Raw genomic sequence first — 288,358 nt, 5'->3', positions numbered from 1 at the left:
GAAGCGGATACGTTACGGGAACGGGACCGGGAACGGGTACCGGAACTGCGCCGATCGCCAGTCCCGAGGGAGTGAGCGACGTTAGTACAAATTCGGTGCCCGTATCTTTCGAAATCTTTGTCTCGAGATTTCGCTTAATTCTATCGACCCCTTCATCTGATTCCCCGTTTCGTTTTATCAGGTGTCGCAAAAATCTGGAATGTGGGACGATACCGGAAACTCGTCTTCCGGTCCGGCGGAAGGGCCTTCGAGGAGCGTTTCGCACGCCGCAAGTTTAGACGCCATTTCACGTCGAATGGTCAAACCGGAGGCGGGAAGAATACCTTGTCGGAGTTTAACTTGTAGCGTTTGTAAGTAAACGTTATACATTCAATTATCACAAATATAATTAATTACTTTGCAAATTCACGCTGTTATAGTATACCTATATACGATACTTTGCAAAAATTACAACCTTTCGGTAATCCCCAATCCCACTTAATAACAAAAGTCTTCTCTTTATACGGGGTGCAAATTTATTTTATTTTTTATTTTCATTCGATTTATTTTAGAAAATTTCCGAATGAAAATGGAAAAAATGTCGCTCATTATTATATATGATGAGATAATTTAGCTGCTGCTGCTGTCGTTGTTATTATTGATATTCAGATTATTGATCATCGTTGTTGTCGTTGTTGTCGTTGTCGTTGACTTTTATAAATTGTTATTAATTTTCGAATAATTTCACATTGTGACGTTTATTGCGAATGATGATGGTTGTGTTTTTGTTGTGGTGATGAAAAAGATATTTCAAAGTGAAAAACGAAGGAAAATATTTTAGTAGCGGGTCGATGGAGTGAGCACGTGGGGCTCGAGCGACGACCAGCAACTCTCGATAACTTAATTGAAGGTAAAATAAACCAGCTGCAGGAAAAGAACGAGCTTCGACTCGAACTCTATCCTACATAAAATATAACGCAGACTGATATTATAACGACACCGCGAGCTTGCAACCCTATGGCTATTATAACGAACAAAACTCACGATATTATACATCATAAAACATCGTATTATCGTTATTTTATTATGATTCATTCTTTGATTTGTCTTCAATTTTCTAATATTTTTCTCTTCTTCAATTATTGTTGCGTTGGTGATTATTATCATTTTTATCATTAGTATTATAATTATTACTGTTGCTGTTATCATGTATAACCTCCCCTGTCCCCCATTATTACCTTATTTGGATATAGGTATTAGGGTGGGTTGAAAAACATTTTTTACTTCATATTTTGAAGTAGCCCACTCGTTTTTTGAATAAATAATTAATCAAGTGGGGTACTTCCAACAATAAAATGGTTTTTTTGGTCAAGAATCATAGAAAACATCTAAAAATTGTTGATTGTGATTGTTTTTTACTCGTTCACCGTTCAAACTTTTTTTCCTATTATTTTTGTAATTCAAGTATAAAATCATAAAATGACATGCTCTTATTTTTACTTGAAATTGAAGTTGAGTCGGGGAGCCTGAGCTTTGCTGGAGTCAGGTAGCCAGCAGGGTAGCGCTTTGTTGTGAGACGTCACCTTCGGGGCTGAGCAGAGGTGACGCCCCATAACAAACCGCGTGCCCGTGGCTATCTGACTCCAGCAAAACTCGGGCTCCCTCGTAGACCGAGAACTTCGAATATTTCGACCCATGCATGGATTGCGATAAATCAAAGTGGGTCTACGACTAAAACCAAGCGATATGTCTTCATTTTTCTGATCCCAACAGCGAATAATCGATGATTACTCGATCGATTGCATGAGTAGATGATTTTGGCTTTCAAATTTGGATTCCTGAGCTGATTATACGTGAGATTACCCTTGAAAAGCTAATAAAAAATCGATTTTTGAGCAGACAAAAAATCGATTTTTGGGCCAACAGTAAAGTAGTTTAAGAATTGATTGCAATATACTTTTCTGACGTATTTTGACCTCAGGAATCCGAATCTGAAAGCTAAATTGACCTATCTATAAAATTGACCAAGTTATCGCCAATTTTCAGCTTTTTGGGGTCAAAAATAAAAAATTGATTTTTTAGTCTATCTTAATGTAATTAGAGCTCAGGAATCCGAATCTGGAAGAGAAATTGATCTGTCTTGAAAAATGACCGAGTTATCGTCGAATTATCCCATTTTTTGGCATAAATTTGAGGATATCTCGAAGGGAAAAAATCGTAGCTCAATTTGGACAACGGATTCGTGTTCCCGAGGTCAAAATACATAAGAAAAGTGCCATACGATCAATTTTAAAAAATAAAAATTTTTGGTCAAAATTTGAAAAAATCGTAAGGGGTACCCCTTGGAAAAATCTCAAATTTTGGCCAAAAATTTTTATTTTTTAAAAATGATCGTATGGCACTTTTCTTATGTATTTTGACCTCAGGAACACGAATGCGTTGTCCAAATTGAGCTACGATTTTTTCCCTTTGAGATATCTCCATTTTTATGGTAAAAAATGCGAAAAAATGAGGATAACTCGGTCATTTTTCAAGATAGATCAATTTTTCTTCCAGATTCGGATTTCTGAGCTCAAATTACAGTAAGATAGACTATAAAATCAATTTCTAATTTTTGACCCCAAAAAGCTGAAAATTGGTGATAACTTGGTCAATTTTAGAGATAGATCAATTTCTCTTTCAGATTCGGATTTCTGAGGTCAAAATACGTAAGAAAAGCATATTCAACCCAATTAAAAAAATGATTTATTTTTTGTTCAGAAATCGAATTTTTTTTTGTTCTTCAAGAGCAATCGATCGAGTAATCATCAATTATTCGCTGTTGGGAGCAGAAAAATTAAGAAATATCGCTTGGTTTTAGTCGTAGGCCCACTTTGATTCATCGCATGGGTCGAAATATTCGAATTTCTCGGTCTACGAGGGAGCCCGAGTTTTGCTGGAGTCAGATAGCCACGGGCACGCGGTTTGTTATGGGGCGTCACCTCTGCTCAGCCCCGAAGGTGACGTCTCACAACAAAGCGCTACCCTGCTGGCTACCTGACTCCAGCAAATCTTGGGCTCCTCGACTCAACTTCAATTCGAAGTCAAAAAAAGAGTTTTAAAATCATTTTATGATTTTATACTTGAATTACAAAAATAATGGGAAAAAAAGTTTGAACGGTGAACGAGAAAAAAACAATCATAATCGACGATTTTTAGATATTTTCTATGATTTTTTACCAAAAGAAAAATTTTTTCCAACCCACCCTAATAGGTATGGTATATATAAATATTTACATATATATGTATATGTATTTTGGTATGTATGTATGTATGTATTATTAACTACATTTATATATGCATATACATCCGGAGTCGATCAAGAGAAATAATCAAATTCCTTTACTCTTTTTTCTTCACCTTTTTTCTTTCGAAATTTTTACTCGTTCTTTTAATCATTTGCTTATACGGCTTGATAATTATAACTATAATTATGAATTGAATTTTGAAAGCTTCGAAATGACCTTAGCATTGAAATATAATACACATTGAGAGAAAACTCCACCGAAATTTTGACAGAGACAATTTTTCTCTTCTTTTTTCTATTACTCTTATTTCTATTTCTGTCGCAGTTTTGGTATACAAATTAATTAAAATTCGTTCGATCGTTTGAATTTATCGGCACCTATTTTTTTCAATAATCAAACAATTCTTTACTTTTTTCTTTGATCGTCAAAGTTTCAGTATGGGGTTCTCTCTGCGAATGTATTTACTGATATTTTCACATCTATATCACCATCAGTATAATTATTTATCCATCTACTCGTTTGATTATTTCTTTAATTTATTTATACATTTTGTGTGTGAGTATCCTGACATTTTATTGTTTATTATATACCGTGAGCGTATACTTTTCCAATTCAACATCTACGTATTGTGATTTTGTTGTGTTCGTGAATCTCATTTCTTTCTACTTACGCTTTATTTGAAACCAGAAAAAGCGCTAAAAAAAAGCACCGTAGTTTATGAGATTGATCGCACCACTACGTCATGTCATATTATAGTATAATTATTACGATATAATTAATAATCATTTCAAATTGAGATTAAAATAAAAAAGAAAGAAAAAAAAAAAAATCAGAGGAGAAGTGAAACACGATGAGAATTTTGGAGGGAAATTCTCAGCGAAGAAGATCGAAGGAACGTATATCAGGTCATTGTACAAATCATTGGAAAAAGCAAAAAAGAAAAAAGAAAACCATCATTTGAATCAATGTTCTTATTATCTATTCGTGGTGTTTCTTTGAGCTTTTTTTTGCCTTTGATTTTTCTTTTCTCTTTGTCTTCTTTTAGTTGTTGATTATGTACAGTGGCTGAACCTAGACGACGTCAATATTCGTATATATCAAATAATCATCAATATCGATCTACACATTCGCCCTTTCCACCATTTTACAGATTTTTCTCTACTATTATATTCACAGGATTTTAGAGCTTCTATAGTGCCGATTTATTGACCAGCAGTTGTGTTGTTTAACGATTCACACTTATTATTATAAATATTAATGATATATGTACAATTACTATACATCGCTTTTTAGAATATTCATCTATTAATATCAATATCATAAATATACATAAATGATTATTAAAATTCCGGCTCAGTTTGACGATTCATTCAACTAATGAGATTGAAAGAAAAATCAAAAAATATTTATACAGCTGCATTTGGAACGTTGTTAATTTCTATTTCTTTTTTTAATCTCGATTCTCGAATTTCTCTTCGTTCTTTATGTTTTTTAATGCTTCAAATTGGGTCAGAATATTACTATATAGTATAGAACCACCTTGTAATTATTATCCAACCGATAAGCCGTATTCTCTTTCCTTCTTCTCCTTCTATTCAAATTTTTTACTAAAGAAAAAAACGAAATACAATTAACTATGTGAAACTAATACATTATTGGAAAGAGAAATCGACTTGTAGTTCGAATATACATCATACATATTATAATAGCAGCAAAGGCACTGAACGGCGTTGCCCCATAAAAAAGAAACCTGAATAAAAAAAAAAATTTAATTCAATTAAATTGAATAATAATTATTAATAATAGTGTGCCGTTAAGATTGAATTTTTCTGCCGCAACCACGCGATGAGTTTTATTTTCATTTTGCTTAATTCCTTCGTTTCTTGAATAAATTAAATCAATGATTTGTCTTTATCTAGTTTTTAATATTTTCCAGCAGCAAAACATTCAAAGATATTCCCCGGCGTCGCTTCCGAAAGCGATTTACAAAAATGGCGAACATCGAGGGACCGAAAATCACCATCCCTCAGTCAAATGGGACCTGAATCGATCAAGCACAAGGTAATCGAATGATTCGAATAAAATTTGTCAGTCCCTCAATGACCATAAAACGATTGGAATTTGCCTAGTTTTCCTCGTTTACTATGAATCTATTCGTTTTTCAGTTTTCACTGCAAGACAACGGATCCGCTAAGTTTTTCCAGGGGGCTATGCACACGCCGAATATGGGGGAGAAGGTCGCACAGGTGAGTCGACAAAAAAACGAAATTATACCAAAAATGATATGAGAAATAACGAGAGGTGTGTGGAATTAATGAAAATAATTGTCGGACGTTCGTGTAAAATTACACACAATCTATATTAATGAGGTAAAGGGGGCAAAGGTCGAAAGGGTATAGGGTTACGACCTCCCCGTCAACCTGTCAGAATTCATAAGCTTATACTTATCACCATCGAATGTAACGTGACAGCTTGACTGCAGCTGAAACGCGTTCGTCTGGCTTCCGGTGCGGAATATTTAAACATGTAACATATAACGTGCGAATCATCACTCGCTTCACGTTTCGAAGCAAAAAAAAAAATTTTTCATCTTTTTTTTAACGTGGCAACCGAAAAGTCAAACATTTTTTTGCTTCGAATTTGTGTCGTTTTTTTCTGCTTTCTCCTTTTTCTTTTTGTTTTTTCATTTTACCAGTTTTGATGGAAAACGAAAAAGAAAAATGGAACGTGGATTTAAAGTAGGGCTGCCAAGTCTAACGGTGGTTGGTATTGTGCCAAACGAGATTTTTTTGTACACGTATATGTCCGCTGATTATCAACCGAAATCGTGTTTTCAGTTATATCTATCTACGTGGGCGAATATCCTCTCCTTCCGATTCTCAAACACTAGCCAAGATTTTCTTTGAATAGAAAAAAAATAGAGAGAAAGGAAAAAAAGGAAAGGAAATTCATCACTGAGAGTCGTGTTCGGATATAGGTGAGGACCACCCCACCCTATTGGATGGCCGTGGTAGTTTTTCTACCAGATCTCGCGATATCATTGTTGGCGAAAATAGTACAGCGTGCAGGTTACTTTCTACCCATATCGAATGAGGACAAACAACCGAAACTGGAATGGATATAAAAATTTCATTTTTTCGCGCTGGGTGGTGAGCGAGATTGTGTTTTCTCTTCTTCTCCAGTTTCCGGAAGTTTCTTCCTCTTGGAAACGGAAAAACAATAGGGTGTACGTCGGAAAACGATTTAAAGACAGAAAAACAAAGGGACCAAAAATAGAATGAAACCCTCCCACTGCTACCGCGAACACCGAAGAAATTCAAATTGCTTTTTGGAACAATAAAATAGGGGGATTCGTGTAACATCAATGTAAAATCTGTAACTCGTTTACTTTTAATCAAGGGGACGGTTGGCGGGGTATATATTAATTCATTCGTTTCTACCCCTCGCCCACTCGCCATTAGTTGTTAAATTTTCGAGTTTTATTGAGAATCGGGGAACCTCATAACCCGGGCATCAGCCGGTGTTGACGCTTCCTTTCTTCCTTGCTTTATTAATTTGCTTTTTTCCCCTTTTTAACTTTAACTCTTCTCCTAAACAATGAAGGCCGACGTCGCGGCAAAGACTAAGGAGACGCGCAAGACCCGCAGCTATTTACTGGGTACATAGAAAACGAAGGAGAGAGAGAAGAGGAGGTAAAGGGGGATGAAGTAATATAGGAATTATCCGGGGGTTGAGGGGGGTGGCGTACGAGGGGTTGAAAACAGCACGCTTTCTGCTTTGTGGATGGCGCTGGCATCGTCAGTGTCGCAGTGTTCGCGAACGCGGAGGTTCACTTGCTGCCCCATCCTCATCGTCCTCCCCGCGACGCTCGGCGTCGCCGTCACTTTTGACGCGCGTTCGTTCGTTCACCGTCCACCCGATCAAAAAATATCTACGTCGTTCTACAAACGTGTCACAGTTTCTTTTTTTCCCCCCATTATAATCGCGTTCATCCCCATCGTCGTGGTCCGGATTGAAAAAAGAAGAAAGAAAAATCGAAAAGACAAGAAGACAAAAAGGAGGAGAAAAATTCACACGTCCGTCCATCGTTAACAATACTAAGCGATAAATAAAATAATATAAATAAAAGATAGATAATTAAATGAAAAGATCCACCGGAGGTACAAAGAAAGGAAGACCTTACTCTGCACGGCGCTGCCGATGACCTCGTCCAACTGACTCGAATTATTTGAAACAATTTTTAAAAGAGAACCGCGAAAGAGAGGAAAAACTGGCAACAAAGAATTTAGGATTGAATAAAAAAAAATATATAAAGAGTAACGAAATAAATACCATTTCTTTGAATTCATTTTTGGAAAAGTAAAAGGAACAAAATTCTCGCACGTATTTAAACGTGAATATTGATACCGATCGTCGATCTCCAGAAGAGAAAAAAGCTCAATCGAAGAAAAAAATCGTATCTCCCGCGGTGTTTCTATCGAACTATACATACTATATCGTGCGTGGCGTGTTTCCGTTAAACTTGACGTACGAAATTTCGAAAGTTTTTCCATCGACCTCAACAAAAAGCCAATAAAAAAGGAATGAGGAACAGATGAAATAGGGAGATTTTAACCGACGATAGAAAAGAAAAGAGGGATAAATCGTAAACAAAAACCAGGACAAAATTGATTAACTTTCGACAAAAATTTGCAATACCTTCGTTTGAACCTCCACGTTCGTATAACCGCAAAATGAAACCGAAGAGAGAAACGTATGAATGAATGTTAAACTAAAGAAACAAAGAACCGAATTACATTTGCCGTATAATGACATAGTCAGTCGATATTGTCGTGCAATATTACCGCACACTGCGCCAAAAAACGAATAAGAAACGACTAGAGAGAACGGAAATAAAAGAAAGGAAAAAAATATCGAAGCAGGCGAATATCTGCCATAGTATCGTGTGCATGGATAAAATTATATAAACGATCTACGATGCAGGCGATGAGATAGCGTTGAATAATTTCTATGACTGTAGTATCGAAAAAAAAAAGAAAAGGAAAAAAGGAGAAGAAAAACGCACGGTTTCAAAAAAGAATTGAAAAAAAAAAAAATTATAATAATATAATGGCATGACTTATATACCTGCTGTATACCTGTAATTTGCAGAGAGAGAGAGAGAGAGAGAGAGTGAAGTTTAAAAAGTAACACGAGCTAGCTTTGCAAATAACATGTTCTTGCAAACACGAGCAATCGATATATGTACCTAGAGAGTCGCGTATGTTGTACCTATGTACACACCCTCTTATATTAACCTCATAATATTCAACTGTAAACCAAAAAGCCAAAGGAAAAAAAATAAAAGGAAAAACCAAAAAAAAGAAGGCAAACCAAAAGCAATGAAACGAAACGAAATGAAAAAAGTTGAAACGAAATGAAACGAAATAAAAATTAAACGGAATAAAAGAAAAAGAGAGAGAAAAAAAACTAATTCAACTTCAACGTCGACGTAGCGTTATATCGAGTCACGTTATATACGTCGTACATACATACGATGACATACATAAACGCGTTTATATTAATACGCTGCAGAGCTACGTTGTGAAATTGCTTTTTTTTTTTCATAATATCTATATTATTACGAGAAACGCTTGGAATGAAATTAACAAAAGGAGAAGCAAATTATTTTTTTAAAACAATTAAACGATTGATGAGAAATTGGTGATTGAACATAATCATAGTAATCGAGTAATAATTAACACCGAAATAACAATTATGACAATTGTAAATTACAGTATCAATTATCGCTGACTAAAATTCACTATACATATCGATATATACATATGTGTGCTAATAGAGGGTCGAAAATAAAATCCTAATATTAAAAAACTAAAAGAGATAAGCAAATAGAAGAAAAGTGACTAATCATCCAGCCATCTGGTTTTATATGCGCTAAATGTACGATGCGAGGGATGAGAAGGTGACCGATGTTCAGGGTGGAATTGAGGGGTGGACGAGTCGAGGTGGTAAAAACGGTTGGCGAAATATACCGGATTATCAGCAGCACCAAATCGTTCAGGGTGTTCAAGGATCGGAGAGCGGAGGAGGAGGAAGTGGTGTTTCTTCTGCCGGAGGTGGAGGCGGAGGCGGAGGATCGGGATCGGGATCGGGATCGGGTGGATCGGTCGGTGTCGAAGTGCAATTCGAGGGAGGACAACGATCAACGCCTACTCAAGTGGAGCAATATCATCATTGGGGCGAGTTCAGGGAGTTCAGGGAATTCATCGGCGATTCGAGAGACCCGAGGGACGTGGCGCCCCGCAACGTCGGGGGGGCCGCGGACCCCAGGGCCCGTGACTCGCCCTGCAGCCCTCAGGACATCAGACTCCTCCATGAACTCGTCGAAGACCTCACCAAGGAACAGGACGAAAAATCCAAACCGAGGTCGGAACAGGTGAGATAAAATAACCAAAAAAAACCGGTTGCACGTGTATCAGATACGCGAAAATTATTTCCTCGGGGTGTGGCAATTAGGAATTCGAATACCGTGACGAGGAGTGAGTTCATAATTGTCCTTGACGATCTTGGACTTTCGCAATTTTCTCACCGTTCTTTCATCTTTCCGTCTACTTTATGATTTTCTTTTTCGAAATCCGGGGGTGAGGTACGAGGGAATTGTACAGGGTGTAGCGTCCACATCCCAAGGGATGCTACAGAGAGGATTCCGACGTCGAAGTGGAGGTTGTAAGAAATAGGGTGAGGATGAGGAGAGCGAAAGAGAGAAAAACAGGAATTCGAAAAAATGAAGAGGGAAAAAAAGAGGAAAGAGAAAATGGAAGTCGGTTGGCAAAAGCGAGTGTAGTGGCGTGTCGCACACACGACAAGGCGGAGTATAAGTTGGTGCGAAGAGAGAGAAAATCGGCATATGGCGTCCCGGCGCCAGCGCAGGAAAAACAATCAATACCTGGGATGTCGCTACGTACAGGTGCTGGCAGGGAGGGTTTTGGTTTTGGTTTGGGTTTTGTGTCGAAGCGACAGGCGCGAGAGAAGCCAGAGGAAACCGAGCGGGAGGAGGTCGAGGAGAAGAGCAAGAGGGACGTACACAGTAGGGACAAGAAGACGTGGACGAGCAAAAGCAAGCAAGCAAATCCCTCTCCTCTTTCTCTCTCTCTTTCTATTTTTCTTCTTTACTTTATCTCCATTTCTTCATCGCTCTCTATTTTACATCCCTCGATTTTCCATCTTGCACACATTTTCTATCCCTGCATCACTCGACTCGCGGCGATTACTCCGCGAGTACCGAAAATGACATTAAAATAATCACACGCCATATACACCTGCTGTACTATTTCTATTTCTATATTGCATAATGTATGTTTATGTAAATATATGAATAGTAACGGAAGAACAAAAAAAAAAAAAAAGACACGACGAATTTCTATAAAAGTTTCTTCATCGATTGTCCAGCTTTTTATAATTCATCTGTATAATCTCAAGATAATCTCGGCACAACATCTCCTTCAACTCCGACCAAAAAACTACCTGGATGCGTCGCGGAAATTTCGATGCACGGTTTAAATACTCGTGGAGGATGACGATACCACCTATCCCGGATCACGGATTATTGCGACATTCACCCCGCACAAGAGAAGAAATTATTGAACATTGAAAAAAAGAACTACAATAATCGCGACGTAGATATAACATTTATCTGCGTCATCGTCGTCTGGTGTTTAACCCCTTCCATGTAACTAACCAGGAAATAGAGATTTTCAATATTGGATACGACATGGGTATGGAGTAAAAAGTGTTTAAATTTACCGCAGAAAGAGACAAAGAAGAAAAAAGAAACCCAAAAATGGAACGAAATTTGAAATAACCAAAGTGACGTCAAGAGTCGAGTTCTTGTTTTTCTTCCATTCTCTGTTTCGTTTTTTTTTTGATTTTGGAATTAACGGAGATATCTTGGGGAGAGAGAGAATATTCGTCGCATTTTTTTGATAATCGACAAATTTTTCAATTCAATGAATATACATTATTAAAGAGAGGGATTGATTGAACCGCTGTTACCGAATTTGCACTTGTGAAAAAATTTGAAAAAAATAAACTAAATAAGGAAATAATTATTGCAATGATAATGTAATCATCGAACGAAAAAAATTTCAGCTTCAGATTATAAAAAACGAGAAACGAAAAAATAAAAAAAACAATCAACAGCAGTGCTTTAGTGTGATAAAATATTGAAAAATTAATTAGGGGTTGAAAAGTAAAATTTCTATCTAATCTACGTACGTATAAATATTTCAATTATAAAGTGAGTGAAAAATTTTCATAATTAATATTATCCCTGTCGTCATCATCGTGTCTCGGTCGAGTGAATTAAATCTCTAGGGCACACTTGTTGCGAACTTTCAAGCTGGGTGATACTAGAAATAGATATTTTCTATCGAGAAGAAATAGGAACGTTCTACGAAACCAAAAACGAAAAAATAAACTCAAATCAATGAAATTTTTTTTTCTCCCATCGATTTGCGCGGGGTTGACGTTATGAACTAATAGATAAAAAAAAAGTACAAACCAAAAACCAAATAAATGAATTAATTAAAAATACGGTGAGAGGAGATTCGTTTTTCCCCGTTAGAAAAACACCTCTATCGAGATTTCTATAACGCATAGTATTAATGGAGAGTGCCAAATACAAAAGAACGGATTTTTCATTCTAGTTTTGGTTTTTCCTCTTCTTTTTCTTTCCCTTTTTTTAATCCAAGTGTTACATATTGTCGTAGATGTGATAGATGTGATCGAATATAAATTAATGTAACTTTATCATACAATAAGTGAGAATTTTATTTGTCCCAATTAAAGAGACAAAGAAAAAAAAGCACAAGGAATCATTTTTCTCTTCTCAAATTATTTTCAGAGTGATATATAACCGACGGATATATACACACGTGTGTACATATATATTTATATATATATGAGAATATAATAATTTCTAAAAACGGTCGGTGTTACTTTATAAGTATTGATTCGTCGTCGACCTTATAACGTTTGTAATATAACTTGACTGCGGGGTAGTAAGAAGATAGCCGGGAGTTTCGGTGTTCGTACTAAATGTAAAATTTCATTACTTTCACGCATTGTTGGAAAGGAGATTAGATGTGATTAGAGGGGATAACGATAATAATAACAACAGTGATAATATAATTTAAAACAAAAATAAAATAGAAAAGTAAAAATTAGAGAAGAAAAAGAAACGCAGAGAGAAGAAAGAAACTTTCCACCGATTGACGCACAAGAATTATTGTCACTGATATTATACATCCTACACGTTAATTATTATATAATTATTCACTATCGTTGTCATCAAACGTCGGTAAGATAGAAAAACGATACGAGCTTATTGAAAAAAATACAATCAATTTAATTTCAAAGAATTTCAAAATTAATTAAAACGAATTAAAGTGAAAAAGTGACTCGATAAATCACAAGAAAATTAACAATCTGTTTTATAATTGAATTATTGATTCAAACAAAATCAAAAAAAAAACTATAAGAATAAAATTTGAAACGAATACATTTTTTTGAAATAAAATTTGAATAAGGTTGCCGGAGAGACTGATACTTCGAAAGTTAATCATATTACCTATATTATAATAATACCTGTATAATCGACTGAATATTATATTATACCGCGTGTTCCATCCATTAGCTTACACCCTGAATGAATAAAAAAAAATAGATAAATAAATAACTTGATTATAATTGCGATCGATTAAATAAATTTGATTATTTCCGAAGTTCTCGTTTTCTTTCTCTTTGACTTTTCGTTGTTCCGAAAAGTTATAAATGATATTATTATATCACATTGACGTTCAATGAATATATAACTGCACATTTCGTACAACCGTACGCTGTATTACGTATATAATTCGTACCTGATATTTATACAGTATAAATATAAATATAAATTATCTTGTTATAATTAAATTTACAATTAAAAATAACAAAATTTAACAAATTTACACGTAATTTTTTCGGTTCTTTTTCTTGCTTCTTTTACCCTCTACCGCGTCTTTTCTATACACGCAAACATATATGTAATACGTCATAACGTTATGTAATTGTCGTTGACATAAATATAGAAAAAAAAAAATATATACTAATATATAGGCGGATTATCGATTATCGATTAATAATTAATATAAAACGTTGTCTAGTGTTCGATCATCGCTGCTCATATAACCTGTTAATAAATTAAACGTGATAAATTCTTCGTTTCAACTAAAAAAAAAATTAAATCTCAAATAAACCATCCACTCTGTGCACGTATATATATGTGAATGGTCAATCTGCACTTATATCTGTGATGAACGTTAAAACCTTTGAAAAAAAAAATTAAAGTAATCGATTAAAATAAATTGAATAAATTTAAATAAAAGTAAACGAAAAACGTGAAAAATAAGAAATTATTGCCGCTGCTGTCCAAAGCTCTGTACATTAATTAAGGTTGAAGGAAAGAAAAAAAACCCATTAAATAAACCCTAATCATATGAAATAAATAATTGAAACAAATATGAAACTGGACGGGAAATTTTTTTAACAATATTTCGATTCCTGAAAACCGACCAAAGTTGAGTAAAATCACAAAAAAGAAAGTAGAAGAAGAAGAAGAAGAAGAAGTTGGAGAGGAAGTGTGAAACGCGGCAGCCAATTAAAGCTCATTAAAATTAATGAATTACCTTGATTAAATTTTCTGTCTGACTCTAACAGCAACTCGCTAGATCTCCGTTAATAACTGTTGTAAAACGAGGCGAGAGTAATAATAAATAGGTATATAAATCATTATACATATGTACATCAATACAATTAAAGTTATTTTAATAAAATAAGATTTTAATAAAATAAAATAATTTAAGACAAGATAAGAAATAAGCCGAAATAATTCGCACCGTTCGATTATTTATTCTTATTTTCTTGAATATTTGATAGTAATTCTAAACGATTAAGGTATATGACGTGACGATTAAAATCCTGAGATAAGATTAAAAGAGTAAAAGAAAGGTAGAAAGAGAGAAAGTGAAGAAATAAAAATCTCACAAGAGAAACGAACGGGAGTTAATAAAATAAATTAATAATAGAAAGTAATTAAAAAACTGCTAATATTCAACATCACAACAATATATTTCCCCTCGAATATCGAGGTGGAAATATAACGACAAACGACAAAATTCAGTTCCTAAGGAAACAACAACGTTCCTCGAGATCCAGATCGAGGTCCAGATCAAGGTCTGGATCAAGATCTACGGAGACGTCGTCCGAAGAAGAACTTTGCGAGGATAATAAATCGCCCTACCCGACCTATTTTCATAACATATCGTCAACGTCCGGAAGACTTCCACCGCCCGTCGTTATACGTCGTAAACAGCTGATCGTTAGTTCATTTCCGCGGAGTAACAGTTCGTCGAATAATTTCACCACCCTGAAAACGACGACATCCGCGCCGGGGTTCAAATTCTCCGCTAATAATAATTCGGAAAAACGCGACGAAGATCCGACGAAAGCAACCCCGGCGGCCATTTTAGAATTCGCCAACGCTCCTCCGAACCAACAAATAAATTCATCTTCCTCGTTTCTGAGGAATAACAACAACAGTTCAAAGAATTTGAACAATCATTTGAAGGACTTAATACAGCCAACGAACATGCAGGGGTGTTTAAAGTCGCCTAGGGCAATGTCGGAGCACCTTCTCGGCCAGCTTCAAGTACCGATAGCACCTGCCGCGCCATCAGCCCCGATGGTACTCGGCGGTTTGAGGTCGAAGGGTGGAGGTTCTCTGAGAGAAGGTGACAGAGGGGAAAGAATCGCCGATATTATACCGAGACAAAGATGGAGCAGCGTAAGGGTCAGGGGCGGAAGTACCAAGAGTTTGCTACTAGAGAACGGACCGCCGATTCAGACTGTCCCCGTAAAAGGAGCGATAAGAAAAGAGGTATTATTTTTAAAGATGGGCGAAAAAAAAATCAAACACCGATACACCCCTATAATCCGACGGTCTACTTTGTAGCTCTATTGCAGGGACGTTAGGATTCAAAGGACCCGAAAAAAAATAACGATAATAATTCAGAAACGAATTTTTCATACGCAGGAATCGAATAACCTGAAACAGATTTTTTTATCGCGGGTTGTTAGTTTCAAATTTCAAAGGAACATCTGCTCCGTTAAAATAATAAACATTTATAATGGCAGAGTAAAAAAGAAAGAAAGCCATCTGTTACAAATCCCTCAAAGATTTTCGCAATAAAAAAGGAAACGGGTGGGGGAAAAGAGTGAAAAAGAAATTTCAACGTTATCTGATTACAAGATGGGCGAATAACGAAGGAACGGGGGTTGTTAGGCAAGGGATGTGAAAATCGATATCTATGAAATATATAATACGTACATAACAACCTATCGATTTTACTCTATGTATACACATTATATACACATAAATCATAGTCAAAAACGTTGGTATATAGTTATAATTAAATTCGACTCGCGTCTGGATCAACGAGCAATCCAACGTCGTTGAACTATTTTGAATTTTTATGTTCCAAATTAACGATCTTTCGTCTCCGTATAGTTTTCACGTACTTAGAAAATTCTGTATGCACGCGTATCTACGTATAGACGTATATCTCATGTTTTCCAAACAGAACGAAAACGAAAAACGAGGGGAGGAAATTTTCGGGGGCTTGCGAGAAGAGGAGGGGCGAGGGAAAGGAAGACGATCGTCTTCGACTTCGAATGCTTCAGGCGAACAGACACCGGGATTTGTGAGCGTCTCGGTGAAGCGTGCGGGTTAAAAATTCTCCAAATTTTTTTCCAACGTACTTTGTTTAGTTGATACGGGAGTTTCAAAGCGAAAAGAGCGTACGTCTGTTTAACGCGGGTGGTTGCGGTGCAGTTGGGTTATAAAAAACAGGAAAGAAATTTCCGAAAGAAAAAAGAAAGAAGGAAAAAAGAGCACGGATTTCTGAAGAGGGTTCAAGTTCCGAAATACATATTCTTGAAATAGAGCCCCTAAAATTCCTTAACCGTATAATTTTATACACGTTCGAAAGCTCTCGACTTGCGCCGCAGTTATAAAGCGTCGGCACAAGTGCGTGCGTCCCGCGTTTGCCCGCCTTTATAAAAATAACATTTATGAATAAAATAATTATTATTAAAACGAGGAAAAAAAATGAAAAGAAAAAGAAACGAGAAGTAGAGAGAAGGAAAAAATGTGGGGTGGAGAAATTATTGAAAGAGCAAAAACACAAAATAAGTAAATGAATTCTGACTCGATCGTTGTGAAAATGTGGAGGAAATCAATTGTCGTACGTTCTTATTTCGGCGATAGGAGAAAAAAGACCGCTATAAATTCAGCGCTCACTACGGTAATAATTATTTATATCGTTTTTATTTTTTTTTATATCTTTCCATTTTTCGTTTTCATCGAAATTTTCGTCGGCAATTTATCACGAGTTTAGCGCGATGATCGACATGTTTATATTATAGGTGCCTAAATACTATGCAATATAGGTGCAATTCCTATACGTATCTTATACATTATATACATAGGCGTGCCGTTATCGATATGAAATCTATTTTTTTTTTCTTTCACGTTTTTCTAAGGGGTGCAGCAATATCGACACATCGAGTCTTTTTTTATTTTATTTTTGATCCCAAGTTATTTTCGAAGTTGAAAGAAAAAGAGATAAAAACGTTTGAAAGGTCCACATATCTTATTTTCAAATATGTGAAGTTGAATTTCTTTTTCTTCCACTATAGGCATATACGTATGATATTTTATTTATGTAATGTGCTTGAAGTTTCTCCTCCGTATAGCCTAGATACTTGAACTATATATCTGTATTTGTAGATATTACACATACGTATAAGTGTGTGTCCGTATGCCAACCACCTTCGTTTCGCATATTTTATACTTGCAAAAAAGGAATTGTTCGAAGGCAGAGGCAGAAGGAAATGTATCATAGGTTGTACGTGGTTTGAAATGTTAGTGCCAACAAGAGACGTTGTACATATGCATAAGGGGTTCGACTACAGATATACAGCTGCGTATATACTACACATACACCTCGTACATACGTACGTACATAGAAAATTTTCTCGCAACCTCTGACCGCTTATATACGAACATACATGTACCCACGTATATACGTTACACATCTATACGAATGGACGGATATTTTCAACCCCCTGGTAGGAATAATCGAACGGTAAAAGCTTTCTGACTATGAAATGAAGTCCAACCCCAACCTGCAACTATTTCATCACGTGAGGTAGTTTCAAACGGTCTGTCTCTAGGGCAGGTTCAGATTCCGAATTTCTTATTAGACACAAGCAAACGCGTTTCAAAGTTTTTTTTTCCTTCGCCTGTGCGTGTAAAATAATATTTGAACAAACGTTTATGAATAAATGAATAAACGAGATTAGAAAATGTAAAGAGAAAATAAAATGAAAAATAAAAACCGTGCAGATTGATATAGATATATGTTTTTGTTTTTTAATTTTTTTCACCCCTTCGCGGTATATACGTATGTCGTATAATGTATAATGTTCATGGACTGAATTAGGTTTAAATATTCGATAAACTATGAAATAATTTAGTGACCTTATATACACTATACTTGTACATATAGGTATATGGAGTTTAATATTTCATTCATCCTTGTTACACGCCGTACATACCTACATAGGTAATGGCGAATGGCAGACTAGAACGTTTTCAACCGACGTTGATGTTGTAAAAATAAAGAAAAAAAAATATGGTGAGAAAGTGGATCGATATGATAAATGTTAATTGAATAAAACGACGAAGAGAAGAAAAAAAATTCATAATTCTTCAATCGTTCCACAAAATGTGGAAACTATTTGTTTTTTTTTTTTTCGTTTTTTTTTTTAAATGAGGCTAATCGAACGACGTATGTGTGTGAAAAAAAACTAATTCGAAATTCATGTATATTCTTTGGATCTTTTTTGTTTTTTGTCTATCGCAGGTATTATCATTGGGTGCGGACGTTCTTCCAGAGTACAAGTTGCAGTCGCCCAGAATCCATAAATACACGATACTCCATTACTCCCCGTTCAAAGCAGTCTGGGATTGGTTAATTCTACTTCTAGTAATGTACACGGCTATATTCACACCGTACGTTGCAGCCTTTCTTTTATCGGAGCCGGATTACAACAGCAGAAAAAACAAGAGATACGGCGAGGATTTATTCGTCGTTATCGATCCGATAGGTATTTACGAAAAATATATAACTATATACGTATATACATGTAGTGAATACATATAATTCTATTCGAATGTGAATAATGAAAATTAAACTTGAAATTAGAAGCAAAAACAAAAAAAAAAAAAACAAACAAACAAAATTAATAAGCATTTATTATGTACTGAAATCTAACCCAATCTTCTTCTATCTCTCTCTCTTTTTTCTTTCTCTCTCAATTAATTTACAGTGGACGTCACCTTCATCGTTGACATCCTGATTAACTTTCGTACAACATTCGTTAACAGTAACGATGAGGTGGTTTCTCATCCCGGTAAAATCGCTGTCCATTATTTGAAGGGGTGGTTTCTGATCGACCTGGTAGCCGCCATACCATTTGACCTATTATTCTTCGGAACCGATACTGACGAGGTACGATATTTTCTGTTTTTTTTTTATTTTTTATTTTTTACCGCAACGGGTTAAATATATTTTTGAAACAAAGTTGAGAGAAAAAAATAAAATGAAAATAATTTCTCTGCTATACACTATATACGCGTAAAGCGCGCTGGTCATTGAAACCGGGTCAAAATCAATCTAAAAGATCAAAACTAAAATGAGATAATCATTTCCAACTTCGAGTAGTCGTAGATTAGTTATAGTGGATCGGTAAATTCATTCATTATTAATAAATACCTGTCTCTTGCATATTAGTATCATAGTATTGGTTTCCTGCATTTGTCGAAAAAAAAAAAAGAAAAACACGAAATCAATAAGAAAAAAATTATAACAAAATCATTTTTTGTTTCATACCAATAGATTTGTATGTAATCCTCAATTATATTTGTAATACCTCAACGAAGATTTTGCCCCGGTAAAATACCGCGTCGATATATATTATATACCTACTATACATAATATTATATCGATGTTATATCTGGTAATATAATAAAATATGTAAGTTTCCTTCTTTTCTTTTCTTTTCTTTTTCTGTTCTTTACTTTACTCGTTTTTATCTAACTTTTCTTTTTCTTCTTCTTTCTTTACTCTTTCATCTCTTCCCGAATAACAAATTATATAATTGTCACATATATACGTATACCTCGATCAATCCGGAAATTTTTGCCTATATAAAATTATACATATATTATTGTATACGATATACCCGTACATAAATAGATTATAAAAAATTGGCGCTTTGTTTTTTCTTTTCGTTTAATTCAACTCGAGTTATTTTATTTAATAATTTATTTCTTTCCTTTTATTTGATTTTTTCTTTACGTGTATTTGTTTCTTTTTTTTTTGCTATTTTCGGTGTCGTTAGTACGCATTATTATTAATTGGTGTTAATAATTATCACGTTCCATTATTTTTTATTCGAATATACATATACTATATAAATATTATATTTATATGTATATACCATCATATATTGTATATCAATTTACCTGAACATATCGATGTAATGTCAAATATTATGAACGTTAGATCAATTTGTTTCGATTATTCAAAAATTTCTCTTACATTTATTTGTCATTACTGATTTTTGATATCATTTTATTTCATTTTATTATTTTTCTAATTTCTTCTCGTCAGTCCGTAACATTTTCCCAATTGGTGAAATGTTTTTTTTTTAATTTTCTTTTCTAATAGCCCTCAATTGAAGTTCTTATATCATCATCATTATCATCATTATTGTTATTAGAATTTCGTTATTATGGTTATCATTATTTACTTTTATTATCATTATAAGTATATAAAAAATATGCCAAATTATATATACCATACGTTTTTCCGTTATTTCGTATTTGTGAATATACATATAGTATATAAAAAAATGGTTTCTTTCATTGAAGTTATTTATTATACTGCAAAGTATAACAACAACAACAATAATAAGAATACTAATAATTGAGTAGCATGCGGATTTTCGAAATTTTCATTACAAACGTGATATATAATAATTGTGAACCGGGTATTTGAAAGAGAACAAAAATCAGTAATAAATTGGAGAAAATGAAATTTGAAAGGATCTATATAATGTATGTATGTGACAGAGGGTGGAAAGTGAAGGATGAAAGTGGGAGAGAAAGAGAAAGAAAAAGATCAAAATTTTCTATGTGAAATTTGATATGAAATTTTTTTTCTAAAAGTATCTTTTGATTAAGAAAGGAAAATGAAATAGAAAAAAAAAAGGAAAACGTACACTGGTGTATGAATAATATTAAATAGACGGAGATATCAAAAAAAGAAAGTAAGACAAGTTTAAGAAAAGAAAAGAAAAAAAAGAAAGAAACACGAATAACACGAAAAATTTATAAAAAAATGGCCCAAATTTAACATTAGTGGTTTTCCGTAGCTCGGCTTGGACAAGGATGAGGTTAGTCAGCAGATATCACAACGCAGATATTCCAAAAATAATGTTTAGCGATTAACTTTTTCCTATGCTTACATTATTCAATTATTTTTGCACAATTTTTATATATTACATATATATATATACATATACGTATAAATATATATTTAATATGAGTTAAACATATGGCAAAACATAAAAGAAAAAAATTATTTTTCCTCTTTTTTTATCTTCTATAATATTACATCCGCATATATACCTGTACATATATACATTATACTTACAAATATCCATATACCATATATACATGTACTTGATAAATACTATATACACAAACAATATATGTTTATATATATACATACTTATATTCACACATACATATTCACATCAAAAAGAACGAATGAAAAAAGCACGAATTTGGTTGTTAAAAAGCCATGAGAGAGAAAAGTATGAAACTTCAACAAAAAATTCTTGATTCATGTATTTTTTAGATATTTATGAATTTACTAATTTGTTTTTTCAAATTTTTTGTTCCTCTTTCTAATTAAATATTTCCGGTAATTTGCTTTCTTCTGTTTGCCGTTTGCTTTATTCTAACGTTTGATTTTCGTTGGCTTGCCAAAACTGAATCTAAAAAACACGACTGACGGAGCCGCACTCACTAAATTCGAAAAGCCAAGAAACCAAAAAATCAAAACCCATACACGCACATAGAAAAACGACAAGTACATAGACGCGCGAGGTTCGAATTGTATACGTAAGCTTATTCTACATTTTTCTAAATTGCATTTATCGATCGAAATATATTGAATTTTTTTTTTTTTCATTCCTCGTTATGTTTTTTGATTTATTCATTCATCTATTATTAAGTGAATATTATTATATTCCTTTACCAGATTTATTTGATGTGTATACATAATATATCTATACACACATAAATTGACCTCTCTTTTTCGGTTTTTGATTATGTTCGTATCATCATTATTTTCATCATTCTCGCTTATCAAATTATTATTCAACATTTCTATGTATTTCACGCTTTCGTTACAACCTACTACTATAATCCCATTTATATAGTTTCTAATTTCCGTTTATGTACTATCTTATGCTTACCTTTATCTATAATGATTAATCACATAAATTAATTATTAAAAAGTTTTTTTTTTTTTTAATGTATAATAATCGCTTACGCTGCCATATATTAACTTTTTGTATACACGTTGCTTATTTATTACGATTACGATTATTATTTTTATTGTTATAATTATTTTTGTTATCACACCCGCAGCTGAATACCTATTACCTAAACGCAAAATATATTTTGTGATGAATTGATTGATTTTTGTTTATTCATTCGTTTTTATATTTTTGGTTTTTCTTGATTCTTGAATCTTACATTCGTGTGTGTTTGAAATTCATTTGCCAGACATTCACTGATCGCTGCAGTAATATAAATATACATATAATGAAATTAATATCGATTACTATTATTATACGATCAATTAATTATTCGTTTATTTAATTATTTATTTAAATATTGAATTGATATTAATATTATGTACTGAATTCACGATATTGCATGCTTGTATATTATACATTAATCGTAGGTACATACGATAACTCGTGTCGTATGTACATTCAGTAGATATAATATAGATATATTATATAATACTATTTATAAAGTCATTAGAAATCATCCATTCGTTCATTCGTCATTTATTCGTTCGATCATTCACCGTGTAGTTAGATGTAGATAGATTGGCACTCAGTTTTCATTCCTTTTGTCATTTATGTATCAACAATCGATCGATCAAACGATCCCACGTAATTGTCCAATTCCAAAACTCATTGCAAACGAGACAAATTTTTTTTTTCTCTTTTTTTCTATGAGATCCGAGATAAAAATTTCAGCCATATCAATTCACAAATAACAGTTGCAAAATTTATGAGAAATATTTTGTTGAAAAAAAAAAAGATAAAAGTTTATCAAATTGCATTATCATATACATACATTATAGTACTCATTAATCACGCGAACGTATCACATATTGCATAGAAGAAAAAAAAGGAAAAGAAAAGATTGAGCTACACGCATCCACGCATAAAATCATTCTATCGACATAAGATATGTTTGATGAAACATAAAAGAAAAGAAATGAAAGAAGCAAAAGAAAAGAAAAAAAAAAACATTACCCAAAATGGGAAAAATTACGATTTCATTGCAGACGACTACTCTGATTGGTTTGTTAAAAGCTGCCAGATTGCTTCGATTAGTAAGGGTCGCAAGGAAGATCGATCGCTACAGCGAATATGGTGCCGCTGTACTTTTTCTACTTATGGGATCATTCGTACTAATTGCTCATTGGCTCGCTTGTATTTGGTGAGTGAAAAGAAAAAAAAAAAAATTCATTGTTACTCGAACGATATAAAAGACCGATTTTCACGTTCCCAAATATCCATCCCCCTTTCGCCCCTTGTAATTCGAAAAAAAAAACAAAAAAAAAAAAAAAAATTCAACACTTCGGACGAAAAGAGAGAAAAAAATGATACAAAAAAATTCGTGAGCAGAATTAATTGGAAAAACGTTTCAGACAATCCCCCTATATACGTCATACGAATTGAAACAGATTTCATCATGCGATGAGAGATTTTCATCCGGATGAATACGTTCGTGATTTTCGTTCAACATACACGTTTCCCGGAGAATTTCAAACGTTACATCCAGAGCTGCCGTGATAATTAGCGACGAAAGGGTTCAAACATGCCCTTCCCCCGACCCCCCGCGACCGCCACTACCCGGACTCCTTTCTACTACCTTTTTCTAGAACAGAGATTAAACCAAAGTGGAAGGTACACGACCACTGTCAATCCTCCGTTGGATCAATACCATCTGCCTCACGTCTCATCCCGTTTAAAAACCCCCGTCCTTCATCCGCTTATCTGTGTATATAGGCAAAGACTTCAACAGCTGCGATTATTCTTTCATTCACATCTCTAATTCATACCCTCAAAAGGACCTTATACAGAAACTTGGTACTCTAACTTACAATCAGACAGAAATCCCAACGGAACTTTGCTTCTAACATAATTAATATCCTACGTCGTCTGCCTAGTTAATTTTCTAGTTTCTCCATTTCCTTTGAATCAAAGGTACGCGATCGGAAATGGGGAAAGATCTTCATTGGAAAGCAAGGTCGGATGGCTGGATATTTTGGCCAATGACACCCATCAATTTTATACCGTTAACGACACCGGGGGACCGACCATCAAGGTGCGCTTTCAAATGGTGTTACATTTTTTCATTCTCTTCTATTTCGCTTCTAATCTATTTCGTTTCTATTTCAGAGTCGCTACGTTACGGCGTTGTATTTTACATTCAGCAGTCTAACGTCCGTCGGTTTTGGAAATGTCGCGCCCAATACAGACGCGGAAAAGATATTCACGATAATCGTGATGTTCATAGGATGTGAGTTACCCGATGGATCCGTCGTCGTTATATTTTTTTTTCCGATTAAACTTTGCCATCAATTCGAAAAATATTTCAGCCCTGATGTACGCGAGTATTTTTGGAAACGTTTCGGCGATCATACAGAGATTGTACAGCGGTACTGCGCGTTATCATACCCAAATGCTCAGGGTAAGGGAATTCATAAAGTTTCACCAGATACCGAACCCTCTGAGACAACGTTTGGAGGAATATTTTCAACACGCTTGGACGTACACGAACGGTATCGACATGAACAGTGTATTGAAAGGTTTTCCCGAGTGTCTTCAAGCCGATATTTGCCTACATCTGAACAGAAATCTACTCAGCAATTGTACAGCCTTCGAGGCGGCGAGCCCCGGATGTCTGAGGTGAACGAATCGCGCTACCGATTTCATTATTTCGCCACGTTTTCACCGTGCCTAATAATTCCGCTGTTTTTTTTCCTCAGGGCGCTTTCTCTAAAGTTCAAGACCACCCACGCACCGCCCGGCGACACCCTGGTGCACAGGGGTGACGTACTCACTTCTTTATATTTCATATCACGAGGTAGCATAGAGATATTGAAGGACGATATAGTGATGGCTATCCTAGGTAAAGACGACATATTCGGAGAGAATCCGTGCATTTATTCTACCGTTGGCAAATCGTCGTGCAACGTTCGCGCCCTGACTTATTGCGATCTCCACAAAATTCACCGGGACGACCTGCTGGAGGTGCTCGCTCTCTACCCGGAATTTTCCAACCACTTCAGCACCAACCTCGAGATCACCTTCAACATGCGAGACGTGAGTCTGATGTCCGAGTCTGTCCGCGACGCGACGTTACCTATCGATTAATTTTTTTTTCATCTACTTTTCCAACCGACCAGGAGGAACAAGCCGGCGTCGATCCTATGTCCGCGCGATTTCCGGTCAGCACGCCTACGGACGTTGACGTAGATGCGAGACGGTTCGCTTTCCGACCTCCGCGTTATCGACGCGGTTTGGGAGGCGGGGGAGGACCGCCCGGATCGAATTTGGTGCCTACCGGGCGTCAGGATTCTCTCCAAGACGACCAGGAGGACTAGTGAGTACAAAAAAAGGCTTGCGTTCGAAAAAATCTACCCTTATTTTCATCGTGTGATCGGTTCGTGCGATTTGTTTTAACAGCGACAGGGGCAGCGGTCACGGTATCTTGGAATTCAGCACAGACAAGGCCGGTCAGGACGTTACGCCTCTTAACTTGGAATTTGAGGAACCAAAGCAACGAAGCTCAACTCTAAATTCAATTACTGGTCAGTGACGGACGATCTCGTTTCGATAATAGATTCCTAACGAATGGATGTTGTGTTAGTTGAGTAGAATGTATAGTGTGAACTTTATCCCGTTAATGCAAAGTGCTAATGAGATGGTAGATTTATATCATATACTCGATAGAAGCAGATCTATATACGCTTATCGTAGTAGTTTCGAGTTTGCTTTAATTACCCTAATTATTCTAATTGCTGTTTTACGCTGCACGATTTTTCGCACCAAATGAACGAACAGTCGCGTCACCAGACCCCCGCCCCTATGCCCCCATTTTTCTAGCGTAACAATCACATTATCTCTGGTATATGGCGTGTTTGATAATAACGAAATGTGTAGTCACATTATTATAAAATATCCTGAAAAGAATGCGCAGTCGATTGTTCTAGAGGGTACGTATATTACAATTATACGAGACACGAACAACTCCATCGTCCATCAAATATACTATACATTAATTCATCGATTGTTCACGTCGATTGATACGTCAAGATTCTATCGATATCGCTTAATATTTTCGTACCACCCTACCCCAGCCCACAGTTCTGTCGCGACATAAAATTGTCACAATTGTAATCGATCCCTAATTGTGTTTCTTCCATGCCCGTAACTGTACGCAATGTTATTGTTGTTGTCGCTGTTATTAGTAAACACACCGAAATGCACATGCACACATTCCGTCAATGGGATCACGATAGCAAGGAAAATTGAAAAAAAACAAAAATATATCTTTCAATCTATTTCGGGAAAAATTCTCAAAAACTTTTTCAGACTTCTTATCATTTTTCTGGACAATATGTATAATCGAAGTTAAGGGAGCTTTGGAATTTTTGTAATTTGAATATTACATTTATTTGCACAAAATGAGAAATTTTCGATTATTTTCACACCGTGATATTACGAGGTAATGCTGCTTTGAAAAAAAAAAATTAAAAGTAAAGAACAATTGCTATTGCCTTTTACTGTTTGGGTTTGTTTCCCGGTTTGTTAACACCTTGAAACCTGGTTGTTCAGGCATGCTAACCCATCTCAAGCGCAGCATTCCGGACCTCCGTCAGCACAAGATTCACCTTCAGCCTTTGACCAGCCACGACTACCTCGCCAAACAAGGTAACAGATCGATTGATTGACCGATTGTTTGATTGATTGATTGATTGCTCGATTGACCGAAAGATCACGCGGTATCAGAGAAATATTCCCCATACTTTGTAAATATTCCCTACTCCCTCTATACATATACACGTTCCTATTTAGAAAGGGAGAAGGGCTGTGAAATTCGGAAACACGTTATTCGCGAACTAGTTACTTTACTGGAAAATTTATCTGTCCTTCAGTTACGACCCCCCTGACTAGACCGGCGCGGCGAAGTTCGGCTGCAGGCGAAAGCTGCCTGAGTCACGCCGCTGCACATCCGGCATCGACAACTTCGAGCCATTACACAACACCCTCGCCTCCGCAACATCCGCATTCTCACGGTATTCTTTATACGCCCGACATACGCGGACGAGAATCGAAGAGCTTTCGATAACGCGTCCCCTTTAATTTTTCAGGTGAATTCCAGAGCGGCCCGGGCCGACCACTGGATGAAATAAACGCAAGGATAGATCAACTGACTCGCCAAGTCACATCGCTCGAGCACTCGATGGCTGGAGACGTTCGATTGATCCTCACGTTACTTCAACAGACGCTTAATTCCTCTAGGGAAAGTTCTAGCATCGAAATGATACCGGGTACCACGTCAGCCGCGCCCGGTAAACCCTCGGTAAGGGCGCCGGCCCTCGTTCAAAGGTCAGCTAGCGAACCTCAACCGCCGACCATGCCGCCTTCGACTAGCTACGGAAACGGACATGGGAAAATTCAACCCAGCACGTCGCACAGTTTGTTTAGGTACGCATCGAAGAAAGTTCGTGATGACTTTTGAAGGAGATTGATTTATATTGTTTCGAGGAAAGAATTGTTACTCTCGTTGTTTGTTCTTACAGGAGTTTTACATGTTTCTGTTTTGTTCAATGTACCGCAGCTTCCTATCGAAATCTCTGGATCAGTTGCACCTGATCTCGGCGTCTTTTGTTTTGGAAAAGTTGGATAAGTTTAGGAGGTGACGTAGAGGGTTATAATCATCGTTATTTAAACACACAATAAAACCCAAAATCATGCGTAGCTGCTTGTTATAATTCGTCGATAACGTTCTGTGCAGACATCATAGGTATAAACGTAAAAGTACAAGATCGGGTGGACCGAAGTTTTGAAAATTTATGACCCGCCGCACTTCTCCTGACGGACGTTTTTGACCCGCGGTTTTAAATAGCGCGCGACGACTTGGAGAAATTTTACGTGACGCAAAAGTTGGAGGGGCTTGAAAACGCGGTTCGGGATCGCGGGAACCTTCTTTTCGCATCTATTCTCTACCGAAAACTGCAACGACGCCCGTGTCAGGCGCCGTGACGCCCGTCTCGTCATCGCGTTCGAGGAGCTCGGCAGTCCTAATTTCTGAAAAAAAATCCTTCAGAAAAATCTCTACCAATTTTTGAGCCTGAACTTCGGCTTGTAATTCCCGAATAACTACCTGACGAACGTGGTTATTTTTTCGCTCGCTTTTCCTCGAGGATTTTTTATTTTCGGTTAAGCTTTTCTTTCGCGATCCCGACTGACTACTGTGGGTTTCTCTGAGATTACTTTTCTGAGATTCCCGTCCTTCCATGATTATTTATTTATTTCTTCTCTGCGGTGACTATCGGAATTTTAGATATTCAAAAAATCAAGATTTTTCACCAATTTGCTTCTCGGCAATCGGAAGAGCTAACCAGAAATTTAATTATCTGACATAAGTCTGCAACAACAATTTGAATGTGGCCCCGGTTCCGGTATCAAACTTTCGATATGCGATAGTAACAGCTAGGCGCTTGTTATTTTATAGTTCCCTTTCGAATGAGTGAAAAAAAAAAATCAAATCAAATCATGGAAAACATGATAAATATCGCCCACGCATTTTCCCGCCAATAAAGCACATATTCACACGTGTATTATCGCTAAAAAGCAATAACCTGTGGTACGCGATAAGTTGACAGACTCCAGAAGTTTTCCGCTAATTTTTTTTCATTCGACATTTCCGATCCCGCAGGCCACCGACGCGAGAACCAACATTTACTTCTTCGGGCACCTCACGCTTAACGGTGACCTCTGACAGTTCCGCGTTAGCATCCGCCTTGCAAACGGCTCTCAACGGGCGACCTGGACCCACCAGATCTCAGAGTCAACCCGTTGATCTTGCCGTTCCAAACACAGCCGTCCAACAAACGCATCATCAACCCTCCGCCTGGCACAGCCAACCAGCAGCGTTTAGGAGGGGTGAATTCCGCGCGGGGTAAGTTTCGTAGCAGCGATGAGCGGAGGAAAATTGATAGCGGGGTGCAATCAGATCCGTGGGTCGATTTCCCAGATTCGCGTGCTGACCGTGTGCTCCCGAAATTTTCAGCTCTTTCAACAAGAGGTCTGCGGAGGCTGAATCGGAGGATCCCTGGAGTTGTGCGATTTCCGTTAGCGATAGATCCGCTCATCAGGTTGGAGTGCCGCGTCCTCGGAGTAGTGAGAGTCGTAAGGATCATCAAAGTTCCGTCTTGCATCCCAGTGATCAGAGCGGTGCCTCGGCCTTGCAGGCTTCGCAGCAACAAAGATCGGTGGCTGAGGTTGTCCACGCAACAATTCCAAGGCCTGAATCGTCTCGACAAACTAGCGATGACATGTCTTGGGAATTCGCAATTAACGAAGCGCCTATAGCGAGGCTCGAATCCCTCGACGAGCTTGATCAGGATCACGGAAGTTAAGGGTTTATGCACCGGATCGTCGAGTTTAATAAATTTAAAAATAGCTGAAAACGTGCTCGCGAATAAATACTCGTATCAATTAATTACGCCCGAGTTTTAGATATGCGGAAATAGTGTTGATAAAACAATTATTAATATAGACTATGGCTTGAACGCCGTGAAGCCGCGCGCATCGTTTTGTGCATCAAATTTTGACTATACTTTGATTTGTTGATAATATTATTTCATTCATTTTTTAATTATCAAGTATATTAATGTCTGCAAGGTCTAGCTGCTTATATCGATGATATATAGGCTGCGGAGGCAATTATAGATTTACTTATTATTTTTAATTAACTTTTCTTTCTGTCCTTTTAACTTTTGATTCGTTATTTCGTCGCTGAAGATAAGTAATTATAAAATTTAATAACGACTCTTATATACGGGATTATAAAAAGTTTGAACCAATTATATATAATATATACGTAATAATATACATAGTATATTTATATATAAGAGCGATCAAACTGCCCTGCAGTAAAAACGTTCTGTGAAAATACGGGGTTCGCCATTTTAAAATGGCCATTTTTCTATAATACTATACATACATACATATAATAATAAAAATAATAACGATAATAATAATAATAATATTAATATTAATATGCCACTTTAACGCAATAAAAATCATATCGCAATTATCCGCCGTATCTTTCAATTATCAGATTTTAATTATTAATTTTACGTCGTTGCTGTATTTGAATTTATTCAATTCAATCATTTCTACCCAACTTGCTTTCTTTTTTTCCTATTCTCGTTGTTTTACGTTATAGTAATGTTCTGAAAAAATAGGCGTCATTGAAATTTCTAAATCTTCTAATGAAATTCACGTCTGCAATTGAGCTGCTGGCTAGCGTATTTATAAGCTATTACTAGCCGTGTATTTATGAAAATCAATCCAATGCTATCGCTAAGACAAACAATAAAAAATTTAAAAAAAAAACGAAAAAAAGCAAATTCTAGCTACGCGATTTTGCGATATGTTTATTACATTAATTATAACCATACGACCAAATCTCACCAAAGTACATAACGTAACGTAACGTAATATTATAGGCATACCTAAACATACAAGATGATATAAAAGAACAGTGAACAAATAACACAAACCCAAATTAAAAAATGAAAAAACAAAAAGAGAAACGGAACAAATTGGAAGGAAAAAAATTAAAAAAAAAAAAATATTCTACTGTCGGGTACGTAGGTATAATAATTGCTATTATTACACAATTTTTCAGTTTGGATAGCTAAAATCTAATTACACGCAGCTGCAGTTATTCAAAATTTTTCGAAGCCGGAAAAAAAAATGATTATTGACGATAATGATAATGATAATGATACTAATAATAAGAACAACAACAATAGTGGAAATGGAAATTGATATAACAATATAAAAATCTAAACCGCATATGAGTGAATACAAAAGTGAAAATCAGATAAAAATTATATAACAAAATGAGTAAAGAAATAAATATTTGAGAATAAATATTGAAAACACATATACCTCTCTCTACATGCAGTATATGACAATTATGATTATGTTCGTTATCATTATCAATATTATTCGAAATACAACAAAGTATGCCTAGGTATACCTATTAGATAATAATTATTACTAGAGATGAATTCTTCAGGAACATTTGAAAAAAAAAAAGACGAAAAGAAAAAAGAAAAAACAGCAACAAAAATGATAAATAAAACGGATTAGAAAAAATTGTTACGCAATGAGTTACGTCATTTTATATAAAAAAAAATTTGCTAAATACACCTCCATTGCGAATAATTAGGTATTTGCAAGGCAAAAAAAGAAAAAAAAATACAAAACCGAAAGGAAAAATTCACGAACTTACATATTATATTATATTATAAATAAATATATATCTATATATATAATATAATATATAAATATCATGCAATAATAATTTATATCCTAATATACCTAATAGAATAACATATACATATATATATAAATATATATATATATATATATATATATATATACCTACACAATTTTGCAAGTTATATGAAACGTATTACTATTACCTAATAATATAACGCGCGATCGGAACACTTGAAAGATTGAAAAATCTTATTATTATATCCTGTGTATAATATTCCTTTGCTATGGTTTTTCACACCTGTATTAATTATAATCAATTAATTATTGAATTCGATTTCTACCTCCAATGATAATTATCAGCTGTAAACTAGATAACACGTAATATACGCGAGTAATTTATCTCCTACCTAATAGGTGATTAATAGAGTAATATACATGCGGCATGTCAAGAAGAGAGTATAATTAATATACTATTATGTACAAAAAAAACCCGAAGAAAATGACAAATTTTGACAAAATTACATCTAACGACACGTCACACACTTGAATGATTATTGTTTTTATTATTACCTATTATTAATATTGTTATTATTATTATTGTGATTGTAATTATTATCAATATTATTACTGTTAATATTATTATATACGTTCATTAATTTTTGCTCAGTATTTTAGCGTACCTATAGTGTTAAATATTGATTAATTATAATTATAGTATAACGACTTATTATAAATAAATATCATTATTATACGAGCGGCGAATCACATGATGATTTAATAATTTATATAAATATATTATTATTATTACTATTAAATAGATATAGTTTATTCATATGGGGTCGGATAATGTGGGGAGGGTCAATTGACTATAATAAATTGTTGCTTCTTTTTACGTAAAGAAAAATTACGTAAAAAAAAAATATTTGCACGTATGTCATATTAATCTGACGTTGACTATGTAATTATACCCGATACTTTTTCCCCCTTTCGTTCAAATTATATGGAATAATCGGTTCCATCATTTTTTTTATCATTGTTTTATCGAAGAACATACTTAAAGTTGTTTTCTACGATTTGGGTTCAGAAAGGTTGATTCTAATCAAGGCTTCAAATAAAGCACATGCGAGTAAATCGTTAATATTTAAATTGTTTTGATCGAAGAAAGTCTCTTTGATGATGGTATGTGACCGAATCGAAGGAGACCTTATCGTCCTGAATTTCTACGTACAGTGTAATGAAGATATGAGTGAGGTGAACTGACTTTTTCTCTGACATGAAAAAATGGAAGAGTTAAATAAATCGCTTTTAACAGAATTCAGAGAAAATCTATCGATGAATGGCAACGATACTATTGATGATCTTAGATACGTCAGTTCCATTTATAATCTCAATCAAGAAGATACGATATGGCTGGTCACCTCGTCCTTTATAATATTCACTATGCAAACGGGTAAGAAGATCCGACATTAACGAATGATCATAGTTCTCCATACTCAAACTATAAAACTCTGATATTCTAGGTTTCGGTATGCTGGAGTCTGGCTGTGTCTCATTGAAAAACGAGGTAAATATAATGATGAAAAATGTCGTGGACATTGTCCTGGGGGGATTAACGTACTGGTTGTTCGGTTTTGGAATGAGTTTTGGCAGAGAAGAACCCGGTAATCCTTTCGTCGGGGTTGGTGGATACCTCATAGACCCTAGCATCGACGATGAACTAATGGGATCAACTTGTGCAGCTTTCTTGTTTCAACTCAGTTTTGCAACCACTGCCACAACCATAGTCAGCGGTGCCATGGCTGAACGGTAATCTCATGAAATTACTAAGTTGGAAATGAACTAAACAGAAGTATATTCCAGATGCAATTTCAAAGCCTACTGTCTATTCTCGCTTCTGAATACCGTTGTCTATTGCATTCCTGCCGGTTGGGTATGGGGTGATCATGGATTTTTAAAACGCATGGGGGTTGTCGACATAGCTGGATCGGGACCTGTTCATTTGATCGGAGGAGTATCTGGTGAGTTTGGAATATCATCTTCAGATCAAATGCAAAGAATCCTAATCACCAACTTTCAACGCTACTCAGCATTAGCCGGAGCTATGATGCTAGGCCCAAGATTAGGTCGATATGACAGAGGCACGGACCCTTTACCTCTTGGATGTCCCGTTAACGCGGTCATGGGAATGTTTGTTTTGTGGTGAGGAGAGGTATTCTAATTTTTATGAGGGAAGTAATAATCATCACCAATTTTTCAGGTGGGGTTGGCTTGCGTTCAATAGTGGAAGCACCTATGGTGTGAGCGGAGAGCGTTGGAAATATGCTGCAAGGGCTGCAGTTTCAACAATGATGGGAAGCATGGGTGGTGGATTAGTGGGCCTGATTTTCAGCCTAATTAACCCTAAGGGAATCGATATTCTGAGCCAGATTAACGGGATTCTTGGCGCTTTGGTTGCTGTTACAGGTGAAAAAATAAACTGATAGAATACCAAAGAAAAAATCAGATATTTGAATTGCTTTATAGCAATTTTTCGTGTAGGGGGCTGTTTTCTCTATCAAGCATGGGAAGCGCTAGTAGTTGGAGCGGTTGGGGGATTGATAGCGTGTTTAACAATGCCTGCATTGGATAGACTTGGGATAGATGATCCAGTAGGAGCATCTTCTGTCCATGGTATGAGAAGAACAAATGATTTTTACTCGATTTCCATACAAAATCATTCGAATTTTTTATCAGGAGCTGCTGGGGTTTGGGGGGTTTTGGCTGTTGGTCTTTTTGCCGGGAATCCACTACCACTGAATACAACCAACGGAAGAACGGGATTGTTCAAAGGTAATTTGGCTTTTGCATATCTAACTGACAATGAGATCGAAACCTTTTAGAGGACAATCGTTATTTCTGGTTTACTTAGGTGGAGGCTGGTACTTATTTGGCGTTCAATGTCTATCTGGATTGTGCCTAGGTAGTTGGAGTTTTTTAACTTCCATAATTCTGTTGTGGGTAAGGATTATTAAAAATCACTCATTAATCCTAAATTGGAGTGCTTGCTAATCACAATACCTTCTAGATTGTCAATAAATTAATCCCAATAAGAATGGATATGTTCGAAGAGCTGCTTGGAGCAGATTTGGTCGAACACCGAATCAGACACGTACAGGTAAGAGTCTAACAAAGAACGATTCATTTTTCTATCCTGCATGCTATCGATCTTTCCGGCAGATCGGTGTGAGCAGAGCAATGTCTACTCTCCGTCCTTTTCCAAAGTACAATCAACTTGAAGATGTAACGCGGGTGGGAATCAATCCAGGTATTTCAAAGTTAATATTCCTCATTCCGGAATTATGCTATTACCGAATCTACTTTTGACAGGGCATGAAGATTACTTGGATACATACAAGCGTGAAAAAAAAGCAAAAAAGCTCATGAAGATGATGGGCAGAAATTATAATCAGTCGAAACAGGGAAAATCATCAGGGTTGATAAACAGACGTATTTTTGCTATAAACGACGGTTTAGCAAATCCTCCATTAAAGAGCAAAGACCAAAAACTAGGATGGATAAATTGAAGAGGGAAATTCCTAGGCACCTCGATTTCAAATATAAATTTATTAGAAATGTATAAATAGAAATACAAACACGTCTTACAAGTAATGCAATCCACACGTTCCAGACAAATATCGGTAATAAATAACTCAATCAATTATAAGTAAAATGGAAACGCACGCGATATAATTATTGACGAATCAATATTGACTTGTTCAAAAAAATGAATACCTAAATAAATCACCTTCCTTTCGATTCAAGGTCTTCTGATGAATATTAACTATTTAAAATTGGTGAATACCTACGACGTGCAAAGTCCAACTAGAAACTACTTGGGCTATTTTTTTCAGGATTAGCTCCCTAAACCCCTAGGAATACTGCATGGACAAAAAACTATTGTCAGAGAGATATTAACGTTAGAGATCCAAAGAATGAAGAATTGAGTAGCTGCAAAAGCTGCACTTCAAACACCTACTGCCTTCTATTAATTCAGAACAGAAACGAGCAGCCGGACCCGAAAACTATTCACCTCAAACCTAACTGGCACTATTTGTTTTCCTTTTTTCTATTGTAAACTACTAATAGCCCATTGCGCAACTTCGGTAGGAAGACCTGGATAATTTTTAACAGCCTCAGCAACTTGATGAGGTGTTAATAAAAATTTATAGAGCTGATACTCTTTCTCTACTCGTGTATTCGGCCCTCCGACTGGCGCGAGGAGTTCCAAATTCTGTGAATATAAATTTTGAAAGAGACAAAAATAACAGTTTCTAGATCTCAGAAACATTTATTATTATTACTCACTTTCACGTGTTCAAAAGCCTTCATTATCACAGGCCGTTGAACAGTTTGGACGGATGAATTCTGGTTGGCAAATTTAACGTATCGATTTAAAACCATTTCGAAATTTAATGGTTCTCCGTCGTATATTTCCGTCTGGTGTTTCATGGCAATTATCTGTGGGCAATTGGATAATCTCGAAGTCGTATCAAGCTCATATTTATGGATAAAAATCGATGTAACCTTACCAAGCATAACTCAAGGACGGATAATCCCTGGAGCATTAGTACCTTATCATCTTGTGAGAAGAATTTATTTGCTTCAACAAAGTCATTTACTTCTAATTTCTGGTGTTTCTCTGATAGTGAAGATACAACGACAGCCAAGAAATTCCTGAAATTTCTTTCACTTACGTCAATGTGGTACATTCTTTTGAGTAAATTAACCATTGTCGCATTTTCTGTCAAACTCTTTATGTACTCGTTCCACATAGCTCCAAATTGGGGATTTATTTTACAGTCATCGTACTGCTGATCTGTCTCATTGACGTTTTCGTCATCTGGTAAACTTAATAGATGTTGAAAGAGCTTTAAGCGATCGTCAAATGCAGAAGTCGGTTGTTCTGAGCCGGAAGTATCACCGGGAAAAAGAAATATCTGCCTATGTGAGAATCTTGACTTGACCCTCTTTTCTAGCAGCTCAATAACATCTAGCCTACAGGTGAGCCCCAAGACGCATATTGGAGCCTATAGAAAAGCATCAAATTAAATTCAAGATTGATCATAAATTCAGAAAAGAATTTTGCTCCAATATCTTACCTGCGCAGACTGCGCAACGTCAAATAGATTGTATAGCAATGTTTGATTGTGATGTGCACAAAATAAATCAAACTCATCAAGAATAAATATCACAGGCTTGGACCATTTCTTATCCCCAGATTTCAGGCATTCTAACAAGAAACTTAGGTTTTCTGCAAATGTCCCAAAAACTTTATCACCAACTGCATTTTCTAACTGCATTTGACGTGTAGCATCTTTCAGTGCCATACGATCATCTGTGTGAACTAATCCATGAAGATTAACTACCAAAGCATCATCTTTAAATGATTTTAACGAAGCTAACTCCTTCAACACACTGTTGACCAGCTGTAAATAAGTACTTAAAGTTTAGAGCAGCTCTGGAGAAAGGAAATTCCATACAGATATAAATTAGACAGATCTTTTTGATCTCACCGTGGTCTTTCCACAGCCCCTCGGGCCGATAAGTAAAGCTGAATTACTTTCTCCAGTTTCGACAGTTCTCTTCAACAGATCTAAGATGTGTAGTCTTTCTTTGACGTGGTGTCTGAACTTCGTTTCAGGACACATAATCTTTCGTTTGAGGTATTTCCTCGTGAGCAAAATCATATTATCGTGAAAATCTATAGCCATATTCTTTTTTTTACTCATGTTGAAGATTTGTTGAATTATATCTGAAATGTTTCAGTACAATTATCAAAAGATGAAAGAATTTCTCACTGCAGCATTTTGAGCATAACCTTTTCGTTCATTCTTAAGCATCTATTCTTGTCAAAATATGTTTTTTTAATTAGCTGTAATTTACTTACCAGCGTAATATACACACTAATGTTGTTTCTGACAGTATTATTTGTCAGACACTGATTGAATTTTCTACAACCGTTTAATACACTGCACTAGAATTGTTTACAAACGAACAGCCGATTCCTTGGTTAAAAATTGACAACGAAAACCAAAATGTCAATCAAGGATCACGTGATGTACACAAATAAAAATATGGCCAACGCCGAAAATCCGGAGAAGCCGAATTGTACGTTTATATTTAAGAAAAGAAAGATCCGTAACAACGCGGCTAGAAAACGCAAGGAAAATGAAGAAGACAACCGTGAGTTAATTTGGTGATAATCAGTTAGTTTTGTCTTGGTGACAATATCTCTATGCGCGATATTTACCGAATGCTGTGTTTTGGAGGCTAGGTGCGTGTCTCTGCCTTCCAATAATTCACAACTAAATAATCCTTTTTTCAGACAGCAGTGAGGACGAGACTATGGTATTCAAAAAGGAAAAAAAAAGCGATTTGCAAAACCCCATGAGGCAAACTGTATGTAATTTTTGCTGACTTTATCCGTAGTACATCTTTCTCTGTTATATTGTTTTACACTCGACTTTTCTATTACAGACAAGCTCCAAAAAGCAGCGATTAGTAGTAGGGGACGACAATAATGATTCCGAAGAAGACAGTGTTACTGTTTCTTACAAGAGTAAAAGAGAGGTAATGCCTGCAGGGCCTAGCGATCAGGGAGCTACTGCAATTCTTGAAACCGAAACAGAAGTTGACCGAGATGCCCAGGCCCTCTTTGAAAAAGCCCAAAGAATTAATGAGGTGACAAAATAAGATGTATTTTCTCATAAAAACTGGAACCAGAGGTGGCCTTAAACCGTTATTTAATTCATAGTCATTTGTAGGAACTTGAAGGTAAAGAAGATGACAAAGTATATCGAGGGATGAATAACTATGCACAGTACTACAAGAAAAAGGATACCGCTGCTGGAAACGCATCCAGTGGTATGGTTCGGAAGGGACCTATCAGAGCTCCAGCTAATCTCCGAGCAACTGTGAGATGGGATTATCAGCCAGATATTTGTAAAGACTACAAAGAAACTGGATTTTGTGGCTTTGGAGGTGAGCTTGTGAGACTGAATTGTTATTCTTGGTAGAAATATACGAGATTCTAAGTAAGCATACATCTTTTTGCAGACAGCTGTAAGTTTCTACATGACCGATCCGATTATAAGCTCGGATGGCAGTTGGAGCGGGAATCAGCTAGTGGAGAATACGACAACAGCGGAGATGAAGATGACAAGAAATATGAGATAGATAGCGACGGAGATGACCTACCATTCAAATGTTTTATTTGTAGAGACAGATTCGTCGATCCTGTTGTCACAAAGTGAGTCATTTTCTCTAATTGAAACCATACGAATACTATTACGAATAACAGAGCTTTTTGAAATGTGCTTTACAGATGTAAACATTACTTTTGTGAAAAATGCGCTCTTGAGCAATACAAGAAGAGTACAAGATGCTTCATCTGTAACGTTCAAACAAACGGTATGTTTAACCCAGCGAAAGAAATAATAGCTAGAGCAAAAATGGAAGACCTTGAGGCAGCGGAGAAGATAGCAGAAGATAGCGAGTCCGACTAACGCAGTGTAATATTTTAATTCTGGGTAATTAATTAATTATACATCTTGAACAAATAAAAGGATCTTTTGTCAAAATGAGAACGCGATTTATTACGACGCGCGTAGTCGATTCCAATAATTTTAGTTCTTATAAAAATTACCGATGGTGTTAGAATTGAACAATTGTAACAGAAACAATTGTTCTTTTCTTTCAAAATATTCCAACAGCTACAATTATTGTAATTACGCGGCAATGCGCCTGTCTATCAAATTATCTACATACGCTAATTAACTAAACACATTTGCCCTCTGTTAGCACGGAGAGCAGCTCACTGTCAGTACCAGACTAGACAGAGAGAGACTTTGAACTAATTGTATTTCATACCCACACACGTCTGACACGCGTGCAATTATCGCGCACAAGCCTACCCTGTTAACTATGAGCCCGTTGTCCAACTTCAGCTATTGAACAGTGTTACACCTACATTGTTTAACAGATGGTGTTATGGTCCGATATTCAACTACATGGTGACTCCCCACATTTATTAACGTATTAACGATACAAATGTTGCATATGGTGGGAGACTGCATTACTGCATGGTGAAAGTTTCGCTGGAACTCCTGTACTTAGTCATTTATACCACGTGCAATAGGAAGCATATCTTTCTGATATTTAATCCGACGAATTTGTAGTAAGAAATAATCAACGATTATCAATCACATCGCCCAGCTGATTTCTTTTGCGTAAAATTATTTCGTACAGTGATTAATTGAACCGTATCGCATGTAAAAATTTTCGCGAAGGGAACCATAAAAAAAATTGCGCATTTATTGGAGCAGCTCATAGTATGCGTCGTATACTCGTGTACACGTGCAGTTAAACGTAAATTGCAGTGCAGTTTCAAGTGTAATTGAGTAATTCGACCTTTTGATGTTAAAGCCCCCGTTTCTGGTGAGATAAAAAATTCGCCGGCGATTGTTAATGTAACAAAGGATTGTTCAACTGGAGATTCAAACGGCGTAAACGACAGATTCAAATCAAATTCTTCATTTTAAATTCTTTTCAAAATGAAATAATAAAATCATTAATAGATTCATTCGAAGAATTTTTACTGTGAAAGAATATATCCGATAACGGACGACCGTCATAGGCATTCTTATCATTGATAATTTGTTCATCACTATCAGAGATGTGAGTGGAGTCTAAGTTTGTAAATTTAGATTTATCTCATGCTGATTGTAAACTGATATTAATGTGATATATGACTCATTCTGATACTGTTTTTACCAGCCAGAAGAAGCAGGCTTGTAAATACTTATGTATCTACACAAAGAAAAGACGGTGGCATTTACAAGAACGAAAATACAGAAAGTTATTGTATACTTATATAAGTTTACCGCCGTTGAGAAATAAGATTTAAAAAATCATTCTTTCGTAATATATATTTTATTAAAATAATTCCTTATCTCTCGTAGCTCTCTGGCTAGTCGGCCACCGCTACTATTGGCAATTACCACGGTATCCCTCATCGTCAATTTAACAAATACGATGTGACAGAATCAGCTTCATTTTGAGCTCAAGTACCGAGCACCCTCCACTGCAATGACCGGCGGATATTTTATACGTGAGTTTGCGGCGATATTTATACCATTTAATTATCAATAGAACGTAATCAGAGTCAATTCCGTATCCACACTATAAAATTTTCAAATGATTTCTCCCCGATGACCTGATATTCTTTTTATGGAATTCTCGGCCTCGTTAAAGTCTCGTTTAATTTCTCGTAAGTTCAGGACCAGTAGCTCGGAAACGGGCAATGGAAAACTCTGCTGATAATAAAACTCTGTTCGGTATTTGTGGTAGCTGATAACTTAAATTATCGATTTCGGTAGCGCGCGCTTCCTGCTGCTACTGCCGCTGCTGCTGTTGCTGTTGCAAAAGAGGAGCATTCCTTGTTCAAACTTTACAAGAGATGGAACGAATGTTTTCTCGGTGTTAGTACAGTGGGTTTAATCGATAATATACGCGATGTTGTACCTATGGTTCAACGAAAATGCCACGCAAATACACTATAATATTTTTAAATTACTTTACTTACGGCATTGAGGAAATAAACTTATCAAAAATTTAAACATATTTAATATCGCATAAGCCTCCTTCAAACGAAAAAAAAATCCAACGAACTTAGATAAATTATATAACTAAATAATAATTATTAATCGTATATCAAGAAGAAAAAAAAATCTTTTTCTTTCAACAGCTTGCGATCTGTACAGTGTTACAAGTGTTGACGGGATACGAAATATCGAATGTGTTTAAAGTTCAAACGCTTTCTGTGCGGAATTATTTATCAAAATCCCTATAAAACCACCGATAATTTTTTTTCCTCAGCTGAAGGTATATTCTAATGTGGTTTACCTGGACTTCGAAGATAAAATAAACTTGTCGATATAATAACAATGATAATAATAATAATAAATTCGTCTAATTCTTTCGTCTGGTGATCAAATACATGGTACAGCTGGTATACCAGCTAGAAGAATTTTTTCAGACTTCGTACTTATACATTATTAGTAAATTTTTTTTTTCACGCGCGTTCTATTATTAAACTCCATCGAATTAGGCAAACAAAGATATCGACTTTTACGGCCAGATATTTTGTTAGTATTTTAGTCTCCTTTATAACGTTTACGTAAAAATTCACTGAATTCTCATCGCGAGGGGCATTGAAATATTACAATACAGTGATGATATTATAGTGGAAATTATGTAGCCGAAATCAATATCAAAATGGTACACCTTAATCTGAATATAATTATGAAATAATCAGTGCTCTATATTTTTGTTAAATATTCTCATTTTGTAAGTGTGTGCATTTGGTCTTTTTCGCCCTTTTTTATTTAATTTTTTTCTTGCATCGGCTATATATTGTCATTTTCTCTAGATACTGAGCTTTTATGCGCAAAGATTTTAACCAGGTAAGAATAAATAATTTTTTCTTTCTTTTTTTGTCTCGCAAAGAAATTGAGATGATATTCGAAGTTGCGATAATTATTAATTCTTATTAGGTATATCAATATTCTATGCCACCGGTTTTTTTTTTCTTTCTTTCTATCAATCCACTCGTCTTTCAACTTGTATTAGAATGTAAAATCACGTTGCATAGGTGAGATCTGACCTTATTATTATTATGGTTGTTGTTGTTATTGTTATTATTATCATTATCATTAGCATCATTATTAATTTGCAGTCGAGTTTTATTTGACTTATGTAGAGTAGAATTGGGCATTTTTTTTCTTTGAATGGAAGTGCATAAAATAATGTAGATAAAATTCTTACAAGTATAAGAAATTGAATGATTGTCCATCTCGGGATTTGAATATTATGCAAATACCAAATTATACTGTAAATTCAACCTCGTCAATTTAATCAATTGTGCGCGGGTACTCTGTTCTTTTTAAAATACGGACTAATAAATTAGAGATTATTTTTTGTTGTTGGGTCACGTCGCGTTAGCGTTGGTAAACTTGAACTTTATAAGAATTGAATGTATTATGAGTTCAAAAGTGAATTACTTATTCAGTTCGTATGACTAATTTATTATTTAATAGTAAATGATGGTTGCAGATGATTTGTGGCAGTAATGCCCTCGTCCGAGGAGGAGAGTTTATTGTGGTTAGCGGGAGGCGGTGGAGGTTCGGGATCCGCCGTGGGGTCAATCCAGGGATCAGTGGGTTCCGTGGGATCTGTACAGTCGAATATAATTCCGAGTGGTCAACGTTCGGTTACATTTAGAACAGGATTATATACCGAAGAAATGTCTTCCCAAGGAACCGGGGCAGCCGCTGCAGGCGTGACACCCGCATCAGCTGATCCTGCAGAACATGATTTAATTGATTCTACAGCCGACGCTACACTTCTCGCACAATTTCACGAAGATGCCATCCAACAGGTAGGAGGAACAATGAGATATTGAATAATAAAAATTCACACCTACGCCTGGAAATTGATTACTTCAAATTATTGACGCGTCGCAGGCGACTCGGCTCCGCGAATCGAGTGGATTTCGCGGGTTCGATTTTAGCCGATGATTTAAAATAGCAAATAGGATAGTTTCGCGGGTTTTTTTAGACGCTTTATACGCTAGGGCAATGCTAATGGTATTCGGTCGTTACTTTCTCTGTGGAAATCGTTGTAACGGTTTACCGGGATTGTGGAGTATGAATATTATTTTTTATAACGAGTTTTCTAACCGAGCCATATCCAACAGCTGCACTTGGGTGTGGGTTCCGACGATGCATTCGTGCGTTTTACCGCAGTGCATACCGAAGGCCCGTTCCGTTGCAGGGGGCCTTTGTCTCCGAATATTTTTCTCTTGAATTATCTATTTATAAATTTAACCCTTCTCATTTTATTAGTCATGGAAGAACCCTTGGATAATTCACTTACTACATTAAAATGCGAGTCTCGTGAAATTCCAAACTATTTGAAAGACTTGCCAGTAAATATATTCGTTCACTATTATTAAATTAATTGATAGGTTATGTTGAAAGGGGTGTGTGTCAACCCCTGAATAAACTTCAGCATTCTAATATCATTGTTAATGCACTCAATTTGTCTCGTTTTTATTTTGCAGGCTGGCGTTGGGTCTTTTCAAGCTCTCGCAGCGTTTTGTGCTGGGCTAAGTCTTGCTGCGGATACTGTGGAATTCTTTGTTGTACCTTACATTTTGCCCAGTGCTGAGGTCGAGTTATGCATAGAAGACAATGAGAAAGGATGGCTAGGTAATAGATTGCGATAACCTTATATTCTCACTCAGCATAAGCCTGGTTCTAGTCAGAATTATGATTTCCAGGTAATATAACACTGGTTGGTCTTGCTCTCGGGGGGTTGTGTTGGGGTGGTCTTGGAGACAGATTGGGAAGACGAAGAGCTCTTTTGTCTGCTATGGCGGTACATGCTTTGTTTAGCGGTGTTGCGACTTTTATGCCGACCTATGGCACCTTTATGACTGCCAGATTCTGCTCTGCAATTGGGTGAGTCATGTACACAAATCCTAAGGAATGTCAGATGTGACAATAATAATCCATTGTATAGCTTCTCGATTCTTAAATCTTCATGATTTTAATACAGCGTCGGTGGATCACTACCCCTGGCTTTCGCTTATCTAGCGGAATGTTGTCCAAGATCTAGTAGAGGCCGTTGGACAGGAGCTTTGGTCGGAGCTGGAGCTTTGGGCGGCGTTTATGCGGCACTTTTGGCTTGGGCTGTCGTACCGTCAACTGGGGAAATGGTAGTTCTTGAGAATAAGGAACACTTCAGCGCCTGGCATCGTTTTCTGCTACTTTGTAGCCTCCCAGCTCTCAGTGCTACTGTTGGTCTTGTATTTCTACCAGAGAGTCCTCGATACCTCGTTGAGGCTGGCAGAGACGTCGAAGCAATGATGGTGTATCAAGTGAGTTTCCAGTAAATTATTGTTTTGTATAATTTCCTTTGTCGAATCAGATATAATTTGAGCTGATGTATGTCAATTTCAATTGCGGCAGAGAATATATAAAAAAAACAGCTCTCGCAAGGGTGGTACGGGTGCACAGTATCAATTATCAGAATTGGAACTTCCCAGCAAACGACCCCGGGGCTTGGCGCCACCGTCGCCAGCAACGCATGCCAGTGTTTTGGCTGATATAATGTACTCGATTGAAATGGTGTGTAACATAATATTGTATAGATTTAAATTAGGAGTTGCTACTACAACATTGCTGATTTGGTTTATTAATTTCTAGTTTTTTTTTCCAGTTCTGGAATTCTTTTCTGCAGCTTTTTTCACCTCCGCACTTGCGCATCACAATTGTACTTCTGATAATTTGGGTCGCTGCTGCATTTGGGTATGCTGTTTATTTTGAAGATATTTCAAGAATCCGTTCAATCATTGGAATCTGTTTATTTATGATTAATTAATTTTTTTACAGTCTCTATGGTCTGATGGCCTGGTGTCCAGAGTATTTGAAACTCCTGAAGGCAACGGAATATAATAATCAAGTAGTACGTTTCTCTGACGAGATATACGATGGTCAAGTATTCAATGGATCACTGGAAAATCACCAGTACAAAGATTCTAAATTTATCAACTGCAAGTGAGTTTGTATTCCTATTCGCATTTATTGTGGGGTTAACGAGTAGCTGCTGCATATTATTTCACACATTAACTTTTAATTTCAGATTTACCAAGATGATTTTTAGCCACGTCGACTTTGACAACTGTACATTTCAAGCTGTGGAATTCAGTAGCATAAAATCAAGCAAGACCCATTTCACGGACAGTGTAATCGTTGACTCAAAGTTAGTATGATTTGATTCGAACGTTCTAATGTTATTGTAATCATGAACTTCTGTCGAAATTAGATTTGTGGACACAGATCTGTCGGCGCAGGTCTTCATCAGGTGTAAACTTGAAAATAATACAGAGCTCAGTCTCAGTGGACCTTGTCCAACTCTTGATCTGGACTATAATATCTACATTGAAGAGGCACTTCACGGTCACCTCGTTGCGCAGTTAGCATTTGTTCCGGCAGCTGCCATGGCTGGTCTTGCCCTCACCGTGGTGCAAAGACCAAAAATGATTGGTTAGTTTTTTTACATTTTCGGATGGACTCGATTATTTCAACGACTATTGTTCTACAATTTCTGAGGCGCGATTTCATTCCCCTGTTACAGGAATATCCTTATTTCTATCATCTATGGCTGCGCTGGGTTTGATATTAGTGCGCGAAAATAGTACGGCAGTCTTGGGTTTCGAAGGAGGTTTTATAGGTGTGTTCGCCGTTGCCTGGACTTCACTAACTTTAGCTACAGTCGAGAGCTTCCCAACGCATTTACGGTGAGTTGAATTTTGAGAAATTTAAAAACGATACGTTACGACCAATTGCAACTAGACGAAACACTTGAATCGTTTATGTTCACAGCTGCACTGGTTTTGGGTTTATGACAGCTGGCATTCGATTATCCGGCTTGATAGGAACAGCAACTTATCAGACTCTAATCGGACCATCTGTAACTGCGCCAGCATTGCTCACGGCTACGGCATTGTTTATCGGTAGTGTCGCAACTTTCAAGCTTCCGCACACCCATACTGTATTTTTATAGACTTCTCCCGGTAAAAAATTAGCTGGGATCGGTACCTGAAGCGATCATCTTTTGGACCTTGAAACAGGTACATAAAGTAAAAGACTTGTTCATTCTCCAGGATCTCATCAAACAACTAAAAGTCTCGTCAATTTGCTTACTCTTTGTAATGAAACAAAATAACAAACAGGGACAAATTCATAACTGCAAACTCCATAGTTGTCCATTTTTTAGATTCTTAAAATAAGACGCTTATGTCGATTCAATAGGAAAAATAATTAAGGATGTTCGACAATCGCTAATTACCCTTCACTTGAATTTCAGAAAAAAAGAACAAACTTGTGAACACAAAACTACAAGCTCGCGCTTTCGAAGTTGTTATAAAAGAAAAAAAAAAATAATCAATTATCTCTTTGTTTGACCAATGAATTCCTCAGAAATGAAATCGATTCCTCCGTAGGTTGTCGACAAGTTATAACAGACGATGCAAAAGTTCTCGGATTTTGTCATGTTAGCCAAACTAATTATTAATGCACGGTTGAGGTGACCGATTCAATTTTCATTCTAGGAATTAAAGATAGTAATCCTCTCACTCCGGTTAGTGAAATATTTCATATGAAAACATATCCCGATTCTAATGCAATATGATAGGACCGATTGTTACTACTTAGATGTCAGAATCACTGCGCAGTGTGTCAAATCATATCAAACCGTAGACACAATACTAAATAAAAAACAGATAAAAAAAAACTTTGTGCATGAAATAAAATTCTGTTGTAGGCTGTTGCGCACTTGCACTAGCTAATTGTATCATCATGTAACGTTTATATAACACAATGAATCTTAGTTATTTGTAGATATTATTTTATTTGACATATCATATTTACGAGAGCAATGACTTTAGCTCCTCAGCTTATCAATTAATAATAACTAGCATAAGTATCTCTATGAATTTAATGTGTGGATATGTCCGTACATGTTTTAAAAGTTTAGGCTAGTTACAATGAATCGTTGACTCTAATTTCTGCAAGGCTGGTCAGTGGAAAAAGAAAGGTGGTGCGGGGCAATATTAATACTTTTAATTTTAATTATATATTATTATAATTAGGACGGAAAAGATCGAGTTTTATAATTAATGAACTTTTGTAGTAAAAAGAAAAAAAGACAAAAAAAATAAGAGGAAGGGATAGTCAACTAATAAAACAACAATATCTTGTGGATAATCGCGTGAAAAAATTTAACTTGTTGAAGATGATTTCGTTATGAAAGTCGTGCAGTGTAGCACCTAGAGACTGTTTTAGTACGTAGAAGTTTAATTAAATTAACATTATTGAGTTGCTACACATGGCTGATTCAAAGTACGTAATAACTATGTTATGTAGAAATGTTAAGTAAATTGGTACGGTCACTTGCGACACATATCACTCGTGAATTATAATGATAATAACGCTGTTTGAAACGCCTGCTAGTACTTTATTCAATTGTCTCAAGAACGCAATTAGGTAATGCCATAGCTACGGGCCAAGTTCATTGCCAAGTTTTTAGTAATTCAGTAATAAGCCACATAGCGTTAATAGCGGAACACTTTATACAATCTATAGTCATCAGAGAGAAATTTAGATAACAGTTTATACTGTGCTAATGGGAAACACCGAACTTGAAATTTTTATATTATATTGCAGGAGCTATCAGCTTTACTTACAATTAGTTCCTAATACTTTCTGCCGTACATCATGTGATGTGACGGTGGTGATGAGATATCAAGTTTCACATCCGAATGATCAGATTTTGAAAAAGTAATGAAGATACGTGTGAACGAAACAAAAAAAAAAAAAATAACAATTTCCTCTTAACGTTGGAATGATATCAGGATTATCTCGATACGTTATATTTTATAATTCCGGCGTTACCGTCGTAACAAAAAGTCAATATAATGAAGTTTTTAATGCAGATTCAAGAGGCTGTCTACAAAGTAAACTAGATTTTTTTTACTCAGAGTTGTACGTAATACCGTTTAGGAAATAGTGGAGGAATGTTGTTGGCTTGTCTGTAAATCGTACTCTTTAGACTGTAATACTTTGTGACATGTTCGGTAGAAAGCGATACGCTGATCCCCTTCACGTAATATGTTGCGATGATAATGTTAATATCAAAGACAAAACGAAAAAAAAAAGAATTATCTTCAAATTCTCTTAGGCAATATTATAATGTATTCTATTTATATTTGATCTCAACTTCAGTATAGTAAACCTGTAACTGAACATGTAAGGAAATTTTAGATTTAAGAGAATAATAAAAATATTTAATGAACTCGTATTTCTGGCAGAATTTTCAAATTATTCAGTGAACGCTTAGGCAGCACCATTTGCGCCCAACTGATTAATGCTGGACATTCGTTCAAAGAAGTGACTAAATTCCAGAAAGGATGCTCGCTACTTTAAAAACGCGGAAATTCGTATTCTAGATTTGAATAAATGAAAGGAGGAACCTCGGGAGTAACTATTGGAGAGTTATTCTGGCGCAGCGGCGTATTGGCATTATTCATAACGAACTACATGAGAAATACTTTCAGATAGCCACATGGCGAACCGAATCATCCCAACTTTGATGTTCAAGTTCTCTATCAGAATTATCAGAAGTGGTATCTATTAGCTCCTAAGCTCGATCCTATTCTACGACAGCGTTTGTCACACCCTAAATCATCGAAGCTATTCTGAGATCTAGAACGCATTACGATATGTGACGCACCACATAGTTATAATTAAGATGTCGAGTTTCTGTCGAATTCTTTAGATTTTAAAAAACACTAAAGTGTCAATTTTAAACCTACTTGCAGTTATTGTATTCCAGAGCATTAGTTTATCATCGGCTCTATAACAAGTCTGCCATTTGTGTTATCTCGTAATTGTTGTCAGAGAAAATCAATGAGCAAGTAATCCAATGCACCGTGATGTTGCATATCTGAAACATTTTGGCATGATTATACAACAGAAACACTGCTCAGCGTTACTCCCTTGGCCCGCTCGAGGATGTTTCAAGGAAACACCTCGCTAACTCCGCTGGCCTGAAACATAAAGCAGATCAGATTAGTACAGAGAAAATTGAAAAGGAAAAATTTGTCTTATCCGAGGACTTCACCGACAAAGACCCCGCTCACTTGGAGACCTGCAACACACAGCAATTCAGATTAGTCTAAGATATCCATGTGAGCCTACCATTTTCTAATCGAAGATCTCCGGTAGGCTAAATCCTCTCACTAGAAGACCTGAAACATTCAGCAATGTGATGTGAGTAAGTGATAATACAGAATGTAAAGTTTGAGTCTGAGCTCTAAGCACACACAAACCAGCTGCGAGACTCTCAACTACTCAAACACGTGCATAAAACAATAAGAAAGATTCATGTAACAATGTAATGATAGAGACAAGGTAAAAGAAAAGAAATGAGTAAAAGCATAGAGAATTGGTGGCATGACGGTCGGCGATCCTCTTCCAGATGATGGCTTCAGGCGCAGCATCCCTCCTCGACTCGGTGCTCCACGTCAGCACCGAGACAAGAGAGAGCATGTTGCCCAGTCCCACAATCGCTTGGCTCTACATTTTTTGTTTTGAATCTAACATTTACAATAAGTTATTCAAGCATAAGTGACTCGACTATTCTAAGCAAGAATCTGAGAATCAATTAACTGACAATGAGCAAGTTTTATAGATCCTAAGACTGGATATAGAAAAGCTATTGGAAAATGTGTGATTTTGGGAACAATGAGTGGTGTAAATAAAAATAATTCATGCCAAATAGTTGCCATTGTGAGACGCTGTGGAACGAATGAGCGCACGCGCTTACAAACTACCTGCCTATCCGAGCACGAGTCCTGCCTACCATTACGCCTATTTACCCCCCAATAAAACGGACGGATCTAATCGAACCCCAAAGTTGAGCCTGACGTTCCCAACTCCCCAGTCTCAACTCGGGGTTTTTATAAATTAAAAGCACACAAATCGCTTGACTCACACACAACACCCGGTCTACCCTTTCCTACCTATTCACCCATATTTAATTTCGATACACATTCTCACCAACACACTTATTCGATCAATCATACAACGTGGTCAGGACTTACTCTGATGAGTTTTACTGTAGGGAAGGAACGGGTTAGTACATCCTATCCAAAGTTTGCAAGCTTTGAGTTGATTGTAAAAACATGAATGTAGTATCTGAATATCTTATAATCTTTTGCAAAATTAGGCTGTATGTCTCAAGATGACATGTCGACTACGTTAACTCTTGTTTTAGTCAAATGAAAGCAATTACTCAAATATGTTGAATGAAGAACAAGCAAATTAATGAATCCAATTAAGAACTTGAATAGGCAATCTAAGTTATGCAACAGGTTACACAAAAATAAACATTGGTACCGCCATGCCACGCGATAGAAAAGATTGAGGAAAGTTAGACAGCAAATTTAAAGCATGCGACTTGCCAACTCTGCCGAAGTTGAATTTCTTCTTCTGGATTCACTGCATACTGGAGACCCATCCTCTGCATGCCTGCTGCCTCACTGTTCATGTAAATGTCCTCACTGTTTGAGTCTTTGCACATTACACTGCACCACTCGTGTCTTTGTAAATTATAACGCACCACTCGAGTCTGCTCACATTTCACCGCACCGCACAGAATCTGCAAATTTTCAGAAATATCATTAGATAAGTCAACGTACTGTCTCAACCGTTCTTAAATTGGTTCTCGGTCAAACATATATCACAGCTACTGGCAGATGCAATGCAGTCAATTATGAAAAAATAACTGACGCCACTCACCACTTTGAGAAACACACTGGAGCGTAGGATCCACTTCTCCAGGATTGTACCGCAAAAATTCATCCACAGCAGCCCACCTATTTGCAGCTTGACCACTGTTAGCTGGAAAATAAATAAATTTATTAGTACAGTACATGAAATTGCGGTCGAACTCGATCTGCGCTTAACACACCTCGACATCGTAGATTTGACTCAACAATTTCTTATTACTCGGTAATAATAGCACAAAATTTTAACAATACAATGCAAGGAAACAGACGCCTTGCTAACCGAGTTCTTCTCGTTACCGGACTTGCAAACAAATGCGGATCGCGCGTTCTTCCTACGTCTCTACTCCCCTAACAACCGACCTAGCAACCGATCAACAAGTACGAAAAATTTATTTTATCCCGAATTTTATGCTTTTTCATGTCTCGATATTCCCATGAAACGAGCAAAAATACATTTCAACAATCGAAAGAGCTATCACTTTCGAAGAAAATACGAATCTGCTGTACTATATTATGACCTACGACGCAAATTCTTTTTCTGACCCATTGGGGGTCCGCACGGCGTGGCCGACCCGATACCCCTTTAGAAAAATTCGCTTTTCTACTCACTCAGTGGTCGTTAACTGCTCCCTGCTTCTTCTAATGTAACGATAACAGTTTTCGAAGCATTTTGGTGTAATAATTCCGCGTCCAACACAAAATATTTCAACAATAAAACTGGATTATACAGGAGCTATGTCGTTGCTAACTGGCGTCCTTCGCGTCTCTAGACTTTCAAACAAATACGGGTCGCGCGTTCTTGGAACTCGCCTCCCCCAACAACCGACCTAGCAACCGATCAACAACTACGAAAAATTTATTTTATCCCGAATTTTATGCTTCTGGAATACTCGATATTACCATGAAACGAGCAAGAATAGGTGCCAACAATGAAAAAAGCTATTATTTCCGAAGAAAAAACGAATCTGCTGTACTATATTATGACCTACGACGCAAATTCTTTATCTGACCCATTCGGGGTCCGCACGGCGTGGCCGACCCGATACCCCTTTAGAAAAATTCGCTTTTCTACTCACTCAGTGGTCGTTAACTGCTCCCTGCTTCTTCTCATGTAACGATAACAGTTTTCGAAGCACTTTGATGCAATAATTCGGCGTCCAACACAAAATATTTCAACAATAAAACTGAATTATACAGGAGCTATGTCGTTGCTAACTGGCGTCCTTCGCGTCTCTAGACTTTCGAAGAAATGCGGATCGCGCGCGTTCTTGGAACTCGCCTCCCCTAACAACCGACCCAGCAACCGATCAACAACTACGAAAAATTTATTTTATCCCGAATTTTATGCTTCTGGAATACTCGATATTACCATGAAACGAGCAAGAATAGGTGCCAACAATGAAAAAAGCTATTATTTCCGAAGAAAAAACGAATCTGCTGTACTATATTATGACCTGCGACGCAAATTCTTTATCTGACCCATTCGGGGTCCGCACGGCGTGGCCGACCCGATACCCCTTTAGAAAAATTCGCTTTTTTACTCACTCAGTGGTCGTTAACTGCTCCCTGCTTCTTCTCATGTAACGATAACAGTTTTCGAAGCACTTTGATGCAATAATTCGGCGTCCAACACAAAATATTCCAACAATAAAACTGAATCATGCAGGAGCTATGTCGTTGCTAACTGGCGTCCTTCGCGTCTCTAGACTTTCGAAGAGATGCGGATCGCGCGTCTCTCCTCCCCTAACAACCGACCTAGCAACCGATCAACAACTACGAAAAATTAATTTTATCCCGAATTTTATGCTTTTTCATGTCTCGATATTCCCATGAAACGAGCAAAAATACATTTCAACAATCGAAAGAGCTATCACTTTCGAAGAAAATACGAATCTGCTGTACTATATTATGACCTACGACGCAAATTCTTTTTCTGACCCATGGGGGGTCCGCACGGCGTGGCCGACCCGATACCCCTTTAGAAAAATTCGCTTTTCTACTCACTCAGTGGTCCTTAGCTGCTCCCTGCTTCCTCGAATGTAACGATAATAGTTGTCGAAGCACTTTGGTGTAATAATTCGGCGTCCAACACGCAATATTTCAACAATAAAACTAAATTCAAAAGGAGCTACGTTGCTGCTAGCTGGCGTCCTTCTCGTCACTAGACTTTCAAAGAATTGTGGATCGCGCGTTCGCCGTTTGTCTCTTTGGGCCAATCACGGAGCAACTCAATCAACTGCTCCTTTTGAACCTTATGAAATTTCTATTATTACGAAAAAAACTGGATGAGCACCATAAAAAAAAATTGCAAACTGTACATTTGCTTGTCCCATAAATTTGAATTATATTCTCCCACATGCGTTGAAAAATCAAACGCTATTCTTATATTTGCATGATCTTTTTTTCAGGCGATCATGCAAGGCATCTGTGCCTGGAAATTTATTTCGAAACTTTCTATCCGATTTCAGTCATCGTAATTCGATTCTTTAAATTAAACATCGCGCTCAGAATATCCACGTTCAATATGGCTGATTCTAGTCTAATGGCTATATCACTAACCACGGGCCTCACATCAAGAATATCCGCTCTGTCTTTCCCCACACTTCTACCCGCTTTTCAACCAAAACCTTGATAATGCTCGATAACGCTTACTCTAACAAATTTCTCGTCATTCCCGATCAAAAAGATGAGTAATAGCCAGGATAAGACGTGACTGGTTGAATCTTCTCAATGAAATATCATGCAGTGAGTATATATTTGTTGTACAGACGAAACAGAACTTATTATTAAATATTGACAAAAAACGCCAACCACCTGTTGTGCTTCGAATTTTCAGACACTGGAATAGATTTGTAATCTGCGGTATAGTCTTTTCATTCTTTGGAGCTATATTCGTCTTATCATGTATCCTAACGATAGATAGCCTGCTAGTGATTATCGACTACCATTCGCTGGAAGAAACATTCAATCCCGATGTCATTCCTTCATCTGTTTGGTTGGAAGACAACTCGGAAGAAGGACAAAATCTCCAAGAGTAAAGGATCATTACCCTTTCCCCACGCTCCTCTTCAATGATTTATTATGCCTACAATGTTTTCCCAGGTTAAAGATTGTGTGCTACTTGACAATGCCTGGCGCTGATGAAACATCACATCTAAGTCCTGCAGACATTGATCCATTGCTCTGTACTCACCTCATAGTGGGATTTGGCAGTGTTGTTAATTGCACACTAACATTGGGAGACAATTTCCAAGTATATCAAAGTGCTAGTAAATTAAAATCCAAAAACCCTGACTTGAAAGTTATGATTAGCGTTGGTGGGATCAATGAGATATCCTCTGGCTTTCCAGAAATGACGCAAAATCATACAAATAGAAAAATGTAAGCGTATTTCAGCTTACCTGATTTCTAATTAGATTTTCTGAACATTGATGTCATTGCAAGTTTATTAAACTTTTTTATGTTCTATGAGCAGATTCATTAGATCAGTATTGAATCTTACCAAAACTCTTAATCTCGATGGGCTGGACATAGACTGGGAGTTCCCAGCCTGGCTTGACGTAGATGGACGGCAAAAAATTCACTACATTCAATTGCTCCATGAGTTACGAAAGGCGTTTGACAAAAGAAACCAAAAATTAGTGCTATCTGCTGCTGTTGCGGCACCTGAGGCTATCATAGACCAAAGCTACAATGTACCTCAAATGGCTGAGTATGTATCTAAGATTTTTGTTATGCCCAATCAAATTGATCACAAGAGATGTCGACTTTATAAGAATAGCAGTATTTATCGGAACACTATTTATTCTTCAGATATCTAGATTTCGTGAACTTAATGGCTTATGATTATCATTACTTCACTCGTTATTTGCCATTGACCGGCTTCAATGCCCCGCTGTTTCCTAGTTCCAAGGAAATAAATTATCTGTCACCTGCAAACGTGAATCGCTCAGCACATTATTGGGTGGAGAAGGGAATGCCTCACAGTAAAATAGTTGTTGGTATACCGACTTATGGCCATTCCTATCATTTAATTAATCCGGCTAATAATGGAATAGAAGCTCCCTGCAGTGATTATGGCACATTGGGCTTTGGTGGATTCGTTTCTTATTCAAATATCTGTGCTTTTTTGAGTAATGGGACGATGCGTGTTTTTGATGATGAGAGTAAAGTTCCTTACGCCGTCCAGAACACAGAGTGGATATCTTACGATGACGTTACCAGTATAACGATCAAAGTGAGTGTAGACGAAAAAATAATTAATTTCTCGATAAACCTGACTTTGATTCGATGATCTGATATTTGACAGGCAAACTGGCTCCGATCAGCTGGGTTTGGCGGAGCGATGGTATTTTCCTTAAACGCAGATGATTGGAATTCAACTTGTGAGAAAAATTTATCATTCCCATTAACACGTACTGTTACAAAAATCATTCGAAATTGAATTATACCGGCGATAAATACAATACGTCACAGTATTATATTTATGAAAATTGTATACTTTATTATCTGAGGTAATACAGGTTATTTATAATAGCTTTAAAGGCTTACAAGTCATCTAAAGGGATCGGTGGTGATAGTTTTTTCATTCAGAAGGGAGACAGCGTTTAACGTATTAAGCCCATTCCGAGATTTGACTAGCCAAAGCGCTTGTTCCAGAGGTCAGAAAAAGTTGTAGTTCTGCACTGACAAATAGCTCCATTGCAGCTACCACCGGCTTTACCCATACTCAGACAGTTGGCAGCGCAGGCTGAATCGCCAACAACACCACCCCAACTCAAAAGGTCACAGGTCACACGTCTGTGTCGATCTCCCCGTTCCTCCACTTCATACTCTAAAAGTCAGTAACAAATAATGGAGTAGCTCATCACCAAAATTCAAGTCTAATAGATTCAATTGATCACAATAATTATTTTCACAAACCCTCAATGGTTGGGAAAGCCATTGTGCAGGCGATAACTGCCAGAATCATTGCAATTGCAAAGAACTTCATATTTGTTGAGATTTTGGTTTGCTAGGGGAAGACTTGGTTTATGATATCTGTAGAAGTAAGGCAAACAAGAAAGTCAATTTTAGTAAGTCTGATCATTAGAAACGGGTAAAATACATTGACAAGTGAAAATTTTTGAAGAATTATAAATGTTATACGGTTTGTATGTATATTACATTACCTCACTGAAGACCAGTGTAGCTCAGTAGTTATTCAACTGTGTGATCAAACATTGATTTCTCTTCTTTATATATGTTGGCCGATCATTGCTCACCGATCATTGAGCAACACACATTTTATTGTTTGTAAATTTATCTTCAGGGGCTTTACCGTATGTTCTTTAAGTTTGCATTTCCGATAATTTCTCTAGTACTTCCCCTGTTATGAGCTGGAGCTTACGCAATATCAATTTATCGCAACATTGATGAATATTCATATCTGAGTGGAATGAATGCTAGTGAAGGAGATTATGAAAAATAAGAGCATGGCATTTTTTCATTTCAAATTGATGTTATAGAACATTTTCGCGCTGATTAAGCGAAGCAGAGTTCTGGCTTACTAACAGATGGTTTGGGTTTTTTTATCGGCAGAACAATAATCATCTGTAATTTGACAGCTCGATGCACTGCCCGATGAAAACAGCATGGCGAACTGACTTGGTTTTAAATCGCATCGTTTGTCTAGTTTTCAGACTGTCTTGAAAAGAATGTGCGTGCAATTTGACATTAAACAAGTTTAAACACAAGCACAAGTTTGTCAGTATCGCAAGCAATTTTTAAAACGTGCCATCTAATTCCTGGTCGGATGACAGTCACGTGAAAATTCGAGCCCTTCCCAGTTTTGTCATGCAACCGTTAATAGACTACCACGTAATTAAAAAGTAACCAGTACCTCTACCCATCTATCGAAAGCAGTTTGTTAATAGTTCAGTCAAAAACGCAACAACTGTTTGTAACATATTTAAATGTCAGTTTCAAACCGATCCTCGTTACTCTCCGAGTGTGAATATGTACAATAACGACGTTAGCGTAATTTGAACTCTAGTATTCTAATTGTGGAATCAACGATCTTCTATAAAATGGTGAGAGTGATTCCAGTTCACAATTTTCTGGGTCAGAATGTAGCATCAATAGAAGAGCCGACAGCTACATGCATTGCGAATGATTTTCATAGAGAATTATTGTTAATCGCACTACCGAGCCACTGCGTTCAGGTTCACGATCTCAAATCATTCGATCTAAAACTACTCACGTTTTTCCCCACTGTTGATTTGGTTGGGCAAATTCTTCATTGTGCAACTGGTGATTATGTTGCTACTGTGGAATCTAAAGTATCTAGAGATGGATTAACTACGAGCACGTTTGTCAGGGTCTACATCAACTGGGCCTTAGTGGAAAGCCAAGGCCATGCCATGCGAGCGAGGATAGCTGGCAGAGTAACACCTAGCCTAAATCGTCCTATGAACAGTTTGGAAATGATAGAATTGCCTTTGAATGGTCAGCCGACCGTGATAGCTTGTTGTCAGAGCACTGGCAACTTACTCGTGGCTACTGGCTGTAGCGCCATTCTCCATGAATTCAAGCTAGAGACACAGCAAACATCAAAATTAAAATTTATAGATTTTGAGGCCAGGCCATGGTCATTAGGATTTAGTTTCTCACCCACACGAATGGAAATTGCCGAGGATTTCATCTGTATTTTGAACTCAACTCATTTTCTTGCTTTTCGACTTACCAATCCTATGTATGATGACATAGATCAACTGAGCTCAACAGCATCTACCAACTCGTCTTCTATGGATAAGACTTCGGTATCTACAAATTATTCTTCACTAGATAAAACTGAAAAGTCCTCTAGCTCTGGGAGGCAGGAATCACCTCGTTCGATGGAAAATTTGAATACAAAGTTGACAACTTTCAAGGGGCAGGAACAAGTTAGTGATTCACATAGTTTGTCACCTGGTGATGCTCGACTCAGACTATCCAGTCGAGATGGAACAAGGGGAAATGCGGATCAAGATTTGAACAGCAATCGCATGCTACGATCAAAACTGGGTCCCAATAAGTTGCGCTCAAAGATTATCTCCAATCCATACATAGACTGGGAACGATTGGTCTGCAATGAGCATAATGAATTACAAAGACTAGCATCACGTGGTATTGTTGAAACAAATTCACTTCCATTTACCATAAATTTACCATCTATAAGCTTGGAAAGAGCCAGTCCTGGACATACATTGAATCCTTTCATTTTAAACCCAAGCAATATGGATGTTGTAATAAAAACAACCTCTCCAGATGATGGATGGTCAGAGAATTATGCCATTAAGAATTTATTACGTATAAAAATCTCAAACCCAACAAAAGATGCAAACTATGATGGGGTGACAGAAATATTTACGTGTTTAGAACTCAAACCGCTATATTTGAAAAAAGAATGCAATAATCTATGTTTGAAAAAATCTATACTTAGGTCTGACAAATTTAAACATCTCCACGGTATTACTTGCATTATCTGCACTACACAGGAAGGCTACGTGTATCATTTTCCCGCTACAAATTCTGAGGAATCGAATCCAACTTGTCTGACTACTTATCCATTTACAGCACCTGTTCGTCATATTGCCCTGGAGAACACAGTCCTTCACGCACTTACTGAAGCTGGACTTGAGTCTTACACCTTACGTGTATCTCATCACATAGCTAAAAGTTTGAATTACATTGATAATTACAAGATCTCATGTCCCAGTATCTCTGAACCAGTTTGCCTCATCGGTTTGCGCCCATTCCTAGGTATGCAAAACTTATTGAGTTCTGCAAGTTGCCTCGTACTATTAGCTAGGGCAGAAAACTCTTGGACATTATATTCCCTGGCCTTGCCCAGTCCTGAGACATTGTACTTAGATTTTTTAAACACTGCAAAGAATCATAAAAGTTCTAGTCCAAATACGTACAGACATCTACTTGGGGAAGCGCATACCATATTGAGACTTTGTAATGAAGTTAAACGATGCTCCGGATTGAACGATTATCGGGAAGTTCCTGATTCCAAACTGGAAAATTTGTATAGTCAATCTTGCGCATTATTGGGGGATTATTACATTAATTCTGAAATAGAAAATGAATGGGACTTGAGTATTCCTTACTACAAAATGTCAAAGTTAAAAGCTGCTGATGTTTTATCAAGGAAGTCTGTTGCCAATGCTCCTGGTTTGATAAGATTTCTCACAGAAACTTTGGCAAATACTAGAAGTGGACCGGATGCTGATGCTCTATTTCAAAGTCATAACGTAGTTGATATACTGAGCTCAGAGAACATTGAAGATTTGTCAAATTTGATACTGAGAAGTTCTGTACTAAGAGAATACGCCACAGATAAATTAATAAATTTACTATCAGCAGAGTCATTGAGTGACTGTACCAGATTGGCTTCTGTTCTTTTATATCTGCAATCGGAAAAACAAGAACAGGCTAGGAGATTGTTGGAACCGATATCGGAAATATTTGTTGAGAAAACTGTTCTGGAGCATTGGCATCTACTGTTTGATTCTACGGCTTTGAAAAAGCGAAGCCGAGCTGTACCAACTTTTTCAGAATTCTCTGGTCATTTAATGCAGCAAAAGATACGAATATTCTCAGGAATTTTAACTCAACTCATAGAAGATGGCATTCTGAGTTTGCATCAAGTTATTCAAGTATTTTTAGAGTATTTACCATCTCGAGTTGGCAGAGATGGCCACGATGCAGCAGCGGCATTACAATTGTTTATCGAAACATACTTTCAAAATTACTTTGGTTCAAACTCCCATGATCAATCCAGTTGTTCTACCAACGAATCTAGCACCAACTTTGCAACAGCAGAAGCCTTCAAAATCCTTGTCAGATCGTATCTAGGAAATCTGACACAATCAAAAGTTTACAAAACTGTACGAAATGTGAAAGATTTTAATGAAAATGACGAGGAGATTTATCTGTTCGCTAATTATCGACCATTGTATCTCAACAAATTGCCTCCATATTCAACGGATTGTAAAAAAGTATTGAACCTCGAGGAACCAAAGAATGCATCAGAGATATTAAAACCAATTAGGAGCGAAGTACCAAAACTACAAGCATTGCTGGCCAGCGGATATTTACCCATAGAATGTGTAAGAGAAGTCAAACAATTTTTAGACAGTCAGGAAATTGAAGGAAGCTTGGCATTCAAGACACTATGCATATCTGATACAGAAATAGTTACTCGAATGCTCATGGCAGAATGTCCACACGCTGTACTACAATTTGCAAAGGTGAGTCAAAAAATAAATAACATTGATTTCAAACCATCATTTATCATAATCTTGTTACCTACGACTTTTAGGATAAATACAGTAGAGAAACAGAGTGGAAATGTTTGATTCAATTACTCCAAAATGAGATCTCAATGTTAGATGAAGGTCAAGAACCTGAGCAGTGCTTCTTTGATCAGATCATGAAAGGTAAAACTGCTGTTTATACTCAAATCTGAGGATGAATATCCATTAGAATTTGAGGGTGATTATTATTCATTATGATTACAGAAACTCTAACATATTTAGCACAAACCCTACCATTGGATGAGTTATGTAGAGTTTTACCTAAAGAAGATGAAGCAGCGTATCGACGATACACGGATGCTTGTCGACGAGCTGGTCATGCAGATCATGTTAAATCTCTGATCGTTGCAACAGGCCATCAATTATTAGCCACGTTAAATCTTTAGACGCATAATTTACAAGTATTTGATTGAGACTCAATAAAATATTTGGAATCTTTTTTAGCAATAGAAAATTTTTTGTATGCTCGTATTGATTCCTGGTTTAATTATTCTAGACTATTTTGCATTGTCATTGTGTACAAAATTTGATTTCGCAACTTTGTCGCACAGCTTTTAAGTACAAAATCTACCAGTTTGACGTTCGACTATACATTACAAAGGTTTCAGAGTCATAAATATTATTGGCTGTATCATCCAACGGTATGATTAGTTTTTGAATTGAACCTAGGTTTCAATTTATACATCTCTTGTGCTAGTCATTCTTGATATTAGAAAAATTGACGTATAAGAATCACGTTATTTGGGCAAGATAACGATATTAATAATTTCAGATTAATAATGATGATAACAATAATTAATAATAATAACTTTGATAATAATGTCACGGTATAATGAGGTGATATACACGTTTTATGCCAAAGTACTTGTAAGAGTGAATGATATAGATACACGTTATACCTTATCCCAATTTACTACCAAGTCACGATTGATATTAATTATAATAACTCATTTTAGTCACGGTTGATAATTTTGTTCAAATTTATTTTATAAATCTGTTTTTGATGAATATAAATGCTAACCGATGGATTGAAGTTAAAGAGATTTAAAAATTATAAAAATTATTATAGTTGAATGAATATAGAATATAGTATATAACTTTTAAGGGACTGTTGAATGTTTTTATATATTATAATTAGAGAATTTGAAATTAAAGGGCTAAGAAATTTTTAAGGCGTTCTGTTCCTAGAGGGTATTTGACGTAACAATCAACTGTGTAATTATCGTTCACCAACAAATTACACTAACTATGAAATGGTCCAAGTCCTTGATCGAGACTGAGTTATTTTTTTTTCTTCTCAACTCCTGTTATTGTGAGATATAAGTAGCGTTCACTTTGTTCACTGGATTGAAATAATGTTGTCATAAAAATGTTGGTATATTCGAATATAGTCACGTAACCGAAATTAGGTAATAACTCATCAATAAATTTAGATTACGCTAATTATCTCATATGGATATCACACAACGCTTTAGAAATTATAAACAGTCTTGATGTGCCTTTAGGATCTGTCTCTCGTCGTTAAACTACTCATGTATATGAATTTAGAAGAAAAAAAATATTCGGTAGACATCGATAAATTAATATGACGAAAGTACTTGAAATTTTAAAAACACATATTATATATATATATAAATCGCTGTCTGTACATGAACATTTAATAAAACGTATCAATGTTATCAACACCAGCTGGGTATAATTATTATTTGAATAATTTGAATGACAAAATCTAAGGATTCAGCGGATTGTAAGTCGTATATTATTAAAAAAAGATTTAGATAATACAAATTGGAGAATTTTACACGAGGTTTATAACTTACAGTAATACATAATGATATAAAATACATTAATAGTCCATCTTACGTTTTACATTGAAAGTATTTAATAATACGAATAAAAAAGGCATGCACCTCTTCTTCTTAAGTAAGGCATGTCTGATAACAGACCGTCATGGTCGTGTTAAAAATTATTACTTTTTTCTCTTTCGTTTCTTTGTAGTTAACATGTCATTTCATCGACCAATCACAATTTAAATAATACAAGATGATATTTTTCACACAAAAAAATCATGCACGTTACATATGTCTTCATAAATTTCACTGCAGGTGACAGATTATATAATATTTCCATTGTCAACTTGATTATTGTTTTATATTTTCGCATCAGCCATGGTTTCAAACTAAGTAATAATTGTATATTAGATGAGGTAGACTGTTCAACATTCTTCTTTACTTGTTCTTTTAGTTTCACAGCAATTATATGCAGTTACATCAAGAAACAATTCAGTTTTTTCAGTAATCGGGCCATCGATAATTTTAATGCCATAAATAAATTTTTAGAACATTATACTAATGTACTATTTCTGTATATCCACATTCCATATTATTCGTATGCTTCAAATGACATGCCAACACATCACTAAGTACAATTATATTTGATAAATAAGATAATAATTCCGAATATTCTAGGAAAACGACCCTTATCTTCTCCACACGTATACACATTAATCAGCTTCATTTTACTAAATTATGTTTACTATAGAAATCGCTCGTGCTGATATTCACAGAACAAATACTTAGTCCACTCTTAGTGCCGATACAAAATTCTAGAGTTTGTAACGTAAAACTTTTGTCTGGAGCATAGCGAATGCGTTCTAAATATCGAATATATGAAATTATGCGATAAATTGTTGACAATAGTATAAAAGTGAATCAATGGGTAATAAACTTTGTCATTTACTTGCTAAAAAAATTCTATCATATGTTATCTTTATATCTGAGGTAAATCTATCACAAAGTACGACGACTAATTAGAATAAAATTGATGATAATTACATTTGTAAAACAAATTCAGGCTACGCTTTAATAATAGTTGGTTTTTCGGGTACAATATAGTGGAGTAAGATTTATACAGTCTCTTTTGGCTTTGGATTAAGGGGTTGGGCTGCCGCGTTTTGCGCTTTTGTTGTAGTGCGTTTTTTAGACTTACGTTTTTTTGCTTTAGATTCTGCGCCGATCGCAAGGAAGTGATTTTGAAAGTATTCTTCAATTTCTGATAATTTTTTTCCATGAGTTTCCGGCAACCATATCCAAACGAACACCGCAGCACCTACCGAAACTCCGGCAAAGAACCACTGTAAACCGTGCGATCCTAGAAAAAAAAATAGAAAAAACTTCGAGATAGTTTCTATTTGCACCACTGTGAATGCAGAGTGATAAGGTATTGATGTAGAAAATAGTAGAAACACACCTCCCAAGGCACTAGAGAGATCCCTGTAAGATTGAACTGCGGCAAACATCAGAACATTAGCCAGAGAGTAGCTGATGGAATGAGCTATTCCTCGGATTTCAGTTGGAAACAGTTCCGCAGTCATCGTCCAAGGTATTGTCAACATTCCGACCATAGATGTGCAAACATATAGCAACAAACATACGACGGGAACCTGAAAGAATGTATGCATGATTACTGATTAATAGGTTGCTTCTTTGTTTGAAGTAAGTAGAGTCTGGAGTTTTTAACTTACCCAACGTCCACCACTAGCTGGGTCAGTTTTTATAGTCCATGTAAAGTAACCGGAAACCGACATGCAAACTGCCATACCCAAGGCAGATACAATACATAGCAGTCTTCTTTTGAACCGTCTTAATAACCAGGTATTTACCATCGAACACAAGAATCTAGTCAGACCGACGAGAATTGATGCATTGAATGGATCTATGCCTGATCCAGCTTCCTACAATGAACATTAAATTAGATGTGCAATATTTTCCAAGCACTTGTTAAAACGTGAAAGTAGAAACTCAATAAATCTTACCTGAAACCATGTAACAGCATAAAATAAGGTGATATAGATTCCAGAGAATTGTTGGAATAGAAAGAACAGGAATAAAATTGACATTGGTTTCCAGCCAGTGGGTTTAAGGAAGGCTGCGAGTTTTGCAGCAGTGCCACCATGACTGCTTTTCCGTTGTTCACTTAATTTAATCTCATGTTCTTTCAAAATGGTATTGTACTGAGCCTCGGCAGCAGTAATTTTGCCTTGTTTTGGTTCAAGCTTGTACAACCTGGAAAAAAAGACAATGAGAATTTCCAGAAAAATATGGTTCAACCTTTTTCATCTACATTCAGAGGAGCTTTTACCATGCTAGGGATTTTTTAGCATCTTCAAGTCTTCCTTTAGATACAAGCCATACAGGAGATTCAGGTGTGAATATTTGTATCAGTATCAAAGGTACGGCTGCATAAACGATACTGAGCCAAGCAACCATACGCCATGAAAGGCACGCTCCCTTAATATAGACTAAGAGCATTCCAAATGAGGCTAGAGTTGGTCCAGTGGAAATTAAAGAGCCTCTAAGTTCGGGTCTAGCAACCTCTGTGATGTAAACTATAGCTGGGGAAGTTCCCAGAGCAGAAGCTAATCCCGTAAGCAGGCGACCAACCAATAACATTGGGACATTAGTAGCTACTGCTATTAAAATCCAGCCGATTGTGCTGGGAATGGCAGCTATTTGGATTGTTTTCAACCGACCAAATGTTTCCATTAAAAAGCCCCCGAAAACAGCACCAACAGGTACACTGATCACAACAATGCTGGCTGTAATCAATCAATTATTTTATTTTTAGGCAGTGCTAAATATTTGTAGGTCAGATTTATGAAATTTTTCAGTGACATCTGGGATCAACGATAATAACAATTGATTCGGCAGGAGCCAATTGCTATCTTGTCTCTTCTAAGATAAGATACAAACTTCAATCTGTCAGTCAATGACAAGTATTTAGACTCTAAAGATAAGAAGAGGTCATTGTTCCCATTATCCCTGTTCTTTTTTTTGGAATATCAAATGTCTAAAATATCATTACCAATCCATGAGGTTTCGGTCGTTGTAGTAGGAAATGTCTCCATTTCCAATTCTAACTGTGGAATCAATACCGCAGAATATGCCATTGTCAATCCAACTGTTATATGAAACGATGCTGCGATGATGGAAGCTGCAATCTAAATAGATTTGTTTGTAATCATAGGGAAATACGGCCGTGAAAATGCATGATTATTCTTCCTTTCTATTAAACAACTAGAATAATATACCTGTGGCATAGCAGATTTGAGGTTTGTTGGCTCTGTAAAGCCTTTGTTAAGGCTCCTGCAGGAGACGATGGCATCCTTGAAGCACTCCCGCTCATTATCTTCAATATTCTTCGACGCCTCCTTCTCAACACTGCAACAAGAATAATTCAATCTCTAAAATAATACCAAGCGAAAGTTTGTGATAATTAGTAGCAAACCAGAATCCACAGACTTGAGTAATCAGACATTTCGATGGACTGCATTGTTATCCACTCTGCAATATCATTTTACATGTAATATAGTTATCTAGTAACTCGAGCCGCTATCCTGGCTATCATCAAACAAACACGGTGAAAATTTGACAGCTGTCAGACTGTGGCTGTCAGTAACACATGGGTGCGAGAAAAATTTGAAATCAGCATACGACTCTCGATGATCAAACGACCTTCGACCTCTGCGGTCGAACTGTAAGGTCGCACTTCACAGGTGAATAAAATCTTCCCGCGGATTTATGCAGTGCAGTTTATTTCAGAAGTGCAATTCAGTCGTTAAAATCTTGTGACGAATCAAAGTGAGGTGAAAAGTCGTGGGTGTAATGTCAGATCACAGAAAATAATAATGAAAGCTATGGCTGCGATTCGACCTAGAATTCAACACGGATGACACATCATAGCTAATGGAGAAGTGATATGGATGATACAGCGAGACAATGGAATAAACGTAGCATAATAACACTGTTTGCTGAAGCTTATGGTTTCTCAGGTAAGTAAATCACTTCTCATCTGAAACATCAAATTAGGATAAAGAAACGAAGTTGTTTCTGTCTTAATATTCATCAATTGCATAGCCTAGTAGGTGATATTGTAACGCCACATGATCTTTTAGGTCAATAGGTATCGAGTATCTTTTATGTATACGATACTCACTTTAGCATTGATTCATCACTGGGTACGTATTTACTCTTTATATGATGATTGCAAAAGTCATATCAATCAAGAAGGACAAATTAATATGTAACTGAGAATTGCAATATAACAGAAGTTGGAACAAAAAATAACTTGAAATAGAAATAGTTGGGATACAAATAAACAAAAGATTCTAGGTTTTCTATTGTTAGAACAATAAAACTTATCTTACCAAGGGTAATTATGAATAAAAACGAGTGCATCAAAGATGAGTTTTAATTGGAGCCACGGGAATCAAATGAATCACTATTATCATTATTGTTACAGATGTCCATTTCGGAGGTTGTGGAATTCTTTCTGTTTATTGGCTTACTACCCAGAATGAGGATAGAAGGCACGGCACATCTGATAGAGGCAGTAAAGGTTTGCAGAAGCATTTGTTATCTAATTGTAAATAATCCTGCAACTTGAAAGATATGTTTCAAGAAATGAAGGCTGTTATGGATCCATAATACGGTTGCATATGATGTTCTATATTTACAACGCCAGTTGTACGGTAACAGTTGTTCATTACATCTATTGCCGATAACCATTCTTGAGTAAATCATTTTTTTTCATGAAACGTATTTTGTAGTATTATTCTAACAATCTACATCTAATAGGACGATAAAAAACCACTGGTCATTTTAACTCTTATTAGGTAACTAATAACTATTGTATTTTTTACCCTTTTTGGTAATTTGAAGTAAAAATACTACAACACGTGGTGACAATAAATTTTTGCAACTTGTTTTATCTTAATCTGCAGCGTTTTTGCCAAACGACTGATTATCATACACAGCCTTGAGAAATATCTATTGACCTTGATCAATTACTGCAATATCGATGATATTATCAAAGAGCGTTTTAGCATATGAACATTTCTGAAGAAACTATACATATGTCTAATACGGTACAGTAATCAAAATGCCCAGAAAAATAAATAGTAAAGTTATGTTATCAGTCACTCAGAGAAAAACAACAAAAAAGAATTGGATTTTGATGAAAAGAATGATTCAACTCAACCAGTCCTCTGCTACAGTTGAAATTTCTTGATATGATGTCTACTTTCCACTGATTCCTACAGCACGCGCGGTTTTAACGAAGTATACACTTATATAGTGTACGTAACTGAAGTTAAGCTCATTCAGGGCATCAACACTCTTCTATCACGTGTCTGATGATAACGACTGAACATGCACAGCAGATTGTGGTGGTCTGGGCCAGGGCCTTAGCTTTGTATTTTCCATCCATACTTTTCTAATCTTTGCTGGACCCAAATTTATTGTTTGCAACAAACCTACATGTTAAACCATATAACCACCTTCATTTATCGCTTCTAATTTTGCGAATGGCATTTGAATTGTGAATTTTCCTCATGATTCATCACTTTTTTTCAATCGGTCATAAGATTGCGTGAAATTTTTATCACCTATACATGCATTTCGAGATAAGAGATTGTTGTGCAAAATAGGATTGCTGATTGTAAAATTCACCTGGAAATTTCAAGTCCAATTGACAAAATATTTGACAACAGTGTGTAGGTGTTGAAATTAAAATTTGTAAAAATATATCGGGGTGCCAGTTATCTCAACTTGTGTAATTTCACTTGAATGAGAACAAGAAAAAAACCGCACGGAAGAACAAGGCAAAGGATAAAAGACAAAATAATCCTTGAATAATGACCTAGAAAATAATTAGTACCGATGCAGAAGTTCTGACGTGCAATTTACATTTATAACGGGTCTTAAATTATGTTTCATTTGTTATGAGCAAATAATTATTGAACACCGCGTATATAAGAAACACGTATACGTACGTACACGTTTGTTGCATTCAAATTCGTACTCGGTATGAATAATAATCGGTAGATGTTACATGTACGAGACGATTGATAGACTTTGACTCGATTGTTCAACTCATGACATCATATATTTACATTATACTTATACACATGTATACGAATATAAGGAGCTACGATCGTAATTCGTATATTAATAATGAAACCGTTGTTTCTCTTTCATAGGAAAATCATATTCTATTTTATTGTTGTGTACCAAAGCAAGTCGTTATAACGGGTAAATATGTATTAATAATCTGTATATGCGAATGACATTAGTTTGAATTATACAGAGAGAACTAATAATTTGCTATTTGATATTCAATAGTACTCCTAGGAGTATCTTGATATTCACTATCGACGATTATCGAACCGACAATTTTACAACTACTGCAATCTCAGCGTGTGCAGAATCCAACGTGTGTTATGAACAAATCCCCATGTAGCAAACAATCGGTTGTTTTTCATTTTCCCGAAATTCTATTTCGAATTACCTCAATCAAGATGAGGGTGTAGTTTGACGTGATGAATAATAATAATAGTTCAAGTAAGTATTAGAAATTTGTGTGTTAACTAGTTTTACCAAAATTCCATTTAAGTAATTTCATTGGTTCTACTCTATCGGATCTAATTAATTTTTTTTTTCTATTTTCTTATATGTATAATTATTTCAGGGCGCGGCTCTCTCGGTTTGCTACTCTGCTCTTTTCTTTCTCACCCCAATACCACAAAACATCGTCTCCGTATACTACACGGTAATGGAAAAACTCCAGGATCCTTTGTTACTAACCGGTCCTTTTTTCCTTGGACAACCATATATACCGTGTGGCAGGTTAAACCTATTCCATCAACAGCTGTTGGCCCTTCAAAAGATAAAAGGAAAAAGGACTACTACACAACAGGTCTGGAAAAATCCCTGCACATAACACGTCTGAAGGAATTTCAAAAATTTTTCTTCACGAGAAATCACATGTGCATGGTAACATAAAAGCTTTTTTAAATCATATCGAATTATGCAGCAGAATTTCGAGTTTAATAAAAAGAACAAAAAAGTCCTGTGAGTATAAAGAAAAAGAACAGAGAAGAATTCATGGAAATATTTGCCATACATACATAAGTTGTTTCTCACGTTATGTAATTTATTGGGATCCAATAATTCATTCGCTTATCTATTTCATTTATTTTTTTTATTACAAGTTTGATTTTGAATGGAATCGCGAAGTCAGTCATCCATGTGGAATACAATAGTAATGCGTACATACATATGTATGTACACGAAATCATAATCGCTAGATTTATCAAAATTCTTAACATCCGGAGACTGGAATCTAACGATGTACGCATACGACAAATTAGAAGAATACCAGTCGTTAGTTTTCAGAAAGATATGACATGACAATCGTCAATGAAATTATGCTCGTTTATTCATCTCATATCATAATCCAACGTCACTATCGTTATCGCGACTAATATTTGTTTCATGTATTTGAAAATGCGGATATCATTTACTCTTGAATACATACTCCTGTTAATTTTTTTTTCTTCTTTTCTTTTTGTCTGAATCACGCAGAGTTGTAGTTATCGTTTGTGTTACAGACCACGCTGTCTAGACTCGTAATATGCCGACATAATTCTTCCTCATTCCAGAATCAGTCGTTTGATACCTACATTCTTTCGATATAAAATTACATCCTACATATCTTATAGCGTATACGTATATTATCAAATTTGCATCGCGCTGCGTCGGCTGTTGCCTCACATCTGTTAGAGTGAAAATTTATCTAATTTTTCATTACTTAAATTACCGAGAGCAATTATCAGAGGAAAAACAAAACTACCATTGTAATTTTTCCATATATACTATACGCATACTCAAATAATAACGAAGAGTTTGGAAAGTTTTCTGGGACTGCTGGATGGTATTTTGAACCTGTAATTTCTTTGTTCGGGTCTAGCATAGATTCTAAAACGAAAATAGAAGACTGCCATCTTACAATGCAGTAGAGTTGAATGAAATATATGTAGTGTGAAGCTAGGATAAAGGGATCTTACATAATACATTCACTGACCGTAGCTGTAATGCGTCATAGAAATGCATATAGAAATTTATACCCGTGATCTATAATAAAAAAAAAAGGGGGCACATAAAACTTTATTAGCAGTTCTTGATGCTTGTGGATAAATTTGTGCTCTTATACCTTTAGAATGGGCAACTGTAGAATTTAAAATGCAGCTGCAACAGCAGAAGTTATTTTTTTCCTCTTTTTAATCTCTATACTTAGAAACGTACCCCAAAGATCGTCTTGTCATATAATGTACTGTACCAAACGACCTAGTTTCCGTTATAGGCGTCTGTAGTAAATTATAATTCAAGAAAAGAGAAAAGTAGTGATTGTAGTAGGGGTGAGATTATGAGTGAAATTATAATGAAAGGATAAATAATGATAAGAAAAAGTAGTGACGTGAAACGGAGCAGCTACAGCAGCAGCATTCAGAAATGTTCAGAAACAGCTGCTTGCTCTGCATCGCCTTGAGAGAAACGTCAGAATCTGACAAAGACCAATACAACGAAATTTCCTATGAGATGAGAATATGTGAGGAATATAGCCGCAGCGAAGTGCGTTGCTCTCGCTCCGAGCGCCCGGTTAACTGTCAGAAGGAGGCTTAGGATTTTCACATATATACCTAAAGGTATACATGTATTGTATATAAACATATAGCTATACATACGATACTTTCACGTAGTATGAAAGCACGTGCACGATAGCTGGCTTTGGCTGCAGTTGCTGCTGGTTTGGAGGGGGCGATCGATAGAAGGGCATCAACCCTTAGGCTTCCCTTCGATTTATGCAATTCATAATATTGTACCCTCACCAACAGCAATACACAGATTCAGAAATTCTCGGTCACAAAATATCGGTCAGTGAAAAATTTCGTTTGACTGTGAAGGAATTTTGCGTCTCACAAAAAAAGTTATAAATAAAACTTTTTACAAAGTTAACGAGAACATTTTGTCGGTTGTTTAAAATGTACAGATTTTTCTGAATTTTCGTTGATCCGAGAAAATGACGCAATATTTGTATGGTTCAAGAACAAATTTGACAAAGCAACATTGATAATTTCTTTTTTTCTGTTTATCACTCCACGGGCTGATAAGTGTATTGCTAAACATCTAGATTACACATACATAATATACTGTTCACTTGCTCATTTGCGCTAGTTATTGCATGTGGTAAATTGATTTCTAATCCGGAGGACGATTAAATCAGGGCTTTGATCATGTCAATGTCAGACTTGACAATTTAAAAATCATTCAATAATCTTGATTATTTTTTTCTAATATTATAATGATAGATTAAAATATTTTTTGTTAATACTCACCTCAACGAGTATGGATCCATGTTTGTAAATTAGTAGTTTGATTTTCTTTTGCTTGCTATTTTGATATTTAATACAATATTGTTATTACTATACAAGCGGATTGAGCCACGCGATTTTAGTATAGGTTTGCTTTTCTTTATTTTATTATCAATGAGTTGAAGTTAGTGTATTACTCTTTTCTAATATTTGTCCTCGTCAACTTCTTATGATTGTCGCGTATTGTGCTCTCATTTTATCTCCTGTAAAAATAAATATTTATAATAAGTATCGAATGAAAAAATCAATCGAAGAATTAAATGAAAGAAAATACCGAGGAAAAACTTTTAAATGAAGTATAGCTGCCTGCACTTGCGATGATTTTGCAATTGAAAATTTTTCATGGTAACTTCGAGAGAAAGGAAAATTGAAAGATCTTTAATAATTATAGTTTACAAGAGAATTTTCTCGTCTCTCCGTAGACGCTTTTACGTGAACTATAAGAGACCTGAATATGAAAGATATAATTTATCCTCAATGCAACAGCGGCAGGAGTAGAATAATTGATCAGGTGAAAGAACGTTGATTCAAAAACGTATTTTTCCTGTACCGATCGATTAAAATACTGGGAAATCAATGTTTGCGTCATTTCAAATGAACTTTTAACGATCAACAAAGCATGATACGCGATTTTACGATGAGTTTAATTAAAGTCAGTAATATCAGTATGAGATCAAAGCATTGTTTTCACTTCATGCAATACGAAGGACGATGAATTTCGCCATTTCATTCCAAAATATAGGTTTACGAGAATCATGAGTTGGAACAAAACGATTTCGAATTTTTTTTTCCTTTATTTATTCATACTTATTATCTAAAAAAAAAAAAGCAATGATATAACGTCAAGAAAAAAATATAAATAATTACAAACTTACTTCAGCAATTCCTTATTATGTCCCTCTTGTTTTCAATACAAAATTTGCGGCTTTGAAAATTTTTTTATTCTCGTTCTCTTTGTTTTCTTATATGAATCGTTAAAGATTTCAAGTCGTCAATATTATTATCTTTGTCCAGTACAATCTTATTTATGGTAAGCGAAAAATGAAAAAAATTTAGCTAGTCAGATTTAAAAACCAAAAAAAAAAAAGAAAATAATACAAATTTATCGAAACACTAATAATTTTTGACAATTATATTTACTTTGATATATATTTTTGATCTATACTTCAGACGTGGAAATATGAACAGCCCGCACAACAAAAAATTTAATCAATCAATCGATCGATGAATTGAATTGCCCAACGATTTATTTTTTATTTAGTATTTTATTTTGGTTTTTAATAATCCGTTTGTATAATAGTTAAGACTGCACGGTCACGTCCAGACCGCGCGGCTCAACCACCGCGACTGACGTTGAAACTCAAACGACGTTTCTCCAGAGACCCCTTGTGCTTATTCGAACATTTACCTAAGATTTTTTTTTCTTTCTCTCTCTTTTTCTATTTTGTTCTTTCCTCTATTTTCTATCCTTCTCTTTCGAACTTGTAGAGAGACAACGACGTCAAAACTTGACGCAGACGCAGACGAAATCAGAAACAGGGTGCCGCCGACATCTCCAAACGTAACTCGTATAGCTGCTAGATACTAGACATTATCTATGTCACATCACAAGAATTTTTCAAATTGATTTTCCTGCTGTTTTTTCTTGTGTCCTTCTCTCAATTTCTATCCTATATTACAACAGATAATCATTGAATCATTACCTCGAAGCTTATATCGTAGGTGAATTTCTAAGGGATTTCAATTGGCATTCGCGATCGCTATGCGCAAGGTTCTTTGTTAATATCTATCCGCAAGCTAATAGAAATTCTCCATCGCTATGCCAATTCCTTATAATATAATAAAGAGGAAGAAAGATAATATGAATAATTCGCAAAGGTATGAAAAACGTTTGAAACGTTGGGAAAGAATTTCAAATTGAAAAAATTAGAAGCTTAGGCTCTATCGGGTCTTGTTTCTTTGGATAATTAAAGAAAGTTCGCGATGCCGTGAAATTGTATCGATGACATTCTTCGCGCCGCGTCGCTGCGTCACGGATCTATAATGATACGTATAGAAATGAAGTAAGAAGAGTACATGAAAATATTCCTGTACTTATGTGTACGCATATCGGCCGTAGAAATGCTAACGTATATGTATATCGCACCAGAATACGAATACATTGATTAAGTTTAACGAAGTACTTGACCCACCCATAGCAGCTAGAATGAGATAAATGAAACTGCTGTTCACAATCCTCTCCGTACGTTAAAAAAAAAAGAATCATTTATATCGACGTACGTACTAAATACACCAACATGCACGCACGAAAATATTCACAGACAAGAGTTATGTACGTATGTCATAACGAACTCGATAATTTTCCCACTCAACAATTACGCACTCCACAGTTATAATCCGTATAATTTATTTCTATCGTACGATACGACTTGAAATATTAGGTATTTTTTTTCTACGAATTACATAACGTTATTCTCTATCATTTTCCTACATGGAAGAAACTGCGGATTGGTTGAAATAATGTTAATGAGAAATTATCCATTCAATCACACTGAAGTTGATGATCGTTCTTTTTCTTTAATTTGAATTTTTACTTTTTAATTATTAACACGTAATTTTTTCTTGGTACGTACCAATGAAGAAGCGTGCTCGAAAGTTTCATCTTTCAATCAGAATCTTCTATGTGGCCAGAACAAATAGAAGAGAGTAAATTGAATATTTTCTATTTAATTTGTCTTTATTATTTTGTAAAATAATTCAAAGAAAAAACGTGTGATATCAATCGAAGCATAATTTTGAAGTAACGAGCTCGACAGTTTGACGAAGAATATTATGAATGCAGAACAGAATCATTTATAGGGTGTACATGGGGAGAAATAAAATTTATATTTGTTTTACGGATAACGAATAACCAGCCATTATAAAAGCACGTGCGATATGTATGCCTTGCTCTGCTACTAGCTGTGCAATAATCTTTGCGGTTTGTCTACTTATTTTTTTTCCCTTTCCCTGAATGTAGAAAACCAAAAAGACAAATTTTACCTAACTTTACGCCTGAGATTTGAAATCGTTAACTTCATAGCCGTGTGTACCTGATTTACCTACGTGATATAGATAATAATCACATGTGTATATACCGTTCTTATTTAATGTTTGTCATTCGTAGTTTGTGGCATAATGATATGAGCATAGTTTTCATGTTAATACGTTTGTATGGAGTTGGCGAGAAAAATTATTTCTGAGAAAACTTTGCATTTTATTTAACGTTCGTACCGTTGTAAGACGATAGTCATAAAATGCAGAGATTTTTTGTTTGTTTGTTTTATTTTGTTCGATTATTTTAAAACGATGACGATGATGATCGTACACTTTTAGTTCACTGCAATTAAGGCTCTCGAAATATACATTGAACGATACGATTAGGGTATCATCATACGTATGACTCGTGACCCTCCAACTGCAGCTGGTATTAAATATTCTTTGAAATTAACATGAAAATCAATGAAGAAATAATCCTAAACTAACAATAGTAGCCGTATCTTTGGTTGTTGCAACTGAGGCGCGTTTGAAACTCACGATTAGTGGAAAAATTAATTCTATTCAATCAATGACTATTTCATTTGATTCATTTATTTTTTTCTATTCAGAATTAATATTATTTGTTGCATATACACTTACCTCGAATAATCCATGGGGGTGCATTCGGTATTTTGCTATTGATTTTTGAAAAATTTCCAGAAAATTTTATACCACCATGTATTAATTGGTAACACTTTTATTATCATTGGACGACTTTTTCACGGTCAGCATTCGATCGGAGGAATTCGTTTACTGCCAGAATTTGGGAGTCTTACCAATTGAGATACGTGATAATGTTCTTACACTTGTTAAAAATATTTGGCATTGTTCCTAAGGTTAATTCTATTATGCTGAGACAATATTAGGATTCTATATTTAAATTTTATTAAATGAATCGCTTATGGCTCACGTTTTACGACGAATAAAAATTGTTATTGTTATTTTATTTGTTCTCCTAATATACTTGAGACGAGCCAATTATGTTAGACGATATTTTTCCTGGACGTCGATGAAATTCAGGCTGGGCTTGTTTGCTCAATTGCCTGATAGCTTAATTTGGTAACATCCAGATAATTCTAACTGAGTTCTAGAATACCTAGGCTATTTTCTTTGAATGTTTGATGAGGTCAAATGATCGGACGGAAATTATAAGTTTCGGAGAAATTTTCTCAACATACAAACTGCGATGAATCATTTTTCTACGGATAAATTTGTTGTTCAACTGAGTGCAGTTCCAAAATTCTGGCAGGTCGGGATGACAAAGTTCTTTGAACTCTTGCCTGTTGACGATCTCTAATTCACGTTCAAAGAGCAAACGATTATCATAAACTTGAATAGTTTGAATCGAATAGCCCGCCAATCTTATCTCTCTGCAAGATTTCCGTCTGCGATTCTGTCGGTAAAAGCGGTCCGATATCGCCAGTGGTTCTCATTGTCAACGCAGACACCGAATCTGTTTCACAGAATCCAAGATGGCGGTGTGGAGCAGCACGTTTCGTGCACTCGGTCAAAATATTATTAAGTTTCGCGGATCGGCTACTGGAAAATTCCCAAATAATGGTAAGCACCTGAAATTATAATGACCACTGGGAACAATTTTTACCCACTACGAAAGTGTTTACCTGCTATCATCAGTGACATTCGACCAGAGGTCGACGTTACGCAACTTATGGTGTTAACTCCACACTTACATGGTTCAAGAAGCATGTCAATCAGCTGATAAAAACTCAGAACAATTTTCCGATGTCAATTTCGTATGATGACAATCTAAAATACGTGGTTTTTTATCATTGTAAGACATTATATCCATGGTTCTCTGCTATCAAAGAACGATGGCGTAGACTCTGAAGCTACATACCACATTGAGAACCCCTTTAGAATAGATTTTTGTGAATTTGAACAATAAATCTTGATTGTTATGAGTTCTTTTCTTGATTCAGTTGCGATAAGATGTATGTCTTCTCATGGTCCGAGATTGTTTCCACTCGCACCAAGTCGTTGGCATTGGAACAAGACGAAGGATCTGGTTCACTTCTATTTCATGCTGGGCATTATTCCTGTAACGTTGATCATCACTGGAGCATACATATTCGTGGGGCCGGCAACCCTACAGGAGATACCTGAGGGCTATGTTCCCAAACATTGGGAGTACTACAGAGTACGGACACAGCTAATCTGTGATATTTTGTCTTGAAATAATTTTATTAGGCCAGCATTGATATCAAGGTATATTTACAGAATCCCATAAGCCGATTCCTGTCACGTTACGTCTATAATTCACACCAGCAAGAATATGAAAAGGCACTCCATGCCATGTGGGAAGAAGGGGAGAAGGTGAAACTCCTTGCCTTAGAAAAGAAAATCAAGGATTATATGGCTCAAAATCTCGACTATCAAGCTTATTACTACCGACCTGCGATTGCCAAGTATCACAGATACAGTCGTCAAATATCTGAAGAGCTTCAGGCTCTCCAGGGAGATTAATTCTCCCTGTGATCAATGGACAATCGTCATAATAATAGAGCGTGAAAGTTTTGTTTCCTCAGAATTGGAGCAAAGATCAGTGTCTATGTAAACATTTTAAATACAAAAACAACTGATTGACAAAAATCTTTCTCCATTTCAAGTAACGGGTGAGGAAACGTAGTTAATTATAACGTATGGATACTTCCTGCGTTGCTGGATCATAATCTGATCATTGTACAGCTTGCATCTAATAATCTGAATAAAATTATAACAGACGTCAAGAAAAATACTACCAGTTCTCGGTATGTTTTTTTTTTCATTTTGATTTACAGCTCTTGGGTAGGAAATTTTTCCCTACCATACTCAAGTATGATATTCGCTTTATAAAAAAAGAGAAAAAGAAAAAAGAAAAATACTAATCATCCGTGCCAGTTACCATTCATTTTGTGCATCATCGTCATAAATATTCCTCCCTCAATACGATGATAAAGAGTTTTTTTTTGCTCAGATAAACTTCTTTTCTAGTTCAAATGCATTGAGTTTTTTATATTTCTCATTTTTTTTTTTTTTATCATGAATTCACCATTATTATTCTATTATAAATTGTTCAAGTCTTTGGTTTTTTTCAATATCGATTTTTTATTTACTTACAATAAACGGACCATTGTCTGATATCTTGAAATCTTGACGTAATAAGGGTAATAAATAATTACGATGAATAATATTGTGCGTGCATTTTTGTTCGTTTTGCATCAAATATCAACAGGTATATGCCGATCGAGAATACGCCCACAATGGACTAGGTTGAACTATAATTCATCGTGGATAATTATCCAGTTTGTTGTATAATTTAATTTCTGAATTGCGTTACAAACTGCAGTCGCAAATGGCTACTTGAAATCAATCTTTGATTTATTTTGAAAATTATTTTTTACTTTGCACCACGGAAAATACGAATATACCTATGTACAAATTTTCAAGTCCAGTAGCACACCGGTGCACGTAGGTATGTGGGTAATATGTTTTAAACCGCTGCAGGCGCTGCTTCAATATGCGCCAACTATTCGCGTAACATCAATTTAAATCCATAGATACAGGCAATTTGATCAGGTAAATGGCTTGTATGTATAGGAATCTTTGGAGTATCAGCATCAGCAGAGTTAATGACACGAAATATACGCAACAACATCGTTACCACATCGTCAAAGCCTAGCGCGCGGGCGTCCGGCATTGTATGCCTGGTCATTGCCAAGGCCTTATTATACTGACCGCTTGTGTAATAATTGCGTTACGTGCGCCGGAATTATTACCCTGTGATGTCCTTTTTTCCGTTTCTCTTTTTTCTTTTTCTGTATGTGATGCTCTTTCAGTTCTGCGTGTTATCATAATGCGCGAATCATTCGCGCATTATAGTATATTTACTAGCATTGTACGCGCGCCGCTTTAGATTTCATTTGTCGATGGAATTTTTGTCCCGGATTTTTCCTTCAATTTTACATCATTATATTTCACACGCATATTGATAATTTTTTTTTGTCAATCTACGAATTTTTCTTATCGAGATATCTCAATTTTGCTGCTCCAAAAAGCGATAAATTGGCGATAACTCGATCGATTTCATAGATAGATCAATTTTGCATCCGGATTGGGGTTCCTGAGATCAAAATACACAGGAATCGCATTAATAAAAAACCAAAAAAATTCGATTTTTGTGCAAAAGGTAATCATTTTTTTAATTAGGCTTAATATGCTTTTCTTACGTATTTTGACCTCAGGAATCCGAATCTGAAAGAAAAATTGTCCTATCTCTAAAATTGACCGAGTTATCGCCAATTTTCACCTTTTTGGGGTCAAAAATAAAAAATTGATTTTTTAGTCTATCTCAATGTAATTTGAGCTCAGGAATACGAATCTGAGAGAAAAATTGATCTATCTTAAAAAATGACCGAGTTATCCTCATTTTTTCGCATTTTTTGGTACAAATTTGAGGATATCTCGAAGGAAAAAAATCGTAGCTCAATTTGGACAACGGATTCGTGTTCCTGAGGTCAAAATACGTAAGAAAAGTGCCATACGATCAATTTTAAAAAATAAAAATTTTTGGCCAAAATTTGAAAAAATCGTAAGGGGTACCCCTTGGAAAAATCTCAAATTTTGACCAAAAATTTTTATTTTTTAAAATTGATCGTATGGCACTTTTCTTATGTATTTTGACCTCAGGAACACGAATCCGTTGTCCAAATTGAGCTACGATTTTTTCCCTTCGAGATATCCTCAAATTTGTACCAAAAAATGTGGAAAAATGGGGATAACTCGGTCATTTCTGGAGATAGATTGATTATTCTTCCAGATTCGCATTCCTGAGCTCAAATTACATTAAGATAGACTAAAAAATCAATTTTTTATTTTTGACCCCAAAGAGCTGAAAATTGGCGATAACTTGGTCAATTTTATAGATAGGTCAATTTTTCTTCCAGATTCGGATTCCTGAGGTCAAAATACGTAAAAATAGCATACGAACCCCAAGAGAAAAAAATGTCGATTTTTGACCCCAAAATTGAAAACTATCTAACAATAAGACTATAAGCTTGACGTTTTTTTGGCTTGGCGATTTTTAGAATAGAACAGAGGATTTAGTAGAAATATATTATTCATTAAAAAGGGTGAATCACCCACCCATAATTCTACACGCCATCGTCAAGCTCAGATGATTTTAGAACAAAACTGTATAATATATTTTAATTGAATCATGATTCCAATATGGTTTTTGATAACGATTTTTTTTGTTATGGTCGTTTAATGTTTATAGTATGTAAAATCAATTTATTTTACATTTATTTATAGTTATTGTACACAGCAATAAACTCGTAGGAATATGTGTATGAAAAAACGAACAATGGTGGGAGGGTCCTCAGAGGTTTGACTTTGACCTGAAAAATCTTCTCATCTGAAATTATTCAGTTTTCATCTGATCCCGCCCGCTGTATGTGCAGAAATTGCGTATACATATTCTTTATATTATTCTACATCTGGTTCTCCTTAAACTCAATCGACAAATGACAAATTATGATATGATCGTCTCCCGTATGGTTTACGATCCCCTCGTATTGTCCAGGTTTATTAAATTTGTCCCACATATTCGCGTTTATTTAAATTTAAATCGGTAAAAAAATATAATCTCCCATCGTTATTTAACAGAGCTAACAATATTTTAATCCTTGGAATCCTTACAGATGTATATATATATATACATGTCAACGTCGACCTCCCCGATGAATTATTCCTGCACCACAATAAAAGAGCGTTATCCTTCTATCGTCTGGTGCTGGGACACGACGATCTCACTTCGGAAAGATTGCCTAACTGCAGCTTCACGACGATGGCGAACAGCTATAAAAACGCGTGGGCAATCGGGAAGTATTACATATTATTGGTGAGTTATTTCTTCATTCAATTATTCTTTTTCTTCGCCAAAATCCAGCATATTTAATTATAAAAAATTGATCAAATGGGTCTCGGTGACACGTCATTTAGCGTGATCATAGACCAACGTTGGAAACAAGGAAACAATAGAAAAGAAGCTTTAATTCATTCATCGGAAGAGCATCAGACCTACACCGGCTATAGCATCAACTGCACGATTGCATAATTTGCGATATTCTTTCGCAGCAAAGCAACACCAGAAGAATTACGACGTACAATAATCAGATGATAATCTTTATCATAATGTAATATCTTTTTTTTTATTTCCTCACATATCCAATTTTGCATTTTCCACACTATATTGTATAATATGATTATTATGAGATGCGCTCTTATATTCCTCACAAGATCCTATCAGTTTATCTATTCAGTTTCATCATATACTTATAAGCTGCATCATCTCAAGTTTCGAATATTAGAAATATGGTTGCTGTATGTTTTTCTCTGCGATTACAGGTTGCGTCGTAGCCAATATCGTTCAACGTATCTTCGGTTATTCGCCGCTGAAAATAATTCGACGAAGCCTTATAAAATGCGACTCTTCTAAACGTCCTGTCCACGTGGAGAACGGAGATGCAGTGTAACCCAAGTGATCAACATCCATGTATATCACCACGGATATTGTAATTCCAGCTGCATTTATCAGCAGCGTGAGGAGGAACAGAAACATCAGCGGCTTATACTCTTCTTAAAGGCAGGTTCGGAAGCTTTACAGTCCATCGTATAGCAGCTAATCACAATCGTCTTTGTTATTTATCTGCGTGACGCAACGTTGCACCAGCAATACTTATAACCACCAGCAGCAGTCATCAGCATCATGATAGTTGTGTACGTAACGTAGTTCAACTGTACAACTTCTAAGCGATGATACTTTCCACAGCGCAATTTATTCTTTTCCATCGTATGGCGCCACATCCGTTTTTATTTTTTATCTAATAATTTTTGCAATTGCACCAAATAGATGATAGAAAAATATCGCTTAATTATGGCGAAGAAAAATCTTTGGATGTTTTGGAAGACAAAGAAAAAAAACTGAAATTCTTTTTCTAGCGCCTGGGACATTCTCTACCGGTTCTACAACGACGTTTGGCCTTATCTTCAAGAGTGGTTCAGTAGTAGACGTCGTTTACGAGTCAGACGCCGGCCGGTAAACGACAATCTAGGAAGCAGCATGCTAAAGTCATATGTGTACGTATATACTTACAAAATACCAATACCAAGGTACCCCCATACTACCGAAGTATAAAACTACGCGCCGCGTCCCCTACGTCATTTTTCCATTCACATAATTCCGAGTCTCAACACGAGGTTGACGGCCCGCTCAAGCTTATATAGTATTAACACTGCTCTATAATTTCCGATTGCCATTACTGCACTCTTGCAACAAAAACAACCAGAGAAAAATGAATTGAAAAAATCAAATAGACAGAGAAATTAGTCGCGTGTAAAAACTATAATTCTTCGGCGAGTGTGTAATAGGTTTTATAAATAGTAAGAGAACATGATCGAGAATAAAAAATAATGATAATTGAAATTCAATTACCGTGCGCAATGATCGTCGAGAATTGATTAGAGAAAAAAAAAAGAAATTAATTTATATATAAATTGAAAAGAAAAAGGGTAATAAATATCGCACCTAATATACCTAATTGTTATGCACGATTAATTGGTATCAAGGTGTCGACCGTCGCGAGTATCTGTAGTATAAATTGATTTACTGACTCGTTGATTTTATTTCTGTTTTTTCTTCTTCTTTTTCTTCTACCTGAAGCTTCGTAATTTATATGTTGTGAATTATGAGGCATATGCACTTGTTTGAAAAAAATGTGTGCGATGCGCTTGTAGTTTAACCAGATTTACCATGTACAACATATACCAGTTTTCAATTCTTCCATCGCAGAGGCCGTATGAGACCAGATATAAAAAAAAAATTAGTTAAAAAAAAAATGCCACCGCCTTTCCCATGATCGTGATTGTGGGGGTCACGTCCGTCTCTCTGTCCGTCTATCGATCTCTGATTCCTTGTATAGGAAATAAGGCTCAAGGTTTCATACCTGTGACCGGAAGTAGGTTAATCCTCAGACCGGAAGCTACATGTTCCGATTTTATTGACCTCTTGCAGGGCGGGGTTATCAATTAGAAATATCGCCATGCTAATTTATGGTACATAGGAAACGTGTTATGGGAATTTTCAATACCAGTATACCTATATACATCTTATATCTTATTAGCCCAATCACCGAGTAGAATCGGCCTTGATAGATGAAATTTGCTGCTGCTACTGCTGCACATGAAATTCGTTCGATTTGAGTCAGACTGAGCTATAGTCTTAGCTCGAACTTGAACGTGGCCGTGTATATCCCACACAAACTTTCTACCGTTGATACAGATATGTAAAATCATTCGCTAGGCTCGACGGCCGTGCCATCTCATAAAGTCATCGTATTATTTCGCCGATATTTATCACGATAAAATCAAATCAGAAAATCGAAGGTTTTATTTGCTGATTTGTTGTTTTTTTTTTACTCTTTTACGTCGTCCAATTAGTTGGACAGTCATCGGGTTTCTTTCTCTTTCTTCATCGGGGGGTTTTTAGGCCCACGTGTATCGGTGATCGTTTTTGATTGCTTATGCAGCGTTGTATGGGAATATAGGACCGCGAAATTAGATCCGTATTATAACCCATGTCCATATGTACATACATAGGTATATGTACCTTCAGTTTGTTTCCCCCTTTATTTTTCTAGGTCCTTGACTGAACTCCTAGAAATAGTAAAGTTGTTAATTATAAATATATGAGTATGTGTACATATATACCTTGTACATGAGGATAGATGAATATATGGATATATATACATATACTGGATGCCTTGTAAGATCGGTTTATTCTAGGCCAAGTCCGTCGGAATAACAATTCGATTTTTATATGCAATATGTTATATACATACGTATAGAATCGAAAAGATTGATTTACCGCGAGTTGTGCACTTATTTGTCGCTCATGTATGATACAAGTTCAACAATTATTTCATATTATTCGGATCCGTACCTAATGTAATGTAATTTATTTTATATTAGGTATATTATAAATGGCGGTCAAGCTCCATACGTTGCATGGCGTTGGGTTGGACTTATGAAAAGATATTAATAATTCGCAATTCGCGCAACGTGTGCTCTTATTTCTATCATGATTATTTTTTCCCCCCAACATTTACTCTACCTATTTTCACAATCTTTAAAATATGACACGTCGAAAAACTGCAAGAGAAATTATTGTTAACGCGAAATAAATGCAGGAATAATAACGTTTCGGGAAATTTGGTATTCTCATGGTGATTATACAATTACCAGTACGTACCTATACGGTTTTACAAGAACTGCAAAGAGAAATTAAATTGAATAATAATACTTAACTTTTACAATATGTATACATACATGTTTATCGTATTAATATACATGTGTATCTGTACCTCGTTGCGGTTTGCAAACAGTTTTTACATCATTATATGTACTACATACTTCCTTCGTGTGTAACTCGATCATATTATCCACGGTAGTATTTGTTCTTTTTGCTTTCTTTCGTTTCATCTATTTTTTGTTTAGTTTGCAAAGTTTCCTTTTTGTTTCAATTTTATTAATTTTTATTCTCACGTCTCTCCGCGATCCTTTCAGCAGCAGTAAAATCAACGGCAACTTTAGGTATACACCTATTCTACAATCTCAATTTCTCCGACACGATGTCGCGAGGTATACAGATTCAAGTTTGGCTGATATGAAAATGCGCATTATCGCTAACTTTATGCATAAATTCATTACGATTCCGATACATATGCAAAATAAAAAATCGCCAAAAACTTCCTGCTACGCAGGGTGACGACTCGCCCGAGTAAACAATTAAACATTCCTGCAGGACGAGAATTGAAACAAGAAGAAACGAAAAGAACGAAAAAAATTAATAACGAAAATAAAAGGGAGGCCAAAAAAGAGATAGACACATATTATAATCAACTCTGTCATCTTCTAATCATCAATCAAATTAAAAATAATTCCCATATGCGCCCAGTCGCAAAAGAATTTTTATTTAAAGCAAAAAAAGGAAACTATAGTTTATTAGGTAGTACGCGTTATTTTTGTCATAATTATATTATTGATCAAGTCATGTACGTACATCGATCATCGATCACTTCAAAATACGTTGAATCTGTTTGGTCTGCTGTGCAATTGGATAGAGATGCAGATCATGTGTATAAATATATATCGTTATTAAATATTTTTTTGGTCGAATAATTCGCAACTTGAATTTTGCTTGCAAACAAATTCTTTTCTTTTTTCTTTCTTTGCTTCTTCACCGCGAAACCATAATATCATTATCGTTATCAATGTCAGTATCATTCGCACTATATAATTAAAATATCTCGCTATTATATTTATCATTAAATGAAGATCTTCTAAAAAGAAAGACGCGCAATGCGCGAGTAAACAGAACAATTTTTAGAACATTAGCTCGCGTGAAAATGAATCTTGCTCACGAGGTACCTGTAGTGCATTGTACGTACTCACGTCAATTTATCTAAAAATAAAAACCAAAAAAACTTGCAAAGACAATTGTTCTTCGTTATTGTAAGAAAAACTTCTTTCTCTGAAGAGTAGGTGATGCATTATTTTTTACTTCTCTCTATTTCCGCCGAGATATTCGTTTAAAAATGTACGATCTCTTATTATACGAAAGATGACACATTGGACGAGACGAATAATAGTTTAACGAAAACAAATCCGTCGGTATAATATGCATAATACAATTATGTGGTACATATATAGATACACGCATATTTTTGTGTACAATGGGTATATTTATAAAAAATTAATCACCGTTTTCTGTCAAAAGAAAAATAATTAGTATTAGCAATTAGTTATTTTACTCAATGAATGGGTGAGAAGGTTTTTTCCAAATCGTTGTACATATATACAATATATTTACTGTATCAAGTACATATATTATTTATATTTTATGAGATCAGCTTTTAGTATATACATATAAATGTGGTGGGAATTACAACCGCAGGGTCGAAAGTTTGATTATTTTTCTACAATTTTTCGCCGCAACTCATTGACGAGTATTTTCAACGCTCCTGCAGATTTAATTTCCAAAAAAAAAACGTATCAAATTTATTAAAAATCTAGTTGAAGACGATTTGATTCGATGAATAATTGATTAATCAATCAATTATTTATATGCGTGAACGGGTCATTAGTTTACTCCGAAAATATCTGATGCATGGATTATTATGTGAATGTGTGAAGAACTTTCACAATAGCGTTTTTTCCCGGGTAAATGAATAAATGAAAAAAAAAATACCAAACGAAAAGAATCTATTAATGAAATCATACGTGAATTAAATTTTTTTCCCAATCGGGTGGTCGGTTCTGTGAAAAGAAATAAAATGGAATAAATTTGTGTATGGATTTTGGTCTCACCTGTATAAAATATGCGGTCAACGGGGGGCGTTGAATCATGTCGTAGTAGGTATACGTATATTGTATTTAATTAGTGAGATTGGTGGGGATATTTTCCCCGATGTTTCTAAACCCGAAAATGAATAACAAACAAAGATCATTGGATGATCAACGGCTAAAATTTTTATTGACCATGATCAAGGCCACATTATGAGCAACGCGAGTTGCGGCCACCTTCGGAATTCTTAGAGCCACTCATGTCGCGGTATCAATATTAAAATCGCACTCATACTTACTGAGAGTGGCAGCGGCAGTGCATAAGAAGCACACAATGCGCGAGATATAATGACGACTCATTTTCCAATTTTTTATTTTTTTCATTCTTCCAAATTACCTCCTCCACCCGCCCGCGTCCGCGGGACTAGATATGTAGGTATGCACTTTTTCAGAGATTATCAGGTGAAAAATAAACCGCGTCGAGACGAATGGTCGACGAATTTGCTCGTGATCTTTTTAACGTTCGCACGGATTGTCCACAGTTTTTGTTTTTCATTCATTTTATTTTTTTGCCCTCGGAAAATTAGTGCGGAGGCAATTGACGAGAAGAAAAAGTAATCACCTGCTACAGGTATGTCACTGCAGCATACACCGTATCGTGAAGCGTCTGCAGAAATACCACAACTATACGGTGCATGTGGAATGGTTTATTGAGAATTGAAAGACGAATGGTCGTAGATGTGGTGGTCGTATTCGTCGTTGTTCACTATGGCCGGTAGCAGTTCCCGCGTATAAATCGCGGACTCAAGTCAACGTTTGACTCAGTAGGAATCAAAGAGTTCGCGCGAACGCGAAACCAACCGATTATCATTTTATCATCCAGGATGACAACACGTGAAAATATACCAATTTGTATTATCATATTTAAATAACTACAAAGTGAATAATAATTTATCAATCAATCGATCCGTCGATTAAAATATTCAAGTCTGATTTTTTTTTCTTTTCTTATAATTTCGGCATCGAATGTTGCTTGTGTGCAGTTTTTTCTTGTTAATTTTTCTCTCACGTTTATTGTGAAAAATCACTATAAAGAAAAAAAGGGATGAATCAGAAAAAGCTTTGAAATAAAAAAGAAAAAGAAACGAAAAGGAAAATCCAAAAAAAGTAAGTGCGGATATTTTAGAATTTTACAAGAAACATGGGGTATATCGTAGTTTCCGATAATTGAAATGAGAATTTGAATTCGATGATGGAAAATATCGATCGAATATACCCAATTGTATATAAGGCGGTCGATATACTAACAGTAAAACGAACAATGTCTGTAAAACGTGAAATCGGAACTTTCATAATTTTTACTCTTACTACGAATATCGTATGGCTTATCGATATTATTGCAGCCGCGTTTGTCAATAAATAGACATCATTATCCATGAGCCAATAAATAAATATCTAAAATTTTCGTAAATCGATTACGAGGCAAGCCAAAAAAAAAAACCAATTATACAAATGAAAATTCGACAAACTAATGATTTCTGTTTCTTCGAGTTTGAAAGATATAACATAATACGATAAAATTACTTTGATAATTGTTGTTTTAAAAAATTGAAAAGTTGAAAAAAAGTTAACTGATTAATGCGAGAATAGTGCAATGGGTGTTGTTTTTTTCGACTGTTACGAGCGTTCTTTCACATTAATTTCTTTACGGTCCAACTAGCAATAAGTTATGGGGAAAAATACGTAACACGGAACGTTATCTGTGGAACGAACCTTGAGTTATTAAATTTCCCATTTAATTGTCGTACACATGACGCAGGTCTTACGTTGAAATGTATCGCGATTTATACACGAGCCTATCGCAGTGCATCGCAATGTACATATTTTAATCCTAGAAAAAATAAATTACATGAATAGACGATGGGGAAAAAATTAGATGAAAAACAATCTGGTCGTAAAAAAAAAATACATGTGAGAAAAGTCCCCTTTTTTTCTCCACCTATTAATTGTCTATTTTCCGAGTTAGGTATATATTTTATTATTCATATTGTATACGCACACCCACGCGATGTAACTACGATACAATAGTACGTAACGACGATCAATTTGGTGCTCGATTTTGTTTACCAAATTTTATTGATATTTTCGGCCATCATCATCCCGGGGTTATTTGATGGCTTTTTTTTACCGATCGATATCACATCCCTCACATGGTCGTACATCCATATACCTGGGTATAAGCTAATATAACAATTTTTTTATCGTTCGCCTAAAATTTCTGTAACGCCGTATTAACAAAATACTCTTACACCGCGATAGGAAATTTCAAATCCTTTCGAAACTCTTCAATAATTATTTTACCACCAAAGCTAATTGTAAGTAAAAACAATACTCGACCTCGGCGTGCACTTCACGCTGAAATTAACGGAAAAATTCATTGTCAAGATTAGCCACCCGTCATACACTCGTGATTTGCAGTTTCCCTGCATTGAGGCGCTTCGAAAAAAGAAAAAGATTTTTCTTTTCTTTTTTCTTATCGTTGACTTACTTCCAAAATCACCAGATACGCACACGATACATACAATTCGGATGGAATGTATTTTTTTAATTATTTCATGTAACTTTATTGTTCAATCTAATTTATTGTAAAAACATACGTCGCGTAGATCTGGTAAAGTTTAGTTTGATCGTGCGGTATCTTCTGCAGTTGTAAAAGAAATATAATGATACACGATGCTGTATTTATTTGAACTTTTATTTGTATTCATTCTCTGTTGTTCTCAAGTTTCATTTCGTTTGATTTCGTTTTTGATTATCTGAAAAATGTTTTCCATCTCCGTGTTTATTTGGTTGTTTATAACTCACGCGCCGATGATTGCAATACGAGATTACAATCGTACAACGATGATAATGACGATGTGATGCGACGCGGCCGTCGACATTGTGATATGTATAATGAATTATTGTACGTATACCTCGTGACACACATATTTCGTGTGACTCACGTGTCACTTCTTATTTTCCACGCATGTCAACCCGCTAATTTCTCTATAATAATGCACTTTACAAAGCGGCAAAACGAGCCAGTTTAACGATAAGTCATACCGCCCATTATTCAATTCCAAAACTTAAATCATCACGTGATCATTATTTGGTACATTATCCCTACCACATATGTAGATTGTATACATACGTCTGTACACCATATTATCTTAACACATATCTTTTTCTTATACATATATATATACAACATACCTATACCGTACATAGTTTCTAAATAATTTATGAACATACCTTGTCAGTTTAATTACTTACACTATAAATCGTATCGTCATCTGAGTTGTCATTTCTCTGTCATTTTTTCCTTCTGTCTGTTCTTTTTTTCTCTTTCTATCTCTACTCAATGTTTATAAAAATATCGTACAACGGAGAAAAAAAAAAATTATCAAGTAGCCATGAAATTTAGTAATTATGACCCAAAAAAATGGCCAGTTTGACCCAATGGAAATTAAGCTTGAAAGTACCTCATGTGCATTAGATAAAAAAATTCGGAACGTGAGATAAAATTTTCGCCTCGACTTTTCCTGCTTTACATTTATTCAAATCGTGAGCGAACGCGTACGCAAAATTTAAAAATTAAAAATTAAGAAATAAATAAATTAAATAAACGTGTAAGAGAAAAACGAAAAAGAGATAAGACTCATTTATGCAGTCTCTGCAGTTCTACTTTTTATATGTGTAGTATAATATGTATGTAAATATGCATCTGTATACCTATAAGTTTACGTGCTTAAGATTGTTTTTCAATTTTTTTCAATGATTTATATTCAGATTTTATAATTTCTTTTTATTTTCATCTATTCTTCAGATCCAATTGAAGGGGGCCCGCGGCGATATGATAGCCGAGGCGAAATATTGGTGGAAAATATTTAATTTTGGAGAATCGAGATCCGTAAGTAAATTATTATATTCACTCATAAGTAATACGTATTCATACGTACCCACGCACGTGTGTATGTATAAATTACAATTAGTATGTCAAATATAATGCGTTTAGTATAAAAAAAAAAACATAAAAATCGAACAGTAATGTAAACTGTACAAAAGGTGTGCGTACCATATTGAGCAGTGCGTTGGATAAAATTTATTGGTAGTTTAGTTCCATCAAATTCTTACAAAAAACAATCATTAAACGCAGCGATCAATCGATCGATCACTCTGTGCTAAAAATTGTACATACCTATGCATGAAATATGAGTTTTTAATGTGCATAATATAAAAAAAAAGTAAAAAAGAAAAAGGAAAAATCCTATACAGATCATAATCTTCAATACTCATGGATTACTTATACGTGTATGTATGTTCTCATGTATACTCATATGTATAAATCGTCGCTATGGAAATTAAGCACAACATACACAATATATTATGTAAATTCATATCTGTATTTTCAGGTATTATTATGAATTTTCCGCCAAAATATTCATCGCATACAGAAATTACATGCGTATATCTAACGGTAGAACAATGAGCAGGGGGGGAAAAAAGATAAAATTCATTCGCCGATTTTCGCTGATTACTATTTCTATCATTATTATTATTTTGTGTCACGTTAATTACATAAGATATATGTATAAGTATGCAGATGTTTAATATTTTTATAAAAGTCACAAGTTCCGTGAAAACAGATCTTACAGTGAGAATTATGATTGTCATCATAGTTACTATTTGCCTCCTTTACCTGTGACTTAAACTTTCGTGTAGTCAATGGAGATGTTGAATTTGATTTTTCGTTTTTCCAAATCGTGAATTTATTCGATATTTACATTGTCCACATGATTAGATATAGGATTGATTGTATACACGTATGTAGGTATACCTATACCTCGTATGTGATAAAAAAGCAAAAACATGCAGTACAAGAACGCATGCACTTCAGATGGCTGATAGCAATTAACGGTTAGATGTCAGAAGAAAAATGAAAAATAAATAAAAAAAATAATCAATGAGACAAAGAAAAAATCGTTCATTTCATAGATATATCTTTACGCATACACAGACACGTCGATGTCAAGTTACCTTTGTTTTTACCTTAAATGTTCATTGAATACGTAGTTTCATGACATATATCGACTGAAGATATTTCGTTGATTGTAACTAAAGGTAAAAAAAAAAATAATAAAATTTAGCGTTTCATCAATCAATTAATTAATTTAATAATATCATAATTGTTAGTCTTATTATAAACTTGATTTGAGGAATTACTTAAATATACATATTTTCTCTGGATTTAAGAAAAGTTTTCTTTTCTGTTCATCTATAGAAACGTATATAATATTCAGACATTTATATCTTTTTTATTAAGATAAAATAGTCAAACAATTAATGTTTCTTACCGTAATATATAGATAATTATTTTAATATACCATCAGACGGAAATTCTCACGATTATGTTATACGATTTTTAGTGTGCTTATATGGTATAACGATCTATAGCACCGGGCGATAATGACGAGGACGACGACGACAATGATGTCGGTAGTGATAATCGTGATGATAATCATCAGATACTACAATAATAGATACGATTTACTTTTGATTGTCTTTTTAGTTGTTTGATGCCACCGCGTATAGTAATTATCTACGTGTAATGCACACGTCGTTAGGTGAGGGCTGACAAATTCTGTTAACATAGTTATAGATTCTTTTTCTAGAAAATTCTTAATTTTTTTATTTTTCCACGACGGATATACCACACAGTAGACTAGTCATATAATAACAGTAACAATGAAAATAATAAAGATTGAATAACTAGCTTGTTAACAGAATAAAATTTGTCATTTATATTTATCTACATCGGATCAAAGAAAAGAGTTCATTTTGATCGTTTGAAATAATTACGTATTTGTAATTCAAATTATCATAGTTATAAGTTTATCGAAAGCTGTATCACAAACTGGTGTTATAGATAATCGTATATTATAGTTGATAGCAAAAGGACGAGAACAAAAAATAAATTAATGAAAAGAAGAAGAATAAATAAAATACAAACATTGTGCAGAGCAAAAGAACAGACATTCGAAAGAGTTTTCTATCTAATCATAAAATCTGTACCGCGAAATAGTTTAGCGCGTAATACGTATCTATATAAGTATTATGTATTGATTTCAAGTAGCGATTATTTTATAATATGAATTCCGATTAGAAATCCTAATTTCGATTGAGCATAAATTTCATTACACTTAACTCTCGAGTGTCCAGATCAATAGAAAAAGTTTAAAACGAAACGAGAAAAAAGTAGAAATTTTGTCTGCAACATTATGTGATGTACACAGTTTTTAAACATCTTTTGTGTGTCGAGTATGCGAATATTGTTTTGTTATTCTTGTATTTTTATGTATTTGCACGTAGGCGATCGCGATTGCGACAAATCTGTTAGGTGTTATAGCCACCCCCCATTCCGCCGTCTTATCAGAATATATCACTTTTTTATTTCGCGCAATTATAAGCACTTGCAAAACCAAACGGGAATCCAACGCGTTAGGGTATCGACGATCAACACTTACTTTTGAGCCAGCGGTAGATTTTATACCCTCAGTTTAGTTCAGACGTTGAAATCGCCAACCTGTTGTCTTTCGACGAATAGTTAGATTTTTATTCACTATTTTATTTTAATCTCTTTTTAGGTATTTTATTTTTTTATCAGTCATTCTTTCACCTTGCATTTCGACTTCTCTTATCAACAATAATATTTTTTTTTTATTTTATTTTTTTCTGAATTCCAACGAGAAACGTACTTTGTGATGCAGAATCCACGCTTTATTGCTACCGTAAGTCAAGTTTATAGAATCAGAATTGACTGATAGTGGATGGATGAATGAATGAATGAATGAATGAATGAATGAATGAATGAATGAATGAATGAATGAATGAATGAATGAATGAAAATTATTGAATAGTATTACGAAACGCAGAGCTCGTATATCGTACATCTGGAGATAAAAAAAAACGCGATTCATTTTTGTAGCTCTACTTCAAATCAATGAATAATTTACTTTTTTTTGCTTATTCAATATCTTTTATCTATCTACGATAGTGCTTCTGTTATCGTCGACTTTGGTTAAATTTATATTTATGAAACTAGGTATATGTATAGAATCTGAATAATATGTTATCAAATATTTATTATTGTTATTACTATTTTTTATTTATCTTTTCTAAAAGTGCGCGGGAGTTTGTTACTCAGTCAGACGATGTTAGATATCTTACAAATATACGTATAAAATTATTTTTGGATTTTGGCATCTTGCCTGAAGCGCATAATTTTTTTCTTTTTTTCAAATCTTTTCTTCTCTTTGTTTTTCCATTTTTAATTTCATATCATGTAGATTATTAATTAGGTATATTCGGTCGTTTTACGGCAACAAATAAATGAGAGAGAGAGAAAGGGGTCAGTATAATTGGCTGCAATTTCTTTGCTTAGAATGTCCTCAACATAATTTATAATTTTTTTGTATAGACGGAAAACAAAAATGTAAAAGAAATGGGTCATCCAATATTTTCACGTATCTTTATTGAGGCGCTATTAGCTGTACCACCATATTCGCTATCAAATATTTGGATATCGCGTGACTTAATACACAACAGATGTCTGGGAAACTGCGACACTTGTAACTACAACGAATTTCCCGAAATTAAACCACCGATTGCAGCAACTTCGATAAATAAAACTCAATCTTTCAGATTCGTAGAATAATTGATTGGGCCTTGATCTGGAATAAAAGTCAATCAAATATCCTGCAGTTTCTCTGACACAAAAGTTTGAATAGATCATTATTCATTAATAACAATAATGAAATAATCATAATTTTAAACAAATTTGCAGATTCTTGCAGCGCTTGCTGCTCACTCGGGTCAAATATCTGTTGGCCTTTCCCAGGGATTCAGTGCTGTTTTAATCCCAAAGCTTTTGGAATCTGATTTCGCAACAGAATCTCAAGCTTCTTGGGTAGCTTCCTTGGGAGTAGTTTCTAATCCAATCGGTGCATTGGTCGCTGGTTTAGCTGCTGAACTTTTTGGACGTCGTGCCGCCGTTGCTCTGGCAACAGTACCACATGCCGCAGGATGGCTTTTCATTGCTCTTGCTACAAACGTTCCACTTTTATATACTGGACGTTTCATAAGTGGATTGGGAGCCGGAATGGCCAACGGACTTTACCTCTACGTCAGCGAGGTATTTAAAGTGTTAATATCATATTTTTAGACCATCTAATCCATTCATCATTTTGAATCTTTGCAGGTCGCTGCACCTGAACAACGTGGTTGGTTAGCGAGTTCCGGTCCAGCAGTTGTTTCGTTTGGAGTTTTGATGGCTTACAGTTTGGGAGCTGTTACAACTTGGCAAAGAGCTGCTGCGATAAGTATCGCCCCTGCTATCCTCTCATTGGCCCTTGTGAGGTGTGAAATTATCATTATTTTATAATTAAACCGAAAAATCCATACTGTTGTATAACATCTTTGGATTATCTCTCTTAGACTTCTTCCTGAAACCCCTGCATGGTTAGCGGCAAAGGGAAGAACAGATGATGCCAAGAAATCTTTGCTATGGTTGCGAGGTCCTGGACTTCTTACCGAAGCTGAACACAGCGAGCTCTGTAAATCAAACGTGGAACAACAGCGCAATGGAGCAAGCCTTTTGAAATCCTTGAACAAACCAAGCGTCTGGAAACCCTTCATTACTCTTTTTCTCTTCTTTGCTCTTCAACAGTTATCTGGAATCTATGTAATTCTTTTCTACGCCGTGACTGTACTTCAGGATATCGGTGTTACAGTAGACGAATATGCAGGCAGTGTTGCAATTGGAGGGGTACGGCTTGTAGCTGCAATTTTAGGTGCGGGATTGGCTCGATCAGTTGGAAGAAAACATTTAGCTTGTGCAAGTGGCTTAGGAATGGCGGTTTCAGCTGCAGGGGTGGCATTGTCGATTAGATATACCTTCCCCTCTTGGGTTCCTCTTCTTTGTATTGGTGGGCATGTTGGATTTTCAATGATTGGTTATCTGACACTACCCTGGGTGATGACGTCGGAGCTTTACCTACTGAGATTTCGAGGGCCTTTGGGCGGTCTCACGACTAGTTTGGCTCAGATGATGACTTTTGCAGCTATCAAAACCTACCCTGATCTCAGGACAGCTATTGGACTCGAGGTAACAATGTGGGTATTCGGCACTTCTGGTTTATTAGGTGCAATATTCGCTGTGACAATTCTCCCGGAAACTAAAGGGAGGAGTTTGAACCAAATTGAAAATGGTTTCAACAAGAAAAATAGCGACGATGAGGAGACCCACGAGCCAGATGTAAATACAATCGAGGTCCAACCCAATCCAAGAAATGTACCTCTTCAGAGGTTCAGAGCGATTTCTGAGGATAGGACAGTGACACTCCCAGGTAGTGTGAACTGGAGCAATAGATTCGGCTATGATAATCTCGGACTTGATGTTACTCTTGACAACCCAAAGAAAATGAACCAAGGAAAGAATCAACTTTTCAATGAAAACGCTGCGAGTGAGAACAACTCTGGCTTCAACAGGCGAGGAAATTCCTGTGTGTATGAACACGTGTATCTTTAAAGATTGAGTTAGGGATTAATTAGCAGCTAATGTAAATAAATGTTGCAGTTTTAGATTCTTATACGACTGATGCAGGGCAAACAAAAAAAAAGGTATAATGAACTGTAAATAGAAAGGGTTAGCCTGTGATCTCGATGAGTCTTATTATGGCCTATCAGTATTAGGTGAAAGATATTCTTAAATCGTGTATATAAATATATGTATAATAATTTGTACAGGATATATTTATTTATTTTGGATTGAACGAGGACTGATATCTAACACCAAAAATCGGACGTGGGATATTGTTGTGGTTATTATTCTCCAATTGTTATAATTTATTAGTTGAATGTTTATTATTGAAGACTAAGTTCGTGAGATAGGCAAAGCTCAACTATTATCTCACGACGAGTCTGCGATGAAACTTTGATGAATGTCATCCGCAATCCATTGTGGTATATTACACATCGAACATTTGAGAGGTATTTCTCGAAAATATATATTTATTATAAGATGAATGCGCAGCCCTTTTCTCTCCTACAAAAATGTTTAAAGTTCTTCCGGGATCGAGTATGGGCTGAAGAATTTCGAATCTCAACAATAGGTCGAAGATTAGACTGTGATGAATCGACTATAGGATATGGCGTTCAAAATAAAATGAAAAATTTCAATAATTTCGTTGCTTCCATAGCGTGTAAATAATGTTATGAAAATTGAAAACTAGTGGTCAAACATTTTACAAAATTTGATATGGCATTTTGAATATTTATAACCACCTATAAAATTCCCTAAATTTGAATAAAAAGTTATGTGAATTCAAAAACAGCCGTCAATTGACTCGCTCTTGGTGATTGGCCCACGGAGCGAACGGCGATCGCGCTCGTTGAGTGACGAGTTGGACGCTGGATAGTGACGACGTAGCTCCTTTTGAATTTAGTTTTATTGTTGAAATATTGCGTGTTGGACGCCGAATTATTACACCAAAGTGCTTCGACAACTATTATCGTTACATTTGAGGGAGCAGGGAGCAGTTAACGACCACTGAGTGAGTAGAAAAGCGAATTTATCTAATGGGGCATTGGGTCGGTCGAGCCGTGCGGACCCCGAATGGGTCAAATAAAGAATTTGCAACGTAGGTCATAATAAAGTACAGCGGATTCGTTTTTACTTCGAAAGTGATAGTTCTTTCGATTGTTGGAATGTATTTCTGCTCGTTTCATGGGAATATCGAGACATGAAGAAGCATAAAATTCGGGATAAAATAAATTTTTCGTACTTGTTGATCGGTGGCTAGGTCGGTTGTTAGGGGAGGGGAGACGCGCGATCCGCATTTGTTTGAAAGTCTAGAGACGAGAAGGACGCCAGTTAGCAACGACATAGCTCCTGTATAATTCAGTTTTATTGTTGAAATATTTCGTGTTGGACGCGGAATTATTGCATCAAAGTGCTTCGACAACTATTATCGTTACATTAGAAGAAGCAGGGAGCAGTTAACGACTACTGAGTGAGTAGAAAAGCAAATTTTTCTAAAGGGGTATCGGGTCGGCCAAGCCGTGCGGACCCCCAATGGGTCAGAAAAAGAATTTGCGTCGTAGGTCATAATATAGCACAGCGGATTCGTTTTTTCTTCGAAATTGATGGCTTTTTTCATTGTTGGTACCTATTTGTGCTCGTTTCATGGTAATATCGAGTATTGCAAAAGCATAAAATTCGGGATAAAATAAATTTTTCGTAGTTGTTGATCGGTTGCTAGGTCGGTTGTTAGGGGAGGTGAGTACGAGGAACGCGGGCGATCCGCATTTCTTCGAAAGTCTAGAGACGCGAAGGACGCCAGTTAGCAACGACATAGCTCCTGTATAATTCAGTTTTATTGTTGAAATATTTTGTGTTGGACGCGGAATTATTGCATCAAAGTGCTTCGACAACTGTTATCGTTACATTAGAAGCAGCAGGGAGCAGTTAACGACCACTGAGTGAGTAGAAAAGCAAATTTTTCTAAAGGGGTATCGGGTCGGCCAAGCCGTGCGGACCCCCAATGGGTCAGAAAAAGAATTTGCGTCGTAGGTCATAATATAGCACAGCGGATTCGTTTTTTCTTCGAAATTGATGGCTTTTTTCATTGTTGGTACCTATTTGTGCTCGTTTCATGGTAATATCGAGTATTCCAGAAGCATAAAATTCGGGATAAAATAAATTTTTCGTAGTTGTTGATCGGTTGCTGGGTCGGTTGTTAGGGGAGGCGAGTTCCAAGAACGCGCGCGATGCGCATTTCTTCGAAAGTCTAGAGACGCGAAGGACGCCAGTTAGCAACGACATAGCTCCTGCATAATTCAGTTTTATTGTTGAAATATTTCGTGTTGGACGCGGAATTATTGCATCAAAGTGCTTCGACAACTGTTATTGTTACATTAGAAGAAGCAGGGAGCAGTTAACGACCACTGAGTGAGTAGAAAAGCGAATTTTTCTAAAGGGGTATCGGGTCGGCCACGCCGTGCGGACCCCGAATGGGTCAGAAAAAGAATTTGCGTCGTAGGTCATAATATAGTACAGTAGATTCGTATTTTCTTCGAAAGTGATAGCTCTTTCGATTGTTGAAATGTATTTTTGCTCGTTTCATGGGAATATCGAGACATGAAAAAGCATAAAATTCGGGATAAAATAAATTTTTCGTACTTGTTGATCGGTTGCTAGGTCGGTTGTTAGGGGAGTAGAGACGTAGGAAGAACGCGCGATCCGTATATGTTTGCAAGTCCGGTAACAAGAAGAACTCGGTTAGCGAGGCGTCTGTTTCCTTGCATTGTATTGTTAAAATTTTGTGCTATTATTACCGAGTAATAAGAAATTGTGGAGTCAAATCTACGATGTCGAGGTGTGTTAAGCGCAGATCGAGTTCGACCGCAATTTCATGTACTGTACTAATAAATTTATTTATTTTCCAGCTAACAGTGGTCAAGCTGCAAATAGGTGGGCTGCTGTGGATGAATTTTTGCGGTACAATCCTGGAGAAGTGGATCCTACGCTCCAGTGTGTTTCTCAAAGTGGTGAGTGGCGTTAGTTATTTTTTCATAATTGACTGCATTGCATCTGCCAGTAGCTGTGATATATGTTTGACCGAGAACCAATTTAAGAACGGTTGAGACAGTACGTTGACTTATCTAATGATATTTCTGAAAATTTGCAGATTCTGTGCGGTGCGGTGAAATGTGAGCGGACTCGAGTGGTGCGTTATAATTTACAAAGACACGAGTGGTGCAGTGTAATGTGCAAAGACTCAAACAGTGAGGACATTTACATGAACAGTGAGGCAGCAGGCATGCAGAGGATGGGTCTCCAGTATGCAGTGAATCCAGAAGAAGAAATTCAACTTCGGCAGAGTTGGCAAGTCGCATGCTTTAAATTTGCTGTCTAACTTTCCTCAATCTTTTCTATCGCGTGGCATGGCGGTACCAATGTTTATTTTTGTGTAACCTGTTGCATAACTTAGATTGCCTATTCAAGTTCTTAATTGGATTCAATCATTTGCTTGTTCTTCATTCAACATATTTGAGTAATTGCTTTCATTTGACTAAAACAAGAGTTAACGTAGTCGACATGTCATCTTGAGACATACAGCCTAATTTTGCAAAAGATTATAAGATATTCAGATACTACATTCATGTTTTTACAATCAACTCAAAGCTTGCAAACTTTGGATAGGATGTACTAACCCGTTCCTTCCCTACAGTAAAACTCATCAGAGTAAGTCCTGACCACGTTGTATGATTGATCGAATAAGTGTGTTGGTGAGAATGTGTATCGAAATTAAATATAAGTGAATAGGTAGGAAAGGGTAGACCGGGTGTTGTGTGTGAGTCAAGCGATTTGTGTGCTTTTAATTTATAAAAACCCCGAGTTGAGACTGGGGAGTTGGGAACGTCAGGCTCAACTTTGGGGTTCGATTAGATCCGTCCGTTTTATTGGGGGGTAAATAGGCGTAATGGTAGGCAGGACTCGTGCTCGGATAGGCAGGTAGTTTGTAAGCGCGTGCGCTCATTTGTTCCACAGCGTCTCACAATGGCAACTATTTGGCATGAATTATTTTTATTTACACCACTCATTGTTCCCAAAATCACACATTTTCCAATAGCTTTTCTATATCCAGTCTTAGGATCTATAAAACTTGCTCATTGTCAGTTAATTGATTCTCAGATTCTTGCTTAGAATAGTCGAGTCACTTATGCTTGAATAACTTATTGTAAATGTTAGATTCAAAACAAAAAATGTAGAGCCAAGCGATTGTGGGACTGGGCAACATGCTCTCTCTTGTCTCGGTGCTGACGTGGAGCACCGAGTCGAGGAGGGATGCTGCGCCTGAAGCCATCATCTGGAAGAGGATCGCCGACCGTCATGCCACCAATTCTCTATGCTTTCACTCATTTCTTTTCTTTTTCCTTGTCTCTATCATTACATTGTTACATGAATCTTTCTTATTGTTTTATGCACGTGTTTGAGTAGTTGAGAGTCTCGCAGCTGGTTTGTGTGTGCTTAGAGCTCAGACTCGAACTTTACATTCTGTATTATCACTTACTCACATCACATTGCTGAATGTTTCAGGTCTTCTAGTGAGAGGATTTAGCCTACCGGAGATCTTCGATTAGAAAATGGTAGGCTCACATGGATATCTTAGACTAATCTGAATTGCTGTGTGTTGCAGGTCTCCAAGTGAGCGGGGTCTTTGTCGGTGAAGTCCTCGGATAAGACAAATTTTTCCTTTTCAATTTTCTTTGTACTAATCTGATCTGCTTTATGTTTCAGGCCAGCGGAGTTAGCGAGGTGTTTCCTTGAAACATCCTCGAGCGGGCCAAGGGAGTAATGCTGAGCAGTGTTTCTGTTGTATAATCATGCCAAAATGTTCCAGATATGCAACAACATGGTGCATTGGATTACTTGCTCCAACATAAGCCCTGACAATGGTGATGAGAATAATGACATCAGCAGACCTGATACATTGGAATATAATAACTAAAAGTAGGTTCAAAATTGATACTCGATTGTTAATCATGCCTGATCACTGAATAGCGTTCATTACTTATGATTATGTTTAGTTAACTCTTTCTGTAGACCATTGGTAGATAGGAAATAGCTTCAGGTACAGAATAGTTACTCATTATTGTTGTTGACCATGTCACATTTTATAGCCTATACGCGTTCAATTTTCGTCGACATTTAGAGATTCAAATTTCAATTTGCTTAATGTTCACATATTTTTTGGACTCTCTGACCTTTATGGGCGCTCACAGTCAGTATTCAGTACTTTTGTTGCAAACCCCGCGTAGATTTTTCCTCAAATCCCTTGGCATGGCTCAATTAAATATCAATCTGCATATTTCTGCATATCTTCCAAATGTGTTGCTGTCATATCATCAGATGGTCCTAGCGCGATGCAAAGCCAAGCTACTATGCACAGTACGCATTCCCAGGTAATCATTTCCTTTCGAGGAACCTGATTATAAATGCTGGTCTGCAAATGAAAAGTAAAAATTAAATATTTAGTCGCGAATCTAAGAACTAAAAATCCCACCTCGTTGCCTTCAAATCGTTTTGTCGTCATTTGATGATGATCACCATTCATCGATGAAAGGTGAATGAATGCTGCTACCAAGTATAGGGGGAGTGTAATAATGGTCATGCAGCGATGGCAAATAACTTCACGAAGTTGTTCTAGATCGAGGCGAGCTAGGTCAATTCTGAACAGTCATTAAAAAAATTTGCAATTTCTATTCTGCAAAGTCAAAAACTTTCAAGTCTCAAGTAGCATATTTTTTGCGTTTACCTGTCCATTGCAGCCAAGATACAAATAGTAGCTAGAAACATGAATATTCCAGACATTATGTCAGCGTAGTTTGTCGCATTGATTTCCTCTATGAGATTAGATTCATTGTTCGTTTTCAACACCTGAAACATGACTCCATTATTCTTAAAGTCTCTATCATTGATATAATCTTTACTTTTATATCTTCACCAAGATGAGTTGGTTCAAAGCTATGCCACCTAGAAGCCCTTGGCAAAAAAACATGATAGTTTTTGACAGGCTATGCATTCTAATAGCGATGTCTATGGGCCTCGTCTCTCCTCTGTTATACAATTTTTCTTGTTTTTGATAGTTTTTTATTTTGACAGCACTGAATCCTCTTTTTCCTTGTACATAAAGAGTATCTGTCGTTAGTTCTGGCAAAGCTATCGGCTCATCGTATCTCCTTTGATTTTCCTGAGCCTTTCTCAGAAGCTCTGTGATAGGCAGCTCTACATCTTCCCCTGTAAAATATAATATTGGTTCAGAATGAAAGGTCAAATCACTCAGTGTCGAGGCACTCACCTTCTCGCTGGAGATTTCTTTCTTTTCTGACTCTTTGAGACCCTTCATTTCCAGCGAGGTAATTTTTATTCCCTTCAGATCTTCTCCTTTTCGATCTGATCTTTTGTCTCCTCTCTCGATTATCAGCGCTATCGGATCTTTGAACATTGAATTTCCTTTCATTTTTTATGCTTTTAACACTTCTGTTGCGTCTCTCCAGATCAGGTTTAATCGGTGCATCAGTCGATTCCTCCGAGTCTGGTACAGCGTGTATTTTTTTAATCGGAGTACTGGTGTACTTAACATTTTTCTCCATCTCTTGATCCCCGTTTTTTATGTCAGTTGATATCTCAGAATTAAGTAACTTTCGACGTCTGCGTGGAGAAATTTCCCTGTTCATATTCCAGTTCTCTTAGTTTTTTATTTAATATCACGTAAGATTATCCCACAATGTAATATCGTGTTTTAAGGATAATTAATACTCGTGAGCAGCGTGACATTTATCCGCGTCCTTAGCAACGCCTCGTGACATTGTTGTGTATTCCGTTGCCATAGGTGAATTCGTATTTTTCAATTCTCCCTCTAATTTTTATTACCTAGCAATACAGTCATCGTCATTCTCAACCACTTCTTGTGTAAAAATATTCGCAGTAAATTCACTCATCCGAAAGGTTAAAATATTAAGAGAAGAATTGTTGAAATGACTACGCGGATAGTAATGTCTTTACATTTCGCTTCACGGTTCGCCTGTCACGTAATCACAGTGATTCACAATTCATTTACCGTCAGTTTGTAAATTTTTTTATTCATCTTTATTGTTTTTCTTTTTCAATGTGGAGATCAGCAAACTATTTTCCATGATGATCATACCCCCTATAATTACTATGCAAATGAAAATTTTAAAGAAAAATTAGGTACAGAGTACGAGGTCCTCCCTAAGATCTGTTTTTTTTACTTTATTTTTTAGCAAACAATTGCTGCACCGTTACTCGAAAAAAAAGGAAATTTTATTCGCTTTTTAGTGGACGTTCAAACGCGATATCTTTTGTTGCTCTCAGGTAAAAGAGAGTATAAATCGCATAATATAACGGGTATAATAAATTCAGCTTGTCTCAAGATGTATAGATATAGCGGAGGATAATATAGTAAATGGTGTTGAGAATATCGCGTTGCTTCGTTTCTTCAGTCTTTGCGGATTATATACGTGGTGAAGTTTGCGCTCTTTAATGTGGTACATGGTATATTACACATACGTGGTAACTAAACTATGTACATACATATTGGTATGTAGTACCTACATTACCTATACCTTTGTATAGTCAGCAATTAGTTTCATGGAGAATGTTGTTGTCCTTGGTACACGATACGTAGGACTCAGGACTCTCGACGGCGCCCTGAGAGAAGTAATGCGGGGGTGTCTTTAAAAATTACGCTTAGAGAGACAATGCAGATATTATTTTCCAGAAGACTAGCTCTAAATGATTATCATATCGCGACGGGGTATCGCGGACTCATGACTAACTTGGGATTTACTCCGACTTATACAAAGTTGATCCGATACAACATTCTGAAATGATTGCGATAGATGATAATTGTCTAATTTATTACATACCGAGCACAATAACGATATGAGGATAAATTGTAGCAGAGTGTGAGAGCTCGCATTCCATAAAATGTTATTTGTTGGCGTACGGCATCTCTTTGCATCTCCTGTAACGGAGGAGCATCGAGGTTCTCTTTGCATCTCTATTCCGAAGGATCAAAAGCAACAGCAGCAGCTGTGTTATTAACTCGGTTCTCGTATCGCTCTGCAATAAGAGGGCTAGTTTATACCTTTTATTATTATTATTATATGCACATCAGGGTGTATATATCTATACGAACTATGAAGGGTATTATTATAACCACGGTTGAGGTGTTGTTGGAACAAGGTATTAGATTAATTGTCCGATTAAATACTCGTAAATCATATCTTCTTATAGAGTATAAGTTCAGGCTTACGGTAAACGCCCACAACTCGCGCCAGTTATGGCCATCGTATACAAGATATAGATGAGCACATATTTATATATTACACACATTTTTTCCTTCTTTTGATCGATATCCGTTTCCTATTTTTTATCCGAACAATATTAGTTTTTCTCAATACCCTCAAAAATATCCGTTCCAAATTACGTTAGAAATAAATTGAAGCAATAAGGGAATGAAATGAAAAACCTGATTAAATAACTACGACTCAAGTCAGAGGACATGAATGAAAAAAATAAAAAAATTACACGTGTTTAACAGCCTGATTCACGCACGTAGGTTACAGTGATTCATTCACTTTCACCTGAAGTAACAAACAGCTTACTTTACGGTGACCACCGACCGCTTTGCCTTTCACTGACTCCAAAAATCTAACGTAATATTACGAAATAATTCTATACGCATATATATCATGCAAAGTAAAATAGATTATCGGTTGAAATACGTTGTAAAATTAATTTTGCCAGTGATAACTTCTTGCTGGTTTTTTTCTTAATTTTTATTAATAATTTTGAGTAGTATATTATAATATATAATCTCATATTAAAATACATTTTATAAAATATATATTATGTTTATAAAATATTATATGTGTATAGATTGTTTTGAGTTTGTATGTTTTTTTCTCTTTTGCCAAAGAATCTCATTCTTAATGAGTCGATATAATTATAAAATTTAATACATATTTATACTATGAACAATATTTAATCATTTAAAAATTAAATTCTAATTATTATTACATACTGTTATTAATTATTTGTTCTTTTCTTATATAAATATATATATAATACTATTTACAAATAATAATTTCAGATCTAAATATCGATTAAAGAAGAGCTCATTTCTTTATTCGATTTTTAAATACTGCCAATTTTAATAACAAATTGAAGAAAAAAATAGTTTACATAATTTTCAAACTTGCTACATGTTTCATAACTACCACCTTCGAAATTACCCTAAAATATCTGCTTTCGATGATAAAAAAAATGATAAAAATGATGATAGGAGTACCAAAAAAAAATTAAGAAAATTAGATTGAATTAGATGAATTATCCGTTGAATAAAATGTACAAAGTTCATATTTTTTCTCATTGATAATGTACGAAGAATAAAACGTGTAAGAAATAAATAAAAAAATCTAGTACGTTTGCAGCTGCAAAGAGATGAAACAAGTTAAAAAGAGAAAAAAAGAATTAAAATATAACTAAACAAAATTATTCAATTGAAGAATAATCAATTTTTAATTGATTTAATTTGAATTAAATTAACATCAAGATAATAATAATAATGTTAATAATAGTAAGAAGACAATCTCTATACAGACGCATGCATCCTTTATTTGATTATTAATTATAGGTATATATATTATTGTAATATAACTAATGTAAAATTAATAAGATTCAATGACTCACGTGAGTCAATTATCGTTTTTTTTTACGTTTTTTCTTTTTCTTTTTATTTAAAATTAATAAATCTTAAATTCTAATCGTTCATGGAACATACAACGTTGAATATATCATAGATATATGGGACCAAAATCACCAGTCTCATTCGCATTAGATCGTTTGGTTGTCATTTGCCGACGAAGATGTAATATAACCCTTTGATTTTTAAATATAAATTGATACCGAGAAAATCGACATTGAGAAAAAATTGACAAAAATCAGATCTGTACAACCAAAAAATTATCGAACAAACACAACAACAAATAATAATAATAATAATAACAATGATCACTCGCTTCGCGCATTGATGCGATTCGATTCGTTACGTCGCAACGATTTTCATTCTTATTATTATCCTTTTACGGTTCACGTGGAGGGTCAATAAATAATGTGGCGTTGTTCGTCCGTCTCGCAAGTTTTGCGGTAATTTTGTATTTGAATTTATCTTTTTTTGTTCCAATGCTTTTTTTTAATCAGACTTTTGAAAATGCTCCAGACAGCGCGGCTATCCAAGCAGCAGCGAATAAAGTTCCGCGCGCTAAGGATGAGCCTATGACTTTTTTTTAAACAATCAACGATTGAGACCAGCAAGCAATATAAGAGGAAGCTTAAGAATAGTATTTTTTCTTTTCTTTTTTTTTTTATTTTATCTTATTTTTTTCTCGTTCGTTTCTCGCCGTTTTCTCTCAATTCTCATGATCTTTTAACAAAGATCGAAATTAGAATGTCCGAAAAAAATGGGAACGAGAAAAAAGAAAACGTCTTTTCTAAAAAAAATAAAATAAAATAAAAACGATAATTAATAAAGAAAATAGTTTAAAAAAGAAAGAAAGATTTTGCAAGGACACGACGGGACGTACCTCCCGAACGATCCTTACTTGAAGATTAAAAACATAAAATAATGATAGTAATAAAATTTCAAAAAGATTTGATCACTAAATTAATTTATATAGTAGACAAAGATATTAATGATCTAAATTATTTCGATATAAAATGAAAAACAAATATTAATAAATAAAAATAAAATGACAGTTAAATAAGATTATCAATGTTGTATAAGTTTATATATATATTATTTATAATTCGCCGAGATTGGCGTACGTGATAAAATACCCACTGTATTTCTTAATTGTTTTGAGTTATTATTTTTCGTAACATTAATAATAAACTCAAACATTTATAGTGGATCATCGAGAGAAGAACAAAAGTAAGACTTCCGGTTTTAAACTCTTTTTCAATAGAAAATTAGAAAAAAAAAAGAGTCGGAAGTCAACCGTGTTGTACATAATTTAATTTTGTTCGGCTCCGTTCGAATAAACCGAATGATTCGTGTATTGTTATTATGTGAAAAAATAATTTATGAATTCAAAAAAAATTTCAGACATTCGTCCGATCCGAAGTCGAACAAAATCATTTTTCTTTTTCTTTTCGAATGTTATTAAAATAATTTTTTTTTTTTACAAAAAAGAAGCTAGAACACATAATAATGAAAGTAATTGCGATATGAGGACGGAATTAATGAAGATATCATGCAGACTTACGTACTAAATCGTATTTTTCTCGGTCTTTCTTGTTAACGTTTTACAAGCAATAAGGATGACAGAATTGGTAAACCAATCTTTGACTGCGTTCGGTTTTCTTCATGATACCTTTTTTGTAATATTGCCGTATGCTGCGACTCAATTTATCGTAATTCATAGCCGGGCGATTTTTTCTCTTACCCCAAAGTCTGGCCACTCTCACGGAATCTTCGATTTTAAACACTCCTTTACTTCTGTCGAGCCAACGTATGCAAGAACCGTGAACACCTGGGCTTTGAAGTAATTCTTTCAAAAATTGCCAAAGATGTATGTGAGAACCACCGTTACGAATTTTACCTCCGCTTGTCTGAACAGGACTGGCTTCTTCCTCTTCGTCTAGAATGACGAAAAGAAGAATAAAAAAAGGACTTAGACAATTCGCAAACGAAGAGATGCACCGAAAAATGGAGTGATGATGAGAAGATGGAAGAAACAAATATGAATAACTCATATCCGAGAAAAGGAAGAATAACAAATTGGAAAAAAAAGATGAAAGAAAGAAATTTCAATATGATATGTACTCACCATCGGAATATTCCATACCGCAAGAAGCTGAACCGTTTCCTGCGTTGGTATTCGATCCCGTAGGATTGTTTCCTGGATTCGTCGAAGAATTTGTTCCTGTTGGATTATTATTAGTCGAATTATTCGCGTCGTTGTTAGACGGTGGTACAGGTAGAGTTCCCGGTGGACTCCAACAAGCGGCTAAAGTGTTTCTAGGAGACTCTTCCACAGCTGCCTTCCAAATCTCCAGCTGAGCGTGGAGCATGCTACCGCACTAAATAACAAAAAAACCAAAAAAAGGGGAAAATAAAAAAGTAAAAAAAATAACGATAAAGATAAAAAATGAAAAAAAATTAACGACAAAGAAAACTGATTTTAAATCAATGATCGTTAAATTGATGAAGCAAGTATGCAATATATTTTCGCGTGTAGGTATGTTAAATTAATGATGAAAAATATAATTATTATGCAAATTGGACCTTGTTTGTTCGTCGAATTGATTATCAAAAAAATCATCTTTAATTGTTTCTACATAATGTACGATATACATAGGTATATACCCACTACTGTGCCGCGAGTTACACCGGTAACTTTATATTATAATAATATAATGCCGTTTTGCAAAGAGAAAGCGGCATCGGGCGCGATAATAGTATAGAACATACACATGTGCATGCATCTTAAATGTATGTACATACGTATCTATATACCTATATACGTATATTATATATGTGACCTACTTCACGCGATAAAATTCTCAACCAATGAAAAATTACGGAATATTATTTACCGGAAAATAATCTCAATCCTCACACGTTGTTTCAAATCAAATCTTGACCTAACCCAATGTGCAAAAAAATTCGAAAGACAAAACGAAAAATGCATATAAAACGTGTACAAGCATATATGGCATGCAAGGATAGACACGTGTGTATAGGATTAAAAAACTATTGTTAATATTATCAGTATTTATATAAAAAGGAGCGATAAATAATTATAACGAACAGATTTTTATATGAAACGAGACTAAAATTTTCCGTCTTACAAGCATACGATATGCAGGTATATACCCATATGCATATTATAATTTGCGGTCGGGAATTTAAAATTTCCTTTTACCTCTTTCCTTTAGTTTTTATTCTTACAGAACCTGTATGATATAAAATTAACTGACTTATCTGGTCGATCCAGATTATAAGTTTATTCGAAGGTCCAGAAAATAAGAAACATGAGATTGCGGAGAGCGCCATGTCAGTTTTCTCTTTTTGGTTTTTTTTTTTTTTTTAAGAATATTCATTTTATTAATTACCGCGCAGGTTTTCGAGTTAGGTAATACACGAAATATTCCCGAGTAATAATGCGAAAACTTGATTATTTTTTATGACGTATAACGAAGAGAGAAGTGTGCAGGACGTGATACGCAGGTATGGCGTAACGAAACGCTCGCGATCGTTATACTTGTACAATTTTAACGTTTCACCGAACGGAATAAAAGTTGTTGGAAAGGTAAAAAGATACAAGGAAAGAAAGAAGAAAAAACATGGACAGAAGAAGAGAAAAAAAAAGGTTTTCGTGGTATTTAGGAGAAGCAGGATATGAGAGAGGGTTTTACAGCCGCTGTAGATACACCCATACTTGTGCCGCAATGCTGCTGCAATCGTGTAATATTATAACTATATGTATAGCAGAGTGAACGTATTTCCAGAAATTCACTTTCACGTATTAATATCACTTTCGCCGGCGAATTTCTTAGATTCTTAATTTCCAACGATTTCTTGTTACCCGATAATACCGGCTATTATGCTGTAAATCACAAGAGGTTTAGCGCGGAACGATCTGATGTCGAAATTTAAATTTTGCGTAAGAAAATTTAGACGTTGCGTTGAGATGAATTATTTCACGAATTTGTTTGACGTGAACTTGACGAAGAAAAAATTTATTTCCGCGTTTCTTTGCGAGTGTTGAGAGAAAACTGATCTTTTTTTTTTTTTTTATACATCAGGATAAAACTCACCTGCGGTGCTCTGTGGCAAAAATCTTCCTCCGTAAGGGATGCTAACGTTGCACCATCGATGTTAAAACTTTCCAATGGTACCGAAGGCAATTGAAGTTGCCTACGGGCCCATTGAACCCATGCAGCAACGTCCGCTGCGCTCCATCTCCTAGGTTCTGTGGATGAAAAAAAAAATATTCAAATGAAATAAAACGATTCATGATCGGGCAGAAGAAAAGATGAGAAAAAAAAGACAGATTTTGGAAAAGCATTTCGATAGGGTGTATTTTTTTTTTTTTTTTTAATTTTTTTTTTTTTTCGCGTGCGATCGGAGTAGCGGTTTTGTACGAATTTTTGTTTTTGACCTTCGGGATCTTTACGTTTCATAACCTCCAAGATATTACGGAGAAACACGCGGCCATCATTAGCGCGTAATTTATTCTCGGGGATGGCGTCATCGCCGTTCAGAGGTTTAGACCAATAGAAGGAACCGGTCTCGTATAATATTATCTCAAAACTTGTACATCCCACAAAACCGCATCGCACAGGCTCGCGTAACGTAGCGTGTCGCCCGAGAGGTAAAATCGCTCGCGGTGAGGTAGCGAATGACCAGCGATTATTACACGTATACCGCGTGAAAATCAGCGAAAATCAGAGTAAAAAACGTAGAGAGAAAAGGTGATGGGAGATCGCGAAAGGAAAAAAAAAACAAAAACCATTATTTCTAACAAACCTGGATGAATGTCCAGCGCGACGCACGTGTTGTCGAAATCCTTCTGTAGCTGTTGAATCGCCAGACTTAAAACGGGTTCGATTTGTTCCCTGGCCAAGTCACCGACGCATTCGCTGCCCTCCATGTCTTCGACAAATCCGGTACCCACGCCCCCCAAATCGACCGGTCTCAGATTATATTTTCTCTGAAAGCTCGTGTCCCTTAAAACTTCTCTGAGCAGCTGATGATCGTTCTTCGAATGTTCCTTGAACAGCGCTTCTTCCCTTAAAAGTGAATTGTTGAAACTTTTCTGTTCTCCGAGCTGAAATTTCCCTTCGATCAATTCTTGGTCCCCTCCCTGAATGTGGTTTCTTTGGCTGCTGTGATCCGTTCCCTTGAACAACAGTTCTTTCAATGGCGAATTCTCGTACGATTCCGTCTTCGGAAATTCGTTACAAGATCTCGATTCCGAAGACAAGGGCTCCTCCTTGAACAGTATTTCCTTCAGCAATGGATTCTGGTCCTCTTTTTTTGAAAAAAAATCCGTGTCCAACGAATTGTATATGTCCTCCTCCGTTCGCGGGGGCGTACATGGGACCGTACAATCCGTGGAGTCTTCTCTGTGACCCAGACTTTCGGCTAAAAGACTGCAAAAATACAAAAAAAAACCGGAAAGGTTTTGGTAAAGCGGATGAAAATTTTTCATCTCATTCTTCTCATTCTTCTCATCCTTTCGATTAACTCACCGAGACTCCTGAAGGATCGCTAGAAGATCGAAACTCTTTTCACGTTTAACGGGTTGTTTGAGGGGTTCGGGACTTGTGGGATAAAATTTGGCGCTCTGAGGACTCTGCGGAACGTAGTAAGGGCTCGTCGGGTAACCCGGAGAACCGTCGCTCCCCGAATAATTGGGGGATAATTCACCACAGAGTCCCGGATAGGGCGGACTCGGATAGGTGTTCGGCGATCCCGGTCTCGGAGAACAAGCTTCCTGTTTTATCTGTGGCGGTTTGAGAAACGAACTTCCTCCCTGCGAATTCAGGGAATCGTGATCCTCGGGAAGTAGCGACAGATCAAACGCGAATGGGCTGTAATCGAACGACGGTGAAAAACCAGCGATCGATGGCACCGTCTGTGGCATCTGTAACGACGTAGAAAAAGAAAAAAAAAATAAAGCAAAATCAATCAACGACGTTTCTCAATTACAAAGAAATAGAATAGACTTTTTCTCGAACCCCGCGAACGGAGCCAGGGTCCATATCTCTTACAACAATTCGAATTCGAGATCGAAAAAATTTTCGATGCTCTTTGAAATCATTCGCTAATTGGTTTTCGAAGATGGCTGGTAAGGTTTAATGGTTTGACGCGACGTGTAGCAGCGTATAAATAAGAGGGTATGTATACGGATGGGTATTTAAGAGTACAAAAGGGAGTACAATTCTTCGGTTAGAGATGGATATAGTGGCCATTTATCTCCCCTCGTGTTTATTGCCTGTCTTGTATTTGACCTGACTTCACTTTGTTTCGCTTTGTGAGCCCATTACGGCGATCCCCGCAGTGAGAGTATATAAGGTATAAGGATATACACCACTGCTCGATCCCGGGGAAGGCTACGCTGCGGAATCTCTCGAGGACCGCGATATTTTCCCGCAACGTGTTGCAGCCTCAGCGGCAGCAGCAACGGCAGCAGCAGAAAAACAGCAGGGTAATAAGGCCGGCACGGCTTGCCCCTCCTGACATCTTGACGTAGTGCCCCGCAAAAGGTCGACGTGAAATATAAACGATAATATACCTATGCATATCCCACCAACGCATCGCGTTCGCGTATATACGCCCGTGTACACGACTCTATGTTAAGTCCGATGAAATATCCGCTTTTATAATTAGTTCGGTATTATCAATTTTGACACGCGTTGTAATTTCGCACTTCGTAACACCGCCGCGCACAACCGTCCCTACGTTTCCAACGTTTCGTTAATTTTTAGAAGAAGAAAAAGGAAGTTCAGAAATATATTTTCGAACAATTGTTCCGAAAAATCGGAGTAGGTAACGCGATAATCGCTATTTTTCATTCGATGTCTACTTCCTCTTCTGTCTTTTTCGTTTTCTCTTTCCTCATACTCACTGCGTCACGACTCATTATATCCTGGATGATTTTTCTCGGTAATTTTTTTTTTTTCTCAACACGTGTGACGTATGCGAGTACATACGCAGGTCTCTATGTGTAGTTCTGGAACACATTTGGTGTACTCGTGGTGGTTTGTTTTTTCTTCTCTTTTCATTCACATTTTTTCCTTTCTTTTTATCTTTCATTCGTAAACGTATATAATTAATTTTTCTCTGATCGCATGGTAGAAATATATAAAACGGTATTATATGTGTGTACGTAGGTACTACATAGACGTACACGTATACACAGCTAAGGAACATCTGGTACAATCTAAATATACATACGATATATAATCTATAAGTATCAAAACTACCATAAACGATTTCCGATAGCTTATGTATATTTTCATTGTATTTGAAAATCGTTTGGAAGACGTCCAGCTGTTTCATTGTAAATTGCAAGAAGAATCGCGAAATTTTGCGCAGGCTGTGAGTAAAATTTTCAAAAATGATAGACACAAAAAAACTCTTCGTATCAGCGTACGAGTGATTCTACTTTCTTTTTATTCATTTTTCGTTTCTCGTTGTTCGGATCTTACGGATTTTGGTATTTCCAATAACGATAGACGCCGCGTGCGGAATAGATTAGGATATAGATCGATATCGAAAACGGAGGGAAAAAAACGCGGGAAAAAATATAGCCACGCCTATAAAACTGGAGCGAAACGTATATCAGATACGATGCTGTCCGCTCGGAGATAAACTAGACTGGTTGATATGCCTATTATAGGTGATCTTTTCTGTACGTCGACCCGAAAAAAGGTTCAAGGACCATCAAACGTGACTCGTGTTATGCCCGCTTCCTTGCAGCGTATATATATATTATATATGTACACACCTATACACGTGGATACTTATATATTATATAGAGGTACAAGATACATCTGACGTCACAAGGAACGGATTCCTCCTTTCTAATCCTATTGCGTCACGAATCGCAACGCAACGCAACGAAACGCCGCGCTTTGTTTAGTCGACGACGACGTCGCGGTCTATATATTTAATAATAACACATACGGCACTGGCCAGGCTGTCGCAACAATTACATCGATTTTCATTCAATTCCTCGATCGATTTTTCCCTCTTTTCCTCTCTCCGTTTTTCATTCCCCTCTCTCTGATTTCGGTCGCGGAAAATTTAACTTTGTCAAATTCAGGTAACATACCGACACGTACAATATTAGATTACTTGTATAAAAAGTAATCAGGTATAATATGCTCGGATGACGTCAATTCTAGCGACTTTAATGACGAGAATATATCTGACGTCCGTGGCACACGGCTTAGGTACATAGGTACGTTATAGGTAATATAATATTGCGAGGAAGATAAGTTTGAGATGTTGTAATTATTCACGAATTCTTGGGCGTCTATTTGTCTCTATTATTTTTATTGCCCTTTTTTCCACATCGATTATTTTTCACCTACTCATCGATTTTTCTTCCTTCCTTTTTTCACTCATTGTCAGAGTCATATATCGGTTATTGTTACGCGAGGCGCGTGGAACGTACAGAAATCTAATTTGAAAAAAAGAAGCGCAGAGATAAAAGTTTCTAATCTATAAGAGATGTTTATTCAGTCGTTCGAGCTGAAAATAAATTTCGCACATAATCGAAGAAAGAGAGAGAGAGAAAAACAAAATTAAATAAGAGAAAACGACAAACGTTAGATTATTTAATAAATTACTTAGGTATGTATATTAGGTTTATTTTTTCAACGTTACCAATTCATTTAAGATAGCAGATGACGAAATATTTTATTTCCGTTGCGGGTTATTTTTTCGAAAATTTCCATTATATTCGTATTAATCGGAGCATTCGAAGCGCTTCCTTCTACGCAGATCGCCATTGTGGTTATATTTATTTTATAGTTGATTTCCTTCATGCGCGTTATTTTTTAAAGAATATTTTTGGTTTTTGTTTCACACGATTTCAACGCGATAAAAAATATACATCACAGGTACTCAACATTTTTGAAGAATAAAATACATTCTGCAGAAAAATCGCTGCACCGTTCAAAAAACGTTAAAATCTAACTAACTTCTTCTTCCTTTTTCGGGGCTTTTTTCTCTTCACCACATATAATTGGAGAATGAAAATCAATTGATGTAAAATTCTTAATTACCACAGACGCGCACACACTTCACATCGATGTATACGGAAATAGTAGTGTATTAAAAAATCAAAAAACCAAAAACCAAAAATTGCCACACGTCAAATCGGTCGTTAAATTTTTCCGGCTCCACGTGCGTCCGCCATGACAGTTTCGTATGTAATATACCTATGCGTCGTGTATCCATGTATGATAATTCGATGCTAGGTGCGGTATGGGCTGATTTGAAAAAAAAATAAAAATAAGTCCTATACGCGGTCGTTCGTCGTTCGCCGTTTGAAAACTAAAAACTAAATGAGAACGAAACGAATATTGTATAAATAATTCGTCTACCTTGCGCTGAGCTAGCTAGCCATATATACGTATATACAATGATGGTAAAAAGTTAGTTTGGCAAATGAAATCATTCGGTATATTAGAACAACCGGCAGCAAGAGAATTAAGAAGTGCCTTCGGTCTTCTCATATTCCTATGAGATCGTTGGTCACAAAAATTCTCCTTCCCTTCCCACCTCCCCTTCCTTCTCTTTTCCGTTCTTCTTTTCTAGACTCGTTCAAAAGTCCTTCGACGTTTCAAACTGTCCCTGTCTAATATCTACGTCTATCCCCCCTCGACATCCCTCCCGCCACCCACCGCGGTTAAAATATTCTTTCGCGAGTCTCGCTGTTAGAAAACTAGTCATGAACTTACAGTGTTACAGGTATTCGACGATTCATGTAGGTACGAAGTTGTACGTTGTTGCTCCCCTTTTTTTTTCATTCTTTTTTATGTCACTTTTTTTGGGTTTTTTTTTTTCCAAGCGCACGTCGCGACGCCGGACTCCGAAGCGTCTAGTATTTTACTACCGCATTATTTCGTTTATTTTTTTTTTTATATTCGATCTAGTTAATATTCCTTTGTTAATTATGTTTGGTATCACGTGTTATATATTACATGGTAAAACCAGCCTATATATAGGATGTTACTAAAGTTCCGTACATATGTATAGGTACGCAGAGGTAGATCTGTAATCGCCATCTCTTTCTGCAGCACGTGCTGTACGTAATACATTTATTTATATACTATTTATATACCGCATATGCATATAAAATTACATACCACAGGCATTGAATCACGCACACACAATGGGTGGGCCGAGAAATTGATTCGCGAATGATTTTGACAAAACTGTCGATAAATCACGAATTTTTTTTTCACTCTTTTTCTTCTAGTTTTCAAACTGTTCTTCCGTTTTTTCATATGAACCGATCGATGCCCGCATAGACCGAGTAGGAAAAGAGATCTTTTTTTGTACATATTTTTTTTTTCTTCAATAAAACAGAAAACGAAGAAATAAAGAATAAAAAATGTCACACGTATTTTACAGATCTAAAAACGTCCAGTATCGAAAATCCATCATAGACGGATAGCGTGGGTATTGGAGTATATTAGAAATACGTACAGTTGTTGCCCTCAGGCCCGGGGAATCCCCGATGATGAATTATGTCATCGAAAGAATTTTAATTTTTTTCTTATGCGATCAGGGTTTTTCTGATAGCGTCATGTAGTCACCTATAACGTATATGAGAAAATCGAACAAAGCAGAGCCAAAAAAAAAAAATTGAAGAGAACAATTTCCCAAAACGAAGGGACGTTTACGAAGTACGTTTTGTGGCGACTGCAGTACCGCGATAAAATATTTTTTGCAAACACCGAAGACTGTTACTGTTATTGTCATCGTTTTTGGCTTTTTTTTTTTTTGGTTTTTGATTTTTTTAGTTTCTCACTTCACCCCGGTAACTATAATACCATCGGTTTCGAATAGGAGAAAGCTCCGGGCGCTGTGCCTGGCTGCCATCAAGTCCCGGACAAAGGGCGCTTACTGAAGTCTCCCATAAATCTGCCCTAATTTTTTTTTCTTTTACTTCCTCTTCTCTTCATCTTTTATCTATTTTTTTTTTCCTATCCCATTTACAAGGGTCAAACTACATTATCGCGCGAATTGCAACAAACTCTTTACCTTTCTCTTCACTTTAGAGTCTATTTATCATAACTAGTGGTAGATAAATTCACTTGAGGACGTAAAAGTTATGATAAGAAAAAAAAAGCATTCTTAATAAAATTCCATCCGTCTAATTTTTTTTTGCAACTCAGATCCGCACTCGATTATTATTGAAATTTCAAAGTTCGCGCGTACACGATGCTGATTGTGAGTAATTCTTGACAGCGGTAAGACGTCCGTATGAAAGCATGAGGTAAAAATGAAAATCTCAAGTTTCACGCGTAATATTTCACTTTTCGAGATAAGATTACACTATACTCTCGCTGTATCGTATCTCACCCAACCTCCCCCGGCCTAACGGTTATTATAATTCATTTTTTACCTTCGTTGGATGTAAGATTTTTTTTCTCATTCATTTCCTTTTTCATCTTCAAAGTCAATTTCCTAAATTTGAAAAAAAAAAAAATTGTGCGGATCGCGTCATTCGAAGAAAGATACGTGAAACCAAATAAAAGAAACGAAATAAAATTAAGTCGTTTTATCGAAGGTATCTACGTATTCCTCGTGCATCAGGCGTGGTTTTTATTCGTTTTGCTTTTTACAAAGGTGGGTCCGTGGCTCGGTATATATGTATATACATACACTATATGCTCTATAAATTTATACACACATATCTCTACGTATATATATTGGAGAAGGGGCCTTAAGCGTACACATTCAAGGCCGTCAACGTCGGGTTTTCCAAACCGTGTGGCGGTCCCTACGGGCAACTTCCTATCTCTGTCTTCGTCTTACAAAAAACACAAAAAAAAAAATCAAGTAAAATGAAAAAACGAAATAAAGAACAAACCGAGTGAGAAAGAGGGAAAAGGAGCGTATGAAAAAAATAAAATTGCCATAAAATAAAAAATAGAAAATAAATAAAAAAACGAAATACAAGGCGCGGGGAATTATACTACTGGTGAAACACGACACGATGCCCGATCAACGTCTCTCTCTCCTTTCATCTCTTATCTTTTATCTTTTTCTCTCTTCTCAGACTCTCTTGTGATTTTTGCTAGAAAATTTTTCAAATTTTTCATCCAATAAAAGGTGATTATTTAACATAGCTGCAGTTTCATGAGACTTGTATAGGAATAACTTAATTTCTTTCTTCGTTTCCAATCGTTTTTTCCCAGCAAAAATCACTCGATTTCTTACATTACATCCATACGTGTACATGTACTGTACATATACCATATATGATTTAATTAGAAAAGAAAAAAAAAATAAGAGAGAAGAGGGGAAAAAATCAAAGAAATCAAAAAAAATCTGTCCATCATTGACGCACGTGTGCAGCCATTGCTTTGTAGGTATGCTGATTTCTGTATGAGAAAAATGTAGAGAAAAAAGACCAAAAAAAAACTTCATATTACTCTGATCGGTAACTACTTCTTTTTTGTAAGTTTTTTTCTTTTTCTTTTCATTATAAATATATATACAATATATATATTTTATCTTACTTATTGCTTTTATATAGTTATTATAATTATAGCTTGATTTTCGAGTATTTTGCACAAGATAAATTCAGTTTTATATTCCTACTTAATTTTGAGTCACGTGTTTATTCTCTGCAAAACGTTATAAATATTGCTGCTCATATAGTGTGTGTGTGTGTGTATACATATTTCCGTATACGTGAAAGTATGTATAAAAGTATATAGTATATACATGAATGTGTTATACCGCATTCCGATCACCGGTTTTTATAGCGTATGGCAAATGATCGCTATCTGATCGTTTCAATAATAATGATGATGACAATATGATTATAATAATAAAATCAACGACAATGATAATTCAATAATTGACAGCCACCGATGTATCGTAGAGAGCGAGGAAATACATCAAATTTACGTACAGGTATATACAACTCATTTTAGCTTTAAAAACTTCAGCGAATTTTAAACCAAATATAGCATAGGGACATAGATTATATTTTCTGCATTCGATCGACCTTTCAGAAATTGAATTTTTTTCTTTTTTTTTGGTTCTAAATTTTTGAAAGATCATTCCCCTGCGTGGTTGAAAAAAAGGAACCGAAGAGTCGGAAAAAGAAAGAGAAATTTCGACGAACGACGCGAAGCATACACGAATTATTGAAATATACATTTTGATTTCTCTAAAAATAAAAATCTACTTATGGTTAAACATTAGTGAGATTTCATTAAATTTTCGGAGGGTGAAGCGCGAGAGGAAGGGTACGTTATTATAGTACTGGGTATTATAAGAATTGTTTAAAGGAAAAATATAAAAGTCAGAACGCGGTAATTTTCCGATGTTTTGGTATTTCATCTATACCGTGCATGTGGTCCTCGTTTTCGATCGTTTCTCACATTATACGGTAGCTCTGCTGCGTTTAAAAGCGTCCACCGAACGAACAGAAAAGCAAGTAAATTTCGTGCGATCGTCACGACGAAGATGATCTTGTCCCCGGGCTAGCAATAAAATAAAATTGGGAGAAAAAAAAATTAAGAAGAAGAATCAAAGAAGTCGCATACAGATGGCTAGCTCAGATTTTTTTTCTTTTTCGACTTTGGTTTCAGTTATCTTTTTTTTTTTTTTTATGATGCGTGTACGAAAATAACATACGCAGACAGCGTCATCATCGTAATTGTTTTATAAGATTAATCTGCGATAAAAATTCGTCACCGCGCAGGGGATTCCCCGCGCGAATCGAAATAATGTAAGATTTATAACATAGATTGTGGAATAATTTTAATGACAGATCATGCGATTAAATTTAAACTGCAGTCTCGTACGTGGGTTGTATCTTTTTTCGAGAAAAAAATTTTTGTTTCAGAGCGAATGAAATTATATTGCAGGTAGTTTATATTAATGCTGTTGCGAGAGAAACTATAACTGCCGCGATGCTGCGCAAACTATATGCCCATAGTTATTTCATCTATAATGTCGTATGGGTAAATATTTACAAATATACATACATATGTATAGGTATGCAAATATATACATATGTGAATTGCATACATAGATAGTTATGTATGCATTTCGCAGGTATATATAAATGTACGTTTCATGTACGTGTGCTTATGTGACCGGGTGATTCTTGGAAGAGGAGAAGCCATTACAGTATAGTATAGGATGGAACAACGAGCAACCAACTTACTTTTTCTTTTCCTCTTTTTTTTTTTATTTATATTTTTTGCTTCTTCCGACTGCACCATGCAGTAACTGCAACTGCAACTGAAGCAAAAGACAACTACGACGACGACGACGACGACGACACACAACGACCTAACCTACCTCTACTGATATCTCAATACGAACCCCTTTAGCTCGAATCTATTATAATATACCTACCAATGTCCAACGTACAGGGTGAGTCTTTCGGAAAGATAGGTACGACAAAACAATCGTAAAAAGAGAAAAAGAAAGAGAAACAGTAAGAAAAAGAAAAAAACGTCTTGTCGAAATTTATTCAAACATGAACTTGGGTGCACAACTCTATACTATTCACCCACGCCTACTTATATGCATATCTAGATATATTTTATATCATGATTTGCACATGCCTGGCGTTTATTCTATAGATAATAAACAAGTATCCCCTCTCTCCGATAAAACGAAAAAGGAAAAATACACAAAAAGTAGAGAAGATGAAAAATAGAACGACAGATAATATAGAAGTGATAGAGACCATTTGCATATAAAGTAAGCTACAGCGTCTTTTGCTAATTTTTTTTTTTTAAACACTCGTCACACAAATACTAAAAAAAATGTCTTCGACTATTGAAAAAAAGAAGGAAGTAATAGGTGTAGAGAAAATATTTTTTTCAAAAAGTAAAGGAAATCCGATTCTACTACACGTAAAAAAAGAAAGTTTTTTTCGCGCAAAGGACAAAATGCATATCCATATGATATTGTATAACGTGAAGTTCGAATGTGATAATAACGATCTGATCGTAATCGAAGAGAAATATTTGATTAATATAAAAATAAAATTACGATATGAAAAAAATATGTATAATATTCATGAGAAGAATCAGAAAATTATAGCAACTTGGTGGGGGTTGCGGTGAATAAGGCGCGCGTCTCACGTCTGATGCTCTCTAGGTAATTTCAGTGGTTTTTCTTTTTTTTTCTTCTTCTCCTTTTTTCTTTGGTTTTTACTTTTTTGTTCGTTTGATTTCCTTACTTATTTTTCTCTCTTTCGCCGCGAAACTCGACCATTAGCCGAGCGGTTTGCAAGTATTTGTAAGCTGCAGAAATACGTGTACACGAACACATACACCGGTTATGTACAGGTATATTTCCGTACGTACATATATGTATCCATATAAATATCAGTGCATACGTGTACGTAACTACAGACGAGTCATGCGTCGCGTATAGGTGTATAAAGGCAAACGATAACGGTTAAACTTATAAAGCGCGCGCGACGATCGACTGCCGTTGCACGATTTTTTTCCTTCTTTTTGCGTTAAAAAGATGCGTCGGGTATCATTATATAGACACAATTGCACAAATATTTCCGCGGCACCCATAAGCGCGTAACGAAAATCCTAATTAATTATATGTTAATTAAATCAAAGATTCGATGGCCTTCTGTAGATTCGATGAGTTCGAAACTCGACCGATAATTGCTCAATTTTTATTATTCTCATTTTTTCCCTCTCATGTATCTTCTTTGAATTTATTTATTCATTTTTTACTCCCTTACACACATCCGGAATATTTCATTAAATTGAAAAATCGAAAAAATTCTCTCCTCTTCTCTTCCAGTTTTTCATTGTTATTTATTTTATTTTTTTCTCATCAAAACGTCTCGTCTATAAAATATACGTTCGCGGGGGGCGCAAAGGTAAGGGGGGGGTTGGTGCATGAGCACGTTTTGCGATTATCTACCACCGATGTTATACATACACTATGTATACATATCGGCTCTATGTATTTATATACGTATATGTATGCCTGTATACATACAACTTGAACAGTTTCGAAATTGAATGCCCTCGGGTAGAAATACGACTTGCAAGTTGAATTTACAACGGCCATTATACGCTCATTCTTTGTCTTGTCTTTCAAGTTTTGCTGCTGTAGTAGGAAGGTAAAAAAGATTTTACCGCATGTGCAGTGTATATATGTATAATAATTCCATGTATTTTACCTACGTATACATACACTCGTTGAAAACTGAACCATATAATGCTGTACGTACACGTTCACGTATGTATGTAAGCGTGCATTTACGTATGTATATATAGTGCAACCTGTAGCTACGTTCGATCCACGCCATAACATTGCACTTTTATTTGCACCGCAGCGGGATATATATTCGACTCCCACTGCAAAACGATGGGTAATTTGCTAGACGATTTCTTTATTTTTTCATTCCCTTTTTCTTTACTCTGTCGTATAGTTTTTTATCGTCCTTCCTTTTTTGCGTATGTGTAGGTATTATCAATACCTACTTAACATCTCTTTATATAATTTATCAATTTGTTTATTTATTTATTCATTTATTTATTCAGAAATAATTATTGTAGAGAAGAAAGAAATTAATTGATTGAATCTTATTGAGAAATATAGAAATCTCTGCGGTTTATCCGCGCAAGATAGGGTTATATTATGTGATGTAATATACGCGCCTCAACGTTGGTGATTTCAACGCCCGGTCAAGAAACGTCGCGCCGAACTGACTACACGATGCACTTAAATTGAATCTCTCTGTCTTCAGCTCTACGTATAACGCCATTATTTTTTATTGCATATTTCGAGTAATCGATTCTCGGAGTATATGACGTATAAAATTGTATACAACTTTTGCGAAAAGTTGTTATAGTTAGGTATAATATCCCATTATCAGGATGACGAAAAGTTAGCTACTGCAGCATCGCGTTGCATCTCGTGCAGCGGCATGAGGAACAGGAGGAAAAGAAGGATGTAGGGAATAAGTATATAGACGATCTTCGGGAATATATATATATATATATATCTTTATGTACCTCTCTTTCTGTATATATATATATAAAATGAGTATCGCGGTTGAATTCTTATTCCAAGAATGAACGGAAGGTCGAACAGGTAATACGCGAAACGCGAAAACGCTAAATTTCGCGCGCGCGGCTTTTGCCGACCAGGACATCTGCAGCGAACGAACGAACGAACGAACGAAACGTGTCTTTATAGTTTTCTCAACGATGATTGGATACCAAAAAAAATTAGTCAAAAAACGACCAGAGGAAATATAAAACAACAACTTAACTTCTTACAACTCCACGCAACGATTGTCATTATATTATTATTACTGCAGTTTATCTCGCGCGCAAATAATCGTCTGATATTTTATATCTATATATAGGTAATATATAAAAATACCTAGGTACATAAATATGTGCATGGTACGCGGAAAAAAATAAAGAAAAAAGAGGCTGCAGCAAATTCGATCGTTTTTTCAAATTAATCATGGGATCGTAGTTAGAGATTAAGTGTATAATAAATCAAATGAAAGATAAATGTCAAAATTTTTATGTAGTATATATTTTCACGTACATATACATGTATCGTATGCACATATTATACATGTGCGCAGTACACGATGTAACAAAAAGTTCAAAGACGCAATCACGTAACCACTTTCACCGAAATTTCTCGACGTCATATTATATTTATATGATATATAATATATACGGATACGCACGTATGTTCTTCGAATATACAAACTCGCCACAGCGACCATCTTGAAATTAGTGTGTCATTACATATATACCTAGAATATTATCTACTATACGTAGACATTATCAAGTATACAGGCGAACGTGCAAGATTCGTTATTATTTCTCTCTCAGATTTTTTTTCTCCCATCTTCTCGCGTCTTATCACGCATTACGCGTGCATGAAAAAAATTGTATTATATAATTGAATGATTTGGATGTAGAAAAAATTTTCATTACTATTCAAATGAATTTCATTCGGTACGTAGATAGGTCCACAGGTGAATAGGAATATATAATTAAAAAGGGTTACAATAATTGCGAGGCGCGGCGCCTGATAATTATTATTATAATATATTTTCTGTTTGTTGGTACACATAAATTAATGTGTACACATATGTTAGGCAGTTTTATGTGAGTTTGTAGGTATGTAGGTGTGTATGTATAGAAAATTATAACCACGCCCTTGAGAGAGCCGCGGGTTGAGCTGCGACGCTGCACAGAATCTTGTGGCGGGATTCGAATCTGTTTCGGATTATACTATAGATATATATATACAGGTACATAAAATGACGTATACACAGGTTTATATAAAACCACGTACACACACATAAAACTGGCAAGGACGTCAACTATATACAGACATATATATATGATAATGTCTCCACGAACGCCTCGTATTTTCTCTTACAATTAAAAAATATAAATCTATACAAACATCTGCTATATGTGTAATTCACATATGTACAGGTACAAGCACATGTGCAATTTTTACATTACATAGAATTTTTGTAATATTCTCCATAGATAACCACGCGTGAATTCGAGTTTTTTTCTATTCATTGAATTCAAGTACATTTACGCAGGTCGTTATATTTTGGACTTTTTCCATCGTTGTTTTGAGTTTTCCTTTTTTTCTTTTTTTTTTTTTACTTCTCCACGATTAGGTTTGCACGACGATAATTAGATGTAAAATCGCGCGCGAAAAATTCACCCATGCCTTAGATATGTCTATACCCTATTATACTCGTGGACAGGATTATTATCTGGCGCTCGGAAGGCGCGCGACTTTCTTTCCTTCCAATTTCGCAATGTATATCGCCGTATCATGTATATAGATACAATATATATGCACATACATACCTACCCGAAGGTATGTATCCACGGTATATATCGTATAATCTAACGGTATACGAATACGATATATATACATTAAAATAAGCAAATTTTCCATCACAATTTTATATACCTGTACATCTTACTTACACTCGCGTATAGTATATGTACATCACAGGTATATGTAAACGAGAAACTTATTAGGTGCATTAATTATTATCTAATCAGCAAACGAAATTAATTGGAGAAAAAAAAAAAAAATAAATAATAAGCCAGGAGCGAGGGAGAGATGTCGATTTTGATTTTGGTTTCGATTTTAGTTTAATTTTTTTTATTTCTCATTTTTATCGAGTGTAAAGTAATTGCGCATATCGAAGTGAATTTCTAGACATGGTGTAGAGTCGCGAGGCGTTTGCAGGGAATATTGACGACGGCGATATAATGGAGCTAGACGCCGTGGCCGCGTATAAACCGAAGAAGTAGTCAATTCGAAAGTGTGCTGACGTGCTTTTGCTGCTGATGCTAGTAGTGCTGGTGCTGCTAGGCCGGTCTTTCTATGACAGTAGCGTATCTAATAAAATTTAAACCCTGCGTCTGACGTTTAATAATAGACCTGTAATCTGTGAGGAATAATTATCGCGCGATATAAAACGGGGGTAATTATAATATCGCCATTTTTACTACTTGGGTCCGACGAATGGACAAATTGGCGAAACTTCCTCACAGATATCTAACCAACGGCATGCTGTTTTCTTTCTCACTTCGTCATCTCCTTTTTTTCTTTTTTTTTTCAAAATCATCCCTCTCGTTCGCGGCGATCAGTCGAGTACATAGGTCTGTCTCTAGATATTTACAGCACGTACACCTACGCGGCTGTGTGAAGATCGCTGCGAGATTATTTTAATTATTCACTCTACGAGTAAACGGATTATATTAAAGAATTTCCGATCGGCGGGGTGCGCGGAATCCGCGCGAAATTATTTTTAGGCCCGCACGTACTCACGTACGGTAAGATATGAAACAGCAGCATCGCCACCACCACCACCTATGAGACGACGCGACGAAGATCGCTTGATTTCTTTCGACCGCGGCAAAAAAAAGTAAGATCGATCGAAGGCGCGCACCTTTATTTCCGAGAAATTAAAAACAACTTAAAAACTTTAACGCTCAAAGGTCGACGTCAATTTTATATAATTTATATTACATACGTGTGCGTTATACGTCGATACATAGCCATGCTATTTTAAAGGTCTCTTTAAATTTTCACGAAACTCGCGCCCTTTAACTGGATATTTAAAGAGACAACAAGTGGGATTTAAAAATGTAATAATTTCATCCTCTTCGAAAATTAATATAATCATGATAGAAATATTCAAACAAATTACTCACCGTATCCATATCGAAGTTACTGCTACCGTACACCATGATGACGATGGTACCGTTCTTTTTTTTTTTTTTTAATTAATCGGTGTTTATTTTCGCTTGTACGATTGGTAATCGTATAAAATCTTAATTACTTTTTTGATTTTATTTTCGATCGAGAATCGATATAACTATAAATGTAGGTATACATACACCGTCACTCCCGCACCGTTTTTTATTTTATCGATTTTATTTATTTTTTGTATTAAATTTGAAGAAAAATTCTAATTGATTAATTAATTAATTAAATAAATAAATAAATAAAAATGAAAATATATCCGATCGAAGATATGACATAAGTGTAACATGTATGCGGTTTTGAGATAGTTTGTGCAAAAAATTCAAAAACGGGTCTGCGAAAGAAATAATTGACAATAAGAACGATTGAAAGTAAATTGAAAAGATGACGTGAGAAATTGGAAGAGAGAAAATTTGTGAAACGAAATAATAAATAAAATAAATAGTCGAAGAAAAATTTTCACGAAAAATAATCAAGCGATAGTGAGGGAAAAAAATTTTGATTCAAAAAAAAAAATAATTAAATGACGTCGTCGCACTTGCGTGTATGTGATATTTTGTTGGTCAATTCATGAATGGAAAATAACGATATATATGGAACATATATATCTTCTACTATCCCTACTTATACGCCACAGATGCTTCTTAGCAGCTGGTCTGAGCTTAACTGAATCATGAGCCGGCCCTCGAGATGGAGAAAACCAACCAACGGTGGCAAAAGTCGCCCGACACAGAGAAATACGAACGTCGTTTTACCCATTCGACCTACAAACCAAAGAAACGCGCATGCGCCACCTGACGTTTTATGTACACAATATCACATATATACATACATAACTATGTACCTACACTTACTAATTAGCACACAACCACATGTGCACATACTATACTATAAAACTTAAAAAACCTCAAACGTAAACGTATACCCCCGCATTTCCATACATATGTGAATATTTATACATGTACTGCTATGTACATACATGTGGTCACGTTCACGTGTTAATAATTTTTAATCAACGGACACCTCTGATACGTAATTTCATTTTTTTCTGATTTTTTAAACATATTATTTATTTGTTTATTCATTTTTGAAAACAACAACTTCGTATACCCGCGTGTTCTCACACCGTGTAATTAATCAATTGATAAATATGAATTTTTCAAATATGGTTAATAATTTTTTTCTGGTTGAATTTTTGCAAATTTTCAAATCTCAAGTTTTCTTGAATCTTTCTAATTCTCATAGCTCCACAAAATATGGCGAGGTATTGGCGATAAAATAATATTAATAATAATTTATGATAGCAAAAATTCCGAACGCGAGTCAAGTTATTTGCGTGGGCGATTATAGTGCGCTTATTAGATCCGCGTTGGAAGGTAAATTACAAAATGCATATGTAGAATTACTGTTGTAATTATTGTTGTTCTTGTTGTTGTTATTATTTTTTATTTTTATTAACACAGAGTGCAATGATTCGCGAGCGCAGCACATTGATATGGTACATTCGTGTACCTGTACGTGTCTAGGAAATTTCATACGGTAGATTGCGGACGACCGTAAGTAGGTATGTACCCAAGATATGTGAGACATAAAATTTACCTCACAATCAGGAGCAAATCGGGTGGTAGCGATCAATCAGGTCAAAATTTTTCTACACGGGTCACTGATTTTCGTACCTGCGTATTGACCTCGCATTAATCAGAAGTATTATATCAGGTATGCGAGTAAATTTAATGGGTGACGTTTCTCTCGGTGCTTTCAGCTGTGTTTTTTTCACCTAGGATTTGATTGCGGTAGAGGTCCACATGGTTTTCCATGAAACCTACCTTGTACCTATCTACCTGGTACTGAGATTTATATAAATAAATTTATCGCAGATTTTGATCTCGTTAAATTAATTAGCATTGGAATTTCGATCCGTTTGTCGGTCGGTGACAGCTCCGCGGCGGGCGTAGAGACGATGTAATATATCATCATCATCTAGTGTGCGTATAATAATTATACGTAGAGAAAAATAGAAAAAGATAATATGATCGATCTACATATTATATGTGTTTCAATTCTGATAACGCAGTAACAATATCGTCCATTATAGATCCTTGTCTGTTATTTGATCGACTACAGGAATCGAAAACCCTGGTCATAAATTCACAAGTCTTTGCATACAGTCTTTACGTACGTACACCTATGCAATATCCGGATTATAAATAACTTGTGAACAATTTTTTATATCAAACGTTCGATCGGTTTCTTTATTCGCAATGCCGACATTTCGTTCGATCTGAAAATTGATGTAAATTTTTCCTCTAGTTTTCGTTGAATGAGAAGGAATTTTTTTTCTTTCGCGAAAACCAAAGAACCCCACAAATCTTCGAACGCAATCGAAACTTGCATCATATATTAATGAATAAAAGTCGTGGAAACGCCCACTTTTATCGTTCATTCGATCGCAAAATTTATGCATTCGTAATCAGCAGCTGGTTTTTCCGATTACGATTACGACCTGCTACAGGAATACTTAACAATGGAGTTTATGTAACACCTTTGGAGTCAGTGAAGAGATTCGTAAATTAATTGCAAAGAAAATATGATCGTATTTGGGTCTTTGGAAACAAGTGCGGTAATCAGATTTATTTTCAATCTGACGTAGGTACTGGACACAAAAGACAAAGTTGATGATCATCGATAAAAAATTGCGCCTGGCGAAAGTCGTAAAATTTAATTTTTTCGTCGTTCTTATCTACTTTATTCGACGATTTGTAGTAATCCTTTGATTTTTCAACGCGTGTCCGGAGTCATTACTTCCGGTCCGTTGAACGTCGCACGAGCTGACGTACGTGTAGTTTTTTCCTGTCTCTATTTTTTTTTTCCTCATCGCTTTTATCTGAGTTCCGGCAATCCTTGTCTTTGGCAGTGGCGTTAATTACTGATTAACTAAATTGTAGCGACTTATATCAGTTGTGCGATGATATACGCGTTTACGCGCACGTCGGCTGCGACCGCACGCGGTTTTATGGAGAATTATCAAATTTTTACTCCGAAGAATCCGCGCGGGAGAATTTATCATCGCGCGAACACTCCTTATATCGTCATTAAAGGAAAAAAGGAGACAGGGAGAAATGCTCGATGACGAGTAATTGTAATATAGGTCAGAGATTTCATTCTTACAATTCACATAACGCGAATGCGTGAATATACCTCGCATGTTTAGAAAATTCTAATTATCTAAGCCTTATTGTTTTCAAAGATTTTTCATTCTTCGATTTTTTCATTCATTGCCCTCGGCGATTAACTGCGGCGGGTTATCCACATTTATGTAGACTCCGGAACTGAATTAGTCAGAAAAATTACCATTACCACAAAATTCTTTCTGGTGTAATTAAGATTAAAGTATTCAAAATTTTGGTTTCACAATGGATATGATGAACGATTTTTTTCCTCTCCTATTTCTCTGACCGTTTGAAGAGATTACGAAAATTCTTTATCGCGTTAACGGAACCTGCGGCACAGCAAGTGCACAGCCAAGTATAAGTTGTGTGAATGAAGTTTCATTTTTTTTTATCTTCTTCCTTTTGGTTTTTTAATATTTTTTCGTTCCTCTACGCACATGAGACGAAATCATATCGTGAGAGACAGTCGGTGAAACCTGCGCATCATACCGAAATAAAAGCGTCAAGAATTGTTCCGGCGCGCGGGTTGGCAGCAGCTATGACGCGCGTAATGTTTTGCCCTTCTTTTTCATCTTCCTTATTTCTTTCTTTATTTCTTAACATATTTCATAAGAGTCCGAGAAAAGGGGTTGCGGGCTGGTTTCTCCCGAAAGGATCTGAAGGCGATGAGGAAAAAAGAGAAGGTAAAGAGAAAAAGGAAAAAAATTTAGTAAAAAAATAAAAAGAAAAGGAATCCATCGAGATCCCACGGGAAAAACTTATATGATGCGCTCTTAAACGCGTGTGACTCGAATACCGTTTGTATCTTTTCCCTTTCCATTTTTTTTTTTTTCTCTTCAATTTTTTTCCAATTTTATTTCATCTCGTTCTCTCGCGTTTGGTGTATAATTATTCTGGAAGAAAGTAATTAGGCATCTTTTTCCCGATGCCCGCTACAGGATATCAGGATTTAGGTATTCCAAAATTCAGGATGATTATAAAATGGATCGTGCAGCGTCGGGAATTTTACGTACATGCAGATAACCATGTATCGCACATATTTATATAGAGACGCCTATGTACAGGTATAATTATTTGTTCGGATCAAGTTTGTACGTTCCAGAGAAAACCTTCTTTCTATTCCATTGTTCCTCGGAATCTGCGTTCGCGGTGCCCGCGCCGCTCTCCGACGATATTGTACCGAAGATTGTTCTTCTTCATCTTATTCTTCTTCTTATTGCTTTATCTACAATTCATGCGCACTCATACCCACGTATGTATACGCTTACCGAAACATACCTATACACAGCCGACCACCCCCTAAGAATTTTATCATTTGAATATCACATATGTTATTCCCGGTCGACATGGGATATGGGCCGGATCGATGAAGAAGGAGAGAAAAAAAAGGCAGAAGACTAAAATTTGTTTAATTAATCGGTATAATAATTGACCGAATTTTTGCACACGCGCGAAAATATTTATACAATTAATTAATGTCGGGCGTATGAGGTACGTTCGTGTGTACCTAATACTGCGAAAAAGACGAAAAAAAAAACAAGGGAATAAGAAGGGAAAAGGAGAAGACAATCAAAAAAAAAGGTTCTGTACAGAGGAGAGGTTATATTGGTGGAGAGTTTCTGACCCCGTTGACCTCGCCCCCTGAGCCGCACTCGGCAGCAGCATTAAGCGAAGCAAGTGAAAGAAAAAAAAAAAAAGGAAAAGAGAGGAGGATGGAAAAAGAAAAAAGGAAAAAATAAAAAAGCAACAAGTCGATCGTCGTCGTATCTCTGCACAGTGCAGTGCGATATAAGGAGGGTCCTGTGGGTGCTGGTGGATGCTGCGCTTCAGAGGCTGGCTATTGCGCTCCGCTCATGCTGCTGCTCCTGCCGTTGCAGTATTGGGGGGGGACGCGAAGTACGGCGAAAAATGAAGCAAAATAAAATCAAGAAGAAGAAGAAGAAGAAGAAGAAGTAGAAGAAGACGAGAAAGAAGGAGAAGAAGGAGGAATAGGAGGCTAAAGAGACTCTCGTTCCCACACGAGAACCCCCCAAGATGCGTCCTGCGGGCGTACATAACGCGACGACGACGGTATACCCTTCCTCTCCGATGCCCAGGAGCAGATAAAAACAGCTACAAAACTGCCTACCGGTGTTCTCTTATTCTTATCCGCTCTTCTTTCCTCGACTCCAACAGCGAAGCGTTATTATTTAGCCTTGTTCGAAGTGGTGTCGCGTGTCCTTCTTTTTTCGTTCGCTTTTTTTGCGTTTTTTTGTCGCGAAAAGAAAATTTTTTTTAATCATTTCTTTGGCTCTCGTGGAAACGAATCGATCTTCGACTCGTAGTCAGTCGTCCTCGTCGAATGTGATATAATATTTTCGATGTAACGTTCATACACACGTTCGTTTTTATTTCTTTTTCTCGGCCATGCGAGCTGGCGATGACGACGCAACGGTCGCATCATCGTGCGAATTGTCAATAAAGTCCTCTTCTTATTCTTCGATATTTTCTCGATATTACCGCTGGTATTCCCTCGTAGCTTCCGAAGAATATGAGTTAATGTAGGAATCGGCGAATACAAGGAGAGAATGGAAAGCGAAAGAGGCGGTGGAGGCGGAGGGCGAGGATGAGGATGAGTGTCTTAAAAGGTATAATTACGATATTGCGCGAGAGAGATCTATGCCTGCACTAACGTTATTCATTTCTCATTCTTATCCTTTTTTTTTTTTTTTTTTTTGGATTTTTCTTCTTTTTATCATTCATTTTTGCTTATTAATGCACTTCGTTTCTTACTTCTTCTTCTGCATCCATCTTTGATCTCACAATTCTTCTTACGCGGTATACGTGCACACACATGCAGTACATATGTATCTACTTTTCTGACACATAGTACGTTTGTGCAAACCGCGATACCGTGGGAAACGATCGAATATTATTATAATTATATTATCCTTGTTATTATTTCATCTCGATTCTCTTTCCTCTCAAGATTTTCGAATCGACGACAATACGTTTCACGTACGATATGATTCACCCACGTACATATATGTCTCGTATATAATTACGTGCGATCGGTCATTCATTTCGCATCTTCCGTTATCGTCTACACGTATACCGTGTACTTTATTTTCTGCACCGCACGAGTGAAAGGGATTGCAATCGTACACAGGCATAGGGACGTACGTACATATTGTACCTATGTACGTAATTTTATCTGTATAAATATATATATATATATTTTTTTTTCTTTCTAATTATTTGCGGTGGTGTAGGGTACGTACGGATCGTTATAGGAAACAATCGAAACAAATCTTGGCGTGTACTTCGAATGCGCGAGCGAATTACCCGGTTAAGAGGAGAATGAAAAATAAAAAAAAAAAAAAAAACTTGTATTTTCTACATTTATATATACGATCGTGATGGACCCGAGTGTGTGTCCTATATAAGCGATACACATGCATACCTATGTATGAGCAATATATTATGTGCATAGCAGAAAAGCGCGCGCGCGCGCTTAACGGCGATCGTGCAACGATGCAGGTTGAGAAATCGGTATTTCGATAATGCTGCTCGCCGCACCGCTTAGTAGAGTCGAAGGCGCGCATAAAGCGAATTGCGAAACAAATTTTCTGCTCCTATATACACACGTATAAAATATATGTACTATAATCGTTGATTCTATACAGATAATTATACGTACGTACGCATGTGCGTGTACATCTTACATGCATAAATATAACGATCGATTCATACGTTCGAAAGACACGTGGACAGGTAGGATTTTTTTTCGCGATACCTCGTCCACTGTCAACGATTTATGTACGCGTACGTGTACTCGATATAGATAAATTCAAATATGTACTATCTCGACGCATCCTTGCGGATTCATCGCTATTTTACTGCACATATGATGCGTCTTGTTCTAGTTTCTCGTATTTAATGCACCTATTCTCTTCTTACGAGTGTTTTAAATTTTTCGATTAATTTGCTTCATCGATTTTCGCGGCCTGCGAAATGTAAACCGCGCATCGTATCGCATTGGCATTGGCAATAACCTATACCGATGTATATATGTGCTCTTATATAAACCTATATGTACTTATATACCACTACTACCATTAGCTGTAATTATCGTTGAGAAAAATCGGTAAGGTACACGGGGACGGGTTCTCTGGCGTGGGTGTTCTTTCTGGACCGAGAGGTGGTTATCCCTTTTTTCATTCTTTCTCTTTCTCCACTTCTTTCTTTTTTTGCTACCCAACCGATCTCGATATCCATGTACTCAAAATACAGTGCGCGCACAAATCTCGCATTGCAGATTCGAAATTGTAATTTTTCCCCCATTTTTTTTTACCACAATCAATCAAATGATTAATTGATCCGTTTGATTTTGGAAAAAAAAATTTAACGACGAATACTCGTAAAAACTATAACGACATTCGGGTGCAGTATGTGTGACGCGCGGTCTGAAAGAAAATCCGAGAGATAGTCCCAGATGCGTTTAGTCCTTTTTTTCCTCTTCTCTTTATCTTTTTACTCATCATCGTATAGTATAATTGATATTTAAACGTATGTATACTTTACGCGGTACATGGATGCATTGCAGCGAATGAATGAAAGAGAGGAAGAAATAAACTCGGTCCTTTTTATTTAGAGCAAAAACATCGAGAGAGAAAAAAAAAACAACTCATAGTTCGAACCCCGTGTAAGGTTTTAGGGTGAACGCCCTATACATATATCAATCTTTCGTATTCCCATGCGTACATGTGTATAACGATGATATACGAAAGACACATTACAACGCGACAATTATAAAGTTGGCTTGAAAGAAAAGTCAAATCGTCTCACAGTTGGAGAAATTTAGTTGCTCGAAGGGGCAAAAAAAATTACCAAAAAGAAAAATGAAAAGCTCGAACGAATTTTTTAAAAGAAGTAATAAATGACAATGGTAATTAGTCTTGATTATTATTAATTATCGTCCATATTTTAGTTGAAACGAAAATATGAAATAAAATTTTATTGAGGTAACAAATTTGGGAGAAAAAAAAACGATTTTTCTTATTGAAAATTTCTAATATAATATTACAACATAAAGTACATGTATGATACAAAATTTACGTATTGCGAGCATATTTATCATCATTAGGATTATTTTAAAGTAAAATAATTAATACAGTATTATAAAAAACACACGTAACGTATATACTGTTACGAAAAATATTTTACATAATTTTTTTTAGTTTTTTTTTCTTGCTTTTTTTACAGTTTATCTGTTTAAAAAATTTTGCCATCAGATCAGCGTTTTTGATATCGATTAAATTAATCTTTATGGCGTTCATCGTAATATTAATTTCTATACATCACAATTCATAAATAGGATAATAAAAGAAGAAAATTAAAAATAAAATCGAAACAAAATTACCTCAATTAATTAATTAATAAGCACATGGGGTACTGTATAAGGGATCATGATAGAATATGGGAGCGTCCGGACAAGACCGAAAATAAAAAATAATACAAGGAAAAATTAAAAAACAAAGAAAGACATCTTAAAATTCGTTCCACGTTTTACATACGCAATAATTACATTATAATTACAGATTTATAGATAATTAAAAACGTTACAAATGTCTCAGAAATATATGTATATATATCGTCACAGCGTTATTATTAATAATAATATATATAATACACATACCCTAGAAACGTTTGCAAGGTTAAAAAATTTATTTCTAGACGTAGATTTTATTTAAATCATTTTTTTTTTTTCACTAAAGTTGAGTCGAAGTTTGAAAAGCACCGGGTTTCGCCACCGTCAAAACTTAGAAATTTATCCTGGCGAATAATGATTGCCTATACAGACGTAATGTCGATCATTGTGATCCGGTTGTATAAAAAAAGAAATCAATGTAGATCGAAATTCATAGGTCAAATAAAAAAAAAAATGAAGTAAAATAATTAATAAATAGATAAATATTCGTACACGCGTGGTGCACAGTTTGAATGAGACGAGAAAAAAGTAAGTAAGAAAAAAACGAAAATATCTTGTTATTTTTTCATCTCAGAAATCACCGAGTACATTTACAATACGTCGTTTTGAAATTGATGGAATTAACATACTTGCTTGCCCGATATACATATAATATATTTATAGAACATACTCGATAGATTAGGTATAGATACCGTAGTAGTTATTATAGTTATCATTTTCGACGTTATTAGGCGTGGTTATAATATACATATGGAGTATATTATATTGTCATTACTAAAGAGTATAGAGTAATCAGCGAAATTATCGTATTATTACCTTGAAAAAGCATAAACAGAATGTTTAAAAATGAAGGAAACTTAAATTTTGATTATCTTTTCTTCGAAATAACGCTATTATACCGTGGTAGCGATTGAATATTTTTTAAATATAATCGACGCACCACTAGAAATAAAAAAGAAATCTCATAAATTAATTATATATTACAAATTACAAATCGATATTTAATATATATAAGTAACGTAAAAAAAAAAAAATAGTTTACTCTAACCATTCAGACTCCAGCTGCAGACTACTTGCGGAGGATATCGTTATCATTATCGTTTGTTTTTTTTTTATCGATATTATTAATTGGTATTATTAATTGATATTGATTAATTACCGCTCGCGTAGTTCGTATATAATTTCATTTTTCATCATCATTTTTTTCCATGTACCTCTAATTAAATTATTATCAATAATATTACAATTATAGGTAGGTGCGTTATGGTAGTATAATAAGAAATAAATATGATCTTTTTTTTTTTTCAATTATTTTCCTGAAACCGCTTCGGAAACGTACTTGGTACCGTTTCTTACGAAAGATTGAAATTGTTGAGCCGCTCCCTGTGAAATATTTTTGGAAAAGTAACGTTTTGGAATCATGGGAAAAAGAAAAGAAAGAATAACCAACGATAAATTTAATATGAATTACTCACCGTAATGGCAGCGCCGAGGAACCGGCTGAATGCTCTCGTTGCTCCGATCGCGGCACCAACTACCTGATCGCGAACGTTTCCGTTTTCGGAATTATCAGTTGACGAAGCCGGAGCTGAAACACTTCCTCTGGGACTCTGATTACTACCGAAATTTGCGAGTGAATCGAATAGCGATGGAGGATAGGTGGAACTTATCGGCGCCCAGGTCGTCGTTATCGTCGGTCTTCGAGACGGCTAGAAAAAAAAAATCTGCGTTCGCAAGTCTCCCTTTTCGTGTTTCCATATCTTTGGAACATTCGGTACACTCACAGTCGTTGAACCCGACAATTGAGCTCTTAGATTATTACGTGGCGTCGATGGACCGATTCCCTGCGATTGCAGAAGCGCCGCTAATAGAGCAGCGTCATTTCCACCGCTCGTACCAGCTGAAACTGGAGAAGCTGGAAGAACGTTAGCTTGCCCGCTGAGAATTGCTCTCAAAAAAGCTTCGTCGTCCGAAGAAATTCCGGGAGTAGATGGCTTCCCTCCGGGACGTGCGGCGTTCAGAAGCGCGGATAAAAATTTCGCGTCTTCCTCGGGCGAAAAAGTTGAACTTGGAACGGTCGCTGTTGGCACTCGGGGATTCGGATTGTTTAGGAGAACGGCGATTCCGTTTGTGATCGGGCGCTGGGTCGTAGTCGTCGTAGTCGTCGTTGTCGTTGTCGTCGTTGTCGTTGTCGTTGACGGTGGAAGTTTTACTTCCTGAACGGGCTTCCGCGTTGTCGACGGTTGAATAGGTTTCGGAGTGATCACGATTGGTTTTTTTGTCACCGAAACCTGAGGTGGCACCGATGGAGACGGAGGCGCGAAAGGATTGCTTCCGAACAAAGCGGTCAAAAGACTCGCACCGAATCCTTGACTCGGGGGGGCAGTTGTAGTCCTGATTTTTGGCCTCGACGTCGTTGAAACGATCGGTTTTATCTCGGGGGTTACGATAAAAGGCTCGATCACCTTTGCAGGAGGACCGCTCAGAGGCAACTCTTTTTTGACAGTCTGCACGACGGGAATAGGCTTCCAAGTCGATTGAACAATCGGTCTGACGGTGGTCGTCGAAGCAGAAGTTACGGGACTCGGGGTGGTTTTCACGATCGGAATTGGTTTCCAAGTGAATTGGGTGGTGCCCGGTTTTCTCGTGGTCGTTGTAGTCGATTGGAGATCGATTATTATCGGCTGCGAAGGGGACTTTGAACCGGTCGAAAAATCGAACGTATTCGACGACCCACTGTTCGAAGGACGAATCGCTTTTGGAGATCGGGTAGGACCTGCGTTCCCCAACGCGAGGGATAGAATCTGAAATCCCAAGTAGAATCAAAAATAGATGGAATACGCCGGGGCGTAATTCGTTGATATTTTGATAGGGAACGATCAACAAATGATGAAAAATGAGCGCCGAGTAACGAAGGAATAATAAACAGCCGCACGAATAAACCACCTCCGACACGGTGTTGTTGGGAAAAAGATCGAAATCAGCAAGGCCGCGTGACGATTCATTAACGGGTATTGTAATAATAGAACGGTGTACCAATAATTTCGTATTAGAGGGGCTTGATAAATTTATTTTTTTCTATTTTCGAAGTCGCGTATTGCAGCAACGCGACGATAACAACGCGCGGTGTTCCCGAGGTGATCAACACGGTACAGGTATACCTGTACGTACGTACGCGATTGAGATATATCTCGGTAATTCGCTTGATCTGGATAGTAAAAAAAAAAAAAAAAAAAAAAAAAAAAGAAATTATTAATTCCATGCAATCTGAAATCGTTGAGAGTCGACCTGAAGGACGTTTCGTATCCGTCAAGGTCACGAGGTCCATTCACCGTTTATAAAATCTACCACTCTCTGCAATTATGACGGTTATCGATCATTATACCGATCGAATTATACACGCGTAGACGTTGCAAATTTCATATACCACTTGAAACGAATTTTTATGCGCGGAGGTGAAAATCTAGACGCTGACGTAATCGTCGAATAAAACGAGATACGAAAAATAATATCTTAAACTGGTTTCGATGTACGACGTTTGGACATTCGGTAGTTCTGCTTTACAATTTTTCACTAGAATTATTATTATCGTTGTCGTTATTATTATTATCATCATCCAACTATCAATCAAAGCTGTGCAAACCTTATTGGCCAAGAGTTGTTCCGCCTGCGTCAGAGTCTTGGGTGTCGAACTGCCCGCGTTTGCTGGCTGTAACTGAAATTAAGATAAGAGATTTGAATTCCTAATGAATGCGAACGACGATTCACCATCTTGCAGTCGTTCAATTCACCATCAGACTCTTCTGATCAAAATAACATTAACATCTTTCGTACGTGTCACACTCCAGAGCAACAACTACAACGAACTCACCAAGGCGTTTAGAAAAGCCAAATCGTCGAACGTGTTTCCGAACGGAGTCTGTTTCGGTATATTCGTCATCGTTATCCCGAATGGTTCCAAAGTCACCGGGGTCATCGTTGTACTCGAAGTTACAGCAGGTCGTGGGGTTGTAGTCGTGGTTGTTGACGCGGTCGTTGTCGTAGTCGGCGCCAGAGTTGTGGTCGTCGTCGTCGTTGTTGTTGTTGTAGTAGTCGGCGACGGGGTAGTAGTCGTCGTTGTGGTCGTGGTTGGCACCTGAGTTGTGGTGGTTGGCACCTGAGTCGTGGTGGTTGTAATTGGGACTTGAGTTGTTGTCGATGTGGTTGTCGTTGCTACGGGAATTGGCGTTTCCGTCAGAGCGAGTTGCAAGGATCTCGTCCCGGTGACGGTGGAATCAATGTTGCTCGAAACTGGAGTGAACACCTCGACGAAAGGATTTATCGGACGCGACACGATCGTTGCGCTGCTCGGAGGATCGTCCTGCGGGATAGGAAATAAATCCACCGTTAAGATTCCGCGGATTTTTCACCCGGAAATTATAAAACTCGTACCGCAATACTGTTCGTTGCGATGGAAGTGGCGAGTCCTGGCGAGTTTGTCGTTACCCCGAAAATCTGATCGAGCGGATCTCGCCACGGGAAACCCGGGGCCGTTGTCACGGGATTGACGGGTTGACTTCCTGACAAAATGTCCAGCGATGGCAACGGTGCTGTAGAAGCGGGACCGACGTTTGTGGAACTCTGGGGGACATGAATCCATAAAAATTGACGGATTTTTTTTTTTTTTAATTAAAAGAAAGTACGTACCGCTATGGAATTTATCTTGACACTGACCACTCTCGGACTCGTATTAGGCGTGCTGTCACTCCAGTAATTTATGAACTTATCCTGCAATTCATAATTTAAGGATATGATCGAGGATACGATAATTAATTTTTCTCGCGGTCAGGACTCTCGTGATATTACCTGACCGATATAAACGGAACTTCGTTGTCCGTTAGCGTTTCTATTTCGAGTCGCCTCGTCGGATTCTGTTTCCTGATAGACCCGTCCGCTGTTTCGAGGACTCGAATTCGCACTCGTTTCCGAATTGAAATTTCTCAAAGGGGTTCCAAACGTCGTCTGAGTTACCCCGCTAGCGGTGTTGGCGTTCGGAGATGTTGTGAGGAGGTCGGAAATTTCTGACGCAGTCTTCGAATTCGTTCCCATTTGAGTGTCTAACAAAATATCGCTCTGGAAATATTACAGAGGGTTTTTATTGGGCGCAAAAATTTTTACGTATAAATAATTTGGGGATTTTTTTTTTTTTTTCTTAGTGCGAATGCTATGTGCAGTAAACAATTATTTATAATATCTAACAACGTGCGAGTGCTATTTTATGCAAAGAAGCGCAGTTCCCCCTGTATCACCTGAAAGAAGATTTGATCGAAAAAATGATCGTGGGGATTCGTTTCGTTGAGAGAAAAAAAAAGACAGAAAGTACATATACGTGAGATTGAACACGATTTCAAGAGAGAAGACTCGAGAAATTTAGAAATGAACGAAACGTGGAGAATAAAATAATCTCTGAAATTAATAGAGTTAAACACAAAAGAATTAGTTCGTTTAGCACACTGAGATGAGGATTTGTAGTGTAATGTAACGAGGCTAGAAAAAATCGCTCGTATCGCGAGAGAAAATAACCGAAAATAGAATAGGAAAAGAAGCGAGTACCATTTTTTTTAAGGTCCCTTCGTTGTTACCAGTAATCGTATTACCGGCGAGTCCGATATCGAGGGCAGCAAATCGATTGGTAACTTGGTTCAATACACCGGCTACCGGTCTGTTATTATAGATTGCAGGATTCTGATTATGAATATAGCCTTGGTTAGCCTGGTTATAGAAGATAGTACCGGGCCGGTTAGTTGTGCTAGTAGAAGTGCTTAGTGAGAAGACGACCTCAACAGGGTTCCTCGGGGGATCCGGAATAATCGTACCATTCGGAAACTTTCGTACCAATTTTCCATTCGGATATATTCCAAATATCACGTATGGACTATTGACGTTTCTCCCGTCAATGAGGTTGTCCTCCGGTCGTTTACGGACGATCGTTTTATTCGGGTAGATTCCGTAAACGTGGTAATCCCTCAGAGGCGCTCTGGTGGACGAACTCGGGCTGAATCGAGGTGCCGGAGTCAATCTGTTGCCCCCGAATCTTCCGCCCACAACGTACGGAACCGCGGGATTATCGTTCGAATTTCCACCCATCCGAATTCTCTCCGTAGACGCGGTAGTTTCTCGAATCGTAGTCGAAGACTGAGCCATCTCGGTCGTCGAGGTGCTCGTAGAATCTAGACTCGATACCGTGGTGATCATTTGTTCGCCATTGATCGTCGTGGGTGAATCGATTTCGTTGGATATCCGAACATCTTCGGTCGTTGTAGCCTCGTTTGGAACGGGAGTGACGTCGGAATTGTCCGAAATGATATTCTCTTCGATTCCAAATGTTGTCTGAGGCATCGCTTCCGTCGAGGAAAACGCCGGTGTGGTTTCCGATTGAACGGTCGAACCGCTACCGGCGGTGATTCCTTCGGTGGTAGCGACGAGGTCAGCGTTCGTTCCGGTGGAGAAAGTCGTCGTTACGGTGGTCGTCGATTGGAGGGTTGTGGGATTTTGGGTGGTTTCGGGATTTTCTGAAGCGTTATCGTTCGGTCGAGTCGTTGCTTGCACGTCGGCACCAGCCGTCCTTTGGGCGGTTTCGGTTGCAGTCTCATTTGCAGTTTGATCCTGTAAACGGGCAAGCAGAGTTGGCGTATCGGTAAAAAAAGGGGTAGGGGTGGGTTCTAAAGTCGCGGTTGTGTCTGTGATCGAGTCGGTGGCGGTATCGGGGGTGGTTCCGAGGGGCGGATTAGTGGTTATATCCGTCGCGGTTATATCCTGCGATTCCACGATTCGCGATACTACGTTGGTATCGGGGGTCGTTTCGGTGGTCGAGGGTAAATCGTTAGTCGTTGTTAATGAGGAGTCTTGTGTTGTCGTTGTTGTTGTTGTTGCTAATGTTGTTGTGATATCCGACATTGATTCGAGGGGTGTGCTCGTTGTTTCGAGTGTCGATGTTTGTGTGGTGCTTTCCTGCGCTTCGCTCGTTTGCGTGGCTAAGGTGTTCTCTGCGAATCCTGCCAAAAATCGAGGAAGAGCCGCGAAACTGAATTCCGTCGTGGTAGCACTCGACTCTTCGTCGATCGCAACGCTCGTGGTCTCGGGTACCACGGTCGTCACGCTCTCGATTTTTTCAACAATTTTTGCCAACGACGGTCCCACCGAGTCTGACGCGATTCCGAAACGATTTTCGAACAACTGGGTTGTCGTTTGCATTTGTTCGGAAGTCGTCTCCGCGGAGGAATCACTCGGTTGTTGAGTGTTTGCTAAAATTTCGGGCGTCGCCGTCGTTGACTCTGACATATTCGATTCTTTCTCAGTTCCTTGAGTCGTCACGGACACCGGAGTTGTGGTGTCGGGTTGAGTCGTCGCTTGGGTAGACGTTATTGTCGCGATTTCTAATTCCGATACCCCCCCTGTATCGTTGTCGGGGGTGGTTTGGGTCGCAGCTTCAATTTCTGGTTCACCTGTTACCTGATTGGAAATTGTGGTGGGGTTCCCGAAGAAAGCCTCTATCTCCAGGGATGGCTGAGGAGTGCTTTCTCGAACCGACGATTCTTGGGTGGTTGACTCGGTGGTTGCGGAATCTAAAATTCTACCAAATATCGAGGGCGGTGTCGCTTGGGGTGTCTCGGTAACTGCGAATACCTCCGTAGTCGTTTCCAACATCGCGGGGGAGGTGCTCGCCTCGGAATCAACTTGGGACAAACTTAATGTCGTGGTATCAGGGCTCGACGTAGTTAAAATTTCCTGAGAACCAATCGGCCCCGTAGTGGATTCTGAACTTTCTGGCATCGATTCCGTCGAACTCTGCTGCGTCTCGGTCGAAGAGACGGTCGTGGTGGATTCCGACAACCTCGAAAAAATCGGAGGGGTAGGAATTTCCTCCCCACCGGAGATCGCGGTGGTGGTGGTGAGCGTGGAGACAGGGTCGGGGGTCGAGTTGTCGGTGTCGCCAGGTACGAGTGTCGTTGTAAAGATATCGGGAGATTGCGGGGTGGCCTCGTTCGGTGGAGGGGCGGTCGTCGTTTCAGGGGGACTCGGGGTTGTTTCAGCAATTGCGGTAGTCGCCACCGGATTTGCTGTTGTTTCCAAATCGGTTGGGATAATATTCTCGGAAGTATCGGGGGTCGAATCGATTTCGGTGATTCGCGAACCGATAATTGGTGCGTTATTAATGTCAATGTTAGAATTGTTCGTGTCGTTAACGTTAACGCTGTCTACCTGGCCGACTTGCGCCGGTGTCCGTAAGTCAGTCCGTTGTTCATTATTTATGCTCGCCGTTTCCACCGCCTGATAGTACGTCAAAACTCGCGGCTCATCTCCGGGACTATCGACTTCTAACGGCGAAGAAACTCCGTATCCCTGAAATCAAAATGTGCAGAGGGTGCTGTACAAATTTTTTTTTTTTTTTTTTTTTGTACAAAAAGTGCGCGGTGATCGTGCCGAATATAGTTAGAATAATTTTTATCCCGTGCGAGCTAATATCTACGATCTACCCTACCTACAATTTTCCCAATAGACGATAAGTATGCCGAATTTTATTTACAAATCAGCCCTCCCCTGCCGGTAAAATCAATTTTTCCCTGTTGTTTATCAAGATTTGGTATATCGCGAATGAGAAACGGAGAATGGTAACCGCCGATTATCGGTAACTCTCTCTCTCTACACCAGTTATCTTCTGTTCCGCTGTTGAAAATATACCGGCAGGGCCCGCGGCTTGATCCTAAAGATCCCATCGGTCTTTTTCCCGTCCCGTTAAATAATAAGTCAATGAAACTTCGAACACTTACCTGAATTGGCGACGGAAGTGTGGTCGAACTGACGACCGACTGTTGCGAATTCGGTCTCCTCAAAAATAATTCCGCTCCTTTATATCTCGCGCTGAATCTCGGAGGCTGTCCACTGGGCGTTACTCGGATCGCGGAATTCTAAAGGGTCATTGTCACTTAATATCCCTCTGATAAAAATCAATCGTACAAATTCGCAACGAAAATCTGCTTACCCCGCTGCTAGTTGAGTTTCTATAGGCACCGGCGAAAACGGGAGATTTTATCCCCAAACTAGAAAGAAGCGGTGCAACGGTGCTCCTGAGTTGTTCGAGTAAAGAAGTATTCCTGTTTATCAAGAACACCGTCTTGGTTGGATTGAAAACGTTGCTTCTACCGGTTCCAGTCTCTCCATTGCTGCTGCCCAAGATTCCTTGATTCCCCAACGAACCAGAATTTATTGGCTGGCCCGACGCGTTTGCAATATCGTTGGAACTGTCTTCCGATATTTGGACGTTGAAAGTCTTGCCGTTTGTATTAGGAACGGTAAAATCATCTCCGGATTTGAAGGTCGCGTGAAACTTGGGGGACTTGGGGGTAATCGAGACGCTGAACGGTCCATCGTTACCCGGCGTACTCACAGGACTCTGTGCAGGAGTGAAAGGAGGTTCGGAATGCCTTCGATAAGTGGCAGTTCTCGGTCGGAATTCCCGCCTCACGGGAACGTGGACTTCCGGTTGTTCCACTTGTTTCGGGACGGGATCAAATTTCGTAAAAGTTTTTACTTCCGGCCTGCGCCTGGTGTATCTCCCCGTGGATTTCAAGGTGGTGGTAGTCGGAGAATCGGTTACCGAGTCCTTCGAAAGCTCGATCGAAGCGTTTTTCACACCTGATTCTACGGCAACGGATGTCTTTTGCCCAACGACAATCGATTCGGAATTTTTCGCAGTCGTCTCAAATTCTGCCGCAGGTGTTACCGAGGCGTCGATAACTTGCGGTATTTTTTTCTCCGCCACGTTTCTCAGTACGGAATTTCCCCCGGACTGAAACTGTTTCAAATTTACGGCGTTCCGAGAGGTCGGCAAACTTCTGCGAGTCGTAAAATTCGGGCGCTGTTTCACCTGCCCGATTTTCAAATTCTCAACATTTTTTTCTTCCGAATGATTCTTCGGAGTTTCTTCGGTGACGATTGATCTTCCGATCGGTTTGCCGAAGCTTCTTATTTTCGGCGGGCTTCCACCGGCAGAATTTATCCTCGCGTTCGTTAATTTGGGATATCCGTTCTCTCGAAGTCCGGAAATCTTCGGCTTTGGAATCTGCGCTGGTTTTTGTCGTTTCGCCGAGACGGTCGAAGGGGTTGGCGATGTCGGTTCCACGCCGAGCTCGTTCTCCTCTAAATTAGTCGGTACATCCGGATTCGCGAGTTTCTTCGCCTTTTCAAGTTTCGAGCGCGCTCTGGTTGGGAAGGCGACGGGCGATGGCTTCCTGAAGTTGGTCTGAAAAAGCAAAAAGTAAAAAAAAAACTCCGCTTCAGCATCTGACATTTCCACGTGGATACGTTCGCGACATTTCCGGCCGCAGAGTTCACGTAATCTTCAAAAAAATTCGATTCGAAATTGCGAGACAGGGATCATCGAACGCCTTGAAAATTGCATACGCCTTCGTCGGATTCAAGTCGCGTCTTTGTGCCGGCGTGGCGCGCACTTTCTCCGATGAGTTGTTCAAAAATGAGAGTAAAACGACGACAGCCTCCACGCACAATGCGTTTTTTATTATTCTTTTCGTTTTTCGCTCGGCTCCCACTGTTGTCGGCGTACACATGACGATTCGGGCGCGATGACTGTTCGAATTTTCGTTTTTTCTCTCTCTTCATAGAAGATTCGCGCGATTTTTAACACCATGACGTTTCTTCTCCATGGCTTTGAACTATCAGGCGACGCTCGAAGATCTGTTTTCTCGGGGTAAAAGTAGACGATCAACGTCACTTCATTTAATTATAGATTCTCTCCGTTATACGTACTACCTTTACCCAGAGCGAACTATACAATTAAATATTATCCCCGCTGTGAGTGCACTAGAAAATTTCTCTTCGCGACGTAATCACGCGAACAAAATATCCTTCTAATCCTTTTAATCTTTTTATCATTTCGGTTATTGCGGGAAAAAATTGATAAATAAATAAAATCATGTAAAACAACGCATTTCAACATACATTCGCGACGAAAGTATATAAAACAGATATCCGCGCCTTTTTAATTTCCCAACGGCTTTCGAACATCCAATTACCATCACTCGAATGGGTATATTTATTTAATTGAAGCACTACTGGAAACTTATTAATTGTCATTAAAAATATCGTAATCTCGCAGAGGTGCGGCTGTAATTTCAAAAATTGCGGTAAAAAGAATAATTGAAGTAAAATAAATTGCGGTCCAATTTTCTACCCAGACTACCTGCGCCGAGTTACCTATTACGATACGGATAAGAAGGAAATTTGATAGCGGAAAATAACGTCATAGTCGTAACCCGGAAAAGTATACATTTTTAGATTATTTTTTTTTTTTACTCGTCTTACGTGATATTTATTTGTTAAATGAGCAGAAAATGATCTCGTCTCATGTGTACGAAAATTTGTATTGCATGAGAAATTTACTCACCTCCGTTCCTATCCTTGTGCCAGTAAATTTCGTTGTGGGAGTTTTGAGTTCTGAATTTTTCTAGAAATCGTATATACAATTGAAGGTTAAAAAAGAGAAAAGAAGAAAAAAATATTTTAGCTCCTCTTGATAAAAAAGAGAAAAGATTTCTCATGAGGATAGCATGGACATTAAATTTCAAATTTGCGCTAGCTATACCTCGATGCATATCCCCTTTGTGTCTACACATATTATCCTTCGGTAAAAATGTACATCGGTATAATATTGGTTCGGCAAATAACAGGCTTTGGGAAGTTGGTATAATATTAAGTCGTCGTTTATTGTCCCACTAAATTTGTAGACACAATAGAAGACGCAAGAAGTAGCTAGCTACTTATAGCTATTCTGATTTCAATGATAATTGACTACGTGTCAGTTTGCACGGCATTGCCCAATCTATTATTAGCCGCGAGCAAAGTAATATCCTTTCGATTTTATTGTACAACCTATGCTACGTCTGTGTTAGAAACCCTGAGTGCGAAGTAAAAATATGGAAAACGAACTAAGAAATAAAATAAAGAATAGGGCGGGTTGGAAAAAATTTTTTACTTGATATTTTGAGGTAGCCCACTCATTTTTTAAATAATTAATTAATCAAGTGGGGTACTTCCAGCAAACAAATTTTTTTTAATGGTAAAAAATCATAAAAAATATTTGATTGTGATTGTTTTTTACTCGTTCACCGTTCAAAATTTTTTTCCAATTAGTTTTGTAATTCAAGTATAAAATCAAAAAATGACATGCTCTTATTTTTACTTGAAATTGAAGTTGAGTCGGGGAGCCCGAGCTTTGCTGGAGTCTGGTAGCCACGGGCGCGCGGTTTGTTGTGGGGCGTGACCTCTGCTCAGCCCCGAAGGTGACGTCTCACAATAAAGCGCTACACTGCTGGCTACCTGACTCCAGCAAAGTTCAGGCTTGCTGGTAAATTGAGGAATTCAAATATTTCGACCCATGCATGGATTGCGATAAATCAAAGTGGGTCTACGACTAAAACCAATCGATATGTCTTCATTTTTCTGCTCCCAACAGCGAATAATTGATGATTACTCGATCGATAGTATGAGTAGATGATTTTCGCTTTCAGATTTGGATTCCTGAGCTGATTATACGTGAGATCACTCTTGAAAAGCCAAAAACAAATTCGATTTTTGAGCAAAAAGTAAATCATTTTTTTAATTGGGTTTAATATGCTTTTCTTACGTATTTTGACCTCAGGAATCCGAATCTGAAAGAAAAATTGTCCTATCTCTAAAATTTACCGAGTTATCGCCAATTTTCACCTTTTTGGGGTCAAAAATAAAAAATTGATTTTTTAGTCTATCTCAATGTAATTTGAGCTCAGGAATACGAATCTGAGAGAAAAATTGATCTATCTTAAAAAATGACCGAGTTATCCTCATTTTTTCGCATTTTTTGTTACAAATTTGAGGATATCTCGAAGGGAAAAAATCGTAGCTCAATTTGGACAACGGATTCGTGTTCCTGAGGTCAAAGTACATAAGAAAAGTGCCATACGATCAATTTTAAAAAATAAAAAATTTTGGCCAAAATTTGAAAAAATCGTAAGGGGTACCCCTTGGAAAAATCTCAAATTTTGGCCAAAAATTTTTATTTTTTAAAATCGATCGTATGGCACTTTTCTTATGTATTTTGACCTCAGGAACACGAATCCGTTGTCCAAATTGAGCTACGATTTTTTCCCTTCGAGATATCCTCAAATTTATGCCAAAAAATGCGAAAAAATGGAGATAACTCGGTCAATTTTATAGATAGATCAATTTTTCTTTCGGATTCGGATTCCTGAGCCCAAAATACATTGAGATAGACTAAAAAATCAATTTTTTATTTTTGACCCCAAAAAGCTGAAATTTGGCGAAAACTTGGTCAATTTTAGAGATAGGTAAAATTTTCTTTCAGATTCGGATTCCTGAGGTCAAAATACGTCAGAAAAGTATATCAAACCTAATTAAAAAAATAATTTATGTTTTGCTCAAAAATCGAATTTTTGTTTGGTTCTTCAAGAGCAATCAATCGAGTAATCATCAATTATTCGCTGTTGGGAGCAGAAAAATTAAGACATATCGATTAGGTTTAGTCGTAGACCGGCTTTGATTCATCGCAATTCATGCCTGGGTCGAAATATTCGAATTTCTCGGTCTACGAGGGAGCCCGAGTTTTGCTGGAGTCTGGTAGACACGGGCGCGCGGTTTGTTATGGGGCGTCACCTCTGCTCAGCTCCGAAGGTGACGTTTCACAACAAAGCGCTACGCTGCTGGCTACATGACTCCAGCAAAGCTCGGGCTCCCCGACTCAACTTCAACTCCAAGTAAAAAAAAGAGCACGTCATTTTTTGATTTTATATTTGAATTACAAAAATAATAGGAAAAAATTTTTGAACCGTGAACGAGTAAAAAACAATCACAATCGACAATTTTTAAATGTTTTCTATGATTTCTGACCAAAAAAAAACTTGTCTCCCTGGAAGCACCCCACTGGATTATCTTTAATCCACCCTAGTAAAAATAGATCATCGACACGGATTGATATAGATTTTTTGCGAAATATCACAGTACGATAATTAACTCACCCGAAGTAGGGCCAATGTGGCTTTGAAATTGGGTGGATAATTTTCTTCCTCTTCCGGAAGTTCTATAATTTGTTTTTTTGCTCCACGTTCAACGTTTTCGGACTTACGGTTGTTCGATTTGCCGCCGTGTCTGCTTTTGGATTCGTTGAAAGTCTCGGAGAATTTTATACTAGACGCTGTGCTCAGTTCCTCGTTTTCATCTTTTGCTTTTAGATTCAATCTCTTCAAACCTCGACGCAAATTCGATGGCGGTTTCGGACCCCTTTCGACTTTGGAATCGTCGATTCTTTTAACCCGCTCGTCAACTTCTTTCTTAACGTTTTTCAAAAAGCTTTCGGTGCTGCTCAAAGCAGAAAATTCTGTCGCAACGGGGATGTCCTCAGCCATTTTGGGAGGCTTGATTGACTCGTCGTTCGGATTTGACCTGTGAGATTTCCTCCGCAGATTCTCCTGGTCTCTTCGTCTTCCTCTGATCTCACTTCTGACATTTGTTATACCCGCTTCGGTTGTCGACGATTTTCTCTTTCTCGAAAGTCTTTTTATACTTTGACTTTCATGCTCGATCGGTTGTTGAGTCGATTCGACCTTCAAAAAAGCTTCCGTACTCGAAGGTGACCGCGAAGAGATTTCCTCCGATTCTGGAGGTACCGTGCTTATCACGTCTTCGCTTTTCACCTGAACTTCCGCTTGTCGCGTATCTTCGATTTTCGACGCGGACGAGGGATAACTGATCGTCGTCGAAGACGTTTCGGGCTGCGATCTGCTTCTAAAATTCGAAAATCTTCCCCCTGAACGCGAGGACGGCGGCGATCTTTCCACAACTTCTTCCCGATTTCCAGATCTGCTCAATTGTCTCACAGATTCTCCTCGTCTCGAAGTGAAAGTCCGTGTGTCGGATTCCGCACGTTGTGCAGAATTTTCGTCGCGTCTTCTTCCCTTGCCATGGTCCTCTCTTGATCTTTGAAACTCATCTCGGGATTTGATAGGCGAATTACGTGAAGCAAGATCGGTGGCTTGATTTCCAAAATCCTGAGAGTCCTTGACAGTTTCCGAAAATCTCGACCCACCTCTCCGAACAGTTTTTCTCGAGGATGTCGTCGCGGCTCCCGAATCCCTTTGAGAGCCCTCCCTGGATCGTCCTCTGCTTCTCAAAGTCGTCGAAGAAACGAATGGCTGAACGGTGACCATCTCGATTTCTTCGGATCTCACGGTCGTCTGTTCCGGAGCAATTGTAGACTGAATTTCGATACTCAATGGAATATCAACGTGGACATTTTTCGTCTCCACCGAAACTTTATCCCTGGATTCCGGGGTCACCGGGGGCTCGGAAATTCTTGAATTACCTCTGGATTGCCATCGTCTGGATTCGGTCCTTTCACTTTCCTTTTCCCTCGTCAAAGGATGCTGAATTTTCCTGCCCGTCCTCGACCTCGAGACCTCGGTCGTACCGGAAAATACCGAAGGTCCCGACGCCTTCTGCGGTAAAACGTCAGCCTTGGGGTGTTCGACCCTCGATCGCGAACTTCTCTTCGGGATTTCTCGCCTCGCAGGCGCTGCATTCGGTACTTCAAGTTCTACGTCGGTCGAAAATTTGTCCGTTCTTGCTCTGCCTCTTCTTTCCGGAAGGTATCGCCTGTCGCCATTATTTTTTTTCCCATCGTCGGAGGTTTCGTTTTTTGATCTCGGGACGTCTCTTCTTTCCGCGTGTTTTTTCTCAATCTCATCGACGTGCAGGTAACTTTCTTCGGGTTTTATACTTTCTCCAAAATTTATCGGATTCGAACGACTTCTTGCCGAAGACTTCCCTCGTCCTGAGGGCTGCTGGGGAGTTTTCAATCCCAATTTGGATTCCTCGGCGGTTTCGATTCTCGAAGATCTCCTATGGGACGATCTGAGAATTTTACCAGCCGAATTTGAAACTGGAACGTTCGAAGAGATGACGTCATCGCTAAGCGCACCGTAATTCTTGTTGAATTTCGAAGCCCCTCTGCTCCTCGTCACCGATGACGGACTGCGATCATCGACCTGCAGCAAAATTTAAAAATGATAAATTTTTCAATTGTCTCGTTCTCGTCCCGCGTTCCTGAAGATCACAACGCATGACCATGAGAATATCAGTGTATGTAAATTCGGTCCTAAAGACCAACAACATCCTCGTTTGCAACGAGAAAGCTTTCACTGAATTTACTTTGCAACGAGTTTCTTGATCCGTTACAATTATTGCGTAACTTTCTTCGCCTTATATGTATTTTCTAAACTCATTTTTTAACCGTCATGCGAGAATCTCCATGTTCAACACGTGATTCAACGTTATCTCGCACGAGCTATAAATGTATATAATTTTTATTACCTCCTAGTTGCGATACTTTATAATTCATTTGGACTTGTCTTTGCTAGGCGCGAGCGCTCTGAAATCCTTAAAAATTTCGAGATCGTATCTCTGCATTAAATCGCCCATCCCTGAAACTGTTTCGAACAATAAATTTTACGTGTCACTGCTCTCTGCATATTAAATATTAATCGTACAGATCGCTGCTCAATCATATTTTGCATAGATTATATATTACCATATCTAGACAAATGAGGCGGATAGATAGATTTCATATAGAGAATGAATAAATCAATAAATTAAAAGGTATTGTTTCTTTTTTTCTCTCATTCTCTGAGACAAAGAGCAGTCAAATCTGAAGTTAAATTAATCTAGCTATAATATTGGTCGAGCTATCGCCAATTTATCGGTCTGGAATGTGAAAAATCAAGGATGTCTCGATGGGATTAATTCGTAGCTCAATTAAGTCGAAGGATTTGCGTTCCTGGGGTCCGGGCACCGGAGTTGAAATAAAGGAAACGAACTAATTCTTAAGAATTCAAAGATTTCATCAAGTTCCAAAAATATTTGGGCAAAAGATGCCCGATAGGCGCGGAAAGCCCCATATGTATAATTCTTGCATAATGACGGGTAATACGCGTACGAGGGTATTCCTGCAATTTAATTTTTACATAACATCCACACTGTACTCGTACATGAATGGCTATATATAAAATTCAAAACAGTTAAGGTGATCCAGTTCAGCTCGATAAAAATTTTCACTTTCGACAAGGTGATCCAGATTCGACGATGCTACCCAACGATAGTCCCCGCGTCGTAACTTTTTTTTGCTTCCTTTTTTTCTCCGTATTCAAATTAAATTTTTTTACATACACACGACCCGCTCTAGGATGTTGAAAAGCAATTCCTAATTTATTATTTATATTTCTCGAATGTTGTACCCTAAACCCCGGATGTAATACCTAAAATAGTTTGCGATAAATTTGCAACTTTCAATATTTCAACTTTCGAAAAGATTGATTGGGCGTCGATAAGAAAAAAAGATTAAAATCAAATTTCGCTCATTAACAGCGCAAAGTGAATACTAAAAAAAAAAATTTGGATTTTTTTCGTTCAATGCAAGTAAATGGCAAAGATGGTTAGGCGTCAAAATCGTCGTTTCGAACTGCAGTACGATTTTGATAGAAGAACAAAAAAATTATTGGTCAATTATTATTTAGTTGATAAAAAAAAGAATTTGGTGAGTAGCGTATCCGAGTATATACGTTGAAAACGGCCTTCGACTCCGGGTTTTATGCAGCGAAAGGGCGATGTGTGTATAAGTTATGAGCAATCTACATACTATAATCAAAAGTGGTTCACTTTGTGGCATAATCTTGAATGTTGAACGCCGAGTTAAAAAGGAGGAAAAAAGAGAAGAAAAAAACGATTAAAAAAAACCATTAAAATTACAAATAAAGAAGTAAATTGCGTTAAAAAGGACAGCCTCATATACATACAAATCAAAAATACGCGATGGGCCAACCGTGTGCCGGCACCACACCCACTTCGTATCAGATAAAAAAAATAAAGGAAAAGAAAATAAGCCAAAGAACGAAAGAAAAAAAAAAATTAGATCTGGGTGTCTTTCTTTTTTGAGGTATCATTTTTAATTCAACTGAATAGATGATAATCAGATAAGAATCGAACGAGTTATTCCATTATGTCTTCAAATTATCAATAAATCAATCATACGATTAGTAAATATTTAAAATAGTTCATTAGGCAATATCATCGTGCATATGTGTATGTTCACTTTCGAATGGTTTTCGGTTTTTTCTTTCTCTTTTCCTTCATCTCTCTTATCTCGCCTGATTTCGAGGGTGGTCGATCGATCGAATCGTCTGATCTACGTTCAATTAAGAAATGAAAATAAAGAAATAAAAAAATGAGAAAACCAGGATCCAGGTTGTGTCATGTACAATCAGTTATTACTGATTCACATTTAAATGACCGCGATTCCTTGAAAATAGGTATAGTGATACAAATATATGTCACAGTCAGAATGACACAATCAAAAACCCATAGCAGTAACTGGTGACCGGAGCGATTCCTATAATAGCCGGCTCCGGCTCCTGCCGCTGCCGCTGCTACACTTTCCAATCTTTTCGATCTAACGCAACTTTACTGCCGCCTTCAATAAATAAAAAATAATAATAACAACAATAATCATTATAATATAATACAAAATCATTATAATAACATGAGCAATTATTACCGTTAATGTCAATTTTATGAGTCAGCCTAGAATTTGTCAATTATTTTTAGTCTGCTTTTTTTTGTTCATTGCAAAAGTAGAGATTATACATCCAGTGTAGGATTTTTACTTTTCACTGAATTTATTTTGTCTTCAGTTGTTGAATGAATTTGAGAATTTAAATATCAATAATCGATCGAGTATAGGTCCAAACTAAATACCATATAAACTCGTGTAACTATGTCGTATAAACGTTAAAATAAAATGTTCGTTCGTGAAAGCGTAAATATATTTCCTATACCTTCGGTACATTGGTATATACGTATGCACGGATTTATGTATAGAGAGGAAATTAACTGCGCGAGACTTACAATCAATCAATATAACTACAGGTATACGACATTTATACCTACCGATCGAAAATTTTGCACCTTTCGTTCTCTCGTGTACATAGGTATACGTACACGTATGTAATATAATTATTTGCATGTACATGCAAATCATTAATTTTCTTATTTTTTCTTTTATTAAAAGTCGCCAATAAATTTGTACGACAAGAAGTTGCTATTTTTTGAATCGTTAAAAATTTTACGATCTTGACGAACACGAACGAAGAAAGAGAAAAGAATTTTTAGTGAAAATTAAAAAACGATATGTGAATTATTGTGTTACACGCTAATAATCGTAAAATATTTCTAATACGCGTGTCTAGCCCGGGGGGAATCGTAACTGGAACTTTCAAAATGTAACACTTTGATTTTGACTGAAAACTTGTTCAAATATCTTTTGCCTGCAGCCGATCGATCGACCGTGGTCGATTTTTCTGGCATCTGTAAAGTAAAAATATAACCGCGACCGAGTCGAAGGAAGGGAAAAAAATGGCCAGAGGGCGATTTTAAACACCCTACGCCCACACGCGTTGAGACATATGATTCTAATCGGCTAAATATATTATTATCAGACAAACAGAGACCCTCCATTTTTTTTTTTTTTTTTTTTTCTACTCAATTCTTTCTCTCTCGATCTATTTTCTTCGCGTTTATTCAACCGTTGTTACACTTGCGGTGCTGCCGCGCGATTTATATCGAAAGTAAAAGTGGGTGTCGGTCGCGTGGCATGAAACGGTGAAACACGCCCAACTTTACACTGCAAAACCGGATGAAACGAATGTATTCGAGGTCTCGAACCAGGGCTATAAAATAACAATGCATCAGGGTTGAAAAATACATAGTTTTCATGTTTTCTTGTTTTTTATCAAAGCGAACGCATTTATCTTAAGTTTTTTTTGTCGAGATTTAGAACGAAATAGTTACGGGGAATTTTCGACTTTCCTAATGCAACTGATTTTTCGATCAATTTTGAGGCGACGAAGTTACGAATAAATATCAGATTTTTGCGCGTGCGGGGAATGAAAAAAATCTATATTTGCATAGAAAATGCATTCGTTGCTTATGTTTTACGTCGGTACGTATAAAGATTTTATGCACCCGTAACGAGTAGGTAGGCAATATCGGCATATTATCCCCTATATAATAACCATTTGCGTGGTACAAGTGAGAGGTTGGATTATGAACTCCGTATCGAAGGTAGACCACTTTGCGCCACGGGTCTGGCTGGACAACTGGGTCGTCAAGTTTCTGCCCAAATTATAATACTTCGAATTCGTTTTTTTTTCCTTCTATTTTTTCATTTTCAACTTGATGAAACCGATCCTTTACGCGCTCGATTCACACTTCATTTATCCGAAAACGAAGGAAATCGCGATGAGCAACGATAGAAAATTGAAAAATCATCGTCGTCGATCTCCGTCTTGATTCCTTGGTCCTTCAGAGTCCAGCTGGTTTATTTCCGGCTGGACCATGACGGACTAGATTTTATACGGTTGGATTCTAGAGGTGTTATCGATAACCCAATCTTTTCGGTCGATCGAACGGCGGTCGATGAAAAAAAAGGCTGCAATAAAGAAAAAAAAAAAAAGAAGAAAAGTTTGTTCTTTTTTCGTAACTCGTGGAAGGATAAATTAGTCGTTTTTGTTGACCATTGCGCAATATCGGTGCGAACTATGGGGGGAAAAAAATGATCCCGCAGTTACAGGAATTCTGAAAAATTTTAGAAGTTTTTTTTCTTGACCAGAACCGTCCACGATATTGCGATCGATAAAATGCAAATTCTTTTTCCTTAGCGAAAACTTGTAATTTATTGGATCGTCTCAATTTACCGATTTTTAAGTACGACGATCTATTTGTTCGGTATGTGATCTGCAATCCCGACGATGGAATTATTCGATTCTTTCGCAACTGCACTTATACGCATAACATACCGCATCGACGAAGGACGATCAGTATTACGAATAGCCACCGGTAAAAACATCTTTATATAATATGATCTCAATTTTAATATGTACACCGATCTCCATTATAGCATGCATGATAATTAGAAGCGGTCGACATACTACGCGATCGTCGATCAGCCGTCGCAATTGCAGATAATCTCCAATCCCATATAAATATTTCATCGTCATTATCGTCGATGCGATTTAAAAAAAAAAAAAAAATATAATATTTTTTACGTTTCCATGAGAAAAATCAAATCGCGATTTCCACACACGTATTGTTACATCGGATCTTGCACCTAACCCTCTATTACATGGCACGGTGGTTTCAACCATTAAATCTCTGCAATCGGCGTGAATATACAGAGATATAATTTTTTCTCCTCTCTCGTTTTATATTTTTTCCTTTTCTTTATTTTCGTAATGCCCGGACCCGCGGTGACCCGGTCGAATTAATTTTCACGTCTACATGTAATCCGAAACGATCTCGTAATCCTCTCCGCAGAGGAGGACATACGAGAGCGATACGGACGGCTTCTGCAGACATCGCGAGTCGGAGAAGAATTCAACTTTCTACCAAAAGGCCCCCGAGGCCTCGGTGAGCGCCGATCCGAGACTGCAGATGCGTGTCCTCGTCCTCGTCCTCCTCTACCTCATTTTTCTCTTTCGTTTTATCGCCTCTTTTTTTTATTCCTCCTCTTCCTTCGCTGCTGCTACCGCTAGCGATGCCGCCGGGTTGGGTTTCCTTTTCTTTTTCAATTTTTAAAATTTGTAATTTTTTTTCGAGTAATGATATTTATAATTCTCACTGTCGTTAAACTCTAGATGTCCTCTTTCTCTTCCTCTCTCGCGGAATCATCAACGCCCGGGTGCGTCATAATGTATGAGAAAATGAAAAAAACCTGCAGAGCGATCTCGATTATGCCGATCTTAATTTCTTTGGCAGTTCTTGGCTCGTCCATATAACTTCACGTTGAACTTATACTTGCATAACGTAACAACTTCATCATACAAATATAAATGCAGGAGATAGTGAATTACCGAGAGAACTTCTTCACCTCTTCATTTATTATTTTATTCGTGTTCGTTTTCTCTTTTCACATTTTGTTTGTAATTTTATTTTTTTGTCTTTCTATTTTCTCTCTTATCGTTGTCAGATCCTTTCATCCTCGATTCTATCCCACAGTGATTGATCCGCATTAACGAATCGAACACGGATAATAAAAATCGACTTGCCAGTGATCGTGTGCTTTGTGTTCTCTTGTCTCTTTCTCCTTTCCTTTTTTCTACTCGCGTCTATTTTTTTTTTCTTTTTATCTCCTATGAACACCATGAAAAATAGGCCAATTTAACCGCGAAAGGCGTGACAAACGGAGTGTCTAATGTTGTTCGCTCCCCCGAGGAATTTTGTTAGTTATTTCCGGTTTGAGAGTCTTTAATTTCTCCCGGGTGTTCTGAGACTCTACCACACATGCAATATCATACATACGTCTCGCACGAATTTGAAAGTAAAAAACAAAATGGAAAAATAGAAGTATAAAATAAATTAATGAATATAAACGATCTATACATCGCTATACGTGAGAAAGTGTAGGCGGGAGAGAATATATCGTGTACCACAATCAGGCACTTACTTTTGTTATTATTAATAATATTTCGCTCCTCGTTAATTAGATGTAATGATTAAAATAAGAAGATAGCGAGATGCGTGGTCGAAACGAAAGAAAGAGGAAAAAAAAAATTCTTTCAAATTGCAAAGTCGCAAAATTTGTAAAAAAAAAAATTATTCTCGAGTCAAAGATATCGTCGTACAATTTTTTTTTCATCGAGTCATTATAAGTCTCAATTTTAATTCAAGATTTAATAGAACTCGATCAATTTATTTGAGGTTTTTTCTACTTTATTGTTAGTTTCTTGTGTTTATTAAGCTTCGATTTTTTTCCATTTTTATTCTCGGTTTGTATAATTTAAATCTTACGTGTTTGATCAACGCTATTGGTAAAGTACGTATAGTAATTCAAGGACGATTATTCGGATCAGTTTATAGGCTGCAACACCAACTCCTCTATCGGGGTATCTCGTTCTCAGCTCCGGTGGTTTTTAAATGTTAGTATTTTAAGTGGAGTAAAATTATTGTCTCATTGTTCGGTAACAAGAATTTACACTACCGTATAGCTGCGGTCTAGCCACGATGACTATGACTTAAATAATGATCCCATTAACGCCACTATTGTATAGATATACACAGGTATGCGTGGACACGTGTGCAATGCCTAAAACGTAAGTTCCTCAATTGCAAAAGAAAATGTATCAGTTGACCAAAAAAAACCGAAGTAAATAATTGAATAATTAATTCAGCGTGGAAATCAAGAGGCAGGTAATTTTTTATCCGATCACACAGCATCCGTATGCATAAAATTTTTGAACTGATGCAACACTAAAGTAGATATTGTAGAAGATGATTTTTCGCGATGGCCGATATAGTAGAAATATTCAAAAGTACGTTCCATTACATACCTACAAATGTCGAGGATTCAATTAGCGCGTCTCACATGTATACTGTACATATATATGTATAAGTATAATTATAATATACATATATAATATTATTTATGATTTATGGCCATGAGCTGGGGAGGTCCCGTGACCCCAGATGCCATGTTGTATGTACCTACAAACGTATACGTATATGCCTATGTTTAATATTATACGTTACGTTCAAGTTAAGTGAAGTGAAGTGAAATCGGTATAAACTTTATCTAGAATTGCATTTATCTGTCTACCTGCAATATTGAAAATAATAGAATCGTATTCTTTAAATCGTTAGTTCGTTGCACGCATCATACTCCCCGCAATTAACACGCTTTAATGATTCTTCTTCTTAAATAATTGTTCGCTTCCCTTTCAACATAATTAATAATGATCCGGGTAAAAGTTACATAAAGAATAAAGAGGACCTTGGACACTCCGTACCCTCTTTGTCGGTCGGTCGGTCGCTCTTTGCACGCAAAGTCCCGTCCCCTCGCGATTTTTTTTTCCACCTGTACACGCAATGAAATCGTGCGCACCTATATTCCTACGAACCCCTCGATGCTGTTGTACCTACGGTGTCAAATTTTATCGACGAAACGAAATGCCAGTTCGTACATAAATTTGCGAACAATGTCTCATGCACATACTAGATTTCGTAATTTTTTGATCGACGCCTAGGGTCAGGAATTAATAGGTCAGATTTAGATCATCTCCAGATCTTCTTCTTCTGACCTCAGGCCACGGACAGATCCATTTACCATACGTATGTACTATATGGATCGGACTTTCACGCGTCCGTGTTATTCAACTGGCATTTTAATTTCTTTCTGTTCTTTTTCCTTTTTTTTTTTCAATCTCGTTTTTTGGCTCGTACATTATTTTATTTCTTTCATTCTTTTTTCTGTTCTGTGCTTCTTCCTTTAGTTTTTTACTTTCATCGGAGAGTCGGCGTATTATTTTAATCACATAAGTCTACACCGTGCAACTCTTACAACTCGAGCGAAGATCTGTAATTTTTTACTCTCGTTTTTTTTAATATAGAACGGAAGATGTTGCTGAGATTCGAAAGATTTTCAGAAATCTTTTTCACTATCTACGGTTGATATAATTATTTTCATTATTAGAATTTTTTTTTTCATTGCATTTTGTTCTTTTTCTTTGCACTTTTTCTTCTGCACAGAAGATATGTATAATGTAAAATGCAGCCAATCATTTCGACAATTTCTCGACCGGTTATACCACCTTTTCACTTTACACATGTATACAAATATACACATATATCTGTAACAACTTCAGAGTAAATTTATACTGCATAAAGTTTAGACTTGAAAGCATTTTTATGTACTACACAGTATATAGATAAATATGTACGTACATACATATGAAAATATCCGAGTATATAATTTGTTACAAAAATTCGCATGCGGAAATGAATGTCGGTGATTTTTTTATTTAGTTTTTTCTTTTTATTTAGGCGATGAGATGTATTATTGTATAATTTCTTCTCATCCACATTACCGCGTGATCAATGATCTATAGATCGCGAACTCACTGCAGCTCATGACTTTTACGTGAATAGAAAAAAGAAATAAAAATATGAAAAAATTTCTTACCGATCGACAGATTACAATATGTAATTTCGAGTTTGCACATTGATCATTATTTCGTGTATACGTTTAGGTATATGGTTTACATATATTACGTATGTACGTACACGGTATGTACAGTACATGCTATTGCAACATGTAAAATTGAAACCTTGGACTAGATGATATATGATGATGAACTGGGTACGTTCATATTGTATCCTCTTCATGTACGAAGTCACCCCGCGGTAACGAACAAAAAAAAAAAGGGCAAGAAAAAAATTTTGATATGTAATTATAATATACATATTCACGACGAGAACTTGTGCGATTATGCAATTCTTAATATATTAGTAGGTTAGCGTATACATATGTATGTAACGTGAATTGTATAGGTATACATCATGCATGCGCTCATCCCACGCGATCTTGAGATAAACGATCACGAAGAAAAATAAGAATCGAAAAAATAAATCCTAGGAGAATAAAAATAATCCACAGTTAGTTCAGCGATCGCTCTAGATTTTTCATTTTTTTTTTTTTTAAATGAGAAAAAAAATTACAATTAAATTTTGCAGAGAAAAAAGAGTAAAAATAACAGCATTAAAAATCACGCGAATTTGATCGCTTGATAAAAATTCAAAATATATGACGATGACATTTTAAATTATTGAAATACTTTATAGTTTTACAGCTGCTGTTATAATAGCAGCAACTGTTATACTTGTGTTCATGTACATACCTATGTTACATGTGTATATATATCTGGGTACCAACTTTCCACTGTGATATTTTTTTTATTTTTACATAGGTACGTATAGGAATATAAGCAAGTGAGCAATAGTTATAGGTCGTATTATACGGGAGTATTAGTTACGCCAATTCTGTGGCTTATAATACATAGGCACCTATCTGCAGCACATATAAGTATTTATGTACTATATCTAAGTCGCGAGAGCAGGCATACGCTGGAATATTGTAATTTACATACATATATGTACAAGCGAGAATGGTCGCAATTTCAAATGACCAGCTGCTGAACAACCATACGCAAAATCTAACGTTCGAATTATACACAGGTATATACGATTCCGAGTCGATCTTACATGCATCAGGATAAATATTTGAAAAATATTCACGTACTTAATCCATGGTTCGAAGAAAATATTTTTTTTCGCTCAAGATAGAATTTTGATCTTGTCTCGTGAAAATGTTTCTTGAAGAATTTTCCTTCACAGTCGAATTTTCAACTAAACTATTTTCTGCGTATAGGTATTCGTACGTACATGGTACATAAGTATGTATCTGTATTTAGAGAACTAATTGGCAACTCGATACAGGCGATAAACCAGTGAGAGGTAAAATGATACCGAGCCGAATTATTATACGCGCTATTTGCACGTGACTTAGGTATGCAATGTTTTCGTATATTAGATCCGAGCAGGTATTACATTTGTTCATAAATAAGCAACAACACGTAATCCGATACAGTTAGCGGAGAAAATATTTAATTCTATACTTGTAATAATAGTCACATTTTCGTTTTATATTTTTACAACAAACTACTGAGGCGTCCACGTACGTATAATATCAACTAATGTATGAATAATTACCCATAGCTGATACATGATGATTCAAAATGTCTGGAAGCGTTTAAAATTTAAATTCAAATTAAAAAAAAAAAAAAAAAATAGAACCGTTACAAATTAGAACGTGCAATGCGAATTATATAGCATAAACGTTGCGATACTATACTCCTACGATCATAAAGTTGCACCCACGTATTTACATGGGCATACATATGTATGCGGCGTGTACGTTAAATTCAATTTATATGTCAAAAGTGAAAATATAATAATAGTGAACGTTTATAGATCGCATAGATGTACCTGATTTACATATACCTATGATGATGCGAATCTGAAATTATATAAAAATGATTATTTTATTTCATGCATTCAATTTTCGTGTACGCATGTATCGTGTTATATGACGAAGAAGAAATGATCGTCGTTATACGTGTACTTATACAACGCGTATCTGCCGTATACTCGGGTATTTATACGCACGCATGACCACGCGTTGAAGTCTCCAAAGATTTTCCGTACAGCGAGCATGCATACGGGTACCTATATTTATTTTCTCGTACATAGAATTCGAATGTATCTGTACTTATGCTATAGTTTCTTATTTCATCACGCAAACGTCGAAATAATTTTCAGATTGTTCGACAAGAAAAAAAAATCAATGAATAGCTAGTAATCAAATAAAATTGAGATAACTTACCGGAGAAGTTGAGCGACTCTCTTGACAATTTCCAAAATCATTTTCCGATAGAATGACCAAAATTAACGTTATCACCGTCAAGGTGAAACGGGGAAGTTTCCACTTCATTCTAAAAAACATGAATAGGGAAAAATTACAACACCAGTGATGAGTAACAGAAATCAATCTTGGTTCTTTCTTTTTTTCTTTCTCCTCGTGAATAAATTAACGAGGATAACACCTAGTAAAAATCATAACTGCATGATGTTGACTGCACGTAATACATACAAAAAAAAAAATTTTTTTTATTCGATACATACTTTCACCGGGAAATATGTATTTATATAGGTATGTTATGAGGAAGGAAGAGTAACGCGAATAAATAAATTCATATGCGTAATATCGGGGCGTCAATTATTCTCTTTTCTTATATACATAAGATGTACCTAATTCAGTCTATGACTTCCGGTTAACTGAAATACTTTTTTTTCACCAAATCTACTAAACCTAACTAACGTGCTCTACCTATGCTGTATGCAACATATGAAAGTTTCTATAAATTTGAAAATAAATGAACGAATTAAAAAGAAAAACGAGAATAAAAACTAAGCCTTTCGCGGTGGACTCGAAAGCTCGAGCGGCAGAACTCATATTCAAAGGTCGTTTGATTTCTATCAGATACACATATAAGAATAAAGTTAAGTGTAACAAAAAATTTCTTTCAATTGATAAATGCGAATGTTTGAGTGTTGAGTATTCATTCATTGTAATTTATCGACATATAAAAATATGAAATCGGTTTCTCTTGCGATATGGATAATGACAGTCGATCTTGACGACAAGGACGAAATATGAATCGAAATGCAATTGCAGCCGGAGTTATTTAAAAATTTCATCCAGGGTGAATAGATTTTTTCAGAGCTTTTTTTTTTCTTTTTGTGAACGATATAGTGTATAAAAATTTGAGTTCGAAAAAATTATTTATCGTATATTACAAGGAATTCGGTACATGGCTACGTAAGTCATGCGAGTTGATATAGAACGCGTTATTACAATTCTGTGTAGAAAGTTACATTTAACTGTATATAATGTATAACAAAGTTCATTCATCCAGATCGATCGGTAAAATATTTTGTCATACTTTAAAACATAAATATTTTATAAACTGGTTATGCACATTAAAAAGTGATGTAAAAATACAATATTGAACCTTTAAATCTGGTAGGCGAAATCCTATTCCGATCGTAGATTCATCACACATACACTGCACCACAAGATTAAATAGATTAAATAAGAAAGAAGGAAAAGATAAAACTTATTTATAATCTAAACTATCACAACATATCAATCAAATACAAGCACTTGAACTATTGATCGATTGATTGATCGATCGAAGAATTAATAGAAATAAAACACAGGATGGTAGAGAAACAAATTTTTGGTTCACTTATTTATTTGTGTATTTGCTTTTATTCATTTATTAGAATTAATTGGATTCATTTTCAGTATCTATCGTAAATGTAGTAAAAATTTTCGACGATAGTTTTTTTTAATTTTAATTTAAAATTTCGTTAAAGTGTAATATGTTGTTAGTTCTTAACTGCTGGTAGCGAAGTGGCAAAGTGGCAGAGACAAATGAAACTCGATCCGTATCGACCGGTCAAAAAACAGGGCAGGGGCACGAAGTAAAGGATGGAAAAAAGGGGATATAAAATAAAATAAAAATACAAATAAAAATAAATAAATAAAAAGAAAAAACCTACTACAGACATCAAGTACCCGGCATTTCCCTTTCGCCGTCAACTTGCATCCCCCACTACTCTTTATTTCTACCCAACAAACTTCTCCACGCCCCCCTTCGTTCTTCCATATGTTCACGTTGCTTTCGAGTATAAATAAGAGACGCTGTACAGGTGAAATTCAAATCATTTGATCGAAAGACGTCGTAGGAACGTGATCTGAAATGCTCATTTTATTGGGATGTTGAACTATCAGATGCTAGAGAAAAGATTAGTCATTCATGTTGGAAACAGAGTAGAAAATAAAGAATAATTTGTCATCGAAGAAATATATGCGAAATAATTTCCTGAATTAAATGAGGTATATTTTTTTCTGATTTCAGGAGTAGGTCGACTTCCCGTTAATCTGGAAAAGTGCATGAGCAACGGTAGGAGAAAAACCCCGTTGTTGAGCAAGTGGAAAAGACTCGTATGCGGTCAGACGTAGCTAAGGCAGAAACCTACCACAGAATGAGTCACAGTGAACTGGACTTTCGGCCTTACCGACAACATTTACTACTTATTAAAGGGACACCACGATGTCAAATTCACGAGTTTAGTTCGTTCAGTGGTCCCAGACTTGTTAGCTCGTAGTGTACGTTAAAGAGCGACGTCACATTTGTTCAGTTAAATTAACCCGTTTAACCGCGTATCTACTTGTATTTTAATTGACCATTAGCATTCTAACACTAGGTTGAGATGCGGTCGAGGATGTAGTCGTGGATGCTGAGAATGAAAATGGGAGTTGTATTGTACCTATGTCAGTATTTCGAATGGAAGAAAGTCTGAGATCATCATTATTGTAGTGACCAACGATTGTAACATGCAGTTTGTTCAAGTGTTGTTAATCGAATATTACCATCTACTAGATAATACTGATATTAGAGTCTATTTCGAAATTTTAGACGGCAGTATATCTTCTGTGATCGCTACTGATTAGATAAAATGGCAGTGGTTCGAGATTGTCATTCATGATTTCACATAAAAAGAATATAGTTCTTGAATAACCTCGAATGCAAAGTGACGTACGTTTGGTTCAGAATAGATATCGAACGGGTTAGTTTATTTATTTAAAAAATTCTCAACACTTGGTATACTTTCAGAATTGATAACTCATTGATCAACATTTTATTACATGATAATAACGCTGTTAACAGGTTTGACAGTTGCAACATTCGTCTGCTAGTAGCAACAGGTGGAAAATTATAATGAAGAATCCACGCTTTGACGTGGAACAATGATAACTGTACATCGGTTGGATTTTTAATGGACAAAGTAATTGGTGGAATTTATACATGCTTTCAATATGATGAATGAAACTGATATGATTAGCAATGAGGAGAATGAAGGCAATTCTTACAATGGTCCCCTCTCTCCTGGATCAGAGTATGATGATGATCTCGGGGTTCCATATTCTTTTGAAATGGCTTTGAGAAATAATGGAGATGCTACTGCCATTCAAAATACCGAAGGTGCCGAGGAGACTGACAATAAAGGTGAATAGTACAATGGGTTCAAGGCCAAATATCGACTTATTAATTCCCTATTTCTTTGTTTTAGTTCACTCAGGATATATAGGGTTCTTAGCTGTTCATCAACCGCCAGTTAAGTTTAAGAGCCAGGACCGAAAGATATTTATACCAGGTGTCGATATATGTGTTAAAATCATTGACAATGAACGAAGCGTAACCACTCATCCTCTCAACCCAAATTTATATACGATCGAACTCACTCATGGGCGTTTTGTTTGGACAATTAAAAAAAGATACAAACATATTCACAATCTTCATAACCAGTTGAAGATTTATAGAGCCAGTCTGAAAATCCCTTTCCCAACAAAAAGTCACAGAGAAAGAAGAAATAGCTTGAAAAATCAAGGATCGGTCAGACAGAAAACACGAACGAAAGGCATTTTACCAAGGTAGGGTTGGCTTATCCACATACCATTTACTCCGAGTTATCTGGGCCATGATAACAGTTGCGTCTATTTTCAGATTTCCAAATAAACCAGATGTTCTTGTACCCCACGAACAGCTGAGCCGCCGAATAGAAGTGCTTGAGAAATATCTTGAGAATCTACTAAAGATTGAAATTTATAGACGTCATCCTGAAACTGTAATTAACTTCATTTTGAGAAGGTAGAATTTACTGGGCATTTAATTTTATTATGTACAAATTTGTATTCAGATTGCTTTTCTGGAGGTATCTCACCTTACTTTCATCGCAGACCTGGGTCTGAGGGGCAAAGAGGGCATGGTCTCTAAAAGAACTGGTTCAAGTTCAAAAATAGGATGTAACATGTGCGGTTTACTGCAGGGAATGTGTTGTGTTCGCTGTAGTTATTTCTGCACTTCTTTTTGCGGGTCCTGGCGTTCCAGGTATCTTATAGTTAAGGATAGTTTTGTTGCCTACATCAGACCAACCGATGGAAGAATAAAGGCTGTGATTTTAATGGATAACGGATTCGAAGTTAGTTCTGGAATGTATTCAACAGGGCTCAGAAATGGCCTGCAAATCATGAATTTGTGTAGGCAGTTGGTCATAAAATGTTGGACAAGAAGAAAGGCAAAAGAATGGATACGGTTTATTCTTGAGGTGGCTAATGACACAGGTAAAATAATCATGTTTGAAAAATTATTTGTGCCAAAAAACTCATGGAATTGTATAAATATTAGGAAAACCGTTTATACAAATGAATCCCCACAAATCCTTCGCACCTTATCGGTCAGGGGCATTGGCATCTTGGTTTGTTGACGGTGCTGGGTATATGTCAGCTGTGGCTGATGCTCTCGAGGGTGCCAAAGAAGAAATATTTATTGCCGATTGGTGGTTATCCCCAGAAATTTTTATGAAGCGACCAGCACTTGATGGAGACTACTGGAGATTGGATAAGATACTGGAACGCAAAGCCGTGAGTAATTTTAATTTGAATGATGCGATTAAAGTCCCAACTCATTTTACATGTTCATGCCTGCTTGGATAGGAATATTATCCTGGTGAGTGTATAGGATATTCATGAATTCGTCAAAAGTAGACCGATCGATTTATACCTGATAATTTTTCAGAAAGAAGGTGTGAAAGTATTCGTACTAATTTACAAAGAAGTTGAGTTGGCACTGGGTATAAACAGTTATTATAGTAAACAACGTCTCGTTGAAAAATGTCCTGAAAATATAAAAGTTTTAAGACATCCAGACCATGCTAGAGTAGGAATATTTCTTTGGGCACACCATGAAAAGATGGTAATCGTTGATCAAACACTGGGATTTCTGGGTGGTATCGACTTGTGTTATGGAAGATGGGATAATTCGGAACACAGACTCACAGATTTAGGTACGTAATAATTTACTTGAGAAGTTGGTGTTCCATGGTCATGGTATAAAAATTTATCTGGTTTATGAATAACTAAGAAAACCAATTATTCTTATTCTTAAAGGATCAGTGCAACAATCCAGCATTTACATTCCATCGAAAGGAAAATTAACTAGTACGAGTAGTCATCCTTCCGGAAATGTAAAGGGTTACACACACGTACTTTTACCTTTAGCAATCGCCGCGAATACTGTTGCAATGGCTACAACCAAATCCATGCCAGTCCTGTAAGTCAGAAAACGCGAACATTAGTTTTGTAATTTGCAGCTACTGTACAAATTATTGTTACTCATTATAACTTCTGACTAGGCCAACCATGGAGAACCCCAGGTCGTCGTTGCCACAATTAAAACCTGGAGACCCTCTGTTGTTATCACCACCAGAAGGAGTGGATTACTTTAAATGCAACACTCCTGAGTCAACTAGAAAAAACCTTCTAGTTCGTGCCAAAACAACCGTTGATAAAGTCAAGTACAACGTTAGAATGAAAAGAAAGGAGTGGATAAATATGGTGTATAGCCCAAACGAAGGAAGTAGCGAAGATGAAGATGAAGTAGAAAAGTTAGATTTCATGTCCTTTTTTAATACAGCTGATGAGGGTTCATCAAGGAGTTTAAAATAATTGTTCATCATACTTTTAGATCTAGCTTGGAGAAAAATTTCGACGAGTTGGACGATATACCCCGTGATAATTCGGACATTGCTGTAGGCTTACCAGGAGCTGCTAAACTTTGGCTTGGCAAAGACTATTCGAATTTTATAGTAAAAGATTTCAGCAATCTTGAATTACCCTATCAAGATCTGGTCGATAGAACTACCACACCTCGAATGCCATGGCATGATATTGGCACAATGGTTCAAGGCGCTAGTGCTAGAGATCTAGCGCGGCACTTTATACATAGATGGAATGCGGTCAAAGTAAGTGTAAGCTCGTGAAATTAATTTTGTTTCTGGTGTTCATTGTATATATTTTATCTGCAGTTGGAAAAAGCAAAATTGAATGGATGCTATCCATATCTTTTGCCCAAGTCTTACAATGATTGTAGTAGTTACGCACCATTCCTACCACACGGTGCAACTAGCAAGGTCAGATGTCAAGTATTGAGATCGGTCAGTTCGTGGTCAGCTGGTTTCCTCGAGCCGGATACTCTGGAGCAAAGTATACACGAGGCTTATATTGTCGCCATTAATAACGCCAAACGGTAAGGATTTCTAAATGCCACATTTTTTGAGAAACAAAATATCTCGGAATGAAATTTAAATCAAAACTGGGACGCTATCGACTCATGCACATCCCTAATACAGGCAAACTAAAATAATTATTGCGAAAAACACCTTATACATACCGTGCGACTCACATCTAACATAGTCATTCGTACCGGCATGAATAAATTATAGCTTACGAATTTCCTGAAGAATTTAGTTCTATTACTTCGTTGGAACGTTTCACCATGCAGAGGAATTGCAGATAAAACGAAGTCATCTCAATCAATTGTTTTTGGTAACAATTCCTTGATACTTAGCAATTGCATGGCTAGTTGTTTTTTATTCCTAAACTATCCCTATTTCTATTGCACATGAAAGCTATCCCATAATTATCACCAAACTGATACTAACAAATAAACCATAGCTTGTGTTTTGAAGCGATACCTATCGTTCAAGTTGGTCTCTCGATAAATTTTCACTCCGTTTTCCAGGTACATTTATATAGAAAATCAATTCTTCATTACTCTAGCCTCGGTTGAAGGTAACTCTGTAAAAAATCGGATTGGAGAAACCTTGTTGAAGCGTATTTTGAGAGCTCATAGAGAGGGTGCGGTGTTTAGAGTGTTCGTAATTATGCCCTTACTTCCTGGTTTTGAGGGGGAAGTCGGAGGTCCAACAGGAACAGCCTTACGCGCGATAACACATTGGAATTACGCTTCTATATCAAGGTATGCATATCGAGTATTGCTGATAAATGCATTCAAAGCGATGTACAACGAATAAAAAACGGACAAAATATTTTATCACAGAGGAAAAGATGCCATTCTGAATCGCTTGATTGGAGCTGGTGTACAGAATCCTAGCGATTACATAACATTCCATGGTCTGAGAAATCACTCGGTACTGAATGGTAGTCTAGTCACAGAACTGATTTACGTTCACAGTAAATTAATGATCGTTGATGACTCCACGGTGATATGCGGATCCGCAAATATAAATGATAGAAGTATGATAGCGACCAGGGACAGCGAAGTTGCAGTTATAATTCACGTGAGTTACTTAAACTAATTTTCCGTGAACAGGGTTACAACGAGATGTTTTTTAGGACGAAGAATTTGAAGATGGTAAAATGAACGGAATGTCATTTGACTGTGGTAAATATGGTGCTTCACTGCGAAAGCGACTTTTCAGAGAACATTTGGGCCTACTGAGATCGAAAGAAGATCTTGACATAGAAGATCCTGTAAAAAAGTCATTCTATCATGATATATGGCGTGCCCGGAGCAAACTCAATACCGAGATATATGAGAAAGTGAGTCGTTGATGAGTCTTGGAAAATTTATTGCTATCGAATATCGTTAAAATTTTTTTTTTTTTCGCACAGGTATTTAATTGTATCCCAACAGATGCCGTAGTCAATTTTTCTGTTCTGAAATCGTATCAAGGAGAAACTCCCCTGTGCCTAAGTGATCCAATCGCATCCAACCAATTGGTCACGAAGATCAGGGTGCGTACCTGTCTTAATAAATCTGCCTGTATTATCTGCTTTTTTTTTACAATATCTGAATCACAGGGACATTTGGTGGACTTGCCATTGAACTTTTTATGCAACGAAGTTCTCACTCCCAACGCTGCTACGATGGAAGGAATACTGCCGACTTCTCTTTGGATATGAGAAATTAGAAAAAATTTAGGTATAATAATTTTCTTAAAATATAAACTAGGTAGGACAAAAAATTAATTCCACACAATAAACAAGGGCAGCAATAATGTTTACCTCAGCAATTTTATATCATATTATGTACGAGAATTGATATTCGAATATTTAAGGGTTTTGTACAATGTATATTAATTAATTCATAATTTTATCAAATTTTTAACCGACAATCAGCCAAAGTATTATCTAAATGGTTATTTGCATTTATATTTTAAACAATGAAAGAATTATCGTTACCATCGTTGGTTTCAACGGGTGACAAGAGAAAAAATGTACTGCCAAAATTTTATTAATATTAAGGACTGAACCATTTGCCATTTTCCAACATTTCCAAGACGTAGAACTCCCAGTTTTTAGTTTCTTCCCTAAGATTTTTAGACCCATTTTTTTCTCGTGTAATTCGCAAATGTCTAGTATTTTAAATAAAATTTTCACTGAATTCTACAGTGTTGGAAGATGTCGAATAAAAAGCGCCTTGATAGATTATTGAATTATTTTTTCTCATCATCATTATTGGTATTATCGAGTATTTTATTCTGAATTATGTACAAACTTCTGAATAAACCTATGAATTTTAACGTATTCATCATTTTGAAGGTAGAAACGAGGGGCGCGCCGTACTTCGTGGTGATGGTGGGGGTCGATCGGCGATTATCGTCCGTCGTCGGATTGATTCGCAAGATGGCGCTGAGGTAAGAAAGGGGAGTGCGCCGTCGAGACCGAATTCCGGGGATCAGGATCAGCATAGCGTCGGGAGAAGCCCAGAGTGGCTGAGTGCGGAGTCTGCGGGTGTATCGCGAAACGCGTTGATCGTTTGATGGCGCGTCGTCGCGACGCCGTGCGGGGTGGGATTATGGTTTACTGGTAACTTGTTTAGCGTCGTTTACGGTGACGTCACGACGCCAGTCGTCAACATGGGCGACTGAATCGTGGTCGGCTCGGCTCCTAAGCTGCAACGCTTAGAGGTGAGGTTGGGTTTTGAAGTAAAGGCATCGGCGGCACCACTACCACCATAATCATCGTCGTCGCCGTCAGGGACTGCTGGGTTAAGCAGAGCCAGAGGAAAAAGGCATCAGCAGTCGTTAGTTTACAAGATGGCAGACGGGCCGTGCGGTGAAGAGGCACCGAGTCTATTCGGCTCTATAAATCGCGTGCCCAAAGAAAGACACAAGTTCAACAACAACGATCTCCTCATGAACATTGATAACAATAAAGAGGCCGTTAGTCTCAACAAAATTTGTGATAGGGAGTGCGCTAGTTATATCGTTGAAAATAAAAGTGCTGGTGATGTTGATGTTGATCGTGATCGTGGCTTTGACGACGACGACGACGACGAGGATGATGATGATGATGACGACGATGACGATGACAATGACATCGGCGAGTACGAAGACGAGGGCGACGTTGACGACGACGAAATTAGCAGCAGTAGTATAATCAGCAGTTGCACGAGCGATGGAATCCTTGTTGTTAATTCAACGAGCTCTTCAACGAATGTTCAGACCACTCAAACAACCGTAGTCAACAACAACAACGCTAAAGAGCCAGTAGATCAGGGTAGTGATCTCGTAGGTATGATGAATCCTGTGAATAATAATAACAATAATATTAATAACAAAAAATTGAAGCAAAAAACACTTGGTGGTAAGCTAGAGGACAGAAGTTTGTTAGATGGAATTATCATGAACGCCGAAACAATATCGTGCGGCGTTATCGTTCAAGAACCTAAAAGAGGAGCAGCGGTTAAAACTATCGTCGAAATAAAACCCACGGGGCTCGTTGCTTCCACAACGAACTTCAAGGGACAAATTAGAACCGCTGAGGATAACGTCGGTGGACCCTGCGGGAAGAAACGATGCGTCGATCGATACGATAGCTCCGAAAGCTCCGACAGGTGAGTCCTCTTTTTTTTCCTCTCATTTCAATCGAATTATTCTATAAGGATCATTTTCTCGTATGTTACTGTGATGCGGATTAATCAGTTCTTTCAGCTTTCATAATTACTCAAAAACTTCCAACTATTCGTAGCCCAACGGGGGCGTCCAACGCTCGTTCGAATTTTTGAAATATTTTATTATTCCTCTTTTCTGATGGGGTGGTTTTCTTCTGAAAAATTTCACCCGATTATTCGTACCACGTGTGTCGTCTCACCGACTTCGTAATCCAAATGGACCGTTTGTGTAACGAGTTTGAATAACATCAAATTCTTACACAGGCGTTACAAACGTGTCCTCAAAATTTTATTTATTTATTTTGAGTTCCACGTTCAAATCCTTTAGTCACACGAATTTCTTATTGTCACCGTCCCCAACAAAGCTCACGGGTTTCTCATCCCAGAATTTTTTTCAACTCAGAATCTTCCCCATCTTTCTCTCTTCATCTCTTCTCTCCTTTTTTTTTTTTTCTTTGATTTTTGAAGGTGTAAATATTATCAGAACTTTGCTCTTTTCTCTCTCTTCTTTCTTTTTTCTCTACGCTCGTGCGTTCCGTAGAACAGATAGGAGAACCGAAACTAGTTTTGAAAACTAAACCCCCCATTAAAATAAATACAAATTTTAACAAATCATTCGATCTCTTTCTCACTCACTCTCTTCCGAATGCTAGTGATGTATTTTAGTACCACATAAAGAACCTATTCGGCTCCAATATACGCATATGTTAAAAAATTCAAAGTTAGCCAATATCCGCGTTTATTTTAAACAACTCTACGCGCACGGATATAGATAAAGATTTGTATAGCGGGAATTGAATGAATAAATAGTTTTTATGATAAATCGACGTATTTTAGAAGGGAAGAAAAATTTCTTTTAGCAAGGGATTGAAAATTTATACCATATATATGATTTATATACGAGTTCTGACAACGCCCCGCAGAGATTTGATGATAAATATTATTACATATTGTACGTATACACCTCCGTGCACACTTGCGGTATAACACATTGGAATTATATGTACGTATATTTGTACATATCTATTTATGTAACTGGTATTAAATACTATGTACTTTACAAGGAATTGTTTCAAAGAGAATCTGCCCGCGTAAACGAAGAAAAATAGTTGCGGTTAATCATTCCCTCTGAGATATTTAAATTGCAACAGCTATATACGTACATATGTACGTACGGTATATAATATGTATACGAGAACTGGTTTTCATCATATGAACGTGCTCATAATATTTAATTAAATTTTAGAAACAATTCATTATCCCCGTTTTGTTGCACTTATTCACATCAAATGAGGAAAAAAAAATTTTGTTATCATTCGTGATATCTTTTATTTCCTTTTTCTTTTATCTATATAACGATACCCAATTATCATTGAATATATTTTGTCAGTCTGCAGAACGGAAAGAAAAAAAAACGGATAAGAAAAAAAATATGTATCACTCACAGTTGATTGCAAACGATCAACGATGATTAATTTTTTTTCTTTCGTTCTTTCGTTAGCGAATTAATTTGGTAAACAATTCCGAACCTCTTCGTTTTCGTGTTGAAGTAATTTGTTGACAAAGAGCTGGTTTATTTCGTTTGAAATTTTTATTATTTTTGATATCCTATACACACTTGTTTGTCCAACGCGGTGATGTGTGCAGCATGATTTTCAACCAAAGCTTCGTCAAAAGTCGGGGAACTGAAAATAAGTTTTAATTGCTTATCGGTTGCTGCCACAACGTTTTTATGTATAAAAAAAGATGCGATACGTTGTAACGCACATTTTGTACACGCGATCTTTCACACCGAAGGTATTATTTTGTCTCTGTGTTTGGTTTTAATTAGTCGAATAATGATCAATTCGTCGAGCGTACGCATAGGTATGTGAAAAACCTTTATGTTGTTTCGTTTCTTGCATTCAGTTTCTTATATTCTTAGAACAAAATCACGCGTGACGTGAAAATTTTCATTCGTTCAAGATCAGGTACGATCAATTGGGTATGGTCTTTATTTTTTAATCTTCGAATGCAAATATTGATGATAATTATTTTTATTATAATATTATGCGTTTTGTGCTGACATTATTTTTCGATGACACGATTCATCGGTTTCTCCCCGTAAACACACAAGCTTCGTGCAGATGTTCTCTTGAAACGCAATTTACATTACATGCAATGCATGAATTACCAAGGCTATTTATTATTAGGTATATAACATGCAGTTTCGACTCGTCCCATTTATGTATACATACTTTGTTTGATTTTTATTTATTCGTTGGAAATATTTATGGTTTTTCGCTTCGCGTCTCTAGTATTACCGTCTTCCCGGCAGTCTCCGTGAATCGGTTTTCGACAATGAGAGAATTTTTTTCAAATTTTTGCCCCGCTCGTCGAACTCGCGTACGGAAACTTTTGATAGAAAAAAGTGGAACGGAATATTCGGTGGTTAGTTTTATTCGGGACTGTACACCCTACGGCCCTTCTTGCCCGTTCCCTCGACGGGTTCCGTCCTCCGTTCTCGATTCCTTCCTTCACATTTTCACACAGCAACGCTTAAGATGGCTCCCGTCGAAGTATAGTCGGAACGCGGCTGAGGGCCGCGCTACAAAACATGCATCTCTATGTACTATTTTTACATTTCCTATATATTTTCGTTTTTTTCTCTTCGGGTTTCCTATTCTTTTTATTGTTACCCCCACTCCGGTCATTCCAATTTTCCGAGAGTTTAGTTTCTCGGCGTTGCAACTGGAAAATAGAAAAAGAAGGAAATTCCACAGTCTTCTTCAACGGGAGTTATAGTGACTGCAGTGCTTATATGCCTACTAGCTACTTTTGAATTTACATATACACGTATTCCATAAATTCAATAAATGCGTGTGTGAAGGTAATACGCGTAACGTAACGTAACGCCGTCCACGTGCGTTTTTTCTACCTGCCTTCTCTTACTTTGGTTTTTATTTTCTCATGTACTCTTTGATTCTAATTTTTATTCTTTCAATTCATCAGTTTCTCGCGGTTCAGGTATATTATTTTCGTCATCGGATTTCATTTCGATTCTTTTTTATTTCGGTCGTCGAAGAATTTTTCGTCAATTAATATTCGATCAAAGAGACGTGCATAGCATTTTCTTTCTCCTTTTTCTTTTTCCTCTCTTAGTAAGATTTTTAATTGCCGCACGCTCGTTAGATTGCGTATGATTAGGAATTAGATGGCGGAAAGTAGACACGTTATGCGTTTTTTTTGTTTCTCGATTTTGCCTTCTTCTAGACTAATATTTTTTGATAAAAATCTATCCGCGTATACCACGTACAGCCGAAGAGAGTATAGCAACGCGACGGTTGTTCCGTTGCTCATGCGCTGCTCTCCAGGTTTCCGGTTGACAACGGTGACTGCAACGTCGACGTCGACGTCAACCAATGCTCGCTTCGTTGCTATCAAATAAAGGAATTTGGCGTAAAAATTCACTTCCGTTACTCTAGATTTGACTTTTCTCTACGCCCTCTCGTCTCTCTTTCTCATTTTCTTGCTTACTTTGGCTTATCTCTCGCCCTCTCTCTCGGTTTATCTTTGTTATCTTTCTAATTCTGCTCCATACTTTCGTTCGAAAATGATTTTTTCCTTTTCTACTTTGTTTTTAGAATCCACGTGGACAAACATTAGGTATATTAGTTTGTGCATCGAAACGTCTGACCATTTTTCCTCTCCCCCTTCGTTCTGTAAATTTTGACGCCATACTTTTTGCACTGTGCCTAGCTATGAGAAACGGGACAGGCGTAATTATGTACGTACGTGATTTTTTATAGACAGTGATTCAGGAAACTGTTGAAAAATTCTCTTAAATCCCCCCCTTTTTTTTTCCTTTACGTTTCCCCGTCATCGTCAGTCTTTTTCTATACTTCCGTTTATCGTCATACCTATCTTGTCAGCTGTTGCGAAAATCCTTCGCAAGATTTTTTATCTTATTTTATTTATTTCTTTTTAATTAAAATGTGCCTCTACGCGATGCACGTTATGCACTCGTATCAAAGAAAAGATTTTTCGCCGCATCGATGCGATGCGATGCGATTGCGACGCGATGCTAATGATATGGTAATATACCCCGTGGTAATTATCGATGTGGGTATATATTTATATACACATAAATACACGTATGTATGTACGTAGATTTCATATATACATATGCGTGTTAAAAATGCGGTTGAACGCCCGTAGCGCGTGTTATATATGTTTTATAATTTTTATATACCATATCGGTCTGTATGTATGTTTATAATAGATATTGCCTTCTGACACGCAACATATTACCTTATTGCACCTCGTACATACACATGTACTGTGTGCATACAGGTATAGCATCGCCCTGTCTCTAACGATTTAAAATTTCTCCGAAGGGATTATTAACCTTGCCCGTGATATGTAGAAAGTAATAAATATATATCACATCACACGGTGTCCGATACACGGGTATTCCATACGTGTGAATGATTTTAGCGTGCAGAATTTAGGGAAAAAAAAAACCGAGAATAAAATTAAAATTGATTGATATCGTACTTGATAAAAAAAAATTCGAATGATTTATACACATACATCACGACTGACCAGACAAGATAATAAGATTGAGAAAAAGAAGAAAAAATGCGTGGAAAGATTATACCTCATCCTAGACACCGATTTGCACGGAGGGGAAAAAAAGGAGAAAAAATTTTTATTACAAAAAAACCGAACGGTACAGAATTATAAATAAGTTTAATTTTGTACGCGAATATAGATGTGTGTATTGGCTACGCGAATATATCTCTGCACGTACGTATATACAGATATACGTATATATTTATATAAATTTTTTTTCGTCTTCTGCATCGCGTTAACCGTCCATGACCGGCTTGATACGATAATGATAATGGTAATAATCAACAATAACAACATAAGGTATATAAATTTTTTTTTATTTTATTCATTTTTCCTTTTTTTTTTTTTTTTTTTTTCATCATATTCTTATAATACGACTGTGCGGCGATCGCGGATGTCTGATGGCCGTGGCCGTGAAAGTGAAATTAGTGAATGAAACGTGGGTAACAACCTGGTCCCAGTTTGGTTGGTCGTTTGTATATGTATTAACTATAGTATAATACCGTACTGGTCGGTCGGTTGGATGGTTACTCGCTTGCTTGCTTTCCGATGCCGCGAATCGAGGTAAAGGTTGACCGTATGGAATTGCCTCTTTTTCTCTTTCTTTCTTCTCAATTTTCTCATTTTTTCTTTTCTTATTCGGTGTCTTCATTTCTTTTCTCTTCTCACCCACAACTTATCGCACGTGCAACGAGTACATATTACTACACACTTCGTATCGTGAATTATACAATTTATTTGATTTGCAATCCAAGCGTGCCATTGAGATATTTTCTACCATCAATTCATTTCTTTCTTTCTCCCTTCGTTCTTCATTAATTATTTTTTCCCCTTTTTCCCCCTTCTCTTTTACAATTAACTATGCTATTTTTGCGTGATTGCGGCGTCGACGTTGACGAAGATATGAATATATGTATAGCACGTATGCACATCGTATATGTTGTACATAAGCGTCTGAAAAAAGAACCGCGACTTACACCTCATTATCTTCATTATCATGAAATATCTACGTACGTCGAAAATTGTACGTGTAGCTTTTGATATTTTTTCAATTGAAATTTATTCGTCATTCGCAGTGTGTAAAAATTACCTTCAATTAATTTTTGTTCAATTTTTTTCTCTCTTGTTAATATCAGAGGATTAATGATAAAATTTTGCAGATGCAAATTCGCGTCTACGATTGTCCGGCAAATATAAAAATCACGCGACCTACGGTCTCCTCTTCTTCGGTATACAGGTACATTACAGCTGTGTACATCGTGTGTACATTTGTAATCTGATTCGTATCGCGAGCAATCAGGTTTCACGATCGGATATCAATTATGATATCAACGGAAACAATCGATGAGCTTTTGTGTCGAGTTTTTTCTCCCTTTGTCTTCGTCTTCTTTCTTGATCAGCTTTCCACGTTTTTTTGCTCATTATATATTTTACTTCGGTCTCGGTTATCATGGTGTACCACGTATGTATTTCGTTGTCAATCAATTTACATGACTCGTATCGTACCGTGATACGTGCATACATACGGATGACAACACACGTACGCACTCGAGTGCTACATCGTCAGCGCCAGGTTGAGCAAAAATTTTTTATTTAATTCTTTTTATTTTCGGCTCTCGCGTCGCTGCCGCTATTTTGTCGTATAATGCAGTGTTGCGTGAATATTTCGCTTTGATAGGACGAGAGAGAAATATCGAAAAGAGATGGGCTTGTAGAGATAGAGATAGAAATAGATACAGAGAGAGAGAGACACGCATGCATCCCTTCTACCCGTTGGATCAATAACTTGGCTCTGGCCCTTCCTTCCTGCCAGCCTGCCAGCCTGCCAGCCTAGCTTGCCTACCTACCTACCTACCTACCTACCTATCTACCTACCTACCTACCTACCTACCTACCTACCATACGAACCCTCAGAACTACCTTCAGCGCATCGAACGCGCGCATTTCGACACGCGGTATAAGCTACGGAAATTACCTTACTGCCTGCCTACCTCCTGCTACTGCTTTTGCTTTTGCTTTTGCTACTTCTATCCACTGCCAGATGTAATAGTAGTTATAAACTTGTCTCCTCTCTCGTCTGCAAGGCTTTACTCCTAGAATTCCACATTGCATCCGCATCACCGTACAGCAAAAGTAACAGAGCAGTAGCAACGAGCCCTCGGGACGGATTAGAACATACCAAATTTTTTCTTTCATTTTCTTTCAATCTTTTCTAATCGGCTGATCGATCTCATCGATCAATCGCTCATCGATTAGGTTTCATGTTTTTTTTTCTGAGTGGTCGTTTCATGTGTTTCCAAAAATGATAGATGTTCAATATTGTGATTACGATAATGCGAGATGAAATTTTTCAACGTTAGTTTTCAATGATAATGTGTGCAGCAGCGTACGTTTGGGGGGGGGGGGAGGGGGGGAGAAAGGGGAGTCGATGCACGCGTGCAATGCTCTTTCTTTTTCTCTTCCTCTCTTTTCCCTCGTTCTATCTCTTGTATTTTTTCTCCTTGCCTTCCCTCTCTCTCTCTCGTGTACAGCCATGACGTGGAAGTCGCGATGAGAGAGATGTGGATAGCTGCTGCTGCTGCTGCTTCTGAATGTGTCTTCGTCGTGTGTTGAATTTATATGTTTCTCCCATGTACTCGTGTGCGTCGGTGATGCTGCTGCAGTAAGGGTTACGTAATACTTTCCTCGAGGTTATCAACTTCGTACCGGTGGTGGACTTTATAATACTTTTTATACGTACTCTCTCGAATACCACCACCGCTGACTTGTGCACGTACTTTCTTAATTTTCTAGTATTTTAATTATTCGCTTGTTAGTTTTTTTTTTTTTTTTTTTCTACCAAATTTTTGGTCGGTATCATTATTATCCCTCTTTCTCTTCGTCTCGTCGATCTCGTCGCGCAATCCGAATCGATGTACGGATATATATAATTTTTTATACACGTCGTTTCGCAGTGGCAACCACAGGCCGTGGCAAAAAAGTAGTGGAAAAAATGAAAAAGGACGATTAGCCTTACATTTAATCACATATCTTATATATATATCTTATATATATATATATATTTATATATGTATAAAGTTGGCACGTTTTATATATGTACCGCGCGTATGTATACCTATGTATGTAAAATATTTACGGTCGTACGACTGGCCGCGCGGATTCCCAGAGTTCCCACGCGCCATCCTACTTCTCGTCGCGTCGTCCTCGTCATCCGCCATTATTATTATTATTATTATTGTTATTATTATGCCATAGGTTAGAAATGACATATATGCGCGAAAGCAAAAAGTACATTACTCTACGTAGTATGATAATCATTAGTTTCCCTTTCATCTGTACCGCAAAATTCAGGTACCGAAGAATGCAGAGGAGATCCCGATTGCTCCATTTTGTTATTGATTAGGTCATTTATTTTTTTTTGTGCCTGTATGCATCGATATTTAGTTTGATTTTATTTTTAGAAATACATGGTACAAATTTCGAAAATGTGTTCGGGCGCGAGAGGATTTTTTTTTTTCGTTTCTAAAGAATGAGATATAAATTTCGGCGGGTAGCGAGTCGATACGAAATGCCCTATATACGTACGGTGTATGCAATGTATACGAAGAAACTTGAAGAAGGGCGAAGATTTGTCTCGGTTGAAATTCTCCCACGGGAGAAACTCGACGGAGGTATGAGAGGAGTGGAGATGGCGGTGGTGGAGGCGGAGGTGGAGAAGAACCGCGAGATGAACGCGCGCGGTGCGTTGTACCAGGAACAAGAAGGACCCGGGAGGAGGCAATCCCGAGGCTGCGGCAGGCGAATCCTTCTGGATTATTACCGCTGCTTCTGCTTCTCCCGGCAAAACCCTTTCCGATTCTGTACCACGGACTATGGTCAGATACACTCGGCTGTGTCTTGCCGCGGGTCGACGGAGCGAATCTCACTTTGCGATTAAAAAATGAAAAAACAAAGAAATAAGAGGAAATAAAAAGGAAGAAAATGGTATGGAAAAAAGATAAAAAGTTAACCGACTGGTTCCAGGCACGAAATACCTCAAATTCTAACCCGTAAGAAACTTAAATAAGTAAACTACTCGCCCTGAGGAGAGGAAAGGAGAGAGAAAAGGAAAGGGAAGGATGGAATGAGATGAGTGCTTCGTTCGAAAATGGTAAAAATGATTGCGAAGTTATAAATAATGCAACGCAATCGCGACCGAAGATGAAAAAAAGTGGGTATGTACCACAAAATGCTGTCATATCCTGCTTTGGACACAACTTTGTGAAAAAATTTTCTCACGTAGATAATCATAAATTGGATGTAGCAATATTTTAAATAACGCGTACGATGACCGGAAATTAGATAAGAATGCGGGAAGGACGATCGATCCATTCCATTTCTTTTTTTTTCTTAATTATTCTCATCGTTCCAATTCATTAGACATTCCTCAATCTCTTTTCTCATCATTTCTGCTCGTAACAGTGCGTCGAAAGAGAAAGAAATAGATGCGGCACAAAAGACGAACGAAACTAATAGTAAAAGATATCTACTGGTTTTCTACATTTTTCGTTCCAAGTAGATATACAAATTTCCGAACGACTGAAGAGACGAAAAAATCTCGGCCCCGTCGCGTGATGATTTTTTTTTTTTACGTTACCACCACCACCGTCAGACGTCCGTTCCCGTTATCTTCGTAGGTTTTTTTTTAACCTTTTTTCGACCCTGCTTTTCCAGGGCGTTCGGTCCCGAAGGATTTCTTATCCCGACGGTGCCGCACCGTTCCTGCCATACTTGCTCTCGTCTACGCATACGGGAAAAGTGTGCAAGTTTGTTTGTCATCCGACGTGTATGTTTTTTTTTTTTTTTTTTTTTTTCCTTTGGTTTTAACATCGTTTCACGGGCTTGCTGCCGGACGATATGGTGTTAAACTAGTAGGTAGCTAGGTAGCACCGGGCAGTGCTACTACCTCTGTTACGCTTCCCTGCAGCGGTGGAAGAGAAGCGAAGGCAGAAGACCCTGCCCGACTGCTTGCTCGCCTGTTTCCCTGCTTCCCTGGCTGCCCCGACCGCTTGCCTGCCTGCGTGCTTGAGAACTGGTTTTCTTCTATCGAGAGAGGTGCCTTTTAAATACCAGGCGCTTCTTCTTCTTCTTCTTCTTCGTCTTCGTCTTCTTCTTCTTCTTCTTGGATGGACGAAACGCGATGCGATGCGATGCGGCCTGGCCAGCCGTTCGCTTCGTTCGCTGCGTCGCATCTGACCTCAGATAAGCCCACATCTTTTCTATACTCTAATGCTCTATACGCCACATAATATAACCCGTGCCCAACGGTGCGGCGGTATCGTCGCGGACAAATCCCACACCGACTCCCCGAACTCTCTCATAGACGAGTAGTTTCTCCCTTTTCTTTTTTCTCCTCCTCTCTCCTCCTCCTATTCAAATTTTTTTCCCTTTTTTTATTCCATCTCGGTCGTACGTTCCGTAGACGACCGGGGGCAACACCTCTGACACGGGGATATACCCCCCGAGTTTCGTATACATCTTGTAACGTACGCGGAAGGTGTTTGATATTTTATCATCGTTACGTCTGTAATATATCGTACACCGATGCGATACACGCGACGCTTATAAGGACGTTCAACCGAATTACGCGCGACGTTGTCAACCGTGTATGAGATATTTGTCGCATTGATAACATTTTTATTCGTTACTTTTTTTTGTTTAATTTCTTTTTTCCAACCCCAGTCGCCCTCGCCAGATCTCACGACGCGCGGTAACTCTCGTTCCTTTTCTTCTTCTCCTTCGTCTTCTCCTTCTACTTCCTGTTTCGTGTTCACTTTTGAATAGTCTACGGTTTAACGATATAGCTGCCGCAGTATTCTTATCTCGGAAGTGTATCTCAACCGATGCAGGCTGAATTATGGCGCGACGTTGTACGTTGAGTCCCGGTAAAGGATATCGAAACCCGCAGGAAAATGCGTATGAAAAAAGGCTAAAAGTAATAGAAAAAAGAAAGGAATAGATCGGTTTTCTCGATGCTGCAGCGGCGGCATCATCTGCTTCATTTGGTTGTCAGCCAACACACTGCACTCAACACACTCGTACGCACGTATGCGCACACGTGTGCGTGCGGTTCGTAAATCGATGAAGTTTTTTAAACGGCCGGTATATATATAATACACACACCTACCACCACCTCGTGGCTAAGCTTCTTTCCCCTTCCCAATATTCTTCCCTTTTTTCGTGGTCCTCTTTCCCTCCTCAGATCCTCGCGGCGCCGTTTCTTATTGTTGAATTTTTCTTGTACATTTTTTTTTTTTTTTTTTTTTTCCTACATTTTGCGCTCCGCAGCTCTTTTCCATTCGATTATTATTCCCTCTTTTTCTATATCCTCTTTTTTTTCAAGTTTTTCCCCAAATCATCTCTCTCGTCTCCTCTCATCGGATCCAGACTATTCCTCCTCGTCCTAGTTGATTTTTTTTTCTCGTTCTTTTTTTTTTATTTTTCGAGTCCTTTCTTTTCTCCACTTCTCTCTCTCTCACTCCACTTCGTTCACGGTCGATTTTTCCCCTCGAAAAACCCTCGACGAGGCTTACTATGGCAACCAATTTTTTCCCTTCAACTTCTAATCTACCTCATCCTCATTCTTCTCTTCCTCCTTCTACTTCTTACTCACATTCTTCTCTTGTATTCCCTTTATTACCTCGCCTACGTTCTTTCCTTCTTCTTCTTATCAATTCGCTTTCTTCGAGAATTAAACCCTCGGGCAACGCACGAAACGGACGTCGGGGAACCGACAACAAAAAAATGGTCCAAAAATTTTTGGAATTTTTATTGTTTCTTTCCAAAAGTTTTTACGAACTCGCGGTTATTTGTCGCGTCCGCTTCGTCCGCGATATATCCCCATAACCCCGTGGCTATGTACGCGTTGGTCAATTAGTCTAATGAAAGTACCTCCTACTACCGTTCTTTTTCTTCCCACCTCTTCCCTCTTTCGACGAGCACCTCGGGGAGTCTATGGGCTACGATCATTTTTCATGGTCCCCCTTTTGCTGGATGTTCTTGTGTTGCGTTGTGTTGCAACGTGTGCCGCCGCTGCTGTGCACTGCTGCCCCCTTCGGTAAAAGCCCATTCACCTACATCGCTTACATTCGTATACAACGTGTAATATTTATGTGTATAGTATTCACGTACATAGGTACGTACATATGTACTCGATTCGATGGTATGTGTAGATCTACGCCCACACGATGCGCGCGTATAAAAGCTCGATAGTTCGTTACTACGTTATAATGCAGCTCCGAAATTATACTTGTGTACTTTTTATTATACACCACGTATTTTAACTGTATACATGTGGCGTTTAACAGGGAGAGTAGAAAAATACTTTCAAAACTTCATCTCCTCTTATTTCGCTCTTTCTATTTTTTACGTTAGGTTAATTCCGTTCTTCGATATTCCGTATTTGAATTTCTCTGTCGTCCAATCGGTTTTTAATGCACGTGTGCATAAGTACGAATAGGTGTACACAGTTTCTCTGTTTGTGAAACTGTCGGGGATTGTCGTGGGACGCGGTGAACACGGTGTATAGATAGATATGCGTAAAATTCTTCGTCGTATCCGCCCACGTTAAACGATTTAATTGAAATCACTGACCAATCGGTTTTCACCTCCATGTGCCGCGGGGTAACGGGTTTTACTTTTTATTTCTTTCTTTCTCTACGTTACGCGGCCGCACATGGAAGAGAACGTCGAGATGTGAGGAAGGATGTGGATGCGAAACGGAGAGAACGATATCTCCTCGTTTTCCTTTTTTTCCGCTCCTTCTTCTCCTTATTCTTCTGTTTGCCCCCCAGCTAACTTTGAGGATAAATGCCGGCAATTTCGAATCTTCAAATTACCCTGGCAAAGACTCAACGCCGCGAAACCCATCGTGCCAGCAGTTCCTTCTTCTTGATATAAATGCCTAAGGTCTGGAAAGCCGCACCTGCCGCCCGCCATTGCCAATCCAATCCTTTATTATTTCCTTACCCGCAGCTGTCTTTTCTCTTTTTACTTTTTTTTTTTCTTTTTTTCTTTTCTTTTTATCATTCCTTTTTTTATCAATTTTATATCTCACCTTGTCTTTCGATGTTCATCACATCGATTCCATGTCGGGTTTTCCGATCTTCCGATCCCCGACCGATTCCTTGGAATCCAATCAATTTTGAATCACATCCGGATCATATTCTCATTCGTTCGTTCTCGCTCATCGTCATCCTCATCATCGCCGAGAGTCCGGCTCATTTTTCTGCTTAATAAATGACCAGTCATTCGACCGCCCTCATTGTTCAAATCGAACAACTCCGACGAGATGATCGAATGAAAGGAATATACAAAATGATGACCAAAGAAGGGGGGGAGGGAAACGTATGTACGAAACCACAAAACCGCGATACTGTACACACCTCTTACACTCTTTGAACGGATTGCGATGTGTGACGTGGTACGGATTTCCGGGATTTGTAATACGTAGGAAATTCTGTAACATTATTATAATGGTAATAACGTAACACTCGTCGTCACGCGTTGTGAGCGGTGTGTTTGAATTTTATCGCTATGTAGGTTTTTTTCTCTTAATTTTTCTGATTTTTTCATTTTTTCAAACAAAAAATATGTTCAGATATTTGATTGGAAAATGAATTTCGTTCGATACGTCTATTGACAAAAATTTTGCGATCGTTGTTACGGGAGTCAGACAGAGTTCGTCGCTTTATAGGGAGAATATACTCTATTCCTGTAGGAAGGAACGACCCTTCGGAGTTTCGGTGGAAAAGGATCGATACCTACCAACCCACCCTACAGATACAGCTGCTGCTGCTGCCGCTGCTCCTGGTCCTGCTGCTTCTGCTTCTGCTTCTGCTTCCACCGCCATCACCACCCGCGTACACTTTTCCGCAAAAGTTTTACTTTATCCCGTGGGATGAAAAACGCCGGTGTGAAGTAAAAGGAAAAGTGGAAAGCAGGAGGAAGAAAAAAAAAAAAGTCACGTCCCGAGATGTGGGGGGGAAACGCACAAAATCGATCGAACCGAGTAGATAGATACGTAAACCCGTCGAACCTGTTAAAGGTTATTTCTTCCCACAGGATCGGTGCGGAATGGAAAACTAAAAGGAGGACCTAAAACCAAAAGCGAAAGCGAAATGGGGTGTGAAGAGATTAAATTCTCCTAACATCCGACCGAGTACCACCCCGGTAGAATTTTGGGCGAGGGGCAAAAAAAAGACGCAATCGACAAAAAGTTCTTGCCGAATTATCCAGCTATTTCGAAAAACGGTTTTTCTTTTCCCCTCCAGAAAATTTGTTCGATAAAATTTTATCGGATGGGATACTCGGGTAATCTTGTCTTCTTCTTCCTCTTTTTATTTTTCTCTTTAGTCCAATTAGTTATCATGATATCGTGCGTTGCACGTGCATACATATGGTTCTCTTCATCTTTGTCCTTCCTTCACCTTGTTAAATTTAGGGTGTAGCCTTTCGAAAAACACGTGGCCCCGGTACCCCCTTTCTACGTGATATTATGGTATACCTGCTGATGCGAGATGGGGTCTTCCCACTTGTATCATGTTCTATTTTTTCTAATTCATTCATTCCCGTTTTCCACCCTCTTTATTTACCGTTTCCTTTCACCTCGTCTCTCGAAACCGCAAGACGGTGGAATCAAACGCTGTATAACGTACACTGCAGTGCACCACCTATTCTTACCGTACTTGTATTCCTTTAATTTCTTGCGACACATGGCGGAAATAGATAAAACCTGGACACGTGGCCCGCGGCCCTTTAATATGACGAACTATTCTCTCCCCTAACTTTTTTTTTTTTTTCTCTTTTTCCTTTCTCTCTCTCTCTCTGACCGACAACCCTATCCCCAAATTTCATCCCCCTTCGCTCGCGTCACCCTTTTGAAAGTAATATAACATAATATAACGCAATTTTACGTACGTGTACATATACGCTATGTACCGTTTTGTACATATGCAGGAAATGTTGGTTGTTTCATACGCGTATTTTACAAATTTCCGTTCAACTCGCTAATAATATTTATAATTATTGTCTTGATATTCTTAATTGAAGAAGATAAAATTAGAATTTAGCGTGGGAAATTTTTTTTTCATCTCCTAACTTTTTTTTACTCCGTCTATCTACCAACGACGTTAATCAGATTGCCCTAATTTATTTAACGAAATATCTACTTGCAAAGTTTTGACGAAACGAACGGTTCTTATTTATTTTTTTTTATTTCATCTAATTACCTTTTTTCGGTTATTTTGTAATCGAACATTATTCATTGCGCTAATTGGATCCTGTAAAATAGCTTTCTTCGAATTTCGGAATCCTGGAGGATCAATTCAATCATTTCAATGATATTATTTCTACCTTACGTAAATGTTTTCGGTAACTTTTTATAGAGATTCAATCTCAAAATATGATTCGTGTATCTTCGTCACTTTGTTTTTTTATTTGTCATCGTGGTTTTATTCTAACTAAACTTTGACGGTTTTTTCTGTTTGATTAACTTTTTGCCCCGATCACTTGTCTCTTGCGCTGCCCGGCGATACACGTTCCGCGGTATCTCCACTCGCGGCGACGTCGTTCCATCGGTTCATTCCTCTTTAGCGTTCTCTTCTTATATTTCTTCTTCCTCTTCTTCTTTTATACAAAATGTATCCACCTCCATGTCTCTTCCTCTCTCTCTCTTTCTCTCCATACTTATGTAATCCCTCGGTGTGTTATACGTACAGTACAGTAATTGAATGTGCGCGTGTGCGTGCGTACGCGCCGCGGGATGACCCGTTGTCGGAAAAAGGGAAGGGTAGGGAAAAGAAGGGAAGGGAAGGGGAGGAGAGGAGAGGAGAGCAGAAAGAACGAACGAACGACAAGCTGTAAAAGGGAAGGGAAGTGAAACGAGGGGAATATCAGGGAAGGAAGGGAAGGGATATAAGGGAGACCGACCATTGGAAGGTTGAAAGCGAGCAAAGTATCTACGGCGCGTGTGCAACGTCTCTCTCGTCGTTTCGTCGTCCGGCAGAATATTTTCCCTCCCGGGCAGCTGATCCGGACGGAAAAGTTGTTGCACTTATTAGTTATCATCGTCGTCATCGTTATTATTGTTGTCATTATTCTTTCTTTATCTCTTTTTTTTTTTTTAACTTTGATCTCTTTTCATCATCACGCACGTCTTCGTATTTTCATTTTGTCTTATTTTTTGGGGGGGCTTTTTCAAACCCCTCTCTTCGGTCGTGGACCTTTTTAGTCTGCATGTGTATAATCACCATCGATTCTCGAAGCCTCGAGCTTACATAACACACGACATAGGATGCACGTATACCGTTTAGTACAACGCGATCGCGTTTTTGAGATTTTTTTCTCGCGTATAATTTTCTCGCGATAATTTCTACGAGCCTTCGGACAGCAACTGGACTTTTTTGATGCGAGAAAAAAGCGTAAAATCCCATCAGCTGTTGTGTGGCAACTCATGTATATATATATACATGCCTCGGTCGTATGTCCGTATCAACCCTTTCAGATACTGAGGGTAGTTATATACTTCTTTTTGTTGATATGAAAGGGTTAGGGCATACATTATGTATGTATATTACATCTACACCTATGACGCGAGGTCAGTCAATCGAAAGGCGTACGTGTACATGAAAGGGATGGAATAATTACATGAGTCCAATTTAACCTATGGTAGGGTCCATGTGCGGGGAACGTGCAATTATAATTTTCAATATTGTTTTCTCAACTAGTACCTCATTCGTTTCTTAATTTTTTTTTGCAATCTCTTGACGAAGTTCCTTGGGTTTTTTTTGGTGACCCAAGAAAAAATTATCGTCGATCAGATGATTTTTCACGATATTTCGGTAGACGGTCGAGAACAACGAAAATGATAATGAGTGGCAACCCCTTGATGTGCATATGAATTGGGGTGGAGTAAGGGGGGGGTGGCAAAAAATCTTTCAAAACAGGCTGGCCGGATTATTGGCTCTCCGATTATTCGGTATACGTACGTATAACCATAGTAGGGGGTCCAGAAGAATTAGAGGGGGTTAGTTTCTTCTTTTTCCTTTTCTTGATCGTCCCCCGTATGTGCATCGCATCAATGTCCCGCGGGATAATAAGAGTAAGCGCGTGACTCACGCGTGTGCAACAAACAGCAGCAGCAGCAGTAGCAGCAGCAGTTTGGCCGCGTGCCCTTTGTCAATTTTTGTACTTTATTCCCCTTCCACCCTTTTTTGCCCTACTTCGCGTCAATCATTGGGGGTCCGGTGATGCCCTCTCTATATGCGCAGAGGGGGTTAGCGTTCTAAGATATATTTTTCGCTATACAATGTTATATTTGTTCGGTTTCGTGGTTTTTCATTTTTCTCTTTTAGTTTTTTGTCGTCCGGACCAAAGATTTAATTCTACGTCCTATTCTACTTTATGGAATTGATCGAGTCCCTTAGATTTTTGTCGATTTTAGGTAACAAAAAAATATTCTATTTTATATGCTATTCTTACGTATTTCGGTCTCAGAAATCCGAATTCAACAGTTAAATTAGTCTATCTATAAAATTGACAGAGTTATCGCCAATTTTCAGCTTTTTGGGGTCAAAAATAAAAAATTGATTTTTTAGTCTAATTTGATGTAATTTGAGCTCAGGAATCCGAATCCGAAAGAAAAATTGATCTATTTTAAAAAATGACTGAGTTATCGTCGAATTATCCCATTTTTTGGCATAAATTTGAGGATATCTCGAAGGGAAAAAATCGTAGCTCAATTTGGACAACGGATTCGTGTTCCTGAGGTCAAAATACATAAGAAAAGTGCCATACGATCAATTTTTAAAAATAAAAATTTTTGGCCAAAATTTGAGATTTTTCCAAGGGGTACCCCTTACGATTTTTTCAAATTTTGGCCAAAAATTTTTATTTTTTAAAATCGATCGTATGGCACTTTTCTTACGTATTTTGACCTCAGGAACACGAATCCGTTGTCCAAATTGAGCTACGATTTTTTCCCTTCGAGATATTTCCATTTTTATGGTAAAAAATGCGAAAAAACGAGGATAACTCGATCATTTTTAAAGATAGATCAATTTTTCTCTCAGATTCGTATTCCTGAGCTCAAATTACATTGAGATAGACTAAAAAATCAATTTTTTATTTCTGACCCCAAAAAGCTGAAAATTGGCGATAACTCGGTCAATTTTAGAGATAGGTCAATTTTTCTTTCGGATTCGGATTCCTGAGGTCAAAATACGTCAGAAAAGCATATTAAACCCAATCGAACCAATGATTTATTTTTTGCTCAAAAATCGAATTTTTTGGTTATTTTTTTAATGCTATTCGTATGTATTTCGATATCAAGAATCCAAATCTGGAAGCTAAATTGATCTATCTATTAATTTGATCGAGTTATCGTCAGTTTTCCGCTTTTTGGAGCAGAAATATTGAGATATTTCGGTGGAAAAAATTCGTGGATCGACAACAAAACTCTTAACATGTCTATGATCGATCCCATTATCCTCTAATCGGCGAGACAAAGAAGGTGAAATAATCCAAAAATTAAGAAGAGTAATTGATACACGAAGCGCGCACGTTTTTCTTCTTTCTTTTCGCAATCATCTGTTCGGTTCCAAGGTCGCTTCAAACCACCTTGGCTATAATTTCGAAGTTGTAATTTTAAACAACGACGGCAACAAGTGTTGGGACAAACATAAGGGGGGGATATGTAAAACTTCTTACATACATAGATGTATATATACAATGATACGTATGTTGGTATATGGGGCTGTTTCGATGTGCAGCGCGAACTGCACGACCACCTGCTTTTTCGAATGGTCAACCGACCGGACGCGCTCAAGTTTCACCTTTGGATGAAAACGACGTTCGATGCGCACAAACTCAATAATAATTTACGATTTCATGGGAAAATATACACTATACATATACGCGAATGTATCGTATCGTATCATATCATATATCATATCACCCCCTCCGCAGTGTCACTGTCACACCTGACCGATTATTATCGTCATCATCGTCGCGCTCCTACACACCGCGGTAACGGAACGTGAACAAAAAATGTTGAAGGAGAAAAAAACAGTTCAAATTCAGATGAGAATTAAAATAAATTAAAAACTGGTGGGGTAATTCGATTATCGTTTATTTTAGGTGAGAAAAAACGAAAATAAGTAAAAAATCAAAGGAACAATCAAATCTTTGGGGGTGAGTTTTTTTTTTTCTCTCCCTTTCTTTCACGTGCTAATTTTCCATTTAAGTATGTGTATGTAAATTTATTATTTACATACGTTTACCGAAATTATAATACAAAATGATATGCAATGTAACTGTTCATTTACTTCTATGTATATCTATAATTTTTTTTTTTCTGTTTCCTTCTAAACATTTTTGTTCCCTCCCGCGAACAGATTTTTATCTAAATCTCTAGTTTCCTGCATTGCAATTAGGTATGTAACCCGCGAGGGTGACGTATATACTCGGTATATTCATACATACATGTAACCTAATATGCATCCAAAGCGTGCATTTTTCAGTCGCTAACACATGGATGTATAGTATAGGTGTATAATAAGCGTAACATATTTTTTATTTCTTTTTTTCTCTTCCCCCTTTTCTTTTCCTCGTATAAATTTTCACGCACTTAGGTCAGGGTGTTCTTACATCAATACGGTGGGGTAGGTTTAACTAAGAGCGATAAACGATTCGGCATAATTTTTATTAGCGTAATTTTTATTCGGAAACCCGAAAATTATTGTAGTCGTTACACGTAGTAGTTATCGTTGACCGTAATACTGGAAGTTACCATTATCGTAGTGATTTCTTTTTCTAATTTTTTTTTATCCATCTTCGTTTTAATCAAAGAGAAGATCATCATCATTCTCCGTTATAATTAATAATTCAAGGTTAGGGCTTAGGTGATACCTATTATTCTTTCCATCGCTGTGTGCCGTATATGCGATGCGGTATGTGTTGGGCGAAACTTGCTTCTTCTCCATCTTCGTCATCTCTTTCTTTTTCTGCCGAAGCAAATCACCTCTTCCTATATAAAGATACATGGGTGTACGTATACCGTACCGACACCACGATGACTATGGTATTTAGTGGAAAAGTATTAATGCATGTACATACACATATGTGCGCGTATAAATTTTTTTCTCAACCATAGGCGACGACGTTCTTCGACAATTTACTCTGACGCCCGTCAAGGTCAAAATATATAATTTACTACACAACGACCCTGATATAGATGTGTATGTATAACTATCGACCGTACATACATACCTATGCATACGTATCCGAAAAGTCTAGACTAGACTATAGACGAGAGTCCGTTTCTCTCCGCAGATTATTCCGGGTAATATTATAATTATTATCCGGTCTAGGTTTCGGAGATTTCTTTTTCATTTTATTCTATCTTTCTTCTCTTTGTTACTCCTCTGGAAGTTTATTAGGTAAGAGAGAGGAGGAGAGGGAGAGGTAGAGGGAGGGAGAATTCGATGACGTCCACCACGCGACGACGACGACGACGACGATACGTAAGACAATCTAAATCTCGCAACAAAGTCGCGACGCTGATCGCCGCGCTCCTCTCTCTATCTCCGCCTCTTTTTATCTCTCTCTCCGTCCCTGTCCCTGATATCCTCTGTCGCGTTCTCGCGGTTGAGGCAGGTCGTGTATTAGATTGCCAAAGATATTATATAGTACGGTATGATACAAGTATAGTACAGTATAACTTGGTATACGGGTTCGCGTTCTCATCCGTTTTTATCATCTACGATCTGTACGGATATTTTTAAGCCGCAAATCGCGCCTTCGACTCAACATTTATAAACGTATACGTGAAACGTTTTACTTTTCAAATACCTTTGCACTTTATTTTATTTACAAATATATGTTCTATTTTTTTTTTTTTTTTTTTTTTTCTTGATCATCGACGTATCGTAATTCTCATATGTTCATGATACACCGATAAATGCGTCTGTGTATCTTAATTAATTTTTTTTCCACCTTTTTCTGATTACAGGTAAGATGATCGTTACGTCCTGTACGTACAAAAATATACGTACGTGAAGTGGTGGTGGATTGATTCGTTCGATGGGATATCGTATTTATCCGTGAGTTGTATAAATATCCATTTTTTATTAATTTTTTTCCTGATTTTTTTTTTTTAATCTTTCAAGTAATAAATTCGAAATGTTAAGTTTCCAATTTATTACATCAAATTTTTGAAGTATAGCTCATTTGAAAAAATAAGAATACAAGAAGAACGATTTTTTTTAATTTTTTTTTAAATATTTTGTGTGTTTCGGTTTATTTTTTTTTCGTTATTTTAATGTTAAAACTGTGAACGCTCTATAAAAAGCGTGCAGTGTGGTGTATTTAAGTGCGTGTGTGTGTATGTGTATTGGTTTTTCTTACCATTTTTTTTCGAACAGAGATTTTTGAAAATTTTTATTTTCTATCTCATATATTATTCGTACGAAATACTTTTCATTTCATAAAAAATATCATGCGTATAGAGTTTGAAGACAGATTTGAAAAATTGAGAAAAGAGAAAACTGCAAAACCAAAGAAAAAACGTGATTCCATATAAATAAAATCATTTTTTATCTCTCTTTTTTTTTTGGGTCTCAGGACGCAGCCGACGTTGTGGCAGATTTTTCAATATAAATTGGTGTATTTCATATCTCTTGCAGAGGTTTTTTTTTGCTCATTTCTTTTCGAAACAAGTAAAGTAATGACGGTCATGAGAAAAAACACGATGAGTAATGGGTTCCAAATCGACACGTGATTTTTATCGATGATGTAGCAATTAAAAGAATAATTTTTTTTTGTTCAATTTCATTATCTACGAACTCGAAGATATAGCTAGTCGATTTTTATGATCGATCAAGATTATTGGAAGTTCACCGCCGTGATTATACGTGAGAAAAATAATTTGTAATTTTTATCGTTACAACGTCGTACATTGATTTTATCGTTGAACCTTTTTGTTTAATCGTACGATGCATCATAGTGATCGATTGAATTTCTTAACTTGAAGCAAAAAATTCTCCGCGATTGATGAGACGTTTGACGAATGATTGTCGGAAATCGGTGCAAAATATAATTTAGAATTATTACAGATTCGATCTGATCTGTTTATCGAATTACGTGTATCTTGACCGTGATTTCTCGAAATCTGGTGCGTATCAAATTTTCGATTTCTCATTATTTTATCGTACCTACGGCCGGGGATAACTGCATTAGTTTAACGATTCTTCTCTTTTTGTTTTCTCGAACTTCGAATCAGACAATAAGAGGCAAGTTGACGATACATGAATATCGGTACAAACTGTATATATATATTTATTTTTATACGTACATATATATAGTGAGATTCAGTTGACGTTATTCATCCACGCCTCATATCCATTATTTTTTATAATTTATTGATTAATTAATCAATTAATCGATCGTTCGTCACGAAGATACATGTACACATATTTATGTCACGTATTTTAACCATTTTTAAAATCGTTTTGAAATTCTCTGCAGTTTCTCATCTTTTCTCCACGTACATTTTTCACATTTATCGTGTATGCGAATCATTTCGCATTTTTGGACATTTTTTTGACTCATCTACCCACTAATCACACACGCTTACGAATACATTTTTCCTTTTTCAATTCCCTCACAACTCTGTCGCTGGGAAAACCGTAACAGCACAAAACCAGCGATATGATTGTATTATTACACACGTATCAAAGTAGATGTGATTAAAATTGATGTGCTATTAATATGGAAATTCTGCGATAATATGACGATGCGAATTCACGTGATAAAATCGTATCCATAAACCAACCGAATAACCGACTTGGCACCGGCTACCGGAAAATTGCGAGACAGAGGAGGTAAAAAAGTGAGGAAAGAAAACGAAAGAATGAAAAGAAACAAATTACGATGTATGGTTTCCCCAGCATTAATTTTCTCACATACTCACACGTGTACACATACGTATGTGTAGATACATATATACTATTTAAAGTTCCGTGCCGTACATAATATCGACCTGCCATACAGCAATTTTGCGTTCTTCGCTCCACGTTCTTGTCATACATATTTATTTATGGATTTTTTTTTTTACCGTCTTCGTATGACTTTTTTTTTGTCATCATTTTTCGAACTCAACTTCTGCCTATCAATTATATATACACTGCGATTCAAACGATCGATGTCGTTTGTGAAAAAAAAAAAAAGATGGAACGAAATATTTCTCATATCCACGTTTGAGACTCTTTTTCGTCAACTTGCCCCACAAACCACCCCCTGCGTACAGTTGTGAGAATCTTTGGGGGGAAGGTAGGAGTAAACGACGTTGAATTTTCTTTATTCTCAGCAACGAAAGTTTTTTTCACTCCCCCGAATTGAAAACAGAGAAAAATATATTTGAGAGTGAGAGAATTTTTTGAAAATCTAACGTTGAATTTTACCTCGTTCGTAAATTTGACTACCACGCAGGTAGGAGAGGAAAAGAATGACCGGGGGTTTTTTCTTTTCTTCCCTCCTTCATCCCTACCATGTCTAACTTATATACCTACATTCCACTCACGTCAAACTTCACTTCGTATACGGCGAGGTTCTTGTCCCACATCCCTTAGGAAGTTGAAAACTGAAGGAGGAAAAGAAGGGAAGAAAGTGAAGAAGGAAAAGAGAAAAAAAAAAAGAGACGAAAGCTAAGACGTGTTTTGCTTTCCTCATTCTATTCCTTATACGGCATTTTCATTATGGGAGAAGGTTCTCTCTGTCTCTCGTACGGAGTCGCGTATACGTATAGGAGAGTTTCGGAAGGAAAAATAAAAAAAAAAAATGGAATGAAGAGGGAAAGAGAGGATCAGCTGAGAGGGACAGAAGAGAGAGAAGGCTTTCGCTAGACGTATCGACCGATTCCGTATAGTTACCTATCTACTCTGAAAGGTTGTGCGCAGGTTGGTTGGATTTTGCTCGGTTTCAGTTCGGCGGAAAAAGGAGAGAAAACGAAAAGGAAGCAAAAAAAAAAAGCAAAGAGGAAAGGAAAAAAGAAGTATAAAATAAAACCGGAAAGAAAAGAGATGCCATCACCCTCGTCTCTTCTTTATCCTCTCATCCTCGTACTCGTCCTCATATTCTTCTACACTTCCATCCATTTCGTACCCCCAGGTCGTCTGATATTCACATAGGTATACGTGTACGTACGTACGTACGTATGCACATACACACCTGATATTGTAGTATCCGAGGAGGGCGCGAGAATGAAACGTAACGAAACGTCACGAAGAGAGCTCATTCTCTCCAGTGTCTGAAAAAGCCTTGAGGGCAGCTCTTCTCCGTTCCTGAAACCGAAAAAGAGGAAAGACGAGAAAAATTGTCCACCTTTTCTGTTTGTTTTTCTGTCATTCAGAAAGAAAAATGAAACTGGTGGAAATTTATTTTGAATAATTGAAATCGTGGTTTCCGAAATTCTTTCACTTTCTCTTCAACTGTCGTTGTACAGTAATAAGCTCTCTCTCTCACTCTCAAAAGACAAAAAAAAAAGTTATTCGGTTTTCCAAATTTATTTATTATTTTTCTCTTTGTTTCCAAGAGGGTCTGCCGCGACGTCGCGCGTCGGCTGAACCCGTGCGAATTAGATGAATTGCTAGTCGATGGTAATTGAAAAGAAAAAATTAAAGTTGATGGAAAAAAAAAAATAATCGAGATAATTTAATAATGGGATTAAATGATCATCGAAGTCTGAGATTAGATCTCACAATTAATTTGGCGAGTTTCAGCCAATTTCTCGATCGAGATGGCGGCGGTAAAACGCCTCGTGGCGAGGTGGTACTACTGCATTTGGTAAGATGGAGATCGTCGATCGAAGATGACTTGTTGGAAAATTTGAGGAGGAAATTTTTTGCCGATTACGATTACCATTGCGATGACGACCCTTCGAACGATGAGTTTCGGATGAATATAATTGGGAAATACCCGAAGTCGAAGATCGCTAATGAGGATATTAGTAGGAGGAAAATATACTTGGAGGAAATTTTTGGAATACCCAGGAAAACGACGAGAGAAAATTTTAATTTTGGATATTCTTACGACTACGATGACTTCGACGACGTTCACCCACGTCTTCCACGTCACGAACGTTCCTCGAAGATTTTCCTAAGGACGAAAGAAAATCTTTGGAAATTTCACACGATCTTACTGGAAACACTACTTCCCACGAATAATATCCTACTTCCGTACGTCATGAATATATATTTATTAAGTTCTCCACGAGGTAAACTCGTTAGGGTAGATTCAATTTTCTACCCCATTGAGAGGTATGTATCTTATATACAGATCTATTTGTTCGCCCGATCAAAGTAGACCTTCGAAGAAATTCGGAGCAAAACTGCTTCCCTACATCGTTTCTTTTCTTTCTTCTCCTTTCGATCTATGGGCCTGCGTTTTTTCGATCAGATTTAGAGGAAAAAAAAAACAAATAAAATAGATAAAGAAAGAAAAAGAACGACGAAACGAAGCGGTTTCTTCGTTCGGATTTCACCGAGGCTGTTTCGATTAATTTTAAGAAGCCCAGGAAGACCCGAAATTCCGCTAGAATAAAATAATAATTGAAGTGCAGTAGACTACAGCGAAACAAAATGTCGGATTTTCCCCGTCGATACGGATACGGATTTTACTCGGTTACTTCTTCCTCAACACACAATTTTTAGACAAAGAATATATTTCGGCCTCGCGGTTCCCTCGCCCGATGTGATGTCATATCGGATACGTGTACGGAATAACCGGCTACACGTATCGGGTTTACCTTCGTATAATATTGACCCCTAAATTAGGCGCACGCGATGCGTCAATTATTTAGTTTGACGTGCGTGCGGTGCAGTTGCGCTCCGCAACATGCCTTTATGTCCGTCTTCTTTCCTTCTTCCGTCCGTTCGTCTCACCGTCTAAATGTCTGCCCGCTCCGCCGCGGACACTACACCGGCGAAAACGTGTCCGGTGTCTTCCGTGTGTATCATTTGTATCGCCCGCCCGAAAACTACCGCCGCAATATCGCCGGTGCACCCGATCGCTGACAACTCCGTACCGTTGTCGTCGTTGTTGAATGTTGCTCCCGCTACCGCTGCCACTTTTTAAAAAACTTCTTCGGCAACCTACGTCCGAACATCTGGCGGCAGATGCTGCGGTCTAGGGTATGCCCGTACCGGACAGGAGGTACCCTCATAACGTGTCATGGGGTTTCACGATTTGCTTCTGATTCTTTAGAGATATACGTTGGAATCGTTATTACTGTGTCATTATTCTACCGGGGTATAAATTAAATGTACGTTACGTATGTAGAAATTGCGATCGACGGCATTGCGCCGCGAGCCACTACTTTCGAACGTCTTCTTTTCTTCTTATTGATTCTCATTCATTTTCTCGACGAGTAATTACCGAAAAAATATGACCGTGGTTAAGATTTCTCGAAACCGGTGTCCAATCTCCATTTAACCAACGAATGACAATTTTCCTTTTTCTCTCGCAAACACTGAGGATGAATGTGATGATAATCGTCACTGAATTTGTAACCGTTGTCGAAAAGAAAAGGAAAACCGTATGAATGAAAAAAAAAAAAAGAAAGAAAAAAAATGGGACGTGATTGGGTAAACTATAGGACCGCACCCGCGGTGTATATTCTCAGGGCGTGTACTTCCGGTCAGGATTACGGTACCAAGCGGTTTCAATAGCGCGTCACTACGGTGACGATGACGAGTTTTATCTATGTTTAAATATATATATCCATACACTCGCGATGATGCATTTTGAAAGGAAGAAGAGAAACCTATTAATAAATAAATAAATAATTACAAACGAGATGACAAAAAGGAAGAGGGGAAAAAAAAAGAAAATGAATGAAATATGGATAGACGGAATGAAAAATGAATCGGTGGATAAATTTTCGAATGCGCCGCCGTCGTCGTTGATACGGGTTTTTTTTTTTTTTTTTTTTTTCAAACTTATAGTGAATAATTAAACCAAACGAACGGATGTGCGCGCCTACTCTCCTCTCCTACCGTTGCAAGAGTCCTCCTTGCCACTCTTACTCTGACTCTGACTCTATTCGGTATTCGTTTGGCGTCCGGTTATGCAGAGAAGCATCATCGCGTTACATGCTGAAATAACACAGCTATCTCTCGCGTTCAACACTTCCTTCACTTTTACGGATGTACGATATTGTTAAAAAAGAAGAAAAATTTCAATCAATTTCAATTCTTCATTATCGTAATTATTATTGTCGAGTGATTCTAGAAGTCTGTACCGGATGACATAACCGAAAATAATTGAAAGAAATTGCACTCGAAGAAACAAAAATTGCATCTGCTTTTTTTCTTTCTTTCTTTCATCTGGAGATGAGAGAATTTTTTTTTCGTTCTCTTCACCGCTTGTGTTACATCGCGTTATTATAATTCAGGCTCATCGACACCTCCAAGGAACTAAACGCACGACTTGTTCCATTATTAATGGACCACCCCCTCCCAGAATCTCGAAATAAAAAAGAGGAAAATACGAACAACAGAGATGAATGAGAGAATAGGAGAAAAAAAAACTAGAAAAGTATGAACTGTCTGGTCGCAATTCGATTCGGTTTTTGTGCGCCCAATACGTATATATATATATATAATTTTTGGAAAAAAAAATTCACTAGTTTCGACCGAATCACTTCGTCCGAACGTAGGTTTATAAATTATCGAATATAGAAGACGAGAAAAAAAAATCATGATGAACTAAGAAAACAGGAATAAAATAAATCCGTTGAAATAGTTTATTGTGTAGTAAATCTCGTTTTTTTTTTTCTTCTTCTTTCTTTCGCATGCAACGATACAGATATACGTCTTTCCATTTATGTATATGGAATTTTGCACGAACGGTTGCAAGTTATAACGATTGCATACAAAGTAATATACGAAGCGTTATTATTATATACATATAGCCTTGAGTTATGTCTCGTTAATAGTTTTTTTCTTCTTTCTTTTTGCTCAGTTTTTTTTTTTTTTTTTTTTTTAAGCTACCTCTAGATTGCACACTTCGCGTGTCTTTCTCGGTATACGGGGTGTCGCAGAACTGAACGTAAAAATTTTGTAGCGGCGATAGGCGCGAAGCGCAACTTCTCAACCGGTCACATTTTGCAAACGACGCTCCGAAGACCACGTTATGCACACGATAATTCACTCCGCCCCTCCCATCAACCCCTCAAATTTTTCCATTCGATTCCGACACACCGCGTAGATGTAACGACGAGTTGCGTTGCACCTATACTATACTTAACCTTAGTTAAATGGTGAAAATGAAATTAACGGACGGTACCTAGGGAACATTAATATAACATTTTATTGTACATACAACGTGCACAGGTATGTCGTTGTCGTGTGGAAATAGGTCTTTTTTTCTCTTCTTTTTCTTGAATAATAGGGAGATATATACGTGCACACGCATACGTGTATATATAGATATATATATGTATCGCTGCGAATGTGCAGTATATTTGTTGATTTAACTGTGCAGTTGTAATGAGCCTCGCAACTATCAAAGTCATTAGGCACAAGGCTAAAAGTAGGCTAATGCAGCAGCAGGCGGCAATGCAATGCAGTGTACAGTATTGTACATGTGTATAGTATACGGTACAGGTGTAGTGGAGAACGGAGTACAAGGGATTTCACTACCACAGTTTCAACGTTAACTTCAACATTAACGTGAGGCACAAAGAGAAGTATTATACGTTTATGCGATGACAATATTGCGGTGACATTGAGAGAGCTGTGTTATGCATTTGTAGATAAATTATTTATTACGTGTATATATATATATATATTCATCTCTGGGGAAGAGGAGTAAAGACAGATAGAAACAGAAATAGAAATAGAAATAGAAATAGAGAGGTGGAAAGAGAAGGATGGCAGAAATATGAAGTTTTTCGATGACGTAACAAGGAATAAGGATCATGAGAACGTTGTAACCTTTTCGCTCTAAACAATGAATGCTTCTATATACCTACCGTGTACATATATACGTATATATACACCTGCAGGTTATTGCAATTTTACTGCACATCGCGAACCAGAGAAATAACCAACTAATTCCCTTTTCTTATTCTGATTTTTTGTTCGTATACCAGAAGAAGAAAAAAAAAAAAAAAAAAAAAGCGTCGTTATTGGGAAATTTTTTGATCGTTCCCGTGCGAATTTTCTTCAAATTTTCACTTCTTTTTCTAGAAAACATTTAGACGTATTCAAAATTTTCTGTTTTCCAATTTCCAGTGTCCTCAATTTTTCTTTGTATCTTTTATCGGGGGGGATAAAACTCGATTATAATACAGTTCGTTTGATGCAGAAGGTATGGAATGACGTGTACCTGAAAAGGTAACGTTTGTAATTCTTTTTAAGGTAATACAAGGCTGAATTACTTGTAGTTTGACGCGTGCTTTTGCTGTTACCTGCGCTACCTGCTGCTACTACTGTACCGTTACTATAACTCTTACTCTTTATACTGTTCGATTCTGTTACTGCCTAATGATATATCAATTCTGATTTCGATACTTGTGCAGAAATATCGTACAAATTATTATTATTATTATCATTCTTGCTAGTACGTACGGGAATCGTGCTGCACGGCACTTTTGTGAAAGGACGTTCATTTATATATCCACATATGTATGCGTTTTTTAATGCTCCGCGAGTCCTTCGCGAGCATACCTATACGTATATTTCTACATAAATATTGTTTCATTTCATTTTATTTTATTTTATTCATTTATTTATTTTATTTATTTATTGCACAGTACGGTATAATATCTGCTGCTGCTGCTGCTGCTGCAGAACTTGAGTACCTTAGAACAGTTCGCAATCAGATAAGAAAATTTTCATTCTCTTTCTCTGTCCTCTTGTTTTTTCTCTTCTTCTTTTTTCCATTTCATCAGAATAGGGGGGAACTTTGCATACTCATATGCTCACATGCGGGCTTGATGAATTTTATTTTCCTTCAATTTAATTTTTTTTTTTTACAATTTTTTTCTCTCGATCCTCGCGCTCTTACGTATCCGTTGCATCTCGACTTAATACGATGACGTGGAGGAGAATATCGTTGAAATCGTTTAGATATGCGGGCCAAATTATTACGTACACACGTCGTGGAGTCATGGAGTCATTTTATTTATTTTTTCCTTTTTTTTTTTTTCTTCTCTTCTCTGGTTCGGTTAGAACCCTTCACCCCGTAAGTTTTTACGGTACACCCCATACTGCTAGTCAGCTGTGTCGATCGCGTGTTGTTTGATATCAACTTGAAATGCGACGACGCCGTCGACGATCCGGATAATCCCACGTCAATCGAAGTTATTAACGCGCGCAATCTTTTTCATCATCTGCTCTTCTTCTTCTTCTTCTTCTTCTTTATCCTTTTCTTCTTCTTTATTCTTTTTTATTTTTTATTTTTATTTTTATTTTTTTTTAATGACGTTGACCAAAAAGATCCGACGAAATTGCAGCAGCGGTGCGTGGAAACTATATATAGATTACACGTATATCTCGTCCGCTGCCCATGGGGTATAAGGGTTTTTTTTTTTACTTTCTTTTTTCTTTTGTGGGATCTTTTTTCATTCAATTTTATTATCGGGAGTTAATATCGCGTCACATGTACAGACCGAAATACACGTGGAAAGTGAAAAAGAGCAAAGAAAAAATCGGAGTGAAAAAAAATTTGTGACGCGAGTCGAGTCGGCCGCACGCCCCACGTGGTTTTTTAGTAACTTAGTTAAAGAAGATAAGTCTCAGTCGGTCTCTGCACATGCATCTTACTCGATGACGAACATTGTATATACATGTGTATTTTACATACAAGTGAAACTAAACGTATAACTTAATGAAAGTTTAATTCAAACAAATTCAGTTGATTAATTTTTTTCTGCTCACTCCGATTTTAGTATCTCAAAATTATTAGATATGAATTCGTGAACGCGAAAACGAAAGATAAAAAGCTGAGAGAAAGATGAAGAGGAAATCGTGAGTCTGAAATTTTTTTTTATAACATACAGTCCAATTGAATTATTTATAAAATTTTTATTGATAATAATTATAAAATATAATTCAAACGTAGCTTTCGACCCTTCTCCACATGCGACAGGAAGTAACGTGGTGTCGTAGTGAACAGAAAAAAAAAAAAAAAAAAGGTTAAATAAATGGAACATCGTGTACGTTTGTTGATATATTTATTTATCAGTGATACAGGTATGTACCGAGTGAATCCACGTGTGTAAGTAGATATGTGTATATTCGTATACGCGTACTGCACACGTGTATCGACTCGGTGATTTTATACACCCTGGATTGACCTCAGGCAATCCTGTAGCCCGAGATAAAGAGCTCTCACGTGAAACTTGATATACTTGTTGTACGTACACTGCAGCGATGCATTATCATACCTACATACCTGTGTACACGGAGACGAATACCAACGCGGGTACCAATGCAATTCGTCGCGCGCGCGCGCGCCTTTTTCTTTTTCGTAATCTTTACACACCTTGCGTACACCAGAATCGGTCACGATTGGAAGAAATTAGTACTGCGATCAATAAATTGCGAGTAATGACCGTCGTTGGTTGTAAAAATTTATTATACCCCAGGTATATATGCGTACGAAGAGAGAAGGAGGGAAAAGAAAATTGAAAGAAAGAAAGAAAGATAAATCGAACAAACATCTTGCGGTTTACATGTAGTACACCTATAGCGCATCGGTGCTGTCAGTCAGTTCGTGTAGAACAGCTGAAAGCTCACGACTGTATCTAATCTTACTATCACCGCCACACGAGGAAAGGCAAACATTTACTTTCCACGGATGGATCATGTGCGCTAATCTCGATCATCGACCAAGTGTCACAGACAAATTTTCACCGTGTGTTTTACTTTTATTTTTCCTCCCGTGTTCCTTTTCTCTCTCGATTCTTTTTTTCTCCTCTCTATTTCGTTCGCGAAAAATCGATCGGTATACGCGATTCGGATGCGACGTAATCTCCATTATCTCCGTCTATTTTCTTACTATCGTTATTAATTCGGATTCCGAACGAAACTTGGAAATTCTCGTGGTCTTGCAATGAGCTTCGGATCGATTACGACATGAGACCAGCTGCACCGCGGTACAGGGAGAGATATCGTGAATTCTCGAGACATCTCTATTTCCTTTAGCGGAGTTGTGTAAAGTATTCTGATATTTCGTAAAATCGAAACAGGTTTTTGAAAAAAGAGAGAAAAAAAAAAAGAAAGAAAAAAGGAAGCAGGAGAAGGGATAAAAAGGGGGGTCAGTGATCGTGACATTGCGTATCGATTCATACGCCTTATATATACGTATAAATATATATATACCACATATGTACATGTGGTATATAAAAATAAATAATGCGATGACGGTTTTATGGTGTTAAAAGACCACGACGACGACGACTGTACCAGTTGGATTTCGCTGCCGCAGTCTTTGCAGCAACGGACCGAAGATACATTACTCCTAAAATCAATTCCACAAATCTTTGTCCATTTTTTTTTTATTTTTTTTGATTAATCCATTTCTGTTATTCGGTTTTTTTATTTTTTTTTTTTTTTTATTTTACCAAAACCATAGATTTTGCTGCTGTTCTTCGCGTGTCGCTGCAGGCGAAGCACATTGGAATACGAATGGTTCGATTATATATTACGTACGTCGCAGCTGTAGACGTCGGAAGTATGAAAAAAAAAAATTGAGAAAAACATGCGAACTAAAAAAGAAAGAGATGAGGGGAAAAAATTTTGAAAGCAGAAAAAGTCACGGGCAGCGAAATCTGATGAGAACTTATTTCTTTTTTTTTTTTTTTCTAAATTTCGATCAGTTTGCATCCCGCTTTTGATCTGTACAGAAATTCAACGGATGTTTTTTTTCTTTCTCTTGGCGCTTTCGCTGAAAGAAAAAAGAAAAAGGGAGGATAAAATGGACTCCGAAAAACTGCGATTCTCGACATGTTTCGCGGCATAGGAATTTAGTATACGTACCAGCTGAGAGACAGGTAGAGGTGCAGCGGTACATATAAATATAGTATTATGGTACCCATTTGGAACTATGAAGCGAAGAGAGTCGGCGGTCGGACGTTGCGCGTGTAGAGGAAACTCACGAACCGAGAAGTTGGATAGGATGCAGGAAGGGAAGAAGAAGGCGAAGGAGAAGAAGAAGAGAACTACGACTTACGAAGGAGGCAAGGAGGTAAAGGAGGCGAAGGAGGCGCGCGTGCATCAGCTGGCGTCCTTGGTAGGGTGCAATTACCCCGACTGACTCCTGGCAAGTCCTCGCGGCCCTCGACCCGCCGATCCTTTACCGATGTATATCCAAGTCCACGTCCACGTCCACGTTCACCTTCTTAGACTTTAGCGGGAAGATATAGCCGCGGCTAGCCGGCAGCCCCCTCTAAATAAGTCGGGTCCTCCTTTCCCCTCTTTCTTTCTTTCTTTCTTTCTTTCTTTCTTTCTTCCTTTCTTCCGATAGACCGATCGCGAGTCAGTTACTCTTCTTCGTCTTCTTCTCTAACTTACTATTCTTCATTTGCTGCGGATAGTTACACACCGTGTCCACCGTCACGACGCGAAAGACTAAATAAAAAAAAAAACAGTTCGAAGAGACGCCGACCCGCTCTTTCTCTTTCTTCGATATCTCCACAAATGAAGAGACCGAAACTCTTCTCGTTCGTATCTCGAATCAAACTTGAAACAGCTTCCTTACTTCGGCAACGACTACCGACTACCACTAACCACATATACTACCGTATCGATCAGATGATGTGCGAGGGTCGACGATCCTTCCACTTCGATCTTGAAATTTTATCTTCTTTTTTTTTGTTTTCATTTTCCTCGACGTTTTCGTTTCGACGTAACGAAGAAGAAAAAAAGTGACAAAAAACGAAATTCACGCGTTCTCTTTTCTTCTTCATACGCGGAAAACGATTCACACGTATTTTTCTCTTTGCCATTTCTTCTTCGAGTCAGTCAGTCAGTTGCACATTTTGACGAATCGATAACAAAAAGGAAACACAATATGAAGCGGCGTCGTTATCGGTGTCCGTAGGGTTCGTACACGATGTAGTAAAATAGTACACGTATGTACGGTACACGTTGCTATTCAGTTAAACGTTCTATTATCGATTCCATTCCGAAATGCATTATTCATAAAATTTGATCGTTTCGTAGACCCTTGGAGCGTGGGGGGGAGGGGGAAACGTGTGCGCGGTAGAAATCGAAGGTAAAATAAAAGATGACGATTTTATGTGCGTTGACAGTTCGTCAAACACTTTTGACGAACATTATACACCGTGTGTACGTAGGTACACATCGTGACAGATGAGTTGTTTTTTTCTTCTTCTTCGTTGTTGGGGGGTCTTCTCCTGTCAATTTTAATTTGACATTTTTTCCTTCTTCAAATATTACGTAATTTCATCTTCTCGTTTTACATGGCAGTCGTTGTCGTTATTTTTGAGTCTTCGGAAGATTCGGAAATCCGGACAAAGTTCGTAAATTTTTAAATCGCGTCGCGTTCACCGTCGAAAGCTTCATTTGTACGTACACACCTATGTACACATATTCGATTTCATTTAGATATGTAGACCCGAGTTAACGCGCTATAAACGTGTGTAATATCATAGCGGTTTATTAACCAACCACACCGAAGTTGCGTACACCTGGAAAACGAAGAAGACTTGAGGAAAAAAAAAAAAAAAAGGAAAAAGTAAATGAAAATATAAAATGAAATAAAACATTTATGCACCGTTGCTGTTACTTATAATACCCGGAGAAATGCACCGTCTCGCGTGTATGGGATGTATACGTACACCGTAGTGTCCAATGCAATGTCCTTGAAAGAGGATCGTTGACCCTCGGGGGCCAACCACCGAGTAGTCCAGACTTATACGCGGCTAAAAGGGCCAACTAAACGCTGCCTTGCTTTGCTTTGCTTTGCTTTGCCTCGCGTTGCCTTATACCTTACCTTACCTTCCCTGGCCTGGCCTGGCCAGGTCGACTCCTTTGCTCGACCAGAAATCGAGGGGGGAATACACCGCGATCATGTTGTCCTGGACATCCTGCAACGAGCTATAAACTTTGTGCCTACGCGGTAGTCCCTGTAACCAAAAAAAAAATGATTAAAAATCTTTTTTCATTCATTGGCGATGAGATTGATTGGAGCAAAAATGAATGCAGATCGAAGGAAAGAAATTATGATAATGAAAACTAACGATAAGTTTGCATATAGTCGGAGCGAGCGAGTAGTATACATACCGTGTACTTGTAGAAGTAACGCGTTCTTACAATTAATTAGCTGGTTAGAATTTCCGGTTTGCCTCACCGCCCAGGTAGAAAAAGCCTAGCGTTCTAACGCTCGTTAGTCGGTTGGTTATTCGCTGTATTTCGTTTGTAAAAATTGAAAACTTGTATCGTTGTACGATCATTGCCCGTACGCGCGAGTTTTAGAAACGACGAAAGACGAAACGAAAGAGATAGGGAAATTGTGATGGAGAATCGTTCGAAATCGTAATCGTGGTTTTTTTTTTTTTTTTTTTCTTTTTACTCCGATTAGTTTCTCTCCATCTTTTTTTTTTTTTTTTAACGCTGCGCCCATATTTGCCATCGATCATAGTCAGCCGCGTCATTCCAGAGCGTTTAATAACGTTATCTATCCGACAATGAGAGTGAGCGGACGATGACGACGATGACGATGATGAGTCGCGCGAATCGAGTCGGTGCAGCGGCAGCGGCAGCGGCTGCTGCAATGCCATAGTAGTGTTCGTGTAATCTGGGCCAGGGCCAGACTTTATATATACTGGTTGTAAATAAAGGCGACGACGACTAGGATGGAAAATCATCGTAGATCCAACGTACACGGAGGGAAAACCTCTGCGGTACATAGAATCGCGGGATTATATAGTAACGCAGTCGAAAATTTTCGATCATTTTTTCACTCCGATACCCATAATATCCTTTTCGAATTCACCGTCATCGTCACGACCGTGCGATGTCACGTGATTTAGATATGTGGTACCTACCTGTGTACTCGCATTGTACGTACGCAGCGTTCGTTTCTCCACCGGGTACCTGTGCAAGTAAATAGTGATACACACGTGTCCATGTCGTGTGTATCCGCGCGGCATTGATTGTGCAACGTTTACCGCGCGCAATGAGGAATTTTTCCTTTTTTCCGTCTCTTTTTTTTTTTTTTCTTTTTTCTTTTATTTCGTTTAAAATTCCAATCGATTGAGAATGTAACGTACCTCGACGCTATCCCGAGGAACTTGATTCACCGAGTCGATTTCTCGTTCCGTTCTCAAACTTTTCCTTTCCATGTTCCTTTCTCGCATCGATTCATAATAAATTCGCGATCGTCGTCTTCAATTCAATCGAAACGGAAAAAAAAAATTCCTTTTCCAACAACGACGATCAGGGAAACGCCGAAATGAGGGACGGGGGGGGAGAGGACTGCCGCCTCTTTTTCAAATCTTCGCGAAAGTTGTTCGATCAATCGAAACCATTTTTTTTTCACTTTCTTTCTTTCGTTTTTTTCAACCCCTTCGCGATACCTGCGTCCGGTGCGGTACGATCGCACAGCTCGCACGCACATATGATACACATACAGGATACATGACCACCAACACGCGGACCTGTTTGGCCGGTGCTGCTGCCGCTGCGACCGAAGGAATAAACAAAGCTGGCGAAATATGCAATGGGATGGTCGGGGGCACATACGCGTACGCTCATGTGCGTACACATGTACGTGTGTGCGCCCGGTACATAAAACAAGGCTGCATGCGTGCATGCATTGTGTTGACTAGGGCGTTAACCCAGGTCAGGCACGTACAACACCCTTCCCTTTCTCCCCGTGTACCTGTATACCTGTACACATACGAACGAACGAACGAACGAACGTACCTCCCACTGTACCGCTTTTCCCTCCCCTTATCACCCCCTTCGTCGTTACTTCGTACGTGTAATGTGTATATTATCTGCATGTCTTTAGAGATAGATATATATATATATATGTATGTATATATTGCGAGTAACTTGCAGTGTACGGTGAGCTCGGTTTCTACCGGTAAACACGGTGCATACTTACCGTACCGTACCACCACGTACGTATTCCGTCCTGTAACTATGACGTAATTCCGGCGATTGCCACCGGAAATGAGGAGTTGTTCGCGCCTCAGTCACCCCGTGTTGTTCGTTCATTGCTGCGAAGATTATTATCGTTGCGATCGCGACGACGATCGCGGTGGTGGATATACGCTATGGTAGTAGTAGTAGTAGTAGTCGGGGTGACGGTGGTGGTAAAAGTTCTTGAACCGGTCAACGTTGATGCACTTCGTACATTCGACGATGCTTACGCCGATGCGAAGCACCTGTATAACATCATCTCTTCTTCCTTTTTCTTTTTATCTACGTTTTCTTCCCCCCCTCCTTCCGTTTAGAAGCGTCGAATTATAAGCATGTTTATTGTCCTAAATGGACGTTATGACCGTTATAATTAGGACGTATCTATACAATGATCGGTGAAATTTACATCTAATTTATTTCCTAACTTTTAACACCCGGGCAAAGAAGAAAGAGATGACATTTTACTTTTTTTCTCTCTCGCTCTCGACGAATAATTTGATCGAGTTTTTTGTGGAAAAAAGGGTTTCCTTCTTCAGCTTCTTCATTAATTTATTTAAAGTATTAAATGAAATTCTCGAAACCTTTCGTAAGTCGATACAGCGTAGGTGCAGTGCGTTCTAAATTTAACGTTGTCCGCGTACGGTATTTCTGATTGTTTCTGTAAAATTGATCACTTCTTGCTTCGGGGGTTGAGAAAAAATGAATAAAATGGTAAAGGTTAAGGTGAAATTTAAGGGACCACCCACGCTGCTCTTAACTCCAAAATAGACGCCATTACGGTTTAGTTCTCTTCGCGTAGTAGGAGGCTGTGCGAACAAAAACCCACGACATAAGGGTGAACGGGCGAGTGGGCAATGTTTATTTTTCCCTTTATAGATTCGGTGGAAAGAGAGAAAGATGGGGAAAAAAACGAATCATGAAAGGCAAATTAAGGGTCGATTTGGTAGTTCGCAATTGTTATTTTTCATTCGACGTGTATCCTATTTCGGTGTTACGTCGAGCGAGATAAAATGACTAAGATCCTCACGATCCTCGGTCCGATGACGCGTGTCATCTCAATCGCAAGAAGATAACGAAAATTCCATTCTCCCTCGTTTTTTATTTTTTCTTCTTCCTCTTCTTCCAAAAATCGAATCCCAATGTTCGGAATGGCCATCTGCTTCGATCGATGAATCCTCACGAACGTAATCCATCGTTGAATTGAAAATTCGTTATCATTGAAAATTTATCCTACCTCAGGGAATATTCGTTTCGACGCCCATTTTCGTTATCTGCTTTTTATGGACCCACCATTTTTTATTCATTCATTAATTTTTTGTTTTCTCTCCTCCCTTCGCTAACGATATCATTGGGACGCACGTTTCTCCAGATAACACTTCGCACGCGCGTAGGATTTCTGTCTTTCCTTTTTTTTTTTCTTAAAAATGAAAATTCGAAGACCCCGAAACACCGCGTATCGCGGGGAGGGAGGAAATTTTATCAAAAGCAAATTATTCGTTAGCGACACCCCGTACGTCGCACACGTGAAGTTTGTGTGTGCATAGGTCGTTTTATAACACACGTCGACCTTTCTACCTGAAGTTTTCTTTCGTAGTAATGGAACGGGAAGGAGTGGAAAGGAAAAGAACGGACGGAATGGAATGGAATGGAACGGAGAGAGCCGGACGTGAGACGGTACAGGGCAGAACGGTCCTAGGTTTATAAGAATACTTTGCTTAGGGCGAGCCCTTCGCTCCTGGTTCAGACAAGGCTCAATTCCGAGCACCCTCGCTCTTTGCACCCCGAAGGGATGAGGGGCTGCATTTTCCCTTTCAGTCGTCACTCTGACCTGATCCGGGACGGACAGTCGATCCGCTGTCGCCCGTAGCCACGGCAGTAACAGTCGCTAGGAAAAATATAATCGGTTCCGTCTGTATCGAATTTCTCTTCGTAACGATCATCTGCGTTAAACGTGCGTTTCTTCATTTTCACACCTCACCAGACCACCTCGTGGTCTTTAGTTTTTCTTCTTCGTTTTCTTTTTTTTGAACGAAAAATCAGTGAGTTTGATATTTTTACACGTATCGTTATTCTCGGTGTCCATCGTCTCTGTGCATGTGTGGATTTTTTATACACGTACATAAAACCTTGAGTTATTCTGTTGCAATACCTATTATAGCTATGGGTATATATATACTTTTAATATATACCGTTAGTCTCCAAGTTCCCTATAGGTGATTTACAGTGATCGTTAAAAGCTCGTGGCATATATGAATACGCGTATAAATAGATAACCATTATAAAATTTATCCTTAAATATTCGACGTAAAAGTTTAGTTGGTTTTTTTATTTTTCTTTTTCGTCTTTGAAAAATACAATTTACCCGCATTGTACACGCGATATAGTTCTGCGCTTGCGAAGTTTGTGAATGAAATTTGAAAAGGAAAAATAATCGACTGCTAAAAAAATTATCGAAACGTATAGTGCTGTTTGTGCGAAGAATGTAAGGAAGTTATTTTTCTTAACAATTTATTTATTATCTTCGAGAGAACGTGAATCAAGGAAACGTGCTTCCTCCTTAAACTAAATCGTAATGGCGTCCTCCTCGTGATCATCCCATGAAACTACTCTACCATCCAGCTGTTACGTGGAGCAATAAAAACTATACAACTAAAAATGAAGTAATGAAAACACGACGTCCAAGTAACGTGATGTCCTTGCAATTAACAGGATTAATTTTTACACCCTTATAATTTTCTAAAATATTATAAATGAACCGCAATTCACTTTATGGAACAATTTTGGATGGCGGATTTAAACGAACAGGATAACAGCGGTTGAGTCCTCGAAATTTTGGGTTTCAAACAACAACGGAAAAAAGTAAGACGAAAGAAATTTCTATGTCAAAAAAGAGACAAAGAAAAAATTTAATTACCTTGATTGTATTTGAATTTTTTTTTTTTTTTAATCCCTTATGGAAAATTTAAATCACGTCGTGATATGGCCGCAGCAACTGCAGTGCCTTTTGCTGCAATAAAATTATTATGAAAAGTGAAACGGATGAGGCGGAAAAAGGTGGAAAGAAACCCTAAACCAATAAACTTTGGGTTTCGTAGATTTCGAAAGACGAAACAGCTGGTTCACCTAATCTCCCCTTTTTCTTGGTATACGCAGCGTACCCTAAACCTAACAGCCCTACTGTGACAACACTAATAAAGTTCAAAGGAAAAAATCCACCCTCAATTCGAGAGAAACTCGTTTCGAAATTTAGGGAAATACGAAATTTTATTATCTTTACGGTCTCGGTAAAGCTGAGAAATTTGTTCTTCCTTTCATCCTTTTTTTTATCAGTTCTCTAAAATTTCAGAACTTCGTAGTAGGAGTTTGTAATACTGCAGGCTAATTAGGGGCGTTGTGAAAAAAAAGCCAGGAAATGCAAAAAATCGCCGTCAAAAATCCCAAGAAAAACTGGAGAGATGGAGAAAAAAAATAGTTAACGTATCGCAGAATATGGAATATATTTATCCGCCAACGCGTAGGAGGTCTATACGTCGTGTAAAATAAAAGCAAAGATAAAACAAGAAGCGAAAAACGAAAAAGCAATAATTTATAGGAACTCGTCCGAAGCGAGGAAATTAAGGATCGGCACAAGGGTCTCCCTTCAGACGCGTCGTTTTCGTAGAATTTCGAGACTCGCTATACCAATTCCCTCGACATGGTCTTGTATACCTGTATATTGCATATATTGTTCGTTCGTATATATAACCTTTCTAGTCGAAGAAGAAATCAATCCGGCCGTCATCGATCGGTGAGAATCGAAATTAGATACCAAACGCCCCCCTTTTTCCCTTTCCCGACCATTCTTTTCTCTCCTCTTCCCTTCCTTCTCTCTTACCTTACCTTCCCTTCGTTCTTCGCCCTTTTTTTTTTTTTTTCTCCTCCTCTTTTTTCTCCCTCTTTTCATGCCCTCGCGCGCCCTTCGTCCCGCGGTTTCAGAAACGTCCCCGTTTCTACCGTATTTTTCTTCTTATGCTGCTGCTGCTGCTGCTGCTGCGCCTGCAGTCAGCCAGCCAGCCAAATTTACTTACCTACCCGCCATGGCACATATATTTCTCTATACATACACACATATTTATGTACATAACACCGCATTATGTAAACGCAGCGTTACATGACACAGAGAGTCATGTGAATACGAACGGTATATCAAAAATAATGGAAAAGTAGAAGGCAAATATGAAAAAAAAAAACGAGAAAGAATTGGAGAAATGAACGAAGAAAATTCGTTCAGGATCCAGGGATAATTGCGATTGGATTATCGTTGTTGTTTAATTTTTCCAAAAATTACCAGATAGAAAAAAAACGTGATTCTTCTCCGTCTTCTCCAGATGTCCGATATATCTGAAAATACGCGAGAAAGAAAATCGAGAAAATTAAGAAACGTGGTCCAGCGAGGGTCGTTTTGTAGCGTTTCCGTTTCCGTTTCCATTTTCATTTCCGCTTCCGTTTTTCCTCGCCGTTTCTGTTGCCGTTGCGCAAGTGACAATGAACTTGTGCGTTGTGTTACGGTGCAAGGAACCACAAGCATTCTACTATACGCTGTATAACAGTCGCGGGGCGGGGAGGAGGGTGGGGGGCAGGGAGGCTGCGTTGGGTTCTCTCTGGCTCTCTGGCTGTGTCAATGACACACGACCGACCGTTCGAAAAGCGACGACTACGACGATGCCGGCCAACTTTGGGACAAGGTTAGTGTGCCGGCAACAACGAGGAGGAGGCAGAGTATAGCGAGGATATCCATCCACCTCCTCCTCCTCCTCCTTCTCCTCCTCCCCCTCCTCCTCCTCCTCGACAAGACCACCTTCCAAACGTAAAAGAGATAGAGAGAGAAAGGGAATTTGAAATTGAAACATTTTCACTTGTTCACATACATATGTGTGCCCGTACACACCTAACTCTGCATCTTTACAGTCACAGAGACTGTTACGTTACAGCGTAGGTACGCGCGATACCTACAACCGATCGTGGAAAAAAAAAAATAATTTCTACCCTCAAAATCTTCGATCGAAATCGTCGACCCTTAAATTTCTGTCTCGTCTTTACACACCACCCGCGATGCAACAGTCTTCTACATTTGATGCGCGGTTTGCCTATTTTTTTCTCTCTCTTTTTTGATCATCTTCGCCACCCCCCACGTTGAGAATTAATGAAATGATTTGCGTTATCAAACTTTTTTCGACAAAATTTTTTGTTTCATTTTCTTTCGTTGTACCGAAGGAGGATTATTTTTACATTTTCCCCATAGAAACGGATAAGGTAGGAGTATCTTGGTAACCATTCGATCCCTCTTGGACTTTTCTACACCGTGCTCGGATGTATAAAGGAGGGGTGAAGGCCAGAAATATATTGGATTAGGTTTAGGGCGCACGTAATCCCTACGTCCTATTGTCTAGGGAAAAATACTCTGGATATATTCGGAATATCCGACGGATGGTTGAACAGTTGCAGCTAGGGGAAATACAGTTCTTCTCACAAATAATATACCGAGACGGAAGACTGGATGAAAAATAGATCCATTGACGCGGTACGGGAGAAGAAAAAAACGAAAGACCGAAGAAAGAACAAAAATTTGTTGAAAATAAACTAAAGGGGACTTCTGTCACGAAGTAGAAAATTTTTCAGAGTACAGAGATGGAAAAAATCGAACGAAATAGTCTTCCGATAGAATAGGGGGAGAAAAAAAAAAAGGGAAAATCGTCTCAGCTTTTCCTCGCATCTCTAGTACGCAGAGGTGCGCGTGGAGGCTAGTTGGGTCGTGCGGATGAAAATGAAAAATAAGGAATGATTTTTGAGGTAGCGTAACGAAGGAGAAGATTCTCTCCGCGAGTTCTAAGTATAGTAAGCGAGAAAAAGTCGAGCAAAAGGAAGCGGCGAGTGGAGTCGAGCTTGTGGAATCGAGTGTGCTCGCGTGTGGTGGTGGTGGTGGTGGTGGTGAAGTCTCTTTTCTACCGCCTGGAACTTTGAACTGAATACCAACTACGCAAAGGCGTATTTCCCCTCTTCTAAATTTCTTTCTTTCCCTCTCATCCTTCCCTGACTCACGCTCGCTCTTTACTCCTCTTTCAACTCTTCTCCTCCTCATTCCTCGTTCGAACTCCTTCCTCTTCTATCTCGTTCGGTAACGTTAACGTTAGAGTCGGAGTCGGAGTTTCGTTCGTTTCGTTCGTTTCGTTGGCATCGCCACATCGTGTAGCGAACGAACGACGAACGGACTGCAAGGCTTATCCATCCGGGGGTAAGGAGAGAAAACGTTGCACCATCGGGCAAATGAACCCGGGTGTGTATGTCTTGAAAGGTTCAACGGTACGAACTTACTGTGACCATTTGCTAAATGATATATTTGTATTGGTGGTAAAGGCAGCGGCAGCGGTGGCAGCGACACCGCGAACACCGTCGCAAAATCTTGCACATGCAGTTCGGTCGAGTAAAGCGCAACGTGGTATAGGGTTAACAACCGTTCTATTTAGATACCCCGATGCAAATACTTGTACATATATACCGTACATAGTTTTGTAACACACATAGAAAATGCATTCAATTTCTATCTGCCGTACCGTAATCGCCTTCGCCGTAATACCTAACCACGGATGAAATCGCAACGACACTCGAAACGTGTTTTAGATTTTTAATTATCTCAAGCAATTCATTATTCGCCGATCGACATCGCCCCTATCTTCGTTACATGGATGATAAAGTCACTCGAGTTATTTTTCAACCGTTCTCTGTCAAACTCCTAGAATTTCTCGACACTTTTCCGGGTTAGAGTGCACTTTTCGTTCGAATTTTAGTCAACGATAATCCAAGTTTTAGTAGCGGAAGTAGTGGGACGGATTCAAAAAAAAAAAAACAAACCACCCTAAAAATACCAGCCGAGAGAAAATTCCGCGAGTTTTTCTCATTTAGCGAGCCGATATTTTTCACTTTTTCATTATTATTTTTGCGTCATAATATTGCAGGTGAAGGTAAGAGGTCCGCATGCGGGAGACGTGATGTTGAGCGCCCGGGAGAGGCTGGGGAAAATAAAAGTAAAGGAAAAAATAAATAGATAAATAAATGAAAAAGAAAGGAAGCAAGCGGCGGTGTTCTGTTCGTTAAAAACAGCGCGTTGTATTTCAAGAGTCCAAGAGTGCCACGTCACGTCCCTGCACTCCGGCTAACGCGATGAATATAGTCTCGTCGTCCTATCCCTGTGAAATACACCGCACATAAGTATAATATACATAGATAGGTAACCGCACACATGTGCATAGAAAATTATCCAGCTATCCCCCGGCTAGCTCGAACACAGTGTTCGCGCACTCGAACCTTTAAATTTCTACAAAGCTCATCGGAAAACTAGTAAACTAACAAACTAATATTAAAATATCAGACCATTGACCCTCCTGATTATCGATGTACCATACGCGCAGAGATTTATACTCATTATTGTGCGTTCGTAATTAAATAGCAATCCATTTACTTTGAATGGCTTCTATTGTCTTTTGAAAATTTTTCAAAAGTTCGCCAATCGCGTGTCCGGAAGATCATCGCATTATTCGATCATTTTTCTCTGATGTTAAATTCACATCGATATCGCGATCTTTTTCTCGTATTGAAATATATTTCAAGAGTTGTATCGCCGCGTCTCTCTCTCCCTCTCTCTCCGTCGAGGATCAATAATAATTATTGTCTCTGCAACTGACGGAATCGAAACACTGTCATAATTTCTGGAAAATTTCTCGTCCCGGAACATCCAGCGCAATTGGCAATGTCTGGCTTGTAATCGGGTTTTCGTCCTGGGGGTAATATAATTATTTGGTAAGCGCGCAATTTCCCAACATCGTGATGACGGTGGAGCTCGTAATTTCAATCGGTAGTTCATAGCGCGATACGGGAATTGAAAGAGTTTTCGACATTTTTTCCGAATAATACGCTTCTGGAGAAACAACCGAGAATATTCATAGAGTCGAAAAGCATGCGGGATTATTGGTTATTTTAACGTGATATCGGTATGTTGAAATATTGAGCGATTACTTTTTCTAAGATATTCAAGTTTTTGTTCAACAGTGGCGTGGCCGTTTCATGCGGCGAATGCAGCAGCAGCGGGACCAGCGATATAACCGAACCCGGTTCACCCTGTAGTACGAGTAGCGACGAGGGTCTCGCCGGTATTCGAACAACCGGCTCCGGTAATCAACACAAACTGGCGCCCCCCACGCCACCCCCCATCAGGGGGGCGCAATGGCCTTGGACACCTCCCTTAGCCGCCACGGCGTGTTCTACCTTGAAGAAAATTAAGGGTGAACCGGAAGCTGGCACCCTACCAAAGGCCGGAGCCGCGGATCCAACGACCAGAGGAAAGACCCATCACAATCAGCACCTTCATTTACACGACGGGACGAACGGAGGAATGCCATGCACGCAGGGAAAAATCACGGAATATTTCAAAACCCAGATCAAACCGCAGCAAATCAAGGTAGCGCGTAGATCGGAGACAGTAATTTTCGTTTGCAGGAGGAGGGAGGTGTTTTCTTTTGCCAGGGTCATTTTTATCTCATGTTCATTTGCACAGGTGAAGAAATCCTTGGACATGTCGATGATGGTCGCCAAAAGTTCACCGGAATTTCGACGTCCACCGACCGTTCAAAGGACCCACAAGGGAGGACTCGCCAAATACCTCGGGACCGTACCTCCGAACGGAAGGACGAACGACTGGGAAGTTCGCACCATGACTACGTCACCACCGCCTATGAAGAAGCTACCGGTTGCCGCGCCGAGAGCGGTGCACAATAATAATAACAACAATAATCCGAACAACCATAACAATAATAATAACAAGATAGAGAAGCTCCAGAATCCAGTGCCTAGTCTACCTACTTCCACCAACGTTCTGAATTCACTGCCAGCGGTTAAATTATCATCACTGAGACTACCGTCGGATGTTAGTCCCGATCCGAAACCCGATCCTCAGGGGACGGTAAAGACTTCCATAGACGGTGTGCAAATAGGTGTCGATTTTAGAGACAACGTATTCGCTAAACCAACCGTCAATGAAAATAATAATTTAACATCCACCATCGTACCGACAAGATCTCAAAACGAATTGCACCTGTCGAGGCTATCGCCTACCGTCGAATCGGCTGATCTTCAGAACAACGTTTCTACGAGGGCCGACGAAGAACCCGAACAACAATTGTCACCCATTTTGTCAGCTCCGACAACCATCAGATTTCCGGCGCAAGCACCGGGGAAAAATAGACCACAGACAACGGATACTGGCATCTGCAGGTGGGACCGATGCGATGCCAGATTTGAATCCAGCAGCGGTCTTCTCGAACATTTACAGGTCGGTTGAATCGGAAATAACGCGACAACGAGTCGTAACGAAAATGAATGATTCGTTATTTTTAATTTTTAATTGCAGGTCGCTCACATCAATACTCAGACGGGTGGCGATAATTTTATCTGTCATTGGCAAGGGTGTAAAGTACAAGGAAGAACGTCGTGCTCTCGTCGGTGGTTGGAGAGACACGTTTTGTCGCATGGTGGAAACAAACCGTTCAGATGTATCGTGGATGGATGCGGTAGCAGATTTAGCTCACAGGTATTGTTGCGCATTAAAAGTAATAAGGATGACGATATACAACATATCTCGTGGTGATGGTTATCGCGTATGACATGGCAGATGCCAAAATATCCCTCGCAAATTTTCATGGAAAAATATCGTGAAATTCAATACAACACTCGTTGAAATAATTTATTTTCGAATTATCGTTGACGCGATGGATATTTTGGACAAAAGTAACTGATGGAAACTTTTCCCAAAGAGGGAAAAGAAAAAAAAGAAAAATTAAGGAAAGGAAGAATGTAACTGTGTAATCAATACGCATATGGTATTCTGTGGATTACGTATTATCCGATGCTCAAATTTTATGATCTTTACCTATCCATGCGTAGTAATTAGTTATGAGCTGTAGGTGGGTAGTAGAAAATATTTGTGAGTTGACGAAGAATCCGTTGAATGTTCCTCCATGTATGTGCGAATTTATCTCAGAGTTACCATCCACAGTTTCCTTGACCTCCATGGCAAATGTTATAAAACTTCCACATTGATTGGGGGGAAAAAAGAAAAAAATAATTCTTAATCCCCTTACTGTCAACTAACCAAAATTTATGTCCTGCAAAATCGTTCAACTAAGATTGTGGAGAATTATTTAAATGTATCTTTTGAAAGTTTGTGCACAGAATTGGGTAATGTATTTTAATTTAGATGTCATTCATCCTCACGAGCCTTAAATTCCAATTAATTTATCTGCTCTTGGATATGGAATAGTTATGATCGCCCTTCATCCCTACTTCTGAAGAAGCTTCATCTTGTCTGTAAGGAAAAAATATAAAATCAGCGCAGGGCATTTTCCAGTGACAGCTGAACCGATTTATCTCGTCCAATAATATCCTAACGGATCAACCATAAACCTGTCGCAATATTTGATCTACCCGAAGAAAAAGATGTACATACATATCGATACGTTAGGCATTGAACAATTTTATTCGATGATCTCGCTTGAGAAAATTGTTCTTGTTTTCCAATTTCCCTGAATGTGGAATTCCCTTGAACGATATTGATGATGATGATGATATGATGATGATGGTGATGATGATGATGATGATGATGATGATGAATATATATATGCTGACCCAAAGTGAAAAAAAAAAAAAATGATTTCGAAATGTGGTTGCAGTCGTAGGTATACAGAGTAATCAGGCATCGTGGTTCTGTCGCCAAATTTTACATTGGACATCGTCATTTCAAAATTTATAACGGCGCTATCCCTGGAAGATGCCTGTGGATAATTTTCTAATCCGTTTTTCGATCGGCTTTTTACAGATTACATTGGAACGACATGTCAACGGTCACTTCAATCAACCCGAAACCAGCAGCAGCAGCAGTAGAAAAAGTTGTGAAACTGGTGGAAAATTGGTTAGAAGAAATGGCAAACGTCTCAGATACAGGCGACAGCCCTGGTCCGGTAAGTAACTCTAACATCGAACAGCGATCGACCGGTGATCTCACTTTATTCGTGTGATAATTTATTTTTTTTCGTCTCTTTTCCTACCCCCTCGCAGCGAGATTATTCGACTTTGTCGATACCGGTGTTATGGAAGGACTGCATCATCGGTTGTTAGAACTTGCCCGGACTCGTACGCAAGGCCGATTAGCGGAAACACCAGGCGATGCAATGGCGCTAACTAGTCAAGTGAGTGAAATCTTGCGGGAAACTGGAGCGTTGTTATATCTATTCATACATAAGAAAATCTTCCAACGTGCGCGCTTTCGTTTTTATTCTTCTAGGTCTTAGCTCGAAGGGTAGAAATGGATGGAAAGACTAAAGTGTTGTTAAGATGGTACCCACAAGACATGTGAGTTTAGTCAGCATTGCAAACAATGAACTCCCTTTGAATCGTTCAGTCCCGATATTGGTCATTTATTGATAACGTTTCCTTTCAGAGCGCCGGACGAATGGGTGCTAGAATCAGAGGTCCAGCCTACGAAACACGTGAGAATATGCAGTGTCGCAGCTACTTCTCCGGACGAAGTAAACAACGCTCTTTATCCAGCAATGAACGGTCGAATGCCCCCTCAGACTCGAATAAAACAACGCCGAAAACCGATTAAAAATTCGTGATACCAATAAATTGTTGCATGATGGTAAAACAAAAAGAAGAAGACGAAGAAAAGAAGAAAAATTGAAGTAAAAACAAAACGGAAGATAACGAATCTAATGGAGAAAAATTTGTCCCCTAGGTTGCGAGAATCTTATAAAAGCCACAGGCCTCGCACGGGGCTATCTTAACAGAGTTTTTTGCACTCCTGATGATTAGTTGGAGGCCGAATATAGAAAAAAAAAAACAAACAAAGCAAAAGACAGCGGACAACAATCCATAATGTGAGTTGAACAATGAGGTATAAGGTACTTTTAATTTATTTAGCTTAATCAATGATAAAAACACTAGAATAATTATTAATTTTAGTATGTTTATAATTTCTTATTGTTCACGACGCGATGATCGACTCCAGAAAAGCCGGGTCGACCAAAAGTGCCTCACCATGGATGTTTCCCTAACTTGTAAAATCTATTGAATAACGATTTTCAACTAATTAAGTATTATCTGTTAGTTAACCATTTAAGGAGGTGATCACTCTGGTGGCCTTACGAAAATCAATTAATATCTAAATCGGTCTTGGCATTTCTGGACTTGAGCTCGGAACAAACTTCTCAATGGCAACGTGAGTTCGAAAATTACATATTAAAAGGTAAGATATATTAAAAGAAAAAAACAAAAAAACAAAAAAAAAATAAAATAAAATGATTTTGTTAGAGCGACGTTAATCGTATGAACGCGGGTTGAGAAAATAATTTTGGGTTGGCCGGCGTTTAAGTACATCAATCGGGCTGAAATCCTGACGCATTAAAAATTATACCAACGAAATAATAAATGGGCGCGAATCGGTTATTAATCGCCAACGGCCGACTCGATCTCGAATGTTTTCTAGAAAAACACCGTATATGGACTTGAATTTGGATCACTCGTTCGATGGTTTATAGTTGAATGTATTTTCCGCGCGAAATTCATTTTTCCCTTTCGACGAGTGGTGTAGGTATAGTTGATAAATATTGTACATTAGAGAAAACTTGGAGAGAATCGAAATGATGATGATATAGATAAAGAATAAGACAAAAAAAAAAAAGGAAAAGAAAAGTAAAGGGGAGAATAATACACAACAGCTAAGAATCACTGCCAATATGTGTAATTAACAATCTTAGGCTTATTGATAATTAAAAGTTTAATTGTATGTATTCTGGTAGATCTATAGCCGTCTAGTTATATCTGCGTACACGCATGTTTTATTATTATTATTATTATTCACATTATCATCATTATTATTATCATCATCGTCATTATTATTATTATTATTATTATTCCTTTGAATGGCACTTGATCAATCATTCAATCAATCAATCGGTGTGACTAGTCTATGTAACGTCATTATTTACCTAATCGTTAGAGATTTCCTGCTCTTAAATATGAATTATTCAACCTAATCGTATTGAAACTTAGCGATGGATGGAGAACGGAAATAAATCTACCTCCGTCGTTTTTAATCTTTCCATATTAATGTGCAAATTATCGGAGAATGAAAAAAAAAAAAACGAAGAAAAAGAATTAGACTAAATTTGAGTCTTTTCATTCAATGGAATACGATCGATTCAATCTCAATCATCCTTCCCCGTAATGGCAGGTTTCGTGAATTAATATAAATGAATATTTGAATTTGTCAAATAATATTATATGAATAATTATATAAAATGTGCCGTGCGTGTAAACGTGGATAGAACAGACCTGTATATAGTTAGATGAATTATTTGAAACCCTCGACGTGACGCCTGGGATCATAGATTAGCGTACCTTAATTCTTAATCCTTAAGTATACTAAAAACTATAAAATGGAGAAATCGACTGCCACTTATCAAATAATTTCACTGCCAAAATCACTGCCAGCTGTCATGCTTTTTTATTGGCAGCCAGAGCTGAAATTTTTTATACAAAAAACGAAAAAAAAAAAACAAAAAAACGAAAAAGAAACCTAAATGCGATTCGAATTCGCGTTAATATTCGTGACTTTATTTAAAGAATAAACAAAGAAGAATAAAACGTTATAATAATTATTATAATCACAACAGTAAAAACTATCTTGTTCAAAATGTTTTTGAGATCCAAATTACAAGAAAGAAATTCATTAAAAAAAAATTGACACTGCCGAAATAAAATGTCAGTCGTCTGAATTCCATCTTGACGAAACATTTGTACAGTCAAACGTTCCATTTCATATTTATATTGTTTTTTTTTTATTACTTTTTTCTGTTCAGGCACTCCTCAGTTTGTTTTATTTTTAATAATGTGTATCATTTTTCTTCGCGCTATACTGTCTTCTAGTGCCATAACGTTCAATCTCGTATTTATTGCATCGATCATATATATTATTTTTTTTTTTTTTTCTATCATAATTGAAAATTGATGACTCGAGAAGTCTGCACGGAATCATGTGATTAGGATTTCATATCTTCTTTGATCATCGATTGAATATTTTTTTTTTCGTGGTGTGACCGTGCCATTGCTACTACGTATCCTGTGTTTGATTTTTTTTCTATTGAATACGTCAACCTGTCGCAGAATTTGGAAAAACCCAAAGTGAATTATTTTGCTTTTTTCAAATCGCCGTAACTTGCGATTAAATTTGAATTTTTTTCTATTATTCTCGATACTAAAATATTATCATAAAAATCTTACGAATATTAAACGCAGAGTACGCAGTCAGCGACGGGATTCATCGAGTCACACTTGATCTCGAAAAAATAAAAAACAAAAAGTACATGTAAATGAATAAATGAAAAATAATAAGAAGAAACTCATGGCAAAAATTTCACCGAATGTTTGAACAAGGATTTTCTATGTAACCGTTGATCATTATTCGGATTGATCATTATACCTACTACGTCAGGTAGGGTAAGATTATTCTTGTTCAATCATTTAATATGATATGGTAATATTGGACTGGATCTTAATGATGAAAATCAGATTGAAAAAATTTGTGAGAATCAGGCACCCGATCATAGACTGAGATCGTTAAGTAAATTTAAAGAAATATTATTATTGTTTTCTTTGTGATTAATAAGGAAAAGGGCCATTTTCCGATCGAGTCGTAAACTCCCACCTAGGATAATAGAGCTTAAGGTTCCATTTATCATTTCGCATCATATTCACGATTCACACTAGAAAGAAAAAATTAAAAATAAATTATGATATCGTAGTAATTTGCAACGTATATCTCTCTCTAAATATATCTCGTCACAATACTCGATTTGTTCGACAAATTAGTTTTTTTTTTTCAATTTGTTTTTGTTCTGAATTCATATTCGATAGAACAAAAAAGAAAAAAAATACCTACTTTTCTTTGATTTTGAAAAAATTTGAAAATCAAGTGTATTTGAATAGTGGTCCAATTTTCATAAAACAAAGGTAAAAAGAAAAAACTTCATGGCATAAAAAATAATAATAATAATAATAATAAACAAAGTATGGTACAAATTATGTTAGTTATTGTCGAGAAAGAAGAAAAAAAATTAAATTAATGTGAAAAAGGAAAGAAAGAAAATAATGACTTGGCTCGGTCGGTGATGACTCCTTGTAAATGAATAATAACAAGAAAGAAAAAATACGAAAGAAAAAATGATTAAATATATACATATGGCTGAATCTAATAGTAATACTAACAATAATAATAATAATAATAATTATGTTTATAAATCGTAATTAGGAAAATATGCTGTATAAAATCAGAGTGCGACTGTGTTGTTGTCGATTAATAATTTCTCATTCTCTCGATATCGCAGGGCTTTGTTATGAAAAAATAAAATAAAAATGAAATAAATGTTCTCCACGTCTTGACATGATTGGTGGGAGTAGTATCACATCTTGGTAATATTATTGATTTTTGAAAAACGATACCTCTAATAATATGAAATCACAGAGTTGGAATTCACCAAAATCAATTTCAACGCCGAAATTTCCTGTCACTTAATTTACAATATCATCTCTTTCTTTCTCTCTCTCCCCCTTTCTCTCTCTTTATATATAATCTTGCTACGAAATGTAAATGTTTAGTAGATCATAAAATATTAATTACACATGCAATTTACTGTGTTATCACGATAAATTTTTTTTTTCTTAGCCCCGTTTCAAGACCAATCAAATCATTCGTTCTAAAAATAAGTTAACTCATCGCGAAAACATTTAAGTAAAAGGGATTAGAGAAAATGAAAGAAAAAAAAAAAACTGAAAATTTTGTTAATTATAACTAAAGTTGGATTTGAATGGGTAAGAAATATTCTGCAGACAAAGTGTTAAGATATTCCAATATCATGAAATCACAATTTAATTTAATTTAATAAATATTTTATTTCATTTTATTTCATAACTTATCTAGACTATAATAACATGATCAGTTTTACATCTTTTTATAACGAGGAAAACAAACGTAGAAGAGTAAATTCATGACAGTAGAGTTTATTTGTGAAAAATTTTACAATTATATTTACGTTCGTTTCGTACAGCTACATCATTTATTTCCTTCTGACAGCCGGTACGAAATCAAGACGAAATTTGTGATTATCCAGTCGATAAATGAATATAAATTAAATACAAAGTACATACATTATACCCTATACTACGGCACGTATTGAGCAATTTAATTTTGCGCGATTAGCGAGGAAAAAAATGTTGAAGTAAAAGAAGATTGAAACCGTTGTATTCACTTAACTTTTAGACAGCTGTAAATAAAGATACTAAAATTAAACAATATTAAGGGAGAAAAAATAATAAAATACTTAAAGGTCTTCGTCAAAGTAAGAAAGAAAAAAACAACTTAAATTTAATGAAATTAAACAAAATAAAGGAAACTATTGTATACTGTTTCGGTATTTTTGCAAAAATAAATTAAAATGAAGTAAAAAAAAAACAAACAAGATCGAGAATGAAAAAACAAAAAGAAATGAATGAATAAAAATAAGTCTCGGTAAAATTATTATTATTATTATTAATATTATGAAAAAGTCAGATGCGTGAGGTTATAGTATTTATAATGATAAATATTGAGTGTGAAGGTTTGAAAGAAAAGGACAAGAGAAAAAAATAAAATAAAATACATAATTACCTAAATTAGTCGTGGCGTGATAAATCCGATTTTTCTAATAACCATCACCAGCCTCATTGGCGCATAGTTGTCGCATAATTTTTTTTTTAACGAGCATTAATTGTCTTGTTATTTCGAGAGAGGAAAAAATGCAACAATAAGAGACACGAAATAATTATCGTTATTACTATTGACATTTGACGCTGGTAAAATCAAAAGTGATTATTCAGCTTAACGATGATAGAAAAAGTGTGCGTAGAAAATAATGAAAGAACGTAAGGGGAAAGAAAATCTTCTCAAGGATTGATGAATGATATGTGTTACTCGCAAGAATATTTGAAAAAAAATTGAAGCTTACTAGTTTTCGGATGAAAAGTTTTTTAAAGGGTGCCCGGGTTATGTCGACGTGTGTCTCTGTTTGTGTAAAGATAAATTAGAAGAAAAGAAAAGGAAAAGAAACAACCTATGATAGCTGATGAATGAAAGAAAAAAAATGTATAAAAGATCACGAGGTCGGATACATATATTAATATTATTATTGTAATAACGGGTATGTTCGGATTGTGTTCATACGACGAAATAGATGATAAACTGAAATTGATTATTAATTATTATCGATCGTCGATGGATGAATTATTAATTTTATTAATATTATTATTATTATTATTATTATTATCACTATTAATAATATATATAAGCGTTCATTCGAATGAAGGGAAAAATAAAAAGGAAAAAACCAGAAAAATGAAAAGAAATAATAATAATAATATGAAGACTCGTACGTGTTTCTCTCTTGTATAATTGAATTTCATCATCATCCCATTATAGTGTGTAGATAGAATTCGGCATTCTATACAAGCTATACCTACGTTATCTCACGTATTCGTAGTTACATTACACAGGCAAAAAAAAAACATTCACATTACATTTATGTATACATTACACGATATTATCATTGGTGTTCGTTTATTATAAAATTCTATAAAATATGTACGTAAATGATTATACAATGATGAAGGGAAAAGAGAAAAAGGAAGTGGGAAAACGAAAGAAAGCAAAAAAAATATGCTCAGGTAGTTTGTTTGATTAAATTTATTTGCAAATTTGCAGCGACACTCTAGACGACAATCACCCTCATTATAAAATTATTCTAGACGAATCGTCCGGTAATTCATATCTTTTCTTCATTGTACAACCAAGAATTAGCGGTATCTACAGATATAATCTTTTCTAGAATGAAACGTTGATATATTAATTGAGGAAAACAATTCATTTGAATCAATCTCTTCTCCTTGGGTTTTTTTATTTATTCTTAACGATCGATATTATTCCAATTCGCTCGATTTTGATTAAACTCTTGATAGACTTTTCGTTCTCAAAAGAAGAAAAAATGAATAAACAAATAAAACATAAATGAAAAAAAAACATGAAAGGAAATTATGAAAGCTCTGAAGCCAAAATCATATCGATTCAAGTAACATATTTACACAATGATAAAATCGAAATGTTTTGTCGAAATAAATTAGTTAATTATTTCATTATATGCTTGCCGGAGTTACTATACTGAACATGGAAATATTTCTCACCACAAAGAAAGGTTTAACCGCAATGACCAGGAGGGGTCTCACTGGATAATTCCTAAAAATAACGTAGATTGAATGACGATGAGAATATTTTTCATCCCTTCGTATCAATAAGATTTAACTTTATTCGTGTAATGTCATCCAAAAACATCGATCCTTTTACGACTGGATAAAATTTTGTTGAGTTATATGTCTATTAGACGAATCGACGAAGAAATGAATGAAAAAAAAAAACATGAAACGTATAAAATTAATTTCAGAAACGGTGATCATCGCCTGAACATTTTTATTATTGAAACCCGTAAACACGTAACGCGAAAAATAAAAATATTTTGTTACTGATCTTCTTACTATGTAATATGTAAGGGAAAAAGACACCACATAGCTGTTACAATCCATACCCTAATCTAAAACTGCGATAAGAAGTGATACGGATCTGCGTATTATATGGAATATGAGTACGATTGAGACACACACTCGATCGCGTTATGTCACACTCATGGATTTTCGTTTCATTACTAAATTGTGTTTCGACTTTCATAGATTATTTCTCATTATCAGCATTATTATCCGATGTAGTTTTTATTTTATGAATAAGTATTAAGGTTGTCACAAGCATTATCATTATATTATGATTATGATTATTATTACTATCGATACGCAAATTTTAGTCGTATAATTTTTCGTTTCTATTATTTAAAATTTAGAAGAAAAAGGAATTTTTTTTCAGATTATGACATCAATTTACAACGTTTTGCGGTTGAGAGCCTGTCTTATTTCGTTGTAAAGGCAATCTAACTACCTCAGTTCATATTTTAGAGTGAATAATTTTTGCCGTTATATACCTACATATATATGCAATATATATGTGCACATATTAAATACAAACATGAAATATGATACGATTATAAAATTTTTTTCTATAAATTAAATGAGATTCCTTCCCTTGTGATATCTTGTGTTCGTTTGGGCTTTAGGCGAATGACGCTGCTTCTGATCGATCCATCAACCGTCTTCGAGCACTCTGGCAACAGATCTAAACGGCTTAATGGACCAACGAAACTTTGGTCGGAGTGACGCACCCTGACTTCACTTTGGTGTAATCATCAAAACACTCACTCAACAATATCAGGGAAGACGCACCCTGAAAACACTTGCGATTGGGTGGGATTATCAGAAAGTTTATTCAATTCTATTGAGAATAACGCAACCCTGATCGTTTTTATTTTGAGTCTGTAGAAGATGACACACCCTGGGAATTTTTTAATGGACGCGTTCTGGAATGACGCACCCTGGAAATTTTTATTTGCCAAGTCGGTGGGTGATCACGCACTCTACAAACTCTTCATTCCGACTCTTGTAAGATGATGCACCCTGAATACGCTTGAATTTAACTATCGTAAAAATGACGCACCCTGAACATTTTCGAATACGAATATTATAGAATGACGCACCCTGAAAATTTCTGATGGTGGGAATCTGATGGTCTGCCAAACTTTACCACTTTTGGATTAAAAATGAAGTTCGCGAGAACTCCGCCACATAGCGCTAGCTGTACGGTACGTCACCGAACTTTACCACCTCTGGAATTTGAGAATTTATTTCGCAATAATTCCGCCACATGGCGCTAGCTGTAATGTAGTCAAAATGAAGCGCGTGCAGGGTGCGTCATTTTTTTCGAAGTCAAAATAAAGCGCGTGCAGGGTGCGTCATTTTTTCGAAGTCAAAATAAAGCGTGTGCAGGGTGCGTCATTTTTTCGAAGTCAAAATAAAGCGTGTGCAGGGTGCGTCATTTTTTTCGAAGTCAAAATAAAGCGCGTGCACGGTGCGTCAATTTTTTCGAAGTCAAAATAAAGCGCGTGCAGGGTGCGTCATTTTTTTTTAAGTCAAAATAAAGCGCAATCAGGGTGCGTCATTTTTTTCAGAGTCAAAATAAAGCGCGTGCAGGGTGCGTCATTTTTTTCGAAGTCAAATTAAAGCGCGTGCAGAGTGCGTCATTTTTTTCGAAGTCAAAATAAAGCGCGTGCAGGGTGCGTCATTTTTTTCGAAGTCAAAATAAAGCGCATTCAGGGTGCGTCATTTTTTTCAGAGTCAAAATAAAGCGCGTGCAGGGTGCGTCATTTTTTTCGAAGTCAAATTAAAGCGCGTGCAGGGTGCGTCATTTTTTTCGAAGTCAAAATAAAGCGCGTGCAGGGTGCGTCATTTTTTTTTAAGTCAAAATAAAGCGCGTGCAGGGTGCATCATTCTTTCTGAAGTCGAAATATAGCGTAAGAAGGGTCCATCATTTTTCTTGAGGTCAAAATAAAGCGTATTCGGAGTGCATCATTTTCATGAGAGTCAGAATGAAGAGTCCTCAGGGTGCGTCAACACGCGCAGATCTTGTTCATAATCATCATGGTCCGTCATTCTGCAGGGGCGGGTGATGTTCATGATAACTCATCACTCAATAACTCCACGGTTCAGTTGTATTCCAATGAATGATTCTTCTGTCTTTTGTTACAGATGGATAACCGGCAGCTGCAAAGAAACTCCTCTTCGCATTCAGGAGACAAGACTTAGCGGAGCATCTGTATGACTTCTCGTTAGTGTACCAAACAAAAATCAATACATTATTCATGATGTAGATCGAGATTATGTACTTTTCGAATCAATGAGAACGATCATTCGATAGGAAACCTCTATGAATTTATATTGTAAAACAATTCTTGTAAAAGAGTACTCTTCTATCTCAATAAATTGATATTATTTTCAATGATCTGTCGGAATTTATTAATGATCCATCACCAAAAAGCCCTCCGAAAGTCATAGTCTAATTGACGTTGAATGCCACTTGGTAACGTGTTCATCATACTTTATAGGAATGAGATTTGTTAGACAGGATGAAATTCATGCACCTGATCAAGCACTAGGTTCTGGAATACCTCCTCGGTCTTTCTGTTCTCCTGATACCCAGAAGATTTTTCAGCTGAAATTTTAAATTCCGAAATACCTCCTTGGTTTTTCTGTTCTCCTGATACCCAGAAAATTTTTCAGCTGAAATTTTGAATTCCGAAATACCTCCTTGGTTTTTCTGTTCTCCTGATACCCAGAAAATTTTTCAGCTGAAATTTGAAATTCCGAAATACCTCCTCGGTTTTCCTGTTCTCCTGATACCCAGAAAATTTTTCAGCTGAAATTTTGAATTCCGAAATACCTCCTTGGTTTTTCTGTTCTCCTGATACCCAGAAAATTTTTCAGCTGAAATTTGAAATTCCGAAATACCTCCTCGGTTTTCCTGTTCTCCTGATACCCAGAAAATTTTTCAGCTGAAATTTTAAATTCCGAAATACCTCCTTGGTTTTTCTGTTCTCCTGATACCCAGAAAATTTTTCAGCTGAAATTTTGAATTCCAAAATACCTCCTTGGTTTTTCTGTTCTCCTGATACCCAGAAAATTTTTCAGCTGAAATTTTAAATTCCGAAATACCTCCTTGGTTTTTCTGTTCTCCTGATACCCAGAAAATTTTTCAGCTGAAATTTTGAATTCCGAAATACCTCCTTGGTTTTTCTGTTCTCCTGATACCCAAAAAATTTTTCAGCTGAAATTTAAAATTCCGAAATACCTCTTTGGTTTTTCTGTTCTCCTGATACCCAGAAAATTTTTCAGCTGAAATTTTGAATTCCGAAATACCTCCTTGGTTTTTCTGTTCTCCTGATACCCAAAAAATTTTTCAGCTGAAATTTAAAATTCCGAAATACCTCTTTGGTTTTTCTGTTCTCCTGATACCCAGAAAATTTTTCAGCTGAAATTTTAAATTCCGAAATACCTCCTTGGTTTTTCTGTTCTCCTGATACCCAGAAAATTTTTTCGCCTAAATTATAAACTGCGAAAACGCTGTTCTAAAGCTAGAAATTATTCTTTTCCCCTTTTGTCTACGATTTATTGAATAAATAAATACATAGGCAGGCATATAGTTAGTTCTGCAGAGAATCAGTCGCTCTCTCTATCAGACTAGGAATAATCATGAAGGATTGAATGCATGCACATGATGAGGCACCAAGTTTCGGACCACCTCCTCGGGTTTCCTGTTCTCCTGATACAAATCTCCACTTTTCGGCAAACTTTCAATTTTCAGGGCCGGCAATCTAGAGCTCTGCATTATCACTTCCGGTTTAAAGCATGATTGAACGATCAGAGACACAGGCATGCATGCAGTCAGTCATGCAATGCATCAGTTGCTCTCTCTTTCATACTAGGAATGAATAAACAGGGTGGAACAAATGCACATGATGAGGCACCAGGTCTTGGAATACCTCCTCGGTTTTCTTGTTCTCCTGATACCCAGAAAATTTTTCAGCCGAAAATTTAAATTCCGAAATACCTCCTTGGTTTTTCTGTTCTCCTGATACCCAGAAAATTTTTTCGCCTAATCTATAAACTGCGGAAACGCTGTTCTAAAGCTAGAAATTATTCTTTTCCCCTTTTGTCTACGATTTATTGAATAAATAAATACATAGGCAGGCATATAGTTAGTTCTGCAAAGAATCAGTCGCTCTCTCTATCAGACTAGGAATAATCATGAAGGATTGAATGCATGCACATGATGAGGCACCAAGTTTCGGACCACCTCCTCGGGTTTCCTGTTCTCCTGATACAAATCTCCACTTTTCGGCAAACTTTCAATTTTCAGGGCCGGCAATCTAGAGCTCTGCATAATCACTTCCGGTTTAAAGCATGATTGAACGATCAGAGACACAGGCATGCATGCAGTCAGTCATGCAATGCATCAGTTGCTCTCTCTTTCATACTAGGAATGAATAAACAGGGTGGAACAAATGCACATGATGAGGCACCAGGTCTTGGAATACCTCCTCGGTTTTCCTGTTCTCCTGATACCCAGAAAATTTTTCAGCCGAAAATTTAAATTCCGAAATACCTCCTTGGTTTTTCTGTTCTCCTGATACCCAGAAAATTTTTCAGCCGAAAATTTAAATTCCGAAATACCTCCTTGGTTTTTCTGTTCTCCTGATACCCGGAAAATTTTTTCGCCTAAATTATAAACTGCGGAAACGCTGTTCTAAAGCTAGAAATTATTCTTTTCCCCTTTTGTCTACGATTTATTGAATAAATAAATACATAGGCAGGCATATAGTTAGTTCTGCAAAGAATCAGTCGCTCTCTCTATCAGACTAGGAATAATCATGAAGGATTGAATGCATGCACATGATGAGGCACCAAGTTTCGGACCACCTCCTCGGGTTTCCTGTTCTCCTGATACAAATCTCCACTTTTCGGCAAACTTTCAATTTTCAGGGCCGGCAATCTAGAGCTCTGCATTATCACTTCCGGTTTAAAGCATGATTGAACGATCAGAGACACAGGCATGCATGCAGTCAGTCATGCAATGCATCAGTTGCTCTCTCTTTCATACTAGGAATGAATAAACAGGGTGGAACAAATGCACATGATGAGGCACCAGGTCTTGGAATACCTCCTCGGTTTTCCTGTTCTCCTGATACCCAGAAAATTTTTCAGCCGAAAATTTAAATTCCGAAATACCTCCTTGGTTTTTCTGTTCTCCTGATACCCAGAAAATTTTTTCGCCTAAATTATAAACTGCGGAAACGCTGTTCTAAAGCTAGAAATTATTCTTTTCCCCTTTTGTCTACGATTTATTGAATAAATAAATACATAGGCAGGCATATAGTTAGTTCTGCAAAGAATCAGTCGCTCTCTCTATCAGACTAGGAATAATCATGAAGGATCGAATGCATGCACATGATGAGGCACCAAGTTTCGGACCACCTCCTCGGGTTTCCTGTTCTCCTGATACAAATCTCCACTTTTCGGCAAACTTTCAATTTTCAGGGCCGGCAATCTAGAGCTCTGCATTATCACTTCCGGTTTAAAGCATGATTGAACGATCAGAGACACAGGCATGCATGCAGTCAGTCATGCAATGCATCAGTTGCTCTCTCTTTCATACGTTATAGGAGTAGGATTGAATACACATGCAAGCATATGATGTGTTGATGATTCGGGGAATGAGGTTCGGAGGGTTCAGATGGATAATAAATTAAGTCTTGTGTGTTCGTAATAGTCAGGGTTTATTGATAAATAAACGTTTAAAAATACATGTTGGGACATCGCGATGCCGCTCACGGCTTTTTTCTTACGGATACATTCATCTCCTTATGATCGTAACGACTTAAAATAGTGTGCTTACAATACTCATATTTCGACGACCACTCAAACAATAATTCGATACCTCTTATTCAGCAATCAAAATGTACACAGTATGTTCACATGTATATCATAACTCATTTCCATAAGTAATTGGAACTATACCTCTATTCCTATCAACATTGTAATAATGATATAATAGTTCTTGCAAACTAAAAAATGCTCAACTCATTTATACAAGTATTCCGCACCGAACATATGATAGGTTCTGTAGATGCTCCGAGTACACTGTTGTATTCCCGACGAAAGGCCAGACTGCTTTGTAGGTTGTATGTTCATCTCCTGAAAAAGAGAGTCGAACGGAGGTGAGTGAGCCTCGGATATTTTTCAAAATTTGGAATAAAGATCTGTCGACAATTTCGTGCCGTGCAAAGCGATAAATGAGCCATAATTTCATAATTTCAATGGATAGATTGATTAGTTTGCTGTCTCGAAATCCCAAGCCTCAGATACACAAGAATAGTTATTCCGATTTCCGATGTCACGAAATTCAAAATGCATAACTCGCGTTATTTAACTGTGCAATTTATTGCACTTGAGGTACGTGAACCTATCGCAGAAATTTTTCTCCACAAATTCAATGCCATTCTAAAAATGAATTGATAAATACAATCCTTGACAAATATGAGGCTCACTATACAAATTTCCCTTGTTCTGCGTGAATTGAACAATTTTTCTCACTAATTTTATGATCACCCAGCAGACGTGTGCTTCTTTTTTCAGTCTCTCAAGGCTTCGCACAGCTCATCTTGCTCCAGCTTTAATCAGGCTTCCACTGAAGTGTAACAAAGAAATTACCTTTCGATCAACATTATCACTTAAACATGTGAATAGGAATCTGAAGTAATAGATGCATAAAAAGAAAATAAAATATAAGAGCGTTCGTAAGGATTTTTTTCTAAACAATCTACTCGCGATTAGCGTATTTTTTATGAATGTATTCCTGTATCTAACGATCAACGAAGAAAAATCTACAAACACCACGCCAAGGATCCGTCTTTCCTCCTTTTGTGTTACTAAATTATTCTTTGGTTTTCCATACGATATGATGAGGCATATATGCATGCACATGATCAGATGTCTCGGAACACCTTCGCGCCTGTCATGTTTCCCTGATACCACAATACATTTTTGGCCCAAACATGACTAGTTTAAGTTATTTCTATATATTTATAATGAGTTATGATAGCGTGAATGATACTATTATTTTGATTACCATCAAATAATTAATTTTATAGTTCTTAAAAAATAAATGTATACAGGATATTATATGTATATCGTAACTTCCATAAGGTGCTGCTCCTAGAGGTGAATACGAGATCTAAATTTGTTGGGACGTACGCACTAAAATCATTCACAAATTCGCTTCTTTTATCTGAAAATAAGCAATTAGTCATTCGGTATAAAAGCAATTAATTTTCCATCGTACTCATAGGTAAAAAAAAGATTTTCATGAAAAGACTTGCAAAAAATAAAGCCTAATGTTTGATAACAGCTTATACTAACCTGATACACAGTTCGTACAATTACAATTGTTTTGTCAATTGCAATTCGCAGATCCTAAATTAAATGCATGGGAAAAAAAACTGCAATAAAACTATATTTGTAAAATAGTTTTGCACGTAAATTTTGTAGATCGTTGATCTCGAGTAACTCACACACCTGAAACTTTGCTCACCTTTTTACATTCATATGTTTTTTTTGTTTTTTTTTTTTTTTTATAATTCTCAATAAACGAGGATTCTTCTTTTTTTATCCAGGTCAAAAGCAAATTTCAGGCGTAAGAGTAAAAATCGAGTTTATTTACCGAAATTGATTTCGGTAGATGATCCGATGCGATTTTAACATTTATACTTCTTCTTCCTGCAGGCCGTCTCTTCATGGAAATATAGCTGTTTCATAACGGATCGTGAATCGCAAGTAGATTATAAATCTTCTTCGTCCTATTTAATCCCAACTCCAGTAGCTCGGTTCTCTTTCCGTTGAAAAAAAAAAAAAAAATTACCTCCATTCCAGCTTTATCGTTCCATCGGATTATTTTTCATCCACACGGACGGATGGTAAATTTCAAACAAAAAACCAATGGCTCTTTTTTTCTATTTACTCATTTTTATCAACAATTACTTTACGATTTTATAAGTTGAAAGATTTATTCGCGAAGCTTTCGTCATTTAATTCGTTTCATTTTTTTCTTCTCTTCAGATACGGGTTAGATTTATACCGGTATTATTCAAATGTCGAACGACGAGAATGCACGGATAATAAAAAAAGTACGAATAAGTAATAGAATAAAATATAATAATAACATAATGGACATCTATTAATGAAAACTCTGACTGAACTTCCTCCCATTAGTGCGATATACATTGGATCGTTTACCGATCGTTTTCACGGTTCACGGTTCGGAGATTACTAATTTCATGTTATAAATAAGTATATTCGTATCTACATACATAGTTTTTAGTTTTAGCGACAAGCCTCGCGTCTCCTTGACCCGTCGCGTCACCCTGTTGCTGTATTTAGTCGATTACGGTACCGGAAGAACGTTACACGCTCCAGCGATCACGAGTGAGCCCCAATTGTCTAGGAAGTCGTTTCCGCTCTCTTGTTATAATAACGTACAGATATAATTCGACTCGTTGTTTTCAATTCGACTTAACGGTGACAAAAAGAAGTTTCGACGAAGTTGATTTACTAAAAGTTTAAAGAAAAAGTCGAGAAAATAAAGAAATACTCGTACGTTTCACTGAGACATTCGGCGACAAATGGAGACTTCAAACATTTATGCGTCACAGATATAAAACCACGCTTTTAGTTTTAAGACCGTCTGACCGGAAATCGCGTGTCTTTGACTCGTCGCCCTTCTCTCCTTTCTTCCGCACTCCTTTCGTTTTTCAATCTCTCGTCTTTTACGGTACTGAAAAATAACGAAAATACAAACGGTGCACGAGTGACCACTTGTCGCTTTATTTTTTTTTTCTTTTAAATCTCACGTTCTTCCCTCTCGATTCCGATGCGATGCGATGTGGTAAAGTCGAATACCGCGGACACACCTGAAACTTTGCTCACCCTAAATAAAATTAACGGGCAGAGCAAGGATTCAGGCCTAGCCGCGGTATCCAAATCCCATCGATCCTCTTGATGCGAAGAAAAAATTTTCAACGTCGATTAATCTGAATTATGACATCGCAAAATTTGAAATCTATCGATACCGATTGTAAACCTTTATGATTTTCGAATGCTCCTGTAAAATATTTGAATACCTTCGTCGCGGGTCGATGGTTGGCTCTTGATGTAGAATATAATATTATATAACAGATTCAATCGGGCAATGGACGCTAGAAAATCTTCTCAAGGGTTTCTCAAGATGATATCCCTATAGAGCGAATCTAATTCAATTGATCACGATGTGATTTCTTGAAGGAATAACATAGAAGGAAACAGAAAATATAAATCAAATAGAACGGAGTGAAATAAAATAGGGAACAAAGTAAAGGGTGAGGAGGTAAAGGGGTAGTTAGTTTCCTAGCAGAAGTTATAGTTACAATTTTTTTTTTTTTTCTATGTTTTTACCTCATATTCCGTTACAACGTTACATACGTATTTCGTTGATGCCGTCGTACTGGTGGGATATGAACGACTCGACGAAACGACCCCGGAGGGGCATCGTCAGCGACTCGACTCTTCCTTCGGCTAGATGCGACACTCGAGACAACGACGAACCGCCGTTTCTTCTACCGGGTAGTCTTTCCGAGCTGTATTGTACGCGTGGAAGAAGAATAGAAACTAAAAGGTGAAATACAATAAGTAAAAAGAAATGGGACTGGGAAAGAAACCTGGGAAAGTAACTCCTCTCTCGCGCGTACAAATAAAAATAAATAAACTGAAGATGGAACAGAAATAAAAAAAAAAAAAGAGAGAGACGGAGGAAGACAGAAAAATGACACGAAGGCGATCGCGCTTCGCAGAGAGAAGAAAATTATATCGGAAAACCTTCGAATCTCTCGAAGATATATATATATATATTTTTTCCCTCGACCATGGTACGAAGGATTCGAGATTTCGGAAGCTTGGTTTTTTTTCGGGACAGTTTCTCCTCTGGTTTCTTCAGCTGGAAGGAATCACGACGGAGAGAAATTTCAATGATTAAGGATGCATGGACTTCCGGTTCCCGTAAGTCCTCGCGGTAATAATCATTGTACACGTGGACAGGAATAGGAATGAGAATAAGAATATAAGGGGAGAGAAGACCAGTGAGTTTAAAGCGGTAAAGTACTATAGATATAGTTGAAGTCAGAGAGTAGAGGTGGTGCCCAGGGATCCTGGCAGGGGTCATACTCCGGTCACTGACACTGCCACAGAGAGTTCTTCCAACGGCGACTCGAGAGAACACTGAAACTCCACCGCGAAGCGAAGGTAGGTAGGTAGGTAGGTAGGTAGGTAGGTAGGTCCGTAAGAACGAACGATGAGAAGTGTACGGATGAGGTAGTTCCTTTTCCTTAGTATCTTCCTTTACTCTCTACTTTGGTCCGACGCGAGTCCTATCCGTGGCCACGTCGCGGTGAAACGCTATCCTTATAGTCGCCTCCGTCGTCGTCTGCTAGACGACCTTCTCTTATAACGTCCCCCCGTCATCCCATGGGGCGGATGAAGAAGACATGCGACAATTTGACCCGAACATTACAGTGCCCGGCAGGATTATATACCCACATACCACCGCCACTTTTATATCTCGAAGAATCGTACCTCCCTAGCTGTGGAAAAATTAAGATACATATACATATATATAATAAAAATCTCTTCCAGACCATTCTTTGTCAGCTTTATCATACCCCGTTTTTAACTAACGAAATACACGTGAGATTCACTGTGAGAATAATAAAGTAAGTTGCGAGAAGAGGGAACCGAAATTAACGCTGTGGGATTTTTGGTCGAATAATTGAAGGAACGTATCGACGGTTAGGAAAAGGAGAAGATTCTTTATGAAAAATTGAGATCAGAAACCGGTGAAATATAACGAGTGACGAACGGGTACAGCGTGGTTAAAATTTTTCGTTACGTTATTCCTTTGGCCGACGTTTCCTTGAAAATTCTCTGGCCATTTCGTTGAACGTTATCCGAGAAGATGAATATTATACACAAACGAACTCCGAACAAGTGGTATATATTTACATTCGCCATTCCCTCGGTTTACAGTTCGCTGAAATGAAACTAAACCGAACGAAGCTCAGCTGAACGAAAAAGCGTTTTGTCATAAATATCTAGGAGCTGTGAGACCGAGAGAATGAAATCAGGAGAGAGAAAAAAAAAGAACACTTGCGTGTGTATTATTCTTAGGGAATACCGAACAACCGACAAATCATATTGTATATTTCAAAAAAAAAACCAAACCACAAACGGAATAACCGCTGCTAACTTTCATTAAATTTGATAAATCCAGATACACATCACCTTTCTCTTTTCGCGTTTTTCATTCTCAATACTTCCACAGTCCCTCTTCCTCTCCACGGAATCTGCAATCTCGTACGTACGTACGGATAACGTGATATACGTTTCGTGAAATAATTTTGCTTTTTCGCTCCTACATTTATTTATTTAAATGTTTCATTTTTTTCCTTCCACTTCTACTCCTTTTTTTTTTCTACTCTTTCCTTTCAGAAATGACCTCGAAACTTCCGTTATTAGCGTACGCACGTACGACCCGGTGCAGGCATACCCACCCACGTATACCACCTCCTCTTGAAGCAATAGCAGCATTTTACTTCACATCGGTTGCCGTGGGGACAGGATGCGATGTGCTTACAGTCGAAACGTACGCCAAGGAATAAAAAATTTGAACGGATGAAAAACTGGAGAACGAATTTTTTCTCAGGGAATCCAGAATTTTATATTTTCTGCTTCCCTCCCTCAAATATCCTCGCCTCCATCTCTTCCATCTTCTCCTCTCCTCACCTGGAATCAGAGAAACCAAAAAAACGAAAGATTTTAATACGTCTGCAAAAACTTTTTCCCCTTTCTTTTTCTATCCTCTGAACATTAACGCTCTTTCTAGAAATATCCAACAGTCACATTGATCACGGATAAATTAACCAGGCGTCGAAGAATTTTTCTTTTATTTCTTTTTTTTTTCCCCCTTTCTCTCACGTCGTGTGATCCGAAGTACCATGTAATAATTTACACACGATATGATCCGAACGTGTCCATGAAACGATAACCGATTCGTCAACGCCGCTTTGAGAAAAGATCTGCTGCTTTTTTCCGTTTTACACACGAAGCGCGGTCGAAGCCTGAAGAAAGGAAGATAGAACGGGGTAAAGAAAGAGGAGGAAGAAAAAGAAGAGGAGGAAGAAAAAGAAAAAGGAGGAGAATCAGGTGGAAAAAGGGTAGAATGAGAGGAGGATGAATAAATACGTCCATTCTACGACGATCAGATCCATCCGAAACATAAAAACGTTTGCTCGCATCACTCGATGGCTCGCCTGCACCGCCACCGCCGCGAAGCAGTCGTGGGATTATCTCCGTGGCCTCCGTGAGCCGAAGAGTTCTTTGTGGCGTTCCCAAAGTAGGCCAAGCCCACTTCCGCTATGTACTATACGGTCTCACCGGGCAACAAAGACGCACACACCACTGACACAAATTGGTTAGAGCCGTATATTCCGTTGTTTCTCTTTTGGTTTTTATTTTTTGCCTTTTTTTTTTTTCCTAGTTTTTCGGTCTTTTTTTCTTCGTTCCTCATCATCCGATACCGTATGTACAGGTATATACCTATCCGTACGTATATATGTATTATATATGTATCTTATGAACCGCCATTCCCGATGACAGATGTTAATCACTCCTACTATGTATATTTACCTATGTGTAAAACTGATGGATATTTAAACCGTCTTCATTGTCATGTAATAAGGCGATCGTGGGTTTACGAAAAAAAAAGGGAAAAGTAATATTTTCTCATTTCTACTTTTGGTTATTTTATTTGAGGGCAAGTAGAACGAGTGAGCTAGGGGTGTTTTCGATCCGCGTTCAGTTTCCCCCCGGGGAGTGGGGCGATTCCTTAATTTTTATACATTTTTTTTTTCATTTTGATTATGATTTTTTTTAACTCGAGCTTTTTCCCCATCTTTTCCGAGGCCTGCGGTCGTTTCACTCGGGCGAAACGTTCTTACACATATAACTACTTATTTCTCTAGCAGTTCTGCGGCACTCTGCAAATGCAAAAGCAGCAAAAGCAGCAAAAGCAGAAGCAGAAGCGGCAACTGTACTTATAGGTATATAAGTATACATAGAAAATAAGTCGAGTTTTCTCGTGCGACTCGCGAAACGGTATATAAGAAGAAACTACCATCGCCATCGCCATCGCCATCGCCATCGCCATCGTCAACGGCAGAAAACAGTAGCCGCCAGAAAGTTAGTTCGTTCGTTCGCTGGGGTATAAAAATGAAAGAGAAAAAATAAAACGGAAAAAGAATTACAAAAAAAAAAAAAGGAAAGACTGAATAAATACTTGACCTATTACGAGTTCGGAATTACACGCGCGAGAAACGAGCCAAAATGAAATGAAGTGAGAGAAAATAAGATGAAATAAATCAATGGAGAAAAAAAAATCATGTCAATCGTGTGCATCGAGGATGTCTATGCATGTAGAAATATATACACGCCCCGCCATTATTCTTTCGTCTTTCCTTTATTATTTTGTAATCAGAAGGAAAGAAAAAATAAAGATAGAAAGATGTGAAATAATTTTGAAAGCTTTTAAAAAATATCGCGTGGTCACGTTTTGATTAAATATATAGCTGTGCACATATTGTCACAGCATATATTAAACGGTCAGTCGGAATTGAGCATATTTTACTTGTACATACGCATATATACACGAAATAGCTATATACCGGTGTGTATGTATTATTTTTTCGTACGATAAGTAAATTACCATTATATTCTTTATCTCCTCTTTTTTTATCTTAGGTACACGAGGGGTGTCCACACGTACATGAAAAAAGTAAATGAGAGTAAATGTATATTATGTACCCGGTATAAAACCGAGTACATGGAATATACATACATAAAAGCTCAGAAAATCTGTTCCGAGGATCTCGAGCACGTAATTCTGTACAAAAGTTCAGTTTTAAGCCTAAGATCGCGGCTACGGATAGCGCAGATCGTTCGTTCTTATAAAGTTACACATATGCATAATAGGTACGTACCTACGTACACATAGATCTAGATTCTCTGAAACTTTTAGTATCCCTTTACATTTTGATTTCTTTTTTTCGACTCCCTTTTCGGCTCTCTTTCATTCCCGGCTCATTAATTCATTTCGTTTCTTTCTGAGTTTTTTTCCTTTTTTTTTTCGGTTCCCTAAAACAAACGTTACACAACATCGCACGATCTTCGAGATCTCTGAATGAAAACCGAAAGATGAAAAATAAAAGGAAGGCAAAAAAAAATAAATCAAATTCTCTCTTCGACAAAGGCTTCGGTTTTCCTTTCCCTCTCTCTCTCGTCTTTTCGCAAGAGAATAGAATGACGAAAAATTGAATAGGATAAAATGGAAGCGACGGAGGATTGAAATAAAATAGAATAGACCGTAGGCATGAAGAACGGCATCAGCATCAGCATCAGCAGCAGCAGCAGCAGCAAAGATCAGAGAGAGTCTCAGAATAAGGGGTCGGCGACCGCGGGTGGGCCGCGAAGTAAAGATTTGCACACCGCGCGAGCGGCAGTAGTGGGTGGATAGTGGAAGTGAAGGAGGGTAGACCAAAGGCAGGTAGGAAGGGGTCCAGAAGTGGGGGGGAAAAAAGTATCTGAAACGAGTTGAGAGTCCCTGTTGAGCATATACGCGATCCAACGCACACATCCGCATACTTATATACCTATGTACGTAATGATATATATAGCCTATCAAGTTTTACGGGAGTAGGCCAACCAGCCAGCCCAACACATAAGAGTCAGTCGAGAGATTTATATGTCTTCGGTATATAGAGTATCATCATTCGAGCACTGCGCGTATGATATCATCGTGGGATTAAAAAAAAAAAATATATATATACATATATAATTTTTTTTTCATATCCGAACGCACATATTTGAGGAATTTTGAAGTTTCACAGTTTCGCTATATTTCCGTCGGATGAAAGAGGAAAAAAAAAAAAAAAAACCTCCCATCATTTCCGAATATCGTCGCGTAGCAAGGAAAAAAGAATTCATATACCTAGGTATACATTGAGCGGAAATAATTATAACGAAATAAATATATAAACGGTGTGTAAGCACATGTAACGTACGTGCGTAATTTGATAACGAAACTCTGATTATTACGAGCAAGACCGAAACTCAAAATGGATAATGATAATGAAACTAATAATAATAATAATGGTTATTTCGAGGGCGATCGTTATGAACCGTAAATCTATAAATAAAGTTTCTAGTTTAGATCGGTTCCACGTCTCGTCTTTCCATTCCCACGTGTTCCGCGATAACGAGATCCAAGAGAAAGTGGTGTACATATGCGCGTCTACATATGTATACCTATATACGTATCAAAATAGAATTTTCCGCATCATGTACCGAACTACGTACACACGTCACGCACGTGTATATATACATTTGTGTATTTTCATCCGTATACGAAAATTGAAAGGGTAAAGAAGAAGAAAAATCACAACGAACGAATACAGGGGCGACTGATCTGATTTCTCAGTGATTGTTTAATTTCTGTTTTTTTTTTTTCAATGATGATCAAACTCGATCATTTTCGTTTGTGCTGCCCTCGTTGAATTTTCAAATTTTCCTAGTTCCATCGAGCGTCGGTTTTCCGATATCTCTAACTTCGTGTGCGCGTGATTCATTTCATAACTCTCCGGGCTGTGCTACAGATCAGAAGAAAATACTCTCGAACTGCATCGCTGTATAGGTATACCTACACACTAACTGCGCGTGGGAATCTCAACTTTTTATACTCATACCACCATTGCAGCGATAGTTTGTTCGTTTAAAATAGGCGTGTACCATATATACCGTAAACGCGACCTAACTTCGAGTCTGCCAAAGCGCTCCCTCCCTTCCCTCTGCTGCACCTGTATTATCCCATCGTTTTCCCTCCTTCTTTCTGTTGCAACGTTTTTTTTTTTTTTTGAGAACTTTTTTCAAAATCCGATGCGTCGATCGCTGATCCGAAATTATATCGTATGCCCCGATTTTGTTTGTTCCGCTGGATTTTCGTTACATTTTTTTTTTCAAATCCCTCTTCCACTAGTTTTGTTCTGGTACCGATAATGGCTAGTCATCGACAGTGAATATTTACAGTATGTCGTTATACCTACAGGTATATAAATACATACGAAAGGAAGTTAACCTAACATCCGGTTTTAATGTACTTCCGGCACATGTCATATACACACATAGGTACGTACGTACGCATCATAATATCTACATGTGTAAAACATACGTCATACACCGTACAGATTGTATAATCTGCTCGCGATTTCGCCCAATAAATCGCACACCTAATTTACTAGCGAAAAAATAAATTTTTCTTTTTAAAAAAAAAACACCCGCTATTTTTCATCTCGATCGAAATTCCATCGCGACTAATAAAAATGGGATTTTTTCATCGATTTTTTGTTAATTTTGAGAACTACGTTCGAGCCTCTGATTTTTCTATTTCTTCAACTTATTCAGTTCTTTTTTTCAACCAGAAAGTTCGTACCCGTTGGAGCTATGGGGTTGGTGGTTGAAGAGCAGAGGGTCTAAAAAGTTACGCTGCTTGTTCCCAGTTATCGATTTCACCTGGCCACTGTGTTTCGAGTCTGACGCATTATATAGATTGTACATAGTCGTCGTCGTCGTGGATGTGTAATGTGAGTGGGGAAAAAAGAAAAAATATCAGTCCGGTATTAGAAGGTGAAAAAATTTGTTCAACGCTCGAAATCGTAACTAAATGACATCGAAACGATTTATCTAGTCCACATAGATTCGCTGTATAAAATACGCGTGCATGTAAAGGTACATGGTATCCCGTGTACGTAGGAACGTGATAAGTTTCTGTTTTCCGACATTTTTCTTATTTTTTTTTATTTGCTGCTTTTTTTTTTATCCCGCCCCACCAACAGGGAGGGTAGCTTAGCACCGGAAAGTCACGAAAGTAGCTTTTGTTTACACGGGAATAGAAGGAAAAGAGAAAAAAAAAAAAAAAAGAAAGAAAAAACCGATCGCGAAACCCAAAAAATACATAAAACTGTACAGTACATATGTACTCGTAGGTATATACGCGCCAAGGGAGGGAAAAGCCTTATTTTCCCCCTCGTAGCTCAATCGCTCTCTTTTTTTCCTTTTACAACCCCTTCCTACTCCTACGTCATATATATTTTTCCCATTCCTCGTTCCCCAGACGGAAATTGACTCCACTGACGAACAAACATTTTATATTATAGGGTTACTTTGTAAATAACTCCGTCACCTTTGACAATTACACCGCACACCCCGCGACCCTTATACACATAAATACGTGCAGGGATATGCCTACACGCATTCGATTAATAGATGCACGTTTATAAAAATGGGAATAAGAGAGAAAAAAAAAAACGATTCTTCGTTTTCGGTGATTCTCCTTATTCCTTTTTCGTCGATTTTCATTCCATCTGTTTCGTCATTCTCAACGAATCGCTGCAGAGGAGGTGCGACGGAAAAAAGGAGCGAACAATTTTGGATTTAATTTCTTTTTCCAAGCATATTTTTGTTCCCCTTTAATCATTTTTTATTTCTATTTCTTGTTTTTCACTTTCTTTGAAGCGCTCGGGCGACGGACGATGCGGGTGTGAAACCGTTTAATTGAGAACGCAAAGAGTTCGGTTGGGTGATTTAAATTTTGAACAGGGGGTAGGGATGAAAATGGTAAAAGGAACTGCTCCATTTGCTACTGCACACAATTAGCTCTGTACAAACCGTACACACGTATATATGCTCACAACAGATATACATATTCATGTATACACATAATACGGCGTATACATATGTATACGGCGGTGTACATGGGCGCGAACTTTGCGGCGGTACGGAGAGAACGGCGGGCTCTTCATTTACGCGCGATTAATTTCATTCAGAAGTTTCGCGAAAGCTTTAAAACCATGCCGGATCAAATACTGCACTTTTCCATATACCTGCACACCTATCTATGTACAAGTGCATCTGCAAAACCTCCATTGTACGTACGTAGATCGGCGAATTCGTCGCGTTTATTGCTTTTCATCGTTATATTCATTGATCACGAATAACGATGATGAAATTGTGGCTTTTTTTTTTCTTTTCGCTCAAACATTGAACCCAATTTTTTTCCCTGCGCGAAGAAATTAACACGCATATTTCGCGGTTGAAGTGTGGAGGGAAATGAATGAGAGGGTAAAAAATGAAAAAAAAAAAAAGATGGCTGCGCGAGTGCAAGTAGAAGAGGTCAGATACGCGAGCGGCAACTCCCATCGCAGGCATTTTCGTGTAATATACATAAATGTATATATGTATATATATATATATATAAAGATGAGGAGACATAAAAGAATATAGAGATGTGTATGTGTAGTATATACGTATAGTTATAGGTATGTACGTGCGTACATACGGAGGTCTGCAACTTAGTGGACTTCGCGTTTGCAGCGGGCGCGCGGTGACGGCGCTAACCATCGGTAGCGTTTGGGATTATTTTTAGCCGTTGCGAGCACGTTTACTAGAGAACGAGGGGTTGGGTGGGGTTTTGTACATATATACAGATAGTTATATACACATAAACACACGTATAACGCATCGAGTCTGTTCAGCAGAAGCCCGATGCCTGGAATCTGCTCAACCGAAGCCTGTACCCGGAGCCTTATACTACCACCGGTTGAAAAAGCCTGAAACGTAAATCGTGAGTTTCGAAAAACGAGAGCGTTAAACAACACCGACTCCGATCCCTCCTGTGGATCCCGAGGCCCGCGGAAACCCAAAAAAATAAAAAATAAAATAATCGATGACTCGAAAGAAAGAGATGGAAAAAAACAAAATAACTTCAACCCCCCTCAGCTTTCTACCTTTTTCTTTTCTGATTACGTTTCTAATATGTAATATACATATGTGCTGTAGTTGCAAAAGGTGGGGATTTACACATATGTACATATGAATTTTGATTATGTACGTAAAACGTAACCGGGTGCAAAGCGTTTGAAAAAAAATGCAGGTGCAACGGTAACGGCAACGGTAACGACCGCGTACCACCGCCCTGCTGTTTCTTTGTGATATATCTGCACCCTTTCAAAAAGGAAAGAAAAAAAAAGGAAGAAAAAAAAATGATGATTGCCCTTATTTTCATTAATTATCTTTTTTCCATCACCTCGGTTATCGGATGAGTCAAGTGTACGTAACGTTGCATTGTGCAATCCTTGGTAGACTTGCATCACTGATGAAATGAGAGGAGAAAAAACAAAAAAAAAAAAAAAACCAACAAAATGAGTAAAAAAAACAAAGAAGGATGAGAAAAATATACACGTCTCTACTCTTGGTTTTATACGCTGACAAATTCACATGATGTCACACAACGCTGTATATATATATATATACGTTATTCTACGATATCATGCACGGAGGTTTTTATTCTTATACACACGCCCACGTCTAATATAAAGACACGACTGCGTTAATGAAATAATTCGACGCTGGTATTAACATATATGTTTGCATATATGTACGTACGTAAGTTCCTATGTAACGTATGTCATATACAAGTATGCCGTAACATCGGCGTGCGCTGGTATAATGTACTCATCGGAACTAGTACTTGGAATATATTCAAATTAATTTTTTTTTATACCAATATTAATATTACCATTTATTAGGACGCGAGTAATTCTAGTGCAGTCGGTCAACGATCTCGTAAACTGAAAATTGAGAATCTGATCGAATGAGGAGTGAAAAAAAAAAGAACAATACATCGACATCAACCTATGCAAGTGTGTGGAAATGGGAGAAGAGAGAAGATAAAAAATGACGAATAAAACGCGTAATTAAGACACGACGATGATTCACGCGCAATCTATGCGCGGTGTACGAATGTATATAATATATATAATATTCAATAATTGCGATTGATTGATCGATTAATTAATTAATGAATCATATCTGACGCCGCGTGTATGAAATTCAGGACTTACATGGGGTGCCGATGAATATAATATACACATCGAATCATGCATCGGATGCGATATGTTGCGTGCGTATAAACGAATACACGTAACGATAAAAATAGAATCTATGACGTTATAACGTAACAAGATTCTAAATAAATTGCATCGACGTGATGAAAACGAATTTGCATATTATCCGTGCTCTTTGTGCTACGTGTGTAACCCCCCGTATGCACGTACGTGTACGTATGTACATAATACGCGATTGGTGCAGTTAAATATTTGCCAAAATTTATCACACCTTCGTTTAGACGGGACATCATTTTTCAGGTATATATAAAACGAATTAGGTAGAAAAATTGGATATACAAATAAATAAATGAATAAGATCGACGGCTACGTTTGCTGTTTATTTTATCGTTGATTCCCATCGCGGTAAAGTATGAGTTTAAATTATATATATATATATAAAAAATCAGCGCAATTATGTGGAGAATATGGAGTTATTATACGGACATGCGAGAGAATATCGAAAGGTCAAGTTGTACACCGATGTGTGTATCGAATATGTACGTAAAACGATCGGCGAATGCCCACGAAGCGGGGCATTCGCGACGATATATAAAATTCTAACGCTCTAAAAACGGAATTGCTTTGGAATTGATTTACGAGTGGGCGCCGCCCGGCCGCGTCGCGTCGCTCGCGATCATCATCATCATCGTCGTCGTCGTCGTCGTCGTCATTTTACCGTATTCGTTATTTTATATACGCACACATAGCTATGCGTCGATAGAACGGAGTAAATAATTCGAAATTTCCAAAATTATCGCACAAAATCACGGCGGCACAAAATCTGCACCGACTTCACGCCTACAAAAACTTGTCGATAATTTTCTGATTTTTATACGCCGTGTGCGATACATGGATATTAAAATACACAGGTATACATACACTTATGTATCTTTTCTGATAGAATGCAGACCGTTTGCCAGAATCCATAATAATATTATTTCGCGATACGGGAGGTACGGGTTGCGTTGAAAAAAAAACTCCGTCAAAATCAACGATCCGAAACTCCCTTTTTCGTGCCTCCCCTAAAATTCCGTCTCTCTCTCTCTCTCTCTCTTCCTGCTTATATCACCAAAAGTTCTCTTCAATTTCTTCAGAGTTCCTCTCTTTTTGTTTCTTTTCTTTTTTTTTTTCCTTTTACTACACGGCCACCTGTTTGAGACAGGTGGGCAACTTCCCTACTCTTTTTCTTCCGGATATACATACAGATAGGTACATACCATATGTAAATAGATATATACATATAAAACGTAACGTCGAGCATCGGGTCCTTTTTATGTACGGTAGATATCATATATACATAAATCTATGTAACTACGGATACATACGATGTGGGAAAAAAAAAAAAAAAAAACCCAGCCGAGGCACGCGCCAGAGAAGAAGCACGATTTTATTTTTCCCCTTTTTCGATGTTAGTTACAGCCGGTAAAAAGCGCGGGAGCATTTGAGGATACAAAAATCCGGAGAATAATTGAAGACAAACAATTTTTGGTAGGGAGATTATTACAACCTGACCTGAGTCAAAACGCACCGCGATTACACGAGACACGAGTATGAAATAAAATGATAATCAATGAGAGCCAAAGATGGAAAATAAGTTGAAAACTGAATAATAAAAATTGATTAGATTTATCGGTGTTCGGTGATTGAATATCTCGAATCTTCTATCCACACCTGATCACGTACGTACGTTTATTTATCATCGGCCATGTCATATTTTGAACGGAATGACAGCGTGGACTATTATAGAATTAACGGTGCAGAGGTAGGTACGTACGTATACATACGCGCGTTATTGCTCACGACTAACATTAAACTGCTTCTATTATATTTCTAATAAATATTCCAACGTAAGCGCAAGTGTGTGTTGGAATATGTTTGACATCCACCTATGCAACGTACGTACATTAATGTCTACCTATACACGTCGTTGCACGGTAAAGATCGAGGTGATTCACGAGTCGACGCAACGTTATAAGATCGTTCGTTTCGCGGGTTCGGTCAGAAATTCATCTTACACACATATATATGTATATGTATTAAACTACCGACTTATGTGGTATACATTAAACGAACAAAGCGAGCTACTGTGCTGTACACTTTTTCCATTTTTTTTTCTTCCTTCATGAATCCGGAACAGAGACGCCATTATGGCGAACATTACTTAACGTACGTATACAAGTGGATTGGGATATAATTTTCACGTTTATGGTCTGGCATTGGCTGCTGAATTTATTTCGTGCGCTGGAATTGAAGAGGAGATGAAATTCCGAAATTCCTTTTCGAACAAATGGAAAGAAAATAATCGGCAAAACCGATGCAACGATATTTCGGAAAACTCGGAATCCTCCCCCGTAGGCGTTTCTACACCCTTGCATATTTTCACCGCGAAAAAGTAAGTACATCTACGGTGAGAAACTTTCGTTGTACGATAATACGCTGGTTACACGGATGTACGTGCGTGTGTATACGCTCTAGAAATATGGGGTAATATTACAGTTTTCCGGTGGGCGATAACGAAACTGCTTTTACCCGCTGCGTTTTCGCGAGGTAACCCGCCGCTCTGCGGTTGAAAATAGTGGGAGAGATAGCGTAAGAAAGGGAAAAAAAGGCGTAAAAGTGGGAAGGGCGCGGAACGGAGTAGATGAGAATGTTGAGCCGCGCGAAGTGCCCAAGGGCGTCTAGGAAAAGCGGCGCGTATAATACAGAGCCAACAAGCACGGACTACGACGCTATGCACTTTAGAGCCGAACGATCCTATCTAATAGTTGAGATGATGCTCTAAAACCGCACGGAATTTAGTTACGTAAACCCGCTTTTCCAACCCCTGCGCTACGGGGTGGACGACGACGTTCGATAATCCCGACGAACAAAATAGACAGAGATTTTCATTTCGTGTACGGGGTCGTAAAAGTGCTCTCTCTCTCTTTACAGGAGGCGCGCGTTACGTTTCAACCCTTCGGTGTCTCTCTCTCTCTCTATCTCTCTACGTGCCCGTTACGCAATAAATGCTGATTACGATCGCGACAATGACGATGACACGTGTGACGCGCTATGACAATTGCGTGAGCTACGTGAATACGAACGGGAAGTTTTTTTTTTGTTTTTTTTTTTTGGGTTCCGTAATAGCCGGTATAGAGAGCACACGTACGGCACAGAACAAAGTTAGAGAAATAAGCGAGAGAGAGAGAGAGGAGTAGGTGGAGGATGAGGAAGAAGACGACGAAGAAGAGTAGGAGGAGGAGTTCTCTCGCTAAGATTTAGGACGATGAGTTAACTTATACAGCGACTCTTATTTTATTCTCTTTTCTTTTTTTTTTGTTCCTTTCGTCTTCTTTTCCTTCTTATTCTTCACGCCTCGAAGAGCCAACTAACTGCGCTCATCCGGCGCGCCTCGTTGACGTCCCTTTTATAACATGTAACATATTTGAAGAAAAGACAGAAAAAAAGCTAGTTGAGCATCATCTTTTTCATTTACAGCTAATACGTAATATCTATATAAGTCTACGCTTGATTACGATGTATACTGAGAAACCGACGCACATTGATCTATTTTATCATTCATTTTTTGAATTTTAACCTTTCTCTCTTTTTTTCCATTTTTTTTTTCGTAACGGACGTAATGTATTTCGCATGTTAATCAGAGTCATCGGGAAGTCTCTCTCGGTTGGGATGAGGAAATTTCGGCAAAAAAAATCGTCAAATATTAAAAATCTTCGCGATCGAGAATAGAGCGGTTCTATACGTATATATGTGATTATATTTCAATATAACAAGGAGCGTATAACTCGGATACATATATACCTATATATACATATAAATATAAAAGGGAGAATTATCAACGTCGTGGTAGCGGCTCGGCGCCGGGGCGCGGTTTATTAAAAGCTTCGCGATGCGGATGAAGACAAAAGACGAAAATTATGAGTGACTGTTCGGTCGCGGTACGTACTGTACCATACAAGGTTCGTTTTAGTTATGTACATAAGAAATGTACATAACATATATACACGTACATTCTACAGTCTATGATGTACCGCTGCGGAAGAATCGCGGACAGAAAATACCAGAAAACCGATCGTTCGCCATTTTGATCCTTTTTTTCTTTTGCTCGCTGCACAAATCAACCATTTTATCTTCGATCGGTCGATTAACGAACGATTATTATTCTCTATTTCGGAAACATTGAATCAAAGAAAATGAATAAAATTGCGAAACTTGCGGAGGACCGAAAAAGCGTAAGGGATGAAAAAGAAAAGATAAAATAAAAGTGGGAGAGTGGTAAATTTTCTATCGGGCAAAATTCCGATGGTATTTCAGGGGGAGGAAGAGAACAGCGCGGGGAGAAACGTCTTCGGGGACTTCGCCACCGGATCCCGGACGACTGACAGCCAATCTCAGCGTAGCTAGGGGCAACGGTAAACGCATTAGGCTCACCAAGTCCGGGTTTTCACCCCCCCCCCCCCCCCCCCCCGTATAACCTGGTTATAGAAGATCATCGCCAAGAAGACGGTGGCGGTGGTGGCGGCTACGTGGATACGCGTTTTCCTGCAGGATGTGTATCGCACCTGAAAGCCCTTGTCGTTGGCTGGTGCGATCTCCTTGCAAAACTGGCGGAAATGGAAAATAAAACTAACTCCGCGACGCTCAGTCGTTGCCAATGGACGAGAAAAGATTTATTATAGATATCCAAGGGGGGGGGGGGGTGAAGAAAGGAAAAAAGAATGATTTTTGTCCATCTCTTTTTTGCTTTCTCGATTCAGCTTTTTTACAGGTACATAAGCATCCTTGACGAGGATATTACACTCGACGAGAGATACCTGCAGTGCACTGTACCTACTTTCCGGGTTAGGTGAGAATAAAAGAACGGGGGGGAAAGAAAAATTAGGATAAAAAGAAAGAAAATGATGGAAGTTACACTCGCTTGGAGTGTATGAGAATTTCGTACTTTTTTTCTTCCATTCTTTCTTTCTTTCCATACAATACAATGGAAGAAAATCGATAACTGATAACTCCTGAATTAAGTTCACCGTATTACCTACATAGCTTTACGAGAGGTATATTATAATTGGAAAAGACAGTCAGTCGAACGGACATTTCGCGATGCCCTTTTATACCGTGTACCTAACTTTTCTTTCTTTTTTTCTCTCTTTTCTTTTTTCCACGATAAATTTATCTCTCAGACCGCAACGGAGATTCCTTTCCCACTGCGTGTCCTTCTTTTTCAATTTCTTTTTTGGCATTTTTTTGGCACTTCTAGCGACGGAAAAAGAATTGAAAAAAAAAAAAAAATAATAAGAAAGAAAAGTGATTCTTCCACTTGTCCAATCACGATACACGTATATACATACCACGAAATTATGTACATACGTAGCGGTGTGCAAAAATGCCTTGATATAAGTATGTATATAATATAACTACGAGGATCGTAAAATCCTTATCTCGAAGCCCCGAGCTTTTTATGCTTACTTCGCGAGTTTCCCCGATCTAAAATTCCGAATCCTTTTCAACGCTATTTAGCTCGGCTTCAAAGTCCTTCAAGGTGAAGAAGGTGGAGAAAAAGAAGACGAAGTAGAAGCTCTGATCGTTATCAGAGTGAGGCGAGCTTTCATATCAGACGTAACGTATACACCCTATACCTGTACACGTAAAGTAGGTAAAAGACGCTAATGAAAATGGAATTGCTACTACTTCGTCACGACTAACCAGCCGCGGGATTATTCGACTTTCGGCATTTTTACATCCCCACGTCCTGCAGCGACCGCGATCACCCCGAAGTACCGTAAACGCTAAAAAAATCTGCCATTATTTCCCAAATTCGGATTCAGAGAACGTTTTTTTCTTTCTCTTTCCCTCCTTATGCGATCATCAGGAACGTTGAGAGAAGAGACAGAAATTTTACAGAAAATTGTAGTACGATCTCTTTATTTGTTTCTCAAAAGAGAAAAGGATAAACTTCTTCGAAGGAGCACCCTGGGATCTTAAAATTTTTATCCCGAGGATAACAAGGACGTTGCACAAAACAAATGCAAAGAACGAAACGAAGAAGGACTGATTATCGTCATCGTCGGAATAGAAACTACGTCAATTGAAACGGCAACGAAGTGTGAAGGTGTAAAAAGCCGAGTATCGCGATAATTATAATAGTTGCAGTTGCAGAAGTGCGGCACTTGCGACTATACACATGTGAAACGCACACCTCCACGTAGATGCATCGGTGGACGTGGTACACAAGCATTTCAAGAAGAGTACACGACGACGACGACGACGACGACGACGACGGCACTCGTACTGCACCTGTGCATTAGTAACAATAACAAGGAACGCATGAAAAACAAGGCAAACAACAACGACGACTGCAACAAAAATGGGGGGGGGGGGAAAAAAAAAACCAAAAAAAAAAACGACAAAACGAAGCGCATTGCATGCGCGATGAATGAACAAACGCAAGTGAATTGCCACCTCAGTGCACTGCTTGCTACAACGAGTCCTCTTCATTCGCTAACTCTTCTCTCTCTCTCTACACTCCAGTGTTCTGTTTCAAATCCGCACATAATTCGCGAGCAACCTACTTTACGTGTATTACAGGTGCACGCGTATCGAATAACGTTGAGATTTCAAGTGCGTATTACTTCTCGAGACAAACTCCGCGGCTGAATTTCAAACGACCGGCCTATCCGTCGCGGATTTAGAGTCGCTCGGAAGAAAGAAAGGATGGAAACATCCGCGAGGAAGAGAAAATGTTGAAAAGCCCGGGATCAAACATTTCCCAATCAATTTTACGAGTCTGGGACAAAATCGGCGGTAGCCACGTCGTTTTTGCTCTTGATCAGTTTCGACGAAAGTGAATAAGGCGATAACGATAACGATCGCGGTAATAATAAGAGCGTAGAGAGAAATGGAGCTTTTAAAGGGTAGCTGGTCGTACGAATCATGTGCGTTAAATTCACACAGTATACGTAACGATATTTCATGACTGTTGCCCGGGTGTTTTAGATCGCTTAGAAAACTCACGAGCTAAAATACAACGTGTGAGCTAAGCGAAACAAGATGAGAAATTACGTCATGCTTATTGCACGTATATATTTATAACACATACAACGTACATTTGCACATACAGTTGTACAGTGTATACACCCATTATTTTATATCGTAACTCAACTAGCGAGGACGTAATTGTTAACAAATTTTTCACATAAGTTTTGTTAGAGAAAAATAGAATGAGGCAAATTATCGTTCGATTTGGTAAAAAAAAATTTTCAGAAAGTTATTTCTTTTTAATTGATACGCGAGTGAAAAAATTTACCTCATTCGATTCTGATTTAGATTTGGAATTTCGCTTCGTCTTTACGCAAAGGATAAATATACGTGTTACGCGTGTATACAGATATACGCAAGTCCTGACGATATGTTAAACGTGCGCCTCGCTTCCATACCAGTGCATTATTGTTGTTTGAATATAGTTATTACTATCACGTGAACTAGATCTTGAATTTAAATCATCTCGAACACCGTGGCAGCCAGTCGCAGTATGTCCGTCCATAGGCAGTAGTCGTTGTTGTTAAATAAGGTCGATCGTTAAGTTCTTCCCACATACAAAGTACGCTACGTACCGTCGACATACGTGTGCACATGTATAACAGAAGGAAGAAGAAGACCAAGAATAAGAAGGTGCAGATGTGACAATTTACAATGATGCATGTGGAGACGAGTACTTACGGAAAAGAGAAAAAAAAAAAAAAACACATTTTTAAATAGAAAAACTAAAGCACACGAAGACGGGCAATTTACGATTCTCGTCCACTCTCATCTCGTCTCTCGCTTGGTCCAGATAATATGGATACGGTCCGCTGGAATTTTAATATTGCGATAATGATAATAACAATTGTTACGCCAATCCTCCCTCGTTCATCTAATACACGTTGGATGAATTAAAAGTCGACACGCACACGACCAGCTAGAAACCGAACACACACGCGCGGCTGAACGTCTTCACTTTCCTCCATCTTTTAATTAGCACGATACGACGACGACTACTACGACGATTACGACGGCGATGACTATTTGAAAAGAAAATAAATAAATAATAATAAAATCATTCCACTCAACCGACGATGTAGCGGTGTACAGGTAACGTGTAAAAATCTGGCTGAAAAAATTGTTAACAACCCCGTCACGTATTTGAACGAAGCTCGTTATCGATCGAGGAAAAAAATGCAGAGAAAAGAAAAAACCGATTAGCCAACTCTAATCGACGTGACGGTTGGATTTCATAATAGGAGATTATATTTTCCTCGTACATGAAACGAAGGAGGGACAAACAAATAAAATCCAATCAAATAAAGAACTCTGAAAATTGACCGTTCGATTTTAAATATTTTTTGTTCTCAGTCGGACCGATCGATTATCGGTTTTATTCAAAAAAATAACGACAAGATAACTTTTCTTTTTTTTTTTTTTATCATTCTTTTTCGTACGTGTACCTTTACGGATGCCGATGAAAAAATAAAAAAGGATCGGTTCAACTGGATATGAAACTAAATATTAACGATCAAAGGAGAATGAGCAAAGAGAACGAGGGAGTGCGAGGGATCGAGAGAGATTGAGATAGAGAGAAGGATCCCGTCTGATTTCTCCTATTCAATCAAGAGTGAATTTTATCGTCAATTTATAAAGAGGAGTAAGTTCGCCCCGTGTACGTAGTGTACGTATACGTACATCGGCTTTACATTATAAACATACACCCTTCGTTACTAACTGAATGGGCCTAATAACAGGGCATCGGTTCTACCTATACGTAGTTACGTACGACATATGTGTCCATGCGTTATAAATTATGAACGAAACGGCGAAGAGAGAAGGTAAGAAGAAAAAAATCAAAATAAAATCAGTGCGTCTGATCATCGTCTGCATGAGAAATATCGCGACCTTAATTCCGATCGCTGCAGTTGATTGGGAAGAACTTGAAGAAGAAAAAAAAAAAAGGCAAGGAGCGATAAGTTTCAAATTCGACGTGCGATAAAAAACTAAAACAAAGAGACGAAATGAAATATCGGGGGGAGGAGGGGAAAAAAGGACTTTTGACAGATGTCAAAAAGGTATCGTATAAAAGTACGGTACGAGTAGCGGACCCGAAAAGAATCGGCTCCGGTTTCTCGACCGCGTTGGCGTCTTAGAAAATATTAAGTAGTCTGTGCGGTGGGTATCGCGAGAAAAAGTATACGAGTAATATGGTGAATCGAGTGACACTGGTTTGATAGTTTTTTTTCGTCTAGTTTTTTTAGTATTGTATCCATTCTTTCGATTTTTTTTTTCGTTTTTTTGGGAGGCGGTTTACAGAGAGAGACACGGAACGAACGGATCGGCGAGAGCTTGAGTACCTAATACCGCGACACGTCGATTATTGTTAACGGTTTCTATGGCGACTATAATGCGGATTGCGACGTAGGGTTTCTATGGGAACGAATGATCGAGATTATACGAATTGCGAATCTCTCGTAACGTTGACGATCAATTTCATTTAATTTTTTTTTTTTTCCTTTCGAAAAGAAGAGAAGGAAATTTGTTCTTCTCTTCTTTTCGTTCTTGTTATATTTTACCAACCGGATGATTAGTCAGACTATGCGAACGATGTACATTGCGTTCGACAATCATTCCGATGATGGGAAAAAATTTTTTGTTCAAATTTGAAGTAAAAGAAAAAGAACGAAAAAACTCAATATGTGGTAAACTTGCTGCACTCACCGTGTCGATGAGAAACGAGTCGTTTTGTACGTACATCACACGCGGAAGAAAATTGAATCCTCGGGGTGAAAAATCTGTTTGAAAAAAAAAAGTGAGAAATGAAAAAAAAAAAATTATCGTAATCCGAAATCCCATTAGAAATTATGTAGTCCTCGTTAACCAAACTGTCACCCCGCGTTGCATTTTACAATCATTTACTTCTTTTTTCGTTTTTCTCCTTCCCTCTTTCATTCTTCCTCTTTTTGGTTTTTCGATAATCAAAATTCGTCCGAAACGCGGATGTTACAGTTTCGATTTTTGACGAAACCGACCGAAGTTACAATGAGATGGAAAAAATTTCATAAAATCAAACGAAACGAAGTAGACGAAAAAGAAATTCGCGATACGTAGACAAAGTTGACCGTATCGAATTTTGTAAGATGGAAAAAAAAGAAAAAAAATCCGCGCGTTCTCATCTTTGAATTTCGTCCTAAGTTGTTTTTTTTTTTTTAGATTCGATACGAAGATTTCCTTATTTTTTTTTTATCCGCTTTACTTCTGACGGGTTGTCATATCACGACCGCGGTGGGTACTTTTAGTGCGGTCGTTATTCAATAATATAATATCACCTGAATTTAGTTGCGACCGCGTAACCTGCGGGTCCGACGGTTTGACCGCAACTGTGCCGTCTCTGTTTTAGGTCGGGCGCGCAGGATCTAGTCGGATAAAATCGTGAATTGTTCGGACGACGTCGGTCCCCGTCGATAGCTTGGTTCGGCCAGCAGTCGCGGGGGAGTGACGTAAAAAATAGGGACAGATGGCGCTTCTGCGACGAGTTGCGTTTTTCATAACCGGAGGAAATAACGCACCACGGCAGGGAAGGGGAGGAGAAAAAAAAAATCAAAAAAAACGAACGAGAAATAAGAAAACTAGAAAAACTCCAATGGAACAAAAATTAGCAATTTTTAACAGAGAAAAAAAAATGATCGCCAGGATCAGAGGGGACCAGGACTCTCGTCCTTCGCTTTTTTTAGCCATCATCCTTTACACGTACGCGTTACGTTAAATGTGTACGCGGTCTTAACCGCGACGCATTCCGCGTAACTATGCTACATGACTTAATCTGTAGCCACGTCATGTGTAGCCGTTCGGGCATTCGCTAATCCGGAAAGATGAGTGGAGGATTATGACCAATGATTGTTGCGATTCGTCGCGAATTTAAGAGCGTTCCATCCCGACGCGAGTTCTACGAAAAGAGAACGAATGATTAATCTGGGTACGCTTCTATCTGGATCAGGTTTCGACAATCGAGTAGACGAAAAGCTTCCACCTCGCACATTTCGAAATCCGAGGGGGCAACTGATTTATTTTTGTTTCCACGAAACATTTACCGCAGTCTTTGAAGACTTTTATTTCGCAGAGGGTATACGCGCGTACGAACGAAATGAAGAACTTGGAACTTGGAACTTGGAACTTTCTGGAAGGAATCTCAATTACATTCCAGCTAAAATATGTAGAGCCTTAATGTGCACCGGCAAAAGTAGAAGCTTCTGTGCGGAGGCAGACGACGAAAGGAGAGCCGGCTGGTTTGTATGGAGAATCGAGTCCGGCCGCGAGTGCCGACACAACCCTTTCTATTATGGGTAAAAGAATCTTTACTTTTTTTTTTTCTTTTTTTTATTTTTCCTTTTTTTTTCTTTGGCTCTTCTTTCTCTCTTTTCGTCTACTTTCACCGACCCCAAGACGGCGAAGACGGCGAGCATATTCAACATTGACGACTTTTCTAGAGCCCTCGGGATTTCGGCACCCTCGATAAAACGATCCAGCTTTGTGAGAATAAAAAGGGATCACTGAAGATTTTCGATTCTTTGATATATATTTTTTTTTCTCTTCCCCGTTCGTTCCCCGATATCGAAATCCGAACGTCCTTTCGAGGCGCGACATATTTCCGCGCGTGGCGAATCATCGCTCGTTACAAAAAATAAGAATCGAGATTAATTCGCTCGGCGAGATATAGGTACTTTCGAATCGAATGGCCATTAGATCCGGTTTTGAAATAATAATCCAACACCTCGGAAAGATATAATTTGCATTTTGACTGGCGTCTGGTGGCTGCGGGGTTCGGATGTGGAAACGTTTATACCGTGTACTATGGAAAACCAACCCCGACCCCCGCGCGGTACCGAACAAATGATTTTTCGCTCAGACAAGCCGCTTCTCTTCTGACGCGCCATTGTACTTTCGATTAAACACAAATGAAATTCACCTTTTTTACCCCTCTGCTTCTCTTTTTTCGGAAGCTCACCACCATCACCCCTCCTCCTCTATATCAACTATTTTCAGGTCTCTCTCTCTCTCTCTACGTTATCTTTCGTTTTTCCTTTTTCATTTTATCCTTTTTTTTTTTTTTTTCTTTTTTCTCTCACCCGACGTCTCGACGGCTTGTCTATTTCAACTTTTGTTGCATACATACGAATGTAATATGATGTATGTAAATCGCGAGAGTGAGAATTGTGACGGATTGATAACCCGCGCTTTTTCCGAATTACGTTGAATTTGAATTTTGGTTTTGGTTTTTTCTTTTCGAAACGCAAATATTTTTCTTACGTACGTTCAGAGTATATATATAGAACCCGACTATCCCCTTCGCCGGAATTAAGAAGTTGGTGCGCACATATAGCGCGTTGCTCTATGCACAGCAATTCTAAATTTATATTTAGACCTACCGCGTACGTTATAATTATAATTGAAAAATTAGCTAGACCACGTCGAACCTATACGTGAGACGTGTATGTACAGTGTGTACGATCATAGGGAAAAAAGAAGAAAAAAAAAAACCCCTACAATTCAGCCGATTCGATTATCGTACGGAAAATTAGATTTTCAGTGTACATAGATTACGGTGTGTATACGATAAAATTATACATGCCGTGTGTCGATAAATGCTAATTCGTGAAAACCGAGTATATATATGTATGTATTTATCTATGCTATATATAGAATATATATGTATGTACACGCACACGTATCCGCCGTTGGTGCAACGACGCGAAAACTGCTCGTTGTCTATCAATCGAATCAAATCGAATATATATATATATACGCGTATATATTACACGTATATATATTTGTACATATGTACAAACCTAAGTATATATATATGTATGAAACGGTGCAGATGCCGGTCACACGCGATACCCGCCACGCATATATAAACGTTCGGTGTCAACAAGTCACCGACTACACCAAACCACCCGCACGGTTTCTCCTCCCTTTTTCCCTCTGGCCCCGCTCTCTCCTTGGTGGTCGCCATCTTTTTTCTCGTATTTTCTCTTCCCGTTTTCCATCTCTCTTTATCTTTCTCCCCCTCCTGTATAAACACCCGTGATCATCATCGAGGCTGCGGCACGAATCGCCATGAATTTCAATCGTCCGTCAACGCGCGTTGCACTGTTTTATTCCATCATCCTCGCTTGTAATCGTGATTCGTCATCAGCCCCCTCCCCACCCCCCACCCCTCCCTTCTCCCGAAAGGTTTTTATTAATTATCTCCTACTCGACACGAAATTAAAACAAGATTGAGCGAAGAATGTGAAAAAATCGACGAGATACCGATATCAACGCCTCCGATTTTATATGACCCGGTAAACGTGGATGTGAAATGGAAATTCTAGAAATTCGGAAGTTGTATTTTTCGAGTTTTCGGTTTCTCATTTTCTCTGGAAAATCGAAACGAAGGTACGGTTGAGGTGGATTAGAGAGAAGATGAAAGAAAGAAGTGGAAGAAAAGGAAGAATGTAAAGAATGTGGAGAGAGTCAAGGGGTTGGGTTGGATTAATATACAGTACATCACCACATCACATGGGATTTGAAGTAGGCCGTTGGGATTTGTCGCGATTGCGGGTAGCGAATGAAGGGAAAAGTCAAAAGTGAAAAGTGAAAGGAGCTGAAAGCTTGAAGCGGAAAAAAAAAAAAAAAAAAAAAAAACAAACGGAAACTCCCGCTGATATCTCGCGCTATACGGGGAGAGTAAACTTTGTTGAAAAGCATCGGTGGTTACAACGCAACTATAACATTACGAAACTATACAAAACGCGATTATAACAAAGCGGCGACTGGGGGGTTGCGCTTTTAACCGACCGACCCCCTTTACCGTGCGCTTTATTTCGCGAGTCGTTCGCTTTATTAAAACTTCGAATATGCAAACGAAATTCCACACATGCGGGCTTATGAAAATCATTCCACACTCCTTGCAAACGCTTAATCCCTCCTAATACCTACGACCCATGTATCTGTGTACAGGGTGTCTCGGAATTGGGTGAAAAAATTCAAGCGGGGGGGTAGTAGTATATTTTCATTAATTTTTAACTTTCATATTTCTGACGCGATCGTCAAATTCTCAAATTGACAATGAGAAAAAAAGACGAAACCCAAACGAATCTCGATTCGTCCGTCAGATTCGGCCCGCGTAGGGGTCAGGTTGGGTTATTTTAAGTGAGATTAAGTACCGTATGTATTTTTGGCGCGTCTATATTCATCCATCCATCCATCCATCCATCCATCCATCCTGCATCGAATGATCGTTCGCACGTGCCCCCTCGTGTCCCGCAATATTTCTCGCGCCGCCCCTCTGGCGGTTATTTTTTCTTCTTCTTCATCTTTTCATCTTTTTTCTTTCTCCGTTTCTTTTCTTTTTTCTTTTTCTTTATTTTTTTAATTATAAATTTCATCTTTTTTTTTCTTCTTCCTCTTCTACTTCTTCGAGCAGCAACGAAATGTTTATCGTGTCTATTCTGGACCGTGGAAGCAAACTGGCTAATGTAAGCAAACTTTACGGGGTATATATATATATACGTATAGGTGTATGCGTATAGCGTATCGTGTACTTTTATCCCATGTGCCCAAAAAACATGCCCATGTCATTAATAGAAGCAATGAGCAACCGAATAGGAAGAAAACTCGACGTAACGCGATGTAAAATTTTCATCCGAGTTTCTCAACGTCGCACAGATTATTAATACACGTCGTTCGAGTTGCTGTTTTTTTTTTTTTTTTTTTTTTCTTTTCATTTAATTGGAAGTAGAAAAATAAATAGAACCAAGTGTGAGCGGGAGACTAGTTTAATTAGATAGTAGTTAGAAAATTATGTGGTGTAAAAAAGATAAAAGAATAGAAATGAAAAAAACTAGAGTAGGTAGGTAGGTAGGGTCACGCGTTATCCGCTCGTTTTCTCACTGTGTGTACACACGTATACGTACACCACACCTATCCAACCGTACAATACCACGACGATGACCTTTCCATAAATCAACCCTAAAAATTTATCCCCCTTTTTTAATTAGCACCGCGGCGAGGTCACCACTCTGGTAATTCGTATACCTATGTACTTATATACGTAGATACCTCGTGTACCGGGGGAGGTACATAGGCAAAAGCAAACGAACGAACGGACGGACGGACGGACGGACGGACGGACTGACGGAAGAACGGACATAGTGTGACAGTGACGATATAAGGTGTACGAGATGATGATATCCTCGCAGCTATATAATCCACTCGGAGCACGCAATTGTAGCGGAGAATAGGTTAGTCGTTGTTGCGGCCGATGACTCAACCGCCACGCGCGAATGTTAATTAAGAAAAAAAAAAGAGGCGAAACAAAAAAAAAAAACCGAATGGAAAAAACGAAAAAAGAGTCAACGCGTTGTAACGAGGTGAGGCAATTCGTACTAATGTCGTATATACCTTGTATACCAACCCTGAATAAATTAGAATTTTTCACGCTCGGTCTTCCGGTGTTTTCATAAATTATTGTACGATTGAGAAGAACTTGGCTTTTTGATTTTTATTACTTGTTTTCTTTTTTTGACAACGGTGATAATAAAATTGTAGGGGAAAGTGTTTGAAAAATTTTCGCGATTTTTCTTTCGTTTTTTTTTACTTTTAACTTGACTCGTGAAAAGAGTGAACTTGGAAATGGGAATATGAAACGTGGAGAGGTAAAGAAGAAGAAGAAGAAGAAGAAGAAGGAGAAGGAGAGAAGAAAAAATAAAAAATGAAGAAGCTCGACGGGTTGGGAGGGTTGTGGGTGAGGCGTTAAAGATCGCGGATATCATCCACCGTTGAAAACGGCGTGGCGTTAAAGACGAAAATGGCGAACGAGGGGCAAAGCGGCGACGTGGAGGTAAGGGGGAAGAGAAATAAAAAGGAAGTTGAAGGAACCAACCAACCAACCATCCTGACATTTAGGGGGTTGACATTAAACCGGCGTTTATAAACGTTGGCGCCGCACAGCGTGAACCTCGACATCGCGCCCTTCCGGTTGGCATTTCGCTAATGCCATCAAACCTGCACACCCTTTTACTTCCTTTTTCTATTCCCTTTTTCTCCCTTTTTTTTTCATGTCTTATACCCGTAAAACATACACACACTTCAAACGATGACGATTATCGCATAGATTACATAAAAAAAAATCAATCATCAAAAATTTCAACTCAAAGAGTTTGCTTCATTCTCTCTTTGATTTTTTTTTTTTAAACTTTTCGTCACGATTCTAACGTCGATTATCGCACGCAAGTTTAACGATTATGACGTAACGGGAAGTCATTCGAACGACGGAAGATATCGTAGCTTCATACGCATGTAGTAGTACCTACAGGTAACATCGGGAGGGAAAGAATAATATGCGGCACACTGCGTTTTACAACGTTTCCTTTGGTTGATTAGTTTCGTCGCGGGGGATCAACGTGCCAAGGTGAGGATAAGAATAAATAAAAGTAAAAAAAAAAGGGAGAGAGAAAGAAAGAAAGCAAAAAAAAGAGAAAAAGAAAGAAAGAAATCATAAAAACTAGAAGGAGATGGTAGGGGAATTAAAGGGTGGAGCGAAAGAGAGAGAAAAAAAAAAAAGAAAAGAAAAGGGGGGGGAATGTAAAGAGGAAGAGGATCCACGTACGCTGGGTAGGTACACTACACGGTCCGTTAACCTCACCTTTGCAGGGGGCGTATGTACAGTCCCCTCAGGTTTCCTCGTCCCCCCTCCCCCCCCCTGCCCCGTTCGCGGGACGGGCGCGAGCTTAGTGAGCCGGAGTTAGAGAGCCGAGAGTAGAAAGGAAGAGAGGAGAGGCGAGGAGAGCTGGAAGGGCTGGTCCTAAAATACCCTGCGATATCCATATTATATGTACGCGTGTACCCAGGGCAGACCTTAGCCACGGGTTTGTCGGTTGGGTATTGTGGGTTGAAGGTTCACGGTTCACCCCGTTAAATATCCTTTCACTCTATCACGTTATATTTCCCCAGCTAGGTTTCCCCGCATGCCGACGTAGCGGATAAGGAGACAAAAAAAAAAACAGAAGTATATATATATATTTATGTACGCGTCACGTGGACCCACCGAACCTACAATGCCGTATACCCAACCTTCTTGAAAGGTTGGATAAAAGGGACACAATGCCCAGTCGTTAGTCTCCGACGTTTGAGAAACGTCAATTTTAAATGCTCCTCTTCCGTACGCGGGATGAATGATACACGATTTTGATTTATTTATTCGCTTTTTTTCATCGACTTTATCTTTTTTCGAAAAACACTGAGGGGGAAGAAAAAAAAAAATATACGCATCGACGATACCGAGTATACTTTAAAAAAAAATTATCAATCAATGAATAAATCACGAGTCCTTTTCAATTTTTTTTCTCTTTCGAATTAGTTTTTTACATTTTTTTTTTTCTTTTTCTTACAGCGATGGTGGTGGTGATAAAACTTGAGGACTCGTGGTGAGACGTAGAAAAAGAAGAAGAGGAAGAAGAAGAAGAAGAAAACTTTTCTCTACTTTATAGTTGACAGTTTTTTTTTCCTCGTTCAATCACAACTAATAATACCGATAGTTTCTACTCACACCGCCACGTTGTTGGCAGACGTATAAGAAAGAAAATACACAATAATCGAACGGGTATTGAAATTACTTCCGAAGAACTGGCGAGCGAAATTTATCGCGATTCTCCAACGCGGACGCGATGGAACCGAAATGATTTCTTTATTTTTTTTTTCTCCTCCTTTTTTTTGGGTCCAGGACGCGGGTCGTCACGGCGTCCTGGGATCTCCTTTACTAGATTTCCCTGGTTTAATACGATCCCTGCGCATATATATGTATATGTATATGTATACGTATATGTACCTACATACGGCATACATACGGTATGTGTAAGGAGATTCCCGGGGGACTTTCATTAGGGGAATTTACAGTAAAGTAGGTGTTCCGATGCCGCGTCTACCCGACCGAACGTTGAAGCGAAGAGACTCGCGCTATCCTCTACTTCTTCTTCCTCCTCCTCCTTCATTCACAACCCACCCGCGAGACCACTAAATCACTCGCGTTAAACGCCACCGAATTTGTCACTAAGGGAAACTACTGCTTGGCTTCCCTCTACCTTTCGCTTTATATTATACATATAAAACCCGCGCGATCGCGTCCACATGTAAGTTTTCTTCTTTACGGCGCGCGCACGTCCTACGTACGATGTACGAAAAAGGAAAGGTAGAAAAAAAAAAAAAAAAAAAAAACGTCAACGAGAAATAAATCAGGTAATCCAATGCCGAAATTAATACGTGTACGATGAGGCAAAGATTCTACCGCGTCGGTATCGTCGTTCTTCGCATACTTTCCTTTTAATCCTCGACTTTTCAACCCCCCCGAAGGTTGGGGCTAGGTTTGAACACTAGACACGTTGCGGCTAGGGTGAGAACCCCGAGGATCGCGGCGTTTCGCGCACTCGAAAAAATAAGGAATAAAGTAAACCGAAAAGAAGGAGGAAAAAGCGAATAGGTGTAACTCCGAAGTGGGGTGAGAAGACACGTTGTAACGGTATAACTTGTAACGCAATGTAACGTGATCGATCGATTGGCAAACAGAAAAAAAAAAAAATCTTTCGTCCGTATGATTTATGGTGAGGTTTGTTCATTTCGTTGTAACGACGAGTAGTTGTATAACGGCGTGAAAGATAACTCGGGATATGTATGTACACACGTTACAATACACGTGTAATGAGAAGAGTGGGCATGGGTGAGTGTTTGTTTTTAATTAATTAAAGCGCGGTTCCCAACGCTTGGTAAGGCTTCTCATTTGTTTATATACGTCTTCAAGTGTTTCCATAGTGAAACTACATCCAACAGAAATACACCCCTTCTTGATTATGTACCTATATACCTATGTGCGCTTTACTTTTTTTTTCCCTCCTCTTCTCTTTTTTTCTTATTCTGGTTTTTTCACTGGCTTCGTAACCGTTAATACGGACGTTCTCTTCTCTTTCCCTTTTTTAGCTTTTTTAGCTTTTTTCTTTTTCTTTACTCACAAATTCGTTTTCGTTTCTTTCCCTCGATCGATGCACGCTCTGGTCTTTTTTTATTTTCAGTTTTTATATTCATCTCTCTATATTTGTTTATATCTATTTATTTCCCGAAGAAATAACAAACAATTTTTCTTCCTCCGTATCTTTGATCATCGGAGAGACGTGTGCACGTACGTTACTCTGTAAGTGCAGCAACGGACAAAAGTAGAGTTTCTTGGCAAAGGCGGAGAAAGCAAAAGAAGAAGAAGAAGAAGAAGAAGAAAAGTAAGGAAGAAAAGAACAGGAGAAAGCAGAAGGAAAAAAAAAAAGATTGTTCGGAAAAAGGGTAGGAAGAAAGAGGAGACGCGTCAGAGTATCGAAAATCGATTAGGATATCTACATCTGGATGGATAAATATATATTCCAATGTACATACGTACAAAGCTATACCAGATACAGAGAGAGCCAGACTTCGGGCGATATAACATTCGAAAAAGAATAAGGGGGTAAGAAAAAGAGAAAAAAAAAATAAGAAAAATAGTCGAACGAAACGAAGAAGAAGACGCAGCCGCGTTATTTCGTACCTACGTGGGTATGTACCGAGAACGCAAGGGAAGGAATACGGCGAAATATAACGCAGATGTAGCTGCGGCAGCATATCGCAAAAATTTGTTCGGGAAGAGGTTGAAAAAAAAAAAAAATGGAGAAGATAAAAATATCCGAACAAATTTTTCAACCCATTTTGCAAAAGGTTCGGCGATCAACGCGTCTCTTCGGGCTCGATATTGATTGGTAGGTATTCGAAAAATTATCAACTGCAATCAACGATTTCGATCGATACGAATATTCCAACGGAGTGAAAAGAAAAAAAAAAAAAGAAAACTTACGACCGAAAAACTTTTAAATATAATAACGAGGCAACGAACTGTACTCGAAAAATTTTTCACCCGCGGTGGTTCAAAACTTATTTGACCTCACTAAACATTATTACTTGCTCCAGTGAATCTTGCCTGTTTTCAGCGTTGCATGACCTGTCAACTACAGAAGCTCAGCATCTACCGTACACCCGGTACATATGTACGTGCGGTATATACACATGTAAAAGGTAATGTACACGTGTACATGGAACACGTGTGTAGATATATTGAGAACGGTTAGAGAACCTAATGCGCGTATGATATGCGTCATAATATTTCCCATGCGGAGTAACGAAATTCTTCGACTACCGCGTAACGTTGAGACAGGTGTTTCCACGGGGTGAAACGGTGACGTGGACCGATATTTTTATTTTTGGCCTCCGAGAGATTTGGCGCGCGCATTTGAGAAAAAGTACGCAATCGAGAAGAGTCGAACATCCGATCGGCGTGTCTTTACACGTTTTTGCGAACGTGGAGGCGCGTGAACATCGCGTCGTTCGAGATCGAAGGGGTTAATGAAATCGCGAAATCGATCGTCGTTCGGGCTCAAGGGCGATGCGAGGAGCCAGGGGTCGGCGGGAACGCTCGAAGTTTTACGGTCCCCGGTACCCGCGGATCGTCGAAGTGAGAATAAAACGATAAAGGAAAACCGAAAGAAAATAGAAAATGGAACCGAGAGACGTGGAAAAGAAGGACAAAGAAAATACACGGTCCGTTAAACCCCGTGCAAAGTTTTCGTAGGCACGAAAGAAAACTGGAACAACGTTGGATCTGATTTTGCTAGAGCGCGGTATCGCGGCGGGTATCTACGCTATTTTCATATCTTATCTATTTTTTTTTCCATTCGTTCGTAGATAATATTTCTTGCGTGGACGAAATACGAGCAGGTGAGGAGTGGGGAGGTGTGAGAAAAAGGGAAAATTAAAAGCTCGGACTTATCGGTTGTCCGATAAATAACGAACGCAACGAATCACTCCGGCCCGGGTTATTGAAGGTGATACTATAGGTACGCGGTACGTACAAGAGGATACCAGAAAAGCGGCGTCATTGTCAAGGGAAGTGAAGTACGACGCGTCTTATTAAACCCCCTGGATAAGTTACGACGAGGAGCTACCCATAGCCGTAGCCCGGTAGCGTATCCCCGCCGCTCGTCGGAATAGTAATAGCAATGGTATATAGTAGCAGCGGTATAGAGAGAAGTAGAAGTACAGTGAACTAACTAACCAACTGACTAACTAATAGACTTCGAGAGAAACTTGAAACATGCTAAGATTACTGTAATTATGGAACATCGCTTGTCGAGGAAATTTCAATTCCGCGCCGTCGTTCGATCCTCGGGGTTGGAAAAATTTTTTTCCAACCTTTGGATTTCACGTGCCAAGTTTCAGGTTGACATTCCGGCCGTCGAACGAAGCCCGAACAACCGTAAACGCGATATAATAATACCTGGAACTAAAAAGGAAAACCAAATAAAAGCGCAACGTAAGAAGGTCTGACTAATCAAAGCTTTTTATGGCTTCCATAGTGCAGACGACGAACAGACATTTAGCATACAGGTGCGTACGTACACGTGAATAAATTCGTATCCGTCTGACGATATCGGTAAAAATCAACCCCCCTGTGTCTCGTGATGATAATGATAATGACAACAAATACGCTTACCGAACTTTCACCTCCGAATTCCGTATGAAAACCGAGGCGAACTATGATCTCGCGTAATAAAGTTCGCACGGAGTATTCGGTGCCTTTAAAAATCGCGTGAAACTTTCGAATATGGTACAGCGGAGGGGGGGGTAGGTTGGAAGAAAAAGGATGGTAAAAAAGAAGAAGAGAAGCTTGCAAGTTGTGGGAGAGATGAAGAGCGTATATATATATATATATATATATATATATATATAGATAGTGGAAAAGCTTCAGACGATATGAGATGAGATGAGCCGAGACGAGAGACGAGACGTGGTCGTCACCCTAGCCGGGGAGCTCGCGGCAGACATTCGAAGCATCATCTCCGTCCCTCACCCCCCCATTTTCCGCACCCCAAAAACGTTTCCCCTTCCTACCTCGTCCCGCTACCCTTAAAATGAAATTCATCGTTTAGCTCCATAGAGATTGTGCACCAGAGTCGCGTAGAGGGTTTAGCATACGTGGTCCTATGTAAATGTATATGGTAGGTAGGTATTCGTATGTATGTACACGGGGTATACATATATACAAAGGTTATATTCCAACGTGCAGTTACCTCGAGTTATGAACACGTAACACCCTCCCATCCAGATTTTCCTACCCATGAATGTCACAAAAACTACCATAAACCATATCACTACTATACCATTTGACTGAAATGGCGTCGGAGAGAGAAAGGAAATGAGAGAGAGAGAGAGAGAGTGAGAGAGTAAAAAAATTGCGAGGAAAAAAGAAAATGTTGAAGAAGGAAAAATGTAAAAAAAAAATCGACCTCTGTACCAAAGTTTTTTTAATTCCTCGATTTTTTTTTTTTTTCATATTCGTTGTTTTCAATGATTCTGAAAACGGGGTCACTGTGATGTACGAAATCTCATGGGCGGGGGAGAGTTATGTTGAGAAATTATTATTATTTGATATTTCTTGTATTTTTTTTTCTTTTTTTCTTTTCTTTCTTTCGTACACACAACTTCGTCGACTTCTCAATTTTGTAGGGCTTCTCGTACTCGAGGTGCGAGGAGGAGGGTCCGAAACACGAAAAACCGAACGAAGAACGGAAAAAGAAAAAACGGAAAACAAAAAAAAAACTTCAGAGAGGAAAAAGTTCTGTTATGAGAAAAAATCAACGAATAAATAATTGGCGTGTAAAGTTTGAAAAAAAAATTAAATAACGAAGCTATTATTGTTCTTACTCTCGTTCACATTGATTAGAAGTAAAGTGAGTAATAATTATGTGTACATCGATACGCGTGTATGAAAATTGTTCACCGCTAACAATGATTATTATAAAAATATTGTTCTGCTCGAGAAGCCCTTCGAAAAAGAATTAAAAAAATATGTATAAAATTACCGTTCGAACTTCGTTGAACGTGAAACAGATGCAGAATCACCTGTTCAAACAATATTTCTATACGTGCGTGCGAAAGTAGAAAATAAAAGGAGAAAAAACCAAAGAAAATAAAAAGAAAATCCACGTTGGACGTATAAAGGGCGCAGGTGAGGACAAGTTTGAGGGTAAAAGAGAAAGAAAAAAAAAAAACGGACGAATGAAGAAAAAAATCAAGTTCATGAAGAGAAAAAAAAAATTGGTACCTAAACAGGTGCGATTTTTGAGTAGCTATAATTCGGGGATACGGTTTTCCCTAAAGAGTTAGATTCTCGCTCATAAAGTCGTCGGTTTTGATTCATTTTTTTCCCCCCAACTTTTCGTAACCCATTTCGATTCGATATTAGCGTAGGGTACGGCTTTACACGCGGGTTACCGTGGCAACAAAAATCAGACTATGAATTCAACATCTGCAGTTAGCATCGGCATTCCGGAGTTTACAACCTCGCGTACGTGTGAATGAAAAATGAATGGATAAAAAACTAGAGTGCGAAAACTGAAATAAACTGGAAAAAAAAACAAAGAAAAGAAAAAGAAAAACCCCTCCGACATAGATGGAGAGAGAGAGAGAGAGAGAGAGAGAGAGAAGCGAATAGTTTCGCACAGGTTCGAAACAGGGAAGATTGCGCAACGTGCCTTTTGTGCCAGTGGAAGGGCTTTTGCGTAACGGGCACGGAGTTAAGGGCTTTATTATATCAGCCTTCGATGATGTAATTCCAACGACGAATCGATCGATTTCCGGGCATTGTCCGGTACACCACGCGATCCGTATACCGTACCCACTGCGTTGTAAAAAGCTGTCGTCGCCTCTTCTACCGATTTTTCTTTTTCTTTTTCTTTTTTTTTTATTATCTCGCTCTCTCCCCGATATCGCTATTATTATTGTCCTCGTTATTATCATGAATTTCAGTGATTCTATTTCTTCGCCGTTATATTTTTTCAGCCAACGCGCGTTGTACGCGTTCGCGGTCCGACAACGCTGTTGCTACACCGGGTCACGGTATAGACCGTACAGTAGGGCTTATTTTTTGATCAAACTTTACCCGTCAGCTGGCGGTTCAGCCGGAGTACGGCGGAGTGGCAACAAACGGCAGATGGCTGCCCCTATATATCCGCGACGGAGACCGAAAACTACAACCAGAAGCATTCGGTTTCTTGACTTATACCACGGCCGTGATCTTCCGCTGACTAAATTAAACCGAGCGACCCGCACCTGCCCCTAACTTCGTCGAGCCGCGACGCTCGCCGCTTCCAAAAAGTAAGAAAAAAAGTACAGAGGAGATCGGGAAGGTTGAGGATCGGGGGAACGAGGTCTTCCTTTACACCTCAAAGCAAACTCGCGACCCTTACCCCTCGACATTCCTCGAGCGGCGGGATCGCGGGTGGGAGTGAGAAATACGCCGGTGGGGGGGGGGGGGGGGGGGGGGGGGTAATCGATCTTGATCACAGAGAATTACAAATGTCGCCGACAAACATTTGGACTAAATTGTTGTCCGCTATTTGCGGACGTTTACACGGCGGTACGCCAGACTTGAAACAACACACGGAGGCAACAGGTTAACCCCGTTCGGGGATAAGCATTGGAGATCATTAATTAAACCGCGGAGGGGTTTGCGATTAATTTTCAGCACTTTGAATGGAGCGTATTTAATCCGTAAAATTGACCCCGAGTAATCGTCGGTACCTCGATTACCGGTATTCCCGTACAAATTCGAAGACAGAAATTCGAATCCGTTCAAAACCGAGGGAACGATTCGCACGCCATGGCTAATTCGAAATCAGCCGCGTATTTGAAAATCTCGTTTTTTTCATACGGACGTGACAAAACAAATCCACGTGACGGTTGTACCGAGAAACCCCCGCGGTTCAATGGAATCCAAATAATAATTTCCTCTTCATTCTAATTCACGACGTCGAGCGTTGTTCGCCACCGCAGTGGAGAGTTTGTCCTAAATTGCGGAACGATATCGATACCCGTAAGACTGGAGAATAACCGACGGCTTCGGGGGGGGGGGGGGGGGGGGGGGGGGGGGGGAGAAAGGAAACGGAGGGGAAAGGGGGTCGGGCACAATGCGCTATTATCAGCTCTCCGAGGCACGTGCGGGGGAACCACGTGCGTGTGCCACGAGGAGCAGATGGTTCGGTCATGTTACACCTTGCCCAGTCAGTTCCCGGGAGTTTTCACCTTTATAATACCGTTACCTTGTAAATCCTTGGTCGAGAGGTAGCTGCTACCTATTTATCTAAGGTAAGCTAGTCGCGCTACGTCCCTCCTCGTCCTCGTCATTATAACTACTCCTTGCCGATGTTACGCCGTTGAATTTCCACAGATCTCCTCATTTGTCGTATCCTCAGCGATATCGTCAGATTATAGAAAAGTACCGCGGATAGACGAGACGATACAAATCATCGCCAGAAACGACCGAGCCTTTCAAATTTTCTACCAGACGTACCGCTTGGACACGTATTGAATCCGTTTCTCGTTGACGTCGTCACAGGCTCTAATCGCTTTTCAATTTTGCACAGCGATTGTTCTGAAAATTGACGAGTGAAAAAATAAAACATTCGTTAATAAATAAATAAATAAATAAATAAATAGCAACAACGAGGATGTAGAGATAATTAGAGAGGCTCGCTTCGGGTAGACGAGTAGCGACCTAATTGACCGTCTCCCGAGTCTCTCTAAAATTAAATCACGGTGTAGAGAAACATTTGTAATTATTGCTCTGTCCTTTGTAAAATGTATATACTAACTAGCTGTGTACAGTAAGTTAGCTTTTTAGGTTATAAATGTTCTGCTCTTTTCTCATTTGAGGACTTACCGCGGAAACATGATAAAGTACCTCAAAACAAATTTTACCCTCCAGCCCCACCCCCCACCCCCCCATCCCCTCGAGGGTATACGATTTAATTGTTTCCTTGTAACTTCTCTCGCTCAAATGTCGTTTCAGAAATTTCATCCCCCGTAGTTTTAAACGCGAAATTTCCATCGTCGCCGAATACAGGTAAACAAGTAGACGTGTCGCAATTGAATTAATTTTGTTTTTTTTTTTTTTTTTCTCCTTACTCCTGAATTTTCCAAAGAGAATATTTCAATTACGTCATCGAATTTGGAAGATTCCCGAATTCTTCTTCGTTCGAAACGAGCGGGAATTATAAATTTATTACATTTAATTGGTACAAAATTTATAACCCTTATTTTCCCTACTTATTAATTTCGGAAGCGGTCGTACAAAAATTACGTACAGGTATATTACATCGAGAGTTGCGTCTGCACAAGTAAGGGTATCCCCGAAATCCTTAAAACGCGAAACTTCCAAGTCAACCGAAGTCTACCTCGCCCCCAAATTATACAAAATATAATTAATCCCCATGGCGCGCGCCGGCAGCACAATCTCAGCCCGGTATACATATACCCTCCGACATTTCTATGTACAATTAAGGGAGTAACTAACAAGCGCATAGAGAGGAGAAGCCGAAAAAAAAAAGTAGAAAAAAAAAAATAAACAAACAAAGACTAATGACCGCAGTTTTCTTCTTCTTCTTAAAAAAAAAAAATAAATAAATCAAGATAAAAAAAAATCATTAACGCTCAACAATGATTATAAATTCAAACGAAGTAGGCGATAATCTCTGGAATATGGTGTTCGCTTCCATTTTAATACGATACTACGTACGCACGATCCCCGGGGGGGAGGGGGGGGGTGGGTGGGGGTGGGTGAGTTGTGGGTTTCGGTTTTTCAGTCCCTCGGGAATCCTTGAAAATCTTCGGCGCTACGGACACACGCTGTGGTTTTATTGCAACGTTAGATATATCCGAAGGGGTTTGACCATCCCGGAGCAGTTGCGATATGGATATTTGTATATATACCGTACACACGTACACTTGTACACACGATATGAGCTCCGAGGCACGCCACGTTGCGTGTGCACGGATTATAAGACTCAACCCTTGTGTTAGTGACGGCAAAGTTGATTATGTTCAATCAATTAATTGGGTTACCTGTCGCGCGCGGGGAGGGGGGGGATGGCCGGTATCGATTTTACGAAGATAGAAAGAAAAAAAAAAATAATCAGAGAGGACATACCGGTTCAAAGCGAGCTCGCACTTTTTTCCCGTGATTTTGATGGAATAGATAGATGAAGAAAAAAAACTACCGGCGAATGAAAAAAAAAAAGAGAAATAAATAAATAAATCAATCTGTTGAAAATGGATTGATTTGTTAAAATCAGCGATAACGAGAAAACAAACAAATTGCATCTATTGTGTAATGTGAGGTCCGGCGATACGTGCGCATATGCAAGGTTTTAGAATAATGGGATATCTGGCCAACGTAGGTATATATATATGTATGCACCTGTGTAGACAAATCGTAATCTGGATACTGAATTCCGGGTATTCCTACAATTAGTTATGCTATCTACGAGTGCAAATTGTGGATGAAACCTTTGGTGTACAATAATCATAATAATAATAACAACAGAGCGGCGGCGGCGGCGGCGGTGGTGGTACAATCGAGTTCGTTACAAGAGCAGATCGTTGTGTGTACGAACTACCGGGACAAACTGCAGGAGCAACAGTAACGGAAGCATCAGTCACGTCCACGTTCATGCCTCTAACAAAACAATGAGCAACCGCACGATATCCAAATCCTGCGGGCTACGGTACCGTTGATATCAAACCCCCCCCCAGCCCCCTCGGTTGCGCGCTGCAAAAGCCCGACCGACAATCCTCCCCTTTCCTTTTGTAGATTTTACGCCCCCGTCCCTCCCTTCCTCCCTTCCTCCCTCCCTCCCGCGAGGATCCGGTGATCTAACTAACCGATTGATACCCGACACACAAAATTGCTCCAACGGTAGTTTGAAATCTAAACTAGTTTCACCGTCTAATGGAGGGTGCGAATTCTGCCATTGCCCACGTGTACGGCAGGGGGTGGCGAGAACGAAGAAAGAAGTGAATTATTCGTCCTTCGCGCGGTGTTGTACGTCGACCGACTTTTGAATTCACTTTTGTAATTAGCGGCAGGAATCCGGGGCAATTAAGTTTAAAGATTCTCCGTAACGGAGATTAGAAACTAGAAACTAGTTACGCGGCGTGCAGCGCGCAGAAGTTAGATAAGAGAATGTTACGTTTGCGTGTATCTGCGACTGCAGCTGTTTTCGCGTTGCACCTTGAAAAAAAAAAAAAACGAGGCGAAACGACGCGGTGGGTGACGGTGACGGTGGCGCGGTAGTGATATTATTCGGCCGATACGATGGGGGCGCGATTATGTCGGGGCGCTCCCTGAACCCAAATGAAAATTTACTTCCTCCCCCCCCCCCCCCCCCCCCCCGGCGTTCGACTCCGCTATCTCCTCGGAGTTTCTCATAACTCCGTTTCCACACCACTTCGGGGTGGGTTATAGGCACGGCCGACGAATGTAGCGAACGAACCGAGAGCTATCGGTGTGGAAAAGGGCGCTCCTTACGCGGACTGTGTGTATCCTCACCCCCGCGAACACGTATACCAGGGATAGGACGATTCGTGAGTAACCCTACTTCCGGGACCTCCGACGACCCGGGAAACGTTGGCCGTTGGTTGGCTTGTACCGGGAAATTTTCTTACGCCACGAGTCGTGTTCGCCCTCCGCCGAAGCAGTCCACGACGAGGCCGGGCGATTATTTTGTTTAACAAATAACCGGGACGATCGATCTTTGCCACCGATTTTCCAACAGCTTATTCTCCTGACCGCAGAACGAACGAAAACGTCCCGATGCACGCGTACGATGTATATACATATATATAAACTGAAATCGAGTGCCCAACCCAACGACGAATATGGGTGCGGCTCTGCCCGCCACTCCGACTAATGTAAGGGTGTGTCTGGCGTAATAATGCCCTAAGTAATTGTATATCGCCTGACGTTGTTTTATACGGGGCTGAGAGCGAGCCGAGGAAACAGAAACTTGTAGCCGACTCTCCTCGGTACTTACGATTTCGTAGAGGTCGTTCCACGTGCGGGAGAGTCCGGAGAGTCCCAGGGTCGACGGTAGGAATTTTTCTGTAACAAGGAGAGAAAAAAAAATGGGCATGAGAACCTCTGCGATAAATCGAGTCTAATTAAATAACGGTGTCGAGCATTAAAAGTGATGAAACGTAAAGGAACTAGCGCGTTTTTACATTTGCATTTCACTTCAAACAGACGGCCGGCATTTGTGTTATTAAAAATTAATTTTTTCAAATACGATTACAATTAAGGGAGTAGGTAAGGTACAATTATAACGATGATCCTTGGGGGATGCGAATGCGGAGTTTTAGACGGTACAGGGGTCGGCGGTACGCCAGGTTTTCCCTATGGGGGTTAACGTGCGGCTTTAAAATGAGCGGAATGGGATATGTACGTATCAGGTATATAGATATATACGCCAGCGTTAATGCGGGATCTATACACGGTTATATACCCGCCGCGGAATGAGTTAACGTTTTAATAAGGGCGCGTTCCCGCTAAGTGCTCGCAAACAAGGGCGAGGCGATCGCCGCCGCCGCGCTTTCCTTTCGCTGCACCTAACTAAACTAGTTCGATTCGGTTCGATTCTATACCGAAAATAGCGGTACACAAAGACATTGTTACACGACCATTATTTGCGCTTCGAAACGACCCCGATCCGTCATTTTTTACCAATCGCCGTGTCGAATTCGTCGTCGAAAAATCCGAAATATCTTCCCCCGAATTAATTGATTTCGCGGAGACCCCGATAAATTGATTTCGTTCCATTATTTTTTCACATCGTATATTTACGCGAAGGATAATGCTCGAAAATTTTTAGACCAAGTAGAAGATGGTCGACGATGATCGTAAGATGGATGGATGAATGAATGGATTGATGGGATAGGCAGCTGTCATTTTAGAAGATGAACGACGTTTCGCTAGTCTGCTTGCAAATTCATGCTTTCAACAGATATCGGCGCACGCCTCGGATCACGGTTATAAAGTCGGTGATTGCTTATCCGCTTCGTAACGCTTCTTAAAATCATTTCCCCCCCTCGACCCTCCCCCCGGAGTTTTATTTAAAAACTTCTGTTTTTTTTTTTTTTTTCTGATCTTTTCTCTTTCGTTTTCAAAATATCTAACAGTGGCAATTAAAATAAATCACCCTTAATAGGAGACATAGAGAGAGAGAGAGAGGAAGAAAGAAAAAGCCAAAAAACCTTTCCTTTTTTTTTTTTTTTCCTTTTTGCAAACACTATATAAGCACTCATCGTTCGTTTTAATGCTAAAAGCCGCGATAATTAAAACTAACAAACTAGAAGAGAGAAAAAGGAAAGAAAAGAGAGAAACAAAATTATAGCAATAAACTAGGGGCAAAATTACACCACGCCCGAGTTATAAACCAAATATATGATACGATTTCACCTCAACACCCAGCGAAACAAATCACCTTAATACACATAAAATAGAAACGACGTTGTATAAGTAGTCCCGAAAATCAGCATGCAAATCCTAATGGTGCCGAAAGGGGGGGAGTGGCTCTTGACGATCGCGTAATAAACCGTAAATTTCCACCTACAAACATAAATGTGTGTACTACGCGATGCGATAATTTCACGGAGAGTTATAAAACGTCTTTTTTTTTTTTTCCTCCAACAATTTTTCTATAATCGTTCAAAGTTTCATAGACTGCGAGGTGTGTGTATATATTTGTCCTATATACGTAAATCGGCATTGGAATGATGAAAAGTAAAAAAGGAAGAGAGAAACGAAACGAAGAAAAAAGGCAAAATAAAAATGGAAAAAAAAGCAGAGAGAGAGAGAGAGAGACGAGAAAAAAAGGCGGGGGTGTCACGCTTTATTGTCGAGGCTATACATCACGGAACATCGTCCTGACAATTAATTACTGTCAGGCGTGCGCGCGTTACGACCCGCGTGGTTTCGTGCACCGTATAATATACATTCAGCCGGTTTTCAACTTTCAATCAAATTTGACAAAAGTTCTCTGCGTGAGTTCCCGTACACAACAGTAGGGTACGGTTGTTTAACGTAACATATCGCGGACGCATGTGCATCAAACGATACAATCGCATACGAATATTTCGGTGTACGGAACCCCATACGAGTACCATGTTAATACGTAAGTTCCCATAATAACGAAAGGCGTCCGCGAAACGACAACTGTACGCGTACATAATAATCTAACGTAACAACTTCACCCTTTCTCTCCACCTCGGCAACCCCGTGGCGCAGAACAATCCACCAACTCTTGGCGCATACGAGGAGATTCGACGAAGCGAACAGAGACGGGTGTAGAAATAAAAAATTACACAAATCAGCAATAATTTGTTGCTCGAAAAAAGCTCGATTTGAGCAGAGGGATTATCGAATTTCTACAACAAGAAAAAATATTTCTATATCAATATATACGTATCGTTTGAGGTGCCCGTTATCGTGGAAAAATCTTGAGAAAGAAAGAGAAGAGGGAAAACAAAAATTCACCCCCCCCCCAAATTTTGACATAATTCTTACCACGGACGGATACGTACTCGAGTAAAAATGATATTGTATTATTATTGATACGCACATATATGTTCAGGTGTGTATATATTCGAACCTAATTATTACAGAGTTGGGTTACCGTCTGACAAGCCGACATTAATCTTGATTACTCGTCGTTATATAGAAGAAAAAGGAAACGCCCCTAAACGTAACGTGACGTGAGAGTAACTATTTCATTTATATCAATATAATATCCCATGACACAGAAGGGCTGCACCCAAACCTCCTTCTCTCTGTATTTATAGCCATCGTACGTTCGTATAGGCGAGTAAATGAAACTGAAACTGAACAACAGAAAGAAAAAATACCGAGAACGTCGATGATTTTCGAAAAAAAAAAAAAAAAAAAACTCATTACTATTCAGCCTGCGCGTTCCAAAACGGTATAATAATGACGATTATAATTACGTAATTAGTATGACACTCGGCGTCCGGGTGTAAAGTCTACCGTTAGGTTAACGCAATTTTTTTTCTCACTCTTTTTCTTTTGAAATTTTAACCTTTTTTTTTAGTTTCTTACTATCGGAAATACGCGAAGTGCAGCGCTGCAGAAACCGAACTTTCGTCTATACCGCGTACGAACAATTGGCCAAAGAAACGGTAGAAAAAAAAAAATACGAAAAATAAAATCAAGTTAAAAAAGGGACGGAAAAAAAAAATTTATACAAAAAAAACTAAAAAGTGAGTAAGGCGAATATGAAGAAAGCTATTTAACTGTGTAACCCGTACCTGGTATATAAGAGAGAAAAGAGAATGAAAAAAAGCAGTTCATTCAGTTCAAAAAAGAACTTTCTTCTTTTTCTTTCAAGTTTTTATATTTTTCTCTTTTTCTTCTCTTTAAAAATCATGAAACTTCCCGATAAAATGAGCGCCACATAACGCCTATAGGATATATAGGGTCGTCTCTCGGGGGGTTTCACCCATAATTTTCCAGGTGATTTACTTTATTAAGGAGAGAAACGGTAAAGGGCGTCTCGGCTATTAAAAAAAAAAAACAGGGAAAAGCAAAAAGAAAATTCACAAAAAAAAAAGGAGAAGGAAATCTCCTAAAGACACGAAAAATTGTGGGAACGAATTTTCATACCCGCATATATAGGAATGCAAACTGATTTGAAACAGAGAGAATGAAAGAAGAAAAAATTTCAAAGATCAATTTTCGTCCCCATTTCCCTGACGAGAATCATGTGAGAATCGGAGCGAATCTTGTGAAAAAAAAAAAATGGATTGAAAAAATAAGAAGTGAAATAAATCGTCGATTAAGCATCGCTCCGATGCCAGGTTGGTTAAATTTCATCTCCGGCTAAAATAAACCGGCGTTCAATTTCTATGTTAATCTCCTCGGGGTAAGGTTGTGTTTAGTTAGTTTAGGTGTAGGTAACAGTTTTAGTTCCTATGGTAGATGTATAGGATATACCTACAAGGATTTCTATCTGCAGTATAAGCTGGAGATATAATTCCCGTATATATAGGGTTCTAAATCGCCGAATATACCCCTTCAATTGTTCTTCTCCCTTTACTACCCCCCAGCACCTCGTATTCCCTAAATTCCTTCACCCCGTCACATTAATGGGGAATAATTTACAACGCCGTCCATATTATTTGCAAACTACGCGCACACCCACTGATCCCAGTGTCAATTTTCTACACACGATTAAAAATTTAACGAACCCAACGTAACTATGAATAATAATTATAATTACGTGTATTGTGTCCGGGGGAGGCTGCGCGAGGGAAAAAAAGGAGGAGGGTAAGAAAAAGGAGATAGCATAAAACTAAATAGGAGGAACGAGAACGAGACGAAGAAAAAGAAGAAAGAAGAAACGACCGAGAAATCGTTGGGTATGGTTCCCCACGGGAGCTACCTACTTCTTCATCGTATCCTGAAGGAATATTAAGGAACTTTGAACTAATCCTCAGCGCTAATGATCGCTCCTACAGGATATGAAGAAACGAGTTAAGCGCAACGCGTGTACTATAAAGTAGACGTAGAATGTCCGATTCTCAGGTGGGCGAAAAAAAAAATATATTCTTCCTCTTATTCCGTTTGGTTTTTTTTTTTTTTTTCAGGAAAAAAATTTGGCTCTTCGTTCTCTCGGATAATTATTAGACAAAAATGAGATGGTGTAAGATATATTTCTTCAAATTTTCGTCGTTCAAGTTGCGACGAAAATTTTTTTTTCTTCCCATCTACTCGCCGGACGACGAATCCCGACGCATCCGGATATTAAATATTTATGAACCGAACCTCAACGAGAACAAAGAAAAAAAAAAAAAGGAAGATGGAGAAGAGAGAAAGATTACAAATGAAGAGAAAAAAAAGACAAGGCAAACTATCAAGCAATTATCCTTGAAATCGACAAGGCTAAGTTACGGTTCTTAATAGAGTTCCGTTTCCTGCATGCTATAGGGGCGCTCCTCTCCTCTGATCCTTCTTCTCATTTAATGCATTTTTATTTGTTTATTCAATAACATAATCAAAGACTATCCCTCTTCCAGTTTTTTTTTTTTTTTTCTTCTGTCTATTTCTTTCCGTTCATTTCCCACTTCCTCCGACGCTCTTTTCCCCATTTTTTATTTGAAAAAAAAAAAATTTGTTCTCTTCTCTAGTTTTTCCCTTTTTTTTTTCTTTCTCGCTTCTATCGCGACATCGAGCGACGAGTCTGCACAAAAGGAGTATACGACATACGTACATACGTAATATGTAGGATACTATAATAATGGGCAGGGTGAATAAGAATAGCGGAAATGGTTGACCACCTCTAATATCCGGTGCATAATGGAGGGAAAAATGGCGCAGTTCGTACGTCGACAAATTTTTTTTTTTTTTTCTTTTTTTTTTTTCATTGCACGGTACATTCGACGTGAGAGAGGAAAAAAATTAGAAAAAAAAATCCAGCGAATTCAAAAATTTGAGATAGTAAAATAATGGGAGAAAAAAAAAATGGTCAATCGCTCGAATTCTGCATATATTCGACTCTTGGAAAATTTTGTTTCCCCTCGACTTTTCTTTCAACTTCGATGATGAAATGCGACATTGACTCAAATTTCATTTCTTACGATCAACGAACGAAACAATGCGGACGGCGCCCAGCCGTTGATACGACGCGATTGGGGTTCCAATAAAAAACGAATTGCTACTAAATTGAATTAAAGACGTATAGCTACGTATTATGTGCGCACACACATACCTGTTTACTTTACACATATATATATATCGCACCGCGAAGAAAGTAATAGGTATTAATTGAATCATGACACAATTACGGATATCCAATGAGAAGATACGGAGGTTGATCGACAATAAAATTATACCTACGCCATACGTATAGGTATATGACACTTTCACTCTCATCAATTATTTTCGGTTCTTCTTCCATCTTTCTTTTCGACCAAAAAAAAAGAGCAAAAAAAAGTCAGAGTTGCACCCTAGTCTCAGATTGTTCGAATTCGTTGATTATTCGATTTGAAAAAAACCGATCAAAAAAGCTTGAAAAAATTTTTCGCTTCGAGTATCAATTGTTATAAAATGGAAACGATATTTTCGACGCAAGTTTATATAAATTTCGGGAGACACCGACGCGGCATACGGCATGGTATAGAAATGGAGTTGAATCTGCAGTTCAAACGGGGGGGGGATGAAAGGGACTAGAGAAGGAGGAGGGTGGAAGTAGAAGTAGATGTAGAAGGAGAAGGAGAAGAGGACCTTCGTCGTCTGTTGGCTTCAACGGGCGTTGTGTTTCTCAGTTGGGAACCTATCTATTGATCGAAGCTGGATGAGAAAGAGCCGCGAGTAGGGAACGAGCCCAAAGTCACAGTCGACTGGCGTCAAGCAACGGGTTGTTCGTCGCTGGCGCGTCTAGTCCTCATTTCCACTCCACACGATATCCGCGTATCGTCGTCATTACCATCGTCATTTGAATTTCATTAAAAAAATAATCCTCCGACAACCGCAAAAAAGGAAATCACGCGGGCAACGAACACATGTGATATGAAACGAAAAAGAGACAACCCTTCTCAGGATTGCATGCGGCTGTACGACCTTCGCGACAAAACGAGAAAACAAAAAGTTACAACTTCTTGTTTTTTTTATTGCAAAAAGACACCGTGTCATATCCGTATCGTGGGAAGAATAAAAATTTGCCTGATCTACCGAATGGTCAAAAAAATTGAGCTTTTTCTTCGCTACGATATGCCGAAGGGGACGAAGAATAAATCGCGTGAAAAATTGTACAATGTAAAATTCACACCGATGTACGGGGGGAGGGGGGTTGAAAAAGCACCCTTAAAAATCTACGAACCTTCGGAGGGCGTTAACGAACGCTTCACCTCACATATGTTTGATTTTCTTATCTTCTGATCCGCCGATATTCAACGATTAGTTTTTTCTCATTTGTCATTATTCTTTTTCGCGTATCTTGTTGGCGAGAAAAATGCAAGAATAAAAAAAACCAATACTCAGACGTTAACTAAAATAGATTCGACCGGTTATCGATGGATGAAAAAAAAAAGGAGAGGGGTGGAAAAAGATCGAATTTGCGTTTCAGAAGGCGAAAGGTGACGATGATATACGCGATTTATATTTCATTCCTTTTTGTCGAGGGTTCGAATTTTCGACTACATAAATTGGAAGCACTACGGTCGCGTGGATCGTCTAGTTTTCTGGGTATGGGTATGTTATACGTATAGTTGGACGATATTATGTGGGTATCATTATTCCCTATCGTAGTATTTCCTGGCAACTCCCAACGTCGTGCCTAACCATAAAATATATACGTGCAGAGGACAGAGACACGTGCGGAGTATACGTACACGGGACACACACGTAACACAAGTATCTCATCTGTATCCCCTGCGATTCGGATTCGTCACGTAACCCGATAATCCAAACGATCCGAGCTATTCGAAGCCCGTCAACTTCGGAATGACGTATGCTGAGAGGACAGTCACTTAGCAACGCTCCGATGATGCGTGCCATGTTGGGCCGATTTCAGGGCTTGGCTTTTATCACATATGTATATATATATATACCACACATTAAACGTATAGGTCCTACTATGTACTTGAGAATCTGCCCCGATGGATAAATATTTAAATTCAAACAAAAATTTCCTTCAGATATCAAAAAAGGAGAATAAAAAAAAAAAGCTTTACAGAGACAAAAAACACGAACCATAGCGAAAGCTTTACCCGATTCGACTTGAAAAGAAAAAAAAAAAAAGCTGAACCAAAAAATGGATTTCAGCGCCTTGAGGAGGGGTGAAAAATCTGTTTGAAATTTTTCAAAAAACTTTTCCAACCGAACAATGATGCGTAGAGCAGCGGTTCGATGCGGAGTTAAAACGTACATAGGTATACGTACCTGTACTGCACATTTTAACATTGTTATGTAACGCGAATTTTCCCATGGAACTGACGTTACGTTACGTTACGTTGAATTATCACGTTACCCGTTTGTTTTCTGTGTAACGTGCATTGTGCTTTATATATATATGTACATACATATATATAATACGTAAGTATAATTACGACGCGTTACGTTACGAATGAATAAATATACGTGTCCGTATAGTTGTATAGAAATACTACATAATATTTGTACGGTGCAGTATAGCGGTACGAGGGGCATTTCGTTTCTGGTGCGGAATTACGGGGCCCGCGGATCAATGTAAGTTTTAGTATAGCAGAACCGCACGAAGAGCAGAGCGCGTCGCGGCCCGCTCGGCTTGTCATCCGTGCCGGCGCCTAGCAACAGCGAAACCTGCCTCTGGCTAAACTAAAAGGGCTGCGATATAGTTGTACATAAAATATACGTACACACACACACCTATTCCCGTGTACATATCTGTACATACGTATATTTTATATTTACTACAGATGCTGAAACCGCGACCGCGGACTGTTCACGGGACGCCCGTCGCGCAGTCGGTTTTAACTTAACGTAAATCCACCCCCGACGTTTCCAGCATTTATCAACGGAAGTTCGTCAAATTTGATCAGCTGATTTTTGTTCGACCCGATTTTTTGAAAATTTTCAAAAATAGCGCAAAGGGTGGTTTACCCGGTCGTTTCGAAAAACCAAAAAGAGAAAGGAAAAACTCGTCCGACGGAGGTGGGAAGGATGAGAAAAAAAATAAGTACAGGTACAGCGAAACAGGAAGGAGTTGACTGAAAAGGGGTTGAGATCGATCATAATATAAATGGGAGGGGAGGAGAGGGAAGGGAAGGGGAGAATTATTTCGAGCCTGACGTCTGAGACAAAGGATTGTTCGATTGACGAACAAATAACAATGAATCGGTATCGTAGACTATCGATATGTATACGTATATTCACGGTGGAAGTAAAACTGATTATTGTATATACATAAAGTTATGTAACTATACGACATCGATATAATAATGATAAATTATAACAACAATATGGTACGGCGTAATCGACTCAACATCGATACAATATATAGGTACACAACGTGCAGTACATGTATACATATTACATCGTTGTTAAAATTAATTTCCTCCAATTAGCAAATTGTCGGATGGATGATTTTCAAGATACATATACACGCGTATGTTTATATAGAATGTTAATATGGGTATACTATAAAATAATGCGGAGAAGACCTACCTTCCCACGCGTGTATAGTTTCGATATCCGAAATGGGGTTTAAATAACGTCGACTGTATGTATAAAAAATCGTTCGAAAAAGTAAGAAGAAGAAATAATGAGACGACGCACAATTAACTCCTACACGTCGATTACGAGCGAAACGTTCCGAGGTCGAAATTTTTTTTCCCTCCCCTTCGATTGGGACGATATCTAAAAATGGTCAAACGGTAGCAGTTTTAAAGCGACGGACGGAATTATGGTTTTTGCCTTTTGCTCTCTTCGCGTCACTTGCGGCCCCGGAGTAGGTATATAAAAGAGGTGGACCTCCCGATAAAACGTCGAAGACGCGCTTGACGTAGCACGGCAAATACGAAACGCTTTGGCGAGGCCTCATCGACCAAAAGGAGACGAAGGGGATCAGAAGGAGAAGAAGAGGAAGAAGATCGGTCTGAGAGAACGTGGTTCAATTTTGCCCCCCGTCCACACCTACCTTATAAGTATAAAAAGATGTCGCAACCCGAACAGAGTAACAGTATGTCCTACGAGAAGGAGATGTCGACGTCAAAGAGCAGCTCCCTTTTACGCCTTAATCAAGAAGTTCGGGAGTGGCCCGATCACGATACAGATTCCGAGATAAGCGAAAATGACTTCGTTACAAAAGGTGCTTTCTTACTCACTCCGAGTCACGAATTGAGCATGGATAAGGCCGCCACCATTTGCGAGAAGATGAATTTCCGGTGAGAGACTCTAATCGCGGAGGTCAAGAACCAGAAGAGTGCTTAATCCACGATTTTTCACTTTTCGGGAGTTTGTGACGAAGAAAATTGAATAAAAAAAAAAAAAAAATACGTGAATATTATTTCGGCAGTTCGAGTGAAACGTGCTTCGCAAATTCTATCTCTTATGTAGGCTCACATTTTTTTTTTTTTTTTTTGGGGGGGGGGGGGGCTACGCCCTTCCAGCTGCGCAAATTTTCAAAATTGCAGAAAAAACTTTTCTTCTGGTTCTCAAAGCCCTCGAATTATTCAATGGTTTTCTTTCCGATACCAACGTCACCCTTGAGATTGAGATAAGTTTTCTATTTTTAGCGGTGCTTTTTCTTTAACAAAAACGGCAACTGGTATACTATTCAAATTCAGTAGCATCGACGATTTTAACGCAGTGTTCAAAAAAGGATTTCACAAAGTAACCGGAGCACGTTTTTACAAAAAGGTTCGTACAGATAATTCACTCCATTTATTCGAAATCTTATTTCCTTTTTTTCTCATTTTTCTACTAACAAAGAATTCATACTATCTAACGCCTTGATGAAAAAAGAGAAACGAAAGAAAATTTCCACCCTCAAATTCTTTGCGAAAATTTCTACTCGCACTCCCCGGACTCATGTCACTATCTGAGAACAACTCCTTCTCCTTCTTTTTCTTTATCTTTAATCTTTTTACCGCCTCGATCAATGACATAAATAAAGATTAGCTACCAAATGAACGAATGAAGGTAGCGATACCGTGTCGACCCGCTAAAATCTTCACCGTCTACGTACTCGACGTTCCGGAAGAAGTTCCCGAGGACGACATAAGACATGCTCTTTACAAGTACCGATCGATCGTCGAAGTCACGAGACTCCCCCTGAACACCGGAAACGTCAGTAAGTGTTCGTTCTTTTTATTTATTCTCGCTCCGTTTTACCTCCTCCCCTTTTTTTTTTTTTTTTCTCCGTTGGTTTTCTCCTTCATTTTCACTCCCCCCGCGCCAAATTTGTCACCCCGGTAATCATCGCCTCTGAAAATTCACAGTGAAAGCCATAAACGACAAGATAAAAAGTGAGACGCAAAATTCGAACGAGGCGCCGACCATCTACACCGGTCCACCGATAATAAGAGTGACTTTGGCGAACGTCGACGAAACTTCGATGCTTCTAAGTCGCGGTTTAGATTTTTACGGCGCGACTTACTTCCCAACGGAAACGCCAAATCCTTCGGCTCAACCGCTGAGCAAATACAGGAACAACAGGTAATCTCGAAACTTGAAGATGGAAGCTTTATTCTTTAACGGTTTTTTTGTTTTTTTCTTTTCACCCCCTATTTTCAGATGGGCAGACATGGCGGCTCCCGGTACCGGTCAACGCGTCAGAGATCTACTTCCAGTTTTCGACAACGCCGGATTCAACAAACTACCACCTCCGACAAGTCGTACGATCAAACCGCCCAGGAATTAGTTTTAAAAACAACAAAAAAAAACAATCAAAAGAACGGGAACATGTGAAAAAAAAGGAGAGAAGAAATAGAACCACTTACGTGTGTCACTCACTCCACCGCTAGACACATACCCGCTTACGCATACGTTACGCACACGTAATAATTTGATCCACACAAAATATGGAAGAGAGATCGAGAAAAAATAAAATAAATCTAACCCAAAAACAGATCTCTGATCATCCGCGCGATACGGAACGCGATGTTGAAATAGAAGCCAAAAAAAGGAGAAAAAAAGGAAAAAGAGAAAGACACCAACGTAAGAATTCAGTCGCGTATCTCGGTGGGAAAGAACAAATGTTTGGAGTGTTTTATCATCGGAATGAACGGAGAAAGAAGAGTAAAAAGAAGAGACGGACAGAAAAAAAGAGCTTCGTCCGGACAATAATTCCGGTGACAGCTGCTGATTTCCGTCGTCTACAGAGACATTGATGCATCAATCGGGAATGAATGTTTTTTCTGACGGTTGTTTGTGCGTTACGAGAGAAAAAGAGTAAAAAAAAAAAAAAAAAAAAACTATTCATGACTGTTGCCTGTAACCACGATAAAGTGTGGTGCTTTTATATGCACCCCCCAGTACTTTTCACAATCAAAACGTGCCCACGTCATTCGTTATTTTTCATTTTTCGATTTTCGATTTCTCGTTTCGCCCGATTTTCTTTTCATCGTACCGATTACACACCGTATCTCCTACGATCGCA

The 288,358-nt window shown here is 37.7% G+C and overlaps 17 protein-coding genes and 1 long non-coding RNA gene across 62 annotated transcripts in view; 11 read left to right on the top strand and 7 right to left on the bottom strand.

Annotated features, from left to right (window-relative positions):
* Positions 1-32,280, top strand: part of LOC105689241 (potassium voltage-gated channel subfamily H member 2) — a 49,063-nt gene extending 16,783 nt beyond the window's left edge. For 4 of the 12 annotated variants that reach the window (XM_048657777.1, XM_048657776.1, XM_048657766.1 and 1 more), the window contains 22 exons: positions 1-80; positions 182-350; positions 821-889; positions 5,203-5,327; positions 5,432-5,512; positions 9,244-9,702; positions 18,290-18,533; positions 18,756-18,937; positions 20,865-20,885; positions 23,087-23,241; positions 24,012-24,132; positions 24,207-24,327; positions 24,407-24,716; positions 24,797-25,133; positions 25,217-25,413; positions 25,497-25,621; positions 26,649-26,744; positions 26,969-27,109; positions 27,185-27,521; positions 27,655-27,732; positions 28,756-28,998; positions 29,110-32,280. The exon at positions 1-80 is cut by the window's left edge and continues 251 nt beyond it. In XM_048657777.1, the coding sequence (XP_048513734.1) occupies positions 1-80; positions 182-350; positions 821-889; positions 5,203-5,327; positions 5,432-5,512; positions 9,244-9,702; positions 18,290-18,533; positions 18,756-18,937; positions 20,865-20,885; positions 23,087-23,241; positions 24,012-24,132; positions 24,207-24,327; positions 24,407-24,716; positions 24,797-25,133; positions 25,217-25,413; positions 25,497-25,621; positions 26,649-26,744; positions 26,969-27,109; positions 27,185-27,521; positions 27,655-27,732; positions 28,756-28,998; positions 29,110-29,458 (4,040 nt within the window). In that variant the 3' untranslated portion in view covers positions 29,459-32,280. The remainder of the gene's footprint in view (positions 81-181; positions 351-820; positions 890-5,202; positions 5,328-5,431; positions 5,513-9,243; positions 9,703-18,289; positions 18,534-18,755; positions 18,938-20,864; positions 20,886-23,086; positions 23,242-24,011; positions 24,133-24,206; positions 24,328-24,406; positions 24,717-24,796; positions 25,134-25,216; positions 25,414-25,496; positions 25,622-26,648; positions 26,745-26,968; positions 27,110-27,184; positions 27,522-27,654; positions 27,733-28,755; positions 28,999-29,109) is intronic. The other 8 variants (XM_048657768.1, XM_048657774.1, XM_048657772.1 and 5 more) reach the window with 8 other exon arrangements.
* A 138-nt stretch (positions 32,281-32,418) lies between these two features.
* On the top strand, positions 32,419-35,132 carry LOC105689197 (putative ammonium transporter 2). Of its 5 annotated transcripts, XM_012406047.4 has the most exons (11): positions 32,419-32,787; positions 32,858-33,143; positions 33,198-33,355; positions 33,425-33,536; positions 33,595-33,800; positions 33,876-34,007; positions 34,071-34,166; positions 34,246-34,334; positions 34,402-34,491; positions 34,554-34,641; positions 34,704-35,132. In XM_012406047.4, exons 1-11 carry the CDS (start codon positions 32,619-32,621, stop codon positions 34,898-34,900), a joined length of 1,623 nt encoding a protein of 540 aa, XP_012261470.2. In that variant the 5' UTR covers positions 32,419-32,618; the 3' UTR covers positions 34,901-35,132. The 5 variants fall into 5 exon arrangements, with proteins under 5 accessions (XP_012261470.2, XP_048513755.1, XP_048513754.1 ...); XM_048657798.1 differs by having other exon boundaries at positions 33,861-34,166; XM_048657797.1 differs by having other exon boundaries at positions 33,198-33,536; positions 33,861-34,007.
* Positions 34,922-37,405, bottom strand: LOC105689200 (origin recognition complex subunit 4). The gene is made up of 6 exons (XM_012406050.3): positions 37,264-37,405; positions 36,890-37,128; positions 36,476-36,802; positions 35,906-36,403; positions 35,682-35,834; positions 34,922-35,607 (listed from the first exon to the last, which is right to left on the bottom strand). Exons 2-6 carry the CDS (start codon positions 37,103-37,105, stop codon positions 35,443-35,445), a joined length of 1,359 nt encoding a protein of 452 aa, XP_012261473.1. The 5' UTR covers positions 37,106-37,128; positions 37,264-37,405; the 3' UTR covers positions 34,922-35,442.
* On the top strand, positions 37,312-38,956 carry LOC105689201 (E3 ubiquitin-protein ligase RNF113A). The gene is made up of 6 exons (XM_012406051.3): positions 37,312-37,559; positions 37,702-37,775; positions 37,854-38,057; positions 38,141-38,357; positions 38,433-38,625; positions 38,701-38,956. Exons 1-6 carry the CDS (start codon positions 37,412-37,414, stop codon positions 38,879-38,881), a joined length of 1,017 nt encoding a protein of 338 aa, XP_012261474.2. The 5' UTR covers positions 37,312-37,411; the 3' UTR covers positions 38,882-38,956.
* Positions 38,957-40,173: 1,217 nt separating this feature from the next.
* Positions 40,174-48,299, top strand: LOC105689253 (synaptic vesicle glycoprotein 2B-like). 7 transcript variants are annotated; one of them, XR_007279210.1, is made up of 13 exons: positions 40,789-41,839; positions 42,489-42,813; positions 43,498-43,645; positions 43,717-43,897; positions 43,995-44,316; positions 44,408-44,566; positions 44,658-44,746; positions 44,831-44,995; positions 45,081-45,200; positions 45,264-45,484; positions 45,576-45,738; positions 45,824-46,071; positions 46,308-48,299. XR_007279210.1 is itself a non-coding variant. In XM_048657793.1 (13 exons), exons 3-13 carry the CDS (start codon positions 42,505-42,507, stop codon positions 46,002-46,004), a joined length of 2,058 nt encoding a protein of 685 aa, XP_048513750.1. In that variant the 5' UTR covers positions 40,789-41,258; positions 41,806-41,839; positions 42,489-42,504; the 3' UTR covers positions 46,005-48,299. The 7 variants fall into 7 exon arrangements, 6 of the variants coding, with proteins under 6 accessions (XP_048513748.1, XP_048513750.1, XP_012261576.1 ...); XM_048657793.1 differs by having other exon boundaries at positions 40,789-41,258; positions 41,806-41,839; positions 45,824-48,299; XM_012406153.3 differs by having other exon boundaries at positions 40,789-41,654; positions 41,806-41,839; positions 45,824-48,299.
* Positions 48,300-53,376: 5,077 nt separating this feature from the next.
* LOC105689256 (chitinase-3-like protein 2) lies at positions 53,377-55,326 on the top strand. The gene is made up of 6 exons (XM_012406159.3): positions 53,377-53,535; positions 53,627-53,824; positions 53,893-54,171; positions 54,266-54,502; positions 54,604-55,027; positions 55,100-55,326. The coding sequence occupies exons 1-6, from the start codon at positions 53,531-53,533 to the stop codon at positions 55,232-55,234; spliced, it is 1,278 nt and encodes a 425-aa protein (XP_012261582.2). The 5' UTR covers positions 53,377-53,530; the 3' UTR covers positions 55,235-55,326.
* On the bottom strand, positions 55,269-56,103 carry LOC105689257 (defensin-like). Its single transcript, XM_012406160.3, has 3 exons — positions 55,962-56,103; positions 55,714-55,830; positions 55,269-55,624 (listed from the first exon to the last, which is right to left on the bottom strand). Exons 2-3 carry the CDS (start codon positions 55,781-55,783, stop codon positions 55,428-55,430), a joined length of 267 nt encoding a protein of 88 aa, XP_012261583.1. The 5' UTR covers positions 55,784-55,830; positions 55,962-56,103; the 3' UTR covers positions 55,269-55,427.
* A 151-nt stretch (positions 56,104-56,254) lies between these two features.
* Positions 56,255-61,819, top strand: LOC105689218. Its single transcript, XM_012406074.3, has 3 exons — positions 56,255-60,068; positions 60,140-60,257; positions 60,339-61,819. The coding sequence occupies exons 1-3, from the start codon at positions 56,859-56,861 to the stop codon at positions 60,518-60,520; spliced, it is 3,510 nt and encodes a 1,169-aa protein (XP_012261497.2). The 5' UTR covers positions 56,255-56,858; the 3' UTR covers positions 60,521-61,819.
* Positions 61,820-61,870: 51 nt separating this feature from the next.
* On the bottom strand, positions 61,871-75,110 carry LOC105689221 (facilitated trehalose transporter Tret1-2 homolog). Of its 4 annotated transcripts, XM_048657801.1 has the most exons (10): positions 72,544-73,053; positions 72,279-72,423; positions 71,368-71,606; positions 65,224-65,353; positions 64,998-65,133; positions 64,275-64,731; positions 63,949-64,198; positions 63,658-63,867; positions 63,384-63,576; positions 61,871-63,284 (listed from the first exon to the last, which is right to left on the bottom strand). In XM_048657801.1, the coding sequence occupies exons 3-10, from the start codon at positions 71,385-71,387 to the stop codon at positions 63,040-63,042; spliced, it is 1,641 nt and encodes a 546-aa protein (XP_048513758.1). In that variant the 5' UTR covers positions 71,388-71,606; positions 72,279-72,423; positions 72,544-73,053; the 3' UTR covers positions 61,871-63,039. The 4 variants fall into 4 exon arrangements, with proteins under 4 accessions (XP_048513758.1, XP_012261501.1, XP_012261502.1 ...); XM_012406078.4 differs by having other exon boundaries at positions 72,279-73,053; XM_012406079.3 differs by lacking the exons at positions 71,368-71,606; positions 72,279-72,423; positions 72,544-73,053 and adding an exon at positions 75,082-75,110.
* A 770-nt stretch (positions 75,111-75,880) lies between these two features.
* Positions 75,881-77,360, top strand: LOC105689222 (NADH dehydrogenase [ubiquinone] 1 beta subcomplex subunit 5, mitochondrial). Its single transcript, XM_012406080.2, has 3 exons — positions 75,881-76,041; positions 76,422-76,639; positions 76,720-77,360. The coding sequence occupies exons 1-3, from the start codon at positions 75,954-75,956 to the stop codon at positions 76,963-76,965; spliced, it is 552 nt and encodes a 183-aa protein (XP_012261503.2). The 5' UTR covers positions 75,881-75,953; the 3' UTR covers positions 76,966-77,360.
* Positions 77,361-80,829: 3,469 nt separating this feature from the next.
* LOC105689219 (facilitated trehalose transporter Tret1-like) lies at positions 80,830-95,724 on the top strand. Of its 4 annotated transcripts, none has more exons than XM_048657799.1 (6): positions 80,830-81,128; positions 81,481-81,618; positions 89,750-89,833; positions 93,767-94,114; positions 94,181-94,338; positions 94,417-95,724. In XM_048657799.1, the coding sequence occupies exons 3-6, from the start codon at positions 89,777-89,779 to the stop codon at positions 95,507-95,509; spliced, it is 1,656 nt and encodes a 551-aa protein (XP_048513756.1). In that variant the 5' UTR covers positions 80,830-81,128; positions 81,481-81,618; positions 89,750-89,776; the 3' UTR covers positions 95,510-95,724. The 4 variants fall into 4 exon arrangements, with proteins under 4 accessions (XP_048513756.1, XP_012261498.2, XP_012261499.2 ...); XM_012406075.3 differs by having other exon boundaries at positions 80,830-81,258; XM_012406076.3 differs by lacking the exons at positions 80,830-81,128; positions 81,481-81,618 and adding an exon at positions 86,698-87,048.
* Positions 95,725-99,461: 3,737 nt separating this feature from the next.
* LOC105689198 lies at positions 99,462-103,277 on the bottom strand. The gene is made up of 6 exons (XM_048657822.1): positions 103,132-103,277; positions 101,844-102,418; positions 101,490-101,782; positions 101,301-101,422; positions 101,049-101,214; positions 99,462-100,988 (listed from the first exon to the last, which is right to left on the bottom strand). The coding sequence occupies exons 2-6, from the start codon at positions 102,220-102,222 to the stop codon at positions 100,842-100,844; spliced, it is 1,107 nt and encodes a 368-aa protein (XP_048513779.1). The 5' UTR covers positions 102,223-102,418; positions 103,132-103,277; the 3' UTR covers positions 99,462-100,841.
* A 1,992-nt stretch (positions 103,278-105,269) lies between these two features.
* Positions 105,270-126,321, bottom strand: LOC105689255 (DNA-binding protein D-ETS-4). Its single transcript, XM_012406158.3, has 6 exons — positions 125,564-126,321; positions 110,831-111,225; positions 110,106-110,731; positions 109,394-109,548; positions 107,401-107,653; positions 105,270-107,211 (listed from the first exon to the last, which is right to left on the bottom strand). Exons 1-6 carry the CDS (start codon positions 125,597-125,599, stop codon positions 106,877-106,879), a joined length of 1,800 nt encoding a protein of 599 aa, XP_012261581.2. The 5' UTR covers positions 125,600-126,321; the 3' UTR covers positions 105,270-106,876.
* An 8,185-nt stretch (positions 126,322-134,506) lies between these two features.
* Positions 134,507-163,242, bottom strand: LOC105689199 (mucin-19-like). Of its 4 annotated transcripts, none has more exons than XM_048657764.1 (16): positions 162,815-163,242; positions 161,626-161,734; positions 148,325-150,349; positions 145,699-145,758; positions 143,278-144,537; positions 143,066-143,203; positions 141,747-142,637; positions 139,848-140,900; positions 139,101-139,367; positions 138,942-139,022; positions 138,687-138,875; positions 138,127-138,615; positions 137,899-137,970; positions 136,040-137,059; positions 135,731-135,964; positions 134,507-135,638 (listed from the first exon to the last, which is right to left on the bottom strand). In XM_048657764.1, exons 2-16 carry the CDS (start codon positions 161,731-161,733, stop codon positions 135,564-135,566), a joined length of 7,962 nt encoding a protein of 2,653 aa, XP_048513721.1. In that variant the 5' UTR covers position 161,734; positions 162,815-163,242; the 3' UTR covers positions 134,507-135,563. The 4 variants fall into 4 exon arrangements, with proteins under 4 accessions (XP_048513721.1, XP_048513722.1, XP_020709838.2 ...); XM_048657765.1 differs by having other exon boundaries at positions 142,497-142,637; positions 162,815-163,241; XM_020854179.2 differs by having other exon boundaries at positions 139,848-142,637.
* A 484-nt stretch (positions 163,243-163,726) lies between these two features.
* LOC105689260 (phospholipase D2) lies at positions 163,727-170,259 on the top strand. 3 transcript variants are annotated; one of them, XM_048657784.1, is made up of 17 exons: positions 163,728-164,200; positions 164,288-164,438; positions 164,540-164,878; positions 164,943-165,303; positions 165,377-165,497; positions 165,570-165,993; positions 166,058-166,293; positions 166,448-166,715; positions 166,819-166,981; positions 167,064-167,315; positions 167,396-167,672; positions 167,736-167,956; positions 168,452-168,688; positions 168,770-169,010; positions 169,066-169,272; positions 169,345-169,467; positions 169,534-170,259. In XM_048657784.1, the coding sequence occupies exons 3-17, from the start codon at positions 164,689-164,691 to the stop codon at positions 169,633-169,635; spliced, it is 3,423 nt and encodes a 1,140-aa protein (XP_048513741.1). In that variant the 5' UTR covers positions 163,728-164,200; positions 164,288-164,438; positions 164,540-164,688; the 3' UTR covers positions 169,636-170,259. The 3 variants fall into 3 exon arrangements, with proteins under 3 accessions (XP_012261590.2, XP_048513741.1, XP_048513740.1); XM_048657783.1 differs by having other exon boundaries at positions 163,728-164,210; XM_012406167.3 differs by having other exon boundaries at positions 163,727-164,438; positions 169,534-169,642.
* Positions 170,260-170,278: 19 nt separating this feature from the next.
* On the top strand, positions 170,279-229,561 carry LOC105683579 (homeobox protein 10). 11 transcript variants are annotated; one of them, XR_007279204.1, is made up of 13 exons: positions 170,279-171,571; positions 196,057-196,512; positions 216,538-216,946; positions 217,043-217,816; positions 217,895-218,074; positions 219,359-219,500; positions 219,598-219,728; positions 219,824-219,891; positions 219,980-220,786; positions 227,784-227,970; positions 228,046-228,165; positions 228,251-228,365; positions 229,309-229,561. XR_007279204.1 is itself a non-coding variant. In XM_048657787.1 (10 exons), exons 1-9 carry the CDS (start codon positions 170,772-170,774, stop codon positions 220,155-220,157), a joined length of 3,138 nt encoding a protein of 1,045 aa, XP_048513744.1. In that variant the 5' UTR covers positions 170,279-170,771; the 3' UTR covers positions 220,158-220,180; positions 220,277-227,714. The 11 variants fall into 11 exon arrangements, 3 of the variants coding, with proteins under 3 accessions (XP_048513744.1, XP_048513743.1, XP_048513745.1); XR_007279202.1 differs by having other exon boundaries at positions 228,046-228,365; XR_007279208.1 differs by lacking the exons at positions 228,046-228,165; positions 228,251-228,365 and having other exon boundaries at positions 219,980-220,418; positions 227,784-227,905.
* A 3,479-nt stretch (positions 229,562-233,040) lies between these two features.
* Positions 233,041-257,706, bottom strand: LOC110116854. 2 transcript variants are annotated; one of them, XR_007279244.1, is made up of 5 exons: positions 257,597-257,706; positions 256,989-257,062; positions 238,480-238,980; positions 233,710-237,782; positions 233,041-233,310 (listed from the first exon to the last, which is right to left on the bottom strand). It is a non-coding gene; the product is annotated as an uncharacterized LOC110116854 (long non-coding RNA). The 2 variants fall into 2 exon arrangements; XR_002305519.2 differs by having other exon boundaries at positions 233,041-237,782; positions 257,597-257,698.
* Positions 257,707-285,708: 28,002 nt separating this feature from the next.
* LOC105683584 lies at positions 285,709-288,140 on the top strand. Of its 2 annotated transcripts, none has more exons than XM_012396275.3 (5): positions 285,709-286,142; positions 286,494-286,617; positions 286,879-287,050; positions 287,199-287,415; positions 287,494-288,140. In XM_012396275.3, the coding sequence occupies exons 1-5, from the start codon at positions 285,913-285,915 to the stop codon at positions 287,618-287,620; spliced, it is 870 nt and encodes a 289-aa protein (XP_012251698.1). In that variant the 5' UTR covers positions 285,709-285,912; the 3' UTR covers positions 287,621-288,140. The 2 variants fall into 2 exon arrangements, with proteins under 2 accessions (XP_012251698.1, XP_012251699.1); XM_012396276.3 differs by having other exon boundaries at positions 285,728-286,142; positions 286,900-287,050.
* Positions 288,141-288,358: the final 218 nt, after the last annotated feature.

The sequence above is a fragment of the Athalia rosae genome, chromosome 7, assembly GCF_917208135.1.
Source record: "Athalia rosae chromosome 7, iyAthRosa1.1, whole genome shotgun sequence".
In the NCBI taxonomy this organism is placed as follows: Eukaryota; Metazoa; Arthropoda; class Insecta; order Hymenoptera; family Athaliidae; genus Athalia; species Athalia rosae.
This window is presented reverse-complemented; position numbering and strand designations above follow the sequence as displayed.

Coding starts and splice junctions, on each gene's coding strand:
- LOC105689197 (XM_048657795.1), top strand. CDS start 32,619: ATGGAAGAGTTAAATAAATCGCTTTTAACAGAATTCAGAGAAAATCTA. Junction 34,335..34,401: donor CTTCCATAATTCTGTTGTGG/GTAAGGATTATT, acceptor AATACCTTCTAG/ATTGTCAATAAATTAATCCC. Junction 34,642..34,703: donor GCGGGTGGGAATCAATCCAG/GTATTTCAAAGT, acceptor TACTTTTGACAG/GGCATGAAGATTACTTGGAT.
- LOC105689200 (XM_012406050.3), bottom strand. CDS start 37,105: ATGAGTAAAAAAAAGAATATGGCTATAGATTTTCACGATAATATGATT. Junction 36,803..36,889: donor GGGGCTGTGGAAAGACCACG/GTGAGATCAAAA, acceptor ACTTATTTACAG/CTGGTCAACAGTGTGTTGAA. Junction 35,835..35,905: donor CCGTCCTTGAGTTATGCTTG/GTAAGGTTACAT, acceptor AATTGCCCACAG/ATAATTGCCATGAAACACCA.
- LOC105689201 (XM_012406051.3), top strand. CDS start 37,412: ATGTCAATCAAGGATCACGTGATGTACACAAATAAAAATATGGCCAAC. Junction 37,560..37,701: donor GGAAAATGAAGAAGACAACC/GTGAGTTAATTT, acceptor TCCTTTTTTCAG/ACAGCAGTGAGGACGAGACT. Junction 37,776..37,853: donor AAAACCCCATGAGGCAAACT/GTATGTAATTTT, acceptor TTTCTATTACAG/ACAAGCTCCAAAAAGCAGCG.
- LOC105689253 (XM_048657791.1), top strand. CDS start 42,505: ATGCCCTCGTCCGAGGAGGAGAGTTTATTGTGGTTAGCGGGAGGCGGT. Junction 43,898..43,994: donor AGATTCTGCTCTGCAATTGG/GTGAGTCATGTA, acceptor ATTTTAATACAG/CGTCGGTGGATCACTACCCC. Junction 44,747..44,830: donor TGGGTCGCTGCTGCATTTGG/GTATGCTGTTTA, acceptor ATTTTTTTACAG/TCTCTATGGTCTGATGGCCT.
- LOC105689256 (XM_012406159.3), top strand. Junction 54,503..54,603: donor AATGTACCTCAAATGGCTGA/GTATGTATCTAA, acceptor TTTATTCTTCAG/ATATCTAGATTTCGTGAACT. Junction 55,028..55,099: donor TTACCAGTATAACGATCAAA/GTGAGTGTAGAC, acceptor GATATTTGACAG/GCAAACTGGCTCCGATCAGC.
- LOC105689257 (XM_012406160.3), bottom strand. CDS start 55,783: ATGAAGTTCTTTGCAATTGCAATGATTCTGGCAGTTATCGCCTGCACA. Junction 55,625..55,713: donor GGCTTTCCCAACCATTGAGG/GTTTGTGAAAAT, acceptor ACTGACTTTTAG/AGTATGAAGTGGAGGAACGG.
- LOC105689218 (XM_012406074.3), top strand. CDS start 56,859: ATGGTGAGAGTGATTCCAGTTCACAATTTTCTGGGTCAGAATGTAGCA. Junction 60,069..60,139: donor CTGTACTACAATTTGCAAAG/GTGAGTCAAAAA, acceptor TACGACTTTTAG/GATAAATACAGTAGAGAAAC. Junction 60,258..60,338: donor CTTTGATCAGATCATGAAAG/GTAAAACTGCTG, acceptor TTATGATTACAG/AAACTCTAACATATTTAGCA.
- LOC105689221 (XM_048657800.1), bottom strand. CDS start 74,065: ATGAAACTTTCGAGCACGCTTCTTCATTG. Junction 63,868..63,948: donor ATGCTGTTACATGGTTTCAG/GTAAGATTTATT, acceptor TGTTCATTGTAG/GAAGCTGGATCAGGCATAGA. Junction 63,577..63,657: donor CAGCTAGTGGTGGACGTTGG/GTAAGTTAAAAA, acceptor ACATTCTTTCAG/GTTCCCGTCGTATGTTTGTT.
- LOC105689222 (XM_012406080.2), top strand. CDS start 75,954: ATGGCGGTGTGGAGCAGCACGTTTCGTGCACTCGGTCAAAATATTATT. Junction 76,042..76,421: donor TGGAAAATTCCCAAATAATG/GTAAGCACCTGA, acceptor TTCTTGATTCAG/TTGCGATAAGATGTATGTCT. Junction 76,640..76,719: donor AACATTGGGAGTACTACAGA/GTACGGACACAG, acceptor GTATATTTACAG/AATCCCATAAGCCGATTCCT.
- LOC105689219 (XM_048657799.1), top strand. CDS start 89,777: ATGATAGCCGAGGCGAAATATTGGTGGAAAATATTTAATTTTGGAGAA. Junction 94,115..94,180: donor TTTACCTCTACGTCAGCGAG/GTATTTAAAGTG, acceptor GAATCTTTGCAG/GTCGCTGCACCTGAACAACG. Junction 94,339..94,416: donor CTCTCATTGGCCCTTGTGAG/GTGTGAAATTAT, acceptor TATCTCTCTTAG/ACTTCTTCCTGAAACCCCTG.
- LOC105689198 (XM_048657822.1), bottom strand. CDS start 102,222: ATGAACAGGGAAATTTCTCCACGCAGACGTCGAAAGTTACTTAATTCT. Junction 101,783..101,843: donor AAGAAATCTCCAGCGAGAAG/GTGAGTGCCTCG, acceptor TATATTTTACAG/GGGAAGATGTAGAGCTGCCT. Junction 101,423..101,489: donor CTTTGAACCAACTCATCTTG/GTGAAGATATAA, acceptor GTCATGTTTCAG/GTGTTGAAAACGAACAATGA.
- LOC105689255 (XM_012406158.3), bottom strand. CDS start 125,599: ATGGTGTACGGTAGCAGTAACTTCGATATGGATACG. Junction 107,654..109,393: donor TTTGCCACAGAGCACCGCAG/GTGAGTTTTATC, acceptor TTTGTTATTTAG/TGCGGTAGCATGCTCCACGC. Junction 107,212..107,400: donor CGGTATGGAATATTCCGATG/GTGAGTACATAT, acceptor TCGTCATTCTAG/ACGAAGAGGAAGAAGCCAGT.
- LOC105689199 (XM_020854179.2), bottom strand. CDS start 161,733: ATGAAGTGGAAACTTCCCCGTTTCACCTTGACGGTGATAACGTTAATT. Junction 138,876..138,941: donor TCAAGATAAATTCCATAGCG/GTACGTACTTTC, acceptor CATGTCCCCCAG/AGTTCCACAAACGTCGGTCC. Junction 137,971..138,126: donor TGGCTTTTCTAAACGCCTTG/GTGAGTTCGTTG, acceptor TCTTAATTTCAG/TTACAGCCAGCAAACGCGGG.
- LOC105689260 (XM_048657784.1), top strand. CDS start 164,689: ATGATGAATGAAACTGATATGATTAGCAATGAGGAGAATGAAGGCAAT. Junction 166,982..167,063: donor ACCAAATCCATGCCAGTCCT/GTAAGTCAGAAA, acceptor ACTTCTGACTAG/GCCAACCATGGAGAACCCCA. Junction 167,957..168,451: donor GCCATTAATAACGCCAAACG/GTAAGGATTTCT, acceptor TCCGTTTTCCAG/GTACATTTATATAGAAAATC.
- LOC105683579 (XM_048657787.1), top strand. CDS start 170,772: ATGGCAGACGGGCCGTGCGGTGAAGAGGCACCGAGTCTATTCGGCTCT. Junction 218,075..219,358: donor GTAGCAGATTTAGCTCACAG/GTATTGTTGCGC, acceptor GGCTTTTTACAG/ATTACATTGGAACGACATGT. Junction 219,501..219,597: donor CAGGCGACAGCCCTGGTCCG/GTAAGTAACTCT, acceptor ACCCCCTCGCAG/CGAGATTATTCGACTTTGTC.
- LOC105683584 (XM_012396275.3), top strand. CDS start 285,913: ATGTCGCAACCCGAACAGAGTAACAGTATGTCCTACGAGAAGGAGATG. Junction 287,051..287,198: donor CCTGAACACCGGAAACGTCA/GTAAGTGTTCGT, acceptor GAAAATTCACAG/TGAAAGCCATAAACGACAAG. Junction 287,416..287,493: donor AGCAAATACAGGAACAACAG/GTAATCTCGAAA, acceptor CCCTATTTTCAG/ATGGGCAGACATGGCGGCTC.